Source organism: Lonchura striata, chromosome 2 (assembly GCF_050655825.1).
Source record: "Lonchura striata isolate lonStrDom1 chromosome 2, ASM5065582v1, whole genome shotgun sequence".
NCBI classification, from domain to species: Eukaryota; Metazoa; Chordata; class Aves; order Passeriformes; family Estrildidae; genus Lonchura; species Lonchura striata.
Window position 1 is genome coordinate 13,269,252 of NC_140704.1, and position 251,967 is coordinate 13,521,218.

The 251,967-nt window shown below is 39.3% G+C and overlaps 5 protein-coding genes and 2 long non-coding RNA genes across 18 annotated transcripts; 3 read left to right on the forward strand and 4 right to left on the reverse strand.

Moving 5' to 3' along the window:
* Window positions 1-9,786: 9,786 nt before the first annotated feature.
* Window positions 9,787-25,267, reverse strand: LOC110477295 (uncharacterized). The gene is made up of 5 exons (XM_085574135.1): window positions 25,213-25,267; window positions 20,651-24,700; window positions 16,786-17,070; window positions 16,350-16,399; window positions 9,787-16,029 (listed from the first exon to the last, which is right to left on the reverse strand). Exons 1-2 carry the CDS (start codon window positions 25,265-25,267, stop codon window positions 23,295-23,297), a joined length of 1,461 nt encoding a protein of 486 aa, XP_085430261.1. The 3' UTR covers window positions 9,787-16,029; window positions 16,350-16,399; window positions 16,786-17,070; window positions 20,651-23,294.
* An 8-nt stretch (window positions 25,268-25,275) lies between these two features.
* On the forward strand, window positions 25,276-28,130 carry FZD8 (frizzled class receptor 8). The gene has a single exon (XM_021542910.3). It carries the CDS (start codon window positions 25,479-25,481, stop codon window positions 27,489-27,491), a length of 2,013 nt encoding a protein of 670 aa, XP_021398585.1. The 5' UTR covers window positions 25,276-25,478; the 3' UTR covers window positions 27,492-28,130.
* Window positions 28,131-35,730: 7,600 nt separating this feature from the next.
* Window positions 35,731-57,602, reverse strand: GJD4 (gap junction protein delta 4). Of its 2 annotated transcripts, XR_014950576.1 has the most exons (4): window positions 43,941-44,242; window positions 40,793-40,943; window positions 39,885-40,037; window positions 35,731-38,645 (listed from the first exon to the last, which is right to left on the reverse strand). XR_014950576.1 is itself a non-coding variant. In XM_021542950.2 (2 exons), the coding sequence occupies exons 1-2, from the start codon at window positions 49,836-49,838 to the stop codon at window positions 45,912-45,914; spliced, it is 1,248 nt and encodes a 415-aa protein (XP_021398625.2). In that variant the 5' UTR covers window positions 49,839-57,602; the 3' UTR covers window positions 40,051-45,911. The 2 variants fall into 2 exon arrangements, 1 of the variants encoding a protein (XP_021398625.2); XM_021542950.2 differs by lacking the exons at window positions 35,731-38,645; window positions 39,885-40,037 and adding an exon at window positions 49,775-57,602 and having other exon boundaries at window positions 40,051-47,095.
* Window positions 57,603-64,076: 6,474 nt separating this feature from the next.
* Window positions 64,077-182,728, reverse strand: CCNY (cyclin Y). 3 transcript variants are annotated; one of them, XM_021542913.4, is made up of 10 exons: window positions 182,356-182,728; window positions 110,284-110,358; window positions 104,578-104,612; window positions 94,332-94,432; window positions 91,282-91,317; window positions 87,445-87,502; window positions 87,222-87,341; window positions 76,182-76,348; window positions 72,722-72,884; window positions 64,077-67,066 (listed from the first exon to the last, which is right to left on the reverse strand). In XM_021542913.4, the coding sequence occupies exons 1-10, from the start codon at window positions 182,507-182,509 to the stop codon at window positions 66,950-66,952; spliced, it is 1,026 nt and encodes a 341-aa protein (XP_021398588.1). In that variant the 5' UTR covers window positions 182,510-182,728; the 3' UTR covers window positions 64,077-66,949. The 3 variants fall into 3 exon arrangements, with proteins under 3 accessions (XP_021398588.1, XP_085420050.1, XP_021398589.2); XM_085563924.1 differs by lacking the exon at window positions 182,356-182,728 and adding an exon at window positions 149,717-153,673; XM_021542914.3 differs by lacking the exons at window positions 110,284-110,358; window positions 182,356-182,728 and adding an exon at window positions 105,762-110,277.
* A 323-nt stretch (window positions 182,729-183,051) lies between these two features.
* Window positions 183,052-191,045, forward strand: LOC110477298 (uncharacterized). The gene is made up of 4 exons (XR_004147746.3): window positions 183,052-184,216; window positions 185,075-185,153; window positions 186,518-186,678; window positions 187,322-191,045. It is a non-coding gene; the product is annotated as an uncharacterized LOC110477298 (long non-coding RNA).
* Window positions 191,046-207,068: 16,023 nt separating this feature from the next.
* On the reverse strand, window positions 207,069-241,615 carry CREM (cAMP responsive element modulator). 8 transcript variants are annotated; one of them, XM_021542918.4, is made up of 8 exons: window positions 241,367-241,615; window positions 235,796-235,913; window positions 228,462-228,608; window positions 223,682-223,773; window positions 223,393-223,538; window positions 217,913-218,056; window positions 209,867-210,023; window positions 207,069-207,779 (listed from the first exon to the last, which is right to left on the reverse strand). In XM_021542918.4, the coding sequence occupies exons 2-8, from the start codon at window positions 235,907-235,909 to the stop codon at window positions 207,635-207,637; spliced, it is 945 nt and encodes a 314-aa protein (XP_021398593.1). In that variant the 5' UTR covers window positions 235,910-235,913; window positions 241,367-241,615; the 3' UTR covers window positions 207,069-207,634. The 8 variants fall into 8 exon arrangements, with proteins under 8 accessions (XP_021398593.1, XP_021398592.1, XP_085420081.1 ...); XM_021542917.4 differs by having other exon boundaries at window positions 207,069-208,180; XM_085563955.1 differs by having other exon boundaries at window positions 223,450-223,538; window positions 241,367-241,557.
* A 210-nt stretch (window positions 241,616-241,825) lies between these two features.
* LOC146768118 (uncharacterized) lies at window positions 241,826-248,661 on the forward strand. Of its 2 annotated transcripts, XR_014950611.1 has the most exons (4): window positions 241,826-241,964; window positions 244,702-244,795; window positions 245,450-245,510; window positions 247,743-247,878. It is a non-coding gene; the product is annotated as an uncharacterized LOC146768118 (long non-coding RNA). The 2 variants fall into 2 exon arrangements; XR_014950607.1 differs by lacking the exon at window positions 245,450-245,510 and having other exon boundaries at window positions 247,743-248,661.
* Window positions 248,662-251,967: the final 3,306 nt, after the last annotated feature.

Below are 251,967 nucleotides of genomic sequence, written 5' to 3' on the forward strand. Positions count from 1 at the left end.
TTTTTTCAAATGTAGGAGCCTAGCAAGTTATACACCTATAGCTACAAAGGATCCACTCCTCCTGAAACCAACACTGGTTTATCAAGTTATCCAACAGAAGTAAATACTCAGGTGAAAAACAACTGATCTAACTTAAAATTATAGTACTTGTAGAAGTTTTTTGTTCTTATCCTTTTAATTAAAAACTACATTAACTAAATTACCAAGAAATTTTAAATTCCTTTACATTTGATGAGAAGAGGAAAGTAGTTGTTAGGTACAGGATTTTTTTTAGATCTACATTTTCCTTCAGGTTTTCACATGCTCTTGCATAAACATTTCCTGGCTCAAGATTGTGTTTGCTCACACCAAAGTTCTTCCACAGACGCTTTTACTTCCTGCTGCAAAGAAGGGGGAGGGAAGGCAGTGTGCAGTGCAGCACCATTTATCCTTTTCAGACAAGGCTTGATTTAGAAAAGGACCAGTCACAACTTGCTGGGAACAACAAGCCAGATAAATTATTTTACTGTTTGATTATCCACATCATTCAAAACCTGTGTCAGTGGCAATTGGCTTGCTTCCTGTCATGCTGGGACCTGGGTTGCACAACAAGTTTGTCTCGCAGAGAAATGAGAGGTTTCTGGAATTGAAAGCTCCTGGAACTGTTAGTTTTCAAAAATTTTGTCTTGGACTGAGCACCTTAACTCCTCCCTGTTCTCTAGCACAGCAGCTAAAATGGAGCCATCCTGCTGGAGCCTGTACAGCCAGCAGCTTCCCTAGGGATCCTCCACACCCTTCCCCTCACATTAATGAACAGCCAAGTAACAAAGTAAATAGAAATAAATTAGCAACAAAATTATTCTGATAGATGTCAAGGAAGAAATGCATTCCTAAGAGGAATTTAAACAGGGAAAAAGATATATGAGCTTAGCAGTTCATTGTACGAAGAAAGACTGCTTGTGTAAGATACCACATTAAAAAAAATAAAAGTTCTTATACAAAAATCAAAAGACTTGTTAAAAAAAATAGAAAGTGAGTCTCTCAGGCTTGTACCTCTAATGGAACTGTAAGGAAGGATGAAAAATGTTAGCATTATCTCTAGCTCAGGAAGTCCCAAAGCCATGATTCAGTAGAAGGTAGGAGAGTACACCAAGAAGGGATCATTACATGCTTGACATTTTCTTATGCGCTACCCCAGGCTGCTGTCAGAAACAGGATACCCAGCTAGACAGATGTTTAGTCTGATCCTGCATGACTGTTCCTCCTTTGTGATAGTAAGACATAAATGTGGATAGGAAGAATGTTACGTGCAACTCAGAGATCACATGAAACTTGCATCAACATATGCAAGCACAGCAGCTGACAGTGCAGAGATTCAAACCAAGGCATGTCAGCTCTGGGCAAACTCTGATCACTATGGACTTCCTCCCTGGGAGAAGTTCATACTTTCCAAAATCCTTCTCATAGATTTTAGGATTAATCTAAGGGCACCTTTGGAGACAAACCATTTCCTCTATCCTCCTCTGGTCTTTCAATTACATATTTCATTCTTTAACAAAAAAAAAAAAAAAATTTGATCTCTCTCTGTAAATTAATACCTGGCATCATGCTATTGCCAATATGGACATTTTTGGCATTGCATTCTCTAGATCTTTGCAAGTAAACAAGTCTTCCCAATGCCACCAGTCTTTCTGACATGCAAGTCAAAACTTATTCACAAAGTACAGCGTTCATTATCCTGCCATCAAGAATTTGGGAACTAAAGCAGACATGCAGAGAAATTTTGCAGTATAGTGATAATGTCACAGTGTCAAACATAATTTCTAGGTTGTACATAGATGGTCCAAATCATCACAGTACAAATAGAGCTGGAACAATTCCTAGTCAGGAAGAGTTTTACTTCCTCCTTTACTATAGACTACCGTGAAATAAGGAACAACGCTCACAAGAAATTTTCTTTCCGCGCAGCCATCAGACAGACTACCTGTTCTTGCTTTGGCCATTTTAATTCATGCTCTTTCAGGCAAGTTTGCTAAAGAAACTGTATCTGGAAAATGTCATACAATTGCAGCAAGAAGCTATAGAGCAGCTTATTTGCTGTGACAAATTGCACAGAGCATGCTGCACACCAATACTCCATATTCTCTTCTGGGTCACTGAATTGATTCTGGTTCAAATTCCTGACAAACCATTTCAAACATAAAGACATCCAAGGACTAACACTATTTTACCAGCTCAGTCTATCCTCTATTCTAGGAGCTAGGGTAGCCTGCGAGGATACACAGCATAGATACAAGCCCACTCAGACATTCCTTGGGTGAATATCTAGCTACTATAATGTTATGTAAAAGGGAGCTGCCCCATTTTTCTTGCAGCAGCAGCTGCTGTCACTGCATTTTAGGAGGAGATAAAAGCTGTCCATGGATATGTGTGCTCTGGGAACATTTACCAGATCAGCTCTCCCAGGTAATTTTGATCCCATAACCTCTGCTTCCTGGATCTTAGTCAAGCTGCCAGAGCAGGGCAACAGGCTCTGCCCCAGCAGAGCTGCTTTGGACCTTGGCTGCAACCAGCGTGGCAAGCACCATGGAACAGTAAAGCTGCCCATGGAATTTAGGTGTCACCTGGGCTAGATTGGAGTTGAGGAGGCACTCAGAGACACAGTTTTGGACTTCAATAGCTTACTCTTCCAAATTTCAGCTTAAAAAGGGGTTTCTTCAGTGGTACGTTTCTCTCAGCAGTATCATATGCTCTATAAATTTATTGTTCCGCTGACTCAGCATATTACTTACTGGTTGTGTGCACTATAGCCTGATGCCTAAGATGATTCTTCAGGATAGGTAGATAATATGTGAAATGGCTATAATGGAATGATTTTCACTATGGAGACAATCCCCTCATTTCACTTCAGCCATCTTTTAAAACCAGTATCTCTTTCATAATGGGAAGGTGATTTGGTGAAAGTACCAGCTTAAGCAACAACTTCAACAAGGTCAGACCTGACCTTTAACAAAATACTCATAACAGAACACTTATGAATGAAAACTACTTAACAAAAATACTCATTAACAAAGTTTAAAACAGGTGGGGCAACTGGCCAGAAAGCAATATTATCTCTCTGTTCTGATAAGAGATGAAGAAACATAGACAGGTAGCTTAAATTAGAGAGCAAGATCCATGTGTTTAAATTGTAATAATCAATGTCACCTTGCACCAGAAGAAACAATACACAAGCAGAAGGATTTCTTTAAAGACAATGCCCTTTAATTAATTGGTATACATTTAGTTAACAGCTATAAACTTTTTCTGCTCTGGGACTCTTGCAGACTGCAGACTTGCACAACAAGCCAGGTACACCAAGTAAGATTCACACTAAATTAAGAAAAAGATAAGTTCTCAAAGCAGCAATAGAGTTGTTTAATTTATCTTACCCTATACTGTCGTTCATAGAAACACTAGCTCTTATTACTAAGTAAAATTATATGTGTGTCTATGTAGAGAGAGATACAGAGATGGATATTTTGTTATTACAAAAAGGTTAAAGATTTTCATCAGTCTTTACATATTATAATTTATATCATAATGCCCATTCCAGTAATAATTTATAACATATGGAAGACCACAATTAATCTGCTACCTCTCCAAATTTCAGTTACTTTGGTTTAAGACCCTTCCAGATCAATAGTCCCTCATGACTGAATCTGTGTTTCCCCAGGGAAAACTTTACTGGGGCAGGCAGGGGGGAGGTAACTTCCACTAAACCTGTAGTGCTTACCAGTGATACTGAGCAGCAACATTTTGATGCTGTCTGACTCCAGATGAGAAATCACTTTTGAATTAAATGGGAAAGTAGCATATATATGAGGTATCAGCCAGCTTCTGAGTGCAGAAGTAATATCATTTTCTCATTTTGCAGGATAGGTCTGCCCTGCTTTTTTAAAAGAAGACACTTAAAAAAAGATGACCTTGGAAAGATTTGCTACGTATAGCATACAGAAACTGTTATTCCCAAGACTCCACAGCTCCTAAGTGTTTCAAAAACAAGCACAGAAGAATGAAAAAAACCAGACAGGTGACAATAATGGCATTAGAAAAATACCTTATTCCTCACTCAAGTATTTTACATTCAAGGCACAAGTTACAACTCATAAATTTCATTAAATCTACCTAATTTATACCAGAATCCATTGCCTCTTTGTATTTCAAGGGAATAGAAATACACGAGAGATTGTGGACAAAAGTGATATTTCTTGTAGGAATAAAATCCAAACAGAAAAAGAGAGAGACTTAGGCTTAATCTTCCTTATTATTTGATAAAAAAGCATTTTCTGAGTAAAGGTACAAGTTATTTATGGTTTTGATCACTCCAGTACACTGTTCCATACCTAAGAGTAGAAAATGTTTCAAATATTTAATAAATCAGGGCTAATTATACAGAATAATTGAATCCTTAATATAAAGCCTGAGAGACTTTATTCTTCTAACATTACTTGCTGCTGATGTGAATACCATGAGAAGAGATAAAGCCACAGACCTGTTAATACAAAGAAGACAGTTAAAAATTACTTTCAGTTTTGAGAAAAACACTAGGCTCTGAATATAAGTTAATTATTAAGGCTTGATTCCCTTTTTCCCCAAAAAAAGTTATTTTAATTACTGCTTTTTCATGCCAAGTGTCTGCTTAACTTAAGAGAAGAAATGACTTTTTATTTGAAGCACTGCCTACTAGAAATAAGAGTTACTCAAGGGCAGTGTTTTATTGATAATGCTTTTTTCTTAATAATCATCATATGTCATAACATTTCACAGGATTCATGAGGTTCATATTTTTTCAAAGGCAGAAACAACTGAAAGTTCTGACCTGAAGCTAACAAAAAACCCCAAAGCACTGTCAAAATTTGGAGTTATTTTTGCATTTTAAACCTTAGATATAGCAAAAGTCAGGTCTTTATAAAAGTAGGAGAGGTTATTTGTAACCATAAGAGCCACCATTTTTAAACTGTTATGAGTATTTGCATACATTTACATGCACTGAAAGCACAGCCATTCAGAAGAAACAAGGTTCATTATGAAGACAAACATGCTGAGTATGACTGACTGACAATCTACACAATGGCTGATTTAAACTTTACATTCACCAACCATTTTTCTGACGAGGAGGAGGAACAGCTAAGGATGCCTTACATCTCTTCAGCCGCTTTTTATTTTTGATAAACCCTGGGGCTGCCTCTGTTAAGGTGAGGGAATACACTAAGCCCATTCAGCCTGATGAAAACCTCTGCTATGGTCTCTGACTTCTAGCAGGCAAGCTTAAATGAATCTCTCTCAAGTAGTGGAATAGGTAGGAAAACTGGTTTATCAAAACACATACACAGTTCCCTTAAACAGTTCAACTTTAAGGCATGTCTGCATGCATTCCTACTGCCTGTGACAATAGTAACACTTCCTTTCAGCCTAATAGGTCCTGAGCCCCATCCTTTGTCTGCTGATTAACTGCTCTATTCATTGACCAGACCACTAATTGCATGCTCCTTATAGTTACCCTACATTACTGTAAGAATTAATGAGACACAATTACAGCTCCCAGAAATCTCAGGCCTAGCCAACTGCAAAGCACTCCAACTGAATAAGAACTCCCCAAGAATAAAGAGAAAAATTCAGCCCATTGTTCACAGGAAGCAGAATGTTTTTTGTTAAAAAATTGTATTTATTTGAAGCTGTTTCATAATTAGGCCCTGGAGAAAAAAAAAAAAAGGGAAAAAAAAAAGGAGAGAATAGAGAAAGAACTTGGGAACCAGCATTCACTGAGAAATCACAGTGGATGCAGAGACGAGCACACAGTTCAGATATGAAGAAAAAAAAAACATAAGGAAGGAATGCATAAAAAATTAGTGCTATGAACACTAGAAACATCTATAACCAATCAGCTGTTTCAACAGAGCATGTCCCACTGTATGAGAATTACCACTAATGCAACCTTATATTTGACAGCTTCAGTTTTGAACAATTTAAAATAAGCACATGGAAGCTTCTGCAGTCATGCCTCTACTATGAGACAGAAGAAGAGGAATTTAATTTCCCACTCTCAGAATTTAATATGCATTAGAAGTTGGTGTCATTAGCCATGAAAGTCAAAATGAAGGACAGAAAATGAGTTTTTTGAAAATCACCCATATTGAAAACTGCACTCACATTTAATCTGTGTAATCAACAGCCACAGCTATTCAAAGTCTTAGTGACTACAATCACTACCTATTAGCCTGTAAGTAGTTCAAAAGCTATTATTCTCACTTGAACAATTTTCCAATACACAAGAGACAGCATTAAGTTAATGAAGTTAATATGCAAAGTCAATATTCTTTGTTATGAAGTCATCTTATTCCATTGGTTCCTCTTCAACATATTTCCATCACATAAATTCAATTTAAATTGCATATATAGTTTGACAAAGCCACTGATACTTAAAATAGGGTTTGAAATGCAGCACAATACTTTATAGCCCTCGTAACCATTTTCCAGGGTACAATTTATAGCAGCCACTGAGACCCCAAACTAAGCATGTCAGACTGGCACTGCTACATTCCAGAATCAACATCTTTGGACAGAGACAACATTTTTTGTAGGTCTCTACAGGGATTCTCAATAATTGCACCTAACTGCAGTAATAGTTTAAATTCATGGGAAATGGATGTTCTTCTGATATTATCGCTCACTGATATCACAGCAGAACGCTTTCCTGCATGAAGCAGACAGTTACCACCATGTGGTGCTGAATCCCAAGCAGGAAACAAGGCACAAATATGGATCAGAGACCTTTGTGTTCAGTGTATAATAAGTCCAATACCCCTGTCATAGAACAGCAATCATTAACTCAGGGTTCTTTTGTTAAATGGCCCCTGTGGCTGGACTGGTAACAGCAGGGATCAAATTTGCAATCCTCAAGACTAGATTCATCTGTCAGGGAGACTGCAGGCCTACAGATTCATGCATTTCCAAAGTGAGTCTCTAGGACTTCACACGAAAATACCAATTTCAATTAACCTTGGCTGATTAATCAACCTCAGTGCATGGCCACAGAGCTCACATTTGCAGCTCTAGCTCTGGCAGTGTTATTTGAACTGGGCTTTCCTCATGTCTTGAAAAAACCTTTGAGGAGAAAAGAAACCTTTGTCTCAAATAAAACATCACCTAGCTTGTTCAAGCTGTTCCTGTTTCAAGCCCAAAAATAGAGCAAGTCTGAATTCCTGCAGAGTATGATGTGAAATTATTTCTTCTAGTGCAAATAATGTATTCTGGTATCTGGTCTGGCCTTCATTTCAGATGTTATGAAGTAACTTAACAAATAGAAAATATCCACGCACTGGAGGTTAGCTGCAATTTCTAGTTAGGGTGTCTCTCTCTGTAAAGAAAATTGAGTTCTTCCTGCAACAAACATTACGAGCCCACACTTTTGGGCATCAATTCTAAGGTAGAACTTCTAATTGAAAGATTATTAGAGGCATACAGGAAGGTTTCAAGTCATAACCTGAGCTCACTCAAACCATTTCTACCCTCCTGTTCCACTACCAATTTCTTTAGAGTTACTTGTTGTTTATGGTAGTGCATATAGAACCAGCAAAGGACAATCCTGATCCACCAAGTGTTCCCACATACTATTTCATGCTAGAACTGATTCACCACCCAAGGAAAATTCCACTTTTATACTTCTCATCCTTCAGTTTGCATGTTGCATATCATAAGCTCCACTACTAGGGAGCTTCCTTCCCTCCTTTTCATCCAGCCCTCTTTTTTTCCTGAAAGTAGTTCAGTTAAGCAATGGTTTTGTCTATACTATCTCCTAAGTGTGGCCCCAAGGGTATCCTCAAGGCTAGAGCCAGCAACAGGACAGATGCCAAACATCTAAAAATTCAGGCATTGTCAGGAACTTGCAGCTGTAAGACAAGCCTGTAGGCAGAAGATGAACAGGAGACAGTGACACTACTCTTAGAGTTGCTCTGGAGGTCATTCTTGGGAGCAAGGTAAGCATAAGCTGTGATGTATCACCTCTGTGTGCAGTGATAAACTGGCACATGAGTCCCTACAGGATGAGGCCTACAGCTGATTTACACTAGAAAGGTAAATATAGAAATTACACTAACAAGACTCTTCTTCTCAAGCAACCCACACCTTTCCCTCAAGAGAAGTAAAATGTACAGGTAAAAGAACTCCTTATGCAGCTTCTGCACTGGGGTTTTTGCTGGCATAGCTATATCAGCAAAAAAAATTCATATCCCTCCCTGACAGGCCTCCTTGATAACACTTTCAAGTGCAAACCAGGTGTCAGTATTTCTGTTATGATAGAAAAAGAGTTCTGCACTAGTCATGAGCTGAATATTTGACTTTTCATGACCTGGAAAAGTCCTTGCTTCCAAGGAGGTCAAACCCCATGGTCATGTTTTCCACCAGCATAATCTCTCACGACCATGAGAGATTAATACATATAGAGTAGAAGAAAACATATCAGTAGCCAACCATTTATATTCTGCATTCCTATGTAAAAATTATCTATTTACACTACACTAATGACACAAAAAATCCAGTGAATGGGAAGCACCAATAGCTCTATGTAAAAAAATCGCTGTGACTTTTAGATTTAGTCTAAAAATTGTTTGAAATCTACTAATCTCTGGACATTTCAGTTGGTTATATTTGGCACTCAGAAATATTTGGATAATTCTAAGAAGAGATTCTATAGATTGAATTCCCAGATGCATCCTAGATCATGGAAGAAGCCGACCAAGTACAAACATCTTTTGTAGAAAGTTAACAATCATGGTTTGAAAGCAGCTGGATAACTTTAAAGACAAGACAAATGCCTAAATATACCACATGGCATTAGGCAACAACACCAGAGCTGAAGAGATGATTGGAAGAAGACATGCTACCACAGGCAGTGTTGCAGAGGGTCCCTCAAGGATCACCAGCCTGTTCATAACACAATTTACCATATTATCTCCATCTCCAGTTCAGTTACTCTCTGACCCTGTAAGATTGTTTATGGAATATGTTTAGGCCTTGCACTGATGGAGCAAAAATAGGAACAAAACGCCCTTTGAAAACACCCCTTACTGGGGTGGAATACACAGGCCATGGTCCACCTGGAGTGCTCCTCAGTACAAACTAAGATGTTCTGTGATAAAAGTCAGCATGAATAAAACAAAGTGTTTGTAACTACTTACACATGCAACACTCACAGCCATTGATTAGCCAAACAGCATGAATCCATGAGCCACAAAAACAGTCAATTACAATAATTTCTTTAGTTAATTAATGAATTAATGTTCCTTTATTGACTAGAAAGAAGGAAAATATTTCAGAAACAAAAAGCAACCTTCAATATCTAAGCACTTAAATCCCTACCCAAACTGCATCCTACTTTTAAAACTAAGATAAAGTTTTGCATGGGAGGAAAGTGTTATGCTGATTTATGCCCTGCTTTACTACTGCTGGTTTCAGAAGAGCAAACAGCAGAACAAAGAGTAGTTCCTGTGACAAAATTATTAGACTGGCACAAGGTTCTGCATCCTTTAACTACCTGTGATACACACCCCTACCCTGTCCTTTTTGTCACTCAAATGAAGTAGAATTTGGCTAATATGTAACTTGAATATTGGTCAGTCATACATTGGTAAAAAAGTAGATTGGACAAAATAGTCAAATCCCTGTCAATTTTGAACCCTAATATTCCCTTTATAGCATCTTTACAAGGTGCTCTATAAATACCAGCAGCCACATGGTTCACACATGCCATTGGAAGAGGGAAGCCAGTCACTGGAAATTAAGTGCCTTTATTGTGTACAGAAAGTGTAAAGAGTGGGAAGAGTTGAAGAGGAACAGAGTCCAAAGAAATACAGGATAAGATTAGGAAGAAACATCTCCCAAACCAGAAGCATAATTAAGCATCAAAAACTGCCAATTAACAGTAAACAGCCAATGAGAGAAACGTGTATGGAAGAATGCAGGCATGTGCAGGGAATTAAGAGGTTATATTACAACTAAGTTTATACATGGAGAGGTACAAGGTATTTAGGTTACTGAATCCCATTTAAGAACATAAAGTTCCACTCAGTTCTACAGGAGATCAGGCACCTTCACATCTCTGCCAGTTTGGGTTCAAGGACTGCTCCCACGGGACGTGGGTCCGTGCCTCTCGTGGGTCTGTCTCACTGCAGCAGGCAGCCAGAAGAACATTATGAAGAGATGCACCAGAACAAAACTCTCACTCTACCATAAATACATTTAATGTCCCACATGTAGGATCATTTAATCAGACTCAGTAAAAAGCAGTTGTCTGGGGGAAGGGAAGTTACAGGTAGTTGCTTATTCTGAACTTATGCACAGGTTCAGAAATTTCCTCTGCAAAGCTGCCAGCCCTTCTCCACACAGAGTTAACATGTACCATTTGTGTTACTGTGGAACCTGTAAGCCCAGGCTATGGATCAGTCCTACACAGATGAAAAGAAAAAAAAAAAAGGACATGTTTACACACCTGATGCAAGTCATGCAACCCAAACAGTACCCATAACATAATGTTTAAAAATTTTATTCCATTAAAGTTAATTAATATCATCCATAGTAGAATTATCATAAAAACATTCTTCTATTACATTTCAACAGGTTTAGAAAGGAGAAATATGCACTGAGCCACAAGGAGAAATACAAATTATTACAGTATTACATAAACTCCGCATAGATAGGAGAAACACCTTATTTGAAAGCAGTGGGGTTTTTTACATAGCTAGATAAAATGTATTCCATGAATATTACTTACAAAAACTGAACACATGGGAAGAACTCTAGTAACCAGTCTTGGAGGGCTTTCTGTTACAAACACAAGAATATGTTTGGATAGCATTTATAACACATACTCCCTGGCAACAATTTACCCTTTCCACTCAAAAACCTTGTATAAAGGTACTTCACTGTTACCACACAAAAAAATCAGAATAACTTCAGAGAGAGCAACAAAGGGAATTTGCATCTGACACTAATATCTTCATATGATAAAGTATATTTTAATGAAGATATTGTCAGCAATACATGTGTTTATGCTTCTTTTTTCCCTTCACTCTTGGATTTTATTTCATTTATGTCATGATCTACCTTGCAAGTTTAAAAAATGCATCATTTATTCATGACCTCTACTTTCTTTCAGAACCTCTCAGTTACACAGAAGACCAGGTTAAAGAAAAATCAAGTGGTTTGTCTGATAACAGCTAGTGTCAAAACAAACTGTGTATGCTGAATTTACTTTAGTTGAAGTCATAATGAAAAAAACTCAACCCAAAAACCAGTGCTTGCTTTACCTTTTTCCAGAATAAACCCTCATAATTAAAGTTTCTACTTTTCCAAGTAGCTGACTATGTATTCCTGCACAGCGGGAGGTTTTCTCCACAGACATATTGACTTGGACAATAAACAAAGCAAAAATCCCTGACTGGAATTTACAGCTAAATTTAACCATGCATATTGTTAATAAAATTTGCATATATGTCTTTCAACATTAAGAAAAAATAAAAGTGGAAATTCAATGAATTTGGGCACTGCACTGCTTTGCAAGGAAAAAAAATGAGATTTAATTGTAATTTCCATATTTATTGAGGCTGTAAGAAATCTGTGCAAAAAAATCCTGGCACTGCCTTGATGAGATTTGATAGATGACAGCATATTAATAGTAAAGGAGCTTCTTCTTAGCAAAAATGGCTTAAACTGTACCTGTAAAACACTGATGAAGGGCCACATAATTTTAGAGAATATTTTCAGCATCTCTTATTTCTCTGTCCTTCAACCACAAAACAAGTAAAAGCAGATACCATGTTTTGAAGTAGTATCACCCACTCTTTCCCCTCAGTGTCAACTTTCCCCATGAAACATTAACAGATCAGTCAGCATTGACTTCTTAAAATTAAAGTTGTTAAAGGAAACTTGAACTGATACTTTTTAATTTTTTTGTCACAACACTGCATCACCACTAGCCCTCCAAAGCCATGAACAATCAGCAGCAAACATTCACCTATTTTTAGTTTTTGTGTCTCTTTTCACAGCATCCTGGACATTTGGATGTTTTAAGAATTTAATTTAAAGGAATTAAGGTATCTACTCCCTTTAAAACTAAGTTGCTTTACCTGGATCTGCCTAGCCACGAAAAGGAGACAATGAAATGCAGTTCTGTCAGCATAAAACCTTGTAGATAAGCAAAAAAACTTTCCCACTAAAGAGAGAAGATCATACTCCTTTGAGGTACTTTTCCAGTACAAAAGCTGGATGTATTCCAGGGATTATGCTGTTGGTTGGGTGGTTTGGGTTTGTTTTGTTGGTTTTCTTTTTTTCTTTTTGTACTGAAACAGTGAATTTTTATCAGTAAAGCTCTCATTAAATTATGAAAAAATGTTCACATTACCATAGCATGTACTTTATGGCTTTTAATACTTGCCCATGCTCTGGGCAGGGTTTCAAAGACATCTTTAACCTTCGCTAAAGCCTTCAGAGTTTGGCTACTCCTCAGCTGGAGGAGTGAGGGCAAAAGGGAGGAACTTGGTCATCACTTAAGGCATTACCTACAGTTGACTGTGCAAATAAGCAGCCCAGTCATTCTTTTCTCAGGTTTCAGGTGAAACAACCAACCATTAACACCCCGGTGAGATGCACACATCAGCTCTCACCTCTCAAGCACTTCTAGCCCACACTGCAGGCCTGGGAGGAGATCTCTGAATCCTGCTCCTGAATTTTTCCTTCCATTTTTCAATTATGTTTTTGCTGAATTTTTCCTTCTACAGCTACAACGTTTTTCTTTTGTAACCAGCAAGCTGTGCTGTGAGAGAAGGGCACAAGAAGCACCTCGAGCACTCAGCCTGTGGCTACAAACAGCTTCACATCACCCCAAGGTCTCACTGAGGTTCCAAAAAGGTACGGCACCCTCCAGAGCACCTCTCGGGAGATCCACGTGTTGCAACATCACTTCAGACTTTGCTGCATTCAGATATGGTGGGACAGAGACAGCTGAGAAAGCGCAGGAGTCATTTTATTCTGCAAATGCACAATAAAAACTAGGTGAATAACCTCAGCGACACAGAGGAAGTCTGTGCATTCTGCATTCTGGTCCAATCCTAGGAAACCAAAACACTGCAGGAAGAGATGACTTTCAGTGAGGTTACCCACGAGAAGCTGAGAGCTCACCAGGATGTGTTCATGACATTGAGGTCGGCAGAAGTCAAGGATCACAATTCTCCAAATACAACTTGCTGAGCAGGGACCCAAGGCAGCAGTTAAACATTGCAGAATCAGGCGCTGAGATTAACGAGTTAAAGATTAATTCACTCCCAGACTGTGTGTACATGGTCACCTCATGGGGCCATCACCAGGAAGACAAGAGATCTTCTTAGAAGAACTGGCTCTACCAGAGGCTAATTAACAGGTATGCTGACTGTAAATAAAAGCAGGAGGTGGTAAACAGAAAAGAATAGAAAGTTTGATGGGGCTCCCAACAGATGCTGTATGTCAATAAACGTCAGCTGAAACTTAGATGCTGCTTTTGTGCTCTCTTAAGGAAATCATTATAATCACATTATTCTGTAACACAGCCTAGCCTAATCTCCATGCCTCATACTAGAGAGGATATTTTTGATCAACTAGACATTTGTTAATTACAAAACCAAGCACCTTGAAGATATTTTGCTTTACATACAGAATGAAGCAGCTTATATAAATGTGAAAATTATTACATTCACATTTACTATCCATAAAACTAACAATACCCATAAAGCTAACAACTATTTCTTATATCCCAAACTAAATTAGTGGCTCTTGTAAAAATACTGTTTGCTTCAAAAATGCCAGTTAGATAGCACAAACTTTCTACAAAACAGACAAGAGATTGATATATATACAATTACAATTAGGCTTTTTAAGCACAGGAACACTTTTCAAGTTTATCCCCATAATTTCCTAAATCTGTAGATGTATGCCTTAACATACATTTTGACATTAGATCCTTTATATATATTTTACCACAGCATTTGCCTTCACTATTTCACAAATTTTCTGCCAATAAAGGATTCTCCATAAGAAAAACAGTTTTAATAGTACTGAACACTTAAAAGATGGTGATATTCATTGTCCATTCTCTGCCCCACATCCCCAAAAGTTAACTCCCACTAAAAACCAGATTTTTTGTCTCCTAATCCCCTCTCCCATTTAACCACCTGATTTGACAAACCTTTTCTCAAGAAAACAGACGTTTTAAAGTAACCAGCATCACTGACAGGAGGACAGGCTATTTTGCATGAGAAATTTTACAGGATGTAATCTTCGCTTTTCCTTGAAGTTAAAGTAATTACTACTTAGTACTGAAATGAAAGAAATTTAATAGTGTCAGTCCAATTACTTGTGAACACATGTTTATTTTGCATCCAATTACTCCCCTCAATTCTTCCAGTTTCAAGAGTGGACAGATTTTGCAACTCTACTCACTTCTCAGTTCTTGACATTTTCATAAAAATTCTGATTAAGCCACACAAATTATGGAGAGAAGTTGCACTATTCTGCCATTCTTGACACACTATAGAGACAGGATTACAATATCTTCTTTCACTTCACAGAATTTCTAAATTAATTTTAATAGAATTTACATATTTTTACTGCTTTTTTGGGAAAGCAAGAACATTTTTTCCTACTTTTTCCAACTCATGAATTCTAATGTACTAAAATTTCTTCCTTGTACAATGATTATTTGAAGTAATGCTAATTGACTGTGGAGCCCTATGTTTCAGAAAGTATTTAGATTCCACACATGAGCAGCTGGTACCATATGAGCTCACTCTTATGCTTCAATATTGTGCTTTCCTTTCTCTGTTGTCCTTCCTGCCACACTTTGGGTTGATGAATCTATTTCTCAACAATGCTCAAACTCAACTCTTTCTTTCTTTTAAATGTTGCCTGGCTATTATATTTTCTTGCAAATATTTATTTTAAATAGTTCTAAAATAATAAAAGGGAACTTCTAGTACTAACAATGTATTATAATAAAACCGTGCTGACAGAAATCTGAATAAAAAGTGTCTGCCATGTCAGGAAAAGAAATAAAAGAGACTCCACCTATTTCGGTCAATTTAACACCCAGGTAAATTTAAGCACACAGGACTAAAACTAAATATATATATTTTCAGGAAATCATAAAAATTCTGAAGAGTTTGTTAAAAATATAGGGGAAAAAAACCTGCTAGTTTACTAAGATTATGCTCCTTTACAGATTTGACCATTAATGCCTGTGAAGACTTGAACAGCATAGTGTTATTTAGCAGTCATGAACTAAGTTAAACTACCATGAAAACAAAGTTAAGAATATCTGGAAAGATATTTCTGTAAAGCTGCTACAATACAAAATAAGCCATAAAGAATAAAAATCAACTTTTGCTTAAGAAGCGCCACATGTTGCCAGTTGGTGGTAGCTTCTGGCTACAAACTGCATTCTGACACTGAACAGAAATATAACACTTACAGAACATAACATATACTGAAACTAATGCAGATCCTACTAATAGTTTTCCTTCCTGATTTTTAATATTTGTTTTCTCTTCTTGTGATAATACAATGTCCACTGAATTTTGTAGGAGTCACACTTAACGTTCTACCTACCAGCTTTGGAAGAACACACAAAAAGATTCAGAGACATAGTTGTTGCAAATTTTTACTTCTACAAAAAGCAACAAAGAAGACATGGAAGCTGCAAAACCTACTTAAAAAAATATATCAACAGAGTGCTTGACTCCAGAATCACAGTCTATTCAGACAAAACTCTCTATTCTTTGCTCATATACTTAGTGATTCGCTTGCACTTTTCTCGGTGAAAAAAAATATTAATTTTTGATAAATTTTGCTGAATTCCAGATGGCGAAAGCCTGCACTTACTCATTTGTCAGTGTACTTCTCCTCATCCAAGGATGGCTATGACAATCCAGATCAAAGGTCCATTTAGGTCAGTACTGTGCTTCCAAAAGCAGTCCATAAGTCAGACTGAAGAGAAGAGAGCATGAGCAAAGAAAGCAAATATAGTATTTTCCCAGAATAACTCTCTAGCACTTCAACTATATTCCACTCAAGAATTCCTGAGGTTGATGTGATTTATCTATTTATCTTGCCCAATGGACCTTCTCTTTCACTTATCCAATTATCCCTTAAACTTACATAAATTTTTGTATCCACAATGTGCCAAAGCAAGGCTACCCTGGGCAAAGAACTAGGAACTGCATTGTAGTGATACTGTCTTTTTTCTAAAAAAAAACTTAAAAATCAAGACTGATGTACCCCTTGAAAGAAACAGAGTTTGCACATACCTGAATGAGTTGAGTCCAATGGGAATTAGCATTCTGAACACAGTAAAATGCTGCAATAGCAAGAGATATAACAAGTTTGAATATAGCTTGAAAAGCAGGCAGATGCCATGAGTGAAAAAACAGACACCCTAACAAAAGCAGCCAAAAAACTCCGTAAGCCTCCCTCAGTCCAACAACCAAATTCTGATCCAAGGAGGTTAAATATAGGGCTGCTTGAAATTTTTCCACTGCATCTATTTTTGATGGGAAATGAGGCTTTCAGCTAAACACTTTCTGGTTGGATTGTTTGGGGGTTTTTGGCATGCCTAAATATGTGCTTCTGCAATTATACTTTTCTTACCAAAAACCCAAACTTATCAACAAAAATATTTTGATTGAAAACATAGTATGTTATTAAGAAATGGTAGTGTAGCATTTCATTGTATCTCTAGCTTACCTGCTTTATGTGGCAGATCTCTATCAAGCAGAATCCCCATTTAAATGAGAATTCTGAGGATGGATCACTTTGAGGGATTCCCCACAAACAACACTCCCTTCAAGGAGGAAAGATCATGGCAAAATGTCAAAGGTGGAAGGCAGCCTCAGCCTTGCAGAGCAGGGCCAGCAGGCATCCAGGTTGTGATGACAGAGAAGTACAGTAACATTTTTCAAATCCAGAAGTTTTAGTTTTCAGACAAATTCTTCCAAAGTCTTTGAATTCTGTTAAAGCTTGTTGTGTTTCCTGGGAAATTAAGACAAAAAAAAAAAAAAAAAAAAAAAAAAAAAAAAAAAAAAAACAGAGAAAGCTCTTTATTTTTTTTTTTATCCAAAATTCATGCATGAAATTTCATGGGTCAAGAAAGGTCTTTCTTTCTCATTAACCTGCAGATTCAAGCATATCACCTGGACTCATCCACCCACAAATCAGAAAACAAATTAAACAGCAGTGAAATGTTTCAAGTTTTCCATCACAGTTCTGCTAGCAGAACTGTTCAAAAGCCAAGGAGCCAAACCCAAACAAAAACAGAGTCTAATGGATGTGATAACTTCATGTGACCCCTAACTTATAAAAGACCAGCCAGCCTACCTTACAAAAGCAAAGGGTGAAGATAAGATTCATACAATGGCAACACTTACTAAATAAGAAATCTATAATACAAAAATATGTATAGCAAAATTAGCAAAGTGGCAAGAAAATAAGATACTCCAGTTATTATTCCCTTTCAGGGTTCTCTTTTCAGTAAAGTAAACCAGAAGGAATAAATCCAATAAGACTAATACAATAAAAAGTATCAGCTATCCCAACATGGCTATTATCATCCCTTTTCTTGGAACCCCACAATCCCCTGGAAGAACTGAAAGCTTTTCATCCAAAACCAGGCCAAGACAGAGAAACATTCAACTAATACTACCAGGAAAAATGTTACAAGTAAATTTCTAGTATTTCTCTCCCCTTGTGGCCGTTTTCTGACATACAATTGCATATCCTCACCCCAACTGCAAAATAAATGTATAAAGAAAATAAATAAAAGATAATAAATCAATCAAGATTGCACCTTTTGTAACAATGTTGTGAACCTACAAAAGAACTGCAGAAAATCTCATGCCAGTGGGGTACTTCTTTCTTTCCCCTCACCATACACAGAGAGAGAGGACTATTCCTGCCATCATTATGCCAACTAAGAATTAAGAAAATTCAAAGGAACTGGCAAAGAAATATCTTTATTTTAGAACTCAGTGAGTAAAATGAAAGGAAGGCTATTTTGCTATTACAGTGAAATTCCTTTCAACACCTTGCTTTTCAATCACACCATTCTTTTACTGAAATAAAAATAGAGAAAGGCTTTTAGCAGTTTCTGCTGAGACCAGGCACCTGAGCACTCCCTATGAGCAGTTCCAAACACTGCCTAATGCTGATTCCCTACAAAGTGTCAACATCTTTGACTGTCTAATGTTATAAAGTGAAAAGTACTAAGAGAATTTGTCATTCTCAAGGCAAATTTACTCATCAAAATTAGTACACGCCCAATCTTGCTCTTCTTATTCATATTTGGAATAACCAACCACTGTTGTGCCAGCAAAATTAGTACAGTGAAGAATTAATCAGGGACTAAATGTAGGAATAAAAAAAATGTTCAGCATAAATGAAATACAAAGAATAAATGTTCAAAATCAGTGATGAAAGATACATCTGTTATTTCAATTTTATCTCCTGGACAATATTTTCAGTAAGACTTTTCAGTGTGATTTTATCATTTGATATTTTAAAAATTACTACTGGGCATCCATCAAAAATTGGGATTGGAAACAGTGAAACTGAAAAAATGTCTACTTCAAACATATGCAAAATATTATTCCCTTAACTTACAGTTTCACTGACCTCCAAGGTGCAAAAAGTAGCATCAGAATTGATGACCAGCTTCATATTGTCCAAGGATTTAATGACATGTTTCTCTTCAAATCAGTTATACAAAGTTTTGCTTTCTTATATCTGGGTTTTAGCCCTATCCATGTCTTTCAAATAAAGGGTCATTTCTTCATCAGTTCACTTCCCACTCATAAGCATATTACTTCTTTATTTTCTCATTTAATTTACAGCATGTGAGAGGGTAATGTCTCACATGCTGTAAAGGTAAGCTAATGTCTCCATGGAGCTTATGCAGAAGTTCTTAGCTCAAAGTGGACTACACTGCTTAATTTGTCTCTGCACCAACCTTCTTCCATCAGGCTGGACAAGCTGGCACAGAGCTGCACACAGGCTGGGCTGGATTCCTTCCCAGGTGTCCCACCACAGATGTGGGGCTGTGGCAGCTGAGCCATCCCAACTCTGACTTACCTACGTGAGAGACAACCCAGCACTCCCCACCTCTGCTGTGGCTCTTCCTTTCACCCTGTCAGTACCAACACTCAGAGTTGGTAAGAGTTAAATGTGCTATTCACCCATCTGCTGTCACCCAAACATGAACTAAGTAACAAAGTCAAGGAGGTCAAGTTAAAGTCCACTTAATTCCTCCAAAGCTATGACATCAAAGTTCAGATACCTGCAGGTTATCTGGATTTTCTTAAGGCCAGGTGGGAGCTGGAATTTGGAAGCTGCCCATCCCAGATGGCCACATCCCAGACAGGTAAGGCAGGGGGCAATGCAACAGCAGTGGATATTTACTAGAAGTTTTGCAAGGGTTTATACCCAAATTGTTAAAACTGAGCTCTCCAAAACTAAAGACTGGACCAAATGGACTTCCCAGCCCATGGTGAATCTGCAATTCAAGCAGATATATGATATATTAATTACATTTTGGTGGAGCATAGAGACAGAATCACAAACATGACTGCAGGAGTCACTGGTGTGCCAGAGGCCTGGACATGCTTTCACTTTGACAAGGGAGTGGTGCATGTTTATACTCAGAGTGGTGCATGTTTATGTTCTCATATACACCCCCAGAGACCAGACCTCTCCCTGCCAACCTGAATCCACATAACCTTCCTGAGATGCAGGAGTGCATTTACATACTAATGTTCTGGCAGTAGCCCAAAAGCAAATTCATGGTTACCTGGGTAATCAGAGGAAGACAACACTACTCACTCTGTCCATACATACTTTACATACATTATGGTTAGCAATTCAACTGCATGAAGTTTGTGCTGCTCTCCAAATACAGTGACAATGGATCAACAGACTGTTTAATTCAGTGCAATTTATCTTCACAAGTCACACGTGTGACTTGTGAAGACATTTATCATGTGTGAAACACCACACCATGAGGTATTACAGTCTGTAGCACAGGTAGATTATAAATGCAGCTTGCTAACTACTGGTGGGAAAAGAAAAATATAATATTTTGGCAAAAATCCTCAAGAACACCTATTTTCCTTCACAATCTTTATAATCTGTATTTTCTTGCATTCCTTCCTCCTGTATTGCTTCACTAATGAGATTTGAAGCAATTACACTGAGAGAGCCAATACTTTGCAGCCCAATCACCAACTGCAGTGTGAGAGAACAGGGCTAAAGCCCTTCAATACAAGCTCATCTCATACTCCCCTCATGCTAAACTGCTGTTCCCACTGACTCCTTACACTCATTCTGCAGCTCATACTCCTTCTCTAGTGAAGCCCATGCACTCAAAGCAGCCTCAAGAAATCTAACCATGGTCTGTTCCCATATTCAGCAGAAAATCCTCCAGCCACATTCAGGGCCACAGCTTGCATCTTCACTGTCAGAGCAATACTCAGACCACAGCACTGATCAATCCCTCTGTGATCATCCTTTATGACAAACCAACAGCAGAGTACTCTTCCAGAAGTTTCTCGTCCTCTGTCACCTGCTCACTGCACTCCAGGAGTAGCTATTGCAGCACATTGTATTCAACCTATTTTCTTGTTTCCTGAAGTCTCTCTCGTATCTCACTGAACAACAGTAGCACCAGCATGGTACTGTGCCCATCCCCAAGCAGATCTGACATGCCTGAAAAAAATGAAAGCAGAAAACTGTTCTTGCCTACAAAAGGTTCTCATGAATCATAATAAAGTACACTGACTCAGAAGATGTATGAAGAAGGCCATTTATTTATTTTTGCAAAAGGAAAAATATCAAACTGTAAGACAGAGATGCACTCCGTATTCTCCTATCCCTATTTCTCTTCAGGTTTCACAGCACTGGATTACTGGCCATAATTTGTGGTTTTTGGACTTGCAGAAGTACAAACCAGGCAATTCTTCCCCATACTTAGATGTGCCATCATGTTGCTCAGTTCTGGACCACATTTGGCATGTGAGAGAAAGGGATAGACTGGGGAAAAAAACCAGTCTCCCTTAACTTTAATTGGAACTTTTTAGGGGAAATCTGAATATAGTTAGATGCAACAACTCTACCTCACTGTGTTTAATAAATGGCCTGTAAAAATACTCTTTTTTCCTGCTCCTATTTATCCTGTCCCCAAAAAGTACCAAAGTTTCCAGTTTCATGGTGTTGTTCAATGTATTGTCCATGCAAAATCCCCTATGTCTTGCAGCTAACCATCATTTGCTTAGACAGTCTCTGCACAAAGCTCTGTGGCCTGTGATAGGAAGATCAGTCTAGCCAGCCCTTCTGGGTTTAATCCATGAAATTACTGCCTTCAGTCAAGGCTTCATTCTAACAAGATTATTGGAACAATTTCCATGGACCAAGTTCTTCTTTTCAAACACATTTATAAAAGCACCATTCAGTGACCTATCTAATGCAGACAATGCCACACTAAAATTTACTGGAGAACATTCAGTGGGAATGAAAAAGCAATTTTTTTAAAATCTTATAAACTAAACATCTCTATTTTTATACAAACAAAATGGCATGTTAAATCCAAGACTTCATATGGCATTTTTACTTCCAGGTTAAAAAAAAAAAAAAACAAAAAAAACAAAAAAAGGCAAATTTACTTATTTTGAACTAAAATGCCCTGTAGTTACCATTACCTGGTTTGGTGGGATCCATATAATCCCAAATGCAAAGCCTCAGATGCACAGAAAAATTAGGCTTATGTTAGAGGCGCCATTGCCAAACCTAATTGTTTGACTAAAAGAGGCGTGAGTATCTGTGGCAACAAAGATCTGTAGTGACAAAGACTAGACACAAAGTGACTAGATTTGACAACAAGTCAAAGCTGTAACTTTGTAAAAAGTTATCTGTAAAAATCTTGCCAGCTTTATATTTCTGCAGGATTTGATAACTGGACATCTGTTTTGAAATCCCAGGGGGGACAAAGCACTCTAAATTATTCTGCATTGCTATAGCAAAGTTCAGCTTTTCAGAAAAAGCAGCTGCTGAACTTTCTGGAATAAACACACAAACCATTTTAAAGACTTGACCCTTGATTCCTTCATCACAGGACTTCTAGGGACTTCAGGGAAGTCTCCAAGTATGAGGAACACACAATGGGCTCTGATTCCACAGTGTTGAGCTAACCAGGCTGCTTTTCAGTCACATAAAGCAAAGCAGCCTCCTCACAGCTGTGCTGTTTTATATACCTGAAAGACAATTTTAAAATTGTCATGGTCTTACTAGGGAATTTGGACATGCAGTCATTACTAAATTGCCATAAAGTTCCATATTACCAATTCTGTCATTATTGAACAGCTTCAAGACACACAGTATCTTTGTGCTGCATCTCTTCTTCTCGCTGTAAGAAAACAAGAGCATATGAATGACAGCAAAAATGAAGCCAAATGTACTGTTGAGAAACTTGGTATTCTCTTATTTCTAGGAGAGTTACAGTGTAATTCTAAACTGCAGCATTCAGCATGTCTCCTGAGCTTCCTCGCTGAAATATAGCAATGGAAATTTTACAGCATCTGTGTTGCTTTTGGAAGCCATCACCTCACATCTGCTGTCTCTGTAGTGTAAAGTTTAAGTTCAGCATAAAAAGGTACTTTGTAACAGGCAAGAGGAATTCTGACAGAGTGGTAATTTACAGACTCGCCCGGTTCCCCCGACTAGACTCACTCAATTTTACATTCTGTAGAGATTTTTAAATAAGGTGCGCTTCAAGCAAAAAAAAAAAAAAAAAAAAAAAAAAATCACTTCTTAAAATGGAGCATCGCATCCAGGACTAGAGACTTTTGAAACCTCTATCCGTCACTGAGTCCTGCGCCGGAGGTTTTCTTCACCGGGCATTGTTCAATCTCGCAAGACTTTTCACAACGCTGTTAACTAAATTAGCGCTAAAATAACCACCTGCTACTTCAGGAAAAGTTCCGATTGCGGTCAGACACAGCACCGCGCGTGTAATAGCGGGACCATTCCACAGTCCGAGCACCGGAGGAGCGCGGCCACGGCCGCCGGAGCTTCCCGGTCCCGGGCGACCTGCGCTGGGCGCCGGGGTCGGCAGCGGCGCTCGGTCAATTGCAAATCGCTTGTGATTACACAGCGGGCGCGTTTATCGCCCCATCATCGCCCATTTCCTCCTAACGGGGTAATCCCGCGTTCGCTCACACGGCGACAGCGCCGGCGACAGCAGCCTGTTGGCTCAGCCAACAACCCGGGGATTGTTCCTTGTTTGGCCTCACGCGTTCCATTTCCTCCTCGGGCGCCCCGCACCGCCCCCCGGGGCGGGCTCGCTCCCCCCGGCCCCGCTTCTCCCCGTGTGCCTCCCCGCGAATCACACGATTCCCGCCGCCGGCAGACGGGCCCCGCCGCGCTCCCGCGGTTCCAGTCATTAGTGCCGCAGCGGGAGCGCCGCGCGAGCGCCGGGCGCGGCAATTAACAAACAAACGCCCCGGCCCGGCAGCGCGACAGGCCCCCGGGACAGCCCCCCGGGACGGCCCCGCCGCGCCGCGGCCCGCGCCCGCCGCTCCGCTTAAGGTGGTCTGGCCGCGCCGGAATTCCCGCCCGCCCCCTCCCCGCCGCGGGCGGAGGAAACCGGCGACTCCTCTCGCGGCCGCCCCGCGGTCCCCCGGAGCGGAGGGCGGGGGGGCTCCACAGCGCGGGGCGGCGGGCGCGCAGCCGCCGATGGCTCCTCTGCCGGCCCGGGCGGGACACGCCGCGCCGGGCGCCTGCCGGCGGCTCCTCGGCGAGTCACCGCCGCGGCGCCGGGCTGGCGCGGGCGCTCGGGAGCCAGGACCGGCCTCCGGCGCTGCCCCGGGGCTGTGGGTCAGTGGCCGGCGGCGGTGCGGGCCCACGTCCCACGGGTAGCGTGCGCCCAGCGCCGGCCGCCGAGCTACGGCCGTGTCGCGCCCGGCTAGGAACCGAGTGTCCACCTGCCGGGGCGCGGAGCTGCTCCCCGCCGTCCCACCGGGACCTCCCGCCGCCGGCCGGGGTGCACACGCGGCACCGCCTGAGCACGCCCCGGCCAGCGCCGTGACCCGCGGCTGTCCGCGCCTCGGGGTCCCCGCGTCACCCGTCACCCCCGCGACCCCGACCCCGGGCGGAGCATCCAGCGCTGCGCTTGCACCGCGCGTGGTTCGGTGCTCCGCGCCGGGGCCGGGGCCGCGGGCAGCCGGGGCGGCGGGGCCGGGTGCCGGCTGCGGTGCTGCCGGGACCCCCGGCTTCGCCGCGCTCCCACCCCCGTCACCAACACGTGCAAGGGGATGGGGCAGGGCGCACACCGGCACAGGCGGCGAATCCCGCGGGCAGCAACGGGGTGATAGGAAACCCCTTCCGAGACCGCCCCAAGCGCTGCTTAAACTGCGGCTGCGGTGACTGCGATTTGGCCGGGAGCCCTGGCAAGGGGACAGAGGTCCCCTGCGCAGCCCGGACCGGTGCGTGGCTGCCGCAGCCCGCGCACCGCGGTGCACAGCCGCGCGTCTCGGCAGGGGCCGAACAAACACCGCCACGTCCCCGCAGCCGCTGCGACCCAGCAGCTCCCACCACCGCCACACTCCGGCGCCGGCTCCACCTTAAGGAGCCCCGGGGCCCGCCCCCCGCGTCCCGCCCGAGCGCGGCCGATAGGCGGACGAGGCGGCGGGGCGGGGTCTGGCGGCACTCGCTATAAATATTCATGAGAGCGCGGCGGCCGGAGCGCCGCTGCCGGGGCCGGAGAGCGAGAAGTTGGCGGAGGCGCTGCCGCGCTCGACCCGCGGCTCAGGTGGCGCGATCGCGGCCGGGGCGCCCGGCAGCCGGAGAGGGACCCAGCGCGGGGCGAGACCGGCCGGCTGGCGGTCACCCGCGGAGCCGTGCGCTCGGGCGGGCGGCAGAAGGAGCCGCTCCGGCCTCCCCAGCTCCGGCCCCGCCGCTGCCCGCCCCTCGGGGCGGTGGGAGCCCGGCACCGCCTGGTCCCCGGGACGCCTCAGCCTGCTTCACCGCGCCGCCCGGGGGCTGCCGACGAAACTTCTCTGCCGCCGCCGCCCCGTGCCCGGCCGGCGCTGGAGCAGCGGCGAGAGGAGCTGCGCCTTCCCCTGCGAAACCGACCTCGCGGGGAGCGATGCGACGGCGGCTGAGGGGCCTCCCGTGAGCCGAACCCCATCTCCGAGTGGGGGCTCCCCCTCACCGGGTGCCCGCGGACGACGGAGTCCGGCGGGGGCTGCGAGACCTCTCACCTGCGACCGGCACGGAGGGGGCCGCCCTCCGCCCCCCCGGGGGTAGCCGGGGCGGGGGGGTGCTGTGGCGCCGCGCTCCCCGCGGCTGCTGAGCGGGACGGGAGAGGAGCCGGGGCCGCCGCCCGCGCGCCGCCGAGCATGGAGTGGAGTTACCTGTTGGAAATCACCTCGCTGCTCGCCGCCCTGTCCCTGCTGCAGCGCGCCGGCTGCGCCGCCGCCTCGGCCGCCGCTGCCGCGTCCTCCTCCTCCTCGGCAAAGGAGCTGTCGTGCCAGGAGATCACCGTGCCCCTCTGCAAGGGCATCGGCTACAACTACACCTACATGCCCAACCAGTTCAACCACGACACGCAGGACGAGGCCGGCCTGGAGGTGCACCAGTTCTGGCCGCTGGTGGAGATCCAGTGCTCCAGCGACCTGCGCTTCTTCCTCTGCAGCATGTACACCCCCATCTGCCTGGAGGACTACAAGAAGCCGCTGCCGCCCTGCCGCAGCGTCTGCGAGCGGGCCAAGGCCGGCTGCGCCCCGCTCATGCGCCAGTACGGCTTCGCCTGGCCCGACAGGATGCGCTGCGACCGCCTCCCCGAGCAGGGCAGCCCGGACACGCTCTGTATGGACTACAACCGCACGGACCTCACCACGGCCGCGCCGCCGCCCCCCAAGCCCCCGCTCCGCGGCTCCAAGCCCGGCACCCCCGCCAAGGCGCCCCCCGCCGCCGCCGCCCCGCCGGCCGAGGCTCCGCGCAAGCCGCGGCCGCCGCCGCCCTGCGAACCGGGCTGCCAGTGCCGGGCGCCCATGGTGTCGGTGTCCAGCGAGCGGCACCCGCTCTACAACCGCGTCAAGACGGGGCAGATCGCCAACTGCGCCCTGCCCTGCCACAACCCCTACTTCAGCCCGGACGAGCGCGCCTTCACCGCCTTCTGGATCGGGCTCTGGTCCGTGCTCTGCTTCCTCTCCACCTTCGCCACCGTCTCCACCTTCCTCATCGACATGGAGCGCTTCAAGTATCCCGAGCGCCCCATCATCTTCCTGGCCGCCTGCTACCTCTTCGTGTCCCTGGGCTACCTGGTGCGGCTGGTGGCGGGGCACGAGAAGGTGGCGTGCAGCGGCGGGGCGGGCGCGGGCGGCGCGGGGGCCGGGGCGGCGGGGGCCGGCGGCGGCGCGGCCGCGGGGGCGGCGGCGGCGGGCGGGCGCAGCGCGGCGGGCGGCGCGGCCGAGCTGCAGCCGGAGCTGGCGGTGGCCGAGCACGTGCGGTACGAGAGCACCGGCCCGGCGCTGTGCACCGTGGTCTTCCTGCTCGTCTACTTCTTCGGCATGGCCAGCTCCATCTGGTGGGTCATCCTCTCCCTCACCTGGTTCCTGGCGGCGGGCATGAAGTGGGGCAACGAGGCCATCGCGGGCTACGCGCAGTATTTCCACCTGGCCGCCTGGCTGCTCCCCAGCGTCAAGTCCATCGCTGTGCTGGCGCTCAGTTCTGTGGACGGGGACCCCGTGGCTGGTATCTGCTATGTGGGCAACCAGAGCCTGGAGAACTTGCGGGGCTTTGTGCTGGCACCCCTGCTCATCTACTTGGCCATCGGCTCCATGTTCCTGCTCGCTGGCTTCGTCTCGCTCTTCCGTATCCGCAGCGTCATCAAGCAGCAGGGTGGCCCCACCAAGACCCACAAGCTGGAGAAGCTGATGATACGCCTGGGACTCTTCACCGTGCTCTACACCGTGCCAGCTGCCAGCGTGGTTGCCTGCCTCTTCTACGAGCAGCACAACCGGCCCCGCTGGGAGGCCACGCACAACTGCCCCTGCCTGCGTGACCAGCAGCCTGACCAGGCCCGCCGCCCTGACTATGCCGTCTTCATGCTCAAGTACTTCATGTGCCTGGTGGTGGGCATCACTTCTGGGGTCTGGGTCTGGTCTGGCAAGACCCTGGAGTCCTGGAGGGCCCTCTGCACCCGCTGCTGCTGGGCCAGCAAAGGTGCTGCCGTGGCTGGGAGCACAGGGGCAGGAGCAGGTGGACAGGCAGTAATCACCACGGCAGGAGGACTTGGGGCCGGAGGTGGTGGATCACTCTACAGCGATGTCAGCACTGGCCTGACGTGGAGATCAGGCACTGCCAGCTCTGTCTCCTATCCCAAGCAGATGCCCCTGTCTCAAGTGTGAGGAGGGGGAAAGAGGCCAAAGGTTAGGGATTGAGGGACACTGGCCTGCCTAAAATGCCTCCTCACTGTTTGGTGCCATTAATGAACCCCTAATGGTCCTTATTAGCCACAGCTTGTATAGAACAATGCAGCTGGCAGAGGCCCCAGGCTCCAGCCCCCTCCTCCTTTCCCTCCATTCATATGCAGGGAGCATGTACTTCAAGGAGCCAGCTTATTATTTTGCTGGCAGAGGAGGGTAGAGGCTCACCCGTGTCTTGCAGAGGGCAAGGCACAGCAGCTTCTGAATCACTCTGGACTAACAGCAGCTCTTTACTCATGGGAGGGAGGGTCTTCCTCCCCCCATCCTGAGGTGGGAGTCTGCTGGGGACTGCAGGTTTTTGGGATGTGGATGACCAGGCAAATGCCTTACAATATTGACTGAATCAAAAAATGTCTTAATTATACACCCCAGCTAAATACGGGTTTCCTACATTAAAGGATGTATTTATATAATTATTTGTTACCTTGTACAGATGTGTAAAATATGTATATATCCAAAGCTATACAGTCTGTAAATTTTTTTGTAAAAATTTAGAGGCTACCCCTGTAAGAGCAAATATGAGTATTCTATTTTGTCAATAAAATGACTTTTGATAAATGACTTTTTCAAGCTTTTCCGCTCCTCCTGCCCTGGTTATTCCAGCTGCTGTATCTTTAGGAAGTTCCATAAACTGAACTACATTCATGCTCCAGTCATTACCTGTTAAAGAAGTGAGATATGTAGACAAGAAAACAAGTCATTCAACAAGTTGTTCTGATAAAGTGTTTGCCAAAACTGGGAGGTGCTTTACATTTTACATTTACATATTTGTTACCTTTTTTGAAAGCTGATGGTGTCTTTGAGCCTTTACAAAAGACACTCCCATTAAGTATCCTTTTAAAAGGAGTGTTATTTTAGGAATGTGCACACCTGCCTCTCATATCTGTTGTCTACACTTCTGGAAGCACCTGCCTTTCCTGGGATGCATACTGAAGTGTAAAAGTTTAATGTTTTAAATTCGTAGCTCACGTACTATGGTGGAACAGTGAGTTGAGATTTGTTAGATCAATCTCTTCTTAACAGATTAAACTAACATCTTAACTTTTGTATATCAAATATGGTCCTCTTTCAAGAGAAAAGGTATTGTTCTTCTGTCAGGAGTAAGCTAATTTATTTGAGCAGAAGGCTGTTGAATTAACAGAAGAATGCTTTGGCAATTGTTGAACTTTTTACCTGTCTGCCCAGTGGCTCAGAACATCATTCCTTTAAGAGGAGCTAAATGAATAGGGTTAATCTGTAGGGAACTTGGTTTCTTTTGAGTTTGGGAAAACTTTGATCTTTTCTCTTCACCAAACGTGATGTATAGTCTGAAGTTTCTTTCCCTGCTGCCTGGTTCCTCTTGTTGCAGACCAATTGGCCACCATGGAGCCTTAAAGTTCTTCAATTAAAGGGACATGGGACTTTTTTTTTTTTTTATTTTAAGAGGAAGACTTGTAACAGTTAGTGAACACCAGAGGGAAAAGGGAGAACAGCCTTTTAAACAGCTTTTCCCTGCATTGTTAGCCAGACTGCAGGCAGCAAGGCATGGCTTGGAGCATTATAGAAAAGAGCTATGAATGCCCTACAGGTGGTCTGCTCACATAATCTCCCCAATTTAAAACATTTTCCTTTACAGGACAATTGCATTACAAAACTCCCTTCTCTTTTGGTCGTAATTGAACCAAAGAACAACTACAAGATTTTCTTTAAAACTGAGTGTCCAGAACAAAAATTAAAATCTATTAACTAGCATTCTAATCTGTTTTTTAAATGAGAGCACTCAGAAAACCAGGAGTAAAAACTGCATTAGACATTATTCCAGATATTTTTGCATCTTCTGCTTATATTCTGTCAAATTAGCAATCATTTAAAAGCAATTGGTTAGGTTGTGTGCTAGCAGTGAAAAGATAGCCCCAGGTCCCTTATTAACCTGCCAATCATGATAAGAGATGGGCAGCTACCCTACTAATGACACAGATATCAGTCATGATTTGTGGGAAAAACCTTGTTTCATTGAGCACTGACTTGATTATTGGTGTCCCTTTCAAAAATCTCCTGACTTAATAGATCCCACATCTACAAAGTTGCCAGGAACATGAAAAGGAGTAATTTAAAATGCTCCTAACTCTTTGATGGGAAAAATAATTTTAACTTCTTAAATGCAAAGGAAATTCCACTGGGATTTACACCTGGTACCTATTTATACCCCAACTGACCAGCATCTGAATATTGGCATAGCTGTAAGTTGAAAAGGCCATCCTATTTTTCTATACTGCTGGAAATATTTTTCCACGTTTGTTATTAAATCAGTGTGGTATTTTTCTCAGCTGTCAGGTCTTCCTGATGGGGAAGACTCACACAGTACAATCAGTTCTGCAGATAAAAATCTGAGTTTCTTCCCCTCCACCAGGTTCTAGCAAGGAAGACAGAGGAGAGGTAGTCACAACTCTTTTCTGAGAATTTGTTTAGATATATCTCTTGCTGGTGCAGGTTGCTAGCAATGAGATAAAAGCATGTCTAGTAAAAGAAAGAAGTAGCCCTTTGGCTTAACCTCCTCCAGAATGAGCCTAGAGGTGCTACAGTTGAACTAAAAAAAAGGAGTCTCAGAGCTAGCCAGGTAAACAAGATGCCTGCTTTGGAAGTGACTGAGTAATAATGCAAAGGTTAAACAAATGAAAATGAGGCAAAATTAAAATCACTAGAAACACAAACCTGAGGAAATGGAGATAAAGAAGCTAACTTAGAAGTGCAGACTTTTGTGAATCAGCATAAAATTTGTAGATAGGGAAAAACAATCAGAAACACAAACAGCAAGGCATTTAGGTACATGAAAAATAAAAATTCACACCTACAAAGAACTTCACATTATTAGGATGCTCTTTATCAAACTTTAAGGTTAAATTTGCTATGAAGATCCAAAAAGTATTGGTGAGGTGATAGAAATGACGTTAATTTTCAAGATCTGACGACAAACTGCCTTCTCCATAAATTTGCCAGAGAGCTACTGAACACAGCCCAAGGAGACCCATGGCCCAAGCCCTGGCCTGCAGAGCAGGAGTGCCAGCAGCATCCCTGCTGGCATAGGCTCATCCGTGGGCAGGGGCAGCACCCACACACACTGGCTCCAGAGAGCTAAGGGAAAGTTTTACTGTCACTGTTGTGGCCCACAACACAACTTGTATGGCAGCATTTGGGGGGCTGGATAGAGGCAACTGAGAGCCTCCCACAGAAAGGCCAAACTGCTCTGTTCAGGCAAGTGACAAAATTAGCAGAAAAACATGGTTTGGGATTTTTTTTTTCTTCTCTAATAAACAAGATACCTTTGGAGAGCTCTCTTCTTTTTTTTTTTTTTTTTTTCTCCTTTTTTTTTCTTTTTTTTTTTCCAGGACCTCTCCTTAATTTACATGCTCCTGCTTCAGAAAGGAAATCTTAGAGATCTTTCTTCTCCTGCTGCAAAAACTGAAAAACCCTACAGCCTCCCAGAGAGCTGGCCTAGCTTTTGGTGGGCTTCTTAAAAGGAGGCACAGCAGTGCCGGTGTGCTGCAGAGCCTCAGCAGGGACATGGTACATCCCCTGGACCCTGCTGCTCAGCCCCTGGGAGCTAGCTGGAAGTGTGCTCCAAAGTTTTCCCTGTGCAGCAGAAGTGCCTGAAGCTTTATTAATCAATCATTTGGTTGGGAAGGGGCTTTGAGAAAAGAAGGAATTAGGAAATTCTTGTATATTGTAATAATATAAATGTGACCAGGCTTTCTGGGAAGGCTTAGACTGGCACATAAGGAGTGTTTCTCCTTTCTTACACAACATTTAAAGTGTTGGGGTGCTCAAAACTGTCACAGGAGGGGTAGATAAACTGGAGGCAGGGGTGCCTCTGTGCACACACTACCCACAGTGTTTTCACCCCAGCTTCAGAGCCTGGGCTTTTTCCAGGTTCCCTCTGGAGGACGTATCTCTAGACACCAGAAAGTGGCTTGTAGAAGAAAGCAACAGCAGTTTTTTACAAGAGGAAGCCAGTACTGGGAGATAAGGGAAAATGCCCAAATTTAAAAAGGAATCACTAGCTGAGAAAGAAAGACCTTGGGAGAATCCTAGCTCTATTTTGAAATAAAAAATACAATACAAGACCATTTCTTGATCCCGGTGACAGTGCTCAACACACTTATGTCACAAGCACTGCATGCAGTGCAAAGCCAAACCTAGCCTTCACAGTAAGTTAACCCTCTTAAGCAATAAAAATATAACATTTTACATGGGATAGACAGGACACCTAATGTGAGGGAACAGAGAACTAGTGATAATGTACATTGAAAAATGACAAAAGATGCTCCTGGAGTGAAAACTCACCTTGCTGGAGGAAAGCTCGGTGTGGACCAGTCAAACCAGCTTGTGGGATCACAGCCAGTCTCCAAAGTGCCTGTTACAACCTGCCTGTAGCATGCCCTGCTCCTGCACCCCATTCCAGAGCCACACAGCCTGTGTTTCTCCAGGCACACATTCCACTCCCACACACCATGGTCAACAGGGAAGGCAGTGAAGAGCAATCTCTCTCCATTACCCATCCTGGCCATGTTGCCTCTGTTTTTGTCCTGCATACCAAAACTGGATGGTATGGAAAGAATAGCACATCTCTCCCTAGAGTTAAAGAGGCTGGGCAACAAAAGTCACCCTGAAAACAATAGGGTGAGACTAAGAAGAATAAAGAGAACTGAAAATGTCAGCCCAGAGAAAAGCCATTAAACAAGGCAGGTTCCCAGCATGTGGTCATGATGAGTTCTAGGCAGTCTTAAAGAGAACTCAATTAGAAATCTTCAGACAGCTCTATTTATTTTTTATAACTGCCAATCATTACTGTAATCAAGTATATGAGCTTCACTAGTTCAGCAGAAAAGATCACACATAATAAATGCTATGGTGGCATGGAAATAACTAGTGTCTGGTATTAAAATGTGGAGCAACAATCTGAGGTGACTAAGGATAGTCAAATCAGATCAGAAACTAGTACCTAAGGTCAAATGCTGAACCAAGCTTTTTGAAGGCTGAGATAACACTTCTTCACCCCTACCAGTCTCTTATCTGCGATCTCAAATCACTTTACATCCACTTGTGACTTAATAGTCAAATATCTTCTTGTGAGGCAGACATTGCAGTAATAACTCCCAGGGTAATGAAACCTAAATGCGAGCGTAGGAGAAAAACCTGGATCTCCTGACTCTGCTCTGTGTGCTCAGTACAGCTCCATTCCATGAGCATTTTCTCGCACCTCTGTCCCCGCAGCACGCCCGGAGCCCCCCGCCCCGTGCCCGGCTTGGCCAGGCACGCCCCGAACCTGCCGGGCCATGGATGCCGCGGGGCTGAGCGACTCGGCTTGCACGAGAGTGGAGGAAATTATTTATTCCTCCCATTCCCGACGGCAGGCAGGCAGGGAGAAGCAGGCTTAGAGCACTTCTGGAGCTGCAGCGGGCCGGGGATCCGGCGGGCGGAGCGGCGGGAGCGGGAGCGGGATGCGGGATGCGGGATGCGGGATGCGGGATGCGGGAACGGGATGCGGGAGCGCCCGGCGGCCCCAGCGCCGCCATCCCGCAGTGCCCTCCGCTGGGGAGAGCGGGAATTCCAGCGCAATTCCAGCGGAATTCCCCTTCCAGCTCCTGCTCCGCCGGCTTCCCGCTCTGCCCCTCCGCGGAGCTTCTCCTCTCCGCGGAGATGGCAGCCCCCGCTCCCTGCGCTGACCCTGCTGACACCCGCGGGGCAGGGCTCACCACCGCTGCAACAAGCAGAGCAGAATTTACAACTGAGATGCTCTTTCCTAAAATCCAACTTTCCAAGAAAAGAGAAATCTAGTCAGAGAGATGCGGCCACATTCCTGTGGATGCCTAATATATTATAAAGGAGAAAGCTGGGCTATTTCTCTTGAACGCTATCTGACTTCTTTAAGATGTTGTACTAAAAACTTCTTTAATATGTTGACTTCTTTAATATGTTGCATTAAAAAAGAACTGATGGATGTTCCTATCCCATCACTTTTGCCTTACATGTGACTTGTTAAATACTTTCAGGTATGCTTTAAGTGCATTAGAAGTCCTTACCTCCAAACTTCTGTCATTGATAATTATAAGTGACATTCTTCACAAAGAAGTGTTAGTCTCAAATTATTTTTTTTCTGCTTGAATTTTTTCAAAAAATAAACTTACAATCAGAATGTCCCATTTTCACATCTGAAATTAGAAAGAATAGTTTTCACACTACAAAGAGACTTGATTCAAAATGTGTTTGAGACATGATACCTTCATAATTTCTCAGTGGTTGAAATCTAAATGCTCTCTTTCAATGTAAATCAGAAAATTTAGCCATCTGGCTTAGGAAACAAATTACTGGCTTTGGCTTTCTGACCAGATGTAGGAGGGAACAGAATGAAATCTTTTAGGAAAGGAAGGGGAAATGTTTCCTGTGCAGACCGTGCAGCTTTGGGCACTGTGTGTTCTGTACATCGCTGCCATCCGGAGCTGCAGCCACTCTGCCGGGCTGTCTCTCTCCAAACCTGTGGGGTGGAAAGCACATTTATCATCGTGGGGTTTAAACTGATGTTACTTTTTCGCAAAACTCTATCTATTAGAGGGAAGGAATATTTTGCTATAATAAGTTGTAAAACCTTAGTTTTCCAGGACATAGAGTAGGGCATTAGGAATAGCCAGATCAGGAAACCACGGAGACCCACACGGAGCTTCATTGCTGCCATCCTTGAGCTCATTAGTGTACAAGAATTGTGTGTGTTGTTTTTAGCAGCTAAAGAGTTATTTATGGCTTCTATGTTCTCAAGCCAAAGTGAGTGAGGGGTGCAACCAGGGCAAATGCATCAGAGCAATGCAAATCACTGACAAGGCATCATGAATACAAGCTGAGCAGAATTTAAATACAATCCATGAATGAGAGGAAAGATTTGCATGAGGGAAAGAATCATTAGAATCTGATTTAACAAGCAGTACATAAAATGGGCCTTTGCAGCTTAAAATGAAGCAAAGCACATTCACGTTATACATTCTTAATGAAAAAAAAAAGCAAAATCACAAAAAACCTAATTTATTAGTAGAGCTTGGAATAGAAATGGTTTTCACAGAATACCTTTAGATCCTGATTCAGAAACTTGTGCTTGATTGCTTTCTTGAATAGAAGTGGATCATAAGCATGTAGGGTGGCAATGGCTATTTAAGTGCATGCCAAAGTCCCATTGATTTCAGTGAGATTTTTTTAGATACTTAAAGTAAGCATGTGCATAAATGTTTTCCTGAACAAGAGTGCTTTTTTGAATTAGGGTTTAACCCATGAATTTACACAGTCCATTCAAATATAACTCCTTCTGGGAAAATAGAATAGACAAGAATATTTTTTTAAAATGGTATATTTCTGCTTGTCTTAGAAGAATCTAATGGAAAATTATTCTGGAGAGAATTTTCTGTAAGGTCCAAAACCAACAGTGAACAATTTGTGGAAGCTGAAAGTAAATAATGTGCATACAGCAACTTTTATAGCCTGTCTGTTGGTTTCATCCCAGCTAAATTATGGAAGATTCTGAATATGTTTTGCATAGATAATTTCAGTCTTTTGGAAGGAAAGTGATAAGTTGTTTTACATTAAGTGATATTATATTTGGTCTTTGAGAAAAGTAAGAGTATTGCTTTTTAGAAATACCTGCCATTTTTTTGTTTCCAGACAGTGGCCACTAACATTGGGCAGAAGAGACTTTTTATATAATGTCTCCTAAAATAAAATGTGGCTACCTCTAAATGTCTTGTCTTTTGAAGTAATGGTTGAAGTGGCAGATTCTGATGCAACTGTGTTTTCCTGATACTAAGAGATCATCTGTCTCTGTCAACACTGGACAATCTCTTTATTTCTACAGAAGCATTGCTCCAGCTGTGTATTTACATTTCCTACTATATTCCTCTGGAAACACTTCTTTTATGCACTTCTCTCAAGTCTGTAGCAACAGCACACATGAGAATTCAAAGAGCTCAGTGTATGACCATGTAGCTATATTGACTGTACTTGTGGAAGTCAGACTCTAGTGTCATTTTTTCCTTTTTGCATTTTAGAAGATTTTGGAGTGTTGTGGTGGTGGCTTGCAAGATGTCTTTTCGAAATCTATGAATGCTATGACCAGTGTTATTTTTGTCTTTTGTGCTCTCTTTTTAAATAATTCTACTGTGAAAATGTTTGGCATCATATCCTATTCCATCTCAGCAGCAATACTGTTGTTCCACCTTAGCTTTCTGTGTCTCTTTTGTTGAATAAAAAACAGTATCATGTTTGTTGAAAGGTAACATCCTCTATACTAGTGCTTCTCTAGTTGTTATCACTGCTTAAATATTTCTCAACATTTTCATATGGATTTTTTCCCCTCCTCCCTCCACCCCTCTCCCTCCAAGTGCCATGTTTAGGTGAAGGCTGAGGTTCAGCTCAAGGCTAGGACGTGTAAATAAAGGTAAATATCTCGGTATAGGGGTTTTTTTTAAGGTCAGGGCATTGTATGAGCTCTTATTGAAATCAATGGAGTGTTAGAAATATTGTCAGTAGGTCATGGAAGCAGAATCTGGACTCTAAATTACTTGTGGGCCTCAATTCAGTTGCTCAGACACAGACTCCAGGTGATGCTGGAGATTCCTATCCAGTCTCTATCTGCCTCTCCAAATGACATGGGTCTCCTGTAATTTTCTGTCATGTCTGAAAGACACAGGTGAATATCTCAGTTATCCTCTGGCAGCTCTAATAACATGGGATACTTTTGTGGACAATTTACTGCAGCCCAGATCTGGATTTGACCAGATCTCCTCAAAGAGTAGTGGAACTATTGACATTCACCTCACAGCTATGTGATAAAGCATAGGTGTCTTAACCTTGAGCTGAACCCTCCCAAGAGAGGCTGATGATAATTTCTATCATCTCTGTTGCAAGATTTCAGTATTTTCTTGCTGATGGGTTCTTTAATTGCTGTTTGCTCAAGTTTTACATTATTTGCTGGGCTCTCTCATGTCTTTGTACAAGCTGACGCAATGTATAGTTTTGATTGCTCTGTAGAGAGATTTCTTCTTAGCCACTGCTCTGACCTCTTTGACCCCTTAAAAGCACTCTCCGTACTTTGTCTGCTAAGGATTTGGAAGGGGGAGTGTTATTCTTGACAAGGCCTTTGATTGGTATAATAATAATTTATTCAGTATAATCATAATTTATTGAAAAGGTGTTATTTTAGTATCACCTCTTTTGGTAGTCCCCTCACATGCTTTCTTCTACCTCTTTGTGATGTATTAACTTCTCTATTCTTTAAGTTTTATCTTGCTGTTGTTTCATTTCTTGACAAAATTTTTGAGAGGCTATTTTTTACTTCACTTTTCCTTATTTTTGAAATTTTCTTCATTTATCCAAATTTTAGGACCACTTAAAGTACATAACCACGTATCCTTAAATCATGCAAGTTCCATCAGCTCCTCTAGAGAGCAGCAAATATGTTCAAATAAAATAGTAGCATGATTCAACCTAATGTTTCCTGAAACAAAATCTTTTGTAACTCAGCTTGCTAAATACTGCTAAAGAGCAAAAAACTGTGAGGAGTGAAGGTCTTATACCTGAGCCTGGCATTTTCAGACATTGTCTGAGAACTGTCCTAGCCCTGGTATTTGGTGTGGAAGCCTCCCACCCTCTCCAAAAGCCAGCACCAGCTCACCAATACCTTATGGCAGAGGGGAGAAGGAAGGCAACAGGGGTTCAGCCTGGGCCAGGGACCAGACTTGGATGTGCACCAGATCTGTGGGCTGTAAATCTCCCATCTTTACACAGCATTGGCAGCCAAGAGGAAGCACTCGCTCTCAGAAAAACACCCACAAGTTCTCCATCCTCCTGTCCATCAGTGGGCGTTTGACAGATGGGACTCTGCCTCCTGGTGAGCACTAACTGGGGCTTAAGGGAACTTGGTGCCTGACAGAGCCACAATTGTTTTATCTTTTAGGAAAAATAGCCAAGGTAATGTAAAATCTTCTAGCTACAGACCTCTTCAGACTAATGCCACCAGGAGTTTGGACCTAAATGCTACATAAATCTTCAAGAAAAGAACAAAGGTCCCTCTGTTCTTTGAGACCAATCCAAGCACAACTGGCAGCTGCCTGCCCAGGAGCTCGCACAGCTGGCTCAGTCCTAACAATGCAAACTCATTCTAATGGGGAAATCAATATAACAGAGCTTCCAAAAACATGCTCATATTCCCAGACCTCTCTCTGGTAAGGTTTTCTGCCAGTAAATCTTCTTGGCCTCTATTGACTGTCTAATGCAGCTTTTGCAAAGGTTTTTCTCTCAGTTAAAAGCCTGGTCAATTAAGCCAACCCCAGAGCTGCAAAAGGTCCATGGCTGCAAGCAGAGCAGCTTTTCCTCTGTTTCCTGTGACCTGCATTACATGTCATCACCACAACCACCTGTGCTGGTGGCATTCCCTTCAAATTGCCAGGTACCCAGGTAGAAATGGGAACCACCTTCCCCAGAGTCACCACCTGACCTCTGTTAGACACAAAGAACGCTGGGAGACAATTCTGGACAGACAGAAACTGTCACCAGTGTAAGAGTGACTGCCAAGGCCACGACAAAGCAAGGGAATCTTTTCTGGAAAATGGATTTACCATGAGTTGGCATCTTCCATTGCCTCAAGGATGCTCAGCTTGTCCCAGCATGCTAGCATAACAGGGAGGAGGAGATGGATCCAGTCAGGCAAAGAGGGGGAAAAAGCAAGGAATGTTTTGTATGCAGCTGAAGATGATGCACATCATCTTCACTTACACATTTACCACATTTTCCCCTTTCCTGTGTCACCTTTCATACCAGGATCGTGCCTCTTCAGTAGCTGCATGGACTATTCTGCTGGTGGGCTGGATCAGTCAGATACAGCAATGCAGACAATCTACCAACCAAGTCCCACCTCATTTTTTGGAAACACGCTGCCAAAGATCCTGGAAACTATGGAAGTGGTGCTCCTGGGTGGATGGTGGAGGCTGTACCTTGCTGCTTTTTGAGGTGTGTGCTGGCAGCTGATACTGGACAAACACAGCCTTCTGCACGAGAGCCCACCTGGCAGAGAGAATATAAAGGCACTGGCAAAATGGGAAGTAGCTGGCACTTACCAGCACTTCCTCTTTACAAACTAATTCCTGCAAACACTAACATGGACACTAACATGGAAATTCCAGGGAACACTCCACCAAGAGAGCTCAATGCTCCCTGAGATGGTGGAAGAGCTCTCGTCAGGTGCTGACTGAGGCACCCACACCTGCACGATATGCTTTGTATAGTCCATTTTTGAGGAAGATCCTGATGATTCTCCAGTCCAAATAAATTTATCTGTAGTTAACTTTGCAGCCACAGACTTCTGCTCACAATTGTAATAAACGGTTGCCCTGTCTGGCCTTAGCTTGGCCACAGTTTCCCAACGCAACCCTACAGCATAGGATTAACTACTAAATTCTACTAAATTCTCATCAGCACAAGTCCTCAGAGTTCAAGGTGTTCAGTCTATATTGGCAGGGCCTGCAGGCTGCCTGAGGGATGCAGAGGGCAGCTCTGTAGGGACTGGAGAGACATGAAGGTTGTATTTTGGTGCCCCAGCCTGACTATTCTTATGATGCCTGCACATACTCCAAAATCAGGTCAGAATTTGTGTAGAATTTGTGTGTCAGCAGCAGTGTGAGACTGTATTTCAGCTGTCCAGGCTCTAGTGGGTTGAATCCCAGGTTCTACACAACAAGAACATTATTGGTGGATGCCAATAAGCATGTCAACAGAAATAAGGAACCTAAATGTTTTGTTTAAGCCTTTGCTTTTAATTTGTAGGAAAACTTCTCAGAAGATAAAGCGTGCTGAGCCAAGTTGTTTCTGGAAATGAGCCTTGTAGGAATATTTCAGGAACTTCATGTATAAATAAAGCAACTGTTTGGCTGTTTTATCCAGCCCCTGACTCCTTCCCCCCGCCCTATACTATTTTAAAGATTTTTGCTGAAGTACAGAGGGCTAAGAAAATAGGGAATGTATGACTGTTGTTCAAAGGGGTTGTCAATATTTCTGTGCAAAAGCAATGGAATATATTCCTCAGATATGGGTAATTTTAATAAAATATTCCTATTTATCTGCACATTACAAAGTCTATTGTAAAGTCTGAAAATTAAGATTGATTTGTTCTAGATTGAAGTAGCTCTGTGATTCATGCAACTCCAGCCCATGAGATGGATTGTTACCACATCTGTCTATATTACAAAAATCAAATAAACAAACAAAAAAAATCTATGTTTGGACTATTCCTTAATATCAGGTCACCTTGTGAATTTCAGATGTTGGCAGTCTGTGGGATCAGTTCTGAGTGACTGATGGGAGATCAAAGTGGGGCTGCAATGCAAATCCTGTGCTTTCTCCAGTCATTCCAAGGTTAGGTCCCATCAAGCCATCAAGTTGTGAAAGCCTCTGGTGAACCTGGACAAACAGGCATCTGTCAATGCATCACTATTGGTAAACTGTGCTACAGATATTCATTATTTCTGTTTCACAGAAATGCTTTACAAAGAGGCTTGCTAAAGAAGAAAAAAGCTTGGATTTGTTAGCCAATGCATACAAGTTGTTCATCTGCCTACCTTTGAATAGCTCCACTAGACCTCCAAAGATAGCACAGAGCTTTAAAGTTTGTGCCAGAAAGAAAGAGCTCATTGCACTGTATATTGTCTGTCAGATGCAAGAATCACTCACACTGACTCATAGAGAAATGAGCAGAAGGAGTGGGTGTCTAAGTGGGTGTTTAATTTGTCAGGACAAGTGGGGCTCTGAAAGCATCTTATCCTGGTTTCTCTTAAAAAAAAAATTGCCTATCTTCAGTGCTAGGAAAAGGCCAGGCATCACAGGGGAAAATGCAAAATTTTATTTTGGTAGGTCAAAATCTCCTGTTTATTTCCATTATTGTTATTTCTTTTCTAAAAGTAACACTTTCGGTGCCAGAAAATGCTGTGGTGCCTGAAGTCTCCCTGGCAAAATAGATGCTACTCACATAGGAAAGCCAGGAATGAAGAAAATTATTTCTGATTGCTGAGCCCAAATCCCCCATCGTTCTTGAGAGCACCACATATAAACCTCAGTTTCTAACAGCAAGCTCAAAATGTCCCATCATCCTCACTCAGTAAATTGTTCATCAGTGAAACCTTTTCAAAGCTAATCCAGTACTCAACATAAAGTGTTACCTGCAGACACTGAAGTGGAGACAGCTCTCTGCCTCCTGGCATTCCCACAGCAGTGTGAGCAGCACAGGATTATAAAACTGTTCTCAGGCTTAGCACTGGGTGTGCACTCCCATGAATAAACTGCAGCTGGGGATGGCCTGGGACCTCCTGCCTGCCAAACCAAATGGAAGGAAACAGCAAAGTGGGAGAAATCAGAAGCTGTGAAGCAGATTGTGATTGTAATCTCTCTACATGGCTGCTGGATAATTTTAACACAGAAATGCAGTTGATACATTCTGATCAGATTTCTGCCTTAGTGAACTTATCTTTCAGAACTGGCATTGCTGGGTATCACAGGCCAAGAGCTCAGGCTATGGGTGAGCAGAGACCATCTAATCTGCAGAACATTTTAGCAACTCAATTACAATGTAAGACATTATGCTGTAAAATTACTTAAAATTACTTCTCTGTCAGTGGAGAACATCGGGCTATTAAGAGCAGATCAAAAGACAGAAGTTAAAGAACAGCCTTTTGAACTATTCCACTGGCCTATTTTTTGAGATGTATTTCTTTATTGTCCTAAAATATTACAAAATGTAACAATTTATCTGTTCTCCACTGTAATCATGACATTAGAATAATATCATGCCCAATTAATATGCTCTTTAAGGATTTATTTTAGAAAGCTAATAATTGAAATAATGATGTATCATGTAAGGGCAGATAATAACTTGAAAGAATACATTGAGGAAATCTCTACATTGCTAACTTCAAGTTTAACACTTATTCTAGGCTGAACTGAGATATTCATGGAGAACAACTGCTTCTGACAGGAAATTATACATTCCCTAGACACCTGTCTACAGTGTCCTTCACAAGAGAAAAGAGAGTCACAGCTTTCAGTTATGCTGCTGAGTGTAAATCAAAGTGACCCAACTTAAAAAGTGCAAGAAGAGCATAGTGATTATAACTGACTGAAACTTGGCTTCTAAACTAGTTTGGCTTTTCCTTTGATATTTAAAAACACATTACAAAGCAAAAAAAAAAAAAAAGAAAAAATATTTGCTTAGAGAAAAATTTAAATATATTTTAGTTAGAGGTAACAAAATTGATATTTTTTCCTTTCAATCATGTTCATACTGCAGAAACCTCCAGTGATACTTGATTTTGATGCATAGAAAACATGAAAATTCTGTCTCCAGCAGCCTACTAGATACTTATTTAGCAAGAGAATTGCTATTGAAGTGCAATTGAAGATACTAAGGAAAAAAAAAAATTAAGATATTTTATAGTTTTCCAATAAAAAATTAATGTCTTATGTGAAAACTATTTTATCCTAGATTTTCTGATCAGTTCCAACTCTTATTTCCAGGGAGCTCAATTCTTTCTGTGTAATCTCATGGTCAGCACCACAAGAGGCTAGATGAGAAAAAGAAATATATATCTTCTGTATTGTTCTATAAAGCCACCTCAGGGTGCAAGTGACACCTGCACTTTGAGCACAAGACAAAGCTCCCTGAGGGCAGTTTGAGGAGTGCTTTCAACCCGTCTTTGAAATGCTTTTCTGAAGTATATGGGTTAAGAAATTATTTAAAGACACATCATTAAACATAAGAAGAGCCTTTTGTAACATTTTTCTGAGTATGCAATAATTTCTGGAAGGACTTACAAAACCAATACATGAGTTCAAAAGACTAAATTTTTGTTTTAAAAGCAGAAAGCCTTGCTGCTTCTTTGTATCACTTCTATCAGTCCTTTTCTCACTCTAAGACATCTAGACATGTCTACAGCACCTCCACATTCAGTGATATTGAGCACAAGGGGAAAATACAGCTGATCTTTGTTTTTTTCAAGCAGATCTTTTTTTGCTATTTTGCTATTTTCTTCACAGGGACATCGTCTTTCTTTCAGGATTTTTTATAGAGCAGCACAGAGAAAAGAAAGAGAAAACAATTTCTATTTCTGCTCCTTGTTTTCCCATGTGGAATGTTTTTGGATAATTGTTTGCCTGGGGTGATTGCTTGATTGGATTCTGGTGAGGATTGTTTGAGCCTGATGGCCAATCCAACCCACCTGGGCCTGGACTCTCAACAGAGGGTCATGAGTTGTGAGTTAGATAAGGTAGTTAGAAAAAGTAGGTTTGTAGTTTTAGTATCTCCTTTAAATAGAATATTAATGTATTATAGTATAGTTACAATAAAGAAATCATTCAGCTTTCTGAACTGGAGTCAGACATCATCATTCCTTCCCACCGGGTTCACCTGCGTTTTACAATGCTTCTGCCCACTGTGGATGTCCCTCCCAACCATCACTTTTAATTTCATTGAGCTATGGAAGTTCACAATTGTTCAAACTTCCTTTACATTTCTTCCCTTGCTGACAAATCAGCTGACCCTTGTTGCATCTTTGTAATTAATAAATGTGACTTGGAGAAATAGTAGTAAAAGACTGAGTCATTGCCCTAGGAGCAGGTTGTTGATGCCAGAGGTTTCTAGTCACTCCCCAGGGAAAATTCCATACCAAATTTTTCTCTTTTAATATGCAGTTTTTATAAACATATTAAGTACTCATTACAGACTCTGAATTATGTTTCAATGGACCCAGAAGTCCCAAAATCAGCCAGGTTTGCAGACATGCAGCACAACCCAAAGGCCACAGTCTACAGACAAATGAAGACATACACTAATTTCACTTTCCATTTCAAACACAAAGAGGATCTTTCCAATTTCAAATGAGACTCTTCAGTCATTAAAAATGTCTAACCAGAGAGAAAAAACCCCAAACTGTGTCCAGCCACAATGCATTTATTATTTTTCCTACCCTATTTATATCTCACTCTGTGGGATGTATGCAGTAGACTGAATCCACATTTACTACTTGCATTCCTTCTCACATCTGAGAAGATGCAATGCATCATAAAAGGTTTCATTGTTGCAATGTTTTGTCAGGGCATGTGTAATCAGCACAGACCCCATTAAAGAGGCTTTAGAGGACGAGAAGTTTAAATATTTAATGTTTTTCTGCCTATGATAAGTTTAATAATTAATACTGCTTCTACCCTGCAAATGACAAATCACACAACAAGCACACACAATAAAAGAAACAAACAGAGCTAATGGAGAGGAAAACCTTACTTAGAAAGTAGTAGTTAAAAATGTCTGTAGCCTACCTCAGGATCCCAATGTTCTTTGCTCCTGGCCCCAAGAGCAGTTCTGTCTCCTTGTTAAGCCACCTAATTTTGGGGGAGTGCAGAAGAGAAGAGATAATTGCTAGCCTTTACCTTATACATGTGAGAAATAATGCACAGGTGAGATGAGCCTGTCTTGAAGACTTCTGCACCCATAGGAGAGACAAGGCAGACTGTGAGAGCTGTTGTCCTTTCATGCCCTGCACGTGGGACCCAGCCTTGAGTTATTACTGAAACTTGTTACATGGCAGCCCAAGAGCAAGACTAGACCTGTGCCTGGTCTAAACAGCTACTCCAGCACCAAGCAGGATCTACAAATACCAGAACTTGACACCCTCAGAATAATTTGTTTTATAAGACACTACCACCAGCACATTTCTCTGGGTACATGCTCCTCCACATCCACTCCCACTGATGATCTGCAGGTATGTGCAACCTTCAAACCCCACTGACTTCTAGCTAAAGGAAAATTCATCTCACGCACTGCTGTGCTGTAGTGCTGGACCACGCTTATGCAAATGCAACAGAATTAACACTGAAGGAAAGCACAAAGTGTAACTGTAATAAAATCTTCTGTGATTCACTCAGTTTAGACATGTTTTCAAATTATTAGCATTATAAGTCTGTCAGACAAAGAGGGTGAGCACTTTGATATAGACATTGCCGCTATATCCTTCTTTCAGGTAGAAAGCATTTTCCCTAAACCCAGGTCTGAGATAATCATATTGTGGGAGAAATAGGTATATCTAGAAAGTGACTCATCTTACCTTTAGAGACCCCTAAAACAGGTCAGGTGACTCATTCCCACCTCCTGAAATTGAGAGCCCACTGTGACTGTTTAAGGCTGAGAAGTAACACCCTGTAGATGTGTCAGTGGAGCCAGAGCATGGGCATTGCTGCTCAGTCCCTGTCAAGCTGCTGGAGCACTCCCTGACACCCTTCCAGCTCACACCTCCTTGTTGAGAAGTTCTCAAGCACAGGACCATGGCCAACAGCTAATGTGGATGCAGCCACTGTTTTGGAGGTAATTGTTGTTCATACAATGGGTTGGGTTGGAAGGAACATTAAAGATCATTTAGTTCCACCGCCCCTGCCATAGGCAGAGACACTTTCCATGAAACCAGATTGCTCAAAGCTCCATCCAACCTGACCTTGAACACCTCCAGGGATGGGACATCCAGGACATCCACAGCTTCTCTGGGCAAACTCTTCCAACTGCCTCACCACCAGCAAGCAAAAAAAAATTTCTTTGCATCTAATTTAAACCTTCAGTTTGAATTCCTCCTTGTCCTATCACTACATGCCCTTGTAGAAAGTTGCTCTCTGGCTTTCCTTTAGGCCTGTCTAGGTACTGGAAGGTGTTATAGTTGAATATATCAGGTGTGGTTAGACTGCAGCTGGCATCAGTGTTAGAGAACTGCCCTGCCACTGCTAGCTGGAAGAGGTATTTCCTTCAAGCAATAGGATCCAGGGGTTTTAAAAATTAACACTTTTCCACAAAACAGTGTTTTTATTGTATTCACTGTCTAATCTTCTTCTTGAATATCCTGTCTTAGAGTGAGTTTTGAGAATTTAGTATGAGGAGATAAATCAGGCTTCTGAAAGTAGAAAACATATCTTTGCTAAGCTCAATTTTTTGCAATAAAACTAGGTTAGAGTAAACAAGTGTTCACATATACTCCTGGAAAACCAGGTCAGTCACACCAGCAACAGTCCACAGCCTTTTTAAATCATCTGCATGCAGAAAAACAAAGATGTCACATTTTCTAAAGAACATGTCCCTTAATGTAATACCCTTCAAACTCATATCCAAAGTTTTTGCTTCTTCTCTAATGGAGTAGTGTCTCTGCAGCATAACCACAGCCAAGGGCTTCAGCTCAAACTCCCTGAAGCCTCTTCAGTGATGCAATGATTTGCCCTGTCAAGGTCACAGCGTAGTGTTCACTCTGACTTCTAAACCCATTCGGACTTTTTTGACCTCAGGCAGCTAGTGCTGCTATAATTTGATTGTGCATCAGGGCTTTTTAGCTCAGTTGAAGGGTAGAACCCTAAAAGCTTGCTCTGAACAACAGAGGAAGAAACACCATGGGGAAACTCCACCTGAGGCCTCAAAGCCAGGGCAGTATCTTTAATGAAGTCTTGCTGAAGTCTGGGTCTCACTTGGCTGCAGGGAGTTCCTTGGTGGTCACTGGCACACAGGGACTCTTCAGTGCTCTGTTGTTTAGCAGCAAGGTCTCCTGATACACAGCACTTATTGCTGCTGCTGCTGAGGTTAGTGCTGGCACTTTGCTGAGGGACACCTCCAGGATGAAGAACAGCCTCTTCCTCATCAGGGAGAAGCGAGCAGCAGTCGTCACTGGTCTGACAGCTATTTGCTACTGGGGCATCCCCATTTGGAGGTGGAGAGGAGCCACTGTGCTGGACTGGGGGAAGATCTATCATGCACTCCTTGTCTGTGCAGAGGTTTGCCAGCAGCTTGTTCTTTTGGTTTCTTGCTGTCATTCTCCGGAGAGCACAGACAAGATCAGCAAGGCTGAGTAGAAAGGACAGACTGCTGACCCCCCAGATGAAAATCATCATGATGGATTTCTCAGTGGGCCGGGAGATGTAACAGTCAACAGTGCTTGTGCAAGGTGAGTGGTAGCATGAATAGCGGTCAGGAACAAAAAATCCAAAAAGAAAGTATTGCACAGCTGCAAAGGCAACCTCAAGTAGGGTCCTAATAAAAAGATGAATGGTATATGCCCCTGAAAAATTGAGGACACTTAGGTTGTCTGCACCACAATCTACTCTATTGACAACTGCACTCCTACAGAGCTCCTTCACATCTCTGGGGCTTGATAAACCCTTGTTCCTCTTGCAGCCATGCACCAGACAGTGCATTCTGACAATGTACATAGCTACCTTGTGCAAAACATAAATGCTGAATGCAGCATAGGGCAGCAGGATAGCCACGGTCTGAATGAGCCAGAACCTAAAGTGAGACACGGGAGAGAACAGGTCATAGCAAACGTTGGAGCACCCTGGCTGCAGGGTGTTGCAGACAAAGCGCTCCTGCTCATCTTGGTACAGGGGGTAGCCTGCCAACACCACCACTGCCATTCGCAACAGAATTATTAACATCAGCCAGATCTTCCCTGCAAGAGAAGGAAAGGTAAGAAGAAGTCAGATCCCGAGAAGGAAGGCAGGTCATGCAGTGATGTTCTTTCTATACATGAGGCATTTGAAGAAATAGTTTCCCCTCTTATTAGCTCCTTTTTTATTTCTTTCTTTTGTTTGACTGGGACTGAAAAGCCAGTGAAAACATGTAGCTGACATATTCCATAATCTTCATCTAGACTCAACAATGTAGGAGTTAAATGTACAATAAACCATGCTAACTGAAACCTAATGAAAACACTGATAAAAAGAGATCAAAACTGACTAAACAATCAGTTTCACTCACAGTTTTTCCTTGTTGGGTTCCTTCACCTAAATTTTGTCCTATTTCAATAATACAGTTCTGGTAACACAGTATAAGACTCATCTAGACAGAAAAGATTGCTCCATGACATAGTATTTGTTTTTAGTCTTGGCCATGTAAAGTTTACTTTAGCCAACAAAATCTCTCTGTTGTGTCTAGAATGATATTTACTAGAAAGCTATTAATTAGTTATTATTTTTATTATTAGCAAACTCATGCAAAGTGTTCTACCAACATAGATTTGTGCAAATGTCCACCCCAGACATTTCTGTCTGCTGCTTCTTTGATTGCCCCACCTTGGCCATGATTCCCAACCTTCATTCACCTCAGTGAGCAGCTTCTCTCCATTCAGACCTAAAGTTCCTTTCTATCAAACCACTCTGTGGTTCTATGAAAATCTAAAACCTTTTCCTGGGCAGGATAGGAAGGCCTAAAGATAGACCATTCTGCTGTCAAAAGTTAAAAATGCATTCTGTACAAACACATATTCAACATCTGAAGTTCAGTTTAGCATTTAAATTTCTCATGTTTCCTTTTGAATCCCATCACCAATTCCCTACACAGTTTTGAAAAAGTAATTTAATAATCCCCTACAAGAAAATAGGAAAAAAACTGTGAAAACAAAAAGGGGTGGGGGGGACCAACATTAAAGAATTGTATTATTAATTCTGTTTGAAACTATTGTTAGGACATGAATTGTTAACACAGGCAGAGAAACAGCAAGACTAAGTGACTAAAGAAGTATATTATACAGAATTAATGGCTGACAAATGTACTGAAAAGCTCAAGTCAATAGTGAATGCACATCTCACATGCACACAAGGTTTTGTGTGTAATCTGTGAAATAGCACCAAAACACACTATAAAGGCTTTAAAAAAGCATATCACAAAGCAGTTTTCTATATGCAACTATTTATGGGTGTTGCCTTGGAGAATTTTCTTATGTATTTCCCATAAAGCTATTTCCGAGTAGTTGGGGTGAATTTAAAATAGTCAAATATTTCCACAACATCGTGTGATCCCTATTATTGTACTGAACATCCAGTTCAAACACCCTCTAAAAACCATTTGTGGCCAGTAGACTGATTATGGGCTAAACAGTAAAACTGCACTCTGTAGTGAAAAAATATGAAGAATATCTAAGGCTGATGAGAGATCAGAGAAAGTGCTGCTCCTGGCAAAATAATATATTATCCAACCATAAATAAATTGAGGCTTTTCCATTTTATCTTTAATCACCTGAGTTGTAGTGGTGGTTTTGCTGTGTTTCCAGCTTCCTGTGTTTGCTAGCAGGCTGTACTGTTACTCACTTTTGACAATGGGTCAATAGGAAACACCAGCTCTACAAAATCTGTCATCTTTAGCAAACCATGTTTCATCCTTTGGTAGCATTTTTTCCCTGCGAGGACCTCAAAGTGTTTGAAGCTCATTAGTTAATTAGGCTCAAAATACTACATGCTATCTCACTATCAATTTTTAATTTGAACATGTACGATAGGGAGTACTGCTTAAGCAAAATCAATGACTCCTTAGGAAGTAGTTTAACATGACATACATTTGAGAGATAACCCCTCCATGCATCCCTGTCCCTAAAGACCCAATTTTGATTTAACACACAAGAACAAGCTTTACCAGCAACCCTGCTGGGGCTCAGCTGGATGCTCCCCGCAGTGCACAGCACAAACTACAGCAACTGCTGCAGGCAAAGATTCTTTAAAGGGCCCTTGAAAGTTTTTCTCTGGCTCACACTTTGCTCAAAGTAGCCCATGAAAGAGGAACAGAATCTTATTTAAATAATAGGGGTAAAAAATAAACAGCAAACAGTTAGCTAAGGAAAAGACAATGGCATTTGGTTTGCTTTTTTAAATGCATATGATCCTTATTTGTTTACAAAAAGAAAGAATGAAAAGCAATAATTAACCACAATGGTAGAAACCACAAACTTCTTCCTGTAAAAGAGAGTGTCTTCATCTGTAACTTTTTAAATTTGTCATTAAAGCTATTGCATACATTCTACCTTTCACTTTTTGTGGTGTAAGTTCAGCATTACTTCTGTGTGTTTTTATCATGATCCCTTCTTCCAGCTGACAGGAAGCTCTGTCATCAAGAAGACCCAAATTTGAAAACCTTGCCAGAATATTTTATGCAATGTTTAGGAAAATCAAAAAGAGAGAAGTAATCTGTTTAACAAGAAAATAAATACATCAACCTCTTCTATCAGGTATCAAGAAAACAACTTACTGTACAGATCACAGAACCACAGCCTGAAATTAAGGTTGATTATCAGTAGGGCACTTGGTGGCTTCAGGATATGAAGCAGCAAAAGAAGAGAACTCTTTTAAAAAGTACTTACCTACAATAGTCACATTATAGTTCAGTGTGACTATCAAAAATCCCAGTGAGTCCCAGTGCTCCATGTTTGAGCAGGCTCAAAACACTTCCAGCTCCTGATGTCCTAACAGCTTTGTCATTTCCAAAGAAAATTAGACCTAGACAGGGAACAAAGGGGGTAGAAAAAGGGAAGTAAAAAAGAAGGAATTGCTGAGGGTCAAGGACAGAAATCAGGAACTCAGCCAAAACAATGTGTTGATGAAGGATTATTTTGATGATTTGAATAGGACTGTTAGTTTTGCATGTTGATCTTCTTCAGGCTTTAACACATTGTCTTACAAAAGCTCTAGCTTGTCAGATGCAATTGCTCCTACCTCTGTGTGGATCCTCTTTCCAGGCAACTGCAAGTGGACAAACAACAACAGGAGGGATCTCTACCATTGTAGACTATTCTTACCCTCCCGGGGCATACCAGCCTCCTGGCATTGCTGAGATACTTCAGTGGTGAAAGACAGGGAGAGAGGAAAAAATAGCATAGACCAGGAAATAACAGAGACCTCTCTGTCTCCCCACAAGAATTGCAGATGAATAAGAGAAGGGGATGGAAAAGGATGAACATTCCTGTATTTGAAAGGCAGCTTCAGTTCAGGTCACTGGAAGCTATTCCATTGAAATTTCCCAAAACCACTTGGTTTCTAAATCAAAACCTCCTTGACAGAACACCATGGCCCTGTCAATCACAGCCACACCAAACTCTCCTCTGTGTGCTGAGCCAGCCAGCAGGCTGAGCCTCCCTGCAGGCAAGATGAAAAACAGGAGAAGCTTTAAAAAATAGAAATCCTAAGGGTGGGGCTGGTTTTCAAGATGCCACGAGTCACTCATTTTTAATTTATATCAGTCCTTTTGGCTGAAACTGCTTAGTATTTCACTCAAACTGCTTGGAGATCACTCAAAAGATCTTAAGGGTGATTGCCCATCATTCTCACACCCAGCAGCCCCTCAGCAGTGGTGGAGGGAGCTCCCACTTGCAGCAGAATGCCCGTGGGCTCAGCAAGATGCAACTGCACAGCATGTCCTGGACATCATGCCACTATGCTGTACCTCGAAAAAAAGCAGGGGTGAAAATAAAATTCTCAGCTTTTTGTTTCTTGCCTCACTTTTCACCCAGGTTACCTTGGGGGAAATAACCTACCACCATCTTCCATCCTCTGTTCCACCAGATTTGGGATGTTGCTCTGTATTTTTTAACCTGGCCTGTGGCAAGGACAAACATACTGTGAAAACCTAGTCAGGAAATAATGACAATCCCTACAAAAGCAGCTGAAGAAGGAGTCTGTGTGTGATATAGCAAGGGAGAAAATTGATTTCCTGACATCTGTGGGGTGCCAACAGCCTGGGCACAGGCTGGGCACCGCAGCCCTGCTGCTCTGGGGGAGCAAGGGGAGCTCAGAGGGAGCTGTATGGAGATACTCCATGACCTGGGGGCACTGCAGCTGGGCTGAACTTTATGACTGAGGACATCTTACCTGGGTAAAACTAATAGTTATATAAAGTAAAAGATACCTGCACAAAGACTTTCTCCCCACCTCTCTGCTGACAGGTTTTGCAATGCCTTGGCAGAACACACTGAGCATCCTCTCTGTAGTAAGCACCATCCTAAGGACCCTAAAAGTGGGGTTTGAAAAGATGGCCCTTCAAAACCCTTTGTCTGTTACCTGTGTAAAAAGATTTTAATTGCAGTAGTAAATACAGAAGTGTTGCTGGTTTCAGAATTGAATTATGTAAAATACTTGCCAAACTGCCATTTTTTCTGTTTCCAAGTTTTATTTATGGTTTGTGATGTTGTTTTTAGCTTCATTTACTTACACACACACATTTACTTTTTCTTTTTCAACCAGAGATGTGTGTGTGTGAGAGAAGCAAGGGAAGGAAGGAAAGCTGGAGAAAGTCAATAGAGAAAAGATGCAAACAGCCAAGATATGAATTATGCTGAGGTATGAAGGTATTCCTGGTTAAACACCCTTTGTCAAAAATAAAGTCAGGAATGCCAAGATGGTGGCAGGCTATGAATGCTCAGCAGCTGCATCCACACAATAGGCTATAAATTGTCTGTCAATATTGTTGGTTAAAATATCCTTGCTTGCCATTGCTGTGAGACCTCTACCATTTGTGGAAGAGGGATAACAGTAGGAATTTAAGCCCCCAGATTGTTGCCTGAGAAACTATACCAGGCAACAACATCTGATCCCACAGCATGGATGCACTGAGATGGGATGGCCCATTTTTTTCTAAAAGAAAGCAGGAACTCTCCAGAGTCACAGTGCAGCTTAGCTTAGGTCAGAAAGCTTGAATTACATTTTAGCTTTTTCAGACAACTTTAGCTTTTTTTAATTTTAGCTTTTCTAGACAGCTCATATCTCACTTGAATACAGTGCTTCTCCTTTCTGAGGTGTGTCCTCTTCCCAAGTCTCTGCCATCAGTTCGCCTTGGGCTCCAGTCTGGGGTGGTTGCTGTAAAATGTTTGGTCTTCACAGAACCATAGGCTTTAGTTTCCTCACCCCTTGGCTCAGCACTATTATTTCAGGCCAGGGTCCCCATCTGAAGATTTTTCACATCATGGCTGAAGATATTCACCACAAAACCCCCTCATTTATTATTTATCTTTAGTTGTTCCCTGTATTCCCTGTTGGCCTGTAAGGACTATAAAGAAATAGGGAGACATTACAGACATGGGTGTAGCAGCAGCAGGACCCCAGCTCTGCAGTGCCACCAGTGGGTTTGTGACCATTTCCCACATCAGATGATGGGCACAGCCCCCTCTCCACACACTCCAGCTCTAGAATCTCACAAACAACCCTTCCCAACTTAAAAAGCTGTTAAATGTGTGAACTTGCACTGCCTTCTAGTCAAAAAGTAAGGCAGGTAGAAAAAAAGTGAACATGGCATTGGGTAAATTTAAACTTTGAAACCCAAAGCCACTGGAAAGCTTTCAGAAACAAACAATGAAACATAAGACACAACTTAATCTATTTTAAAATTCACAACTGCTGTCCATATTTATAACCCCTTATCATAGGTCTAGGGCTTGATCCTGCAAAAATCCAAGACATGACTCCATCACTGTGAGAGACCCACTTTAACATTTGGAACTGCTGGAACTGCATCTCACTGCAGTGTGGACCTGTGCCACCTCCCCAGGCTTACACCTGGGTCACTTCACAGGGCAAAGACACTTCAGCCAGTCCTTGGCTCAGAATGACATCCAGAGGTAAGACAGACTTAGTTGGAAGCCACTTCAGGATCAAATCTGTCACCTGAATGACAGATCACAATCTACATCACACAATCAAAAAATCCCCCAGAAAATAAAGGCATCTCTCTGGCGTAGCAAATCCCAAACCCATCTGTCTTACCCAGTCACTTACACTAATGACACCAAAGTGAATTGAGAGTTACTGAGGGAGACTGCACCCTACACTGCACCTGGCAATGAAGGAACATTCTACCAATTTAATTCATGTTAAGGCACAACAGGCCAGCAAAGCAGCTTCCCTAATAGACAAAGGGATCTGGCATTTTACTCCCGGTCCTTTGGCATATCACAATTTAAGAATGAAAAAACACAGATGCATATTTTAAAGCCTAAGTTAAAAATCTACTTAGAATTTTTCTAGTTAGCAAAACTTATCTGTTAGTGATGAATCTTGCAGTAAATTAGCTCTTATGAAGATGATTTTTAATGGTGGAAGGGGGGGAAATCTACTTGGAATGAGCAGTAAACATTAAAAGGCAATTTATCTTGGTGGCCTTATTTTAAAATTTGTGAAATACAGCAGAAGGGGAAGAGAAAGAAACAAGCTAGCCATGAAGGACAATAGCAAATTAGTAGGAAAAGCTGTCCAGAACAAATGCCCTTTTTAAGACATATGTGCTACACACACACACACACGTATGTAAATCCTCACAGCACTCACACAGCCAAGGAGCCAGCAGAGCATGGAAAGCCCTTTGCTTTGTGCTGCAGGCACATGCAGCACTGCACACTTTGCATTCCCTGGGACCTGCCCAGCTGCCACTTGGGTGTTGCTGCTGCTGTTTGAAAGGAGCCTGTGCCCAGAACAGGCAGCAGAGCTACCATGGAGAAGGTAAGGCAATCACAGCTCCAGCTTTTGGGTATAGATCCTACACGCACTGAGGTAGAGGAGCAGTGAAAGTTTTCCATCATGAAATATTCCATGGGGAGCTTAAACAATGTGTTCCTATTCCTCACTGCTCAGCCTCTAACTCATCAGTCTCCAGAAGCAGCAGAGTTCAGTGCAAGGAAAGGAAACTTCCAACAAATGCTCCTTCCTCTTCCCCATCTCTGCCTGCCTTCCATGCCAGGGAGGAGCTGCATGCACACATTTTCCAATGTACATAAATGCCAATGCATGGGTGTCTAAAACAGCCCAGAAGGACACCCAGAACAGTGAAGCTCAGCTCATTTTTTAACTGCTCATATTGATTGGATTCGACCTTGCTGACTTCCAGCAAAAATGGGACCAGCTCTGTCCTCTTGCACGCCTAAGCCTGGTGCCTCAGAGCCTTGGCACGTGTTGTGTTGTCTCACTGCTCCTCTACTAATTTAGTAAACCTAAAAAAAGATTGTGTTCTACTGCATGCTCTTAAGGATTTAGACCATTCTCCCACATTGTCTCAGACAGAGTCCTTTATTCTAAACATCTGAATATTCAGCAGTCGTATTTCTAAAGGGAACCTGCTTTTAAGAGGACAACAATTGGAAAAAGCTGCTCTTCCTCAGACTTTGGTTTAGAAACTTCACAGCTACTCAACCAAGAATTTTGAACACTTCAAGACAGATATGATGAAAATTAAGTAATGGAAAATATATTCTCATTCACGAGCTCAGGGCTAATTTCTGCAAAAGTATTTAATTTACTAAGTAGTAAAAATACAAAATGAGTCCACTGGATTTTCAAAAGCACATTATTAGTACCTGCTTAACTCCCACTGAAACTGGTAGCTACATGAGCACATGACATTATTACTGAAATTTGCTCTGCTGTAACATAAAAAAAAAAAAATCTTGTATTAGAGAGATTCCAGCTCTTTTTAAAATTTTGCACTTAACATTTAACACCAAGTTTTACAGTTACCTTTCTTTACAGTACCAAATAGAGAACTGAAGGTTTGGAATGTTTAAGGAGCCTGTATTTTATGATGAAGCAGGTGATTTCATGTTTTATTAGTGCCCAAAATCTGGCGCTAAGGAGTTCTTCCCTCAAGCAGGTCCACACCTAGCAGGCAAAAAGCATGGTGAGCTGATACCATGGAAATAATTTAAATAAGAAAAAGGTATTAGGTAATTGGAAAAGAGATTTTATTATAAACAGTAGATTGCAAGAAAATCTTTGGGTCACTGTATTTTAAATATAATACTTTGTTTCCAAGTGTGAATATTTCTAGAGCTATGGAGGGTAAATATCCCTGTTTGCAACATGCATAACAAAAGAGGTTACTGTGCTGGTTCTGGATTTCAGTAAATAAATCTGTCATCTTAGATTTAACATACAGGCAGCCAGTGTGGATTTAAAATAAGAGTTCTTTACACCTTCTTGTATTTCGTGGCTGACCATTTTAAGAAACAAACCCTTTACTGTTGTTTCTGAACACTGAATCTGCTTTTTCTTTCACCATGGACAGATGTACTGTAACTACGTGGTCATTAAACCAGGCACAGGGGAAAATGCCAAATGAAAGGAAAAAACTGAAAAAAGAAAAGGGATTTCCCCCCCTCTAATTCACATACAACTGAAACTTCAGGAACCACTGTAGGCAGTCCCAATCATGTATTTCTTCTAACATGAAGAAATGTCATTTTCAAGTCAAATTCATTGCTATGCAGAAGTCAAAAAGTACACTGTGTTAAGTCTCATCTTTGTGTTGAAAATATGGCTTTAAATAAATAAAATCTCTATCCTGTGCGTAATAAAATTCTTATTCAGAAGAGTACTTCTGTCTAAAAAGAATGTGTACATCTATCATATTGCTTCAGAATGAGAAATTTTGATCTTCAGCCATGTTTAATGAACAATGAAGGGAAAAATCTAATACTGCTCATAGTTTCTACTCACAGCTTAATAGACAAAAGAATTATTAGATTTCTTGCATCAATATCAGAATGTACAACTTATGCACATCTGGCCATTTAAAGGACAACACGAAACTGGGTTTTTGCACCTCACCTTTATGAGATGCACATCACCTATGGTTTTATGAGGTTTGTTTTGGCCTTAAACTGTGACCTGCTAATAGTCTATATGTTTAAGTCTAGTGTGGCCTTGTAAAAAGTCATTGAAACAAAATTCAGATAGGTCAACCTCCACAACATTAGGAAAAATTACCCCAAATTTTTATTTCAGGATTTGAATTTGCCCTCAACCCCAAACCTTTGCTTTACAATACCAGGTGCCTACAGTTACCATGGTTTCTGCCTTGTTTTCTTCCAGGAGCTATTTTTAGTAATCATTACTAATGAACTCAACACATACTGGGCAGTACACAAGGAATTCCCTCATTAAGCTGCAATAGTATTTGCATTCTATGTATTCTACCAACCAGGATTTTTTGCTTTAAAGAGAAAAGCACCATAAAATTCAGCTCGATGGCTCAGTCCTTAGTAAAATTAATAGGAGTTCAATACTCTACTGTTATGCATTCCTTTGAAAATGTTTACCACAACATCAAAAGGGTAACAAGGACCCTGAATGATTTATTCCAATATTTTAGAGAGCAAAGGAAAACAGACAGGAATGATCAAGAGTGGATTTCTCCACAGGACCCATCCCCAAGGCAGGCTGGGAACACACAGCACTGCTTCCTACCCTGGAGCAGCTCCCAGTGTTGTGGCAAAGAAATCCCACATGATGGATAAATGCACTGGCAAATACCCTACTGGGGTCAAAGCAGAGAGCAGTAGGATTTTGTTAGGAAGGTAAAACACAGCAGTTGGGAGGTGTCGCAGCATCAGCCACAGCAGAGGTCCCAGTCAGGATGGACGTGATACACAGAGCGTCACCATGGAACTTCAGACTGCATCAACCCATGCACAGCAACGCCTCGCCACAGAGAAGGCTTTGGGTGCCTGCCCACACAGAGTAGCACCTCATCACTTCAGAAAGCTTCAAGCATCCACCCTTCTTGTTCTTTAGCCCAGCCTTTTATCCCCCTCATGTTCCTGCACTGCACCTGTGTGCCCTCTGTTCCCTTTGGTGGTTGCTCAGCACACCTGGGCACTCCCTGGCTCATTGCTGTCACTGCTGCTCACAGCTGTGCCCACTGGGGATGAGGCTTGGCCACAGCCCCGCTCCCAGTCACCACAAACTGTGCACCTGGAGGGAAAAACACCAGTTTAGGTCCTGTGTGTTTTTAAATGGTAGTGTGACAGTCTATTTTCCATGAAGGAGCAGGGATTACTGATTATGCCCTGTTTACTTACCCATCCCTTGCATGGCAATCCAGCCTCTCAGTTTACTGTGCCCAGCACAAACACAGAAGAAACCACCTCCCATTTCTACACTTGCTCGCCTTAAGCTTTTTTTCCAAAGGTGGTTCCCCCTCAGAACTGAGAAATATCTCCAGCCAACCACCTTTGCCTCAGCAAAACTTTTCAGACCACCTGGGCAAAGCGATTTTGTCACTCCAAGATATCAAATAGCTTCCACTGAAAATTCTTTCAGTACCAGTAACAGAAATGAAATTTTATTACTACAGCAAAGCACAAACACAGCACAAAAAGACAAAACAGGGCCATTAGCTCAATCTTTCTGCCTCCTCTGCATTATGACCAATAGTTTTTTTGTAGAATAGTTTTTCAATCTATTCTACAAAATTTCTACCAATTACTGTGTTCCTGACACTGTTAAAATTTGTATTATTTCTTTTAACTGGTGTAGTGGGCTGAGTGCTGGCAAACCCAGGACAACTGGCCACAGATATTTATGGATATATTCCCTTCTGACCTGTATTGTGCCTCCTAACCACTGTTACTATTTCAGTTTCTCTTCCCCCCCCACCCCGCCCCCCCCCCCCCCCTCCACATTTTTTACATTTTGCTGCTTTCTCTTTTGACTGCCTTCCCTTCCTGGGGAACAAAATATTTGGGCCATCCAAAAACTCTTAGGCAACACCTCAAAGAGCAGTTGTTTAAGTACATTAACCCACAAAATTTGCCAATGATGTTTTCATTTCTGGGGAATCAATCCAATAAATCACCAAACAGATTAATGGTATATGATATATCTGCATTCCTGAATAAACTGTATTTTTTTATGTACATGACAATATGTTATGTTATATTTATGTATATATAAGATGATTGACCTTTCCTTCAATGACCACAGTCATCTATATGCAAAAATATAGACTTTAGAAGGTCTTACATCTTTGAAGTTTAGCATGAGTGCTTCAGGACATGCTTAAAATGCATTCCCCCACAGCAATAATGTGGTTTCTCACATAGAAAGAAAGAATCAGAAGGACAAAGTTTTTCACTTTAATGTTACAGCTACTCATGTATGGACTAATTCTCCTGTTAGAGGTTTGTGGCAGATTCCCCCAGACCCCTGTTCCCGATCTGCAAGAATTCCTGTCCCAAGTTGTGATGCTCAGATAGGCAAAAGCAATTTTCAGTTCAAATAATGTGGTCCCCTACCATTCCTTCCTGCCTTCAGCAATTATATGATTCATCCCTCTCAGGTTAAGAGTAACCCACAGTCCCTCAGGTGAGCCCAGTGTTTCAGCTGAGCTCTGCCTCTGCTCTCAGGGCAGCTGCTGTTACACGAGTGTAAACAATTCCATCTCGCCTGGCCACTGATTTAATGCACAGACCTCACTAAATACTGCTGAAGAATGTGCAGATAAACCAACAAAACCAGGTCAGGCTGGAAGGGACCCTGAGCAACCTGGGCTAGTGGAAGGTGTCCCTGCCCATGGCAGGGGCTGGAGTGAGGTGATCTTTGAGGTTCCCTTCTGACCAAACCATTCTGTGGTGGCTACCAATTATCTGTGCAATCGCACACCAAGAGAGGCATTGCTGCTCATGCAAGTATCACATACTGGAGCAGGGAGGAGCCAGCCAGGTGTGTTTAATTCAAAGTGCCAGGAGCTCTGCCAGCAGGCAGATCCCAGAGACCAGCACAGCCTGCAGTGACAGGTAGAGCACAGGAGGAGGCCAGGAAGATGCAGGGATCCATGCAGGGAAAACCAGCTGCAAATCTGTGTTAGGTGAGAGATGCACTGGGGCTGCCCAGTCAGACTGACCCAGTTTCACTTACCTGAGTCCCATCCACATCACTCGATAACACAAGCCAGTGCAGACCCACAGGATTCAATCATTTCCATGCTCCGAGTGGCAGCACAGGCTTGTGGCTGCAAGGATGAGGGTAAGGAACCTGTGGGGTGGGAAGCCTGACTTCCTCACCCTCTTCCTCAGCCTGGTGCTGACTCAGCTCAAAGGCACTTTTCCACTGCCCCAAGAGATCCTCTCCCCCCACCCTCCTGTATCACCCACCATTTTATATTGCATTTCAGCCTGGTTTCCCTGGGAATGCACCTCAGGTCTTAAAGAGTTGATGGGGTTGGAGCTTTCTGTTCAAATCCTGAGAAATTCTGTATTCAGGAGAACACAGGACATTCAGCTACAGATGCTGAAGGTGTTTCTAGGGACACTTACTAGGAAGAAAAGCTGAGGGAGATAGATACTAGAGTCTGCTCTAATATTTTTCTCAAATTGTTAAAAATCAAAGCTACATATTTCTTTTGTTCTCTGCACAAAAAGCTCTGAAGCTTTCGGTTTATACTGAAAGTATTACAAATATGTAAAATTTCTTAAAAATTATGGTTAAAAGTAAAAAGTTAAAAGTTCATTGTTCATGCAACAGGATGAAGCTGACAGGGCAAAAATCAGAAATCTTGTATCACTGGATTTACCTATTCTTAGTAAGTCAGAGATAAAGGCATTCCTTAGCGGGCAAAAAAAGTTCAAATGACATTTTAAATAATTGCTTTTTCTATTAGCAACTGCCATAGAAATTCCTTATCCAATGCAAACAAACCAAAAAGAAATGCTCACGTGCATACACGTACTGAGTAGTCAAGGAAAAGCTCAAATCTGAAATTAAAAAAAAAAATCTGAAATAGAAAAATTAAGATGCTGATTTGCTATATATTTTGGAGAAAGCTTAAAACTGATTGCTTGCCCTGGTTCCTTTTCTAAGAGAAAAATATTTTAGAAAAGATTAAGGGAAAATGTCACAGCTGGGAATCAGATGTCTGAGCACACATTTTCAGCTAACACACGGTTTAGCTATCTGCACACTTTAAGGGGCAGAACAACTTTGTTCTGCCACATGCCAGAAAAACAGACCAAAACAGAACAAAACAGAACAAAAAATGCCTTTCTGATGTACCACAGTGTCAGGCCACCACAGAAAAGCAACAATTTCATAGTCTAGATTTCTCACAGGTCAGAAACACCAACAATTTTCTCACTGAGATTCATGATTAAATGGGGAAGCAGAAGAATCAGGCCAGTCCCTTTGATCACTGACACTCAGTGTCAGGGTGACATGACCACAATTTCTCTAGATGAAGCCAGTACTGTCACTTTATGCTTTGAAGTATTTATTTCTGTTCAGCTGAAGGAATCATTGATCCGAAGCCTTGAATCAGGCAAATCTAGAAGATCACCTTACCTGATAGCATTCAAAATTATCAAGAGACGCCCAACTATTTTCCTAGGTTATGAGAATCATTCCTCTAGTTTCTCAGAGGACAGACTTAGAATAGGCGTCCTATAAAGCACTGGTAGAGAACACATTCAGACTGTGGACTCCTTCCTATGGCAGAGTGTCAGGTGTATACCTGCTGGCAGTAATAAGTTAAATATTTAACGTTACAAATGCTGGTGGTGATGTACATATTTAAACCATTCTTACTTTTGTGCAGAGCAATGATGTAAGCTGGAAGATAATTTTTCATCTCTGTTCAAAACTCTGCTGTGCAAAACTACTGTAACTACAAAGGACTTGGGGTTGGGTTGCTGTTACCAGGGGACAGGGGGTAGGAAGTTGTTCTCTGCAATTCTTCTCACCTTCCCAACCTGTGACTTCAGAAGTGGGACTGACATGCACTGAGAGTTGCCACAAGCAGGAGACTCTCATTACTTAATGCTCATACTGATGAAGCCCCAGAGCAGCATCAGGTTATCATCCCCTGCAGCTTTTGTTCTTAACAGGAACTCTTACTACTTCTTTTATTTTAACTTTTTTTTTTTTTTGTAAAGTCTACCTTCAAGTATTACTGATTATATTCTAATAATTAACAATGTGTACTAAGTTGTTGCCTACATAGGATGACCTTGTACTGGAAGGCCACAAAAGGAAAAGGATGTTATTATAGAAGTAAGGTGACCACCAATACTTTCCAAACATTGAAATCATGTACCAGAATCAAGCTAGGTCTGCCATTCTAATGCTTGATGGTTGAATTATTTGGTGTATGTATTTTACATACTCTTCTGTACCATTTTGCTCAGTACAGCCTGGTCTTCCTCCTCCCCAGATCAATGAAAACACTGCATATCCTGTCTCACTGAATAATCCCTTAAACTCTTTGCCCGAAAGGTTTAACACCATCACACTTCTGAAAGTATCATCAAAGCCTTTTAGTATTGACAGTATAGAAAATACAAATTCATTTCTCCATCTTTATTTTCTGGACTATTAAAATATACACACTGAATTCTGCCTCACAGCCCTTCTAGCACACCAATCCCCACCTTTTTGGCCTCTCCTTTTCCTACAGCAGAATGCTTCACTTGCCTGAAATACATGAAAGAGAAGTATGTGACCACTGGATGATCTGTGTAGTTTAAATATAAGACAGTAAGGGTAACACAGCTGCCAGTTTCCAAGATACTGTTTCCATGGAGAGTAATTTATATTAACATCTAAAGCACAGGGGCATGAAAACCCAGAGCAGTGAAGCAAGGAAACCTACAGCTAAGAGAAGAATCAGTGCTGTGGAATCTCTTACATGAAGGTGATGTCTTACTCTAATGCCTGTTTAGAGAAGCCCTCCTGTCACATGAGTAAGTCTTCATTTGCTTTTTGAGGATTCACTTCACTGCCAGTGCTAGTTTCAGAGATTTTCCAGCTTCAAAGTTTTACTGCAGTAGTTACCACAGTACCCCAGTCTATGTGTCAGAGATACAAGGAAAAAAATGTCTGAAATTAAATCAGGTACATTAAGTAAATGATGTAAGTACATTGGGAAACTGTATTTTATAAAATAAAATTTTTGACATTTTGTTGTTATTTGCTGTTCTCCATCTGTAGGGACCATTGACATCTTGAGCTTTACAAACTTAATAGGGATTCTGGACAACTCATAGGTATACAGCCACATTTCACCATACCAAGAAGCTTGCTTAGCATATCTTCACCAAACAGTATCTCCAGGTGCAACAGCTGAAAGCCTCTGCTGGTAATACCGAAACACATTACACATGGTGTAAAGGGCATGGAACAACAACTGTCTTTTTTCAAACCAAATTGCATCAGGCCAACTATTCTAGAAGGAGCACAAGGAGTACAGTCTATTTGTCCTGCTCTGTCACCTGCCTTTCCTCAATTTGCCATCCTGTTGTTCTTTCTTCAGTGGGAAGAGCCTGGTGATCCAGGCCAGGCAAGAAATAAACTCAAGTGTGGCTTTCTTGGATATAATTACAGAAAAGCTTGATTAGGAAGGCACCTTAAAGATAATGTAGTTCAAATTCTCCTGCCATGAACACTTCCAGGGATGGGGCATCTCCAGCTTGTCCCAGCAACCTGTTCCAGTGCCACAATACCCTCAATGCATTCAGTCCTTTTCAAGCTGTGGTTCTGCAACTCAGCAGTTACTTTTTGTGGATTCTCATAAGATCCAGAAAAGCAGGTTCACACACACTGTGAAACAATCCTTTTCGACATCATAATCTATGTCTGCTATTGCTATTGTTTTCCTTACATAGCAGCTTTTCTTCTAAATCTTGTTTCCCTTTTTAAAGCATTTTCACAGAACAGTGGCTGCTGCACATCTGCCATCATTACCTTAAGTTCATGCAGCTCAGCCTCACCAGTTGTGTGGTTTCCTCAAGATGGAGTTCAGCTGATGAGAAGAAAGACAAAAACAGCAGAAAGACACTTACTGCACTTTGGGTGTAATACATTTCCATGCACATCTAGGTGAACTCACACAGGTATGTTTGTGTTTATAGTTGAGCTGATTTCTCAGAACCCATCTGAGACATTAAGTGGGAACTTCACTGCAGAGTAGGCAAATGTTGCCAACAACTGCCAATTCAAGTAAAAAAAGTTCTCATAACAGAAAAATGTGTTTTACACATGAGGAAAGTACTAAAAGCTAGGCTGAGTGGATTCGACATGAAGACCAAGAAGAAGCAGAGAGCAACATGAGCCTGCAGAGGATGTGCAGCACTTCAGTTAGGAGTTTAAATATATTACTGGGAAACGAAATGCTCATTACCATCTAAGGATGACTGTAAATAATTTGTTGCTTTAGGTGTTAAGATTTTGGTTTTTTTTTTCCCATTCTTTCAGTTCCTCTATCCCCTCCCACATACTGCTATTTTTATACATAGCCAACACTACCATGTCATTCTGTCATCTGCCACCATTACCCTTTTCAGACGGGGTTTTTGTTACTTCTAATCTTTATATTATAGCCAAGATTTCTGGCATTAGGGGAGCTGGAGAGAAAAGTGTTAAAGCACAAAGTCTTAGTTCAGACTCCATAAATGTAAACAGCAATTATGCAATATATGCTAATTAAGAAAAATCCCCAAATCCTTAACAAACCAAAACCACTACCCTGCTATAGGATAAGATTTCGCACATTTTTAGCAATAGAAAACATGCATCATTTGAAGAACTGACTGAATTTGTGAAAAGTAGAAAAAGGTGATTTGACCATTTTGTTTTTGCACATCATCCCATGACACCAGTGCTCCCAGTCCCACATGACAGTGTCTGTCAGAATGATATATGTCACTGACAAACCATAAAATACAAACAGCAAATCAAATATAAAGAGGTCTGCAGGTGGAAAGAGGAATTATGGCAACAACTCTTGGCTGCATACAGCTGAATGACTACAACCTTGTAAGATGCCTTTTTCAAATATTGATCCAATTATCAACATGCAAATGACCAAACAAGTGTCCCACTGGCTCAACATATAAAAATAATTCATTAAGACAATGATACTTGAAGGGACAGGTTTATTGTATCTCCTACACCTTTTCAGTTCTGAGCCGGTGACCAAAGCAATAATGAATACCTTAATCCAGAAAACATTTACAGCAAAACACAATGTCTTTGTGCTGTTAATTAAAATGTTATATGGTTCTCCTCCCTTCTTACATCTCCAGTGATCCTCTAACTTTGCAATGGTATTTTCCATACAGTAGTGCTGAAAAAACTAAACTAAACACAACATAAGCCTAAATAATAATTCATTTTTTATTACCTGATATAGAATACCTTGCAAATAAAAGACACTTTTCAGATTTACTGACAGGTACTGTATTTTTTGGCAACCTTGGAACAAACCAGAAGAAAAAGCAAAGAATTATTCTATAATCATGAGGGAAAGAAACATCCACCTAAATGTAGAGGATTCATATGGTAAAACTAAAGAAAAAATCCACACTTACAGCAGATTTTTTTTTTTTAATTCTTAGTGCAAGAAACATAACCAAGTTAATCACAGAATCAGTACTAATTAAGAATATGGAAAATTCTCCTATACAGAGGTAGAGTCCAGTGGACAAGGCTAAAACGATATTCAATAGTCTAAACAAGACTGAGCCAGGTTTTACGGAATCCACTTTTTAAAGTATCAGACTGTATGTACATACATACAATAAATAGACTATACAATCTTTAAAGTAGTTTAATAAACTTCACAAAAATTATAGTAGATGCATTGATATCTTTACATAATCCAAAGTTCATATCTCTATCACCCAGAAATGGATAAAACCAATATTCCTGATATCAAGTTAAATGGAAAATAGTTTAGCAAAGTGTTGATAAATCAAAATATTTTACATATTTTAAAGCCTAAATTTATGCTTATAAAGGATGAATTTCAAATGCTCTGAAAATGTTCTTTTTGATACTATCTGTAACGAGGTTTCAAATGCTGTAATTTTTATAAACACTTGCCTTACATTCCATGTTCAAGGGAAAAATGGACTTGGTTACTCACAGTTCTGATGCATTGGCACAACAAGAAGTGATGAGAATTAGATTATTTTAATGGCCCAAAGAACATCAGGAGGATTGATGGACAAAGCCTTCATGTCTCAAACTAAACAAATCACCTTGGAAAGCTAAGAGGAAACTGTTTGGTTTCACTGCTTCCATGCCATGGTGCCTCCCCGCCCGGAGGCTCTGGGAGCCAAGTGTGCATCTCTGGGCCCCCAGGGAGCCACAAGCCCATAGGGCTTAACAAAACAAACATGGAATCTTCGTGGGTTACAACAGTAGTGCACAAATCAGGGACATCTGCTGCCATTCCCTTCAGTGATAGCCACAAGGACAGATTTCAGGGAACTGAGAGCTTTCAGCTGTATCTTTCTAAACTGTGCAAAAAAAAAAAAAAACACCAAACCAACAAAAAAAAACCAAAAACAACTGGGGAAAAAAAAATCACCCTGCAGTGTTATGAAGCAAATATGCTTATACTGACAAGTTATTTTGTATAAAAGGTTCTTACAATTGCCAAGGGGGGGAACATCCACAGTAAGAGCGAAATAATAATAGCAACAGAGGAGTTTCATAATCCGAGTTGGAAATTATATTCACAGTTCAGTTACTTTTAATTTTTATAAGCACCTACACTGAAAAACATGAGGGTTTGTATTTTAGCTTCCAAATCAAATCTCCTTGTGACAGATACCTTGTTAAGATTTCCATTCTGCTCTTCTGCAGGCCTTCTCACAGGAACAATTTTTTTTGTTATTTTTTATTTTATATAAACAGACTCACTTTGATTTAAAGTAAACATATAAAAATTGAGAATATTGCTTGCAACAATGGACCTGGAGGTGAAGGAATGAACTTTTCAGGCCATAAAAAAAAAAAAATCTCCTTCAAAATGGATGAATTCTGCTAAACTTCTAATGTTATGAAAATCTGCAAAAAGGATCACAAGATCTGTTGCAAATTTCAGAGATTTGGCCCAAGTCTTATCATCATCATCATCTCAAGACTTTAACAACTGTATCTTTATATTACATAAAAATAAATGATTCCAAGAACTCAGGAAGGCACACACACCCAAGTATACTATAAATAAAACACATAATGAAATTACAAAGATCTTCTGATCCCTGTACACACTTTTGGTTCAGCACTATGGTCAAGTTCTTTCTTTTGAAATACAATAAAAGGCATACAAGAAATGTAACATATGCATAATAATTAATAAGAATAATGATAATAAGACAGGTTACAGAGAAAAGTGCAGTGAAAAAACCCAACGCTATTTATTCAGGGGTTTGTGCTACTGTAAATACAGACTTCGTATTTCCGGCTGTGCAAGGGGAAGAATTTATCCTGGGAAGCAGCAATGAGGAATGCAAAGAAAACAACAACAACAACAAAAGATATTAAGAGAAACCTTTAAGATGGAACTCTCCCAATGTCATTCCTCTAGTGCACAGTCATCTGACTACATGTTTTTTTTTCATGCTGCCATTTCCCTTCATGAGTACAGTATAATAGAAAATGGCAGAGTTCTTAAATATTTTTCTGCCTCTACTTCATTTTTTTTTCTTCTTCCAAGCACCTGATTTGCTGTTTCCTCATAAAAGTGTAAAGCTGTTAGTGGAAGTGAGAAAATAATTGTTGCTGATCTTCTCTCCCAGACACCGATTTCTCCATTTCTCCTTCCGTTAGGTATTTCACTCGTGTGCTACACAATGGGGAGGCACTGTAAAGGCAGCTTGACAGATTTAAAAATAAAAAAATCAAAAGTCTTTTCTTCTTTATCCCCCCGCCCCCAGCCCACTCTGAAAAAAATGGATGGATGAAACAGTACGTCCATAGGAATATTCCAGTCTCCTCTGTTAGGAGATAATTGCAGGGGACCATCTAACCACAGTCAGATTGTCAGCACTGACCGACCGCTTCTTTGCAGCTTTCCTGAAGTCCTTGTATTTATCTTCACACAGGCGAGAAATGGCCTGCAAGAAAAAAGATGAAAACCCTGAGTGGCACTGCCCACAGCTGTCCAGGTAAAGCAAGACTAAATCCAGATTTCTACATACAGGTGAAATTACAAAAGTCATTTAATTAAGCAAAACTCATAAACACATGAAGACATTCTCCTCAAATCCTAGTTTGCATTTCATTTGTCTTGGAAGGAAGGCTTGCATTGCCTCACATGGCAGCAGAAGGACTGAGCATATCCCAAGCCTTTCCTTTGCAGGTGAACCATCACAAACCTCACTGAGGGAGCTGACAATATTTATCCACTTCTACAAGGTAATTGGTGTATCATCCTTCATAGATGAAAAATCGTGGAAAACTTAATAAAACAACTATAGAAACTGTAAGTGTATTTGGAGAATTTAAAGATTGGGTGGCTCCTAAATTTTTTATTTCCTAAAAATCTTGTAGTAATTATATTTTTCTCTGTCAAGAAATGATCTTGCAGAACACACACCATGCTTTGCCTCCTGAGCTGATGTTAACTCACCTTTCAGAAGCAGATGATCATTCTATGTGACCAAGCTATCTTATATACTTCCACAGGGAAATGCAATTCATATTCACAATAATTAAATTCATGTTATAAATATATAGTAATTTTTAAACCTTTTGAAGAGAGAGACAAACATTATTCAAGTCTCAATTCCTTTTATGCTATAATGGAGTTAATGTTTGATGTTTCTTCTACTGATTTTAGCCAAGTTTAAAAATAGTATTTATTATGGACCTCACATGCATGAATTTACTGTTCCCTAAAATAGCCTATTAGAGTTCATATGGCTGGGACAGGCTGTGGTTGGCATCAGCAGAGATGTTAACTCTGGCAATCAAACTGCAGAGCTGCAGAGAAAGCTCACTGCAAGGAGTACTCAAGGTCAAATTCAAAAATACAACAAACTAAAGCAGCATTTTTTATTTACTCAGGAACACTTTCAAGTTGTACCTTAAGATGTTTAATAAAGAGTACTGTACAAACAAACGCAGTAGAAGTGTTTGATTATAACACAAGGCATTACAAATAATTAAACATCCTGACTCCATGGTTCATCATTTCCTCTCTTGATCTTTACCTCTATAGCACAGCAAACTGTAGCAGTGAAGAGTCCTTTGATTTGAATAGTCCTGCAAAAACCAGGGCCAGATATGGCAGAAGCACACAACTCATACATCTGAGTTCACCTAAAGCTCTGGTCAAGCCAGCCACAAAACATCATTAAATTAGAAAACAAAACAAAACTAAGCAAAACAAATTCAAGCCCCAGAACAACATAAAACCTACCACCACCAAGTGAACAGTTGCTACTTTTTAGTTGAAAACTGCAAGTATTCATATTGTTTCTTAGACCATAACTTCATGCACTTAAAACCCCTTAATAAAATCTTATTTAATTTAACCAGGAACTTGATGGACTAAGAGTTTCCGCAATTCAATCAGATTTAAAATTCAATAGGTTAAAAATGTTTATCTATGAAATAATGTGCCATGGCATGACGAAGGGGTGTACTTAGGTGGAGCTCAACTTCTTTCAGCTGCCAAATCAGACTGTTACCTTAGGCATCCAACAGTCAGAGAAGGTAATCACTTCAAAATTGCCTGTGTGACACAGGAAAATTTCTGTTCTGGCACTTGGTCAGACAAAATGAAATGCTGCTTGGAAGTGGCACCTAATATTTGGCATCTCTAGGCTATGCTGATGAATCATATGGATAAGAAACACACTGCCATTTAAAGCAGCTCTGTATCTAAAGATGCCTCTTCATCTGCAAGTAAGTTAGAAAATCAACATTTGGAGCATACTTGGTAAGGTAGTCAACTTTAGTATAACATGTGGAGAAACAAGAAAAGCAGAAAATTGTAAATATTTACTACTGTCCTTCAGTTAAAATGAATCAAAATAGTTATAATCACCTTTCTATCATCTGACAATTCTATTAGAAAAAGAAAAAGAAACCAATTTTTGACAGTTGCAAGGGAACATTTCTCATGTCAATCAAAACATTTCTAAAAACCAGCAACACTAATCTATCATGTGAAATTTTGTTGGACTTAGCTGTAATGAATGTATACATACACATATATATTCTTCCATTATACCCATGCATACAAAACCAGTCAGTTCCTCTGCTGAGTTGTATGACTCTTGTAGAGATTCCATCATTGGAAGAGGGGACAAGTAAGGAGAAAGAAGGCTGGAGAATGGCAGTAGTAGTAGTAACAGTAGAAGTAGCAGTACAAATTTTGGCTGTGTGCATGTTTGTGAAGGGCAGGAAAGCAGCAGAGCTGGTTATGGGCTCACAATCAGGAATGCACAAAGGCACTGTGAGTGCTGCACACCCTCCAAAAACTGACAAACCAGAGAAAACTGAGCAGGGACAAACAGCGGGTAGTTGTCCTTAATTGATAAAGCATGAGAAAAGCACAACTGGTTAGTCCTAAGACCCAAAAAGGTGAGTTTTGCTCTGTTTTGCTCTTCCTTTTCTTGCAGGCTTGGAGGGTTCTGAACATACAAACACACAGAACTGCAATCAAGTCACTGTGATACTGGAAAGCTGAAGAGATATAAAGACACTTCTCTGCTTGTAACTTACATATTTTGCCCCTGGTTTTGTCTGTTTGAACCATGGGACTGTATCTCTTTAGGGTCAGGAAAACAGCACATATTTCAAAGGGTTTGAACTATGTGCTCAAGTACCATCCTAACAATGAAGATCTCAGACAACATCAGTTAAACTGGGAGTGCACTAATGAGTGCTCTCAGAAAATCTAACCTTGAAACAAGCACAGTGCTTAGATCACAGCAGCAATAGGACAGACACGTTTTGTCTACTTAACCCAAAGAGCAGAATCTGACTTTTATCTAGCTCAGTACATGGGAGAAAAAACAGGTGCACGAGTAGGAAATTGTGAAATAGTGGATTCAGGCTGGACACCCAACAACCTTCTTGGCAGGGAAAATTCTCCCATATTAGAAAACAGGTCGGGGGAAAGCAAAGGAAGCCTTGACACTTGACATAATTAAAAGAAAGAACAAAACACACTATAACATATGCTGTCTGGTACAAACAGCATTGCCAGGTGGACACAGTGGATGATCTAATGAAAGTTTATTTGCCATTTTTAACCTGCCTGATTCCATAGAACAGGAGAAAAAAAACAAGAGGGTTCATAAAAATGGTTTCTGGCTACTAGGTGGACTGGTATAACAAATCCAGGACACTTCAATCCACAGATAATTAAAAGGTAAAAAAAAAATTCATTTTATTTTGTCATTTAAAAGACAAAGCTGCTTTTTAAGTGTCAATTCTGAGAACATTAAATAAGAGAAAACATCCACTGCAGATGCTTCAGAAAGTGATGTAATTTCTAACAAGTACTGCAATCTCTCGTAACACCTCTAAGCTGATGGATCTTGTCCAGCATTTCCCTGTGGTGAGGTACATTTCTTACTAGCCTTGTCCTTTTAGGTCTTTTTAGGATGTTTTTTCATCATCATGGGTATGTCAACTTCATGATGTTTGCAGAAATCACCGTGCAGATTCTGCCATGTCAGATCTAATACTTCTGCTTTAAACATAAAAAAATAGATTTAAAATTCAAAAATAGCTAAAATATCTTACAATATAGCTATTTCTCTATGCAACACCTTTCGTGATCTCAAATGCCCTAAGTTGCTTTAATCTTGGCACTGAGCAAGGTCTTTTTAGTTTATCACACAAGGCAAATCCTTCCACTGCATGAATACATTTGCTGTGAGGCTCGTGTCTTTCATCACAGACTGCAGCTTTTCTCTCAGTATCAAAAATATCACAGCCTGTGCGGTACTACATCTACTCCACTTGACAATCCAGGCAACTGTTTTAAAACAGAACTCTGGTCTGAACAGCACACGAGAGACTACAGAAGTGCTGCAAATGCATTTTGATGACTCTTGGCAAGCTAAATGCTTAACTGTGTTCAGGGAACTGGGCTATAAATTATGCTGTCAAGTAGTTTCAAGGGCACACTAATGACAACAACGTACTGCCAGGGAACAAGGCAGTTCCCTTCCTTCTGGCCACAGAATATAGAGGCACGGAGGTGGCAGACCAAGCTGGTTCACAGCAGATACTCCTCCTCTACCCTGAAGACATCCCCTGGCTAGCAGGGTTATTTACAGCCAACTTCTGCTGGCATGCCCAATGGGGAAATGTTTAATAATACAGATTCATTGAAAAAAAAAATCCATTAGTTCTTTTTAAATATGCCCTTTCTTTAAGCTAGTACAGAAGAATAAACACTATTCTCTGGCTATTCGCAGTCATTTCCCATTTTTCTTTTCTTCTAAGGTTTTAGGAGCTATCATTGTTACATTCATTTGTAACCTGCTGTTATACATTGTCTGTGACATAGATGGACAGTTTTAAGAAACTGTGGGCTAAATCAAAAAGTAATTCCCTTAATTTTGATATATGTAATAGCACTTACAATCAAGACTCCCATAACTCAGTAAAACACCTCTTTTCAAGTAAGATTACAATCCAAATGAATTTTTATTTTAATATTCTCTTTAATAGAAAGAAAATCTGATGCAAATTTAGATCACACTCCATACATTCTTATGTATTCCATGACATTCTTATTGGAGCTACCTGTGCAATTTAGAAAGAATATTTAGAAAGAATGGGAAATAAATCTTAAGTGAATTTTTCTTTGATTCTTTCTCCACCACTTTTAGCTCCCATTAGAGTCACAAACAAGTCAATTAACCTTCCCACGCACCATTCCCCCCACAAAACTGTGTATAGAACTGCCTGCCTGTTCTACAGGAGCACTAGGAATTTCAGAACATGCAAAGCTCAGTCTAACCCACAGGCAAACACCCTCCAGTGTAAAGATGTTATGTAATTAAAGAAGTGTACTCTTAAAAGCAGCCAGTATCTAATGAAAATTTTCAAAATTAGTAACAAAATGCATACCCAGTGCAATAATGCCCATATTTGAAAAACATATCCAAAAAATTAGGAAAAATATGTTGCAGTGTTGCAAAGGACCCATAATTAGCTGATAATTTCACAGTGGCCAGCATTTCACAGGTCCAGACCATCCATTCCTTCTGGAATATGGTATATCCACATTTCATAAGCATTCATGACTTATTCACTGAAGGTGTGTGCTCATTTCCCTTCTCCCTTTACTAAGGAAAACACCATGGGAGATAACAAACTTGGATCCACATGAAACTGAGCACTTGCAGAAGAAGAACGTGGAATGGTTATTTTCAGTAACATTTGTTAATATTCTGTCATTTAAGGTGGATAATCAGTTTTAAGAATCCAAATGAATGAACAACACTAGACTGTGAACACAATCATTATAAAACTTGTGGGTACTTTCACAAGGCCAATATAGACAACTGCAACTGAAATGAAATGGAAAGCAAGGTAAGGTATGAAGCAAACTGGGTCAAAAAGCTGTCCCCCCAGCCATGAATACTCAAAGCATAAACAAAACCATTATGAAAATCAAGTTCATGATATTCTAATATCTCATGGGAATATCTGGGAAGAGATAGGTGAAGGCACAAACAGCATAGAAATTCCTAATCCCTCTATACATTTAACATTGAGCAATCTAAAAATAATCTTACCTCAAGTTTATATGCCCTGTCCCTGCTGAGGGGCTCCAAGGGAAAACTCAGGTTATTCGCTTCTGCCAGGGAACGCAAATCAAAATAATACTTGGCATAAACACTGGAGGGAACATTGATATTGAACTGTAACAGCTCAAGAAACTGGCGTTCCAGCTCATTCCTGTGGAAAGGAGATAAACATGGAAACATATTTCAGACTGTGCATTCTGAATGTAATTTTACTTTAAATTGCAAATGGTATAAACCAAGTTCATTTTTTATTCTTGCCATATGCAATTATCCCAGCCTAAGGTTTGACCTTCTCTACCAAGTTCTATTGGTGTACTCACACCAATGAGGAATATGAGAGATGCTGCACCTTGCAGCTGCTACTGCAATGCCAATCAAATCCAGATACAAGTTTTGCTAGAGAAAGGGCACCTTCATCAGCTTAGCTAACACAATTCTGGAAAGAAAATCTAGCAGGGAAAAAAAATTCTCGTAGTTTCTGCTTTACCTCCACTAGGTGGGTCTGCACACACAGCTATGCTACAGCAACACACACACCCCTGCCCTAATTTGTCAGGCTCCGCTCATAAACGCTGCAAATTAACACATAAATTACTGAAGAACATATTTGCTCCCTGCAGCTCTTCATAATCAATTGTTTAGAATTAGTCATAGGAAACCTGAGTTTTTCATCATACTCTCTTTATGAACAGAATAAAGCAATTTTTGCCTTAAAGGTGCAACCAAAATTCACAGTGGTGCTCACATGTTTTCCAGCATCTAAATAAAACATGTTTGCCAAAATACCTGACAGGAACACAGCTTCTATATGAGCTCCCACCATGTAAAACTTTGGTATACAAGTACATTATTACCTACACCAATACATTAAAAAGTACATTGAGAATTAAGCCAACAAACAAAATTAAGGACTGAAAATTTTCATAAATTGTTCAGAAATCCTACTTAACACTTATGCAGGAACATTTGATACATTCAAAACAGCACTTTCAAAATATGAAAAATAAAAAAATAAGTGGGTGGTGGAAGTTACCATGTTTGCTGAAAAGCCCAGAGACTGCACTGCTGTGCTACCAGTGGGCATTGGCTGATGATTATATTGTCTTTAAGTTACATTTTTACTGCCATGCAAATGTGCAAGGAATATGAAATGAAAGTTGCATAGGTAGCAGTAGATGAGGAAGGATCTGAAGATAAAAAGTACTGGTACAGTAGTTTTTTAGCACTGAATTATTTTCTCCTTCTCACTCTTTACCCTTATGTAATTCTTACATCACAAGCATTGTCCTTCCTTATCCTCACTCTCTGTGCCAAAATTCTATGTTTATATAATGATAAATGCTAATTAATACTAAAAGACTAACTAAAAGCTGGATATTGAGTCTTTGGCTTAAATTCACACTGTTGAAGATTCCAGTTTAAAAATCCAAGTAAAAAAATGTCTATAAATAGAAACAATATATTATCTTTACATGCCAAGATTGTACATTCTGCAAGCTAAGCCTAAAGTTCTATGTTAATTGATAATATAAAGCCTATTTTACCGGCAGAAGATATTGGCTGTACCCTATTTGAAGAGCACCCTCAAAAATCTCAAATACACAGCCTCAGTTTCTTATTATCCCCTACCTACAAGATCTCAAAGTTGGATCAATAGATTAGCTACAGGTCAGAAAGGACAAAAACATACACATATTTCTTACTGAACTTATGTAATTTAACTAACCACATACCCTTCTTACCCCATACATCTCCCTCAGACTGCTTTAGCATGTGCTTTCCTGGGCCACTCCTCAGAAATTCAGTGTAATGCCACATACCTGACTGCAGAAATTCAATGTAGTGCCACATGCCTGACTGCAGATACCAACTGCACTTCAGTACTCCCAAGTTCTCCACTCACTTTTAGGCACAGTTCACTGCACTGATGCTGACTTATAAAACCCTGAAAGGTTTGCTTGATGCTTTGCAAGATACACTTATGCTGAATGATTCACACAAATTGAAGATTTTGACTTAGATCTTCTGTCTTACTAATACAATGAAAGGCCCTGTCTTGCTTAGAGCCAGACATTTAAAAATCATCATACTGTACTGTCCCAGATAACTAAAATATAAGAAAGAAAAAAAAAATCCACCACATTTCAGATAGAAGGGAAACAAAATTTGGAAAACCTAACAGCAGGAATATAAGCACCAGAATCTTTGCTGAGGGATTCGCACAGAGCCCTAAACACAAAACCCATGAACTACATCACCAAGTACATATAGAGAGCTCAGGTTCCCCAGAGGCTTCTGGGTTTCCAGTTTGTGAGAATCCTAAAATTTTTTAAGGAAAGGCTAAGATACTAAAAATTCTTGAGGACAAGGACTCATCATAGTTTGGGAATGTGCAGTGCAGGAAAGGGCTGATGTGAGCACAGGTCTGCCATGTGAGTGTTGGTGTTATATAGCTCAAGTGCATCTTCTAACAGTAGTACCATCACATATGTTTGTCAGAAACAATAATCTCTTTTTCTGTTTCTTTTCACACTGCCTTCAAGAAAAGCCCTGAGAATTATCAATTTCAAACCTCACATTTATAACCATTCCTGTTTAATACTGTCATATGGCACAGTCTAACCTGTGACTGTGCTTCAAGTTGTTCAGCACTTCAGCTCAGGTCCCAGCTTCAGGAACACTTTAAAAGCACCCAGATTTGCCTTGGAGGAGAAGTGAATGGAGGGAGACCCCTACTGCTACTGAATACTCAAAAGTAGGAGAAAAGGATCAAGAGAAAAAGTAACTTTGCAAAATCACTTAGATTCCACTCAGTCAGTTAAGGAACCATTAGCAAATTATTCTGCATGGAATAATATTACACACAGAAATGTAAAGGGCCTGATTTTGGTTCTTGTTCATCTTATCTCCCTCTTTTATTTTAAAAACCTCATTCTGTCTGCATTTTTAACATCTTGAAAACTAATACAGGATACTGGGGGAGGGGGGAAAAAGTCAAAACCCAAAAGCATCAATTTTAAATAATGGCAAGAAATAACTGGGTGTTCATCTAAAGGTCATTAAGATAACTTCCTTTCCTGCCTTACATGTCTATTTATGTCTATATGGAGAATGAGCATGACAGTAAATGATGCTGAAGTGAATACATGCACGGTCACTGGATATGGGGAATTTCATCAAAGCATACATTTAAATATTTTGTAGATCTGTTTTCATTATTGTGCATGAATATCCAGTGGTAAAATACAACTTCAACCAGAAAACAAAAATAATTAATGTCTTCTGTGTAAGCAGCTGTCAAGCCAACCTCATGCCATCTATCAGCATTCACCATGGTTAGAAAAAACACAAATATACAAACTTCATACAATTGATGAAAGAGCTTCCCATCACCCTCACAGACACAGATCTTGGCATTCATTGACAAAGATAAACAAACTTCACTCACATGTCTTCGACTGTGATATCCTTCAGGATCTGGCAGTAGTCCACGTTCCACACTGCCTGGTCGTCCCAAACTTTAGATGCCAGTAGAATTGCCCCCAGTACTATTCGCTTCCAGTTTGCTGGACAAATATCTATCTCTGCATAAGTTAAGAGTCTTTCAAGATATACCTGTGGAAACACATCAAAATCAAGTCTTGATCTATTTTGCTACTAAGTAGAAATGAAAAAGAGAACTATTCCCATTCCAGCAATTCTAAAACAGTAGGCTGTTAAAAATGCTTTCAAGATTATTTTATTATAAAAGTTGTAGTTTTACATACATGGCATGCTAATGCAAGGCTCAAAACTGGGTGTGACAAAACCACTTTAGTTGGCCTTTCAAGAAGTCAGACACCAGACTCCTAAATAAACCATTTCTTCTTCAGCTGATTTCCCCCTGCCTGTCATCCTAAAGCTGAAGAAAACCTTAATGTTATGTTATAATACTGTAAAACAAAATATCACTAATTGTTAAAAGATTTATTTTCCTTCTTAAGGAAGTCAAACTATTATTTAAGAACAAAATTCTAAATTATGTGCCAAGCCCATTAGTGAAGACGGAAGTTTGACTTTTTATTTAGCAGATCATTCTGAAAGTATTTTGATATATAAAATCTGTTATGGTGAGACTGCAGGAACATGAAGTTCAGTAAGAACGTGGCACATGGATCTCCCTGATGTATGCACTATCTGGGGGTTCTGTGCAAAACACTGTATTTTGCTTTCCAAACAGCCTGTGTAAACAAGCTCCTTACACTCTACATCGTACAAGGCAATTTGTCAACTTTGCAAGCAAAACTGCTCCTCAAATAATGAAAATACAGCATTCCCTGGAGTCATCCCTGGGAAGCAGAAAACTTCTTTACAGCAATACACTAACGCTGGGAGCTTCATAAGCAGAGAGCATATGGAAGCTGTAACATTACACCACTCAAATTAGCAGATGAACTTAGCTTGCTTCACATCAATACAGAATTTGACTCTCTACTGTTAATGCAAACCTTTTAAATCTCAACTTTTCACATTCAGTTTTAGGAGATATATAGTGAATACTCCACATTTATAGTAGATAGCTAGCTAGCCAGCTAGCTAGCTAGATAGATAGATAGAAGCATACAAAAATCACAAAATATATATTTTCTAATGTACAGCTCTAGCTTAGAAAGAGAGAAAAGCAACACAGCTAAGTAAGGATTTTGTGGGGGCTGCAATTCAAAGGCACTTAGAGAAGAAAATGTAAACAGTTAAGAATTATATTGCAAGGAAAGACATAGAATCATAGAATAGTTTGGCTTGGAAGAATCTTTAAAAGCCATCTAGCTTCAACCCTCCTGTCATGGGCAGGAACATCTTGCCCTAGATAGGTTTCTCAGAGTCCCATCAAGCCTGGCCTTCCAGTGATGGGGCATCTCCTTCTCTGGGCAACCTGTTCCAGAGTCTCACCACCTTCACAGTAAAAAATTTCTTCCTAACATGTTGGGTTAGATTAACCTCTTCCAGGTTAAAGCCATTTGTAGCCCTTGTTCTATCACTAGAAAACCTCATAAAATGTTCCTCTCCGGCTTTCCTGTAAGCCTTCTTCAAGTATTGGAAGGCTGCTGCAAGGCATCCCCAAGCCTTCTGTTCTTCAGGCTGAACAGCCCCAGCTCTCTCAGCCTGTCATGGGAGAGGTGCTCCAGCCCTCTGGTCAGCTTCATCACCCTCCTCTGGACTTGCTGCAGCTGATCCATGCCCTTCTAATGTCAGAGACCCCAAAGCTGGATGCAGCACTCAGGTGAACAGAGCAGAGGACAGACTCCCTCCACCTGCTGCCCACAGTGCTTTGGATGCTGCCCAGGACACGTTTGGCTTTCTGGGCTGCGAGAGCACACTGCCAGGCCACGTGAAGCTCCTCCCCAGCCTTCTTGGCAGGGCTGCTCTCAAGCTATCCTCTGTTTAGCCATCCTGCATTTTGTCCTTGGGATTGCCCTGACCCACATGCAGGACCTTTCAGCTGGCCTTGCTGAACTTTGTGAGTATTGCACAGGCCAGTCTCTCGAGCCTGTCAAGGTCCATCTGCACAGCAGATCAAATTACACCTCAGTAAAAAGGCAGCATAAACTTGCCACTATTTTTCCACCAGCACATACTTGAGAAATCCAAATTAAAAATTAAATAGGAGTTTGATGAGACACTATTCCTACACCTACTTCATTACCATATTGATGCATCTGCCAATAGCATGTTGAGGGTTGTGAAAAATCACTCTTGCTTCCCTGGTGAGAACTTGGGCTTGACTCCAGATACACTGTTTGCTGGAACGAGACTCTTTATCATACTTCAGTAAAACTGAGGATCACAATCAAGTCTCCATTAGAAAGGCACTTAGTGTAGCTTTCAACTCCTTTCTTGAACATGCCTTAAATAAGCATTTATTTTGTTCATTTGCTGTGGTCTCCTTTACCCAGTCTTGGGTTTTAATTATATTCAAGTAAGAGAAGAGAGAAAAAGGCCAAGACTATTTGCAGCAAACACTTGCTAAATTTAATAAGGTCCTCAGTCAGTGTGAGAATTCACTGTAATCTAGAATTTGTGACATCGTCAGTGTACCTTTGGGAGACATTAGTGTAGGTCTTCAACTTTCAATCAAGTTCACCCAGCAACACACAGTCTTTCTTCTAGCTCTCTCTGTGTCTCTCTCCTACAGGGAACCCACTGACTGCAGATCAGGAAATTCAGGCTGGTACACACTTGAGCTCTTGCCCTGCTGTTGTGGAGCAACCTCATAGCAGCAGCACACACAGAGCCGAGAGAGCTCTCTCCAATGTAAATGTGCCCAAAGTTCATTATTTCTGATAAATGGAGCTGGTTCCATTTCAGAGCATTTCCATATAGAATGCCCTAGCGGGACACAGTTCCAGCCCACAATGTCCCATGATGGGATATCAGAGTAGGACAGGTAGAGTCTGCCATGCACTCACTACTGCAGGGGTGCTTCTGGCTGCTGCTGAGATGTGCTGAATCAGGAGAGACTTTTGGAGAGCAGCCAGGTGGCTCTCAGCCTGTTTGAAGAGGAGGGCTGGTGGGGTGGTTAATCACTACGCTACTGATCCCAAACAAACTCACTGCGGGTGGGAGAACACCACCTGCTTCTGCTGGCAAAAGCCAGTGAGGCTTCCCACACACAGGGAGGCATGCTCCACCTCATTTAAAAAAAAATCACTGAAAATGTTGGCCCTGTAATGGTAAACGTGAGATATGGAAATATCATTTGAATGCAATTATGACTAAACATTAAACAGTGTCTTAAACACAAGGGTCATTTTCTTAAATACGGGTTTTGTATCAAACAGGGATTTTGAGTATACTATATGGTTCGATGTATTTTTCTCTTGTAATGAATTTCACTGGCCTAGTTTTCAAAAGCAAAACACTTGCTACATCTTCATTAGAACTAGCTGCTATGAAGTAATATAATAAAGCTGAATTTTAAAAGGTCACAATAGAAAAGAATATTACAATTTCCACCTCAGAATGCTGGAATAAATTGGCTTATATGGCAAAAGACAAAAAATGCAGAAGAAACAATGTGGAAAATGTTTCTTTCCTTTTTTTTTAAACATAAGTCTAAGAAGTATCTGTCTTTTTGATTATTTTGACAGGTGTTCCTTTATGGAACTAGAACTAAAGGGCTTTTAGAGTCTAGAGGTTAAAATATTATTTACCTCCACCAGCTTTTAACAGCTGTATCCATGCTCAAGAATGGAACCAAAGATTAAAACAAATTGAAGCTGTTGCACCATTGTTACTTTTTCCCAATCTGCTTCATCCTTTGCCATGCCTGAAAGTAAGCTTTTGAGGCAGAACTTTTCAGTACTTCTCTATTAAACATTCAAAAGCTGAATTCTCAGAAGACTCAGATTTAATTTGCTTTAACAACTTTTTCTGCTCAAGCACTTTCATAGCATCCAAGAGCCATCTTCATCACATTTATCATTGCTCACTTAGCTCTGACTGTATGTATAGATATTTTTTATAGGATGATAACAAGACTACTTATACAGATTAAAGTTACTGATGTGACATGAGCAAAAACTTTCAGTGGTTTCAGTCAAACAACACACACTTCTGAATTCTTTCCAGCTTGCAAAGAACAAATCCAACTCAGTGTTAGTAACAACACTACAGTATTCAAAACTCATTTGCACCATAATTCAAATCCTAGCTGAAATGAAAATACAATTTTGATTGGGAAAATACCAATGGCCATTGCTTTGTCCATATATTTTTATTTACAGACTCAATACCTCAGAGTATGGTACCTCCATTATTAGGCTACAATCTGCATTTGGGAATGAATCACGTGATTTCACATGACTGTCAGTCTAACAAGCTTGGATGGACAACATCTGCACCTCATTGGAGGCTTGTAATAACTAAGCACACTGCACAGAGTTAAGATTTCAAAGGAGCAATATTGCATTCTTATTTTCCATCTCTTCCCACAGACTAACACCCAGCTTTCACAATGACTGACCTTTATACTTGTATCAGCAAATTATTACTTAATCATAAGTGAAACCCATTTGGTGATTTTCCTCTGTTAAAAATTCATTTATCTGAATGAAAGACTTTATTTATACCAATTAAATAAAATTACCACTCCATGTGTATAGATAATCCCAAATTGGCTGGAAGTTCAATGAACTCTGGAGAGGTTCATTAGCTTAGATGCAGCACCACAGGAATGTAGTTAAATGGCTTCCAAAGCCATTTCAGGTCCAGCAGAAACACAGAACTGATTTGTTTCAGCACATATCTTCAGCTCTTAAATCTGCCAGACCTGAAACAACTCCATGCTGACCTAGTTTGGATGCCTCTGATCTTCACTCCCAGGACCTGGACTTGCAGTGGCATGCTAAATAGCATTAGGCCATCCATTATAACTACTAATCCTGGGGGGCTTTTTTTATCCAAACACAGAATTGTAACATGGCACAAACTATCAGGATCATCAACAGCATCCAAGGCCCGGCAGTGCTGCTCCAGCAGAGCCACTGCTGGGCTTGAACTAATCCCCAGGGTGGTTATTTGCAGGTGGGTGAATCCATCCTGCTCTTCCCAAGTGCTTAATAGGAACTATCCACAGTATCCTGTGTTGTCCCAGTTATCTAAGATGTCAGGCTCCCCATGATCCTGGAGAGCAGAGTGTTGGTTACACAACATCCCAATCAACAGAACATAAATCATTTGAAGAAACTGAAAACTAAAGATAGCACTGAAGAGTTCATTTTTAATTAGTGTGAAACAGCATCTCATGTTTCCCATCTCAGAGATAATATAGCAGACTTTGGACATTATATAATACATTCAAGTAGAATGAAAAGTTAAAATACTGGAGAAGATTTCTTTCCCTTTTTTCCCCTCCTCAGGAAGATAGATACCAAACAAGAAAGTGTCAAATAATTTCATTTCAGCATTTTACAATCACAAAAAAACACTAATATTTTTTAAAAATCTGTGGGGTTCTTGTAGAAGCTTTGCTTCTTTTTGTAACTTCATATTGAAGCTGTTCAACATTAACTTCCAATACTCCACTGATACTTCTTATTGCATTAAAGCTGCAGTCTGAACACTAAAAATACAGTAGTTCTTTTTTTAGGCTTCCCTAAAGCAATGGAGAAGGTTTTCTGTGGAGGTTATGAACTTTTCATCTTCAGAGAAACTCAGAACTCAGCTAGTCAGGCTGTGATCAGCCTGGCTGTGCTTTGAGAAAAGGCCAAACTAGACATGACCCCTAGAAGTCCCTTCCAACCAAAATTATTATGCAATTATATTTGTATGCAGTACTAGAATTTCCTCTGGTGCCACAGTAAGACGTCAGGAATTGTGTGTTGCCCCCAAGGAAGCTGACTGGGAGTCTTGGCACACTCAAGCCATGGGCAATCACTGTCATTGACATGACTAGAATAATTCTGAATTTTGAGGCAGTAGCAAAAGCAAGACATTATCTTCTCCCATGTGTTTTTTATCTGGCCTTATGTCAAATTCTATCTCTATTTTACCAATAAAACTCTAGTGGCTTACATTATTTCTCACTTGATTTACATTGACAGAAAGGAGACAATGGCTTTGCTATTTTAATTACTATAACTGAGAATCGACAAATTAACCTTTATTTTCAAACACCTCATTCCCTCCCTCATCAGGTAACCCACACTGTAAGTTACAGGGTAACTAACAGAGGCATTTCCATCCCAACATATTATGGAGAAATACAGAGTCATCTCTCTCTAATGAGAAAACTTCAGTGTGTCACAATGCCTTGAAACTGAAATGATATCTTTATGGAAAAGATTATAATTGGTAGTGGGTTTCACACAGCCAAATCATGGCTCTAATCCAATCACTAAACTACCATATGCTCTGTTCTAAGCTATCAGCCAGTTCCCTACCACGACTCTCCAGAAATAACCATGGTTTGCAATTGCCCAGCTGGGCATTTAAAATATTCCACAAAGTTTTGGTGCCACCCATTTGGTGGAAAAGGACGTTGTATCATTGTGGTCCTTGCAAATTCATCCCATTTTTTCTGAGACCAAATGGTGAAAAGAAGTAAAAAAATGGTGAAAAGCAGTCACAGAACTATAAAAAAAGGTGAACAACTGCAAAGTACCATTACAGATACTTACAGAAAGCACAAATGGTACTGAGAGAAAAGTCATCCATCTCCAGGTTTGCCCCTTAAATTACTCTTTCAAGACAAATACCTATAATCCATGTCAAATGCACTCCAACTGCTAGGCAACATTGACTTTCCAGTCTACAACTGGGACCAGCATTCATTTTTTGCCCACACAGAAGCCCAAGAGGCATCAGCAGATTCACACTCTTGGAATGTCCTCTTCCCTTGCGATTTAAAAAGAATTGCCCCCCAGTGCCCACCTCAATTGTTCTGTTTTCATGAAGTGCATACCCCAGCAATTCTAAGGCAAGAACTAAGTAGATGTGTAAGTATCGTGTTGTAAATTGGACCTCAGTCAAAAGATAAGGATAGCCCTAAAACCAGGGGCCAGAATATCCTTATCCCACCAGTATCCAGAGCACAGGCTCCTCCTGGCCTCCTCCAGCCTGCACCCTGAGCCATGTCCAGCTGCCAAGGAGCTCAGGATCAACAGCACAGGTCAAGGGACCTTCTCTCTGCACCTTGGAGACCTTCTTCTCATGTGGCCAAGTGCTGGGCTTTGGCACCTCCCAGGAATGCTTGAAGACCACACAAAGGTGGACACCAAGACCAGCGGATACAGACAACTCTCCTCACAGTCACACCAGGCAACAAGCACTGCTATGGATAGCACTCCAAGGTCTTCAGGGAAACCTGCAGCTTCCATCAGCTGCATAAAGGTTGGAGGTTACACTGGGCCAGCAGAAAAGGACCTCTGCAGATCAATTGTCTCTATGGACTCTGGACGCCCTTTTGTGTTTTCCTTTCCTTTTAAACAAGCATCAGATTTTTTATACATCAACTGAAATATACTTTTTAAATAAAGCGTTTTAGCAGCATTCAAAAGTAAAAACATCCTAGTGAAGGGAAACCAATAATAAAAAAATTTCACCATTCCTCCAAATACACAGAAAACAAAAAATTCCCTGGAAATACAATAATTTTCACAATACAGCTCAGCAGTATTCTCTCTTTACTTAAGTGCTGAAAATGTGACCAAATAATACAGTAAGAACTCAGGAACATCTGTCTGGATTAATTAAATTGCTGTTTTTCATAAGGAAAATTTATTCTTACATACTTCAAATTTCAAATTTGCTAATATCAAACCCCCTCAGTCACAATATGAACTCTTTAAGGTATTCCAAAAGCATGCTCCTCTGAACTCCTCAGAATAATTCTGCTTGTGTACTGTAGGTATTTATATATCACTGTATCTGATCTGTCTACAGCATGCAGACCCAGCACACTCGCAAATGCAAAATGAAACCACTACGGACACAGAAGTATATTAAAAGAGCCTTAAATTTGGCCTATTTGCAAAAAACTCAGAAAGTCGTGCCAAGGCAAAGAAGAAAACCTGGACCATTCTGCTCTTCAGATCTAGATCATAGGATTGTTTTCACAGAACAAAAGAACAAAGCATAAATATTTAATTCTCCTGACATGCAAACACTGTATTGTTTTCCTGTTCATATGGGTAACACTCCTGTTCACATTTTTATTTGCCATCCAATTAGTAGATTAACACAAGTACAACCTTCCACCTCTGCACTGAGGGAGATACTAAAGAGGAGACAGGCATTTCTCAGTTTTAGCAAAGGTGGGAATACTCTGGGGCAAGAGACTTTTTTCAATAAGTCAGGTCACAGAATACAGTTATGCTGATCACTGGGGTTAGAACCACTACTCTCAAGCTTTAAATTAGCAAAACAATTCTTAAAACTAATTTTATTCTTATGGTATTATTTTATAAATAAATAATGTGAATTAGTATTTAATTGTTTCAACCTGAGGTTTTAATTTTCTACCTATCAGTATGGGAAATCTCTTGGCAGCTCTGGAGGCTATGTGAAAATTAAATTTTTAGTTTAATTATAAATCAGTTTTGCTGTAATAGTGGAGGCTTTAATTGAAATGTTTTAATTAAGTGCTTGAAGCCACACAATGCCAGCTTTTTGCTGCAGAATAGCTTATCTCAGAGTCTGGAGTTTCACATTTACTCAGCTCCTGCACAGAACACAGACTGCTGTAGAGCTGATTGTTACTGCTGCTTTTACCTGGTTAATGCATGTACCAACACAAACAGTGGGTGCATTCAACCATGCACATCAGACCATGTTAATAATGTGGACAGTAAAAAATGGTACTTAGAACTGTTTAAAAATAATTAGAGTGAGTGAAAAAAAGATAAAACTGTAGCATCTTGCTGAATATGTCCCTGATCCCCACACTTCTTGCCTTCTGGCAGCCCTCCCAGGAGGAACAAGTGGCAGACAGGGCTATCAGATTGCTCTCTGACGGACAGCCAGACTATGGCAAAACACAAGCTCCAGCAGGGAATGCTGATCTCTCCTTCTCCAGACAGGACATCAAAACTGAAAGCACTTGCAAGGTTCATAAACATCAGTATCAACATTATTAAGATTTCAGGAGTATAAGAAGGGGGAAAGGGTCACTTTATTTTTCACAGATTAGTTTCCACACATGAGCATTTAAAAAACAACATAGTCTGTGTCTGGGGCCCCTCCTGATGACACAGATGAATAAAGAAATGGGTTTTAGAAGTACAGAGGAAACTGAGAACAGCAGCAGCAGAATTTCACACTTGTAGAACACTATGTACAAACTCTGAGGTTTCTGGAAAGGGAGGTCAGGCAGGTGCTATTATCCTGACAACACAGGCAAGAATAGCAGAATGGTAAACACTGATCACCTGCACCAAATCTATCCATAAATATCTGCATGGCTGCTCTGAGAACTAGGCTATAATACATTTTCCTGTTACCATTATACTGGGTTAAGAAAAAAACCCACCTAAGTTTTCAAGCACTAACAACTATGGAGACTGCTTCTGCAATATAATAAATTAACTAAAAACATTTATACTTCAAAAGATTTATTTGCAAGGGAACTACATAAGAACCAGAAGAGGCAAGGAAGTAGTTATATAAGACTTGTGGGAAAGAACTTCCCATGCATTGCAGTAACAGAAAGGTAGTGCTATTAAAAAAAAGGAAAAGAAAATCCCCTTGTCTTTCTACTAAACAGTGCCCTCACTGATTAAATAACTTAGACTGAATAGCAGATAAATACAAGGTATTTGACAGTGGGTTAATTATATTACAGAAGAACATACTGATTCACACAACATATCTTGTTTCCAGCAGAAAACACTTATGAATAAAAGGAAGAAGGACAAGCACTTAGTGCAATTATATAAAAGAGACAGGCAAAATGTCATTTCAGAAAACAAATACTGGCTGTCCAGCAACAGGTAGAGAAAAACTACAAAATGGAAGGGTGGAACAATGGAGGGTGTTTCTTGCCCATTTCTCTCATATTCTTGTTCTTTACTGGCTAGTACAACTCATTCTGACTGCCTGAAGGAGAAAAGCCTGCCAACTAATCTTAGAAGCCAAGTGAAATAGATTAACAGAGGAAATGAGTAGGCCTGGGCTTCAAAATTCACCTTCTCCAATTTCCCCTTCTTCCATCTAAAATGTGTAACTAAGCTGTCATGAAACCACATGTTGTAGTGGTAAAAAACCATTTTGTTATTTTAAAATCTCTGAGTGAAGAACATGGCCAAAACTGTGACTGAAAGCTGAAGCGACTTGTCAGAATTGGCAGGATATAAATTTCAAGAAAATTAAGAAATTCCCAGCTGGTAGAGATCACTTTAGCTCTTTTAATCCACATTGCTATGCTGATCCACACCAGCTGAAAATTTGAACCTTCTTTTGTGTTGTGCTATTTTTAAGCAGCTAAACTTCAAACTTGAGTACAATTGTTCAATCCTATGACAAGTATAGTGGAAGTAGAAGAGAGCCAACATGTTCCAGTCACTCACTGAATCCTTCATGTGCCAGTCAGTTCTTATTAGTGCTATCAAATCACCTACAGCTGTTCCCAAGTCTCCCCTGGGAGCTACAGTGAGACAAAGCAAACCCCCCGAAAGCTGAAGCCTTTCTGCTTTTAACATTCCCTCATGTTCAGACCACCTATGCCACCTACATTCAATGTGAGTCACCTTGGTGGCCTGTGACACTCTCACTCTGAAGGGCAGGACCCCAGGTTTAGTGTCACATGTTACCCAATCTCTTCTTCCTCTTACTCTACCCATGAAACAGAGATGCCATGAAGTATGGCATCTCTTCCCATTAAGAAATTTCCTCTGTCTCCATAGTGAGAAAAAATTCCCTGGCAGCACCTAGATCTATTAAATCATACAAACACAACTTTCTGAGAACAAAACTGGGTCTGTCAGAGGGCTGATGTCATCCTTCAGACACTCACCAGGGTGACAATGGCACATTCAGCAGTCAGTTGAGCAGCACTGAACAGCGTCCGGACAAAGCGGTAAATCTGTTTCTGCTCCGGGTCATGTTTGTCATAGTCTGGTGGCACTTCGGATTTCTAAGGAAGAAATACTTCCAAATAGGTGACTGAAACAAAACGAAGCAGACAGAAAAAAAAAAGACAGTTCATGTGAAAGGGAAGGAGAGGCAGATGAACTTACCGAAAGGGGATGAAGGTTTTCATCAAAAATATCTAAGAGCATTCTTCCGTCTGTGTCCCTAAAAGTATTAAAACCAAAGTACTGTCATTATCTGAACACAACAGCACACAACCCTCACAGACACAAGTTCAAACTCCAACACTCCCCATGCAGTGGGGTGCTTAGAACCACTGATGAAATGGGTTTTTCAAATAGAGGTTGGACTTTCTCTGCCATTAGGCCCTCGTGTAACATGAAATTCACATTACAAAACATGCTAAAACACTCAGCCTTCTGTGGCCAAGATACAAAACTGTTGTGCTCTTTACTGTGAGGCTTAAGAAGTACTACTACAAACTTGATAAATTCAGCACAGCTTACTCTCCTTTTCTCCTTTTTTTAACTTACTCATGTCCACCCCTGAAATCTCTCATCTTATTATTGCCTCTCCCTCCTTTATTACCAGCATTGTAAACATTTACTAATATGCAATGCTATTTTTACAGTAATCTTTTACTTAATACATACAAATTTTTAATTTATCTGAAAAACCCTATTATGCTAATGAATTCTGAAAGCCAAAAGAAGCACATACAAACAAAAATTCAGACAAAATAATACTCCTATTCATTGGTTTTATTAGATGTTTCTCTGAAATTCCTGTAGCTCAGTATCAGCCTGCATGTTGATGCAACTTCACAAGCCTAACATCCAGGATGCAATATAAGATTTTTGCTCTATGTAACTTTGGCAAGGACACTAACAAATACAAAACCAAGAACTGTACCAGAACGGGCACTTTCTGGACAGATGCATCAATGTGATTTCCTTATTACAGTTCTATCTTTATTTTTAGCATCCCTGGTACTCTGATCATACAGTTAATAAACAAACCACTGAATATATTTTCTATCTTTACATAGCAGCACATGTCTCTCAGAGCATGCAAACCGCAAGTTTTACAGTGGACTCATGTCTGCAAAATACATTTATTAACTCAACATCTGAAAGTGCCTTTTTTTCTACTAAAATTGAGGCTAACACTGGAGAGAAACACATTTTTAATATAAAAAAGAGCGCCTAAATTAAAATAAACAACCAACAAAACAAACAAACTAAAAATAAATAAAACCAAAATCTGGACTGGGGTGACTGTAGTAATTACCAGAAAATTCCTATCAGCAAGGATTCTAGGCCAGACTCTTTTAACACTACCCAAAAACCCAGTATTTTAATGCAGAAGTTGTCTCCTTGAAATGACTGGTGTGCTACAGTAAACTATGGCACTTCACAATGCAAATGATTTCCTATTTTATTTCTTCAGGTTGTAGCTGCTGCATGCTATGAAGTCATACCTGACTGCCCTCAAAAATGTATTTAAAAAAAACTTTAGAGGTTTTTGTCTTCATTGCAACTCATTGTACTCTTTCAAAAATGGATAATCTAATGATTACCCAAACATTCTTTATGATTAGTATGCTGGGGTTTATTTTATTTCTTTAGCAGATTCACCAAAGCTTATGCATTCCTTCAAAAACAAGATGGGTGCAGTTTTTTTTCACTTGTTGAGTAGCTAAGACAACAAAACATGAAGAAAACCGATCAGTATAACCATGATAGGAGACACTGGGAAAGGGAGGAATGATAATTAGAATGTTAGAATCAAATGATGTGTGAGAAACATGTGAAGAAATATACTTCATGCATTAGATTGGTGAGGGTTGGAAATATTAGGAAGTAATTTTGGTTTAAATCTCCTATGCAGGAGAACAGGAACAACTAAATACTGTCTAAAATGAATTATTCTCTGGAAAAGTAGATGTTTGACTCATTGTTTGTCAAAATGAACCTTGAGTCAAAGAGTCACAGTGGCTTCACACTCCCCATCCCCCATAATGAACCAAAATCTCCCACATATGTCAACAACTTCCTTTTCTCCTATAATAGCAGGAAACAGAACATATGTTTTGCTCTTGCTGTTTCAGCAGCAAGCACAACTGAGTGCTGTTATCACATTGTCCCTCCATTCCCAAATCAGAGAGAACCCAAGACCCAGCAGTTGTTTCACACCCCTCATTTCAGAGTTTCTGACACATGTGAGCCTGGCTCCAGCATCACTGCTGGGACTGTCTGTCCCAAGTGCAGGCACAGCACTTCCCCACCCCAGGGCACATTCCAAGGAAAGCAGCAGCAAGCAGTTTCCTGAATCAATCACCTCTCCATCCCAAAAGTGAAAGGACAGATAGCAACCCAGAAAAAACCATTTTTCCCAACAAAGTAACAGTCAGAATACATTTGTTTTCAAGATGCTGACACAGTACTCTTCATGTCGTAAAGGTCTGGTCTCTGTGTCTACCAGTTGTAGGTCAAATTTGCATCAGGCTCTGCAAGCCCACAAACGGGCATAATTTACTGCAGACAGGGATTAGTTCCCTGGCAATCAGCATAGATGCACATTGTGGCTCTGGATCCTTCCTGCTCACTAGCAAACTCTTATACCGAGTCTTCTCACCCTTTGTACTCTCTAATGTGCCCGATTCTCTCAAGCCTTTTACTCAGCTGCCATGGTACTTAGCAGAGCACTTAATTATTTATTTCCAAAAAACGTTGGAGTCTGATTATCTTTGAGATCTTATTTAGTCAAGCATAGCATAAACTGACTAACTAACCAAACTAATCCAGGGGCCATGGAAAAAGCGGGGGAAAGCAACCACAGATGGATGAACAAGTAATCCAAGCGTGACTACTCATGCCTTATTTCCTGGTAAATGAGATTAAAAGTTTGAGAGATTTCACTCCAACTTTTTGCTTTATATATTGCCATGTTTCAGTCCAAGACCCACTAATGTCTTAGACAATCTTCTAAGAGCTTTCAGCAGGAATCAAGCCCTAAGCCTTTCTGCTCTTGTGCATGTTTAAAGGATTCTCTTGAGATGTCAGCCTTGTTTCAAGAAGGGTGATGGGTTCCAGTGACCTGAACCATGGTCCTGAATGACGAACCAGCTGAACTTTAAACTCATGAGTAATTCCTTTTGTTCTAGCTGGACTTCTTAAAGTCCAAAAGAAAAAACGTCTAAGTGGCTTGATAAATCAAGATCTAAGCCAAGTTTTTTGAAAAGGCCAATTGAAAAACCATGGACACAGAAGTCACTTCAATTATTTATACGACATTTCCTTAGAAATGTCAGGAAATATTATTTTAGGATACCATGACATATCACGAGGACAGGGAATTTAAGATACAAAAGCACAATTCAACATGAAGAAAACTCATATATGTGCCAAGTTACTTTTTAGAGAACCTTTTTTCTATTCAATTTCAATCAACTTGACTGAGCAGAGATCTAAAATACACTATACCAGGAGAGATAAGCCAGGACCTGCTCTGTTTCTGAGCATCTTGAATTACATCTGTTCACAATGCCACTCTTACTGTATAATTCATGGGTTTTATTTCAAAATCCTAACTGATTACTGATATACACAGTTAACTTTACAAAGGTGCAGCTAAAAATATACAACTGAAAGATACTATTCAGCTTTTTCTACATGTAAGTGCAACATACGCAACAATGCAGAGGTGCCCAATGCATATAAAACCAAACACTGAATCATCAGAGCTTTTCAATGTTGAGCTTTACTTCCATTTCTTATGGTACTTAATCCTCCAATTTTAATATTTCAATGTAAAATAATACATATAGAAAATGTGTGTGTTTCTTATTGCTAGCCTGTAAGTTAAGAAAACTACTATCCAAAAACATTTTGAAATAAATTACGCATGGATTTCTAGGGTCTGAGCAGTTCGCTTGTTGAAATAAAAAATATTTTCAGTACAAGATTCCACTATTCACATACCTGTTTTTGATGTGGTAATATATTGCAAGAGCTACACTGTAAAGAAAAATACAGAGTTAATATCTCAGGACTGCCATATTAATATTTTATGTCATATTGCATGCAAATTTAAAATTTAGCACAAAACATGACAAACAGTATATGGTCAACAGCCTATTTTCTTTTGTTCGCTCTTAGATATCAGGAAAACTGCTACAAACAGACAATTTTATAGTATTTGTTTTGTACACTCCAACTGCATGCTTTTTACTAGTAATTATTTTACTTCATATTATCATCATATTCATATTATCTTCATATTTCATGTATCAAGTTGCACATACTTTCCATTTAATGCCCTACTCCACTAAACCCAATGATTAAACCCTTACTGACTTCCAAGGCTGAAGACAAAGCATCACAGGCATTGGACACTGTTTTTAGTTTTGCTGCCAGGTTAACACAAAATGTTTTAATCACCATTGGCTTATGATTGTATATTTAAATCCATTGCTTGTGTCTGTCTTCTATAGCTGCTCAACCCAGCAGACTCCAATACCACACTCCTACAGTTTTATGGCATCAAGTTACTTATTTTAACTCAGGAAAGACGACTCCCTGAATAACTTACTGCATTATGCATTTCCCCTACTCTCAACCACACACTAAAGCAACCCTGTGAATATTCTGCACACAGACAAAAAGTGTCCTTGTATTCACAGAAAGTTAAGATTTTGATTACATACACAACTAACTCATCTCATTCCCATTTGAGATGGAACAAAATTAAAGCATGGATTCTTACAATTATCCTACAGTTTCCAACTCCCAGCTCATGCTTTGCTCACAATACATTTTTATTGAAGAATGAAGCCAAGCCAGCACTCTCCCTACTTATTACAGCAGCATAAAACCAAGCTAAGCTAAAGGGGAAAGAGGATGGAGGAGGGAATTCACTGATTCTCCTTGCAGACAGTTTGTTTCATCAGTGATTCACTGTAAGATGCTTATGTCTTATACTAATGCAAAATTTCCCAGTGTTCCCTGAAAGACCTTTTAAGAGTTTTTACATGAAAATGAGATACTGCATGTTAGGAAATTAATATGTTTGAATAAAACTCTAACAGAATTTAAAATTATTTCAGGCTTGATTTGTTGTTGTTGTTTTTTTTTTTTTTGTTTTGTTTTTAACAGTCATACAGTAAAAAATGTCTTTCTTGGCTAAAAGTAAATATTTTTACTAAATTTTTGTGATTTACCTATCTATTATTATTCTGTGTATTAGAAGTTCTTAGATCATACATGCTTTTAAAATTTGGGGATTTTTTACAGACACATATTTAAGGAATCAAAAAAGACCACAGTTGTTACTGAACACAAGAAAAACACATATTTATGAATTAATTTGATTTGACAGAAAGATATTCACAAAATAAATTAATCCTAAAATTTGATATTAAATTATGCCCCTCGGAACACACTTGCAGCTCCAGTTCACTTAATGAAAGCAGATGCAAGAACCTATGTGCACAACTCTGCTTGGTGCCCATATGGTTGCCTTTGTAACAAAATGCCAAATTAAGTTTAGAAAATATTTACTATTTAGAAATCTGCATCAGAATCTGAAAGTCTCTCAGGGCTGTAATATAGTACCTCATCCAAGTTTCATTCTACTTTTCATACACTGGTTCAGCTGGCACTAAGAGTGCAGAAATTACGATTACGAAGCTTTCCATCACCCTATCCCAGCCACCCCGACTGCTGCAGATGCTGCAGTGGACACAGTAATATTTTAAACACACCAGTGCACAACATGACCTAGAAGAGATAAATGAGCTGAGCAAGATGCCTCCCTCTTAGATTTACCTATGTGCAATAGTTATTTTCCTGCAGAGACTGCAAGGTGTGGGGAAAAAAAACTGAAGCTGTACTACAAAAGCAATAATCCTACCGTGTCCTCACCCTTCAACCTGTTAAATGTGCAGCCAGATAGAAGATGCAGAAACTTTGTGTTCCAGAGTTCAGTTTCTCACCCTCTGTAGTTCCTTTTCAAGCTCTCTGAGCCCATGCAGCTTCCAACCCTTCCCATGCTGGCAGCCTGGCCTCTGTCCTGCATGACCCCTGCCCATCCCAGCACTGGCTCTTGCATCTCTTCTGCTCCCCACACCTCTGCCCATGCACCTGAGTCTCTCCCAAAACACACCACACCACCCTCTTCCCCACCACCAGCTCATCCCTCTGTGTCCTAAAAATGCTTCTTTGCTGCTGCACTCAAGCCCATCTCTTCTCCCACGAGCCATGGCAGTTCTAATGCAAAAACAGACCCAAAATCCACCCAAAAGGCTGCACTTACTCTGCATACAAAGGATTTTAGAGCAGAAGAGCATGAGATTCAAGGAGGAAAAAAGCTAAAACACCTCAGAAATGCAAAACCTTTTTCAAGTGTTAATCAGAACTATTTTTAAGTTACTAGTGACAGAAACCTGAAGAAGAGCAAGACTGTATTCCAGGCAGAAAGAGCTGACAAGGAATCAGGCATCAGTTTAACTATAAAACTGTTCTCCTCTCCCACCTTTTTCCTTTAACAGAAAAATTAAGGACTGTCTTAGTGACCACCATAACAAACTCCTTTGGATGTGGTAGTCTAAATAGATTTGTCTCTCACGTAAACACCTCTGCAGCAGAGATACTGTCTTAGTAAATTTTTGAATTTGCATACACCAAGGTAACCAACCTACAGACAACTCAAGGGAGGCTATCAGCAACCATTAATAAAGAACACAAAATGCCTGAGCATTTGGTCTCTATTTTCCCCTTATACTGTACAAAACGTAAAGAACAATGCATATATAAATTTCATTTCTCTCTAAATGTAAAAAGGCACCACTGAAACTTAAAATGCTCATCTAAGACATCACTCAGTAAGTCTGGAACATGACCAATTAAGTACATTTATTACTTCAAAAACTAAAACTTTTGAAGTTTGCTTAGTAATGGTTCAGAAATACGTATACATAAATACATACATAAAATACAAGTGCTAGCAAAAATAAATAAATTGTAATACCCACCATTTAATGGTATACTTGAGGTTTGGTTGACTGACCGTGCTGTCATCCAGGAAAATAGTGGAGCAGGAACTGTACTTCCTTCTCAACTGCCCAGGAGGATGCTATGAAAAACATGCAAAAGAACAATGGCAATTATGTAATAGCAAAGCATTTTTTTGAGGAAATGTAAGAATTTAAAAAAGACAAATTTCTGTCTGTCACAATGATGCACACAGTAATGTGATTATATTTGGAAGCAGTTCAGAAAGTTCAGAAATAATTAACAGTGCAAAAATCACAAAAATTCCTGCCTGAGACTTGGTAATGCATTCAAGTCCCAAATCCCCTGTGTCCCTCCTTCCCCAAAACCAGGCAGAAATATTTCTGCAGGCTTACTCAAATACATACATACACTTGGAAAGCAAATATGAACAAGACCTATATCTCTCTCCTCATTCCAACAGAGTAAATGGAAGAATGAAAAAGAAATTGTGTTAGCAATGAAGACCAGTTTAACAACAGATATAAAACCATGCTTGCAGAAAATAAAATATTTAAATCCCTCAAAAAAAGCTCCTAACAGAATGAAGGGAAAGATGTCTTTACAGTAGAACTACAAAATTAATAAGGAGAATTCATAAAAATAATTCATAATATCACATTGTTATCAAAAAGGAAGAAAACTGATCAAAGAACAGAAGAAAAGAGTATAAGCAAAATTTTAAAAATCATATCTAAAAAGAAAAGGTTTTCAATATATTTCAATCTTTTTTGTGCACTACCATAGAAAAACACTGGAAAATTCAGCCAAAAATTGGTATTTGAGAACTCTGTTTCTAAACATTTTTTTGCTGAGAGAGCTTCTCCATCAGCTGTTTAGAGCAGCCAACACTCCACCAGGCTAAAGAGAACAGTTTCAATTACACCAGCTAATAGCTCTCACAGTCCCTAATCCTCTTTGATTCTATCTTTGCATATTCCATTTACACTAGCAAATAACTTGACCAAGAACCTCTGTCAGGAAAGTGAAGATCAGTCAAATTACACATTTAACTCTCAACAGAATAGGTTTAAAATTCAGCTGGCGTACCAACATGGAAATTTTAATTCATCTTACAATTAATGTAGTTTCCAGCATTTCAGTGGAGGGACCAATGCCAATACCATCAGCAGAATTCAGAGGTATTTACCAGCCGAGAGCAACTGAGTATCCAGGATACAGTCCTGTGACTGCTACCTCAGTACATCTTCCCCTGCCCACTTTCCAAAACAGATATTATTACAAGTGCCAGCATCCATCAGCTCACCAATGCTCCACTTTCCATAGGCAGCTGACTTCTTAGCAGTATTCACTACACAGACAGACTCCTGGTAAAACCTACACACATCTAAGTCGTATTTCTGAATTTCGCAGCTATGAGTGAAAAACCACAGTCTCCTGTTAATTGAAAAAAAACCCAACATTTTCTGAAGCTGCCACAATTGTAGAAACATTATTTGAAAGCTGACAATCCATCTACTTTCCAAGCTATTGTATGTTAGGCAAGAAAGAGAAAAAACTATAGAGGTACTGTGAATATTAATGCCATAAAATTTATTAACTAGTATTGCTGCACACAGAAAGAATCACTAGGGGACTGGTGATTCAAAGCCCTTATTCTACCACAGTTTTGTTTAAATATCTGCATTAGTCTGTTGAGTACCTTCCACAGGCATGATAAAGGCAAAGTATCTTAAAAACAACAAAAATGATACTCTAGTGGCTGGGGGGAAAAAGGGAGATGTACACACATCTCAGCATTGTTATTAAAAAAAAACAACACATGGAAAGTTTTCTTTCTGTATAATAAGTGTCAACATGCTTTAAAGGTTTAGAAAAAATGTAAGACAAATATACAGGATTTATTCAAGGGAAGCACAACTAAGAAACAGAAAATGACTCTGTAGCAACACCACTATCAGATTTAAATTTTCCTATGTAAACAGCACTCTAACATTTGACACATGTCAATAATTAGAGCAACACACCTTATTTCTGAAACTACCACATCACAGAACTCTTTTTGGTTTTCAGCCCACATCACACTTTGTTAGGCTTGGAACTTTTCACACCTCAGGAAAATACATGGTGTCTCATGCCTCACTGTTCACAACAACTTGGCAAGAAGAAGCACCTCTCCTAGTCAGAAGAATGGTGCCAAGTACAAAGCTAGACCCTTGGGTAAATATACACACACCTGTGCCATGTGAATAACTGACCTGCCAGGAGATCAACATCCCCAGCTTCTACTCTGATGTCCAACTGCAGCCATATGATGCAGCAGGTAACAGATTTTCTGTCTCTTCCAATTGCTGGAAAACACCCTCAGTTTCATATTTTATCTCGACTAAGCTGGGAGACATCTGTGCCACAGTTCAGTCAAATAGACTTTTCTGAGCCTACATAAAATGTTGCACAGGAACCTTCTCCATCCTTGCAAAGGACAAAAGAGGCTACTGAGCATCAGCTCAGTATTCAGCACTGTCCTACAGATAAACTCCCTTCTGTGTCCATTTCAATGGGATAGGTCCAGGACCAAAATTGTACAGGAGCTTAACACCTTTGTATTTCAAATCCATCAGAGCTGATCACAAAAATGCTCCCATTGAGATAAGTCAAAGAAGCTCTAATTAAGGGAAAAAAACCCCAAAAAAACCAAAAACCAAAAAAAACCCCCGAAAACCCCCCAAAAAACCCAAAAGAGCTGAGAATTACTAGCTTTTGGAGAAATTAGTCAAATTATCTAATGAGATCCCACCATAAAGCTAGCACAGGAAAAGGACAGACTGGCACACCTCCTTTTGTAAATCTTCATATGCAAAAATTAGCATAGGACACATGTGAAGCCTTGACTACCTCTGCTATTACAAATATTTACTAATTCAAAGCACCTCACTGATACAAAGTGGGATTCACTTGACGTGTTTTTTCAATAGCTGCAGTACTATCTCTGTAGCCAAGAGATTCTGTAGATATCATGCCTCTCAACTTCAGCAAAACTTCCAACTTCATCTCACATAAAACTCCCAAAGGGCAAACTAAGGAAAACATGGCAGGTAAAAACTACTTGGAAAATTATATTCTGGTCAGCCAGGGATCACTTTCAAACTGGAAGCTTGAAGGGACATTCCATAGAGGCCCAGTCAACTCCACATACAATACTGACCAGCAACTTTGATCACAGTATCAAAGTATTTTTTATTGTATTTGCAGCTGAGATTAATTTGCAGAGGACATTTTTCTTTAAAAAATGCAATAAATCATTAGAATTTATAGAGCTACCAGGGTAGAGCACTCATCCACTCTGCTCCACTGGAATTTTATGTCCAGTTTTGGACACTGTATTTCAAGAAAGATTGAATTTATTGTACATGAAAGTGTGAGAAAAGGTGATGGCAAAAACACCTAAGCCACTAACTTTTTCTAATAGTAAGGATAGCTTAAATTACTTGAGCAGTAATAGAATCTCATCACTGAAAGTTGTAAGGAAGAGATAAAACAAACAGGCCAGGAATGGCTTAGATGCAAGCTTCTCCTTCTGGACAAGAAACCAGACTGAACAAGCTTTTTAGATGAATCCTAGACCAATCTTCTATCATTTGGTGGAGAGGATTTGTAGCTCTTTACTCCAGAAGCAGTTGCTATTTTTGTCATTTGAAACAAAGACATCCACTAAGAAATGCTGACATTATAGTTCAACAATTAATACAAAATAGATGTTTTGTGGAATTTCTTTCTTAACAGGAAAAGATGCAGAACAGAAAACTCTGCTTTATAACTTGCTACATTTTTGAATGTGTTACAGAAAAAGCCCTAAGAGATCAAGGTCCAGTTTCCAATAATGCAGGTGTTCCTAGCTCTTGAGACTAGCAGTTTTTTCCCCTTGCACAGCAAGTACTAAGCAAATATCACTGCTTTATTTTCTTCCAGCTTCATCCTAACACTTTCCAATTTTCCAAATCCTGTGTGTTTTAAGATGTTTGAACTACAGGTTTTTACTTGAAGGTTATATAAAAACATTTTATCAGAATTCTAATAGCTTGGTTTGCCATCAAAATCATACAAACACTACTGAATTGCTTCTAGGTACCTGCTTTGAAAGGGATCATAATGAATTCCTAACTTTTTCACAATGAGTCTGTACAAAAGAGTTAATTTCTCTCAGGAAGCATCACTTAGAAATTAAATCTAAATTTATGGGGAAAGAAGAATTGTTACCATTTCTTTTGCTAAAGTAGGCACTTCAGAGGGGTTTTGTGTAGAAACACCTAATGGATGGTGCACATTACCCAAAACCCACACTCAGAATTGACCAGAAGGGCCTCTTCAGCAGGGTTCATTTGTTTGGGCACAACACTCCCCTAATGAAGCTATACAGCTTTTGTACCAGCTCTGGCTCTCAGCCAGTCAACTTCCAGTTTGGCAAAGCAGCTTCAGCCTTTTCCAGTGTTCTTTTGCACTTGTCCATCAAAAGATAATTTGGAGCTTCTCTACTAAATAATGATAGTAGTTTCTCTACTCCCTGCGAACCAGGTGTAAGTTAGTGCATGATTTTAAAAGGTCCTATTAAATAATATTTTCCCCCATGGAAAAACTGAGGCTTGTTTGCACCCGTCTGTGCAGACATGCCCATTAGCTTCCAGGCAGTAGATGCTGGCCAAGATGCTAAAGGGCAAAACTGGCACACAAAAGTGCACATGAAGCCAAATTACAACAGTGAGCAAAAATACCAGGACTGCTTCTGAATTGGAAAAGGGAGGTTCCTATCTTGAGGATCTTCTGTTGCTTCAGGATATGACTTCGTTTTGACAATATTTTTCACAGAAGAAACATGATTTTACAGGTCAACAAAGTGCTTCCCAAATCAACCAAGCCATGCAACACAATTCTCTGCATGGCTCTGCGAAGTTCGGCACTTATTTTCATCTTGCATAATGCCAATACAGCAAAATTGTCTACCTTTGGTGTAGATATATTCACCAGAACAAAAGTAATAGGAAACTGCACCAGTATGTTCATCTTCCTCTGCCAAAAACTACAATTAAAAAAAAAAAAATCTAGTCCAACTACTCTTCAGTAATACCCCTTGTTCCTCATGATTCAACTTTGTCCTCAGCTGACGTTTCACCAATTTTTGATGAAGTCCAAATCTAGCCTAGCTTACACTAAATCTGTACTTGAAAGTTTTTGGCTCTCAAAGCTCATCTTTACTCATGTCAACTAGAGAAATTATGTCAGCAAACCACTGAGCTCCTGAGGGGCTCAGCAACCACCAGTAAACACCTCTGCAGCACATGCAGGCACTATTTAACCACTGATAAAGCACCCTGCTTTACAAACGTGAAAGATTAAATATTTCTTTGACTGTTAAAATCAGCTCAAGGGCTTATATTTACAAAGCGTGTAATTGCTACTGTTGTGCAATTCCACCAGAGGGACTTTATTACATTCCCTGCAAAGCAAGTATTACATAGCCCCTTGTAAAAAAACTGTCCTGCATGTTCTCATTCTAACTCAAAAGTTAAGCTTGTTTCTCCCCATAAAAAAGTTTATCACTTCATATAACCTAGTGCCTTGAGGCTGACAGGAGAGGTAAAATTCTTAACCCTAGAAGATAGGAAAGGAAGCTAAATAAAAGACTTTAGAAAAACACATTTCAAACAGTAAGTTTAGGTAAGGCATTAAAGAAAACATGTTAATTTTAACTTACTAGATGCCTGGAAAGAATCTTAAGCTGCATCTATTAGGAATGGCATCAGTGTAAGGAATCTGCTAAATGGACCAGGTGACCTATAAAAGCCCCCTCTAGACCTGCTTTTCTGTGATTGTGCAATGGAGAGGAGCAAAGGCCACATTAAGCAATCTCCAGGAAAACTTCAAGAGCACCTGAGAAGCCTCTAAGCTATCTTTCAGTTTATCTTGCTTTTCTCTTCAAGTAAGGAATGACAATTAAAATATCTTAAGGAATTTGGACAGCAATTATAAGCCTTTCCAATAGCCAGCCTCAGGTAGTCTACTTGAAACCATTTCATGTTTTATGTTGTGCTTTGCTTTCACAGATTAAACTACTTTTCTGACCATGCTCCCATTTCAGCATGTATCTTATTTACTCATTAATCACTAGTTGAAAGTGTTTGATTATCAGTCACATGTCCAGTAGGTTTACAACATGGAAGCAGAACAACCTCTTTTTATTCAATCTGACAAGAAGATTTGGGAGCTACATAGGAGTAAGTGCCATACATAATTCCAAGCATGCAAAAAGGCTCATTGAAATTGTTCTTGCCTCACCACGTCCAGCAGAAGACCCAACTGTTCTCTGCAAGTCCCCAGTACTGCATCTGGGGAGAAGCTTCCCCTGATGTGAATCACCAAGGGGTCATTTACAAAGACCAGGGTTTTGACATGAGTGTCGCACAGTAACTTTTCCCATGGATGAAGAAAAAAATTCTGGTCTATACACAGATGTTAACTTTTCTACTTGGAAGGATAAAAACAGTATTAGTTTGCTGGAATTTGAACATCTAGTTGCCAGGTAGCATACAGTAGAAGCCAGTAGACAGTCCAGATCCCTAAAAAAGACAATGATGAAAGGATGCTGTTGCTACAAGGCTGGCAAAGAGTCTCCAGAATAAAAAAAAAAAACATGCAGAAGTGAGACATTACTTCCTTTTATTTTCTTTCCCTTTTCCTACCCTTTATCTTACTTCAGAAATACAGAGATATATTGAAAAAATCCCTTATTTTTAAGGAGTATTACTGCTCATAAACATATATTCATTTTAAGATTGTATCTTCTCTGCCTAGAAGAGAAGTAATTACTTGGGCTAACAGAGCATTTTCTCCTTGTCTGAAAGGGAAAATTTCTGGAAAAACCTGAAAGAGAAAACAACCTTTTTTCTCCCCTCCCCCTGCTCCTTTACTTTACAAAAAAACACAGTAAAAAGGACTACCCACTGCAACCATAATAAAAGATTCACTCTTTTTCCACCACCTCCTCTAAAAACACAAAACGTGTCTGTCTTCCTGTTTGCTTTCCTTGTACAGGCAGAGACACTGATGCAATCTCTCTTCTCTGAGAAAGGAAACGCCCCAATCTCAGTCTGCATCTTTATCCCTCTCAGCAGCTTGACTAAGCAGATTAAAAGACATGTGCACACCAAGGCAGCATAAAAATCCCCATAAAATAACAAAAAACAGTGACTGCCAGTGCAATGGGAAAGAGAAGCAGAGTCTGCTCCAACTGCTTAGGAATTAAAACAGGCTGGAAGAAAGCAAAGTACAGCAAGGTGGCTCAGGTACATTGGAGGTAGGGAACTTCCAGCATCATTCCCAACCCGTCATGTGTCTCCTTGGGTTCTGTGGGAAGACTGAGAGATGGCAGTTCCTCCATAGCACTCTGTCACTCCCTCCTTTCATTCTTTCTCCACCCCAAAAAAAGAACAGCTGCTGGCTTCTTCCATCACACCTACTGACAAGGTGAATCTGAAACATGGCAACTGTCAGCTCTTGACAAAGTGTAACAAATCAAATCAGGAACCCACCATTTGTGTTTGGGGATAACAGGAAACTATTCAGCCAAATAAAATATCTTACAAACAAAAGCAAGCAAGCAAGAAAAAGAACAGTGGTGTGATCATGCTAAGAAAGTGCATTTTTAAATGAGGAAGAGTCAATACTAATTTTTTTCATAAGTAACTGCATTTGTATAAATTACTACTCTCATCTGTTACCACACAGAATTTGGCAAGCAGGTAAATAAAACAGCCCAACTTTTCTTGATACTTCTCTTTCTAACCAGCCCCCCATATCACTTGGGAGAAATTCAATTTTGCCTGCAAAATAACCAGTTATGCAGATAAAAATAATTGGTTGCTCATCTTGGTTATTTATCACAAAAGGAGAATAAGCATGAAAAACAACTACAAAAAAAAAAAAAAACCACAAAAGAAAAAAGTGCTGCATTATGGCAAGGAGTTCTTTTAAAAAAAGGCAAAATAATAACACTACGAATTTATGCTCTCTGGAATGTTTCCTTCAGAGAAGATGTGGGGACCCAGCACTTCACATCAACAGGGAAACAGATGAGTAGCAATAGCTCCTGTTAGGACACACTGAGAAACAGTGGAAAAGAACTGATCTATCAATAGGGTATATCATAAACCATTGTACCATGTAAATAAAACCCATTATTTGTCACATACAACTGTTAAATCTAATTGCTTCCATTTCCTCCAGCAAGGTGGTCTAGATAAACCATAATGGTTCCCTGCAGTCTGAAAATCAAAACACAGTTTCCAGTTACAAGTCACAGCTACTCCTACAAAAATGATCACCCAGTCTGTACACCAGGTTTAGCACACTGAAGATTTAGGAGGTGCTGAATGAATACTTACAGATATGCTGAAGGAACAACTTAAAATATTACAGGATGTGCTTGAAAATACAGTTTACCTATGAGTATTGCCTAAAAAGCTTAACTGACCTGTAAAGACATAGACACGGTAAGAACTTCACCCTCATAAAGGTTATTTTTAGCTTTGTAATTCAGAAGTACTTTATAAGTACAAAGACTTAAGTAGCAGTAAACCACTGAGGGATGTTTACACTACTGCAACCTCAGCCAATATTTTGAATGCTACTTCGGGGGGGGGGAAACAGAACAAATTAAGAAGATGTACAGCACTTAGCACATCAACTGCATATGCTGCTACACTGAGCTCCCAACAACACAGCTCCTCAGTGATAGGATCACCCTTCCCTTTTCTGCAATATGTCCAGCCTAAAACCACTTTATACCAGAGTCTGCAATAGGATGCTTCCAGCAGCATCTGTAATAGTCATCTTTGTTAAGCTGCTGCAGGAATTAGAACTCACAACACAATTTTTACATATGAAATGGTTGGTGCTAAGTACACATTATTAAGTTTACAGGAACCCAGTACACTGGCTTTCCACGTCATTTTATAACAAGACAACGGCTCTGCAAACTACCCTCACATGCACTATAAACAATGGGAATGTTTTATAGGGGAATAGAAGATGAGGACCAAGAAGATCTGCTAACCTAGTGAGGGCAACTTTAAGGGTTCTGTAAGCCTCACAGAATTCTGAGAAGCCATGACTTCTCAGAATCTTAACTCTTAGGAAACTGAAAAATCTCAACTTGCTTTGAAAGCCATACAGTAGCTTTAGAAATACTCAACACCAACCAGTTCTATCAGCAAATGAAGCAGTCCTGCCCTCCCACCCCACACAGCAGTTCATTCCTGCCCTTGTGGCTCCATCCCTTTCTGCAGGTGTGAGACCTGGTGTGAATCACAATTAGGAGCTCCACTTTAGCATTCAGCTGAATCCACCTGCATTTGTGCCCCAATCCAGTTTATCTGGAGCTAGACAACTCAGCACAAAGAGATGAAGTGGGTATAAACCACATCTGTTTGTTTCAGCAGCTGTAGTGCCATAAAAATGAAAGTACAGCTTGTATTTCCAAATAGAGAAAAACCTGAGAGCCTCTCCCCATTCACCTTAAAGGCAAATAGCATTTGGTAGACAATTAGTTCTTTCCCTTCTCAATTTTACCTAGCTATGACTCCAATGTTTCAGCACAAGGCTTCACATACTTGGAATCACACTGGTTCCAGGTGCTTCAGCAGTACAAACAATGTTAACTGAGGTGAAGAACCTGGTCCTCTATACAAAGCAGGCTACAGGGTATTTGCTCTCAGCTTCACTGAGAATTTGACTCAAACAGATGAGAACTGAATTGAAAAATGCCCAGGGTGCATGAGCATATCAAACCCCCATCTTCATACTCAGCATGTAGCACGTGTCAATTCACATTTACCTTGCATCAACACACTTCAGAACAACTGTGTAAATACCCAATGCTGTAGTTCCCTGCCAATGCAAACTTGCATAGAAATTTAATCTAAAGTTTCAAGAGTTTCTGTAGTAATTTTAAAAAATCATACCAATGTGTGCAGCTCTTTTTCCCAGATACCAGTTACCTACATACACTGGTTGTGAGCATAATACTGTCTTCAAACCAACAGCTTTGTTCCACTAACTCAATAGCCAAGGCTTATTCTTCAGGATCCTGACGCAGAGCAACATGTGAAGCATCAGCACCCTCTCAGCAATGTGGAAATCACATGTGATAACTCTCATTTACTGTATAATATAGACAACAAGGAGAAAGCTGCATAGCGAGGCATTTTCACTTACGTGGTTTATATAGAGACTCTTGCGTTTTTCTCTCACTGCAAAAACACAAAATATGATAGAAATATTACATGACTATTTTTCCCGATTAAGCTTCTTATACACCATTTATAATAAAAAGAACAGGAGACTATCTATGTGCAACATTATAATTGCTTTTGCACTAACCAAGTATATAAATATAGCAAACACAGAAGAAACACATATCTGTATGCATAAAGGCATTTATGCTCACTAGTGTGGTGATGGGTTAAAATTCTCATCCATTTGGATACTTGACCAGGCACTGGTCCACATAGGCAAGCTAATATGCAGTAAGCTGCAGTTCAAGGTAGCAGTGGCTTGGCCATTCTCCCCCAGCTCTCTGTGTGGGTACCCCTGAGCCACCAGTGCCTTCATCCAAGGTACCTTGCTGCAAAGTGGCCTACGCTACTTTGCAGGTATGAAAGCACCTCATCAGCTACACCATGGAGTTAGCAAATTCTCATCATAGCTTACTGTGCACTAACTCCCACAGAGAAGCCTTGAAACCGTATGGATTACACCACTGCCTTCTATAGTGATCAGGCACAAGCCTGAAACTATTACTCATGTTGGATGTAACAATGAAAATTTATTCCCTTGGTGAGTATGAACCAGTCACCACAAGCAATTGTTGCAAGTCAAAGCCACAATTAGCCAAAACAGTCAAAAAATAAATAGCAACAAAAAGGGAGTTAGATGTATAAAATCTTAATTGTCAGGCAAATGTTTAATACAGCTGATTATATATACTGTATTTCATTTTTTAAAGCACTTCCCCAATTAACTCACCCCATAGAGAACCTGTGGAGCTCTGTTCCAGTGAAAACACAGCATTTAGGATACAACTCTGGAGGCAACTACCACATAAATCAAACTGCAGGATTAAAATAATAATGGTTTCATGCTGTAGGTGATTAAATGCACTTTAGTGCATCATGATTTGAAAGCTATGCAAACCAAAACACTTAGCAAAGTAAGAGTATTCACAATGGTGGGATAGCCTGTCCATTCCCTGTTGGATGAGAAGCCATTATCTGTGATTTATAATAAGCAAGCAATCTCACATAAACAAGGCTGTATGTGTGAATAGTGTGAAATTATTGTGTTTAATGCAGACATAAAATGAAAATAAAAAATAAGAAAAAACTTTGAAAAATCCTTACATAATTTTCCTCCCAGGGAGCAGAAAGGAGAATCACACATGACAGATGTTAGCCATGTCACTTAGAATACGCTCAGATCCACAATTACGGACATTGTATAAGAAACAGAATTAAACAGGAACAGCAGGAAAATTCTGATGATCTAGTAAATTGTTAAACTGCTTGAAATCCTGCTAACACTGCACTACACTTAAGTTCCACACCCTGCATTTATCACCAGCAAAATACATAAGGCACCTACAGGGGAACAACAGAATGATGGTGGACACTTCTAAGAGCAGCTGAAGTATTTGTTTAGTACCACATATTGAAATGTACAGGCAGCAAACAATTCTGATAAACTGTGTGCCAACCTACTATAGTGCTTAATTAAAAGTTAACACCTATTAACTGTGAAATTTTGAACATAGTTAAGTATTTAACAGTTTTAATCACAAACAATTATACCACATTCAAAGTTCTTCAAATCCTACAAAGACAGCTGGCACACAGACTTCAAATTCCATTTTAATGATCTTCATTTGCCTTAATTTTTTTCTTCTGTATTTGTATCCCTTATTCAATTCCCTATGAAGGTACAATCCCCTACTATCCAAAGGAAGAATGTCACTCACAGCTCAATCCCATTTGCTATTTCCAGTCTCCAGAAGAACATGTTAACATATATATATGCACCCTTCCCTTTTGTGCCTGCTGAAGCACTTCTTGTGCACATTTTTCCAAGCACCATGCTGACCTCCTTTCCCTATCTCCCCATATAACAAAAATTCAGTTAGCCTGGCCTCTCAGGTGAGTCATTGCAGGAAGTGAGATGCTTCTTTCTGTGCTTCTGGCTCACTCTGCCACAGCTCTCCCCAGAACACATGCCAGTGGGGAGTCAGGCAGAGCAGAAACCCATTCTGCCACAACCATTCTCTTTTGTAATCACAATCCCCATTTTAAACAAGGAGAAGCCAGTTATTGCACAAGGCAAAATGACTGTAAAGAGGCATTCCATCACTTGCCTTCAGTCAGTTTAAAAATGCTTTGCTGCTCACACAACTCAGTATGGTCTTCAGCAGGCCAGACCATCATGTTAGAATTAACCAGTGCTTTGCAGCATAAACTCCTAACTGCAACTCCAGGATTTTGGGTTTCAGGTATGGGGTTTTGATGATGTGAAGCCAAACAGATTTGGAGTCAGTTTAAACAATTAAACTTCTACTTTTTTTTTAAACTATATAAAACTTCAAAGTTGTAATGGAACTCTTCAAGTGGAGTCTGAGATGCTGCCAAATTGTCTCAGTTTTCCTCATTCTACAGCTGATGACCTATTCCTATTGCTGAAGAAACTTTCAACTGTTATTGCTGAGCTTTCACAATAGGAGGAAAATATCCTGAAACTAAAAGGGAGTGAGGAAATACACACAGAGGTATCTGTGTGTAAATACATGTATGTATGCATTTTTCATTGTGCTGTAATAAAAACTTTTGCTGTATCATTTCTATAGACTTCTTTTAATAATATCAGGATCTCAAGCAAAGTTCTTGAGGATGATAACTATAAGAACATCTTGCATTTTGGATGTTGGAATTACCAACCATTGTTGATAACTCATCTATTTTTGTTTTAATTGAAAAGACTAGCTAACATTAAAGAATAAAAGCAGCTTACTCCACTTCTATCTGCCTATATAAATACAATTTGAAAATCTTTTTTGTTTGAAGCCCACTGATACTGCAAAATTTAGCCAGTACATTGAATGTGTAAAGCTCGATTTAAGTTAGGAGAGGAGCACAGCTGGAATCCACTGACACAAAACACCATTGCCAGCACCTTGGAGGAGCAAACATTGCCTTCTTGTTACCATGAAGAAAAGGCAGTTCCACTGTTGAAATGCTGTTTGGAAACCCTGGGTTAATCACACCCACACACTAAATAGTGCATGGGTTTCCAGACACCCACAGCTCACTGGCCAAGCTCAGCAAATTAGGGAGAACTTGCATAAAGCACTCACAAAAGTTAAAAACATAACAGGCAATATTCTGTACCAGCTCCCCAAATCAGAAGAATTCCACACATATGATTCAGTACCTTGAAAATTCCCAAAAGAGATGGAAACATTTAGAAAAGCTAGGAAACAAATTAATATTTATTGTGACTTCAACTTTTCTACGGATTCATTGAATGCTCAAGTAATTAAGGGTTCATTCAGACTACTGACTAAGAAGAGCAGGACAATTTATATGCTTAGCATGGCATCCAGGCTTCACAGAACAAAGACAATTAGACACCACATAATAAACCAAGATGCCACATCCTGCCTTATTTTATTTGTTGCTCTTTGCTCACGTGTTGATCACAAGCAGGTCAAGCACAGCTCCTATGCCAGGAGAACGCTATAAGCAGTGAGGCTCAAAGAGCACAGGGCAAACTACTAGAAAGCCAAACATGGAACTGTCTGAATGTAACATTGCCAAATCACTCTAGCACCTGGTGATGGACTTGGCCATTTCCCACTGTAAAACCATGAGACATATGCTCACAGCCAGAGACAGATCCTGGATGAAACCTTGAGTCTTGATGCCACTTGACTCTCTGTATATTGTATAATGTGTATTTTAAACACCCACAAGTCTTATCTATAGAAATATTTTCACTCACAGTCAACAGGAAGGTTTACCAGCCCAGTATTATTCAAGTAATTGAGCAGTTATTTGCCCAAGTTAGGTGCTTTCAACACAGCTAGCTCAGCTCTCCTCTTCTACATCATCTGAAGAAGTCTTGGGGGTCCCCTAGATTCCACAGCAACCTGCCAGATCACACACAGCCCCACATGCCCTGAAAAATCCCTCTATATTCCTCTTAACAAGAACTTTATTACATTTTAGTTAGGCAACATGCTTGAACAGTGTGGTAACTCCTACAGCTCCAGCTCACTTGGTCCAACAAAGTACAGCCTAGCAAAATGCTTAGTGCTAGGAGCTGACCCACCAGAACATGATGGTTCTTGGCAACACACCAGAAGATAAAAGTTTGCAGAATCCTTTTATTTTTATACAAACAAAATAGCCTTTGTATTTTTTTCAATGCATCAAGGACAGCTGAACAGATCTTACACTCCCATTGATAACATTTCTATAACATTTCACTAAATTAATTGTTCTTACTCAAAAATATGTTCTTCATGTTATTTAAACTAGAATAAAGCTTCATAGACCAACTCTAGCACGTTGGTAGATAAATACTTTTATTAAATGCTTAAAATTAACTCCATATTGCAATAAACTAATTGCTTTTATTACAACTAAGAATAATCATCCACTCTGGCCAAAATTTTAGTTGTTGAACTTGGGTCTATTCTGTCCTTTCTTTCAACAAGCTGTAACAAGAAACAAGTAGCATCCATTTGGGATTAGACAGTTTCAAAACACAGCAAATTCACTATAAAACAGACATCAATCCTCATAATACAACAATGGAAATACTACCATATTCATTTGCCAGACTACCAAACCAGATTAGTATGGTAAATGGCATCCAAACCCAAATAATCAGGTATTGAAAGCAGGGCTGAATTCAGAAGGACAATCTCAAGGTCAAAGGAGGTACTCACATAATCAACTCTTCAACTGGGGTCTAAATGTATATCCCTCTTTGTTCTAGTCATGCTCAAAAATTAGCAAAAAATATATAGTAAGTGAAAACTACATTATTTTTCAAGTGATGTGTTTGACACTGCAATTTACTATGTAAATCAAAAGCAGCATTTATAGGCAGCAGAAAAGAGGACAAAGAATTCATGCTGAACAGTCAAAATTAAAATGCAGGAACTGCTTTGAAAGTCCTGCTAGAAAATAATGTGTTTTGTATCCATTATTCATTTATTTCTAAACCAGCATATCATACATGTCCAATAGGGAACAAATGAGCCACAGTAAATGGCTTCTATTCTACTAACTCTATCAGGAGGCTTGTTAAACAAATGTTAATTTTAGAGATCATTTTGTCTAGGTATAAAAAAAAAAACAACAAAAACAACTAAACTCCAGACAAACATGATTATATAAAATCCATAACAAGAGGAGAAGAAGACAGAATATTGAATATTTGGGTAGGATGGGAGTTACTTTGTTAAGAAAATCTAGTACTGAACTCATTTACAGTATCATCTATATCAGAGAAACCCTGGAATGTCTTTCAGCTAATATAAACTGACATTTTCTAAAAAAAAAAAATACTTTCTACACATTTTTCAAAAGCCTAATGTTAACAGTTAAAAAAATATTAAGAAACAGTTACACAAAAAAATTTGGATTTAGAGAAAATATTTTTTTAAATATAATTATATTAAGCTTCATCCATATTGGTACTACTGGTCTGACAAGACAATTAGCTAAAGGTGTGACTACGTAAAACTCTAACATGATGCCTCTAAATGCCTGTTTCTGGGGGAGAGGGGGCCATTACACATTAAAGGACTATCACATGATTATAACAAAGGGTTTAGAGATAACTACTGTAATAAATTCAGTAACCTACCATCTGTTTGTGATTTACTGAGAAATATCGTACTGGCCCGTGGATGATCTGATGGGTTGAATTCCATGTTCAAATCTGGAAAGAAAGAACAGCACAAAAACCATTTATGATTATTCAATGGCAGACACAGATTTTCTCATTCTTTTTAGTAACACCAAGTTTACATACTTAAGCAGCTATTGTAAAACAGAATCCATCTTGAGGCCCATTTTTTTATCCTTCTTTGCACAAGTGGTTCTTTTTGGCATACAAATAATTTGCATCAACACAACCTTGTGATTAGAGTTCAGTTCTAAGAGCTGCTTTTGGATTAAAACAGATAAAGCAGCTTGAGGAGCTGGTACACAAGAAGTCAGGAATTTCCCACTAACCATCCCTCTCTTCCCACATGCCCCAAAGCCACAGCTTGGCACAGGAACACAGCTTGTTATATGTAATAATTGAAGAATTGAGCATTACAAACAAATGCACAAATCTCTACATATAGACAGGTTTCCAAGATTAGACATGATTATAAAAAAAGTAGTTATTGCAACTGAATGTTAACAAGTAAAATCTAGGCCAGAGTGTTTTGTGTGGTCAAGATTAGAAAAACATGGCACATCCACATATTAACACTCCCTTTGCTGCAATAACTTTAAAACAAACAAACAAACAAACAACCAAAAAAAAAAAAACACACCAAAATTCCACAACTACAAATAAGAACCCAAAAAACCCCAACCAGTCCTAAAAGATACTCATCAGTTGCAAATTCAAATATATCATACATTATACAAACTCCTATGAATGATCTTTCTTATCAATGTTAAAATCCATTGATTTGGTTTGTTCCCAAATTCCACTCTATTACCAATTTGCTAAAGCTTACAGGCCTGTATCCACTGGAAAACATGCTCCTAAAATAGTACATAATTTTTTAGCATTCCCTTGCTTCCCAGTGTGGCTTTCTCAACCTTGGCTCTCTTACATCCTCTCTATCTCCAAATGCACATTCTCTTGCATTTTAAGCAGGCATTTATGTCAGACTACCTAGGAGCACTGATATTCTTCCGTGATTATCTCAGCATTTCTACAATTCTCTCATTTCCCTTTCATATCCTTATGAAAGCTCAGTAAAACTGGAAATTAAGCCCCAGGTCTTAGGAAAACAAAGTCATGTTGCCCCAGGGTCAAGTTCTTCTGTCTACAGCTTTCCCTGTAGCTTTTCCTTTCCCTGCTCTCCTTGCCCTTTTATTTAATAATTTACTAGGTCTTCCACTTCTCTGCATTTTTCTCCTCACCACATACATTTTTACAAATGTACCGTCTATTTGTATTTTTCCATTTTATGCTCTCTTGGTTTCCTTTTCACCTCCCTGCATTCTGTAGCCCGAGATGAGCAGCCTGAGATGCAGCTGGAAACCTGGGCACAATTTCTGCAAGAAAACTTGATCTTCTTCCTACAAGGAAGAACTGAGAAATGCAACTTCTCAGTTGCACATAGTCTTCTTATTACTATTATCATTATCATCAATGCCACAAAGGAAAGAGAATCTAGGGATTTCAAGGGAAAGCTATTTTGATTGTCCCAGAAATCACAGACAACTTTGGAGAAGATACTAAGAATGTCATCTTATGTTAGGACTTCTGACTTCAAGGGACTAAGAACTAGAATCTTTCCATGTTACTCTATGCATCTTATTTAGACATATAGAAGAAAAAACAATCACCCATTCACACAGACAATGCTGTATAGACTATTTTCCATTTCAGGATGGTTTTTCTGTTAAGCTGAATTCAAGATGTTTTTCCTTATATGAAGGGTAATCAGCACTCAAAAATGCAAAATATATTATCTTTTATCAACCTCTTCATCTTTGATCAGCACAATAAATCAGAAGAAAAAAAAAAGCCTTTTTTTTTTTAACACTACAGATGTTGTTTTCTGCAACCATTTCAAAGAACAGAAGTGCAAATTCAGTCAATAAAATAGGATCAGGAACACAAAACTGAATGCAGCTTGCAAAACACAGAAAAGCAGAAAAGCACTTCTTTCGTTCAAGCCTGGAAAATTATCTCCTTGAGCAAAAATAACAACCTGATCCAGGCTCACAGTTTGCTTGCAGGGCTGAAAAGAAAGAAAAAGCAATTGCCATATCTTACAGTCAAGTCGCATCTCCCAAAGATGCCTGTGCTACAAGGTGCTATTTTGCAGAAGCAGTAAACCAACAGAGGAGTTAAAAGTCTGCCTGAAAAGAGCATGAACGACCAAATAGCACTGTGTCTCAGAAAACTGTTATTCTTCTGGCAGGAGCTGAAAGAAGGCCAGCAAAACCCCATCTCAGCAGCTGCAGAGTACAGTCCAGGGATTTTTAATTATCTTGGCAGAGCCAATGGTCCACAGCCAGGGAGCAACTGTGGCTCCTTCCCACCACTGAGCCCTACAGAGCAGCACACATCCTCCTCTCTCCACATCCCTTCTCTCACATCCTCCCCAGCAACAGCAAGAACCAAACACATCCATCTGTCCTCCTCAAACTGCCTGCACAAAACTCTGAGGAGGAGAACATGGGCTGGGCAAAGGCAAAGCTTCTTTTACCCAGCACAGCGTGGCCAGAAGGGAAAGGATGCTGCTGAGAGGGGTTGGCTCCCCACACCCCTCTGATGAACAGCACAGGTCTGGCAGGCAGAAGCAAGCACTGTTTGGTGTGCATCTGCAATGGGCCTCTCCCAGCTCCTCCAGGGAAAAGGGTTAGGCAAATCCAAGCATCCCACTTGTGGCACCACATCACTCCAGACCACCACTGCTGGCACACTGGAGTATTAGAATGGATGAGTCACAACATGTAAGATTTCACTCTCTGGTGGTTCTTAGATGTCTTAATTAATTGTACAACTCTAAAACAAACGTCTTTTTGAATATGACAACAAATCCTGACAGATTTGTCACTACAAAACACATTACAGCAGAAAAATCAAATGATACACAAATACCTAAAGCTAGTAACTCATCACCAAAGGGCATTATCCATAAAAAAGTTAACTCCATCCTAAAGAAAATAGGGTATTCATACTGCTTTTGTGTTATAACTAGTGCTTTCAGTTATTTACTAATTCTTTCTTTAGTTATTTAGCTATTACTAGTTCTTTAGTATTTGAAAAGTACCATGAAGACCAGCCATAATAGGAAAGGTTTACCCATTTTGTTTTGAAACAAAGATAAGAAGAAATTTAAACTCACACAAGCAATAGCCTATCATTTAAGAGAGAGGAAAAGGAGAGACAGAATTTTAAGTCTCAAAACCTGTACAAAAATGCTCTTCCTTACTAACAGTCTGCTCTGCAACTCATCATAGCCTTCAAATGAAGGAATAACAGTGGGTACTTCTTCCAACAGTTATCCAGCACTTCAAAATAGAAAATCCATGGTCTTGTAGATAGTCCAAGTCTTTCACTGTAGCTTTCTTTTCTGTTAAACAGAATTGGAATGTTTTTCTATATATTTTCCAAGTTGTTCTGGGTTTTTTTTTTTTTGTTACTAAAGGACTGTTAAATTATGCAAAATATAACCCACATCCTGTAAACACCTCAACAGTCTGGTACTCCATGAAAGTTTCAGGGCTTTTGTCTTCTAAAGATTAAGAACCAAAGGTTTGTGTCTTTAAATACATGTTCAAAGGCACATATCTATATCTATAGATTGATTGATAGTTGCATATTTAAATGAAACCTAATTTTTGGTTAGCCAAGGCAAAGTCAGACTCATGCACACTTCAAATAAGAGATTGGATGTCTAATAGAATTCACACAATTTTGGAGGATTTGGACAAAAACAGTTACAAATGCAGGTAAATATACTTAATATACTCTTATTGCTTAGCAGCAGCCATATTAGTAGTTTTTAAAATGGCCATTTTGATTCATCACATCAAAATAAATTCATTCTGAGAAAAAAGAGTAGATTGTGCATATAACTTAATTTGGTACATAACTGTGCTGAAGTTAAAGACAACCACCAGAAGACCCCCAACAAGATTCACCCTGTACACTATAAGAAACTTAATTCCTAAAGCTACAGCAGCCACATTCAAATATGCCAATAAAAAGAAGAGAAGTGTAAAACAGTTTGGCTTCAGACTTGGGCTAAAGCCCAGGCAAGATTTTAGATCTCAAAACAAGATCTTAAAAAGCATTACTGAGATAAAAAAAAAAAACTGAACACAGCCTCAGTTTGCACTTTTTAAAGGGCAAAGAGTAAGAATAAAATTTAGATGAGGGCAGAGGTGAGCTACAAGAGTGACAGACTGCTGAAAATGCCTTCAATTGAGAGTCTTGATACCGTAGCTGAAGAAAAAGGAAAACTATGAGATGTCTGCTTTTCACATACAACTTGATAGCTACTGAAAGCTCTCTCCAACCTAGCACACAATATAACAAAAACAGTGGAATATGAAAGCAGAAAGAAAAATCTTAATTATGACCTTGGATGATAAAAGGAGGACAATTAGGTAGTGAAGCTCCACACCCAAGGAACATGCACTAAATTTATCTTGATGCTTTCCTTTTTGAGAAGTTTGCCTCAGCCAAACATCTTTGGGCTTTAGTCCAGCATGAGTATTTGGGCTCAATTTAAGAATAACTTATGCAAGTTACTTGTTTATGATTCATATGCAGGTCAGATCAGATGATCCCTTAGGCCTCAAGCCTAAGGTCTATAAAATCTTCAGAAATAGCAATACTTAAATTATTAAGCACAGAAGCTCAGCAAATCCCAGTGGCACATCTGTAAACTTTCTAAACCTGCACAAAGCTCTGCTGCAATTCTTCAGAAAGAGGTACATTTTCAAACTTGTGGTTAGACTATAATATGCAAGATAAAAACAGTAAAGGATGACACTAAATCATTTGTGGCAAAACTAACAAAAAACCCAACTGCTTGTTCAACTCATGAGTGTTATTGTGATAGGAGAGGGCATGACAAGAGAATTAAGGATGGGTGCTGTAGCAACTAACTTCTGAGCAATACGCATCAAAGCTTCTGCGTGATACAAACAGGAAAAACCAACACAGTCACTGCCTTTCTAACAGTGCACGTGGGCTGCAGCACAGGGAGCAGCTCCGAAAATGTGTTTATTCTGTTAGAAAAATAAGATGTTATTTCCTTCCTTTTGAACAATGAAAGTCAGGTAAGTTTGCACCACCAAAGCTCTGATGCTGATTTGATAACGGAATAAAGCCTAAGCTGAGTAAACCACTGGTTTTAGTCTTACTCAATACGGAAATAAGCTCGTGAAATTCTCTCCTTCCTTCCCTTTGCCCCTGCAACCAGAGGCTAGCACAGCCACCATTACCATTTAGGAAAGAGACAGTGCTCCATATTCATGACTTATTATATGCCTTATTTTTTTTAATTATTTAAAGGGACTTGAAGCAAAACAGACCTGTCCAGGACATGCTGCAGAGGAAGTTGAGCTGACCAGGCGCTACACAAATTACTTTACCTCTTTGCAATCTTTCCTCCACCCACAGCCTGACACTACAGTAACTGCCTGCGGTGGGTGGAAAACAACAAAAACACCACAAAGGTTCTTATTGAGTAATTACAAGAATGCAAGCCATGAGTAATATCTAAGCCCTACACTCTTCCAGGAAGGAAATGTGTCAGAACAGAAGAGAAACAATCACCACAGGAGAAAGGGAAAGGGAAGCACAAGTGACCTGAGCTAAGGGGACATGGAGATGTCAAAGGCAGAGCTCTCCATGTGCCCTGAGGTGGGTGGGAACCAGCATGGCCTCGACTCCCCAGCCCATGCCCCACCTCTGCACCAGCAGCACCTCAGAAGTAATTTGTCCAGCTGGCACAAAGAGTGAGGTTGGTGCTCCTGCTCTCACTATTCCAGCCCACAGGAATGAGCTGATGCCATCTGTGGGAAGAGAAACAGAAACGCTATTCTCCAGGCACAGACAGGGAGATAAGCTTCCCCAACACTGAACCTCGAAAAAAATGCTGAAATAAATTCCAAAAGTCTCATTACACCTTATGCCTTTCTGCTACTTTCTTACTCTGGTGGGCTGCTCTCCTGTATTAATAGCAATTAGCCATGAGTACAATAATGAAAATACTCCCTTAAACATTATTATGTTGCTAGCATTCCCTGAGGAGATGGTAAGCATTAAAAGGACACCTCAGCTAAGAGAATCTCCCTCATCTGTCTCTAGTCAAATGAAGCTAAAAACAAAGACTAAAATAGAACAGAGAGCAAAGAAACAAGATTGAAAAAGGCTATCTCTCACCATTATTATCCATATCCTTAGATGTTATTTTAAAGCACCATAATTTATGCAAAAGAGGTATGATACAACTTGACATTTGGAAAGCCCTATGACTAAATCTAGCAGTAAAGCTCCCATTTGAGATTTCTGTACATCAATGTCGCCAAAATGTGGGATGCACCAAACACTGGGACTAAAATAATTCACTGGGATAAATAAATAAAGCACTGGGGTTCTTTCTGTTCAGAGGTTTTCAAAACTTTCAAGCTAAAGCAAGACTGAATTGTATAGGCTGATTTCACTGGCTGGTAATAGTTACTGCATCTGCTTTTACACTAAAACTTCCAAGACGTGAGATCCCTTAGTAGAAGTTTCAGCTCGTGTCACTCAAGCACCACACAAGCACAGCATACAGATTCAGCAGTATCAGACCACAAGATCCAGCAGTAATTTCTGCAATACTTCAAGCCTAATCTGAGTAGCAACTAACCTACCACAAACAAAAATGCCTCTCAGCTGCATGCAGTATTCTTGCAAAAACTAATGTTTGTGATCATGTTCCAGTACATTTTAACACGGATTATTAGAAGAAAAGAAAGTTGGAAATTGGAAGGCTTTCAAGAGCCACTTAGCTGGAAGGGTAAACTCCTTCAGGTTTGGCTAGGTTGCTGGAAAAACTTGGATGTGATCTCTGCTACCCTGGAGCTATGGTATTCTCTGCCTACCATTCCAAGCAGACACCGGGCACGACATTTCTCAGCAAGTTCCAATTACATGGTGACTCTGTTCCAGGCTCTGCTCTGATCTCAGTTTTCGAGGGAGGCAGAGAGAGTTCATCAATAAAAGAAACCCTCTGTGGCAAATAATGCTCATTTCTGTACAGTTTTGCCTGACCAGTCAGCCAAGTGACAGCCCAGAGAAGTTCTTATGGGCACAGCTATATTTATTTTCTCTTCTAGAAGCAAATCACAGATATAACTTTCCACATGGTGAAATACAAGGTTTGTATCCAGGATTTTTTGGTTTTTATTACTTATCAGGATTTGCTTTCCCTTGCAGTTTCTCCCAAATAACTAGATACATTTCAAGAGAAAATTAAATTATTTGATATTATGTGATACGTAAGTCTTTTGTTTAATGTCTCCTTACATTTAGAACATGAAAGATAGTAATTAATAAATTTTTTCCCTCTCAAGCCCATTTTATGTAAGTTTTTCAGACATTCCAGTACTTCACTTAAGTTTTTGCTTTAACTGAACTTAGTTACTGCTTGAAGTAACCAAGATTAATTTAAAAAGTTTTATTAATATGTAAGACAAAAGAAGACAAGGAAAAAAAAAAAAAGAATGCAAACACTTCTCCATTCCCTTCCCCACAGGAAAATAGAAAGGAAAAGACTATTTCTCCCTATCACACGCAGAATTCAGTATGGACTGATGAGAGCAACAATTCTTTGTTATTATTAAATCAGGAGCATTCCATGTATTTAAATACAACTATCCACTTTAAAAAATGCCTAACACAACACATAAGACTGTACATGTATTTCCATCATACTCAAATACTGTTCAAATACTGGCTTTTGAGTACAACATAGAATCACTGAATCATAGAATTACTTAGATTGGAAAAGACTTTTAGAATTATCAACCCAGCACTGCCAAGTCCACCACTTGGATGGTCCAGCCATGTCCCTAAGTGCCACAACCACAGTCTTGAAAAAGCCTGCAGGGACTGAATTGTCACTGACAGGCTACACAGTTCAATGAATCCTACAAGGACAGTGCTTCAAATACAGCTGCATAACCTTCAGGCAACCTAAGCTCCATAGCAAACACCCAAGAGAATAAAAACACTTCTTGAATGTTAATGTCTTAAGATGGAGACATTAAATATTACTTCTTCTAGAAGTTAAAATCATAGAGAAAATCTAAGTAAAAAGTATTCTGAGATTAATACTAATGTGAACACTAAGAATATTTGAACACAACACTGGCAGAATATATGCTCCTGCTTTGTAGAATTTCTAAGTATGCTTTTAAAGTTCAATTTTTTAAGTCTTTCAGCCTGTATTAATGCCCTAGCAGTAAATTTGGTCAAGATGAATTCAGACTGGGTAACTCTAGAAATTAATATGAAAAGGCAAAAGAGAAATTTAAGTGCGCTACTCAGTCCTTTTTTTCTTCTTATTGTACCAAGGAAGAACTGATAGTCAAAGCAGACTTGCTTTAAAAACACTGAAATTTATTCAGTTATTTTAAAGAGTAAGCTATATGAATAATGGAATGCAAATATTTAAGCAGCCGTACAAAATCAAGGACTGAAAGGGGAAAAGAAATGTTCAAAATTTTCAAGTTTTTCCTTTTGCATTGCTCCAAGCATTTGGAACATGTTTCAAGGTGTGCACACAGCAGAAATTGAATACCAGTGAGGGTCATTTCCTTCTAGGACCTACACATGAAGGTAACTGAGGACATAATGCAGGCTGGAGTCGGGCTAACACGTTGACCCTTTTCTTCAAGTCTATAGCTCAAAGGAGCTGTGACTTCCCAGGGAGGGTATGCATGTCCCAGTCCTGACAGTGTTGAAGGCCAGGCCAGATAAGGACTTGAGCAAACTGCTCTAGTGGAAGGTGTCCCTGCCCATGCCAGGGGATTGGTTCTGGATGATCTTTAGGGTCCCTTCCAACTCTCAACATTCTGTAATTCTACAATGATTCCACCACTTCCCTGGGCAGCCTGTGCCAACGGCTGACAACCCTCTCAGTAAAAAATTCCTTCCTACTACCCAATCTAAACTCCCCACAATGTAACTTGAGGCCATTTCTTCTTGCGCTATCGCTGACTGCATGGGAGGAGAGGCCAATTCCCACCTGGCTACAACCTCCTTTCAGGCAGCTGTAAAGAGCAGTAAGGATCTTCCCCTGAGCCTCCTTTCCCCCAGGACAAACATCTCCAGCTCCCTCAGCCCCTCTCCCCTAACACTTGTATTCTACTCCTTTCAGAAGCTTCACTGTCCTTTGGACACACTCCAGCACCTCAGTGTAATGAAGTGTTATTCATTTTACATTATCCTAAAACATCTGAAGTGTAAGAGAAATAAAATGCAATAATGGAATGTTGAACAATGTCTAGTCTAAAAGCCACCTCTTTAGATCAAAATATACTGACATACAAAAATATCACTTTCCCTTCACTTATCTGACTGAAAATCTAAGGCCAGCAAAGTGAAACAACTTCTCAAATATGGCATCTTTAAGATTTTCAGCTTCCTGTTAAAATAATGTCACCTGTAAGAATGGTGACAAGCACAGGTGGGAGCATGTCTGCCTTCCTTCCTGACAGCAGGCCCAAGGCATGCTACAGGATAAAGGACACTGATAACCCTTTAACTGAAAAGTTTCCTCACAGAAAGTCTCTCACCAGTCTTGTAAAAAGAATTTATACATATACATTTTTTTTTTCTTTAAAAAAGAGTTCAACAGAACCTAGTCCAACAATCACAACTGGGCCCAGAAGTTGTTCACATGCAGGATATGCAGGGATATCAAGCAGACATGCTGGAATACACACAAACTGACTCCAGAGCTAAGGAAAAACATTCTCTACAGGTTTTCACGGACAAAACTTCACTTTGAAACACCGTTTTCATTACACTGAGATTGTCCAACGTGGCTTTTGGAATGAAAAGTTTACACTGGGACAGCAAGTGGCATCCTGTGAGTCCATCACACACAGGAGCTCCCACTGCTTTTGACTCCTTGGCACTGAGCACAGAGCAGTTTCAGCCCAGCAGATACGGGTGGCCTGAGCCAGAGCCAGCAGGTGCAGCAGCCTCCGTCACAGGTCTCAGAACTGCAAACAGCCACCTGCCTCAGTTCCTCTGGGTGAACACACGGTCATGGACACACAGCTGAAGCCAAGCAAAACTGCTCTGAACACTTCTCACCAAAAGGCAAGAAATGTGTGTGGCATTTCAGTTCTGACACAAACACAGGGTAAGGCTTGCTCGCATTTTTTCAGAAGCATGGTCCACTCTAAATATCACAAGTAATACAGGCAAGAACACTTCCACAAAACCTTTTCCCCCCCCAATACTCATATATTATATAGTTGCCTTCAAGTAATGTAGGCTGGGGAGAGAAACACCAGTGCCCATTTTAACAGCATCTTGCTTTGCACTCCTGGGCTTTGCTGTACATCGCCCATTGCTGCTCACTTTCTCACTGATACCTTTTCATTTTGTTACTAGACCACACTTGTGGGCACTTGAGAACACAGTACTCAAGTTCCCACTTCTACCTTCTCTCTTACTAACCTTCCTTCTAGCACACAGAGCCAGCTAGAGTACACTGGATATGATCCTATCACTGTGCCCACCTCCAGGAATACAGGCGGGTGTCTCACCACTCCAAGTGCATTTCCACATGAAGCAGCAGAATGTCACCACCTGAACAGCACCATCAACTGTTTCCAGAAGGATTTATCAACACCTTAACTATTGCCACTCGTGCCTCACTTAGGCACACACAGCAACAAAAGGAACTAAGCCACTGTCCTGTTAACCCCAAATTGAAATTTATGCATTTCTCTAATGTCCCTGTTACACTGAGCACTATAAATGTTTTCTCCCTAACACACTTTTACTTAACTTATATACCAATTTAATTTTTTTTCTTCCCCTATTAGGTTCAAAGGCAGACAGAAAGGAACATAAAGCATTGTGAAAGACTTAAAAAAAAATAATAATTTTAAAAATACCAAGTTATTTTTCTTCACATAAATGTATCATTAAAAATTACATAATTCTTCAGTTATCATTCATTATGATACCTACTTTACTTGACAAATGTAAAATCTTTTGAACGCAGTATCATTACAGACCTAAGCAAATTACACCAGCTGATGCCATACCAAATTATTTCAGTTATTTCAAACAGTATTATCATGCTCCCCCACCAAGAGACATCCAGCCATCCATGCCCCAAGAGAGGCTGGCTGTGAACCCAGCTGCTCTTGCCATAGATTTAACCTAGAGGTTAGCAGGTGGTAGGGGATTTTTGTCACTGAGCCAAACACACAATACCAGTCAGCGGAAGTGCTGGGTTAACCTACAGCAAAGTGAAACAATTTTACTTGAAGACACAGATCAATAAAAAATTAGCAGCATAATCATCATCATTTCACAGCTGACATTATGAGTCTAAATCTTAGATTGAAGCATTACCTGCAGCTTTGCACCACGGTGCATGCATTTCACCTTGCCTCAAAAGACAGATATTATTTCCACACAAATCAGTAAGAAAATGCATGACTTTAAAGATTCATTATATTCTGCAAACCAGAGCACAGGAGCCTGAGCTGCAGCTCAACTCTACATCTGGAAAAAAGCATCTTTTGATACCGATTGAAGCTCCGAGGAGCTCTCACACCAGCCCAGCAGGGTAGGACAAGTTTATCCTTCCTCATTCCCTTACAGAAATTATTTTTAAAAGTGCCAGTGAAAATAGCAAATATCTTTCCAGGCTCTCTTCTCTTCTTCTGCTTCCCTACTGAGCTGTGTGACCCAAAGTTAAAGCAAGTAGGTAATCTGTGAAATACAAAGAGAAAAATCTCGACCCTGGTTTCTCAGGAAATTTAGTGCATTATACAACACTTGCAAAGGTACATTTCTGACTTAAAGGACAGCAGCTGCTTTTTTAATATGCAAAAATAAAACTTGTAATCTTTTCTGAGGAGGACTCCAGGATATTTGGCAAACTACAATAACAGGCTTTCAATTTTTTCCCCTGCAGATTTGTATTCACATGGCAACCAAATCACCAAGCTACCAAGATACAGTGTCAAAATCACACATACAAATTACCACTTAAAACTGAAAGTCAACTGGTATTACAAACCTCTCTTATCAGTGAATCTCTTAATCCAATAAACATACAATTAAAGCCCATGTGCATGTGTATGTACAGCTGTTGTGCTGCCCCTTGCCCAGAAGGCTCAGTCCCATTGAACATTCATTGAATGTTATGAATTGTCACTATAGGAGCTACCATTTCCATTGAGATAAAAAGCAGTATATTGACATTTTGTTATTTGTTGCAAATTTACAGCAATCTCAAACATTGCCATGTATCTTCATCATTTAACATATTAATCTGAATAGCTCTAAACAACCACAGAAAACTCTTAAATTTACTTTTAAGTCAAAACCCTACAGAAATGTTCTGTCATTATCCCAAACATGAAATTACTTCCAAGATTACACTGGCTCAATGCCCAGGACTAGTAACACACAGTCACAGTGCAGCAACTAGTTTCAGATTCAGTATCTTGCAGCTCTCCAGCTCTTGATAAAAGTAATTTCCTATTTGTCTGGTTTTTTTTCCTAGTCAGGTGCCATCACATGTAGAACAAGTCTTGAGGCTGACCTGATCAAGTAATGCAGCCATTCTAAATCCAGGTAGATAAAACCTTACAGATCAAACCCAGAACAGGGATACCTGTGCTACTGGTAAAATGGAGGAGAGGCACTGTGAAACGCAAATCCAAGGAAAAGTCACAGAGCAAGGTTAAATTATGTGCAGCATGGGCAAAAAAATTTGAAGGGGTACTGCTACCTCCATTACAGATGAAGAGCTGAGGTAAAGAAGTCAATGTTCCATTAAAATCCCAGTGCCATTCTGCACTTAGCCCATAGCTCTGTAGATCAGACTCCAAGCATCAGTTGAGGCAGCCAGAAATAGAGCACATACTTAGGGCATCACAGGACTATCTAGTCCAAACTTTATAGTTACTTTTCAGGTGTTTAACTCAGAGCTAGTCATCCAGTTGTCTCTCAATAAACAAAGTATGCACTTCTTAAAGTGCATTTGTTTAGCAGCTATTTCACAAAATCCTAGAACAAATGGTTGGGATATAACAGACACAACATACTCTGGACATACTGACCCTTATCCACTGCTATACATGGAACCAGTGGTGACAAATTCAGTCTAAACCACAATGCAGTCAGCTAAGGTTGACACAAATTACTCTTCACTTGGTTATAAACCAAGAGATTTCTGATTTGACTGTACCACCCAGGACAGGCTGCTGACTGTTCACTATGTTTTATCAATGAAGCTGGACTCTTTGTCCTCACACCCACTCTTTCTTGATGCCCTCCATATACAATCTTTATTTCACCAACAAATCACACTGGATTCCTACAGACGAGCTCTCCTTCACTGCACTGACTGATGCATTACTTGGACCAGTCCATTCTCAGTACAGCATAAGGCAAGACAGGAATCCTGTTGAAAAACAGCATATGGGCATATAAGAAATCTGGGAAAGACAGAATAATTTTATTTGATTCTGTCTAATCTTGAAAGTTCCAGAATCAGTTTCTCTTCATTAATATTTTAAGCCTTTTCTCAAAACCATGAGTATACATTAGGTTGGTTGAACACCTGGATCCTTTTTTCAGAAAAATCTCTTGCCCCCAGAAGCCTTCTAGATTCAGGAGAGGACCTACTAAAATGTCAAGTAATATCAAACAGTTTGGTCTCTGTTCTTCCTCGGGCACAGAGATGGACATAGTCAGACCTCCCTTATCTTTCTGATACATTTATTGACAAACATAGCAGGAAATTAATTTTAAAAATATATAAAATAATGCACTACACTAACCCAGTCATGCTTCTAACTGTTCACATTGACACTATGTGTTGCTTACTTATTAAGCAGTATTTTATTTCCAGATTATGGGAACTGTTTCAGGTACCAAGGCTACTGGAAAGATGCATCCAAATGTCAGGCCATATGTAATGTAACATTTTTGAACAAACACTTCCTATTATTGCCTGCCAGTGAAATGCTAATTTAATTCACCAAGTTCAATTCTTCTGAGCCTTTTTGTTTGCCTTAAATAGCTCCATGTGTTCAAATATTCATTGCCAAATTCAGACCTGTGCTCAACCTACTAGACACACCAAAAGCAGCATCAGTGAATTGCTACCACAGAACAGCTAAAACCACCACATGTGAGCCTAGAACACTGCTCTAAGAGTTGCTATGAGACAAGAGAATCAGAAAGACAATGTATTAAATCAGAATTTTAAAATTCTGATTTAATAAAAGAGAATGCCTAATGCAGCATGCTGATCAAACTGATTTCATCAAGTCTCCTTCAAGACAGTCTACTGAGGGAATCTACTGACAGAAGAATAACCACATCATTAGTGACTTGTACAACTGTCAGGAATGCATCTAGCCACACTACAGATTAAATGTTTAAGCAACTGCTAAGCAGACGTGAAATTTCTCCAATTCAAAGGTCTATGTCTAATCTGCCAGTAAGAAAATTAAATACAGTGAGCCATTTTACTCAGGACAGTAGTTCCTCATGTCAATTATTATCAGAGGGTTTTTCATTAAAATGTGTCAGTTCACATCACAGGACAGGTTTTACCGGCATGTGTTGTATGTACAGAAGCAGGTACCAAATCCTGACTACCCTTTAAAAGTGAAAAAAAATCTATTTCATATATTCAGGAGTCACCTGAAAAATTAACATGTGATATTTACCTGGAAGTCCTACTCTTCTGAAGAACCTATTTTTAACAATGATGTCCTGATACTGAAAGTATCCAGATACAGAGTGGGAAAACTGAGCAGGCTTTTGCAATGGAAAGTTACATCTCAGATTTTCTTAAGCCCTGTCCTTATCAGCGTAAAAAACATTTGCATAAGGGACATCTGGCAGATGTACAGAATCACAGAACCAATTAGTTTGGAAAATATCTCTGAGGTCATCAAATCCAACCTATGACCAAACACCACCATGTCTAGACCATGGCACTGAGTGCCATGTCCAGTCTTTCCTTGAATACTCTGCCAATTCCCTGGGCAGTCCATTACAATGTCTAATCATCCTTTCTGAAAAAAAATTCCTTCTAATGTCCAACCTAAACCTCCTCTGGTGCAGCTTAAGACTAACAAAAGGCATTAACAAGGCCACTTCCTTCTAAAACTAAGCAAACACTGAGTGCTCAGAAAGGCCAGGCACAAACTGCAAAAACTATGGGAAAGGAAGCACAGGATGAAATGGTCACTTTTCAACAATTGTTCTCTGTCATTTTTCAATACATTCAAAACCATGAAATGAGTTTAATATGATGGCAGAGTCTGCAGATGACAGGACATAACATCACAAATGGCATCAACTGTCAAAAATGTCTTAGCTACTAGGTGACAAAATGGAAATGGAGATAAATGCAAAAATTGGGGCAGATAGGAAAAAACATTCAAAATTCCTCCTCAATATTATGACCTTTGAATATTCCTTCTCAGGAATACATTGTAGGAATTGGGAAATAATGCAATCAGGTATGGGCATATTCAAATCAAACAAAAGGAGGAGGCTCCTCAGCAACATTAATGTTGTGTAACAACTTTCCACACATCACTGAAGTTCTTACTGTACCAATGGTTCAAAAGGCATTAAAGAGGTTCCTAGAAGACAAATTCACTAATATTTGGAAAGTGCATAGTAACACCTCAGGGAATTCCCCGGATGGAGTCTTAGGGCAAATATTGTTATGTTCCTGTTTTATTATTCTGCAACTGGCTCCAGAGGAGACAGGTGAGAAGGCCAGGCAGAACTTCAGGCACCAGTCACATGAAAATCCTGGTACACTGCAGTCTGATAAACCAGTAAAATAAACATCTTAAATCAAATAGGTCTTTTATTGTTGAGAGCTACCAAAACATCTGAATTACCTAAACCCAAAGCTGGGAATTCACTAGGCAAGCATGCACTTTTTAAGCAAGAAGCAAAGCTGTCACTGCCTTGCAGTTTAACATTAACTAACTTGTCTCCACTGAATCAGACTGCTTGTCCAGCCAGCATCAGATTTATGGGAGCATATGGACTTCCACCCTCAGAAAGCACCTTTGTGCTCTTCATCCTCAGAAGCATTTGTCCTTCTGGTAGTTCTGGAAAGCATCAGGAAAGGGAAGTACTGCATGGCTTGTACATCAGCTGCAGGAATCAAAACAGTAGTCAGAAGTGAAACAAGTCCAAAACAATGTTCAGTAAGGGCTCAATTATTGATCTGCTACAGGCCATGTTACTGCCCCAGTTACCTCTGAGGTCAGTGCAGTGCCTTGCTGCAGTTTTTCTGCTTGGAACAATGCTCATTTCTCACTAAATACATGTTCATCCACTGCAAGGTGCCTAAGGATCTGGACAAGCCCAAGAGGAATTCATCATGAACCTTCTTTTTCCTACTGGTATAGATCTACCCTGAAGCCACATATTACACATTTGTAAAACAATGACTAGATTTCTTAAGTTCTGCAGAAAAAAATTACTTTTGGGTAGAGAAAGGAAGGGAGGCTTTAGGTTTTGTGTTTTTAGTATTTTGAGTTGATTTCTTTTTTCTTCTTGAAAATTGATTAAATGCAGAGCATTTGTAGGCCCTTCCAACCTATGAAAGAAACACAAGATTTCAGTTTCCATCCAAGTTATTATCATGTGAAAGTCTACCCAGCAATGAGCAGAGCAGGTGCCAAATCACAAGCTAACTCAAGTTAATATCTAAAAGCTTTTGCCAAACACTTTACTGATATTTATTACATGTTATTCAATGTACAGCTTATAATGCATCTATACAACAAAGTGAAATTTCAGCAAAGCTTTGGCTGTACGGAGTGACTGGATCCTGACTTCACCAGGTACCTGACACACCTAAAGAAAAGCACTGCTCAGTGAGACACAGATAAATTTTTAACACTTCAGTAAATGCAGATCAAAACTGCTGTTTTTTAAACATCCCAAGACCCTGGTGAAATAAATAATTTTTGTCGAAGCTAGTTCATGTTTCAAACACAAGTTCATGTTTCTAAAAATTAAATACAGAAAAATGTTCAATGTAAGGTTTGCATTCTGACACACACTTTTTTAAAAGAATTTCCCATACTTTGTAAATCATGATCATTGCCGGCTAGAGAGGCAAATTAGAAATGGAACATAACAAAACAAATAAAAAAAAAATCCTCAAACCATGATGTTTAAATGTTCCCTCACTGCCTTACAGTGCTGTATTATGATTTGAATTACACAAGTGGGATCTGAGAACTTACAGAAGAAAACTCTCTTGTCTAGAAGGCAACAGAGATGTCTTTCTATGCCTGCCCCTCATTCACATCTGAGTTGTGAAGAAAAATGGCTTGACTGACCAGCTTTACCTACTGCCTGTGACCAGTCTGGATCCAATCTGTACTTCATCCTTGCCATCCCCTCAAACAATTCCCTGCTACTTCTGCTGTGATAATGCTGCAAAATTTGACACCTCACAGCCTCCTTATACAAAATGAGAATTTCAATTTGCTGTTTCTACTTTGTCCTAGCAACATGAAAACACACACACACACACACAATTTGATTATATAATCTCCAGATACGTGGGAGGGATTTGGAGGCTTGCCTGAAAACCTGCCACTTCTTATGCTTTCAAAAGCTCGACAGCATGTTTCTCCAAAGTACACAACCATGTAGGTGAAATCACAATTGATTTTTTTCACTCTATATAATCAAAAAAGCTACCAAGACACCAAAAGCCCAAAGGCAAGAGGGTAAAAAAAAAAAAAAAAAAAAAAAAGAGCTTGGTCCTGCCATAAATAAGAATAAAAAAAGTTAATGGATTTACACTAATTTACACTATCCAATAACTTCAGTGGTTTTAGTCCAAATACCAGGAAGTCAGCCACTGTAAAATACAGTCACCAGAATTGACATTGACGTCACTGTTGCTGGCAGCTTTTTCTAAAATCTGTGGACCAGCTGAACCTTAGGCCTTTTCCAATAAGCATTCAGGCATGTACCACACCAGCAGTCCCAGTGACAGAAGTGTTAGACAGGTCTTCTGCTCCCTTTATCCATCACTCTTTTCATGTGCCCTGCTCTTCAGGCAAATGGCAATTTTTCAGTTGTCAATAAAGTCAGTCTGTTTTCATTGATAAGCTAAGATTTTGAAAAATACCACAGCAAAAGTTATAACATTCACTTTTGCAGTCTAAAGAAAAGTTCCAATTATTCTGTTTGAAGACTCATAGAACTGAAGAAAAGCATAGAAAAGAGACAAGGTTCAACTCAACATATTTTTACAGCACAAGCACTAGCAAGCTGGATCCAGCTGAAATCTGTCAGCTTTTGAAAAATCATTAGCATCATATTTGTTTTCTCTTTCTCAGGCTTTAAAACTTGATGCTGTCTCCAATCTGTAGGACTTCAAAAGCAGAAAGCTATTTGTCCTCATATGATTGTATCTGCATACTGAAAAACACTTCATGAACTATTTCATTTTGACCTTTTTTTACCTTACATTTCTTTAAGATATGCAAATGAAACTTCCACAACTGGTCACCAATTTGCTCCCATATAAATATGTTGAAAATAGCTGATATTTCTGCAATCTTTTTGAGATCTTAGTCAATTTTCACCAACAATAACAAGAGATGCCACAAGTTATTCTGATCAACTGAATATGATAACGTATTCTGGAAGTTCACAGTACTTCAGTTCTTCAAAATACCAGGATGACTGAAGAGCCAGGAGGAATTTTTGAGACATCCATCTCAAAAGTCTGCCACGTGCCGCTGCTTTAGGCACACGCACCATGTTCCAGGCCCACAGCCAATATTTCCAGTATTTCCAGTACTCTTTTCTTCAGCACAGCAACAGGAAGGTTGACACTGCAGTTGAGGCAAAGGCTGGGAGTCCTGAGATTCAGGGCAAGCATTCAACTCTGTCCTGGATTCACTGCTGACACTTTCAAGCCTTTCAGAAGAACAGCTGTTTCTTGCTCTAAGAATGCCATTTAGCTTCTCAAGGTTCATGCAGCAGTCAGCAAGGGACTGTCTGCACTAAAGCAACACCAGGTAATTTCAAATCAATAGCCATGTGCAATGATTCAGAGGAAGAGCTTACACAGAGTTTATGACAATTTTCAGATTTTCAGAAGTTGATACTAAACTGCCATATCCTGGCATGCTCTGGTCTAGCCTTTCTAGAGCAAACCCATCAGTATGTCTGCACCCATCAAACTAAGAGGACTGACTAAAACATGCAAACTTGAACCAAATATTTGAAGAACTAATGAGAATGGTTGAAAATCTTTTCTTAGCTGAGAAAACGAGTCGGGGACTGGATGGTATCAAATGAGCCAAGAAGACAGAACCAGTACAGGCAGGCTGTGGCCAAGTTGGAAATGGGGAAGGGAAGAATATCAGTACACTTACAGAAGAATTGTGCATCTTCCTCCTGAGGCAAAGCAGAGTTCCAGAAGTGGAAACAGACCAGAGGGTAGAGACTTTTGCCTAATCTGTGCGTAATTTATACTAGTAACTAAAAAGCAATTAAGTCTTAAAATAGCTCAAAAGTTTAGGGTGACACATAACACACTCCTATACATGCATGGGGTGTCTCATAAAATCTATATGGATGGAGATCTGGGAAACTGTTGTATTTAGGTTCCAATTATACTGGTAGGTAGCACAGATCTGAGAGCTGAAGGCAGTTGGGGTGTTACCCTGTCTGTTTTGTGACCGGGTAAGAACAGGTCTAAAACCAGGAAATCTTTCAGATGTGCCAAGAAAGAAACAATACAAATGCTTCCTGAGATACAGAAAGCATAGCAGAGGTCCCAGCACTGCTGCAATCCTGAGACTGGGGAGTGTTCAAGTCAATTAGTGTAAGTTCCACCAATCTGACCAGTCAGATCAACTCTGGAAAAGACAGCACACTGCATATCAAAATTCCTGCATTTCTGCCATTGGGTGAATCCATCATTCCTAAGTAAGTTTCCACTTACTGACACTGCAAAAAGCAAGCAAAGAGCTAGTCTTGAGCTTTAGGACACTATACAGGCAATCTATGTTGGCCTACTCCTTTTTTTTTAAACCTGAAAACAGCAGAAAATTATTATGTATTTCCCAGAAAATTTGATAGGATTGCACCTTTTTCTTCTGGTAAGCCATAAGCTTGTTTTCTCACTTTTTGTTCCAAGTTGGTCACATTGGTGTCAGAAGAATTATATTTTTACAGAGGGTATCCTTTTCAAAACACAGCTTTGTTCACCTCTGACCCCAAGATGACTGAAATAAAGAGAAGTTGGTCTCCAAATAGCTGTAAAAAATTTCTGTTTAAATGCTTTTTCCATGAGAATTTTTTTCATATTATTTTTAACTGTCATAAGAAAAATCTTTCTCTCTGCCCTCTCTCCCACTTCTCATCACTAGAAAAAATTCATAGCCATTCTGTAATGAATTAGTACAGCTGCAACTGTCATAAAGTAACACACATACAATCAAGTGGAAAAATTGTTCCCTTCAATCCTCCACTGAAACAAATATGCAATAAAAAAAATAAAATTACTAGAACAGAAGCTTTCAAAATATGTTTATTTGCCTCCCTTTCTTTTACCAACATATTTTTTTCCTTATTGGATTTCTCAAAGAAAAAAAAAAATTAACAGCACCAAGAGCATTTTTAAAGCCACCTTCATATTGCCTGAGATGAAAAGAAGCACATGAATGCAAAGTTTTGCCAGCTATGTATAACCTCTGCATTATCACAGATTTTCACCATTTACAGGCAGACGGTTGATTCAGTGCTAATTTTCCTTATGGCATATGCTTTTCTGTTGAACCAAACTCTCAACAGAAGTTTTTAAAACTTACAAATTAACACATGAGCAAATGCACTGCAGAGCCCATAAGGCAGTTCGTACTGACAATTTATGTATATGACATTTCACAGCAATCCAGGCTGCCCTAGTCTCTAGTGTACTCACAGAATCTAACCCCTGTTTCTCATTGGCTCACTTAAATTCTAACTTTCTCATTTCCACATTGGCAACTCCCAAGCTTCATTTATCTTCTGTTCATAAAGGGAAGAGTAGTAAAGGCCTAAGAAACAACAGACCAGTGCAAAGAGCATAGAATTTCACCATGGTCAGTTATCTCAAGCCTTTGTTATTTGTACACAGATGAAGATTCATACAGTTTGATGAAACTTAAATTAAAAGAGGAATCTATTGTACCATTAGTATTTGACTTCTACTCAGACCTAAAGCAGAGGTTGAAGAAATGTCTTGCTATGGAATACCTTCCTTCTAGTTCACTCCAATATCTCCTGCAAATATTTACATTCTCAACACTACAGATGCAGCCTGGTGTCTACCCAGCTGTTATCTTCCATCTGAAGGTCTGCTCTGTTCTCTTGAGGAGAGTATTAGTCTCTTAATTGAGACATTTGATAATACACATTATTTTGGAAACTAAAAATATTATTACACTGTTGGAAAAATTTACTCTTCTGCTCTCAGAAGCATAGAATTGAACTTTGCAACATGGTTTGGATGAATTGCCCTTCAAACTGGATTTCATTACTTCCTTGGTCTTCAGTAAACCAAACAAAAAATTAAAAGATAATTATCTTACCTAGGTCATCAAAAGTAACCCCTTCTACAACAGATATGACAGCTTCCCCACCTCCAAGTATAACTAAGTCTGTCTAATTACTAGTAGGTGATGATCATCTATCACTTATTTGACTGCTCCCCCCCCTCTTATGCATGTCCCATTCCCTCTAAGCATATGCTCTAGTACATCCTTTCACAACAATTTCCAACACTGCCAGACTTCCAATGTTCTTCTGATCACATCTTACTGGTTATAAAATGTTCGGATAATGTCTCTCTAAATAGTCTCCAGACCACAGTAGGCTACAAAACCTTAGCCAGAAATTACCACTCTCTGAAAAGGGGAATATGTGCACTTCAAAAGGCCCCAGGCCTCAACTTCAGGCATCAATGTACAGAGTAAAACCTTGAGAAAAATAAAACAGTTACCAAGCTGGTATAAAACACATTTTCAGGATGGCCAGAGGGTACCACACAACAATAGATGACTGTATTTGGAACAAGTACAGTGCACTTTACACTAACAGCTACATCCCAGCAAATAGAGCCTGACACACACCACATTTAAAGTGAGCTGTGTTAGCACAGTTTCAAGTGCATACTTTTATCAAGTACAACTATCATTACTGACACCTTTGAAAGGCAGCACAAAATGCCACTAGAAGCTACCCTTGTTATGTATCACACAGCTTATAATTTTGAAGCAGTGTGCATATTGTTAGTGGTGACATATATTTGGGGACCTTCATCATCATGTAAATAAAAAAGGTATCATTAAGCATCTTCTAACAGAAATATAAAGATTGACCTGTATACAGTTTAATCTTTAATTGAATACCATTGCTTATCTAACCCATAGATCTTTCTTCTCTGGATAATAAAAAACATTCCTATATAGAACAGATTCAGCCTATTCCTACTACTGCTGCTGGAATGGACAGCTTGCTGCCAAACTGCTCCAAAATCAAGTTTCTACTAATAGTTGAAAATATAAAGTACGGCCTTCCATTTAGGATCATATTTCTTGTACTGCACCTTTGAATTTATCATATATTACAGCTGGTACTATACAGTTAAATTCTCTGTTATGCATCAAATTAATGGATGGATGGTCTACCATCATCCTGCCATACTACAACACTGGCTGGAGAAGAGCTGTTGGTTTTAAGCTACAACGACCAATGGCATGAATTACTATGTCAGCAGACTGGCAAACAGATATAATTTGAAACCACAAAAATATATAATGCTTATTTCACAAGCAAATTTATGCTTATTATTTCAAATGGAGATATCACCAACCATTAGTGAAAGTGAGTATGAATCTCACACTCTCTCCATTTCCAGCTTTGATACCTTGATCTGTTTTCATTTTTTCCCTTGCCAAAATGTTTTAGATACTTTAGGTGTTTGTGAAAGATGTCCCTTTTTTTTTTTTAATGGGATTGTCCTTGGACCTCGGAGTTAATTCAGGAAGACTTTTAATTAAAAACAACATAGCCCTCCTGTAGGTATTCTCTTTTTCATCTTGCTTGAATTTCCACAAGTCTAGCTTTCCCCAAAGACAGCTCAAGCGGAAAATTATGACAGATACCTGCAATGTACAGAAACAGCAGGAAAAACAAAATCAACAGGGAGCAGAGACTAACAGAAGCATCTGAAGGAAATGGGAAAAAGGAGGTAGAATTTTGAGGTAGCTCAGCAACTGGGGTAGTCAGCCACTCAGGAAAGGAGTAAACTTGAAAGTTCATAATCATTCCCCTCTCATCCTTCTTTATCTTTTTCCTTGATCTTTTTTTATATGACATGGTGATACATACCTATTACAGAGCTGATTTGACCTAACTATTTTTAATGTCAAAAAAACAAAGTGTTGAAGATGCTAATAAATGAAATATTACGAAAGTAAGAGGAAAAAATACTAAAAATTAACACTCTGATGGACATTGCACAAAAAACCTGCAATATGATTTCACTTTCTTAAAGCAGTTGTTTGTTTTTAAGGAAAAGAGAGAACAAAAAACTCTTGGCCATTAGGAAAAAAAATTTACACTATTTAAGTATTTTATCACTCACTCATTCTACATTTACACAGATTTGGTTGATTAGCTGGAAAATCAAAAGCCTAAAAGAACATCAGGGGAAACAGTTACAAAACAGATTTCAGAAAAAATAACAAATCAAGCATTCAAAAATATGCAGGGTCTTATTTACCACAATCATCCCTTCTGGAGCTTGAAGGTGTATAAATAGAAACCTTGCACCAAGAGGTTTATTATATTTCATCAGGAAGCCTGACACTTTAGACAATGAAGGACTTCACATGAACATATTCTTCATGAATAATTAATAAACAGTCAGCTGGTTTGGCTCCTTTAAAAACATCTTGGTTCTTTTGTTTCTTTTAGCTGCTACCTTCCTACTTTCAACTGTAAGGCAGACAGCAACACTTCTTCCTTCCTGCCAAACCAGGAAAATACTTCTTAAATACACAGGCTGAAACAACTTTCTAGATAGCAGAGAGATACAGAACACAGTTATTGTCTCCATAATTTTGAACTCCATAAGAAACACAAAAGTTTAACAGCTTGACTTAAGACTATTTTGAATAAAACTCACAATTTTTAACCTTTTTTGTTTTCCTAAATTCCTAAAATTCCTATTAGGGCAATGTAAATTCAGAATCATTATAATACCTTGAGACGCTTAGCATGAAGCAGGGCAAACAATGTTTTTGTATTCCATAGTAAAACAAATAAATACTACTGTTAGAGCACACCAGACTCAAACCATCAGCATTTCTCCCAAATTACACCTGTTTTATTTTATATTATACTTGCAAAAGAAAATAAAGTTCTGTTCTAAAAGAAGAGATACAGTTGGTAGGTCAAAGGAAATGATTCCATTTTTTCCTACACTTTCATAGAGAGAACCTGTATCCTTTTTGCCTTTAGAAGCAGAAATATCTACAGTATTATCTGAGAGTTCTGCAGATATATTTTATGTTCTTTGTAAGTATATGAAACCAATTTCAATTTCTCTTGTTAAAAAAAGAACCAAAAAAGCAAGCTTGTCTGTCATTTTATACAGCCCATGAGGGTCATTTTACAATCACATTTAATATTTGCTTCTGTAACAAAATTTCTAACACCATTTATCCTCCTAATGTATGACATAGTCACTACATGGACATGTTTTCTACTAAATTAAATGAATGCAGTACACAACTCAGGCAGATAAAATACCTTGAACACTAGTAACATTTAGGTTAGTAATGTTATGCTGGAAATGCCAACACCTCAGTACAGGACATTAATCCAGGAGAGCACTTCCCCTGACTTGTCAGATATTCTACCACAGAGTCCATTTAGTTATTTCTGCTCTGAGCTCCAAAGTACCAAGTGGACACTGCAAAAGAGAAGTTCCCAAGCTGGCAGAATGATGATATGAAGTACAGCAAATTATGCTCACAAATGTGGCAATCAGAGTGTCAGTGATACACTACTGAAGACACAAGACAACCCCAAGAATCAAACTGTGTCTGAGAACGCTGTCCAAACACTTCTTGAACTCTGGCTGGCTCAGTGCAGTGATCGCTTCCCTGGGGAGCCTGTTCTAGCCCAACCACCCTCTTCGAAAGGGTGAAGAACCTCTTCCTAATAACAGTCTTCAACCTTCCCTGACACAGCTGCGTGCCATTCCTTCAGGTCCTGTCACTGGTCACCAGAGAGATCCACATGAACGACCTCTTTGAGGCTGTCCTCGTGTGGCTTTTCTGTGCTTGCATGTCAGAACACACGGCACAACAGCCTCCACTCTCTGAAAGTAGCCAAGAAAACCTAATGTCATTAGAAATAATTTGCATGTGAAAATACAATTTTCATGCACTTTACACTCAAAGGTGTTAAAGTGCACATTAAAGAATCACAGAATCAAACAGGCTGGGATAGGATGCTGAGACCAAGTCCAAACTTTGCCTGAACACCACTGTATCACCCAGACAGTATTACTGAGTGCCACATCCAGTCTTTCCCTAAACACCTCCATGGACATTGACCCCACCATCTCTCCAGACAGTCCATCTAATCACCCCTCCTGCAAATAAGTTCCTCCTAATTTCCAACCTAAACCTGCCCCAGTGCAGCGGGAGTTATAGAGAGTGATAAGCTCATCCATGAGCCTTCTCTTCTCTAGGATAAACACTCCCAGCTCCCTCAGCTGCTTCTCATCACTTATTCTCTAGAGCCTTCACCAGCTCTGTCACCTTTCCCTGGACTTGCTCCAGTATGTCAATGTTCTTCCTGAACTGAGGGGCCCAGAACTGGACAGAGGACTCAGAGTGTACCCAGTTTCTATTATTCTGAAATAACCTGAATCATTACCCTAATTATTCCCAACAATATCCTGAGATATCCTGCTATCTCCTATTTATCAGAATAAGCAAACTGTCATCACTTGTTCAAGGTACCATTCCACAACTGAAATAAATACACAAGGTAGTATCAATGTATGAGTATTTCATTGTACTGAATTATGAAAAAAAAATTGTATTTGGCAAGACTAATAGTCTTCAGCACTCTCAGCTGATAAGCTTGTATTTCCAATATGCAAATTTTGCCCTGTTACTTACAACTTTGGAAAAAGTGACCAGAAACCTTTCAGCATAGTCCCAAGACTTTGGGAAGTTCAGCCAAAGTAGTTTGGTCTGTGTGCAGGCTTTGTCAGGCTTCCTTCATTTTGACAGCCTTTATTTTCCCCAGGTGCACACTTCCCCTTCCCCTGTGGTTACAGAGGCAGCTGTAGGAACAAACCTGCAGCACCAAATGAAGAAAGCAGCTAGTGGAAGGATCTCTTCCTCCCATCACAGAAAACAAGGTGTGCAGTGGACTGTGTAAAGAGAAACCAGTCTCTAAAGATGACAGAAAAAAGGCTCCTCTGCCTCCAGACAGAGCTTGTCTGCTGCCAGGCAAACCCCAAACTTTACAGAGGCAATCTACAGCTGCAAGTTTCTCATGTGCTGCATGCCTGGACTTGGCAACGTTAGATTAATGGTTGGACTCAATGATCTTAGAGGTCTAGTGCAACCTAAAGGATTCCTAAATTTCATTAGGAAGGATTAAAAGTATTCCAACTCTTCCTAAGTAGCAACTCTCAACCAACAACAGCAGCATTGCTAAGAGCATGAACTGCAACATAATGCACAGAACCTGTAAACTGAGTTCCTGGGCACTTGGAAACAAGACTAAATTAGCAGGCCTTTCAAAATTATTCTGTGTATCAGCTCTCCATCTGCAGTATAAGGATAAATCTGATAAAACTCCTGGAAGACAAGTAAAAATACTTGTGTCCACAAGCACTACTGTGTAACTTACCTTGGAACAAGTAAGATTTGATTAGTAGGAGACCTGGGTCTGTGACAAACAAATGAGAAAGATGCTGAAAACAGTCCATTAGGTGACCAATGCTACTGAATAAGGCAAGAAAGTGTCCACTTCCCTTCTGTGCATAACAAGAGGGGAATAACAATATGAAGTAATTTTGAAAGGCAATTTTAACTCTTGATAATTCCTATTTTTCAAGTGTTCAATTATTGGCTCTTAGTATTTTTTGAATGCATTATTTATAATGCAATTCATAGAGGATTCCCACTACCTATCATCTACAAAACATGTTCAAGAAATGTTATATTGAACTTCCTTTACAGAAAAAATGTAAAGGAACAGGAACTGTGCTTCACAGCTGACCACTATATAATTTTAAAACCAGGTTCTTCTCTTTTGGTTTTCCAGTTTAGCAAGCTTCTTCTGCTAAAGTAGTCATCTGAAATTAAAGACTCTTAGCCAAAAATGAAAATAAACAAACAAACAAACAAATCTCCACTGCACTATGGGAAAAAATGAAGCAAGTATTATTAACAAATAAAATAACTTTTTAAATAACTACTCTGAATTTGAAATTCTTCATTACAATTGCAACCCTGCAAGAACTTTTAAAATTTCATTTCTTTCTAGATTATCTATTCATTGCTTCCAGAAGGCAAGAATTAATAAATATATATTTTTACTGTCAGAGGCAGTAAGATGTTCAAGAGAATGAGTGGTTCCTGCTTTACAATTCAAGTGTAGAACACATCACAGCAAAAGTTACTCAGTTGTCAGCTTCCCAAAAATAAAATAAATGACACAGTCCTTTATAATAGTTGCAAATTGTTTGTAAATGGGAAGACATACTATGTTAGTACATAACTACACAGACGCTTATTCTGAATAAATACTACTTAAGTCTTAGCATCAACTGAGATAGGGAAATGTTTGAGCAGTGTCATTTGGTCTGCACAAAGAACAAAACATATGATGCTGCCAGAACAGTTTTTTATGCTGTCTCTTCAAATTCATTAATGTGTGCTCTCTTACACCGTGGTGTGTTTACCAAGTAAATAAAGCAGCTTAGCTATTAGTCTCGTTAATCTCCAGTTCTTCATTAAATAGCAATCAGCACTCATTTCCCTGTGAGGTTTTTTCCACTTAAAACCATGCTTACCCACATAGAAAAGAGAGAAGAAAAAACAGGAAAATTGGAACAACAAATGAAGGTAATATTCAGGGCATAAAAATAACCACTCAAATAATCTGTCTCTGACACAGTATTTCATTAGTACTTATTCCACTAAGTGCTACATTTCACACAAACAGCCCTTGAAGAAAAAAAATTTTCAATTGTTTGTTAACTAGCAGGTATTTCATAGAAGATATGGGATAAAAAGTCTAATTATATGGATATCTAAGCATTTGTACAAGGACTGTTGCTCAAACAACAACTATCTTTATCCATCTTGGCAACAGAATAGGTACGTACACAAAGTAGCTCTGGATTTGGGCAAATCAAACAGGGAGAGGTATGAACTATCTGTAGACTGTTTTCATCATTACTATTATTATTGTTATGCATTATTGTTATTGTTGTTGTTATTATTATCATTCTAAAATTGGCTTCCAATGAGACACTTTCATCAAAACTCAGTGAAACTCAGGTCACTTGGCAAAGTATTTCTTAGCACACAGAACACACTACCTTACCCAAAGCCCAAGAAGTCTACCAAAAAAATGAAATAATGATTACAGGGTATTTATATATGCAACAATTTGCCTATGCATTTGACTGAATCAAAACAGTTGTCATGTATTAAAAAAAAAAGAAAACTAAAGGGGGGAAAAAGAAGAGGAAAAAGGGAAAAAACTAAAACAAAAAACAAATAACAAAAAAAGGAAGATATAGGATGCTGTTGCTAAAAAATTAAGTAGGAAAGTACTGAGAATCTTACTACCTAGGTTAGGAAATTTCAGCTCTCTCTTTTATAAAGTGACACCTACAGAAGTGCCACATTTGCTCATTTCTGTTGTTCGCAAACAGGGCTCACAGACAATAGATGATGTCAGCGTTTTGGCTTGTAGATAAATATCCAAGCAGAACACTATTTTTAGCTAACTTCCTAAGGAAATCAGGCATATCTAACTGTGCCAGCACTCGGCCCTCTGCCCTGAAAATTTCTGAGCAGAAAACCTACTTTGACAAATTTTGTAAAAGGCTCAGTACCCTCAAAGGAACAACCTGCCTGGATACTTTGGGAAAGCTGACAGGCTGGTGCAGGGAAGGTAGTGTAGCAAAGACCTTGTTAAAAGGAAGGAGGTAGGGATGGTTCATCCCAAGAACAGAGATAGCACTTGTCCATTCAAAGACAGGAAAATGGGGGGAAGTGGGGCAGAGCAGCACAGCATACAAGTTACAAGCAACTATTAAGAAAAAAATAAATTTAACAGAGAAACTTCATGGGACTTGCTGCTCATGAAACACTACATATATCTGCATATAGCATACTATGCTCTGTCTTGGCAGGAAGATTAGCTCAATTGTTTAATGGGACTTATCTATATCTGATTAAAATGATCCTAAGTGCTCCCCACAATCTTTAAAATATGTCCCCTGGCACTAATAATTTTACGATGAAAGCTAAATTATGTTCCGATCAAATTAGAAAAATAGAGGTAAATTGCATTAGGCTATTTATACAAATGTTCCTTCTGAACAGCAATTACATGGTTATTCTCATATCCTGTAGGAACAAGGACATAAAGGTGATCTGTGTTTAACAAAATCTCCAGATGCAATGAGAAGCAAAGATATTGGAGATCTTAACTAATGGCATCAGGTTTTCCTCTGTGTCAGTGCCCTGTTACAAAACATAAATTACTTTTGTATCACCAACCAGGACATCACACCACACCATGTCCATTAACCTGTTCTTGGTGCTATGAGTTCGGTAAGTGAATTTTCCTACACTTTTCAGATGCTCTTTTTCAAAAGCAACTGTAATGCCACAGTAACATACAGCATTATCTATTTGTACATCTCTTTCTCTGATCCTAGGTTTTCCACTCCATGGCCCCAGAGTTCAATTATTTCCTCCTGAAGTTTTTCAAAGTTATATAATTTATCTTCTCCCTCTTTTGGATTTATTTCTCTTGCCCCAGGGCTTTGGTTTTTATGTTTACTACATTTTCTTTTCCCTTCCTTAGCAGAAGAGAAATGAAGACAACTTTACTTCTCTCTACTCCCCTGACATCAACACTGAGCACTCAGCTATTTCTTCACTAAGTTCATCTACCTCCTACATTTTCTTTATCCACTTCCATCCATTCAGAAACACATGCAGCACCAAAGAAAGTCAAAGCAGCTGTACCAGTGGCTGCCCACTCTGTAGCAGCTGAGCTTCCTGGATCTCCAGTATCAAATTCAGAGTCTGAAATAAATTAGCAGAGGATATCATGAGTTACTGAAAAACAGGAGCATTTGGAACTTTGGAGAGACACACACGCTGCAGCTGGGACAAGGGAAGCATTATCAATTTTCTCACATAGAAAGGACACACTATGCTTATGTTTTCAATACAAGAAATTCAGTTGCTAAAAGAGAAAACTGCTATGTAGGGTAAGTGTGCTGTAGAATAAAGCAGCTTAAAGGAGGGATATGGCCTAGGATTCAAGGGGTTTGCATGAGAACAGTAAGAACTGACATGAGACCAAAGAACAGACTAATATTAAATTGCATTTAAATATTACTAATTCCCCCCCCACCCCCCCAAAAAAAACCAAAATAATTTTGCTAGGCTCACAGTCAACCTGTCTTACTAAATAAAGCTTAAATTACGGGCTAGTAACCTCAGGCTCCCACCACAGTTGACAGAGATTAATTTATTGCCTATGTGCTATTCTGGGAATATTTCAACATGGAATAGGGAAATCGACTCAATTTAGAGAAGAATTACCTCAAAAAAAACCAAATCAACACAAAAAAACATTAATAGCAGGAATTAAACCACTACATTATTTTGGTGCATCCATAGAACAAACAACAGAAAGATGGTGAATAAATTTGCAAAAGCACATTGAAAACTGTGATAGCGTGTAGCTGTGCCCTGGGTTTGCCTTAATTGAATTTTAGGTGAGAATAGTTCCAGCTACAGGCTGGAAATGGGATCTGCTCTCCAACCTGTCTAAGCATACTGCTCTCTCTCACACATGGTCTGCAGCTTCTCTGATCTGCCCATGCTCACTACATTCCAAATGGCTGAATTCCTCCTGGACAGCTGGCAGCACCTTCATTTTTCTTCCCAGCAGATCTGACTGATCTTTGCCTCCTCCATCTCTGATTTCTCTAACAAGCTCTCTGACTTCCCACACTGCCTGCACTCTTACCATGGATACCTGGCAAGCTAGAACATACCCACCAAACGTGTGCATCTCCTTCACATGTTCTGCACAGCACCTCAAACAGAAGCACATGTAAAAAAGAGACAGAAGGGTATTTCATTAGGATGGCATACTGCATATCTGATTTAACACTGCATCTGTTATGCATATATTCTTTATATAATTCATATATCTCACACAACTGGAGATAGGCATCAAAATTACTATAAACTGATTATACAAATTTTATTATCTGTCTCCTGTCTTGGCAAGCACTTCACACAGATGGTTTAGGAAACACTTCAGGTGCTTGTCCTGTCACTATATATCTGAGCCTAAGGATGGTAGCTGCTATATACCATCAGATACACTCCCACTTACACCAAGACTTTGATCTTGGAGACACTAGCACTAAAAATTTCAGAGGAAGCTGAAAAAAAGCATACAAAAGAGAGAAGAAATAAATAAAAGACTAGGCCAATGTAGGTTCTCACCTCTACAGGCATCACTTAAACATTATGGCAAAAAGCAAAACACTAGATCATATTCCTGACAAAAATTCTGTCCATTTTCAACTGACTGCAACTTGATCACTTATCAGTACTACCCTTTCCCTCCGACAATTTTCTTAGCACTAAGTTGAAGCAATAGTATTTCCCAGCATCCTATATTCAAGGAATGTGTGTAAATATCAGGCTAAATTAAGGGTGTTTACACACCACTGAATGAGCAGAACTAAATGGTTTTTTGAGTGATAGGCAGTTTTTCAGAATACCTATCAACATTTCTAAGGCATTTATCACTGTGGGATGTTCTGACAAAAAAGCTTCATTCTATTTAAACCCCCAAAGACTTCCCTTTTCAGTGCTGGAACAAACTGAACAGAAGGTGGAAAAAAATAAATTGCCACATAAATGTAGGCATAGAAAATTCTTTCAGGTCCCACATTATGTTACTGATGTCTTCTTTGCTCTGGGCACAAATGACTGGTACAAACAAGACAGAATCACATGCATACAGCCTGTGAGTTCATATGGGGCACATTCAAAAGGCATGTACTCAACAACTAATTGCTTTGGGAAAGAAAACAGTACAGAGGTTTACACCTACAAGAGTTCTTAAACTAATTGTAGGGCAAGCAACACTTGGCCCTGATTTACAACAGGCCTAGGTTTATTACAAAGCTCCAGAAAGTGTCTCCTGTTCTGTACCAGGGAACACACACAGAATGAAAACTCAAGCTTGGGCAGGATATTTCAGGCCAAAATCTTTAATCAGAAGAACAAATTAAGAAACTCAAGTGTTGAGGATAAGCCTTTTGCTATCACTTCTGCATACTACACATGTATTATCTAGGCTTTACATGAAGGATTAAGCATCATATGTGCCACCTATGAACTTGCAACCACTCTGTAATGTGTTTGCTAGTGGGAAAAAAAAACCTAAGTATTAACATGAGCTTATTAAACATCACTTTAAAGACAAGAGAACCTCAAGCACCTCAGTGATGTTTAAAGCTCTACTGTGGACTGACCCTACTGTCCCCGAGGAAATAACTACTACAATACAGAACTACGTAGTTCGAGTTCTATTTTCTCTTTAAGAAAATAAATTTTTTTACACTGACACTCCTCCAAATTACTAAAATGGGTCACAATACCTTTATCAGAAAAGGTACATATCTTCATAAGGCAATATTCATTATTAAATCAGTAGTTAAGTTTTTAAGAGATGTATGTAGAAGCTACAGAATTATTTGTTACTTATAAAAACAGCAAAGGTTCTGCAGAATGAAACAGCTGCTCACTACAATAAAGGGAGGTGAGAAGGACTCTGAATAAGATAGATGTGTATTTAAAAAATAATGCTGTGGATTATTGAGGCCCTTGTGCAACCTCAGCATGGTAAATGAATTCAGGACTTAGGATCTCTGCAAGGACATTTTCCACAATTTATTTTAAGCAGACAGTAATGAATTTTTATGTCAATGCAATATAATAAGAGCTTTCTTACAATGTTTAACACTGTATTAAAAGAGGTATGCTTGAGATCTGCAAAAGGAATTACTGTTCTACACCATTTTTAGTCTGACTCAAGTTGCTGATCACAGAAGAGTTTCGCATTATGGAGGGTAGATAAAGGCATAAAAGCTGAAGATTTACCTGTCATTCATTTCAGAATAAGATGTTTAAAAGATATACTTACAAGCACATAAATGTTATCAGCATTATTGCACTAAATAGGGCAGAACTTCTGTTACAAGGAAAACAAACTAAACACCAAAAAATCCAGCCTTTACAGATCTTCTTCTAAAACAAAACTTTTTTTTTCTTTTTTGTCTTCCCCAGTTATGAGGGAAATAAAGACTTTTATGGGTTTTATTCCCATTCAATCCCAAATTATAAACTATGTAGCAGCTGGTCAGCAGCCCCGATGCAACTAAAGCATCCACAGCAGCAGGACTACTTCTATGTTATGCCATATATACTGCAAAAAAGGCTGTTTATTCAGCCAGTGGGTTAAAATGAAGCAGCACACGGAATTTCAAGAGTAAAGTGTCCCTATGGAAAAAAATCACCAATTGAAAATCTCCTAGTGGCTTCTCTGTTACCAGTTTACTGACAGAGGTGGCAAGTGAGAGACAGTGCTGTCCCACAGGTATTCTCCCTACACAGAGAAGCAGAATCCACTGTGGGTCAGTGGGAAAAATGCAGAGCAAACCCGAAATTACCCTGAGGCTGTGATGAAGAGCTGACAGTTCCAGAATCCCTCTGCTGGGTTTTTTTTGTTAGAGGTATATTTATGCAGTTTATAACATTATTCCAGAAGCCTAAGATCAGCCATACTCTACATTTTTCCTCCTGGGCTGCAAAAGGCTGTGTCAGAAGTCATGCCTGCTTATTTAGGGGTTTTATATAACTGCCCTCGACAGGCACATGAACAGTGTGTCAGGACACATGGTGCATTCCCAAACCAGCCTTCACCACTTGACCTCACCTGGACAGCAGCACTGGTAGAAAACTGAAAAAAGAAAACACCAGTTGGAAACCTCAGACCCAAATGACCCACAGCAGTTCAAGGCACATTAAACCTGGACCAAGTTTATCTATAACACTTATTGCTCAAGAAATTAGGAAAACTGGAAATGTCACGGTGTAACAGCTTGTTGGCAAACAAATTAAATGCATTAACAGATAATCATAAGGAAAAAGAAAATGTCCCTGTCCTTCTCCTCACGCTTAAAAATGTGTTTTGAACTGTTCCCTTCAAGAGCACCAGGACACCCTTCCATGAGACACTCTTAGTCTCTGCTTCTGGAGGGAGTCACAATCCAGCAAAAAAGACTTCGGGAAATGTCAGATTTAATTTTCACTTAAACAGAGGGCAGTACACATGCAGACTTGGCCTGCAGTAAATACTCCCTACAGCAGTGAGAGGAAGCTTAGCAGAAGAGTGAAGGCACACAGGTAACTCAGACACAGCTCTGCCACCCCGCCGTGGGGGCTGGTGCTGGTGGTAGTGATGGGCACCACAACCAACTATGGGCAACTACAGGACAACACCCCAGGGCTGAGCAGTGAAATCAAATCAGGCATTTCACAGAATCACAGCATGGTTAGGGTCAGAACATGCCTGTTTAGCATGGTCTATAAACCAGAAGGTGGCACCCCTACAAACACAGCCCACACACAAATCAAGGAGAGTGGTAAGGGCTCTCCATCACCCCACACACTGCAGATGGGCAAGCAGGAGTGCCTATCCACAGCTGGGGAATTTGCACAAAAAAGAAATGAAAGGGGAAAAAAGCAAGGAAAACCTTCCACAGGGCAGATGAAGGTCATAATATGAGAGGAAATGCTAGATAAAGGCTGCCATGTACCTTAAGAAAATGAAAATACAGCACTGTAAGCCACTATCACTACTGCAATAAGCTTGGTTATTGTTGTAGTTTGCCTTGAACAGCAGCCAATGACATTTTAATAAATTGACCAAATGTTGTGCAAAGGATTTCCACCTGACATAGAATAATACTTTGTAGCATCAAATATATTTTGCAGTAATTTCAATGCAACCTTTTACCTTTCCGAACAGCAATTCAACATGCTAAGATTAAAGAATGTTACCTCTCTGCTGGGGGGGGGGCAGAATATTTTAGTGACAGCTGTGTCCCATAAACTGAGCTAAAAACTTCATCTTACAAAACACTTCAAGAAGACAGTTAAAATAAACATGGAAAAACAGAAGCCTTGAAAGTAGGCATTTTGCAGACCACATTTTGAAAAAAAAAAAAAAGTTTCTATTAATACCTTGTTTGAACTGTTCTGACTTAATTCTTTCCATCATCTGTTACTACTTTGCACGTCACCAATCTTTAATCTTTAGTTTTCCTTACAAAAGCCAGGCTGCCTGCTCTCGGGGTTGACCAAGTAGCGAAATGCATGGACAGAGGATAAATTTACTGTTTCAGAGAGCTATCTTTAGAGACTCAAGCTTTCAGCATACTGAAGTTCAGCCAAGTCATTTCTGAAGCATTTTTAAAAAATCATTTCTATTGCCTCATTGAACAAAAGAAAACAGCTTGGTTTTTTCTCTTTTAATCTACTCCTTTAACTTTGTCCTAATACAAAGCTTCACTTAGAAATGGCTAATTTGCCAGTCTGTGGAGATGAACTATTGAACCACAAAACATCATCTCCTAGAAGGGAAGAACCAATGTTACTCTAAATGCATACTCTGTATTACTTTGTATACTGGCTGCTTAAAACAGACCAAGACAACAAAATTAACCACTATGTGAAACCTTGGAAAAACATCCCTGATGAGCTAAGAGTGCCTCTAAAGTCGAGTGAAAACAAATTTAATTAGCTCAGTTGTTTCATGATGCCCACAAGAACTTTGAAAATTTTTCAGATGAAAATGGAATATACTTATACAGAAATTAGATACTAAATTTAAAAGACAGGAAGGAAATGTTTCATACCAGATACAAAAAAGTAGATGACAAATTCTGAATACCTAAATCAACCCAGCCTGTCCCTCCTCAGTACTTCAGAAGGATGCCGTGACATTAATGAGATCTATACTGACCAAAGAAAAGGCAAAAATCAAATCAAGATCTCAGGTGCATGTTCCATGGACTTCATACATCAGACAAACTCAAAGCAGTAGCCCTTGTTTAAATAAGGCAGGATAAGGAAAAATATCTATTATCCCCACTAGCAATCCCTCTTGTTCTAATTGCATCATTTTCCTGTCTAGGAACAGAAACATTTATTTTTAAAAATATTGAATATATTTTAATATTTTTAATATATCCCACCTTAAGAACCACTAACCTCTATATGTCTCTGCCACCTGACAAGAATCATGCCCATTCCATAGGACACCACACTTGGCATAAACAGATCTTTGTCACAAATATATACGTAAGGTAATTTTACATATATGTCACATATATATAAAGTAATTTTTCTCTAGCTAAAAGATTCAGAATAAGAAGCATCCTTGAATATACATATAAGACAGAAAAAATACACAATGTTTGTTGGACACATTTTTGAAGTAAAATATTGAGCCTTGCATAACAGAAATTATAACAAAAGTGAATAACACTAAAACATAAAATGTTTCTCATTTTATTCAAGCAGAATTACTGCCAAAAGCAAGACATCAAATAAATCCATCCAAAGAAACCTGGTGATTTTTACAAATAACCTTCACACAATAATCAAGGCTCCCTTCTCAAAAAAATAAATGTAGATGAAAACATCTGGGGCTATTGGTAGGAGAGATCATTTTCCAGCTAAAATGCAGGTACATTACCAAAACAAAGGAGTGAACGGTACCAAGGGAAATCTAAAGAAAATCAGAGAAAGGCATCACAAAAAAATTTGTTGAGAAGCACGATGTAAGAGACTTTAAACCTTTAATTACTAAAACCTGAAAAAGGAAAGACATTAAAAGCTGCTTCAAGATACACCAATTTAATCAGGAGAGGACAGAAACTATTTTCCATTACCATTCTAATAGTGGAAAAATGCCCAAGGGAATCAAACCCAGAATGCAGAGGAAAGCAAATGTTTTCAAAGTGTTTGTGGCAATAAGCTGCAGAGAGCCAACAACCACACTGTTCTCTGCAGCCACCTCTGCTGAGCCCTCCCCTCCAGAGAGCAGGGAGCAGCCATGGAGAAATAGAGAATGGGAGATAAAAAGAACTGCCCAGACATACAGATAAAAGGAAAAAGTAGTCAGGAAAACAAAATAAAGAATGGGATATGGACACCATGTGAAGCTGCTGGGAGGTGTCTGCACAGATGGGCAATTGGAGCCTGATGTTCCAGAGGCTTTTTGCTGCCCTGAAGGAGCACTTCCATCTGTGGTCTTCTGCTGTTAGAAATGACCACGAATACACCCAAAGACTTCAAAACAATGATGGCAAAAACACTGTGGGGGTGGTTTAGTTGGTCTGGGGCTTGTTTATTTGTTTAAAAATTTTCAAATAACCGGCCACAATAAGGACCTTGAGTGCTTTTTGCTCATTGCAGCAGCACGGTCACTTACCAGACTGTACAGCCTCTCCCTGAAGGTGAGTGCCTCCTGCAGCAGAGCCCAAACACGGCTCCTCTGGGAGGACAACTCCCCAGGAACACTTCTGCAAGAAACCCATGCTGAACACAAATACAGGTACCATCTCTAGCACCTCAAAGTCATAGCCCCAAGGCAAAGCTACCCAATTCTATCAACACCACTTAATTAATTTTTCAAGATGATATGGGGGAAAATAACAAACCAAAGGCAAAACAGATTAGCAAGTTTTTGCCACAGACATGAGGAGCAGCTATAAAAAAGGCACTGTTTTGCACACAGCCTTTTAAAAGTATTTATAGGAAACAATTGCTAGAAATGCACAACAGGCACACCTCTATCCAGGAAGGAGCTGGAAACTATAAAAAAACCAAAACTCCACACCCAAAACCCCAAAGTGCATTACTGGAGACTGAACAGCACTCCTCACTGGTGCCACGGCAGATGCAGAAGGCAGCTTGGCTCTGGCACACCCCTGCACACAGGCTCACAGGGACACAGGACACATTTGTGCCACTCACTTCTTCGCCATTAACAAGAAGAGCTTATTTTGAAAACCAAATGACAGAAGTAAAGATTTGAGAAGCCTGTTGAGTCCTCACACTTTGTTCGTTTCCTATGCATTTTATACAATATAAATACTTTTGTTAAAGGACAGAAAACAACAATTCACAGGATAACTTACACAAGTTCAGTAAGTTCAGGACCCCCTCAGGTCCACTTTTGGTAGTAATCTCTTGGTGTCAGTGCACTGACACTACCCAGACAACACTACACCCTAATTACTACTAATGCACAAAAGCCAATGGGACTATCTACCTATTTATAAAATATTTATTTATAGATGTCAGGAAAAAACACATTTATTTTTGGGAAAGCAGTACTTTGTGAGGTGATTTAGTCAGAGAAAACTAAACTAAACATAAAATTAGAACATAGCTAGATATAAACGAACAGCTTTGAATTTAACTGTCCAAAAATATGAGAAAAAAAATGAGGATCATTGATTGTTTCCACTGTAATTTATTATTTCCAAATATTACGAAGTTAATATCATTATCTTGCTATTAAGTCCATTTTCTTTAGAGTATTAGATTCCATACCCAAATATGGTATATATTTTTAATCCTCCAATTCTTGTTCTTTCTTTAAAATAATAATAAGTACCTGATGAGAAGAGTGAGTTCAAGTAAGCCTCAGGATGCACAGGCAGCCCATTATACAGTCTGTTTCACCCAGCATTAAACTCATTTTTGAACACAGAGGAGGAAAGGAGAATTAGTTACCTAAATAACTCTTCTGGAAGGGGAAAATAATTGGATTGCAAAACACAGAGTTAAGGTTTGTCTTACACAAACAAATATAATGTCTATATACTTACCTGCACTTCATGCTGAAGTACAGGAAGCCACAAAGTATCATTAAAGATATTTGTATATTCAAAGAAGAATGCTGAATGTTTTGAAGACTCCTCCTGGTCTACAAGATGGGATGCTGGCACACTGGTTGCCTTTGTTGACTTTTCTTCACAATCCAGCATTTTTTTTAAAAAAATCTTACTTAGACTGAAGACTTACTGAAGATTTTGTGTAACTCAGCTAAAATAGATATATCTCCACATCAGGAGTACTTCCATGACTCGATATATTTGGAGGCCTAATATAAATACAATGGCAATATTCACAGACTGAAACTTTGTCAGCAAACATCAAGGTCCAACACAAAGCTGCAGGTCTTCCACAGAGCAGGCAGGGCAAATAGTTTCTTGAGACATAAGATACAAAAGACGACACATTCATGGTGTGTACACCAGAAACTCAAACAGCTCATGCCTGAAGATGCAGGAAACATGAAGCTTCCTGGGGAAGTAAGTACAGATTTTAGTCCCAGGGCTAAAAAATAGCAATGAGCAAGTACTACATGTTTACTTGGTCTCACTTTGTAGTGGAGAAGCTCAATTCATTAATTTCAAAATCAATCTTTCATCTAGACATGCTTCTGCATTAAATCTAGGTCTAAGATGGTGACCAATTAAGACTATAATGTAATGTGTTACTAGATATAATTTTGTTACTAGACATAAAAGGAAGCATAGATTTAGCACTGGGGTAAATATTCCAGTCATGCAAGCATAGAAGCCCATAGTACATCCACTCAAATCTTTAAACTGCTTTGTTATGTCATGGTGTTTGTGCCATGGCTAGTGCTTTTCATCTGGGAAAAGGCTTGTGGTAACTGGCAGTAACTGAGGTGAAGACATCCCTACTGACATAATGTGTAATTCCACAACCATTTCAATCATGAAACTGCATTACAGAAATGGATAAATTACAATACTACAAGCAGGTGTGACAGTAGGAGAGGAACTGTAGGAAATATCTTCCCCATACAAGAAAGAGTGCATCTAATAGCTTATTGGATTTATTTTCTGCAAGTTTAATTATGTCAGAAAGTATTTTACAGTGCAAGTATTCCTACCAAATAAACTGTATAAGCTAAATTAAAAAGTTACACTTACTGAGAAAGTTAATTATTCAACAAGAGTTGGAGTGGCAGATTTACCAACCTTGCAAAGAAAAAATATCTTATATACCTACACTGCTATATATTTTACACACAAAAAAAATCCGATAACAAAAAAATCAAGGATACAGTAAGTGCACTTCTGAGGACACTGCTTTGATGTGCATCTGTGTTATGGAAGCAAAGGATTCATCCCTGAACAAAAATAAATGATCCTAAATGTCACCCCAGTACAAATCACACAGACAGCAGCCCATAATGTCCCACTCCCAATCACCTTGTCAGCATTTCACTGCACCAGTCAGTCTAAAAGCAAAAAATACAATTAGTGTGGTGTCTTCTCAGACTTTGAAATCACATCTCACAGTCCTTCCAGTACAATTAAGAGCATACAAAGATGCAGCAATTTGCTGGAGTCCATTTTCTCCTACACTTTATGCAAAAAAAATCTTGAAGGCAACTCCTAACACTATTTAAATTAGAGAAGATGTATGTAGAGAAAAAGCAGGAGAAAGCATGTCAGGAGGGAATCTTTAAAGAAACATAATACTGGTTATGCTTCAAAATTACAACAAGCTCCCAAGGAAAAAGGAGCATGCCACTGCCTGAGAGATTTAAAAACCTGAACTGGAGAAGTTTGGAAAGAAAAACCCTACACCAAAACACCCTTTATTAGCAGTTATTGTCAAAACACCAGTAATTAGGCTGTATATCATATAATCCAAAAACATGCAAAGTAGAAAATTAGCAGGTAATATTTTCTGCAGATGTCATTCTGATCTCTCATCATTTTAAACTTCAGCCCTTAGAGACTGTCAACCATTCCTTATGTCAAAAGCTCCCCATATAAACCATCACACTTTTTAAGGAAAAAAAAAAAAAAAAAATTTCAGTCTCAGACCCTGAATTTTTATGAAAATAAATCCACTGTTGATAAGGGAGGAGAAAGAAAAATAAAAAAGGGGAAAAAACCCCAGAAATCAACTATTGCTTAGTCAGATTAAGAGTCCTGCTTCCAACAACAAAGCTGAGAAGGAAAGCTAGTTTGAATTCCTGCAGTGAATCCCGTTAAAGCTAAAACTCGAAGTCCATACATTCTAAAGAAGATAAAGGTCCAGGCTTTCCTTAGCCAGCTATTAATGTGAGCAAGCTTCTGAAGTGAGAGGTTATGCAACCATTAAAATAAAACAGTCAGGACCTCCCAGCAAGACCTAAGCAGTGCCATATGGTAAGTAACAGAGGACTTTTTTTGCATTATTACTTCCAAGAACACTTAGAAGCATTTGTTCAGATCTTAATGGAATTTATGATAGCTTTTGTCCTCCTAGGGCTTATTTTTATCTATCAGAAAGGCAACTGCTGAGAGAACATTATGTACTAGAGTCTTAATATTTTCAGAAGAGGAAACAAGCATTTTTCAAAATTTAAGTACTTCCTTAGTCTCAGGCATGCTGTCAACAAAGTAGGACAGAAATTTGCTGTGCTAGAGAAGTAGCAGTCCTCGCTCTTCTCACCTGCAATGCAACAGCAGTGACACTAAGAAATCACAAGCAAGAATCCCAATTCAGGTGACATTTGCAAGGCAAGCAAGAGAAGCCACAATTACCAACCACCATTTGCAGTTAATGTACATCTTAAAAACATCAACATCACAGGCCCAAATTAGCATCATATTAAATAGATCACAGAATCACATAATAGTAAAGTATAATTTCTTTCTATACCATGATCATCCAAAATCAATACACAACCAAGGAAGACATTTAAAAAATATCAAAATTAAACAGAAAAATAAAAGCATGTTCAGAATACAGAAGCTTGCTTCAAATTTTAAGAAAAACATAGCTTTTTTAAAATTCTTTTCTAAAAAAACAATATAGCTGATACAGCAGATTCAACTTGCATACTGCATTGATCTACAGCTTAGCCCTATAAAAAACTGTATTTGCAGAAAACATAGCTGGGACAGACGTCACAGATGTTTTCCTCCTACACCTCAGTCACTTTATTAAAATGAAACCTTAGTGCAAAATTCAAGCCTAGTGTAATAAGCATAGCTAATTTTTTCTTTTAAGAAAACTAATTAATCCCAAAGGTCTATCAAGGCATAGTAGAAGCTTGCACAGGGTTACGAAAAGCAAGAAGCTTTGAGCCTGCCTATGTTGCATACTCTTCATATACCAAAGTCCATTAGGAAGAAAAAATGGAATGAAAGCCTAACAAGGAAAAAACCTCTCACTCAAGAAAATAGAAGTTACATTAACACTGCAAGTATTTTATAACTGTTCCTTTTTAAAAAAGCCATGTAATCTTAATATGGCTGCATTTAATTGTACAATAATTCCCACCTGATCAGTAAAGCAGATAAAAATATAACCTCCCTCCAAATTAAGGCAGAAACACCATTAAAATACCAAACTTCCCTGCAGGGCAATTTGCCAGAAAACAGATCCAAGGGTCTGCATTTCCTCCTAGCTGTGCGGATGCCCGAGCGCAGAGGGAGCGCCGCTGCCCGCGAGTCCCCTGCGGGACGGTGGCACTGGCAGCACCCCCGGGCACCTGCACACCCCAGTGCTGCTGGAAGGGGAGACCAGGACACAGCGTGGCTGGCTGCAGGCCCTGGAGGGGTGGAACTGGCCTGGCTTGTCTTTGGCAGCTCGCCCTGCCAAGTCATCTGAAATGTTGGCGTTTATGGCATGAAGGGAGCTGACGGCTCCCCGAGGGGCAGAGGCACAACTCCTCCCTTCCCCCTGCGCCCCAGGCAGGGCCCTGTGCTGAGGGCTCAGCAGGTGTGCAGTGCCTTCCACGACCTGGCACCTCCTGGGTGCCCACCCATGACCAGGCATCTCCTGGGTGCCCACCCATGACCAGGCATCTCCTCGGTGCCCGCCCATGACCAGGCATCTCCTCAGTGCCCACCCACGATCTGGCACCTCCTGGGTGCCCGCCCATGACCTGGCACCTCCTGGGTGCCAACCCATGACCAGGCATCTCCTGGGTGCCTGCCCATCACCTGGCATCTCCTGGGTGCCTGCCCATCACCTGGCATCTCCTGGGTGCCCGCCCATCACCTGGCACCTCCTGGGACACAAGAGCTCTGCCCATGGCAAAGAGGAGCCCAAAGCGCAGTGCCAGCCCTCCCAGGAGCCATGCCCACAGACTGCTCCCTCCAGCTGCCTGCTCACATCTGTGCCACATACACAACCTCTACAACCCCTCCAAACCCATTCACAAGCCACTTTCTAGGAAATTGTCTTCAGCTCCATTTATTTTACAAACTGGAAAATAAGGGAGTGGTTTCTTGGTGTCACAGTTCTCACAGGTTCTGCTGGTTTGTGGCACACCTGGCACATGTAATGCACCAACACCATGGGCAGGTTGTCATGAGCTATAGTACAGACAAGCCCTACTATGGCTAAATTATGCCCCAGAAGCTGTATGATGGAAAACTTCCCATCTATTATCCTCAGAGCAGTAACAAACAGGACAGAAAAAGAGCAGAACACAGCCAGATCCTCTGGAAAAGTGGGGAAAAACAGTGGTTGAATAAAAGGGCTAGATGGAGAAGACTACTGATTTGGTTTCAAATTTATCATTGATTATTTAGTGGAATAAAAGACTATAAATAAAAATATAATTTACCACTCTGGCAATCATTAAGTTTATCAGTCAGAGGAGTATGTGAGAAAGGTCAGAGCCCAAAAACCACTAAAAGTAGTATTTTGATGAGCATTAAATTCTTAAGAAAAAAAATTTAGATTAAAATTGCACAGATACATTACTACATAGTAGATGCAATAGAATATATTATTAAAGCCATAATAAAATCTAATAGTTGGAAGCAGTGATAAATACATTTAGATAAAACTTACATTTACCTGCTAGGATCATTAATCTTCAACATTTTATTTATTGTGATGATTCTTCCAAGTGTTTGTATGGCTGGGTTTTGGTAGCAGGAGTGGCTACAGTGGTGGAGTCTGTGAGAAGCTGCTGAAGCCTCCTCCATATCCAATAGAGCAAACCCCAGTGGGCTCCAACATGGATGTGCTGCTGGACAAGGCCACAGGGCTGCAGAGATCCACCTGCAGCCCACAGAGGAGACCCATGCCAGTGCAGGTGGATGCTTGAGAGGAGGCTCCTGGAGGGACCTGCAGAACCATGGAGAGCACAGCCCACACTGGAGCAGATTTCCTGGTGGGACTTGTGACCCCCACGGGGGACCCATGCTGGAGCAGCCTGTCCTTGAAGGACCATACCCAGTGGAAGAGTGACCCAGTGTGTGGAGAAGTGCTGCCCATGGACTCACGCTGGAAAAGTTCATGGAGAACTGTCTCCTCTGGCAGGAAGGCCAGGCTGGAGCAGGGGAAGGGCTCCTCTCCCTGAGAGCCTGAGAAACGTGTGATGAACTGACCATAGCCCCCATTCCCATGTCCCTGAGCCACCCGCAGAGACAGTAGAGCTGGGAAGGAGAGAGGGGAGGGGAGGGGGAAAGGTGTTCTTGAGGTCTGTACTTCTCATTGTCCTGCTATGATTTTGTTAATAGTAAATTCAATTAATATTTCTAGTTCCAGCCTGTTTTGCCCATGATGGTGGTGAGTGAGCTCTCTGTCCTTATCTCAACCAATGAACACTTTGTTGTATTTTCTCTCCCCAGTCCAGCTGCAGAGGAAAGTGACAGAGAGACTTTGGTGGGTGTCTGGCATCCAGCCAGGGTCAACTCACTACAGTCTTCAAGTTGAAGTAAACACTTTCATCAGTTTAAGTTGTCTATAAGAACAAAAAAAGAGAGAGAATACATGCTTGGATTTGCCCATTTGCCCAGTATGGAAATAAATAATTTTATCTGAGCAATATAAAATTCTCAGGACTGACGTGAACAGTTTTTCCACAAAATCATTCTCCACCCAAGAGTGTGAATTTAGAAGTACTTTCCTGTATTATAATTGTAACTGCAGATTATAGAAGTGTACCTGGGGACAACATAGATTTTTTTGACCACTAAACTGATGGGGAGACTTCCTACAGTTTCAAAACATTGGAACCTGCCACACAGCATGGGATGCCTGAAGGAAAAGTGCCTCAAAATACTTGAACCATTTGCATAGCATCAGTGATTTACTGATCCACCTCCATGTGAGACCCCTGGATGACTAAGCAGGGATGGCTTCAAAATTTCAGAAATACAACAGCAAGACAGGAATGAGACATTTTTAGTTTTCTTCTTCATTTGCCACTGACCTATTTCACTGTGCCACATGAGTTCAAAATCTTATTTCTTAAGGCAGAAATTTAGAAACTAACTTTTAAAATTCAAGTAATGGATATAAACAATCCTTTATATTGTAAATTCAAATTGATATTTTATTTCATTTGAAGAAATGAGACACATGCCTCACTGTCAATACAGGTGCACAGCCACTGACATCCATGACACAAGTAACGGCCTATTTAACCATCCAATATTTATCTGAAAACTTTTGCAAACATATTAGTAGCATGGTTCTGTTTCAGTTAAAGGCCAAAAGAGTAAGCATGGGTGGTAAATTCTTCTTGGTAAAATTTTTTTCTTCTTGGTAAATGAATGTCAATCTAATCTCCATTGAACATAACACTCCTTAAGAGCCCTTGCCTGCTCAGACTTGTACAAATACCAAATAAATAAGCCATATAGGCTCAAAAAATCTTACATCTGAATTTAAAATAATGGAAAAAAATTTAAGTATGAACAAAGTCATGGCAAACAAATAAAATTGCAATGGAATTACCTTTAGCTAGAATATAATGAAACAACAGAGCAGCTGCAGGAATGCTCAATTTAGCTATCCCTTCAGTGTAACAACTCACCCTTTCTGACAGTATTAAGAGAAACAAGACACTGAATATTGACACTGAGGATAAAAACACCTTTCATTAACCTAGTCCACAACTGCACCATATTTATCGATGTTCTATGAATCAAGGCACTATACAAATTCAGGCTATCACAACAGAACACTTTATGAATATTTTCTAAGCCTGTTTTTATTTCAAAGTCTTTCTGTGGTGCCATCTTCCTCTATCCCAAGTCCTAAAAACATTAGGTTCAGAATAATATGTACAGAACAGACTAGACTGCAGAAGTTGTAGGGGAAAAAAACATTCTCTAACAGTAACAAAACTGGCAGTATACTTTAACTTTTCCTTTGCACATTTTCCAAACTGCAAACTCCCAGACTAACAAATCCCTTAAGATCTGAGCTCTACATCTTTGTGGGGGGGGAGGAATTATACAACAGCTTTTAATAAAAATTAAAAATGTAAGCTAATTAAGAGGTAAGTTATTTTTAAAAGTTTCCAAAACATTTTTTTTTATATTTCTAGAGGCAAGGAGAAAGGAAAGCTGGAGAACTGCAGACAGCATTTTGATTTCTTACACACTACCATGCACATTAGCAATAGTAAGGCACGAGGCTAGCACACTGCAGCTACTTACCCAAACCAAATCTCTCCTGCTGTTCTAACAGACAGATTTCTGAATGTACCAAAAATATTCTGAAGCCAACACTTAAAATAAACATTCACCACAAGCAAAAGGAATTGCTATATTGATGTGGCTCCTTTCATCCTGCTTTGAAACCATGCTGAGATCCAACGATAACAAGAAACAGAGAGGGCAGAGTTTGTCACTGCTCTCTGCTGCAATTTTCACATCTGTTTCACAGCTCTTGGAAAACCCATTTCCATTAATCTGTGAGAAAGGACAGGAGATAAAATTCCCAGGCTGCAGAGGGCATTAGGAGACTTTCCTAGCTGACTGTACACTAAGAAAGAACTGTAACAGCCAAATTACGTTACTGTGAATAGACGGAAGATGCTGTAATTCCATTCCTCCTTTTGTCTTAATGGAGTTATTTACGTTGCAATCTTGAGGGCAGACCTCTTACCAAAGACGTTGCCAGCCACCTGCCTGACACACAAAAAGAGCAGACTAAGAACGGAAGGTGACATCCTGGTCCTGTTCAGCGAATCTGGTCTGTGCTTCCCTGACTTAGCCTGCAAATTATCCATTTTTAACAGTTTACACATATTGCTTCTGCTGCACACTAAGATTTAAGCAAATTCTACCAAACACCCCAAAGATTAGTTATCAAATCTAGGTAAAGTAGGGGAAATGACTAAAAGCCTCATCACAAAGAGTTTTAAATTGCTTAAAAGCTTACCTTTTGTCGTATTTATGCCTTTTAAAAATAACAACAAAAATGTGCTTGCCATTCAATATTATTAAAATATAAACATTACAAGTTGTTTCAAAGTTGAACACTTCCCTAAGATTAGTATCCTAAATCAAAGAGGGATAGAATACTGGTCATATACAATTTTCACAAAAATTATACACACTCAGCACACACATTAAGAATTGGGCTCCTTTAATTTAAGCTATTAATTTCAAGCACCTGGCCACGAAGCATGAAACCCTGTTTTTATTAAGAAATACCCAACTGGCTTCCCTCATACACAAGCAAAAGAAATACTAAAAGCAAATACAGGATCTGACAAGAACAGAAGTTACAGTTAAGAAGAAATTAAACCAGGAGGAAGAGATGGAAAACTGTTGGAAAAACTAAATCAAACCATTCATCATATATATGTAACATGTTTTCTACACTCTTGTATGATACAAACACTTTGTACTTCCCATATTTGCCACAGAGCAATAAAAAGAAAGATGTCACTAAGAAGCATCCACCTCCCTGATGTAACCTTGAATTACTAACCCCAAATACTAAGTTTACCAAAGTAAATGTTAGAAAAGTAGTACCTTCAAGCTTCAAGAACATTTTGTGATATTAAAGTATGTTAGTACTCAGTTTGCAACCCTAAATACAGAAATACAGTCATTTGAAAAATTATTGGAACTAGCTCTTCTGAATTAACCAAATAATCAAAAAACACAATGTTATTGAGTCATATGGTGCGAGCTGTATGGGTTGAAAGATATTTGGGAGTTTCAAGTCCAAAGTAAAATGCACATGGTCTCAGTGCAAGTCAAAAGCCCAAGTCCACATGTGACCAAAACTCATTTAATCTGGACCAGGTGACTTCCCTGTAGGACATATGAGAAGAAACTGTGTTTCTCTCAACATTGGCAGCAGGAAAATCAAGGCATTGGCAACTTCACAGCCCAGTTAAAAGCTGGAGAAGTCTCCATTTGTGCTAGTTTAAGGAACAGAGAACAACCAACCCACTGCCTGCACAATGTTCGTGATGTAACATCATAATTAACACCATTTCAGTTAAACTGCATATGGGAAAGCAGCAGGAATTAAGAGTAAATACCAAAACTCCTGTCAAATGGAAAATTATTTTCAACCAGCTATGAAAACTTGTCATTATCTCTGTGACTATTTACTGGGTTGTTACTCCCTCTTAGCAGTCCTTCATTCCATCTCAGACAGATAATAAACAACAAGACTCCAAATTTGTTCCATTTTCCCACTCCAGATGGGGCAGGCGACATTGATGTTTGCATGGATTTATTTTTACTTTTCAGACAGGATTTAAACACAACCCTACAAAATATTTCCCATTTGAGGGGAACGGGAAAGGTTATGGGGAATCACACCCTTCTTAATTTGCAATCTCCTTTTTACACAGTAAAATCCTCATTTCCATAAGTATGAAGGAAACCAAGATAAATAGTTCTGTTTACCACACACTTTGTGGTTTAACCACAAAAAATAAAATGTAGTTGGCTCATGGGAGAATGTCTGCATGCAGTGGAGCCACGCTTGAACCAAAACTATACCTAAGACCGGTTCAGCAATGACCAAGAAGAAACAGAAGTCTCTGCTTAATGTATTAGACAGTACATTCAGCATTCTACTTCTGATCTTGTCTGACAAAGGTTTCCACCAGTTGGCATCCACTGAAATATGTACGTATGTTGCATTATGTTATATACGGCCCTTGAGCTACAGGCATACCTCATTGCTTATCAGTAAAATACACCCTTAGAGTTGATGTAAGGTTAAGTCCTTCACTTCCACTTTCTAGTACAAATGTATGTCTCCTTTGTTTTCAACTTAACAATACTAGAAAATGGTAAATCTTTGTTCATTCATTTCTATTCCTGTTTTGTCAAGTCACCCTGGCAAAGAAGGAAAAAGTTCTTGATCCACCATCAACAGCGAGTTCAACCAGACAACTTAATGATAAGAGATAAAAAATGCAAGCAATATTGTATTTTTGTCTTTTTCCTCTAACATCACACTACTGCTGAAATTGTATACAGAAAACAGAGGAGAGAACAAACTCAAAAAAACTTGCAATGAAAAGATAGCCAGAGCCAAATCAATAACTGGTTGATTTCCCCAAAAGAAAAACAAACTTCTACAGATGGAAGAGCAAACACTGGGAAGGGTGACCATTTGCAGGCAAAAATGGTCAGACATCTAAACAAATCTGCTGAAGCAAGGGAGCTCTCCAAACACTCCTTCAGTAAATATCTTCTCTCTTACAAGACACTTTCCCCTATGAACACTCAATTAATTGACAACCTTCCATATGTCTGTAACATGCCACTGGCCACCCATATATCCTTATGATGTTACCAAATGTTAGCCCATAATAGAAGCCTACAAGGCTTGCATCAGCAGTGAGCACATCCCTAATGAAAAGGAGAAGAATATTGGCTTGCTCAGGCCATGGGTCCACATTGGATCAGCCAGGCACAGACATGAAGGTTTTCTTTCCCATCACAAAGTGCTCAGCCATGGCACTTTGTGATGGGAAGCATGACCAGCAAGTACTGTCCCTTTAGCACTGAAATAAATAATATTAATTACAAACCTTGATAGCAAAAATGAAGCTAAAAAGCACTAAACTTGAAAGAGGAGCTATTTGAAGACAGGGAGAGAAGGAGGAAGCCTATTCAAAGCCACCTGGTAAAATGCTAAACTAATTTACACAAAGATAGGCATTTCTGCAAAGAGAAAGTTAAAATTATTCTTCCCCAGTCATAAAAACACATAGAAAACATAAATTCAACAAAAAGTATGAATTTGGATCCAGCAAATTGCTCATTCGTAGAAATTACAATAACCGTGTCAAATTAAAAAAAAAATAAGCTATGCAGAATCCTCCACCAGATGACTCTTGAAGTCCAATTACAGAGCACTCCTGTTTTTAGAAGACAGAATGGGGGAAAAAGACTTTATTATTATTATTATTATTAATACTTAATATGTCAGCCCTCTCAGCATGTGACATACTGTAATATATCAATGGTCAATCAAACCATTAAAAAGTTTATTGATGTTGAAACTGAAACACTAATGGGGATCTGTTCCTGAAATATCTCAGAACTAAGCAAGTATGTATGAAACAAGCTAACCCTACAAATTAGATTGGAAATTACAGGAACCACAAACTCAGCTGGATGCTTATGTTTAACAATGTTGTTCTGGGTAAAAAAATTGCAGGTGTTATATAGCTTTGGAAAAGGCCTCTGAAAATATTTCTAACACATGGAAGACAAAAATATATGAAAAAATGCAAACCAAATCTCCTCTTTAGGAAAGGCATATGCTGCTGCTAATTCAGGGGGCCAGGTACTATTAAGGTTTTGGAATCCTTTAGTTTTCACGACTCCCACAACAGGAAAAAAAACAAAAAACACAAACAAAAAAGGTTTAAGAGACTCAAACCCAATATAATGTTTTAAGTGTTTAATACATTGTTTATTATATCTGCTGCATATTTAATGGTTAATATCTACTTTTGCCTCTAGACAGGACAGTGCAATTCCTTGCTATCTCAAAGCTGTATGTCTGTTCAAACAATTTATTCACCCTCTGGCTGTCCAGACTGTTCTTATACAAAATTAAATACAGCCTCTATAAAATACAGCCTCTAGTAGTTATCAATTCACCTTTCTGAAGAGGTTAGGATTTGTTCTTGCTTTACAGGAACTTGAGAACCTACACAATTCTCTTATGATAAAGACTCAGACATGGGAAGCCCTACAGTAGGATCTTCATAGTAGCTCCATTTCAAACTCATTCCCAGCTGATACCCAGAGGGAAGAAGCAATAACTTAATTCATAGTGGTAAAACCCAGCCTAATTGCCCTTCTCCTGCACCAGTGACACAGCGACTTCACAGACAAAACATAAAGGAGCTTTCAACTGCAAAGTAAGGAAAGACTATCGAATTTCTCTCTTAAAGCATGCCAGAATCCCTATGTAATTAGGCCAAGATCTCAAAGCCAGCCCTGATAATTAATATTTCTAGGGACCAAAAGACCCTTAAATTAAATTTCCAAGAAGCAGGACTAACACAGAGGATGCAAATTTTCTGCATTTCTACTTTGAGGTAGGGAATTCTTCATGGAGAAGCAGATTTCAAGCTCACTGTCTCTGGAAACAAATATACAAGCATAAACAAATATACAAGCATTCCCCAATATAAAATCAAAGCACGCTGTACATTTTATGTCCCACAGTACCACTGCTTGATAAACAGCACAGTCATTTCCCAATTTGCCAAATGTTAAAAAATTTGAAGTCTTTCTCACATTTCTGAAGGCTGGTATTCACATGGCAGCTTGGCACCAACTGCACAAGAAATGTTTTAATATTATAGTTCTGTATTGGTTACCTGTTGGTTAACTGTTTCCTAGAAATAAACCAACTGACACAGTCTTTTGGGAATGCAAACAAAATATGATCATACCAGAAATTTTGCCTACTATAGGCACATTATGGCAGACAGAGATAAAACCCATGGGGCTCCAGCCTGCCACAGCCCCAGATGATATCAGTGTTCAACTTCAGAGCACACATGAGTGGCTTTGAAAGGAGACACTGTGATCTGAGCTGGCAGATTAGAAAGGAAAATTCAAGCCCTTAAAAGGGATTGTATGGTTGAGATAAATGAGCACAGGTGTCACAGGTTTAGCTGGAATTAGCATTAGAATTTGGGACTTTCGAGAATTTAGAATGTTTAAAATCTGTAAATAAATTAATCCAGTGAAGGAAAAAAAATCTGTAAAAAAATAACTTAATTACTTGGCAGTTATGTTTCTCCACTGAAGAAGCAAAGATTAGAACGAGACAGAACACACACAGACACTCCCTTCCAAGGGATCCATGTGCCCACAGGGACCAGGGTTAACCCTGAAGCTCTCAGCATACTGCAATTCTGTTCTGACTTCAGTTTAGCTAGAAAAGGAACAACCTCTGCATTACAGCATCCAGCAACAGGCTAAAGCAACCTTAAAAAAAGAAGCTCCACTTCTTTGTGATAAAAAAGCAGTTTCCAGCAATTTTGTTAATCAATACAAAACTAATATTTTAAACATTTAAATGCTAAGGCATACAGATGTAATTTGGTGGTCCCCTAGAAATAACATATCTCAAATTTCCTGGGGAAAAAAAGCCATTCAATCATAAGCTTGAAGCCTACTGAATCATCTGCTTTCTTCAAAGGGGACAAGAAAATAACCCAGACAAATCTTTCACACACTTAAATGGTGTAACAGGTTTTAAAGATTAGTTTCCTGTATCTTGATTTCAGAGTGTTGTCCCAGCAAGCTACTTAAACAGAATAATAAGCAAAGCAGATCCTCTCTGACTTTTGTACACAATCCAGACTGTCCTTGTTCTTGCACTCCTTCCAGGGAGATTTTGGGAATATAATTAAATTATTTATAGAAGTTTTAGTTTCAGATAACTAATCACATCACCATTCTTTACCATCATTTATGGTAAAGAAAACCAGCAGATGCATAATTTGCGTGATTAGGCATCAATTCCTAAATCAAATAAAATATCTATTTCTTAGTTTGGATCAGTTTAAGAAACATTAAACATTAATTAAACATTAGTGGTCTCACTTCCTAGTACATTTACATTTCAAGGTGATGTATCTATTTTCTAAATATTCATCCATGTGAACTTCCTATATCAACAATTTAATAAGCAATGGTTAATACAGAAACAGAGAGGGAGGGACAGAGACATTGTATCTGCTTAGAATCCCTACAACCCTATTTTTGGCCTCTTGCTGTATTTACATGTATCCTTTAGTTCTCAACATCCCACAGTGTATAAATGACCAAAACACCCAAACCATTCTCCATTATTTTAAGAATATACACATATCTACACATGCAGGAATATGTAGGGATTGTCATTGCTACTAGAAGGATTATGTAATTTTTTAAAAAAGGTAAGAATGAGCACAGCATCATGTAGTGAAATTATGCAAAAGAGCATTTTTCTCACAACAATAGAGAAAAGACAAACTAAAAATACATAATCAAGAGGACTATAAAGGATCACTTGACATGGAAAACACTGGAAGTAAATTAATAGGATTTCAATTGCAACAAGAAGCTTCTGAAAATATATTAATTTCAAAACCAGACTATTTTAACAGAATATTAACCAGAATATTCAGAACAAGGTAGAAATAAGAACAGTCATCCAGAAAGCTGACAATTCTTTAGTAGTCTATAAGGCTTTCTACACAGCAGTCAGAATGAGGTAAGGCAGTCCAGCTGAAATAGAAAACAAGCAGTGTTCATGAGTAACAGAACTTTTTATTTTAAGCATGAAAATCTATGATGATACATGAATAATATTTCAAGGGCAATACAATTAAAACTGGAATTACATACTAATAATCAAAGAGATAATGTAATCTCATCAAAATGACAGAAGAGCAGCCTCACAGAGAAGCTAGCTTTGTTAGCAGATACAGCTGAAAGGATCAACACAAACCAGAATTAACAATATTAACACCTGTTTGCAATTAAATTCTTTAACTAGAGCAACATTCTTCCCCTCCCTAATGACAAAGTTAAAATAGAAAAAAGAACTGAAAGTCTTGAACAAAGCAAAGACTTTAATTTTGTTAAATCTAAAAGCTTTCTGCTGCCTTTCCATCTGCCTCATTGGAATTTCAATGCCCATCACTGAACAATTTCTAGTTAAAGAAACAATAATAGGACTACTGCCAATAGTGGACTCTGACTGCTCATCCATCAATAAAATATAGCCACTTCCAGGCAGAAACTCAACATGTGCTGCTGTACCTTGTCCCCAACACAGCTGTCACTGCTGCACACATCTAATGAAAGCAAGATAGAGAACGCACCCCAGAGAACAGCCCTGGGCAGGGACACGGCTAAAATGCCCATTTTCCATATAATACCCCATCTCACACTGTACACCTGCACTGGAGGTACTGATCAGTGGGTTCTCTCTCATCTTTAGATACAAGAAAGGGCAAAAAGCCAAACAGTTGGTTATTAATCTTTAAAAACACACTTAGGAAACAAACACAAGTGAGCATCTGAGACATCAGTGAAGTCACAGGCAGTGACTACAGATAACAGCAAGCAATAACAGAGAGCTCACAGAATAATACCACCTTCTGTCTATTTACTTTTATACCCAGACTTTTCAGGCACCAGACAATAAAGAGACTTTCTTGTAATTTCAGTAATGCCTGGAAACAGCTTTTAAATGGTGACAGAACAGATTAAAAATGGGCAAGATGTCAAACCTCAGAAAATGAACTGGGTATGGGGCAGTTTGAAAATACTGATATCTACATTTTACAAGTTTTATCTGATGGGTTCCTCATTAGGTTTCAAATCAAGATATGCAAACAGACATGTACAAAATTTAAATCTTTTCTATTTAACTGAACCAAAATTGCCAAGGTAAAAGTATTTTCATATTCAGTGTTCTGGATAGGCTTTAGATAAAATCCATAAAAATTAAGGTGCAGAATGTCACCTGTTGACTATCACAAAGTGTATATTATGAACATTAATCTTCTGTGAAATACAATCTTTCAGCTTTTCCTATTCATTGAAAATGAAGGGGAACTGAAACAGTAACACCACAAATGCATGAGCACTTGACTGTGGTTTCAAATTGCAATATTGCTTCCTCCTTGAATATCTGTCTTGTGAAAAAGTGCAGTATGGAATTCAGGGGCGGGGGAGGGGAGGGGGAGGGATAGATTTTTTTTTCCTCTTAATCTATTGTTTAAGGTATCATCAGACTTGATATACGCAACTCAGTGGGTAGTCCTCAACTTTAGTTTACTTACCTTTCAAGTATGTAATTCCTTCAATTAATAAAGACCCCTATTTAACCAAGTGCAGTATATTCCGGAAGAAAATGCTTCCTTTTATCCAGTAGCAATGTATTTCCCAACATAAATCCAGTTTTCTTTTCAGTGTGTGCTAACATTGCTCCCCAATACACAGAGCAGCAAAAATCTGTTAACAGAAGTTTCATGTTTCCAGTTTCTTTTCCCCTTCACACACTGCTTAGGCAAGGAAAATCCAGACAGTGAAGCACCAGCTGATGACTCCACTGCATTCCTACCACAGTGTAATTATAGGACATGCAATACTCAAATCATTCCCAGCATTCTATGCAAAAAAGTTGAGACCTAAAGAAAACATAAGTCTGCATACAGCTCCTTCAGAAATCAGGAGGCCAAGGATAAAATACACTAATTACTGAGTTTTAGAAAGCCTATCCTAGTTCCATAGCTGACTGAGAAATATGCCCCCTTGCTCCTCCCGTTAACTCCAAATCAAACATTGGCCCTTCTGGCCATGCAACTGTGCAGCACAAGCATTAAAATCATATTTCACACTGAAAATTCAACTTAATTTGAACGTCCTTAGAAAGCATATTGTTTTTTAAAGTATAAAAGTAAGTAAACAAAAAATAATTAGTATGTTTTAACATTCTAGTCAACTCTGAAAACTTGTCACTGTGTGTTCATAGACCATCAATGTAGCCTAGGTCTTACAAAATTAAAGTGTCAAATACATAAGGATATCTGCTGCTCACACACCAGCACAGTTCTGTAGGACTCCAGCACATGCCCTTCTGCCTGGGAAATACAGGCACTCCAAAATAATCCCATAGACAAACTTACTTTCCTGTACCAGAAGCAATCCAAATCTAATACACAGGTTCATAAACGAGAAACTAATTTTTTTAAGGCTAGTACTATTTTCCCTTTGAAAAAAAAAGTCACATCTAAAGACAGTTGTAATTCTTGCCTCTGCCTTAAATGTTTACAGGTATTCTCCAGTTCTGTAAAGCTCTTCTAATACAACACAGTGCAGACATGCTGCACTTCCTCTGAGCAGCTGCTGCTGTCAGAGACATTGTCTTGGCCAACTGGGATTTCTCAAATTCTCTGCTGTATGTGAATACAACACTTGAAAGACAAGTACGTAAGGCACTTTTTGGAAGAAAATAAAATTTAATGAAGGCTTATTCTACATTTGTTTTTTAATTTAATCGAGTAATCAATAAGTTTGGCTTTCTAAAAGTCAGTCTCATTTAGTGAGTATCTTAGCATAATATACACATAGCAAATACTCATCAGTAAATGACAGAGGCATGTATGGACCCCTAGTCTGAAGACAGGGAGGGAGAGAGGAGACCAGTTGGTCAGCTACCTGTTAATACCCTTTCACTGAGAAAATATTTGAGATAGTAAAAAATCTGTCCTTTGCTAAAACCCAGGTGGTTGAAAAGGTAGAAAGGATTTTTTCCACAGCTCAAGCTTGTAGCTATTATCAAAACAGCTGTAAATTAAACTCCAAGCAGAGATGAACTGAACTTCACTCTAAAAGAAAAGAGCAAGACAAATGTATAATTTAATGCCAACTTAGTCTTCAAAGGAAGACCAAAGTTGCTGATCTTGTCTTGGCTACATCCCAGCCAAGTGAGCCCACCACGTGCTGTTCACCTTGCAGGTCCCATAAGGCGCCTCTCAGTGTGTGTCCTTCACATCCTGACAGTCAGCACAGAAGAAGGAATATTCAGCCAGGACTGGTGAGAATGAAGAACTCCTATATGAGCCAGGAACTAAGGACCAAACCCCAAAAGGATTCCTTGGTTCTGACTGCAAACAAGAAGGTCATTTTTCATCTTTTTCCCCCTCCTTTTTCTTTTTTTTTTTTTTTTTTTTTTTTTGAGAACAAACAATAGAACTCAAGAAGATCTATTGAACAGTGTACAGAGACATAAAGGAATTAGCAAATTAAGTCTGGCTGTTATCAGCTCTATTTGATTTACACATTCCTGCCAGGAATCTATCTCCCTAGAGTTTCTACATTCACACAGAACCCTGAATTTTCTTTAACAAAATGTTTTAGTTATGAGGGGTTTTATATAAATGCACATAAATATATGCATACATACGTACATGTACACAAAAAAAAACCCAAAACAAAACCAAACCCCAAATAGCACCACAACTAAAACAAAATCTATTCCAAATCTTACTTTATTTTTTTACTTTATTTTCAAGGAAGCAATTTTATTACAACAACTAGATTAACTTTTTCTTTGGTCTAAACTGGCAGCAAATCTCTCAATTTCTCTTCTTCCAGGCCTCTGAAAAATTCCACACCTTGCAGGAATTGCCAAACCTCAGCTCTAACTCCAAGAGCTGCCTTGAGACATCACCTTGGAAAATAAAGAGAAAAATTTTCCTAAATGTGGTTCTACTAAATTCCCTGAGAAGAGTATTGGAAGAAGCAAATTAGGAATGCTGCAACTTCTACTACAGTCTACAGTTCTAGGGAATATAGCAATTATTTCCCCACCCACTGTAAGTCTTCTTGCATGTTTTAAGGGCTTTACATTCTCTCACAAATATTACTTGTTGACATGGAGATTTCTTTGCTTGAAAGATGCCAAATGATATTTTTAATTTTAGCTTGCAGCATCAAGATATTGTCTTTAAAAATATTTAATATCAGGGAAATAAAATAATTTCCATTAAAGGGAAGAGGACACATATTAACTTAAAAATAAATTCTGTTATTATACTAATAAGCACAAGCATAAACATATAAACTGTTGTTTATCACAACAACAACCTTCATTTGCAAGTAATTTCTGATTCTCCATTGTTTACTAGGTCAATGTAACACCATGGAGATGACAATGATCCCTTTTAATCAAAGGAATGAAGCTAATGGAAATAATTAATGCTAACTACCAATATACTAACTATTTATTTAAAACACAAAGGCATGTATTTGGACATAGCTGCTATATATTACCAAGGAAACTCTTTTTCCTTCCATCCATTTTAAATTCCATTAAACTCATCCCAAATTTAGTTATGGCACCAAAAAATTCTATCATGACTGAGTCCTGGATAAGCTTGCTGAAGAAAGCTTACTTGTGGCAGAACAATAAACCCTGCCAAAAAGGGATAAACAGAAGGCAAAAAAAAAAGGATTCAAGAAAAAAATTTAGAGCATGAAAAAAGACCACCAGACACAAAAAGCAAGACAGACAAGTAATGCCACTTAGCAGTGGCATAAAACTGGTTTTTTAAAACAAGACTTGTGTATCTCTCTAAGCAATAAGTAAATATTGTCAAAGCTTACTTGAAAGATGCCACAGAGATTTTTTCAGAGATCAATCATGTTGCTGGGTAAAATTAACATTTTCCAGGTTACAATTACCAACTCTCTAGAAAACATCAATAATAAAGTTTAATCCGTGCATACTTGCATGCAATATGCATATTATTTTCTATCAGATACAAAGAAAAAGAGAACTGCAGCAAGCAATAAGAAGCTAATAGGACTATTTAGAAATCAGATGTTATATCCTCTTTCAACGACTGCCTTGCTGAATACTAAGAGTCTTGCAAGAGCAAGTTCCATGTTCTGAATTACTTCAACAAGACTTATTCTCACATGGGCCTGGGTTAGAAAATTTACCATAGGAATTAACTCTTTGATAACAACAAGCTTAGATGCTTTGGTATCATTGCAAATGTGTTTTACAGCCAGCAATGCACTTGAGTATACAGTTTACATGCACTGCTGAACTGAAGCTTCACACTTAATTATATACTACTGCACCCCTGCCAAAGCATTTTCATAGTGAATTATCCCACCCCCCATTTGATAGTTACCCGTAACAGCTTATTTCTGGTATATCTGCATCAAAGCTATTTTACCTCAATGAAAACCAGGATTAAAACCTCCCTGTTTCTGAAGCAGTGACTCTTGAAGGGGGAAGAACGTGCTCTGACTCCATGTTGCAGAAGGCTGAACAAATAGCTTTTATTAAGCTAAATTATATTACATTAATACTATACTATACTAGAACTATATCGTACTAGAAAGGTGCTAAAGAAAAACCCATGACTGTCTCCAGACAGTCATGACACAGCTTTGACCCAACTGGCCAATCAATCCAAACAACCATCACCAGTGTCCAATTAACAAATCACTCTTCAGTAAACAATCTCCATAACACATTCCACATGTGCCAAACAACAGGCACAGTGAATAGAGATAAGAATTGTTTTCTTCTTTCTCTGACCTTTCTCACTGCATCTCACAACTTCCCAGGAAAAATCCTGGGAGAAAGAATCATGTCTCTCTCTGCTAAGAGAATGTGAATACCACACCCTGTAAGAACTGAAAATGGCTCAAGCAAGTCAGCACATTCTCATGAATTCTATTTGCAGTAAAATATAATTTTTATTGCATAAATAAGACAAATTATATAGCTAAAGCCACATTTGACAGTGTCCTGACCTAGCAAGACATTCCCCCCAGCTTTGATTAGCACAGCATCACCAGTGTGAAGGTGGAGATGATGGCATGGCCAGCAAGGGGAGCAGAGCAAGCACTCATGACCATCTCAGCAGCCTTCTGCAAAACACTTTTGAGAAGTAGCCAACAGGGATAGAGAGCTCTTCTGACCTACAAACAAAAACCTTTAGATGGCCAAGAGCCCAGACTAACAAAACCAAGAGAAGGAAGAGTACCAGACATGGTTACAGCACTACCTGGCAGGACAGGACTGGGCTGGACTCCAGGAACCCAGTGACAGCACAACTGCCCTTCCTGCCCTGGCAGCCCCTCAGGGTGCCACCTGGTCTGCCAGGTAACCCTGGCTACAAGAGGACAGCCACCAATCCCACTGGGCAATGCTGAGCTCGAGCACATTCCCACTCCTTCAATGGAAAGAAAACCTTTTCAGAAAAAGACCCGGTCTCACAATTAGGACACACCAAATCAGTCAGATTTAGGTCCCCTAATAGAAACCAAGAAGGTTCTACATTTGCATGAGGAAAGAAATGCAAAAACACATGGTTAGAGAAGATTTACATACAGCTGGACACATTGAATAATGGGCAGAGTATCAATTACAAAGATGGTAATTACCAGGGAATTTCTTCCATGAAATGCAGATCTTAAGACTCCTACCGACTAACTCTCTTTTATTCAAAAGAAAGCAGTATATATGCATTCCACACTCTTTAAAAAGAAAAAACCTACACAGCTTCACAGCCTGTTTTAAGAATTACAACTCATGCACCATGGTTTATTTGTTATCCCAAACTGTAATTCAGGACAAACATTCATCATAAAACACACATCTCCAAAAGATATTAAGAAAATTATAGAGATTAAAATGCACTTGGAAGTCCAAAGACAAAATACAGAAACACAGAAATCTTACCAATTTGTGGATAACCATCACACAGATCCAAGAGAACTATTTGCTTCTTTGTAAAACGTAGGAGAGGGAGGAAAGTAGGAATGTGAAACAAATGTTGAAGTGAAAACATAACATAAGATAATAAAGGGCATTGAATTCAGTGTTGACAGCTATGATGTCACCCTGGAACTTCACTGACCCTGCTCTACAACAAACTGAAATTGTTGTGCACTTCTCATCACTCAAAAAGAACAGCAAAACAGAAGGGGTCAAGTAAGAGGAGATGAGACCAGGGCCAGGATGTCTGTGGGGTGTGGGTAGAAGAAGGTTGGGCTGAGCACAGGCAGGAGGCAAGTAAGGCAGATTATGGCAGAATGGCACAAAACAAAGGGGAAGGGGGGAAAGGAGATAAAAATCAGACAGCCTTTGTAAAGCAACAAGGATGGAGGAATCATCAAAAATCATTGGAAGAATGACCAACATGGAATATATTTATCTTTCAGCTCAAAGCTGCTTTTACCATTGTACTAGCAACACACCAAAAACCAATTAACTTCTAACTTTAAAAATACTATATTCCAAGAGGTTTGTTAAACATAAGACCTTAAGAACAAAGTTTCCATTCAAGACCACACACACACAAAAATAAAATAACTGGGGGCAGAATCTGCTACCTAACTACAGCCTGCTCTTCTACCAAAGCTCAGAGTTTCCTGAAGCTCACAGATATCCCAAGGACAAATGGCACACTGGGCTTGCATCAGGTACCCAGCAGCAGAGCTGACCTCGGCTGCCGGGGCAGGAGGACACGGGGACACTGGGACAGGAGGACATGGGGACACTGGGACAGGAGGACACGGGGACACAGGGGGCCATGGCCAGGCCATGCTGCACAAACCCTTCCTTGGTGCAGGGATGCCAGCACCTTCTCTGGCAGCTGCCACAGTGCCAGCACCATTCCTCACTTGAGTAACCACCCTGTACAGTCAGTAGGAGCACACTTGCTTTTTCCCTACATTTACAAATATATTGGTACATCCATGGGAGCCCATTTTGAGATAATCAGCACAAAATCAGAGACAAAAGAACTACGGAAGTGCTTCCTTAAGTTCTCTTCTCCTTTTCTACCACAATCATACATACATAATTTCACTGCTGTTGAACTGCAAATTTATATTCAAAAATTAAAACATGCAGTAAGGAGAAAAAAAAGCAACCAAAAAAAAAAAAAAAAAAAAAAAAAAGCCACAATCAAATATGTGAAAATATGAGAGCAGTTATACAATATATGTTCAGGTTCTCGTGTAGTAATATAAAACCTCATCGTTTGGATTGCATGCACTGTGGCTCAAATACTTGTTGCAAAAATAATTCTTTACCATAATATTTTTAAAGAAAAGTGATTTAATGTTGAGAGCTTACTTTTCACAAAACATTAATTTCCAGTCCAGTTTAACTTGGCACTGTCCCTTTCATTTATATATCCATTTTTGCCCAGGGGAAACTAGTTCCTAGATTTATAATTTGCATCACTGCTTATATATGGAATTTTAAAATTTTTTTTTGTTTCCTTTAGCTTTCAAAGACCGCACTGGTTTCTTTTTCTCCATGAAACAAACAGTTAAATATCTCCTGCCTATTATTCTTTTTATCACAGACTTGATCTCTAAGACCATCTCAGTTATAGGAATCCTTCCTGTCCCTAATCCCATGAAAAAGTACAGAGAATCCTCCATACAATTCCAATTTCTATGTCTCACACAGAGGGAGTAACTGCATATTGTGAATGCAGCATTCTAGACGCTTACCCCAAGTGAATTATCCTAGAAGAAAGGAGGACATTTAGCTACACGAAGTGTGATTTGAAAGCTTAAAACACAATTGCATTTCCAAACTCTTCACACACTTTCAACCTCCACTGACTGACTGAATAAATGCATGTGGATTTCTGCCAGCCAGGAATAGTCACAACAGCCAGCTCCAAGGAGGTGCCACTGAGAGCTGTGCATTCACAGGGAGCATCAGGTGGGACTGACACACAGCTCAGAGCACAGGCACATGCAAAAGATCTTGCTGTTCACTTTTGTAACTGGATTTTACCTTGATGTTTATTTTACTATCTGAACTTTGAAATTTTCTGCACATGATTTTAACAAGAAATATAATACTAACCAGAAAAAAAGCTCATGTGTCTTATTTTCAGAATCCCTTTTCAGGAACTGATTACTCCAAAAGCAAATAAATCAATCATTGCTTACTGTTTAAAAATTGAAACCCTAGGATTTCAAACCACATATATGAACAACTGTGTCAAGTGGTTAATTACAATCCTTATTACAAATGTGATAGTGAATAAGGCAGAGAATTTCACATTAAAGATCATCCTCAACAGATTTTACTGAGTTTGGAGATTGACCAGATTTAAGATTCTGCATATAGCAGCAGCTGAAACTTTGCCAGCAACTAGAAATAAAATTCTTTCTAATAAAATCTGAAACCGTTTTTTCCCTAATTACATACAAAGCAGAATAATGCTACGAATTGTTAGGCAAAATATTCTGCCACTGGACTTATTATTGTGAACTTTAACTCTGTTGATTTCAGTTCTATATTTCATAAACTTAATTAACAAAAACAAAATGAGTGTTTCAAAGTTCTCCAAAATAAAGAGAAAACAAAAACAAGAATAAAAAGGGATTTTAAAGATCCCAATTCCTAATAGCTGTGGTTCTACCTCCCAAACACATGGGAAACTGCAGTTCTATAATAAGCAAACTAACCATCTGGAAATCAAAATTTCTTTTAGGATTATCTGTATGTTCTCAATTATAACTTCTTCTTTTTTCCAACCTGCATTTCACACTGGTTATGCTAACAGCATTCTTTGAAGAGGAGGAAGTGGGGGGAGACCCACACCAAATTAGTAGACTACAGTTTACTGAATGAAAACTGCATATATAACACAGAGACAACTTTTTTCAAGCTAGAAAAACAGATTAGATCTAAAACACGTAATATGAGCCTAGGAATGAAGAGATCTAATTAATTTAAAATGTTGAAAGACCTTCTTCAAGGTCTTTAGATCCCTTGCATTACTTTACAGCACAACACAGCTCACCAAGTACTTCAGAGATGTAATGACTGCTTTTAAAGCTCACTGACCACAGCCTGAAAATCTCTTTTAGTCAAAGCAAGGAAGCATGGTCTGCTGTGTTCAGGATCAGCTACAATTCCCAAACTTTGGATCTTCTAATCTAATGCATTGTCCTCCCTGGAAGGCCAGGAAGGAGGATAAAGAAATCACCATATACTTAGCTTTAAAATGGAACTATTGATAAACAGCACAAAAGCATAACTACTGCCAGTCATTCCACATACACAGCCTCATCTACTGACAATTCCTAAATTACCCTCTCCATAGAGAGCTTTCCATAGGTGAAAAAGTGTAGGATAGCAATGTAAAATATCTTTGCTGACCAAGCACTGTTTTTTTCCCATGCAGTACTACTTTAAATATCTGAAATCAATGTATTTTTAATATGAACAAAGATGGTAATAAGTATCTTTTTCAGTTGGAAGTGTCCCTTAAGATGTCATAAAATAAATAACAACATGGCAACAAAAAGGTACCACTTCCCAGGGTAGGGATAAAATGTAGAACAGAAATAATTTTAATAATGCCAGTAATTCTAAATTCTGGATTCAATCCTGAATCAAGAAAAGAACCCCTGTACCATAAGTCTCACATCTTCATTTAGTAACACTACACTTTTATCACATCACTTTGTGTAGCCTGACTTTACAAAGCCCTGCAGTATTCTGTATCTTCTGTAAGTTTTGTCTCCTTACAATCCAACTTTCAGATGAAGGAACAATTCATCAATTCCCACTCTTAATGAAATACCAACACAGCAAAGAAAACAATCTTTTAAAATTTCAACACATTCTCATATTGGTTTCAATATTGTTGAAAGTAAATACTTTCACTTCCCATCTGATATCTTCTGGATCTCAGCCACAGCTAAGAATCATTATGGAGACAATAAAAGATAAGCAACCCAAAAGTCTGAGATACAACTTTTTTAACTAAGGCTGGGTGGAGTTTTATTTTAAAGAAAATTAGGAGTCAGTAGTTGAAGGCTGACTTTTATTATTGCAGAGAGAAGAATATTAGAGAGCAGATTCTCCCTCTAAGAATCGCAGAAAAAAAGAGCACGGGAAATGTTACACAAGGTGGATGAAAATTTGTATTTAATCTTGGGATTAGCTCTATTCCATAACCATGTCTGAGCATTCAACTACTGCAGTTTTCTGCAACATTTTCATACCAACAAAAACAGTAATAAAGTGCCACTCACAGCACCAAAAACCTTGATTTTATTGATACATTTTGTTCAAACCACCATAAGCTATAGGAGGAAGACACAGTTTTGCAGTGCAAACTGCACCTATTGATGGCACACCAGAGGTATTTCAGCAACATGGTTACAGCATTACCCTGACTTAAAATAAAGTATTCATTTCAAGAAATAAAGGGAGAAGTAAAAAAATAAGAATTGGACCTCAATGATCCTTGTGGGTCCCTTCCAGCTCACAGTGTTCTATGATTCTAACACCAGTTCATGGAAAATGTGAATCTTGATGATTTGAGAATCTTGTCTTCACTGAATGATCTAAAAAATCCTTTCCAATTTGCAGGCCCAAAATGTTATAAGCATGATGAGAAAGGAAACAAATTAAAACAAAAGCAGGGGAAAACCAGGATTTTGTGCAATTTCTCCAACCAGTTTTAATTAGTAATTTTCCATTATTGCCAACCACAACTCTTTAGCCAGCTTCTATACTAGTTAAGGATTAGAAGCAGGAGCTTTAGCCTGAAGACCAAATTCTTTCTCAACCCAGTTCAGGCTACTGAGCACCCCAAATTTAAAACCAGTCCTCCCAGAAGCAGCACAAGGGTTGGTGATGCTCCTACTGGGGCTTACAAAATCAGCAACAAAAACTAGTTTCAGCTGAGCTCAGTAAAACCATCTCTGAACATCAGTCAATTTTGCAAAAGGTTTCAGCTAAGGAAATTAACATCCCAACAGTCCATTTCAGTAATTCTGGAATATTTACTTTTAAAGTTGGTTTGTAAGGAGATAAAACTCCTTACAAACTGCTCGTTCTTCTTAGAGAAGATACAGGAAATAGTAACTACTCCAGTGAAGGCACCACCTATGCACACTGCTTGGAATAGGCCATCTAGTCCATCCACAGTCCTAGATTTAAAAGATTTATTAATGCTTACTAGCTCTTCACATATATTTCAGAGAGGTATGGCACATATATTAAATATTCTGCAGGATGAAGTGAAAAAGATCAATCCATATGACAGAATGCACATAGAAAATTAATAAATTTTAGAAGTTCTATTTATCCAAGTCCAAAGAATGGTAAAGAAGCAAAAGTAATGTTGACTCATTTCTACATGGAAAGCTCAGAGAAAGGCTATATATATGTTTTCAGTTTGCAAAGTGTATTTCATATTCTTGCAAAGATGGAAGGAAGCAAGGAAGATATCTAGATTATGTGTGACGTGCAGCTGGTTGGCAGGACAAGGACAAGGACAGCCATCAGGTAGTGCTAGACATTGCTCACTTATTCCCCTTCCAGCCTCAGGATATGAGAGCAGCTAGAAAAAGGCATTCATGACGTCAGTAAGTTGCTGTATGGTGTCCCACCAGGACTGGTTTTTGTATCATCTGACCTGAGTAAGGCCTGCAGATACAGTAAACATACCCTGGAAGTCTGAAAAACCTTCAGTAAGCACATAAAGTTAGGTAAACTAGCTATGACCACAAAGTGAAGAGGTTTTACATACATTATTCTTATTATAAAACCCAAGGGTAAAAAAATAAAAATTAAAAAATATCCAAAACAACTCAAAATACAGTAGTCCTTCCATTTTCCAAGACCTACAATTTTAAGTTTTGTCCTTCTGTTTCAAGTACCAATTTACCCACCCAAGACTGTGTAACTCACTTCCAAAAAAAATATTAATCAGATGGCAGTGCACTAATAAAATTTCTCAGAGGTAAATTCAGGTATGATAAGTCTTAGTATGTGGACCTCTGAAAGGTTCTGCAGCTAAATATGAAAATACTGACTTCATACAGGGTATAAATTTATTGGTTTAATGTGAACAATGTAAAAATGAGGTTTTAGGAAGGCTCTGTATGACACAATGGTGTCTCTTAGGAGAAACAGGACACAGAATAACCAGATGAGGCTGATAACAGAAGAAAAAAGAAAGCTGTGCAGGAGGCATCATTAGCAAGGTGCAATACAGGCCTAGGTTCACCAATGTAGGCCACAGCAGGCTGCATCTTTAATTTTTTGATGCATCAGAATACAGGGGTATCTTGATATACAACCTCTGACAAATGCTTAGGTAGATAAGGGCAAATACCTAAACAGTAGTACTGAAAACACATGGATCACCTCTGTGCTGGAGTTCTGCTAAAGGAACAATAATGTTTTTTGAAAGAGAATTATCTGTAAACCAAATAGACTTTGTTTTTAAAGAAGGGCTATCCTTTTACAAGCTGTGTTTTAGCATGAATGTCTGTGTGCAGCACACTAGATGTTTAATTTGGTTCTGAAATGCTTATGTCTTGACTTTTGTGAAGTAGGTCAGTTCCTTCACAATGTGCAACCCATCATGCCCTAGCTCTTGAAAACACCAGTGTTCCCTTTCAGCAAAATTCCATTAGGCATATGGGGCAGACATTTTAAAACTTCCTTGTATTTTGCTAAAATCTTGTAATTCTTATAAAACCCAGCAGACAAGAAATACACAAATAGTAACTAATCCCATGTCAGAGACTCTCTTATGCCAGTTCCAAGAAGCTGCAGGAAAAAAAATACATACATGAACAAATAAATGGCTTTTTTTAAAAGCAGTCAATTCTTAGGAGTCTGTGCATTATGCAGAAAAAAAAATTAACATGATTGAGCCATCATGGAAAGGGCTGAAAAGGTTTATCAGTGATGCACAGTTGCACAGGACATTATCTGAGCTAGCAATGCATGACCTAGTAACATTAGCAGAAGTTTACAGAGAAGGGAAAAAAATAAATCTGATTTTTGTGGGGTGAAGGGAAAAAATGGGGAGAAGATGAACATTAAGAAGCATCTTTTCTTAGCCTAGGAATTCTCCATCTAGTCTCTGTTCCAAGAACAGCCTTTCAGCCAGTTTCATTGTATGGTATCAGCTTTGCTTCACACCATCATATTTGTGGTAAGACGTTTCCTTTCACCCCCCTCACTACAGCTGCATGCTTGAAAAGCTGACTGTAGAAATCATGCTTCAAACAGAGGAATCACACCTGATGCTGCCTTTTCCCAAGTTAAACCACCACTGGCTCTGATCGTGCCTTGCTGATGTGAAGAGCCAGGGGAGTCTGTCTGTGGCAGCGCAGCCAGCGAGGACGTACACGATCCATACACCAAGGTGCTTACACAGCTTGCACGGGCAAAAGTTTGCATCCAAAGAGATACAGAATCTGGCACATGAAGGTCTTGACCATTTTTTACTTATGGCTGCCATTAAATACTGTAAAAGAGGTCTTGGTGGCAAACAGATGTAGGAATCTACAAGTTTTGAATCCACCGCCACAATTTTTTTAAAAGTAAAGTTCTAAAAATGAAGCACTGAAAAATGTGGAAGCTCACCCTAAGCAATAAATCATCAAAAACATAAGGTAACCTGAGGTGTGTTACAATTACTTTCTTGCTCTTCCTCAAAAGAGAAAAACATTAAAAATCTGTTACGTGTTCTTCCTTATCATGGGCCTGTAGAAACTAACACTAAAATAAACAAAAAAGCATTCAGAAACAAACAAAAACAAAGCATTCTGGTGAGTGCACAATATTCAGGGAGGCAATTTTGCATGCATGGATTTTTGTAGAAGTTCACCACCTTCTTAGAAATTTGAGGGGAAGAAAAAAGAGGAAGAGAGGTAAATTCAACTTTACGATTCTCCAGCATAAGTATCTTGGTAAATTCCTCTTCATCAAAACTCTTTCAAAACTTCCCTTCTCTTTCAGATACCAATTTATAAACAGTTGTAAAATATTACAGAAATTGAGAGTTTTCTGGCAAAGTACCAGTGATGTAGAGGTATTTTGTTATAAAACCAATTCCCACTGGAAAATAATTTCTCCACCTATTCTTTGAAAAACTACTAGTGGATTGGGTATGGAACTTGAATTATAGAATTCAAAAGCATGATTTTGAAGGCAAATTTTATAAGTATTTCCTTATGAAGTACGTAAGACAAGCAGATGTAAAACAGTTCGACTAGTACTAAAATTTCCAGTTAAATTATTCTTGAAGATTTGACATTCCTCCCTGGTTTTTTTCTCCTTCTCATACTGCCAGAAACAGGGCCTGGAACAGTGAAAACCACACATCTCTTGAAAGCTTAAAATAGCCTACAGCTGATTTAAAGGTTCTAAAAGTTCTTGATTTATTCAAGTACCTTTACCCACTTCAAAAAACAAAATGCTTCCTGAATTTCCATTAATATGAGCATGAAAACAACTGCCCCACAAAACACAGTAACTAAGCCACCACATTACATGATTTTTACAGTTCCTAAAAGTACCAGTGACAAAGTAAATGCTTGTTAGAGACATGAATTTGCACTTTGAGATCTGTCACTGACACACATACCCAAGCAGGATGGAAGGGCTCTCACTTGAAGAACAGTGAGAAATAAATTTGAAGTGTCAAAAAAGTTTCCTTTCAGTGCATTAGACTTTGTCATCATTTATTTAATTTAAAAAGGCACATTTGGCAACACTACTGATTTGAGAAACCTTATGACTCGCAGGAACACTAAGGAATAAACATCCAGCATGCTGTCTTCACAACACAGATAACCAGACTATTGTTCTTTCATTCTAAAAGGGCAAAAACATCATCAGGGCTCTTTACTGTGAAGGGTTTTTCCCACCCCAGTGACACATCCATAAACGTCTGTATGCCATACAACTTCAAATAATCCAACAACAAAAACATAATAGCTAGTCTAATACAAAATAAAATTTCAGAAACAAAGAATCACCCTGTTACATTTAATACTCAGTCATCATCTTTAACCAAGAGACCATCAATAAGCGTGACTCCAGGGTAACAGACCTGCAACAAAGCACGCTTCAAAAAGTTGTTTTGTCCCAGACTGTCCAGTTGTTTTGAATGTACAGACATCTATTACCCATCAGTCTCCCCAGTGAAAACTTACTTCTCAGTCTCTAGCCATAAAAGGGGCCAAGAGCAGAGTAAAGCATCAGAAGGAAACCCATAACTGTTCATTCACAAATTTGAAGACAGCTTGCCCATTTGAAACTGTGGCATTACACTGGCAATGGCCTCGGATGAAAACCAACAAAACGTTAAAATAAACAATGCATGAGGTGTTTTCTATGTTCTAACAACAGGTTTCAACTCTACACTTGACACATGCCACAGTATAAAGAAGTAGAGAGAGAGAGAACACACATGTACCTTGACGCAATAAAAGAAACAACCAACCAAAAAATATCTGGGGTTTTTTTTGCAAATAACACTAAGATGCAGAAACTTATCTGCATTGCATGCATATTTTAACAAGTACTCATGCATTTACTATTTCCATCAAAGCCTTTCTTCCCATCCATTAAAAAAAAAAAGCACACTGAGAACAAGGCACAAAACCCGCATATCTCTAACCAAAAACTTTACTGCATCCTGTGTTGTTATAGATGGAGAAATCCGTACCATCAGAGAGAGCTGCGTCCTGCTACACTGTACACCACTGACTGCTGGAAGAATTAATCATTCACACATCAACAATTGGTTCTTTCATATCCCTGGCTTTCTCAGATCAGACCATTATGTATTTTTTTCTACCTACTGATCCTGTTACACTCCATTTTTCAGCTGCATGTAGCAAAGACATCTGAAAAACATTCCTATTTCTAGAATGTACATCACTGAAAGAAACCAGTGAGGATACCTATATGCTTCCATGGGATTCACAACTTTGCCAGTGTCAAGAAGTGACTGAACACTGAATTCTGCACTAATACCACAATGTAATAAGCTATGAAAAAATGTAGAAGGCAAACCGAAGGGCACCAAAGTCCTACTTTCTGGCTTTCTACCAAAAGCAGTTCATGTGAACAAACCCATGAGATAGCTGACCTTTTAGCAAGTAAAGTTTTAGGACTAAATACTTCAGCTAATCAAAAACTAAATTACATGTATACATTAACTCAGTCCACATCTTTAAAATAAAGCTGTATTCTGCTTTATTTTAAAGCAGCCGAATAGCACCACATTCAGTCACGACTAAACCAACAGGAACACGGCTTTTTTAATATCTCTGCAGAGAAAGAGAGAGCGAGGCAGTATTCATGATGAGCACTGCGTCTCACCATGACAGTAAGGGAAGAAAAAGTCACTGCAAGAGAAGGTTGTCATGGGAAACATTTCTCCCACTTTCATGGCCGGCAGGGTTTGTCCTTTAAACGCTCACCCCTGCAGAGGCCTGGCAGGTGACATCCCGGCAGGTGACGTGAGCCCGGCACAGCCCTGCCGGGGGCGAGGGACGCTCCCCTGGGCCACAGCCAGCGCCGGCTGTCCGAGCCCGCCCGTAATGTCACCTCACGGTACTCTGAAGGGCGAAGGGGCTCGGCAGCGCAGCCCCGGGCTGCAGAACTGCACTCCGCCAGAGGATGCGGCGCGGTGCGAGGATGCTCCCGGCCCCCGCTCGAAGGGTCCCGCACAGCTCTCCCCGGGCACACGGGCGGCTCTGGAGGCGGAATGTCCCGCGGCATCCCCTGCGCCCCGCGGGAGCGGTGCCCCGCGCAGAGCGCGGCGGCCGGACGGACACGGCGCCGGGGCGGGGGGGCGGAGGGGAAGGGAAGGGCTGCGGGGCTGCCCGCCCGCGCTCACCGTCGATGTTCTCCCGGTCGCTGATGTGCTGCAGGTTGCAGCCCGTGTCCTCCCGGCTCAGCTCGGCCTCGGGGCGGTAGGACTCCAGCCGGGAGTGGGCATTCCGGCGCAGCTTGGGGCTGGAGGAGACGCAGCAGGACGTGGTGTTCCCCATCTTCTCTGCCCGGCCCCGGCCCGGCCCGGCTCGGGAGGCGGCGAGGGGCGGCCGGTCAGCGGGGGTGGCGGGAAGCCATGGGCGGCAGCGGCGACGAGAGGGAGCGGCGGCGGGGGAGGAGGCGGCGGCTGCGGCGCCCTGCGGCTGCACTCGCCGGCCGTTCCCCCCGGCGGCTCATCCGCGGAGGCGGCCCCGCAGCGCGGCCCGCCGGCGTGGGCTGCGGCAGCTAAGCCGCCCTCCTCCGCGGGCGGGCAGCGCGGGGCCCGCCGGGGCACAGCCCCATCCTCCCCCGCCCCCGCGCAGCCGCCGGGCCCGCTCCGCGCACGCACCCACGCGGCAGCGGCGCAGCCTCCGCGGCAGCGACACCGCAGCGGCAGCGGCAGCGGCAGCCGCCCCGGGCGGCCCCCGCCAACCGGTTCCGGTTCAGGCGGGCGGTGACGCCTCCCGCCGGGCGGGCGGCGGAGCGGCGGCGGAGCCCGGCTCGGCCGAGGGGCCCCCGGCCGTCCGCAGCCGAGCGTGCCGGCGCCGGGCGCTCCCCTGCCCCGGGGCCCGGCCGGGCCGAGGCCGCACCGCTGGCCCGGGGGCTCCTCGGTGGTTCCCCGACCGCGCCCGGACCCCGCGGGCCGCCCGGGTCTAGGCCGGAGCCCGAGGCTGGCCGGGGACCCGCGTCCAACCGGGGACAGGCACTGGTGTCCCAGAGATTTGCAGGCACTGCACGGATTCTTTGAGAACTTGTTAAACTCTCCTGTGGACCGACCGTTCCAAAGATAGCAGGCACAGGGAAATGGGAGGGTGTTAAGTGCCCCTTTGTAACACCTCCGCCTTAGGGCTTTCCAAAAATCCACTTTTGCCCTATTCAAAGTAATGTTAAAGATGGGGATAGTGCATGGCTCTCGTTAGTCTTTCTTTGTTTTTTTGTTTTTTTTTTTTTTTTTTTCCTTTAAATCTTTGTAATTAAGCAAGTCTCTTGACTGTTAGATGTCTGAGTCATGGTGTCATGGTAGTTGAATGGGTACACTGATAATTTGACAAGAGAAAAGGACTTTTCTGTGTTTATAAAAGATGCTTTGACTTACAGCCCTGTGTCCAGGGAGCCATTACTTAATCTATCAGGCATCTCATGATATCTGATGTTTTCACAAGATCTGATCAAGTCAGATGACTACATGAAAGATTTGTAAGTTTTTATCCTACTTTTTTTCAGATCACACATTGCAAAGGAAATAAGATTTTTTATTTTCAACTGCCTTTTGAATGTTTATTGATGGAAATGTACTCTAGTAGGATACAAAGAATCAAGAAGAAAGAAAAAGAAGGTGAAGTTTTTACAAAATCAAACTGGTTTGGGGATATCTTCTGTAACTAGTTTTGTGACACTCCCCTCCCCAAATATGTATGGGCAGTAGATTTGGAGTTACATTGTCCCTTGGTGTTTGAGTAACTCACAAATTAAGGCTAGGTTTAGCATCTTTATTTTTTATTAGTGTATTCAGTAGTTTGCATCCAGATAAAAGGAAAATCTTTGCTTAGCTCTAGTTTAGAAATGCTGTCTCGGAGGATGTCATGCTAACTAGTGCCTTCCACCAGTGCCTTCCACCACCATGTCATCACTTGCTGAGGGCACCTCAGCCCCTCCACTGGAGCTCACCTGCTTTCCAGCTGAGCCTGAGCTGCTCAGACCAGGCCTGACCTTCGCCTGGCAGCAGGGTATGTTAAATCTCAAATGGGCATAAGCAACAATCAGAAAATCTCAACACCATTTTTAAAGAGTCAAATCACCTCAGTATATATACAACAGAACAGTAAGATGTTACTGAAATGCCTGGCTTACCACATCTTACAAGAGGACCTCAAGCTAGTGAGATCTCTGTGGAAGATTTATCTGGCCTGCCCTGTTAAATTCCACCTTCCTGTTGGAGTCAGGGACACATTTGTGCTCATTTGTGGCCTTTTCAACTCCATGTGTCACAACTTCATGTGTCACTACTCCTAGGGCACCAGTGCCATTGTCTTTTGGGTACTTTTTGGGTAATGCTAACTGTTGTCTTGCAGTATCAATCCCACTACATTTTTTCATAAACATTTCATACTCCTAATTATTTAGAAACTTGTTACAATTGTAAATCTAGTGTAGCAAAATCTTAGACAAAACTTGCAGTTTATACTTACTCCAAAATTTTCATAAGCTTTGAAAAAAAACAGACCACATAAAGATGGAGATCGGTTCATTACAAAGTTTGCTTCTCTAGATTTGTAAGTAGAGCTTAAAAAGACGTTTTCTTTGTTAGAAAGGATTGATTTAAACTTTGTGTTTTATTTAAAACTAGACATTGTAACTGCTTTAATGTATTTAAAATTTGTGATCATTGGCTGTGACCACATAATCACTAGATTTAATCACTAGCTGTGACTGTGATCACTAGGTAGATGCTCTTTAAGGTCCCTTCCAGCCCAAACCACTCTATATTCTATCCATAATTCTATTATTCTTGATAGCTACCTATTTTCTTACTTGCAGCCTTTCATTCTAAATTTTTACCTTTATTCCTCCTCTTTTCACTCTAGGAGCTTGCTGAAGTACATTATAATGACAAAGGTGCCACAATACATATTTCAAATCAAAGAAAAGGGATGCTGCTCTAAGGTAATGGTATCCTGCTGGTATGTAAGAGCTGAGAACAGGTGAAATATATACCATGAAAACATATTTGAGGTTTGATTATGATTATTTTATTTCAGCTATCTGAAGTGCATGATGCAAATGTAAATGCATTATCTGATAAATATTCATACAGTAAAGCAGGTGCAGCTCACTTTATCTTACTAACATGCTTAGAAATCAATGTATGTCCTTCTTTTATTAGAGATTATTCTGTTCTTGAGATTTATGGTTTATGCATTTTAATGGGTTTGCCTTCTGGAGGAACTGCATCAGCTGAGGAACACTGTAAAGCTCCCTAAACTAAGGCCAAGGCTTTCACAATTGGTCAGTGCTGACATACCTTTGTTTAAAAGGTGCCTATTCCTGCACAAAAAATATTTTAAATCTGTAGCATCTCCACTGTACAGAAGATACTCCACTATAGAAAAGACAATGGATTTTAATAGGCTAAAATTAATTATGTGACCCATTAAATTTTGTGATTTAAATCTTCCTGGAACATTGTCAAAAAATGTGTTTCAAACCAGCAGATATTGGTCAGTATTTTGCTTATATAAGCTTTTTATCTATTTTGAGCAGATAAAAATTATAAGTATTATTTAATCCAAAATTATTTCCTGCTGGCAAACCAAATATTTGTGAAGCACAGGTTAAAAAAACAAACAAAAAAAACCCCACAAACCCAAAACCTTAAGATAGATGAGTGGTGATAACCAGATCTTTTGGTTCTGCTCATCTTTCAAATACAGCCTGAGAAATTCCTGTCACACAATACCTTCCCCACACTGCCATCTGATGTTTAGTTGGAGTTGTACTCACAGTTTGCGTGTACAGCCACTCTAAAATGCCATAGTTTCAGTTTTCTCACAAAGCTAATAATTGTCTGGAATATATGCAAAAGCTTAAAATTAACATTCCCATGTACAAAGTGTTCAGCCTGGTCAACTCAATCATACCCTAGACTTTGTTGATTGTAATAGCTAAATTTTTTTTATGATAGTAATAAATTCCAAATCAGTTAAAACCAGTCATGAATACACCTGAGGAATGTTATTGTCCCTCTGACAATTCTTATTGTTAATATTTGCATTTATTGTTATAAGCCTGAATTCAGTAATATTAGCAGACTTCCTTCCTGAAGGCAAGTTCAGAATGCATCACACTTGATTCTGACCCAGGCTTTATGGCCTCTTACAGTGCTGCTCCTCAAGGGAATGCGTTCATGTATCATGTCTTAAATTCCCTCCCACAAGTATTTGCATAGACTACTCCTATGGCAGATTTCTCCTTTGCTGAAAGTGTTGCTTCTGCCAGGGTTAAGACAGTATTCTCTTTCTTGGAGGTAGAAATCCAGTGCCTGCCAGAAGACATCCTTTCAGCCCTGACACAAGTTATCTGTCAGCCCCAAGTGCTGAGCTGTCGACAGAGAGAGGTGGAGGTTTCTGTGCACGGCAGATAGCTGCAGCTACTGTTCACAGGGAAGACACCCAGACCTATCAAGGACTATGTAAGAGATGAGATCTGGTTTAAAAATACACAAATGGTATCAGTGGAGTTATTCCTCTGGTGAATAGCACATTTGTTTCTCAGGAATCAAGTGCCTTACTGGAATCAGTGAGAAATGGGGAAAGAGTAAATAAAGATTTCTTTTGAAGATCAAGACAGAAATTTGGGCTATTTGATTAATGTATTCAACTTTAGTGCATGAATTGGGATATTAGTCTCATGCTAGCCCATGAAGAAATACTACTCTAGGCAACAATGCAAAGCCCTAAGTCACACTCCTACTCTGAAGCGTGTGGCAACCAGGGGACTCTGCCTATTGCCACTTACTGTACAGGAGGAAACAGTTGCTTCAAGAAGGAAGGTGATACACCAGAGAGCAAGGGTTGGAGTACTTCCCAAAACATACATGGGCCAGATAAGTGCATATTATCTTATATTACAATCTTTTTATTAGTGCCATGTTTCTCAGCTTGAAATCACTGCAGAAAGAGGCAGTTTCCCCACAAGTAGGGGAAGAGTTCATTGTTTTAGGGGAAACACTTGAAGAACAACTGTGCTAGAATATTTTTACCTATATATATATAATATATATACACACATATATATATATGTAACTGTTGTTTTTGTTTTTATTATTCCTTTAGGCATTGAATGAGATAAGATCTGCACTCAGAAGCAGCCAGAAACCCATGCATTACACTTATGGGGGAAGATCACCCACACTGCACGGACCTGCAGTGAGCTTTGGGAGGGAAGAGGCAGTTCAGCAGAGTGTACCATGGATGCCCTTGCATTGTGGAGGAAGGCACAGGCAATTTGATTTAACCAGCTGGGTGGAATTTGATTTGATTAGCTTTGGCACAGTTTCACATACTCTCAATTCATCAGTGAATGGAGTAACTATATTGGAAAGCTACTGGGGAAAAACAACATTGCCCCTGATGCTACTGTCACAGGCAGATAGAGCACAATCCCATACAGACTCACTCTGTGTTTTCCTCTCTTCATTGTCTCCCTAGTTAGTTTTTTTGTGCCAGTGTGTGTCTTCCTGTATCAGGATTGGCTGCCTTTTCTTGGTCTGAGATCTTGGCATGTAAAGAGCAGTAATTACTCCATGATTCGACTATGAGCAAGGGTGGAGTGCCCCCTCTTGAACAATAAAACCCCTTGTAGAGAAAAGCCTAACTAAACAAAACAAAATGTGTAAAACCAGGCAGTGCTGCCACAAAGCACTTTGCTAGCTAGTCTATATGGATTATGAATAAGAGCCAACTGTGTTTTAATCTGCCCTGCCTGTGAAAGATCCCATTCTATGAAGGTGTATGTGTTATCCTCTTCTTACTTCATACAAGTCTAGGCAAATACAACTTCTTTAGTTTCACTGTAGCTGTGCCTAATTTCCACCAAGAATGACAACTGAACCAGGCCCAGCAATTTGGGACAGTATGTACATACAAAGCCATCTTCTCTCAAATTCATCTTGAGAAAATAACATCCCCTACTTTTGCCCACTATCAATACCTCATTATTTTGATTATCAGTTGTGGCAGCTCACAGTTGAAAACATTTTTGTGTAGTATGAGCTTACAAGTCTTGTAATATGAGCTAATAAAGGGTAATATGCAAGTAATTGAAATCTTTCAAAACATGGCTCACCAGAAGATCACGTGACTATCATGTGTCAGGCTGAGCTCTCTGTATGAAGAATAATATGAGGGAGTTTTATTGCTTTATCTTGCAGCTCCCCAGAAGACCATATTTTTAAAGTAGAATAAAAAAAGTGTTTTGTTTGAAGGATAAATCTGAAGAAAAGTTATAGACTTCAGAGACAGGGAGTCAAGCTAAATATGGTGAGCTATACAGATGAATCTCAATAATTATTCCTGTGAAATACGTTCTCAAGCTAAGTTCCCCTAAGTATTCCCCTAAGTCTTAAGTGAAAACAGACTTTCCTCAGTTAATTTTCAAATCAAGAGGTGAAATTAAAAACTAAGAAAATGTAAAAAAAAAAAAAGTATGAAAATTAAATTGAAGCATCCAAGTTTTCAATAGAGAACTGTCCACTTTGATTTTTAGCAGGGTACTACAATTATGAATACCTGTATGAACTCAGTTGGAACTGTAGAGAGGCCAAGAACCCCCATGTATATGTCTGGAAAATACAGAAAATGGAAATATGGATTTTAAAGGTAAAGAACCAAAAATGAATGTACTTAACAAATTAGCAACAGATATGTGATTTTGAGTGTGTACTTCTTACAGATTTTGTTCCACTTCCTCAGGTCCTATGTGGCAGGACATTTTCTTTTGAAGAACAATGCAAGATGAAAACAGGCCTTTAATCACATGAAACTCATGGGTTTTGGTTATCACATTTTAAACTATAAAATGAGAGACAGGACTAATGACTGTTTTATTTTTGAGAATAACCACCCAGAGATTTGCTCACAGTTAAGGAACCCAAATTCATTTTTCTGCTCCATTGCAGACTGTGCAAGACTTTTGAAAACCACTTAACCCCCTTATCTCATATTCCTTTCAGTGAATGGGAATCATAGAATTCAGTATATGAAAGGGGGTTTTAAGACTAAAATCTTTAAAACAGCAAGTTGTTCATGTGTTACAGGAAAGGGGACCGAGTAAATAAAATAGAGATTACTCTGTAATCACAGATGTGCTGTCCTCCCCCCATGGTACTTTTGACATCCACACTAACATTGCAGGATGCAGGCAGTGCCTAGACTGTCTTTAAATTATTAAATTATTGTCTGTTGTAATACATTTTTCCACTTATGTAGCTTATTAATTTTGCTGTCACCCTCACTCAACAAGCAGATACATCTGCTGATAGAAGAAATGCCAACATGAGGATAGCAAGTTCATAGGTTAAAAGAAGTCTTTCCTCTATAAATAGAGTTGGTATAAATCACAAGAGTCTGCAAAATGGGACTGGGAAAATTAGCTGCTGACCTAAAAACATTTCCTGTTGGCTGTCTGGGAATCCATTTCACACAGTTAAAAGTGACAAGAATTAAAGCAGCTAAAGAAGTAGGACTTTATGGTGAAATAAAGAATAAAGTGTCCTGGCAAACATGAAAATAAAACAAAGTGCAACTAATAAAAATACAACTATACTATTGTGCAAATTTTCTAAATAATCAAAAGGCAAAATGAGCCATACTTTTTAAACTCTTAATGAGGGAATAATTATTACATGTTTCCAGTGTCCTGCAGCCCTTGTGGCAGCTCTGGAATTTCAGGAGCTGACCAGCCAGCAGCCCCATGACCTGTAGTTGCATCTGGCAATGTGTGGTTAAACAGGGAACTCAGCACAGCCATTTCTGTAAGAAACTGCTGACTAATATTGGGAAGAATCTAGTCAATTTGAATTATACTTCAAATTAAAGAGAATATATTTAATTAAGATATTTTTATCTCAAGTAAGGAACTAGTTTGCTGGTTTTCATTCAAAGTTAATGCTACCCTTCAGTGCTGGAACTCTTCAGCTAGCACTTCACCCAAGTGACCTCTGCTGTCACTCAAAAAATGCCCATTAGGGACTGCTTCAGGAAATAAAATGAGTGCATTAAAACAGTGCACTGCATCACCAGGCTTATTGCAGCATATTTCTGTTGTGCTCATGCATGTCACACTTCTGTAACGCCGATTAATTCAGTGATTAGTGTCTCTTTACTTTAAAGCTACTTAACTAGAAATGATTTAGAGACACCAGATTTTTACATTCCAGGAACTTTGAACTGTCACATAATTTGACAATTAAGGTCTAAAGAATACATAAAAGGATGTAACAAGCATATAACAAGATATGACTATAAATTGTAGCCCTCTAGATAAGCTTAGCACCAAACAGAAAAGAAAGATCTCCTCAAATTCATTTTGAAAACCAGAAAAATATATTGTGTAACACAGGACAGAATAGCTGTCTAAAAGCATATGCCCATTTTATTCAAATTTTGTAGTAAAACTCCTAAAATTGCAGCACGACCTTTCCAATAAGTAACAAAAACACATCAAAAAATACTTATTTGTTTCTGTAATCTCTCATTTGAAATAATTTCTAATACTGGGTGAGTTACATTAATTATTTGGTACTATAATACAAAGAAAACTGTGGTACTATATTACAAAGAAAACTTCCTTATTTGGAGTGCTTAGGCAATTCAGGTCAGATATTTGCAGCTGCCTCTTAAAGACCAGTGAAATGCAATCTTTGGACTCATGTATTCAAGCTTACAAAGTCTCTAACATCAACCTTAATTGTCTTTGTCCAAATTAAAGCTGCCAAATATACATCTCACTGTTTAATATTGTGGATTATCCATAAGCATAATACAGTATTTTGTCTGAGCCTGTTAATTGGTTTCATAATTTTCCCAGTCATTCAGACTGAGTTATCTTAAGGATTCACAGCTGGTATGGGATTGCCTACATAGCTAAAATATGTGTCTTGGTAATGGTTAATACTTCTAATCACATATGTGTTGGCAAAGTTTTTAGGTTCAGGATAAATCATGCTGCTGGCCACAATTTAGCAAACAAAAGGAGAAAAAAAATATACATTATGTAATGCAAAATAAATTTTCTATCATTCACCTAAAGCATTAGGGACCCTCTGAACTAGATCTATATTCTTAATCATGCACAATCCCATTCATAAGAGTTTTAAGAAGTGCCAAAAATAAAACAAAAAACCTAAATCAGCTATGCAGAACAAAACTTCCCAGAACAACCACTGGGAGAAGCAGAAATACAACCACTAAGTTAACTGTTTCACTGCAAGTGCTCACTCTCGAAAATATCCTGCTTTTAGATGTACTTAAGGTACAATTTTGCAGGTGCCATCAAAGCAGTAAATGTGTCAGGGGCTGCTGCAGAATAGAGCACCACTAAAAACTGCATAGTTTTTAGTCTGTCCCAAGGAGAGTCAAATCACTCTGGCCCAATGACTGAAACACTTGAACAAATACACAAGGATCATTTCAGAAGGGATTCTCACCACTCTGAGGTTTGGAGGTAAAGGCCTCCTTTCCAGTGAAAGTAAACAAGATCAAACAGTCCAATTTTCACTTGCACCACTGAAAATCTCAGTTTACCACAGATGCATCCAATATACAGAACTGCTTCCAGATCCTACGAATGGTACACTAAGTATTTCAAAATGGTCAACACTGAAAGACAAAAAACTGTCCCCCTTTCCTTTCCATGGGATCAGAGGAAGGAAAATCCTTATCTGCAATTCCTTGTCTATGCACATGAGTTGGGAGCTTTTGCTGCCCCTGATGATAGTTTCCCAATTTTGATATTCATCCCCTCAAAACCACAAGATATATTGACACTCATTCTGAATTATGTGTTCACTGTGATAAAACCAGCTGTCCTGATCTCCCACATGCAGGATCATGTCTGCTCCCCCCTGTCCACATTATTATTTGTATGGCCATAGAGGAAGCTCAATCAGCCTGTTCTGCTTGAAGTTAATCAGGCAAAGTTTTCAGCTGCTCTCTAACCCAGCTTACCATGTAATTGTACTAACATTATTACTGGCTCAGGAGAAGCAGTGGAAATGCGTGACTGGGGAAAGATAGGACTGTTTTTCTGGGTCACGGGCTCACTCAAGGGGCTTAAGTGACTGAGACAGCAGCCTAAATTTGGGAATCATCTCTGAGAGCAAATGTATTCTCATGAATCCTCCCTATCACTACTCCTATACTGCCAGTTGCTTTTGCAGGACATTTCAATGTTTTTTCTAAGATGCTGAAATAAAAGCAGGGGAGGATTTTTAATCATGTGAATTTGACTAGTGCCAGACAACTGTAGCTTCAGCAGTTTATCTGAAATCTTCTACTGTACTGTTCTCTTTGTTTTGGTTATATCATTTGCTTCTACTTCAAGAACCTAGAACATCAGACAGCATGGCTGAGCACAGACCAAGAACCAGAAATATGTAATACAAATACTAAAACCAGCACTGGGTTTTTATTTATCTGTTACATTTACCTATCATGCTGGAAATAATAATTTTTTATTACCTCATTCCACAAGCACAGTTGCTGGATCTCTGCTGATGCAATACATGAAATATATTTTTAAGAAACAGATGCAAAGTTTTCTGCTGTGCCAAAGGAAAATTAGAATTGTAATGTTCTGTCAAAGGAAGAGTTATATATTCTTTGACAAAATAACAATTTTCATGGAAATGAGAGGCTATATAGCCAAGTGAAACCTAATCTCTTTTCATGCTGCTACTCAAAAAGAAAATATTAACAGCTATTGCACAATCATGCACCCACTCCAATTAACTACTAGTTAGACATGTGAAAAGTGCAAGTTACCTGATTCTACTTCCAAAGTTGTGATGTCATGCTAATCTTGACTTCTAGCAATCTACTTGAACATAAGAGGAGCTAATAGAGAAGATTGAAAAGGATTTTATTTGGCTGTTACCTTCACAAAATCAACAAAAGTGTGTTACATCAGGATATAACAAATTATAATAAATTTGAGGTGATTTACCCTTTGAGGAAGGGCCTACAAATGCAAGGTTCTCTCAGTGCTTCCTAACACCTTTGAGATTATAGAGCATTATTTGTATGTGAAGCACTGGCATGAGAGTCCTGGAAAACTAATTTTTACACATTTGGAGAACAAGCATAACCTGGAAGAATTAGGTCTTGGCTTCCTTGCAGCTGTCTCAAAGTTTACTGAATTCTATCTGAAATAAAAGAAAAAATATTCCTTCATTTCTTGAAGTCTAGGTTAAGAATAGGCAGTTTTAGTTCTGAGCATTTTTGAGATAAAGGTACTTGTGTATTGTTCCACATATCTCATTAATACTTTAATTTACAGAAATACTTCTTATACCTTTTACTGTACACATCTGGGACTTCAGCTGGAAATGTTTTTATAGGCAGAGGCCAAAGTTTTTCAGATTGTGTCCATGATTTCCAGATCCAGATATGTTCCTATTGGACTAATGTATTGCCCATGTCATATGGCTTCCATCTCTATGTACATTGATTTTTCACATTTCATGGAAAGTTTACAGCATTTACATTCGCCACGTATACCAAGTATTCTTGCTTTTTCTTGCCCCTGAAGTCTGGGAAATCCTGCTTTCTTTTCTCTGTCAAGAAATTCCAGGGACACTTTTCATTTTAAAAGGAGGGACAGAGGCCCTTTTTAGTACCTTTATTTTATGCATTTGAGCATCGCTTTTATCTTTGAAGCTTCTCTCACCCACAATACATACAGTGATGAGTAGTGGCTGTCTTGGTTGTGGTATCCCGTATACTCAAGAAAAAAATTGTCCATTTGCAAGTGTGATTTTGGAATGTCTATAAATGTAACTTAATAGAGAAACAATTCCTACCTCCACTGTCAAGCTTCTGCTGCAGAACTTGGAATCTGTATAAGGCACAGGATTGCAAACAGCCCTGGGACATAGATCCTGAATCAAGCATATCCCAGTTCTTTCCCATATGCATGGGAGTCCACCACTTCCAGTCTTCATCCTGTTTTTAGGGGAGCTCTCTGGGGAATACACATTTAAAGTGAACTTTGCCTCATTTTGCCTCATACTTAGCTTAGAGTTCTGTCATGGTTTAAACCCAATCCACAGCTCAGCTCCATGCATCCTCACTTTCCTCATGTTGGGATACAGGACAAACTGAAAGAGTAAAAGTGAAAAAACCTCATGGGTTGAGATAAATACAGTTTAACAGGTATAGCCATAGCTGTGCATGCAAACAAAGCAGACAAGGAATTCATTCATCACTTCCCATGGGGAGGCAGCTTTTCAGCCATCCCCAGGACAGCAGGGCTCCATCACACTTGAAGGTGACTTGGAAAGACAAACACCATTGCTCTGAACATCCACCCCTCCCTTCTTCCCCCAGCTTTATATGCAGAGAATGGCACCCTGTGGAGTCATGGTATCAGCACATGCATACACCTTCAGTCAGCTGGATTACCTTCTTGTGTCACCCCAGCTTCCTCACAACCAGCAGAAAAGGCTTCAATGCTGTATCAGCACTGCTCAGCAATAGCTGAAACATCTCTGCATTATCAGCACAAGTCTGAGGCACAGCCACATACCAGTTACTGTGAAGAAAATTAACTCTACCCCAGCCAAAACCAGCACAAAGACAAAGAAAGCAAGATTAAGTCATTCCTACAAAGTAAAAATGCATTTTTTTGAAATAACAAATAGAATGCAAACCCTCAGACCCCAGTGGTACAAGACCTTATCTGACCGTAGAACAAGTGGATTAAAACACTAAGCCTGAATAAACACAAAACCCAGTTCTTTAATGAGGCTTTAAACAGAAATGTTGCACAACTGGAATTCCACTTTTTCAGATTGTATCGCTACACAAGATCTGGAACCAATGCTGTTTTCAGCTCAAATATCTGCACAATAAAGCTGTGCTATCTTCACTAACCACCCAACTCAGCAGAGCTCCAATGTGATTTACAGAATTTCCTTTGCAAGACTATCATCCCCAAGCATTGGCTAGGAAGCTTAGGCAACAGACTAAAGTATGAGGATTTTACCACTGGTATAGTATTTAGATCTTATTTCTTATCCTTATTGGCTATAGTAGAAATAGGAATTAGGTTATAGGTTCAAAGATTTGAGATTCTGAAGTCACAGAAGTAAACATCTCAGTGAGAGATGCATTATGCCATTAATTAAGCATTATTAAACACACATTTACTCTAAGCTCTAAGCATTTTATGTATGTTGCACAGAGAAATGCACATGAGATATTCTGTTCTGCTCATTCTCTTATTTTGAAATGCATTTGAATTACTTAGTCCTGTTCCTTCATCACATATCCATGGAGAGTATAGGAATTATTATATAGGAGCAGGCACTCTAACCACCTTCTCTTCTTGCGTTATGGGCATCATGGATATAAGTTATATGGTATTTGTGGTACCAGAACAGCTTCCAACAAAAGGGTACCCTGCTCATTTTGTACTTCACAGAACTCATTTAATGAAAAGCCACAAACAGATGGCATTTTCATCAGACCCACTGGTCTTTTCAGATCAGAAAAGACCAGTGGAATATATCCAGATCAGAAGAGAGCAGTGGAACAGAAGAGAACAGGGAACTTTAATGTTGTTCTAATCCTTCTGGGATTTCACACTCCTGGGCTGTCAAGAAAGAAGCCTTCACTGATGTTTTATATTGGATTTGAGTTTAGGGAGCTTTTTTTTACTATAAGAAAAGAGATAAAACATTATTCCACTGCAGACCAAGTATTTTTAGCCAGCCATAGCAGGAGGTAAGTGCCTTCACCACTAATCAATTTCCTTTATATAATAAAGGGAAAAACACTGCTAAATAAAGTATTGAGGTACTGATGGGTTGCCACAAGAGACTAACTCAGTACCTGTGTTCAATTTTCTGAGAAAGGAATATACACTTCCATCTCTTTTTTGGCAAATAAGTATCTCAGTTTTGCAACTCTTTATTTTGCAACACTGTTATTTTCACTATTGATCTGAGTATCCTGAAGTCTATAGTTACTGCACGTATGTGTTGGAACCCTATTATGTATGCAATTTAACTATATGGACCCAAAACCCCACACATTTTTAGGGATAACTATTTTAACAATCCTATTTCAACAAGCTGATCTGGTGAATTAAAATTAAAAACCTTTGCTATCCTACCTCCTAATGCACATCAATTTACATAAAGAGTATGGTGAGGTGCACAGAAACTGCAAGAGCTTAAGGCAACCACTGATTTCCAGATGGGATTGAATAGGTCAGGTGCAGAGAACTGGAGAAGCAAGATCCACAACAGCTCTATAAATCAGGATTTTTTGTGAGATACTGGTAAGACTGAAAGCATAAATACAGGACAAAAAAATAGGTTTCTGTCTGCACAGAGAACTAATCAGATGTCCTAAAGCTGTCAGCCAGTACCAGTGGCACATGGTACTGCAAATTAAGACAAAAATATCTTCAAACATTTTCAGATATGCACTGATTATTAATTTATGTTGTTCATCTGAATAACATAACTTTTGAAGTTGACATTGGGAACCCACAGAAACTAAATAACTATCTAGGTTAGACTAGAAATTTGGGTCAGGGAACTTTATTGCAATATACAATTTGTACAGTGTTCGAATTTAAACCTCCCTAACAAAGAAAAAACAAATCTTGTCAAGAATTTCGGGTTTTTATTCTGAGACTGTTTCACAGGTAAGAGTGAATTCTCATTTATATAACAATGCTGAAAATTAACTATTGACAAAAATCCAACAAATTTTAACAAAATAGCTTCAAAACACTTTATAATATGCTTCTGCGATTGTGTATTTTCAATTCCAAATGAATAGCTGACTCATTCCCAAGAGTTGCAGAGGCACACATTAGCTTAAGCCCTTCTTGTATTCTTATGAAATTGTTCAGCTCTGTAAATATCCACTAAATATTTCTACAATACATTCAAAAGGTTAGGAACTACTCAGAATTTTTTTTATTTCATGTTAAATAAGTTAAAATATACTAGCTTATAAGGAATAGTAAAGAGAAACAAAATAATCCTTATCTAGTATTTAATGGTCATGGTTATCTCTGTACTTCAAGCTTAATTATATTCAAATTCACCAAAATAGAAATATTAATAAGAACAGGATATTTTGCTAAGCATACTGCAATGAGGCCAAATTTTGCCAAAGTTAAGGTTTTGCTGTTTAAAATGGGATGTGAATGAACTTGGATATATCTGTCTTAAGAGCTCCAGACATGGCTACACTTTTGCTCCCGCTAACAGCTGCAATTTTTACAGTGCTCACAGAACTGTTCCTTACAGTCAACTTAACCTGAATGCCTAATACAACCTGATACCATTAGGGTTTCCAGTTAGCTTCAAAGTTGCAAAACCTACTTCATACTGTCAGATCAAGCTTAACATATGAAACCTATTGCTACCCTTTAAAATGATAATATTAATGATAATAATGATTATCCATGCCTGGGATGTTCATGGCACATTTTCTATGGCACAGAATCAGGATCACTGTCCCAGTTGTGTAGGACGTATCAAATTCCTCCTCAGCCAAAGAGCATTCAATCTCACTTCTCCTGGGACGTCTTCAGGTACCAATCATGCTGGTCTGGATGTGCTGTCTGTACACCAGTATTCTGATAATACCATCTCCCCTTCCTTACCACAGTTGTTTCTCTGAGGACTTTTTCTTATCTGTCTTGGGAAGGATCAGGAATTTTTAACATTGGGGTTGGGTGTATCTTGCTTAACTGCAATCAAAAAACCCAGCCCTCTGTTCGTAACTGCCCTCTGAACTGTTTGTTTAGTGGAAGGAAAGGAACTTCAGCAAGAGCAAATAACTCCATCCTCAGAGTTATGGACTGCATTATGGAAACACTGCCTGCCCTCGCACTGAAATACAGAACTAGTCTACAGAGAAATACCTAGAGTTTAGATTATCATTGTTAGGTAACATGAGTATCACTTCAAGCAATTAAGAGTTAACTTATCTAGGAATCAGGAGAAAGGAGATGAACTTCCTATACTTACTCCTATGAACTTCTCTCTTTAACATAAGTAGTCATGTATTGTGTAGAGAACTTGTACACACTGAGAGATCAAATTACCAGATTTGGGACCAGATATCTGAAGTTTAGACCTCCAACAATTTACTGGACCATTTAATATCTGGTCCTTAAGATATGGCTATTTCTCACAGCAGGCTCACAAATGCCACTGCAGTTCTCCTGGGTACAATCAATGTGGGATACTCTTTAAGGTTTTCACCCTTTAGTGCTTCTGCAGTGATGAGGCACAAGTAAATCTGCAGGCCAAGTTCTGGCTGTGCACCAGCTCTGCTCTTCAGGCAGGTCTGCTTCTATCCTCACTGGACATACTCAGCTTCATGAACATTGAAGCAGAACCAGCTGTAGCACTCCAGACTCATTTTGTACCACTGCTACTAAGTACTGAGCTAAGACAGTAGGCACAACTAATTTTTCCAGCCCCTTTGTTGCAGTATATTCCTTAATTTTCCTCAGTTATCAACTGACTTAGGGTTTCCTTTTGGTAGCTTATATGCTACGAAGTCTAGCTATGCTTTCAGCTACACTTATTGACTGACCTGATCAAACAAAACCTGCTCATCTGGCCTAAATGTCATACCTGATGACGTATCAGCTACATTCCCTGTAACTGATATTTTTGAGTATTTTTCATCATACTTTACATTGCTAATGATTCAAAGTAGATGAATTCATTAGAAATACATTTTTAACCACATTTAAAATGTATTTAGCCACTATCTTTATGATTCTGTTCATCTGACAGACTTATTTCCTTATCATGTATTTTAAAACAAAGCTACTGACCTGACACCATTTTTCTACATTATTGCAAAGTTAATGTTGTATTTTATTAGGATGATTTTATATCAGGAATTCCATTTAGTGTGTTTCATTTTGCTGGGCATCTGTTCAAGATCCCAGATAACTAATCTCTAAGCAGTGACCTACATACTTAACCATTGTCCCGTTCATAAGTGATACTAATGACTCATATTTTCTGTTTGATCTATACATAATTTCTCTCATGCAATTGCATAAATCTTTGTATCTAAGTAATTTTAGCTATAAAGATTTTTCCAAGAGTAATTCAGACAGACAAGACTACCCCATATCCTAACCAAAATTTAAGTTTATGTGGACACTGTTAGTCATGCTTTCTTCTATCCTAAATATTGTCGTTCTGCAGTGCATAATGAAGCCATGAAAGCACTAGGTTTATTTACTTACAATTTCAGTGGAGGCAGGCATCAGAATCATATTTTTTACATAATCTGCTGTAAACTGATTCTTTCAGATTCTTTAGACTGGGTGGACAGTTATATTTTGTATTTTCAAAACCTTTGCAGGGGGCAGAAGAGTATGTGAGGAAATGCTTTGGCCAGATTTAAAGTTTTTTATGAAACTTCAGAGTAGAGCTTAGATAATTTTATTATGGGAATGCCCTCTTCTTGCTTGAAGTAAGTTTTTCCTTCCTTCTAGTTTGAGCATATGTCTTTATTTTTCCTTGGTACACTTGAAAAAGCTCTTGGACATTTCTATAGCTGTTCCCTTAGTGTGAAGTGTGCATTAAAAAGTTGCCTTGCCATAGGTGGAAGCTGAGCATCTTGTTAGAGGAAAAAATCAAACTTGAACTTTGTTACCCAGAGGCAGCTAGGCTCTGCTAGAAGAGTCATCACTCTGAGAAAAAACCTTTGAAATACAAACTAAAAGGAGCCAAAAAAAAAGTGATACTTCCAGAAACGCTAATAACTTGAACAAATTATCTTATATGTAGTTTTGGGCAAATAAGCAGTAGAAAGCAGAGGTTCTGTTGCCAGTCATTTACAAAGGAGATTTGGTAGAAATATATCTCTAGAGGTGACTCTTGACCTGAGGCCTGCTGCTGTGCATATCTGCACGAGTGCATATTTGCTGCTGTGCATATTTGCACAAGTTGTTTCTGTTCTCTGCTCATACCTTTCCAAGCTGCACAATGAGACCTCTGGTGTTCGTAAAAGTATGCAGCTGGGTTATGGGAGCAAATCCATTTCTGATCCTTAGGGAGCTAATGGCAAAGTGGGAGACCAAACAGAAGGATTTCCAGGGCTAAAATACTGGCTAAAGAAATGTAAAATTTATTTCTTTCATTCTTGAAAGTGGGGTGGTGTGAGGGTGTGTATAAAGTGGAAACAGAAGGACTTTGTGAAACCAACTGATCAACTCAAACAACATGAGCTAATATTAGATGTTGTTTGAGTATAATGTTTGTCACCCCAGGAATGCTCTAGTTTGGAGAAGAGATACCAGATCTAACACTGGCCAAAACAGCTACACTGAAAACAGGTGGGACAGCAAATCAGTTTTATAAGCTTTGCAGTCATACACTACAGTGAAAGTGGATACTGACCCTCTTCAGACTGTCTCTGTTGAAACACAAACTTAACTGTTACCAAGTTAATATTATGGACTGGGGAAAAAATTGCATTGCATTTGTAACTAGTTTAATTGTCAAATTATAAATATTTAATTTAATCTCTTAATAACAACAGTTCTAAAAACACATATATTTTCATTTTTTATAGAATAGACCTATAAACTTACCATATGCAAATGCATTTCTTGTTCTAGATCTTGACATCACATCTCATGTATTTGGCTAATTCTCTTGAAAGAGTCAAAAAAATTCTGTTTAGGTGCTCAGTTCACCTACTTCACAGGTGCTGTGGAAAAACACATGTGTGAACTGTCCACATGGTCACTTGCAGATGTGTCTGTGGGGGACAGAATGCTATATAGTCATGCCTGTAATGCAGAACTGTGCAATTTATTAGAAAAGTAGAATCTATCTATCCTGAAGAATAATTTTCTTCATGACTTTGTCTTTACCTTTTCCTGTGTTCTACATACGCCCTTTTTACTTCTTCCTTCCATTTCTAGAATGTTATTTCCATATGCCAGGATTAAAGCTGCATTATTTCATTTTCCCTTTACATCGTTATATTTCGAAAGATACTTAGGTTTTTTATTGTATTTAATTTCTGTGATCTAGAACTACTAATGACTGTGTCTCAAAAGCAGTATTTGCAATAGCATTTAGATAAATCCTATTATTATGAATCAAAATTAAGTAATTCCCATTTTGTCCTTCATTAAATGGGACTATTGATCAGAAAGACTATAAAGTGAAAAACTGTCAATATAATTTTTTTTCCTCTTGAAAGGCTATCAAATTTTACATCACTTATTTACATATACATGTTAACACAGAAACAGCAGGAAAAATGAGTTTCTGTCCTCAACAGCCAGAGAACACCCCACCCCCCAAATCTCCCCCATAGGATACAAGAAATTCCCCACTTTTGGAACATCCTTTTGCTGCTTTGTCAGTTTGAAAATAAAGTCCAGACATTTATACTCCACAAGGTGTCACTCTAAAACAGCCGAAAAAAAATCGTGTCTTTTTTGCTTTGAACTTTACCCAGAAGGTCAGAAATCACCAGCATTTCAAATTTAAGACTGAATTATCAGATTTTACTCAGTGCTACTACAACGTAACACTACAGGCAGTGGTTATTTTTTCTTGCAAATAGTGTACTTCAAAATCAATCTATTTGTAACATATTTGCCTAGCTGCAGCGTGGGTAAAATTAAAAAAAAAAAAAATAAAAGAGTGCCAGTAACTGTTTCAATTTGGGGGAGCATCCAGCAAGTATTTTATCAGGATACATTGCATTCTCCTTTATTAAACAACCACTGGCTCATTGAGGACACAGAGAACAATGTCAGACCCAATAATTTAGGTCTGCAAGGTATTCAAGCTTTTTAATAAAATACATTTTGTCTATAAACAAATTGTCCTTTTAAACAAATATAGTATAATCTACAGACATTCAAATATCCTCCAAAAAACACAAACAGTTGTCAGCAACAAAACTTTACTTTCTATAGTTCACGGGCAATCAGTGAATTAATTCTCTGGAAGCTAATAGGAGAGAATTCCCAGAAAGTTTTCTTGAATCTAAAAAATCTTACATTCCAACTTCTCCTGTAGTAAGTCCATGCCTTCACTGCTAACTCCCTATTTTCATGAACTTTTGAGAGATTTTTAACACATCTATGAACTTTAATTGCTGTTGACCACCAGGTTCAAAACATACTAGAAGAAATATGATACTAACATGAGCAACTGTCATTTCACAGGAAACAGTATTTCAGGAAAATGAAAATCATCAATGAAAAAGAACAAAGAATGTATGGAACAGGTCTGACAGTATGAGGGAGAGAGCTGTAGGTAAAAATTTACACAAGATACAACAAAAGAAAGTGGAACTGATTTTGAAATGTTAACACTTTACATCTTGTGCTCAATACTGCAGAACTCTGATCCCTATATAAACCAACTGGGCTTTTGCACAAAAAATACAGACGTTTAAAAATAAACAGTACCACATCCAAACTTACCATAGCTGCTTGTGTTATACTCTGTAACACCAATGTTTTCAAACACTCTGTTCAATCCATCCTAACTTTTCCTGGTTTTATGTGGCTGTTGAAATTTTAGGACCATTTCCAATAGACACACTTCAGAAAAGGTAATTAGATCAAGCTTCAAATGAGAGAAAAAGAACAACGTCTGCTTTGAAGATCTCAACAGATTTGGGCCGCTCACATCTCATGAAAGCTGCAGCCCCAGGCCCATGTCTGGATTTCTGAAGTAACTGACAACTTCACTGGTAAAAATGCAGAGGTGTCAAGGATTTCAGTATTTTTTTGTTTGTATGCCAACTGACAAACTTCAGAAAGCTTTTAGTTCACATAACCAGGATCCAGGAGAATCTAGATTTTCAGAATCAACTTCATCAAGCAAAACACCTCAGTATGCATTAAACTTAAAAATGTGTTTACAGTTCTCTCACTTCTGTAAGAATTAATGGAAGCTAGAAATGTGATAAGTACTTTGCTTAGGGGGAGAAAAAGCCTTAACAGAATTATTTTAGAAAAAACACCCCCATTGGTCCAGACTGAGCTTGTTAAACAACTCTGCAGCAACTTTTACCTGGTGTGAGTACAACCACATTGGGAAGGGGTGGAGGGGAGAATCATGAAAGTGAGGATATCAAGAGCCTCATTCAAGGTTGTTTGGAAATCGTATTTTTGAAGCCACAAAACAAAAACAATGTCTTGGCTAGATAACGAGATTTCTCAATCATGACATTTTTATAGCCCTAATTCCATTCATGAGATGTATTAATCACACCTGATTTCACTGACAAAGGCTATTAAAAGAGAGGAAAAAGCTCAGCAGTTACCATAACAAAGACACTTCCTTCACTGTTTTTTCCATTCAAGTCACACAGAATACAAAATGAAGTTTTTTTTCCTCAGTCTACATGCAGCTCTCTCTCAGACTTTGTGCATATACAAAGCTTTTGCTTCATACTGTATTAGAGCAAGTCTGCTGCAAGAAGGAAGTTCTAACTCAGAATTTAAAAAAACCCAGAAACCTGAGAAAGTAGACTAAAAATTCATTAGACAGAGAAGAATAATTTGATTTTTGCTACCCGCCATTTCCAGTTGGCATGACAGACTACCAAATTGCTCTAGAATTTACCTAAATTATTTCCCTCAGTTATTAAATCAAGCAAATACTAGAACACTTTTGCTGGAATAATGAGATCACTGTTATTCTCATTCACAAGGGTCTCATAGTGCCTGAAAAAAAAAATCTCAAAAAAGACTAGACCCTCTCCCCACATGACAGTATTTTCTACAGAAAGGCTGACAAGCAAAAGGCAGTTACTTCTGTCAGCTGCTTAACAGCACAGCACTCAATACAGTCTTGCCTTGTACACACCCACACACTAAATACTATGGGGATGAAACAGGAAAAAACTGTGGGCAAAATGAGTCAATCCAAACTAGAAGCTGAGCAGACCCCTTCGTTTTCTTTGAAGTGATATTTAATTCAGAAAACAATCACACTGAATTTAGCTGTTACACCGATGTCTGCAGAGTACCAGTACAGATCAGCAATTACGTGTGACAAGAACAGAAGGAAAACCAAGCAGGAGACAACTTGCACTCCTCAGGCCTGTGTAAGTGCAGTCAAAAACAAACAAACAAAAAAAATCTGCAATTATTCTTGCAAAGCGCAAAATCTGTGGGAATAACAATCAAAAAGTCCTTCCAAAGAAGCCAAATCCACACCTACTCTTACAATATACTTATTTTAATCCCTTTCTTCACTGGCCAAAACAGCTGAGGCTGTTTTAGAGAGTCAAGAGAGATCTGTCTGGATAGCCTATAGACTTCGCACGTCTGCTTAAAGAGGGAAACAGCTATGACTCAAAGCTGACTATTACATTCCTCATCACCCACAAGTCTAGGAAGCTGAAGATATTTTCCAAGAGACTATTTTACCTGAGCTACATGAAAATCTATTTTGAAAAAAAAAAAAATTAAAATCCATGCAGGCCTGTGTACACACTTTCCCTCCAAGGCCAATCCTCTAGCTGTCTATCTTAAATAAACTTGCAGTTGTGTGGCTTCAGCAATAAAAGAGTTTCATACAATAGAAATGCAATTTTCTAACAGGAAGGACAAAACCACAATTTTTTTGGCCTTTTTTCTTGATAATGAGAAAACAAAACTCTTGGCTCTGCCAAATCAAAGCTTGGGCAGCGCTCAAATTCTCTTATAATAAACCAACTCAGATTCACTTGGGTGTTTCTATACAAAGAATACTATTGTATTGAAAAGCCCTTTTTCCTGCACCACATCCATCAGTGCTACAGTGTGTGCCTGCTGCCCCGAAGGCTGAGTCCATCCTGGGCTGCATCCACAGCAGGGTGGGCAGCAGGTCAGGGAGAGGATTCTGCCCCTTTACTCTGCTCTGGCAGAGACCCCCTGCAGTGCTGCATCCAGCTCTGGGGGCCTCAGCACAGGAAAGCCATGGACCTGTTAGAGCAGGTTTGGTGGAGTACCACAAACATAATCACAGGGTAGGAGCACCTCTCCAATGAGAACTGCCTGAAATGGCTGGGCTATTTCATCCTGGAGAAAAGAAAGTTCCAGGGAGACCTCACTGAGTCTTTCAGTACTTACAGGAAAGGAGGAGATAATTTTTTACACAGGTAGAAAATGACAGGACAAGGGACAATTGTTATAAAGAGGAGATGCACATTAGATATTAGGAATTAATTCTTTACTATGAAATTAGCACTCAACAAGTGTCTCAGTGAAGATGTGGTTGCCCCATCTCTGGAAGCATTCAAGGCCAGGTTGGATGGAGCTCTAAGCAACATGATTTACTAGTGAGTGGCATCCCTGCCTATGGCATGGAGGTTTGGAATCAGATGTTCTCAAAGGTCCCTTCCAACCCAAACCATTGTATGATTCTACTAGTAAAGAAATAAATAAAAACTACACAGAAGTGGAATAGACAAGGATTCCTCCCATCAAATTTCTAACTGTAATTAGTACCAGACACTATTGTGAAGATAAAGGGGATTTTTTACTGGAGATGTATCTACCACACACACACACAAGTTTCTCTCTATTTAAGTTTCCAAATCCCTTGTGAGTCAGAAGCAATGCCTACCCATAACAGAAAACAGACTTTAGTGACAGAGCCATAACAAATAACTTACTTGTTGCACTACAGAGGCTGCAACATGGATCTGCAGATTGCATTCATCCTGTCCAACCTGAACAGAACCTTTGACTTCTGCTGACCTTAGCATTTCAGATGTATTTTCACAGTGAAGAAGGTATTTCAAAGTTTACTTTTTTTGTTCCAAACCTGCATCAGAGCCTTAGAGGCCAGAGGTATCTTCTTACCTCCTTCAATCAACTGATGTGGCTGCAGGAAGTGAGAGAGAATACCTCTTCTTACAAATGGTGTCACTTAGGTACTTAGTGGGATTTTCAAAGTATTCAAGAAAATGATCCTGTGTATTTCAAGAAATTTAGGGAAGAAAAAAAAAAACATATACATAAACCAACCCATCCCAACAGGGTCAGAGTGAAGAGGGTTAAATGCAAATTGAGTTTAAATTAAATTAGGAAGTCTCAATAACTTCAGTAGGATTCCATCCCTCCTCCCCCTTCCACACACTCACACACACACACCCTCAGTAAAGCCAGTTAAGTAGGATACAGGCCTTTCTTCCTACCACATCAGTAAAGCCATTAGTTCCAGCAAAGCTCCCAAATACTCTGCTCATAAACTGTACTGGCCAAACAATTAGATCATTCCTGAATTTAAAAAGTACCCAGAAGCAACTTTGCATATACACTAGTTTTTTCAAAGCACAATGGAAAGTTGGAACATACTGCATTTATGAGAGCTGTAACGTGGTTTAAACATGGGTTTATGTTAAAACTCTTCAGATCCCATCTATAGGCTATTCCAGAATTCAGTGAATGAGCCAATAGTCACTTATTGAAAAGCTTCCTTCTTTAGGACACCTTGACCACCACTCAATAGTTTGCTGAAATTGTGAAAAGAATTGAATCAATCTTCACTACAGGCAATTATCTACAGGTGTACAGGATCTAGAATGTGAAGTATTCAGGATGAACATTTAAATTTTGATATACAGACCTCCAGCAAATCAAATATTCTGCAGATTACAGAAAATTTAAGTAAATAGCAGCCATATAACAGAGAGCTTCTTACAGGTATTTACAACATATTTAGCATCATGTCATGAGCTTAGGTGTGCTTTTTTCCCTTTGTCTTCTTTCAGATACTCATGGATTTTAAAGCATCTCAACCAGGTTTTTAAAGGAAATCAGACACTACACAGGTTAAACAACATGTTTCTATTAAAAACTATCTTTAACCATGGCACTCAGTGACAGCAATACAATACTTTTTTCCACAAAGCAACTAATATAAAAATATGCCATAAATTCATCTGTAGGCTAGTATGCTAGTACTTACATATAATCATAACATTCTTTTATAAACTCTTTCCTGAGATACCTTGGGTTGGTTGATTTTCTTGTATTACTGGATGCATTATCTTTATGATTCATCTAAAACAATTGCAAAATATTTTGAATGTGCAGGATACTCAGTAACATGTAAAAAGTAGTATGTAAATATATGGCAAAGAAACAGCTCATAGAAATTATGCACTTTTTTACTTCTTTATATTTTTTAAAATTTGGCTCCTTGGGAGACAGAAGGATGGTGCATGAAAAACCTGAAATTAGAGCTATGAATTGACAAAAAGCAGGAAAGCATTCAGGAATGTTAGGAGTTGGAATATATTATAAATGACACAAAGATGCCATAAGTTATGTTGGCTATGTATTGTCTTACAAAGCAACTGGACATATCTTAGTTCACAGTATAATAAATATATTTACTAATCTGTTTTGGAAGAGCAAATGTCTTTTAGGGTTTCAAGCTCCTGTATAAGTTTCTTGTTCTGAACTTCTAGCACTGCAACACGACTCTCCAGACATTTTATGTATTCTTTCTTCCGACGTCGACATTCTTTAGCAGCTTCCCTGCAAAAAGCAGAAGTAAAAAGTGCAAACAAAAAAGCCATTTGCATGCCATTAGAAAGCTCAGCAGAGTATGGAGACTATGACAGAATTCCAAATTTTGGAATATCTCCCAAATCAGTCTGAAAACACTAAGCAAAACTGGGTTCCACAAGGGCCTCAAGTGTCTCTTTCTCAAGTTCATATGGCAATCTGTAGAATTGCTTCCTCTCATGCCTTGATTAAAGTTCATAATAAAGGAGGTCCAAATGAAAGACAGTTATTCTGCTTTATGACAATAAAGATCTTTGAGGGCCTTGAGTTCCTCAATGAGAGTCTTGTTTTGGTTTTCAAGCACAGCCACACGATTTTCAAGACATTTGACATATTCTTTCTTCTTTCTGCGACATTCTCTGGCAGCTTCCCTGGAACCAATACAAGGCAAATGACTACAGGAACAGCCACAATATGGCAAAGACTGGATAAATGCAATTACCTGCAATCCCTGTGGTTCCACACAGTAACAACAACCACCACCAACAACTGCTGGATTGCACAAACAGAACATTGGATAACAGCCCAAAGCAGTAACATAGTTAAAATATAATCCAAAACATCTAGAACCTGAAATGCATCCAGCACCACCAAATACAAACCTATACACAGAAGAATTGAGAAAGACAGGGAGTAAATGATGATGTATTGATTTGAATTGTACTAAACATTAGGATGGAAAGCAACATTTCTTCTTCCAGTCATGTTCTACTTTGTGTGTTTATCGGGAGCATTGTCTTCTGCCATCAAAATCTTAAAACCAAACCCAGAGAATATACTTTCGGAAAAACACAAACATAACACTACTCTGTTCAGATAAAAACTAGATGCCAAGCCTACATGAAGATAAAAACTTACAGCATGTTGTAACAATGTACAGTACAATTTAAGTCCAAACAAATACAATTTATTATCATTTCAGAACTGGCTGCCTGAGCACATTTCAGCCACATGAGTCTGTGGTTTTTGTTACTGGTAAATGACAGCCTGAAGCCATTTCTGTAGTTCTGCTCAAAAGTCTCCAATATTTGAGCTAAATGTTTTGGCTAATGTGTTCAGAAGCATGTGACTAAACAAGTATTCAATTCCAGAAGAAGTATTAAAAATACTGGGAGTTCTCCTTTACCACCTTGGAACATTATAAACTATCAAATAGTGAGAGGCTAAAATTCCAGCAAATTATGAGCTATAGCATAGGCACTAGTTTTAAAACTGAAGAGTGACGAAACAAAAAGGAGGCACAACAATGCAGCGATCCTCGTAAGTAATTTAAAATAAAGGACAGGCATGAGAGCAAAGCAATACCATTAATTCAATTATAAGACAAGTGGCTAAGCAGTGTATTAGAGATCTGCAGAGCAGACTATTTCTATTAATCTGCCAGTGACAGAAGTGGCTATACATTTTAAAAAGACAGACTCCCCTAGGAACAGTAAGAAGAATGCACAGAGAAAGACTGACATTTACAACATTCAGTCAAGTCAATGACAACTAATTAAAAAATATACATCAACTTCACACAATATGCCTCACAAAATGACAGGGAGACTGCAAAGTATCTCATCCAAGCAGCCAAGTATTTAGCAAAGTCTATAATTATCATTCCATCTTTGAATAAGTCCTCTTCACAGCATCATTAATGGACAGCTGCTAATGAGATCCTCAGCTGTTTTCCTAACAAATTCTTTGCTGTGATGCTTTGAAAAGAAAAAGGTCCTCTTGGTCATTTTACTGTCAGTAGTGGGAGAGGACAGGAAGTAAAATTAAACAAAAATTGTAACTCTGGATTATCACAAAAATTATCTGATATTGATTTCTGAATCACCTAATATTTTCAAACTAAAAATCCATGGCTGTAAGGTCAACTCTAATCTTCTGGATTTAACAACCAATACTCTATGCTAGAAGGGCATGGGATGACTGACAAAGAATTTCCTGCCTTCCTTTCATCAATTACATGCAGTGTTCATGACCTTAAGAAAAAAACCTTGTTATAATGTTTGTGGGGGAGGGAGAGTGGTTTCCAACACCGACTATGAATTCTTATATAGTCTTACCTATTTTTCAAAAGTCTCAGCTCTCTCTTGCGTGTTGCCTCTTCTGCCATTTGCTGAGGGCTGTGCAAAGTCCCTGGTGAGGCTGCCATAACCACTCCCTGAGGTAAGGTAGTGGTGGGAGTTCGAATCTGGTAAGCTGGCATGTCTCCAGTGGCAGCTGTACAAAAAAAACATATTTTAAAATGTATGGCAAAAAAAGAGATATATCTGAAAATAACAGATTTCTGACAATGATTTATCCAGGATCCCAGTTACATAAAAAATTTCACAGGTCTGTAATAACACAACTATATTTTTTATCTTAATAGCATTTATTTCCACTCTGAACTATCTGAATTGCTCTAGCATGTGGGCCCACTAGCCAGACAGACTGAAAGCTTCCACATGTCTCTTTTCAGACAACATGGGGAAAGCAGTTTGAGAAACAGTTCAAGCAGTGACACTTCCTGATTGCACAATCCCACAAAAAGAGGGTCCTGCTGTTGCAGCCACTGAAGCTTATTGCTACCCTGTTCTCCCTGTCAGGAATCAATTTGCTTCAGAAGACAACTTTCTCCTCTCCTTCCTTGAGATAGCAACAGTACCAGCTTTACAACCTCTCCTCCTCTTAAAACAGCAGTTTGGCAACCTTGGATAATGAGCGAGAGCTGCTGTTGCTACAATGAAAAGGAACAGACAAGTGCTCAGGATGTACAGGCATTTATTCCCTGGGCAAGGCAGACACACATGGGATGCTGCAGCATTAGCAAGCAACAGGAGGCAGTGGTGGTTGCACAGGAAGGAGTGTAGCTGCACAGTAAATCAGAGGGCAAAAGTTCAGATTCAGCTCCTGAGTTTAGCATTTCTGTGCTCTCCCCAAGCCAAATGCTGATCTGATGTGACTTGAAACCAACACCTTTCCTACAGTCTCACGTCATTTCTTTGTTTCAGATGTACTTGTCCCTATATGATGTACCGCAACTTAAAAACACTGGGGAAGTCCTAAGTACTTGTGTCTTGTCTGACATAAAATAAAACCAAACAAAAAATTCATACCTCTTTACATTCCAAGCAAGTATTTCCCTATTTATTTCCACAAATATTTTAAATTATGATAGAAAAAACTTTTGTCATTAAAATTTTTTAATGACAAAAATTTTGTCATTAAAGCAACTGCATATAGCTGATGCTTCATAGGCTATTATTACACTTAGCTTATACTTCAATTTTTTTAAGCATTATTCAAATAATGGAAAAACATATCTCACAGTTTAACCCCAGCCTGAAATAAGCACCACACAGTCACTTGTTCACTCTACCCACACAGCTCCCCAGCTGGATGAAGTAGAGAAAATTCACAGGTTGAGATGGGAAGAGTTTGATGGAAATAAAATAAAACGTAATGAAAAGGAAAATAAAAGGATAAATAAATCCAAGGAAAATTAATAATGCCAATTAAATGCAATTGTTTACCATTCACCAACTGATGCCCAGCTTGTTACTGAGCAGCAGGCCCCAGGCCAGCTTTCCCTACAGTTTATATACTGAACATGATGCCTTATGGTATGGAATACCCCTTCTGGCTATCTGGGGTCAGCTGCTCTGGCTGTGATCCCTCAAAGCTTTGAGTGCACTCCCAGCCTACTCACTGGAAGAGCATGAGAAGCTGGAAAGTCCTTGACTTACTGCAACTACTGCTGGGCAACAACCAAACCATGAGTGAGCTATCAACATCTCTCTCATCCTAAAACCAAAAAACAACACTGTACCAGATAATAGGAAGAAAATTAACTCTATCCCAGCTGACAGTAGGATAACTTGGAGAAATAAAAGGTAGACAAAAACATCTTGGGGAGGCTGACAGATTGGGCAGTTAAGAAATAACAATAAACTACAGGGGGGGAAAAAACTTAATAAAAAATATACTGTTATTACATTAATGCAAGTGTTTCACCAATTCAAAACAAAAAAAAAACAGAATCAAGTTGTGTTTAGACTACAACTCCACAGCCATGTCCTGAAATCATTATCAGCTTAAACCCCATGCACCTCCCCCCACTTCTCAGTCCTGTGGGTAAAAGTGTTTGTGGAATTACAAGATGAACTGGACCAGTGAACTGACCTGGATAATCCCCGGGGATGTGGGAGGCAGGGAGGGAGAAATCAGCCCAGAACAGCCCTGTGAGCAATGACAGGCAGCTGCCTGAACACAGGGCTTGGTCATCTTGTACATCTACAGGAGAACTGCTTAACCCTTTAAGTCCTCCACATTTCCCAGTCACATCAATGGAGTGATACCTCAGCTCACTAACTATAAAAATAGATTTTTAGCAACTCTTCAGGCTCACCTTTATGCTGGCCACATAACATATCTTGTAGACTCTGTGGTAAGAACTACCTTTTTCTATTTCATCACTAGGTATTCAAGTGATGTTATCTTAATTTCCCTCAGCTACAATGAATTAGAAATCCAAGAAAACTGTTTTATAGATGAAGTAATGGGGGAAAGCTCTCAGCCTGGCAAGACCATCTCAGCCTGGCAAGACTAACTACTTTGTTGTCTGTGTCTGACTTATGCTCAGATGGCAGCAAACAGGACTCACTGCAGCTTTTGTGCAAAGGACTCATTGTGATCATGTACCTCCAGCAAGACTTAACAAAAGCAAGTCCCTATCTCAGCTGGGATCAGCAAACACCAGTGGTAAGTATTCTAGTCTGAGCAGGTCCCAGTAGTGGCAGTCTCTGCCTGACTGTTGTCTCACTTATAAATCTGCCAGCACAGGAAGACAGATAAATAACTATTCTGGTGGTACCAACCTTGCCAATCTAGATACCACTGTTTAGAAACAAGAAAAAAGCATAGCACAGCATTGACAAAGTATCTTTTAGCAGTGCAATAATATATGTTTTATGATATATCATTGCAAAAAATATTTTGAAGACTGAAAAATGTTTTGTATATTAGCTCAAGAAAATGTAATGTAACTGACTTCCCCAGAAAAAGACCTTTGGAAAGATGAAATGGGCTCTAAACACAGTGGGATAAACTTAATTGTTTTTGAAGTTATTTTAAGCCTAGTTATGTTTCTATATCACAGTGAAGCATACCTTCCATTTCAACGTCTGAGACAAATGTCACACACACTTCATCCAGACTGCCAAACTTCTGTGGTTGTTCCTAATGACACTTCACAAAGATTTAATGCCATTCCTAAGGTACCAGAAGTAGAACTGAGAGTGCTAACAAAGCAACAAACCTTGAGTTGGTGCTTTTCCCTATCGCATTGCCCCAGGTAATTTTTTTTTTCTTTTTACTCCTTAAAATGCAAGGGAGTAAAAAGGCACTGAAAACATGAAGTTTAGACTTATAAAAAGAAAATAAAAAAAGGCAAAAGACAGCTAGTGAAAAAAAACCCCAAACATGCATTTAAAAAAACCAAAAAATTAAAAAGGCAACCGCCTCTTGGAAAAAGTAACTTGCTGAACACTAGAGAGCATCCCTGCACTCTTAGTTCTTTCAGTGACTATCCAGGAGAAAATATGCCTGATGTATTTGGATGCCTATTCTCCCCCTCTGTGAGTCATAATGGTGGGACTTGATTATCAAGGGGTTTTTAACTTCACCACTGAACAGGCTACACAAGGCATGAATCATTATCCCTTTGAGCATTAAAAACATCGACTCGGAGAAGATATTTATCTTTGGATTAATGAAACAACGTGCGCCAGCACTGAGCAGCAGCACGTAGGAGCCGGCAGGGAAGTAGTTAAAGTTACCGAGCCGCCGCAGGCAATTGACGAGGCAGAAAGGAACTGACTAAATCGCAGCATGACTTGGAGCTGACGTCAATGTGTATCTTGTTTGGAGTTTAACTTTTCCAGTTCCCTACTGCAACACGATTCCAGGAAATCTAATGACGTCAGCCTTTTGAACTCAATTAGCTGAGGAACAGACCATTTTAGCAGTGGAGGAGAAAACAAGCAGGCTTTACAATACTTCAATTATTGCCCTCAAATTTGTTTCCATTCAGTGTTTTTTTTAATACTGGAAGCATAGGATTGATTTACACTGCCGAAAAAATCTCTATAAAGCTATGTTGAAGCCCATGGCTATCAAATTTGTAGCGTCTATTGCTCAATAAAAAAGGCAGTTGTCATTTTTACAAAACAAAAAGCAATTATAAATACAGCAACATATATGACTATCACCACGATAAAGAAAAATGCAAAAGTAGAGCAGTGGATTGTTTTCAGCAAAATCCTGCATCAAATAATAAAGAACAGTTACTGAATCAATCTGTGCAAGAACTGATGCACTAACAGTGATTTTTAGTTTTTCCTCCCCAAACAAAACTGTTAAAATTGCCCTGGAATCCTACACTAAGTAGACAGAATTAGAAGCTATTTGTATGACTTTAGAGAGATGAAAGAATTACAGCAACAGGTTCAAAAGAAAATGTCACAAATATTAACTAAACAATGCACAGACATACAAAAATACCATGTCAAAGGCTAACAAAATTTTTACCTGTTTCATCTCCTGTAACAGCCATGATCAACTTCTGCACACACAATTCTGCTGCTCCTCTACCAGAGCTCAGCATGAACTGTTCCAAACTACCAAGCATGTGCAGGATTACAAGCAAGAGCACTGACATCACAATGACCTCACTTGCTTACTGCTGTCATTAACATGCTCCATCACTGGAACAGCTCACTGAAACTGCAGCCCAAAAAATTCCTTTTCCAGTAAACCTGTTTTTTTTCCTCTTCCACATTGCTATAATCTTAGCTTTGTTCTTTTTTCCTGAATTATTCATAAAGCTACAGAAAGCACTCACCACAAAGCAGGCTGTTAAGAAAGACTTGAAAATTCACAGCACTGACTGACAGAAATTAAAACACGGTTCTAGCATTCATTAATGAATCCAAATGAGAAAGTCATGATTTGATAGAAAATAAGGAAACTTAAAACAGACATGCAGTTGTTTTCATTGGAACAGTTCCACTAAAAGGCAGAGAACTCTGTTGGACAGACATGCAAGACAGGAAAGCTTAATAAGCTGTAACAAATAGGTAAATGAAAGGCTAGAGCTCCTCGCTTTGCAGGAAAACCCACAACCCACTCATTTAATTTCAGTTAAAAGCTTCAGAAATTATTAAGGAACACTCCAACGAAGTAAGTCAACCTAAAGCCAGTGGTTTCAGATGCTGTAACAAGCTCAACAGTAACTCTGGGTAAGGGCTACCTCTTCCCCCTTCTCTCCTTTTTCAAAATATGTCCAAGAGATCTGGCTGACTCTGTTTTAAAATATAAATTACAAAAACAACAACTCAGTTCTAAGAGAGTTATTCCTTATTTACATCAATGCAAATAAAATCAGTTTCAGAACAAGAGTCCAAGCACTGGTTTGTATGTAGGGCACAGCAAACTTCTAAGGTCTTTGTACTAAACAAATTCAGACTGGTAATTTATCAGCTGTGAAACTGTGCTGGATGGCAGCAGTGGAAGCATCAATGTTTGCATTGATGTTCTGTGTTTTACATCCTGTGTTCACAGAAGTATTCGCTAAACCTGTAAATTACAGGATCACTTCAGGATGATATGTACAGAAGATCAGAACTAAAGCACAAGAAATTCAAGCCACAGATTTCAAATATCATTAACAATATAATGAAAACACACATAGATCCCAACAGAATGATTTTTATATAACTTTTCTACACTCATTTTCACAGTCAAAACACTTCCTTCTTCAGCCAGCAAAAAAAATCCTTAACCTTTAATATATTAAGAAACTGCTCAGACACTAGAACTGCCTCTTCTTTTGCCTACAAATGTAAACTTGTAGCAAATACAATGTCACTCAATTGGATCAATATATTTGGCACTTTTATCCTAGTATTTTTCCACACCACAGGTTATCAGAAAATATCAAACATAGGGTTTCTGTGATCTTATCCATTATTACATAAGATTCATTAACAAATACTTTAGAAAAAATATCAATACATATGCTATATCTTAAAGATTCTGAAACAGATCTTTTCTGTTTCCAGGTATTTGTTATACTCTTTTCTTCTTCTATGATAAAAAAATTATATGTTGCCTATCCAAAATTATTATAAAAATACATATTTAAGTGGTAAGATTACTAAGCAGAATATTTTTTTATTATCATCTATGCTATCACAATATTAGGTGAACAATTAGGTGAACAAAGTGTACAAAAATGACAAATGTTCATAAACTGTATTCCAACAGACTTTCCAGCACAGGCAAGATGACCCATAATAAGGACATTTCAGCCATGTATATTCAACTTACTCCATTGTCTCACTCCATTGTGATTAACTCAGGTTTGCTGCCTACATACAATTGTATTACTATAAACATCTTCAAGTGCTTTCACACTATTTTTATACATCTCTTTTTTTACTATAGATGTTTTGTTTTTTCTGAAGATTTTCTAATATCAATACCATGTAGAATAAGTTGAAGCCTTTTATCTTCTTGTCATCTCCAAGTTAATGCTCATTTACTGTTTGCTTTGTACTTTTCCCTGTATGTTATGTCACATTTTTCTTCTATGTTAACATCTATGAGGCTCACTAAAGCACTGGACTTTGGAAATAGAGAATTCCAGGAAACAAACTTCTCTGATCATGGACAGAGAGCAAATCAACTTAGTTAAAAAGTATCCAAATGCTTCCAGAAACATAATGTAGAAGGTATTCAGTTACTGTCTCTGAATCCATTTTGAAAGTTTCCATCACAGGCAAAACACTTAATGGACAATTCCATCTTGCACAGCCCATTGCTGAGACTGAGTAGCCCTGTCAGAGAACAGAGCTGTAATGGAGAGCCTGTAAAGGAAAATCAGCCAAATGGAATTCCCAAGGACTGAAATGCTGCCAAATAAAATCCTCAAATGCTGTGCTTCTTCACAGACTTGGGAAGTCTTAGGAAGCAGCTAAGGAGTTATTCTTTCTGCCTCTGACACCAAAGCTCTGAAGAATCAAAGCAGTACCCATAAAATGCTAATTATTGTACCTGGAGAGATGGAGGCGGCCTCTGATTTAAGGGATGTGTAAGGCACGCACATAGAAAATATATGAGACTCATATTCAGAAAAACATGCAGTACTAGGGTGGGAAATTGGTTTGGGGGACAGCCAAACTTGGGTCTTAAGGCTTTGTTAAGAATATATTAATAATAACATTTAGGGAAGTTCTAACAATACTCTCTGAACATAAAAACATTTGGCGAAGTTGTTTTCATCTTATAGTCTTAAAGCGCTTGAAATGCTTCTGTAAAGTCTTGGGACAACAACGTATTTCAGCATTTATTTGATGACCCTCATCCACTCCATGAATACATATCTAAATCCTTCCAAGCTCTTCTCATGGCTTATTTCACATAGCTGTTTTGGCTTAAGAAAATTTTTAGAAAATTTGTTAAATAAAAAGATTTTTAAAAAATTCTGTATATCCTCCATAGCTATTAATTTAGTGTCTCCACAAAGAAATCTATCTCCCATTTTTAAAGGTTTTCATCACATCATGTGTGAACTTTATAAGACCTACAAAGTGTTCCTCTGTGAGAAAACTAGCTTCAGTAAAGGATCTGCTCTCCTGTAACTGCAAGAGCCATAAGTTAAAAGGAAATTCTGCCCAAAAAAACATATCCCAAAATCTTCAGAATTTGTGTTTTATTAACATTAACTGCTGAAAAAAACAAATTTGTTTCATATATTTAATAATCTGCACCTTCAGCATCTCACTTCAATCTGTAAGAATACCTTTATTCCAATTAAACATGTCTCAAAATTTGGACAAGACAATCCAAAGCAGAAAGTGATGTTATACAGCTATTTCATTCTTTTTAACCAAATGTAGTAGCTGCCCTACTAAGCAGAGAACCTGAATCCCTTCCTAAGACTCCTTTATCTTGCTGTATTTTAATAATAATAAATAGTGCAATAATGTCAACACAAAATACGAAACCTTTTAAGAAAATGTGTATAATATGAAAAAATGAAAATGGAGTAGACTATTAAAATATACCTTGAACAACAACTTGGCTTCCAGGAACAAAAAACTGTTGCGTGCCATCAGATGACTGTGCTGCATATTGCACAATGGTAGCGCCTGGCTGAGGAGCTCCTGAATTTGTCACGGTCTGAATTGTACCACCTTGAGATATGGTAACTAAACAGAAAAAAAAAAAAAAAGCTAAGCAATAGAAAGACATAACACATGCTAAAAAACATGAAATAAACATTGTTTTATAGGACTCCTGGTCCTCTCCTTGCTCAAGGATCAATTGTATGATAAAACTTAGGTAATATTAATACAGATTTCCACAAATATAAAGCCTGTTGTGTAGTATATGCAGTGTTCAACACATTTTATCTCTATGTTTTCAGAAACATTAACTCTACAAAAATAGTTCAAATACTAGGGGAAAACATAGTAGCTCCTAGCCATATAAAAGTGATGGATCTGTTCAAGCAAGTCCACGTGTGTCTCATGCTGGAAACTCGGAGCTGGATGCAGCACTCCAGGTGGGGTCTTACCAAGGTGGAGGGGCAAAATTGCATCCCTCAAGATGCTGCTCACACTGCTTTGGATGCAGCCTAAGATCTGGCTGGCTTTCCAGGCTGCAAGCTCATAGTCAGTATTTCAGCCACCAGCACAACCAGGTCCTCTCAATCCACTCAATGCCCAGCCTATATCCACATTTAGGATTGCCACAACCCATACACAGGACACTGTGTATTGACAATTGGCATTGGCCTTATCATTAAGTTTGCATGTGTCCACCTCTCTACTTTGTGACAGTCCCTTTGGATGGGATCTCTTCTCTCTATCGAGCTTTGAGTATCAACTTTGAGTATCATTAGCCTGGTGTCACCTGCAAACTTTCTGAAGGTGCATTCAACCCCACCTTCCACATCTCCAAGCAAAGATCCTAAATAATACTGGTCCCAAACCAGATCTCTGAAGGACACCACTCATCATTGGCCTCCACCTGAACATCAAGCTATTGACTGGACCTCTTTGAGCCAATTCCTGATCTACCAAGTGATTCACCAGCCAAACCCACATCTCCTATGTTAATTAAAACAATCTGAAACTTTTACCTGAGAATCCAATGCCCAAGGAGCAAAAAAATCCTTTCTCCCCCAAAAGATATTTAAACTATGAACATTGTATTTAAAGTGATCTGTTATAAAAGTCAGACATAAAAAAAAGATTCAGAGCTTGCCAGCTCCTCTGAGTTCATTGTCAGATTACAGTACTTGATGCCATTCTTGAAGGTTCAGCTCTGCTTATCTCAGTACAGGATTTGTTAGATACCTATGTGAATTTTAGAGATTGCTGATTTCAAATGTTCTGTTTTGGCAACAGCAGGTTATCTCAAAAGCTCAACCTCAGATCTAAACATTGGAAAGAGACTGAGATTGCCAAATCCCAACACTTGAATTAGCTTCTTTTGGGGTAAACATGGAATTCCTCTCCTGATGAATTAAGTTCAGAGCCTTATCTGCAATACTGAAACAGGGTTCAGCATGGACCTCCAGTCCTGCCCTTGGAATGAGGAGTATGTAACATAGGAATTAGTTGAGTGCTGCACACAGGCTCTGTAAGGCTTTGAGGAGAAGGGGAAGAGTTGTGGCAAGGTGCAGAGTGCAGGATGTTTCAGTCTGGCCTCCAAAGCTGAAAGTGCCCCATTTTAGGGCAGGACAAAAGAGAGAGAAGCAAGAAAAGTAAAGCATTGTATCCTCTACTCTTCACAAAGTCCAGGACAAGAGCAACAAGATTTGTCAACTCTACCTCTCAGACAAGTTATAAAGAGCTAAATTCTCCCTCTCAGAGTTAGCACCAGGTACATCTACACCATCATAGAACCATACCACATAAACCCCAGTCAGTTTGGCTTCCTAAGCAGTAAAACATCAGCACAGATTGATACAAAAATTTTGGCTCCACTGTGAACCTGGGTAAACAATTATGTCACAGCTGTCTGGTAATTATTCCTTCAGATCCCAATCCAGTACTTTATAAACAAAAGCGAATTAACTCCAGTAACTGCCTCCCTTACAGGACTGATTCCTGCCATATTTCCAGAACAACACACTGCTCATCCTCCCATTCACTGTCCTGATCTCAACCACTGCACACACCTTATTGTGCTGGAGCTCTACTGAAAACTGAGCCTTTTATAATGAGTACAGGACTTTCCTGGACAGTCCCTGTAGCTGAATGTCATGCAGGTGGATAGATGCAACCACCATCTTCTCTTCCAACTACGAGTGAGGACAGTAGCAATACCTCTCTCTGAGTATGATCATCAGTTCTAATCCAGGAAAAAAACAAGATCTTTTTCTCTTCCAAAACTGAAAATGAAACTAAAGTTAGTCTTTCCCAAAAGGTTTCTTAATTCTCCAATTGCTAAAAGTCTATTCTAAGACAGCAAGTAACCCAAACAGATAGCAAAAGAGCTAATAATTTTCATTCCCCCTGCATTTTTTCATGCAGATCATGATATGCACAAGGAGGCAGGGAGATGGGGAGACTGGTTCACACACTCCAACTGAACAAACAACTCTTACACATTAGACTACTACCACAAGTGAGGAAGCATTTTTTTTCAGTATTAAATAACCAACATGACAGAACTGTAGCCAATAGAGTAGGTGTGTAGTCAGATAAGAATACAAGGCTCCTACACAAGACAGCACCTGGCAGTAAGATCACACATATGTTGACGGAGGTAGCTGGCAAAGACATTTTATTGGGTCATGCCAGCCTGTCTGCTTCCATAAGCCAAAGCCAAGAAGCTCCAAGGAAAAGGGTACTGGGAAACCATGGCAACATACCATTTTGCCTGGTGAAAAGTAAGTAAAGAGCCATCAATGCTGCTAATAGACAAAAATACATTTTCCAGAAAAATTCACTTATCAAGTTCTTCCAAAAAGAGTCATGCCAGACATTGAGACATAAACACACAGTCAAAGTGACCTTTTCAGTGAAATTGTCCTTCCTTTGCAGGAATAGAGAGAATAGTAGAGAAAAAAAGGAACCAGTAAACATAATAACATAACACCTCTTTTAAACCAGGGCACAGTTCAGATGGCCACAGTGACACCACAATGCCAGTTCTTCATTGCCACAGACACTGCACAAGCTTAATGCATAAACTACTGAATGCCTGCAGGAGAACATGTGCAGCCCATGCTGGCCAGGGAGAGAGGAGTCCTCAGGCACAGAAACGACAGGCAGAAGCACAGGGTTATAAACAGGAGGCATAAAGATGAAGGAGGTACATGGAGTGATCTGCATCATATCCAGTCTAAAATCAACACTGGATTTGCTACATTCCCACCCAGTGTTCCTGGTTTTAGCTAACAGCAGCTCCTGAGGATTACAGGCAACCAACAGGATAGCTCAAAAATGCTTCAAATCTGTGCTTCATGAATGTAAAGACTAGGGGTCAACAGTTAAGCTCTCTTCAGTAAGTTCCAAATTAAGACCCCCATTATTACAAGGAAATGACCATCCTTGCTACCCCCAGGCCTAATTAAAATATACAGACTTTGCTGAGGCAAAAAATATTTTAACTTACAAAAGTGAACTTTAAAAAAAAAAACAAATTGATGAACTAATCAATTCAGCAAGAAAGACTATTTCGAAAAAGAAAAAGCTCTCAAAACTCTCTTGATTTTTTGAGTCAAAACCAAGAGAGTCCATGAAGGCTGACATTGCATTTTGAAGCAATGCCACATTATAATGAGAACCTTAATTATACAGTACATGTTTTATGCTACAACTGTAACTTACTCAAAGAAAAAGCAGCAAAGAACAGAAATCTCCCATGCTTGGCTTATAGCCAAGTTTAAATTAAAACACATTAGATTTAATTAAAGTTTTGTGGATTCTGTTCTCACATCGTCAGTGATGCTTTCTGTTGCTTAATTTTCAGAAGTAGATGTCTGATTGAACAAGGAACCAAAACCTTTGAATTCTGATATTCACTTAAACATTTCCCTATCACTATTGTTTATAGGTGTGTTCAAATGAAAATATATTCCCCTAAGAATCACCTCCTGCAAGACATTGTGGTCAAAGCACAGCTTTGGCTTCCCAGACGAAGCCATAATTAAAGCTAAGCTCTAAAATGTCTTAGAAATCCTATAGGTTTACAGGCTCACACAGACATCATAACACTTTTTTTTAAGCCTTGAAATGGCAAATTTATAAATTCTTAATTAAACCTAAGCAAAATCAAAAATACAATTCAAAAATTGAATAAAAATATTTAATTTTTCTTAGAATACAAGAATACATTAATACATGCCAGATTCTCTACTGAATATTTGTAATTTAGGATGATTATATTCTTTTCCACAGAAAAGAACATTTCAGATGCTGGACATCATACAGCAAACATTTATTTATTTATGTCTAGAGCTTACAGAATGGGTATGAAAAGCAGCCTAGGGGCACAAGCAAAAATACTTTCTATGCTGAAAGGATAGATAGTACAGGCAAATTCTTCTCACCATTAATAATTAGTTTAGTTACATAAATTAAAAATAAGGGAAGAATTCTAAGGGTGAGCAGAACACAAGTAGAGCCATTCTATCCTCTTTTATATGCCAGTGCAGTGTTTTAATATACTTCCTCTGTTTTCTCATTTCAGGAAAAAGTCTCCACAACATTTCTTATGCAATCTTCCTGTCATTATATCAAAGGAAAAACACCTGCACTTTAGTGTGTCTACTTATGAAAAGAGATGAAAAACCCCTACAAACTGTAGGAGTGAAGCTTTATAAAATACATAATTTTAAAGAGTTGTTATTACAAAGTTATCCAAACTGATAACTGATTATCTGATTATGTCCAAAGAAGTCACAAAGTGCAAGTTATGCAACACTTCTATAAATGCCAGAATAAAAATATCCAAAAGCAAGCCTATAGAACAGAACTGTGGATGTAACTTTTAATTTGCATTTGGATGATGTATAAAATGTTGGAAACCATGATTTAGGTTAATTCTGTGGTGAAAGTGTAAATACTTAAAAGCTGATGACAAAAGCACATAGTTCTTTTAAAAAAGAAAATTTGAACTTAACAAGTAATTTCATACTCCAAACTTACATTTAAAAAACTCTACTTGCCATTTCATATAATGAATAGCACTAATACATAGCAAATCAAAAGAATTTGAAACTGCAATGATTTGTATCATTAAACATTCACATAAAAGTGTCAACATTTTTCATTTCAGCTGAGCCTTACCCCATATTTTAATGCATAGAAGCTCTAGAACAACCAAATCTAGCAGCCAACAAATACTACAAGACTAAAAGTCTATAAATCCCCACGTTAGAAAAAAATTAATAACAATTACTTAGAAATACCGAATCTCTTATTCTTCTTCATCAAAATCAAACATCCTTATTGCATTATGCAACTCCTGGAAACAAAGCTTTGCTATACATGTTCTGCATCAACACATAGTACATTTGCAAACATACGGTATTGCCCTGTGTTAGTATGATACAGGCTGGTTGGCATGGCCATTGCAGAAATACCAGAAGGCGTTCCTTCATCTTCTGACTTCTCCTCTTCTTCAATCTTCGCTACTGCAGGTGCATCTGATGAGAGTTCATTCAAAATTTTTCTAAAAAAAGAATGTAAGTAATTTTATGTACTTGAAGATCCATACCCATAAGAAAATCAAAGAACTGACTTTTATCAGACAGTTTTGCTGTAACAAATAAGCTGCCTTTAAAAATCAGCAAAACCAAAATTAAAAGTCCTTACCGGTATGAAGGCCTTCTTGAAAGTATTTCCCTACGTTTTTGAGAATCAATTATCACTTCTGATGGTGCAGCTTCATCTGCAATCGATGCTACCTGTAATAGCAAAGTTCCTGAAATTCATAACTTCATTAAAAAAACAGCAGCAGAGTAAATTTTTTTAAAGAATTCCTTCCATGTTTACCTATGGGAAGTTTGTTGACTTATCACTAATCATACTATTTTAGACTACTTTTTCCAATGCAAATCACAAATTCTGAAGTTACCCAGACATAGCCACTCAGATAACATCTTCCATTTGAAAAAGGAAAAAGTCAATATAATCCAGGTTACTTTTTTATGAATGACACTTAGAAAAAATATTGGAAACAGATTTCTTTAAATATAAAAATATTACACAATTTAATTAGCTCTTAAAGTGAGGTCAAATATCTAAAATACAGAATACTGCACTAATGTGCTTTAAACAATAGTATACAAATAAAAGCTTCCTCATACCACACCAAAGCTATTTTAAAAATAACTTTATTTAAATATATACATTTATTAGATTTACTAACACATTCATAAATACAAAGGCATTGCTTAGCAATGTTGTACAAGTTTTGGAAGTGCCTGAGAAATCTACAGTATCTAATTTTCTCAGACCTTTAGTATTTTCATACATTCTTAAAATTACTCCAGACAACATTAAGGCCTAGGGCTCAATCACACTTTTGACCAGCACCTATCTTACTATACAGAACTGAAAATCATTATTGAATGAGGAAAAGGCTTTATTTTCTTGGATTCTTTTAACTACTGCTGTGCTGAGATTTCCAAATGAAATAGTATGAAAATCTTTTCCCATGAAGCCAGACCAGACTGTAGTTTCAGATTAAGCAGTTCGTTAAACTAACAGTGAAGATTAACATCTGTGAAAACGTGATGTAAGAGACTAGAAGACTTTAAGGGTTTGAACCAGCTGCAGTGGAAGCTCAGGGAATACAAGGAAGAGCTCTGGAATGAATGCATCTGCCAGTCCTCAGTGCTTGGTACTAGAAACAAAACCTGCCTGACCTCAATAGAAAAAGACTGTCTGGAAGGTTCTGGAAATGTATAGGTCTGGGTCACCTCAACTCAAACCTGTATAGGTTATAGGTCTGGGTCACCTCAAGAACTCCACCTTGAAGAACTGCAGATTGTTGCAGAACAAAATTATCTCTTCATTTGTTAATTTTATTACAGTACACTTCTGTGTAAAAATATTTAATGTAGCCTCAGTTGACTGGGTAATATGCAACAAACATCATTAGAACTCTACATCTGCCACCTAGGTGGTGAGAATTACTTCTGCATGTGTACAGGTGTATAACTCCAAACCAGATATCAAAGCTGACTGCAGAGACACAGGTACTTCAAGAAATTTGCATTCCTCCTTTTGCAGGAGAGACCAATGCTGAGCAGCAGAGAGAGATGCTGAAAGACATTTCCCTCCCAATATACCTGCAGCCAGCCCCTCATGGATTCACCTTCAAGCCTCTGGCATAATCCTTCAAAAGTAAGATACCATTGCACAGCCAAGAAAGAGCCTGGGCACTGTAACTCAAAACAGAATTTTCATTCTGCTGGGGCCTGGGTGTTAAATAATCTATTTGTCCCAGGACAAACAGCTCAAAACCAAGGCTTTAATTGTCAAGTTGTCACGTTACTCTAACAGCTACCAATAGACCCACTAGTTTGTGAAGATGGTTGAAGAAGTTGGGAACAGTCATACTTTAGGAAGTAGGTAAGGAAATTACAAGATGATTTAAGCATTTTAATGTGTGTATTTGTTTTGTACAGCATGGTTTTTGGTAGCAGAGGGCCTGCAAAGGTGGCTTCTGTGAGAAGCTGCTAGAAGCTTCGATGATGTCCAGTAGAGCCAATTCCCGATGGCTCTGCAGATGGATATACCACTGGCAAGTCCGAACCAATTAGAGATGATGGCAACACCTCTGTGTTAACATATTTAGGAAGAAATCAAAACATAGGTTGGGAGCACAGTTTCAATTCCAGTCAGAAAAGAAGAGGTGAGAACATGTGAGGGAAACAACATGGAGACACCAAGGTCAGTGGAGGAGAAGGTGCTCTAGACGCTGGAGCCAAGATTCCTCTGCAGGCCGTGGTGAGACCACAGTGAAGCAGCTGTGCCCTTGCAGCCCATGGGGATCCACAGGAGTGCAGAATTCCCCCACAGCCTGTGGGGGAGGTGCCCATGCCAGAGCAGGTGGATGCCTGGAGGAGGCTGTGGTCCAGCAGGAAGCCCATGGAGAGACAGGTCTTGCTCCGGAGTTGGACTGGCCTGTCCTTGGAGGACTGCACCCCGTGGAAGAGCAACCCATACCACAGCAGTTTTGGGAGCATGGTTTGCCTGTGGAAGGGACTCACATTGCAGCAGTTTTGGGAGGACTGATGCTCAAGAGATTGGAGCCATGCTGGAGAAGTTAATGGAGAACTGTCTCCTGTGGGAGGGATCCCACAGTCTCACTGGGGAACAACTTCTCTCCCTGTGCAGCAGAGGAAAACCTTGGGTGACAAACTGACCAAAATGCCCACACTGTCTCCCTGCACTGTCAGTGGGAAGGAGGGAGGGGCTGGAGGAAAAAAGGTGTCCTCATGGGCTTATTTTACTTCTCATTATCCTGCTCTGATTTTGTTAGTTATAAATTCACTTTGTATCTTTAAGTTAAGCCTGTTTTGCTGTTGGAATGTTTTCTCCTGGTCCTTATGTCAATTCATGAAACCCTTTGTAAATTCTCTCCTCCGCCCAGCTGTAGCAGGAGAGGGTGAGTGAATAACTTCCATGAGGGCCTGGAATTTGGCCAATGTCAAACCACCACAATGTGGAAGAGGACATTTTCTACAAGAAATTTCAAAAGTTTTAATTTTCATCATGACAAAGAGAGAAATGAACACTTCAGATCACTCTAAGGGCAAACAACCATGTCCATAACGTTAACAAACAAACCACAAACCATTGTAATTTTTTCCTGGACATCGTTCAGATTTCAACTTTACTTATTTCAGCTTCATCTGCATTTGAACAAATTTAACTTCAAACTCATGTTGTTTCCAAGACCTGATACACTACAGGGGGGAGCAAGCAATAAGTCAAATAATAAATTAAATCTTCCTACAAATAAAACAACATTTAACAAAACAATAAGGAATGCTATAAACACATTTTTTCATCTAAGAAACAACACCATTATGAGAAAAACTTCTGAACACTTTCCAGTTGAAAATGGCAGATGTTTGAGGGAGAGGTCATGCAAACTTCAACACCAATCTTCAGCATACTTCTTTATTTCTTTTTTAAACTGATATAATTTCCAAAGTTCCCCACTGTCTGGCAGAAACAAGGTAGCAAGTTAAAGCCAAATGATCTGGGGGAAATGCCAGGTGACAGGACAGTGTACTGAAAAGGATCACAGAAGGGCTGAACATCCTCTGTAATGGATTCTTCTACAGCATCTTCAAGCTCTTTATTACCCAGATGAAACCAAAGCCTGAACTAACTAGTCAGTATTAACTGGGACAAAACTTTCCTGTTTCTACTCCTTTGAGAAAGGTTGGACAGCCAGAGTTCACTCAATACAACAAATAATCGACTTCCACTCCCCTAAGATGACACAGAAGCAGCTGGCAAGAGATTCCTGAGAAATTTCTTCTTCTGAGCTTTGAAAAAAGTCCTCTATCTTTTCATCTACACTGACTAAAGGAACAGAAACTGCGAATTACTAATGTGCTTATTGAATAAAGGTTATTCAGGAAAATTACAGTTGGAAATAATTCCAATGAAAAAAAGTATTTGAATACTCTGTTCTGACTTCAAGTTCGATCAAGTATTGGTACCTACTGCACCTCTTTCCATAGTGATCTAGGATTTCAAAACCTTGAGGTCCCAGCACCTACACCTACTGCTCAACAATAAAATATTCATTATCTGATCACGATTTTATTATTTTTCTCAAATATAAATCCTACTTATATATGTCTTTTTGTTTATTATACTGGAAAGTTACTAAGAAGCCTCTAACATTAAAGATGGCTTCTCAAGATCGATAACACATCGTTTTTCCTTAATGTATTGCAATGACCACAGGTAAAACCCTTCCCTCCTAAACGGGAGAGGTGTATTACCTCTTTTACAAGAAATATCAATTATATCTGCAAAAAGCAATTCAGCCGGTATTTCCCAAACACATTTTCAAAAACTAGAGCAGAGGCCTTCCTAGCTACAAAAAAAAAAAAACAATGGGAGGCCAGTAAATTTTCAAAACACTGCAAATTCATTCTCTCTTGCCTTTACTACTTTTTAAAAACTTTGAAAAGTCTTACATGTTTTGCACCAACCTCTGTTTCCTAGTTCCAGCAACTTTAAACACACGAACATTTGCCACATATATGTGTGTTTCGAGGCTGCTTGTATTTTTGGTATCCACATCCACAAAAGGCAATACAAGATGATTAAAAACTGCAGGATACACTGAAGTAAGGCCATGGTTATAACACAAATTTGCTATTGCATAAGTTCAGACACAAGTTCTCAGACAATTTCTTATAAGATAAACAGGAAGCATTAAGGAATTGCTACACAATGCTGCTGGTTGGATGTTTGCCACCTTTCCCCCTGCTGTTTCCTGTGCCATCTGAGTAAATCTTGCAGCACTGGCTGGGATGAAGTAAAACTGAAGATGAGTTGGGAAAAGAGTTATGAGGTACCAAATATTAATGAAAATGTAACAATAAAAAAAGCTAACCTGAACAGCTTGCATGTGTGGTGACTGAATGACTGAGGGCTGTGTAGCTTGAATGACACCCTGGACATGAACAGTTTGACCAGAAGGCAACTGCACTAGAGTTACAGCTGGAGATCCTCTTCCAGCACTGGAAGCAGCTACAGAAACCTGCAAAAATTACAATCATCATGTGTAAGTAAGACGGCTTAAGATTTCACCAAATGCTTTTAGAAGTGATAGCTAAAACAGACTGATTTTGTTGCCACATCTAAAATAGCTTAGATGTAGATAATTATCACATACACAAAATTAAATTATTTTACTAGTAAAACTACCAAAGGCATGTACTTTTCCAAATAGTCTGGAAAGCTTAAAACTGTACCCTAACAAACTTTTAGTTTGGTTATTTGCCCTCCTTATTTGGTTTGTTGCTCTCCAGAGGCTTTGTACTTTCTTTTCAATCAAAAAAAACTCCAACCCTCAGCCATCACGTTGCCAGCATGAAAGTTAGGAAGAACCTCCAGAAATGCAACAGAACCCATGTGGAGTGGAATGTCACTGCAATATAAAGGGCAGAATTTTCTTAGGAAGAAAAAAAAAATTAGAACTGCTTTAGTTTTCCTTTGCTTATTAGGTAAGAAGTTATGCTTTTTGGATGGATGTCTCAAGAGACATGAGAATTCTTCAGATAGTGAAAAACTTCCCTGTTAAATAAAGCCATACAAGGATTTGTAAACTGATTTAGTTTAACGGACTCCTGTTTTATATATATATAATTTTATATACCCAGAAAAGGAGAGTTGGAGCGCATCAGTGCTTTGAACAACAACAAAAACAAAGAACATCTGAATCTTCTCTAAGTCTAGTACAGCCCTACAACAGCTTTCCCCAGACTGTGACTCTCAGCCCTCAGTGCTGAGGACAAATGGGTTGAGAAACAGCTTAACATCTATGGGCTAAGAAATAGTTCAATATTTCTGCTGCTACTGTTAAATCTATGAACAGGAACAAGCAGTGATGCAAAGGCAAAACACTATGACTGACCTCAACTTGTGTGATGAAACATCTCTAAACTTGGAAAATGAAGACAATGACAAACATAAACCATATCATAAAAAGAAATGCTGTGTTTTTCAATTAAACTGCACTGAAAAGTTATTTCTATATTCTGCACATTCAACAATAAAAGCAGACTCAAATATAAAATTCTGTTAGTATTCCCTTCCTTTGTTCACAGCTCCAAAAGTATCTAGTATGAGCAGTAAACATAAAATGAGAGTAAGAAGAAAAACATAAAGAATGCTGAGTATTAAAAAAAAAAACAGTTGAAGAAACTTTTGTAATTTTTATATATTTACACTAAGGTTTTTTTTAAACCAAATATAAAAGCAGTTTTCATTCCTGATCCGTAAGATATTGCTGGTCTAGGAAATAATCCCCTTCTTGGAGGAAGTGAAAAATTTTAACTACTATTAAGTTGCACTGCAATCAAAAAGTCCTAATGTTGGTTAAAATTACCTTGAAGAAACAATGTTTCTAGGAAACAAAGACAGGATCTTGTCAACATTCCCTATGCAATTGTTCAGTGTTGAAGGAAACTGAACCACTTTTCAGAAAACAGAACAATTGAGGGCATTTTTAACCCTGAAAATGAGTTCCTCAAACCATTCCTTAAATGGCATTAAATAGTAACAGGGAAATAGGACATAGAAACCTTCTTCCCAACCTATTCAACAAATATTAATATTATGAGAAATTTATCAGAAATAGATATTTGAGATTAAGCTCCAGAAAGTCTCAAACATCTGAAGAGTATGATCTATTTTTGTGGCAAAGCTTACATGCTAAACCCAAGCTTCAAGCAGGGATCATAGAGCAGTCTAAATGTTTACAAAGCATGCTAACTTTTCAAAACATTATAAAGGCAATTCCACCAGACCTTTCCATTTACTGCTCTCTTTGTGAGAATTGCAATTTGATACAATACTCAGTGGGTCAGAAAGAACTTTCTGAGTACAACAGCCATAAATCAGTAAAAGGTGAACAGTTTAAAATTTCTTTTTGGTACACAATGGGTCTGTCATAATCAGGAAATAATCCAGTACTTGAGATTAAGAAACTACATTCATTTTAAAGCTCCTTATTCAGTATAACCCCACAGGGAAAAAAAAACCCAAAAAAGAAAACTTCATTCAGCTAATACTCTTTTGTACTAAAGTTTAAAGGCGAAATGGTTTTGTTCCCATTAATTTAGATAAGAGATTAAATGAAGAGGTTTAAGTGCTAAGGAGGAGACAGTAGTATTATAAAATTTTCAATGTTCATATTCTGCATCGCATTTATAGATATTGGAAATTATTATTTTGATAATAATAAATCTGAAATTTTGATAATGATAAATCTGAATTTTGATTGAGATTTTTCTTAACAGTTTTCAAGCTGAATATTCATGTGTCAACTGAAATACCAGAACATTTTCATGCTATCATGTGTAAATCCTGACTGAAACAAACTTGGCAAAGAAATTTATTTTTGACATCAGTGATGAGCAATGCTACCTTTAACATCATTACTTCAAGGACTGTCTGGCACAGAAGCTGAAAACAATCCACAGAAGGAAGTCAGGAATACAGAGGCTGAGGGGAGGCTTAGCACACTCTACGGGTTCTATGCTCCTAGGCACACAACAGTTACAACCAATAGCTTCAATAAATATCAACCATGCAACCCATAATAGCATGGTCCCATTATTTCAGGTATTCTTCTACATGAGGAGATAAAAGTAGTCAGCAAGAATGACCAGGTACCACCTTCCCACTGAGGCACACACTCTTGCAGAGAAAGAGGCTGCCCATCATTTATGTAACTTCAAGATACGTGGTCCATCTGTACAGTTATCCTGGATATCCTGTGAATGTCAGATATCCCTTCCCTGCCAAGTACTAGAGAGACTACCTTCACAGTCAACCCCTCATGCCTTCAACATTGCCAAATGAAGAATGCAGGACACAGGCCCAACTGATTTCTGCCCCTGCTGCAGACTCTAAATACTACAAGGAACTCTAGAAGTAAAGTGAAAAGCAATTCTGGAAAAGTCAAGGCAAATCCACACTGGATTCACCTAATAAAGGATCAAAGGACCTGCCACACTTGGGCACTGAGTAGCCTCTATGAGGAAAAGCTGGAGACAGATGTTTTGATCAATATCAAAGACACTGCCAAAACAGCAGTACCTACCTTTAAGGAAAATAAGGTTAGGCTGACTCCAGACATTTGATGCCACCATACGCTTCAAGGAAGCACAAAATAGTGACACAGCTGGACACTTAAAATCCTCGAACACCAACTTTGCTAAATTGCCAGCATTTGCATGTGGCAGGCTGATTTTAGAGCCTTACTTAAAACAGCCTATCAAACTCCCATAAGTCTCAATCTCTAGAGAGCAACATTTAACACTGATGTCAAGAGCCCACAAGGACAACACCCCAAATTACTGAACTTGAATGGTCCCAGCTTGCAATAGCTATGCACTCCAGGCTCTGAAAATCTCACTGAAAATCTCCCTATGCTCTGTGACAGCAGTTCTCACATTGTAAATCCTGACATAGGTCTATTCAAGGCCAGCAGCAAGAGGTCAACAGACGGTATCTCAGACAAGGTCAGCAGACAGCCCTAACGATAGACAACATGACAACATTAACAAAAAGTGAATCAAAGAGGAGCCCATCAAGATGCAGATTGAAGAAAAAAGAAAAGACAACTAAAAGTGTTTTTATCAAATCTGAGAAGGGATAAAGCACATTGATCTTGCATTGTTACAGTTACATTCAGTGTATCTGAGCACAGAGCAGCAACACAGAATGCAGCATGGCTTCTAGAAAACCTGCAAAAGGAACATCTAATTTCTCTTTGAATACAATTGCAGATTTAAGTCTTCGGAGACGTAAGTTTGACTATCATCAACACTATCAAAATATTCCAATACAAGTTAACGTCTTCGTTAAGTACAGCTCTATATGTAGGAACAAATGATCTGTGCAATTGAGACAACTCATGGAGCTCATCTCAAAACTGGTTAAGAAATTTTCCATCTCACACCTCTGCTCTTCCCTCAAAGGCATCAAGCTTTTGTACAGGTGTTCAGCACATTTTCAACAGCTTCTAAAGACAGCCACAAATGATTTTACTTTCTTACCTATTTATTCTGGTAGCTGGATCACAACAATATTACCATGTCAATTAATCAACTGGCTAACAGCGACAGATGCAAGAAATGCAACTATAAACTGATTCTATAGTAGGACATTTTACTTAAAAAATAAGCATTTAATGGACAAAAAGTGCATCTCATCTTCACTAGTTTCAAACTTACTCATTTTTGCTTTAGTAGAACAAGTAATTTTACTTTCAGCAGCAAAAAAAAATGCAGGAGAATACAGCAATATCTATGACCCAAACTAAGAAAAAAATGCAAACGCTATTTTTTCCTCTACAAATAATGTATAATACATCCTTCTTAGCATTGGAGGTCATCCCATCACACCATAGTCTCCAGCCCACACGTTCTTAATGTCTCCTCTCTCTCCCAGTAGGGGATACATTAAAAATGCTTCAGCACAAAACAATCTCTGCTCTCTAAAGATTATCATCTTATGAAGTACCTGGTCCAGCCTTTTAAAACTAAATGGCAGGTATTTCTTTAAAAAGCCTACAGAGGAGGGGAAAATAAGTCAGCTACCCCCCAGGAAGAAGAAAAAAGTGCCCATCTCCTGTGTAGTATCTCTCAGCATTTTGCTAGTCAGTCCCTGGCCAAAGTCATAATTCAATTAAATATCAAGCACATTAAAAACCATTACATTCTATCTGGACATTAAAACTCCACATGTTTACTGGAAGGGCAGTCACCTGCTGGTACAGATGGCCAGGGAGGCTCTAGAGACTCCATCCTTGGGGATATTTACATTCCAGGCAGAGAGACTTCTGGCTGACACTGCTTGCACAGGCAGGTCAGACTAGATAATCTTAAAAAGTTCCTCCCAAGCTTGATGCTTCTACAATTCATTCTTTGATAATGCACAGAAAACCACAAATTAAAACACAGTGTATCAAAACGTTTTACTTCTGACTGACCAAAGCCAAGGCTGAACAAATATTTTGCTAAAAAAAAAACCACAAATAAAGCTGCCATCTCCCCACTCCCTTGGATATACTTGAAAAGGAGCTCTCAGTTTCAGTGATCAGGCATTTTTGCTCTCAGTAAGAATCAAGTCATTCTTTTCTACTATTTCTGCATATTTGCAACAGAAATAGTAAGAGGGATGACTGGAAGCTAACATAAGATGTTTCAGTCAGTTATAGTGGTTGTCTTCTCTTGTGCACTCCTCAACAGGCCAAAGAGGGAGATGGGATCTGCGCTCCTATGTTACAGTCAAAATACACAGGCACAGCCATGAAATCCTCAGAAACACACAAATTTCCCATCTGGACCACCACAAAATCAGTCAGATGTCTCCTAGAGGGCCTCCAGCGGGCTTTAACTCCTCAACACCCAGGCCCAACTCTCCATGACAAAGCGCCTCACCTTCCAAGCCAGCCAGGCAGGAACACAGGCTAAGAAAATCCTACTCATCGTAAGCCACAGGAGCGTCTCAAAAGGCCTGTCAGCAGTAAGTGCTCTGTCTGGCAGTTCCACCCAGCAAGTGCTGTGGCAGAGCAGCCTGAAGGCACTGCGGGCATATGAGGGCTGCAGGGCTGGGAGCCAGCGGCCGAGGCCATGGGCACAGGCCCGGAGCGCTGCGCCGCGTGCCCGGGAGGGGACGGCAGCTCCTGCGCCAAGCAGCGGGACAGGACGGCTCCAGGACGGCTCCAGGACGCCTCCAGGACGCCTCCAGGACGCCTCTCTGAGCCATCCAGACACAAACAGGGACTCCACTACTCCACTCCAGGCTGTAACACAGCCTTCAAACTGAGCTACACCTCTTGGTTCAGTGTTAATTGAAGGAGAGTCATCAATACTTCAGAGTTACTCATTTTAACTGGAAGGCGTGAGGCCCATACCCTGTACAGCTGAACCTTCACACACAGAATTCAAGTGTTAAATGCAGACAAACATAGAAAGTGTTATACATTGCACAATATAGGAGTGCAAAAACTCTCCTACAGCATTAGTGACACCTTTGTCCCTGGATCAACTCTAAAAAACCCAAGTGACAGAATTCACAGATGTCTCCTGCAGAGGCTATTGCACAAGCCAATAGATTTTACACATCATTCATCATATGAAAATTTGAACAGAACCACTAAAGAAGAAATGAGGGGATGACACCAACAGAGCAAACCAAATAAATTCCTTAAAGAAAAAAAAACAAACAATATTCCCAATGCTGCATGCATCAAAACCAACAAAAAAAGGTTGATAAATATTTTGTGGTCTACTTTTTGTCTGAAGATCTGACAAAAGAGCAGCTGTCTTCAGTTTTAAAAATGTATCTATAATGTAAATCAAGTATCTAACATAAATATGTGGCATCAAGTCTTAACAAGTAACTTCAAACTTACAATGATGAAAAAAGTCTGTAAGACATTTTTGAAAATCAGTTATTTTATTTAAAAAAGGGCTTTTGAAAATCCTTTTAAGTGGTCCATACACTTTTCTGAAGCTATAAATCTTAGTACTGTCAGGAACACTATTTCTCTCAAGTGCTGACTATTACAATACATATTTTTAATGCTTGAGAATTGTTACTACATAATCTTTTATCCATTAACTACCAAACAATAATCCAGGTAGAGCAACTATAGAAAACATGTAAAGTATGCTTTTAGAAGTCCAGACACTCTCATTGGATACACAGGAATGAAACAAAACAAGGACACATTAAAAGAGTAACTGCAACTAGATGAAATACATTCTGTACAAAAACTGGAACTAGGAAGAGAACTACAGATATTTTTATTCATGTTTTCATTTTTGTTATAGAACACATCTTCTAGATACACAAATGAAGTTTAGTCTTGTGTGAATGAAGTTTGATCTTGTAGCCACCTCAATTCTTAAAGACTGTAGCTCATCTTTTAAAAATCACCTTGTGGAAGTAAAATGAAAAAACTCGTTTGTTTACTGACCACTCTTGTCTGAAAGGGCTCCTAAAAATGTTACCTTTCAACAGACCTGATGTCATATTAGTCCTTTGTTAACTACTGAAGGCATACTTTCCGGTAAATCTTTGCTTTATTTTTCCTATTTAATATCAAGATAAAACATGAGAATACCACAAAGATTTATAGTTTAAAAATCATAGCAGTTCTGAATATCACTTCATTGATTCTTCTCATCTTTCCACATTTCAACTTACCTCAGATCCTGAGGAAATCTGATTCTGGCCTGGCTGATTCTGAAGGGGACCAGCACGTCTCTCTGTCAGAGAATCCGCTGCACTGTCATCCTGTTCAACCATTTCCATGGTCATCAGTCTAAAAGCAAGTACATACACATTTAAATAACTCAGTACAGGGAGGTATATCAGGCAGCTAGGGAGAGTAACTCCAAACTATTTTATATTTAATGCAGACAGAAAATAAATATGTATCTGTCAAAACGAAGTCTTTTCTTCATTCCTCTGTACTAAAATATATCCAGGAGCTCTCAAACAAGTATTTTGGAAAGCTGTAGGGAGAGGCAGCTCTGGAGATGGTTCTCAGGGGAGGGACAAGCAGAGTGCCAGGGTCCCATGCAGTGCTGCCCACAGAAGGTCCCTTCAGCCTCATGGGCTGCTACAGCCCTCTTACACTTCCAAGATGCCTACTCCCTGTTGTCATCTACACTTGAATTGTCTGTAAACTACTCATGGCTCAAGAGCCACAACAATTCTTCTCACTTTACAGGTTTAAAGTAGGATAGATTGCATTGAAAACTAAGAACTTGCTGATCCTCAATGTAAACTAAGAGTTTAAACTTCATAGCAAGAACTTCCAAATTTGCTACATATCTGCTATATAAAAATGCAATTACCTGACAGTTCCTTTTCGATATTTCTTGGCACACTTAGTCATAACGGAAGGTGTGAGATTTAAAACAAGAGCTTGGATCTCTTCGGCTCCCTTTCTCTCCTACCAAACCCTGCACTGAAGGTGCAACATTGAACAGGTGATGTCAAACATTGCCATGGCAACAGGTCAGTTTACAAACAGAGCAGAGACAGGATAGGGTCAGGCAGAGGCAGGCAGGATGCCCTGCAGGCACGCTCCCACCTACACCCTACTTACACAACCAATCGACAGCCTCAAAAGGGAGACATGATATTAGTTGTGAGATTTAACAGGCAGCAAATCTCAGTTCCCCAGGTTCAGGTTCTGCAACTAGGGGATGACAAGCCTGAGGTCAAAGTTCAATAATTTCAGCTGGCTGATAATTACTTTGGTTTCTTCTCAGGACTTGCACTGAGAGATGCAAGAGGCAGGCAGGCACTGCTGCCCACCTCACTCTGAGGGCTCTGGAATTTAGTGCCTGTTATAAGTTAACTACATTAAAGAAATTAAATGTAACCAAACTCCTTTTGTGGCACTATTTTACAGAACATTCCACAATCTTTGAAGAGAACACTTTTTATTACTTTTTTAGAAATCAAATTTGTGCCCAAAATAAAGGCATGAAAATATGAAAACATACCCAGTAAAATGATGCAAAGAAGCATATTTGTAGCTCATATGCCTCAAATGGTACTCTACTGACCAGACTTAACAGTACTATAGCTATTAGTAACAAAGCTGCAAAACAATTCACCATTTTATGGGTTAACGTGAGTATTTCTGCTCAGAGAAGTTACATACCCTATGCCAGTATCAATTCAGATTAGAATTATATGGAGCTATTTTACACCTAAAATCTTTCTACATTTTCTCTTGCAAGTTGCCACTAATTACCTTTTTGTTTAGATACAATCTAATGAAATGTCTACTGAAATTCACCAAAGTCTAACAGCTCTGAGGAAAATGTTTTTACCAAGCTTTTCACCAAGCTTTTAATCATAATTTTCTATAAGATATTACCTAATAAAACTATGCTGGTTTTATATATGTGCAATATAATAACAATAATAAAGTAGGGAAAAAAAGTCTCAAATATGAAAGGTCCATGGGGTTCTAGTAAGAATACGCTTCAGAACAGCTCACACACCAAGAATAAATAATGCCTATGTACCGGCAACATATTCACTGTAATCTCTTCCTAAAGATGGGAATATAGCCAGAATTAATTCACTTTATGAAGGCCCTGAACTATTTTTTGTATCCAGAGCCATCTGTCACAGAAAACAGAAAAAAAAACCAAAAAAAAAAAAAAAAAAAACCAAAACAAAAAATCCACCCAAAACCAAATAAGAACAAAAAAACAAGTACTTTTATTCCCACTGAATGCATTTCATAGAATTTTTACCCTGAAAGTGATATTTTTCATCTTGGAAAAAATTTAGTTCCTGATTTTTAGCTTAATTTCTCACTGATTACAGAACAGTATAAAAATGTATCTATTTCTACTACTTTATCAGGATTTTTCTCCCCGAGACTTTTCATCTGCAGTGCTGCATTAACTAAGTTAGCAAAAAGCTACAAAAACAACATCAGTGCAGCAGAAAATCTAAGAAAGTTATTCCTCGTACTTTGGGGAATGCAGTACAGAGAAAGGGGTATTTTTTTATTATTTATCTTTAATTAGAAAAACAACAGCAAGAACTGTACATGTCAGTGGAGTGAAAAACATAATTAAGATTTTTGATATACACGGAAAACTCCAGAATTTATATAGATTTTCCATCTATAATTGTGTATATTCTGACTCCTAATACAAATGATTGCTTAATTGAGAACTTTAGCAGGGTGGAGTAAAGTCTGAAAATGTGACTGCCATAAAAATGCAATCACTACTGTGAAACATAGCAAAATACTTTTCTTTTTGACAACCTCTGTGACCAAACAGAGACTTGACTTGAAACAACATCCAAATATAAAGATCCAATCACAGCCTTAAAATAAAAACAAAAAAAAAAAAAACAAAACAAAATAAAAAAAAAAGTATATGAGTAATTCTAAAAGATACATGAGCTATCTTGGCATAAAACTTCAGTGAGAATGATGATTTAAGACAAACTAGCACATTAGTGTCACAATTCAGACATGATACAAGACAGGAATCTTTGACAGACACAGCCATGGGATCGCTGGCCTGGCAGGAGCTGGTCAGCTGCAGTCATTTGAGCCCACAGGGTCAGTGGTGGCACAGTCACACTCAGCTGTGCAGTTTATATGGGCTTGTACACAGCTTAAGACCAAGCCAAGGAACTCCTGCATTTCAGATGAGCTTGTCATTGTCTTCAGAGATAACCTGAACTGTACAGGGTTTTTATTTCCTGTACTATGTATCATGTCAACATGAATACATCAAACTTTTTAATATATACACAGAAAAAATACCGAGCAATACTATAATTATGCTGTTTCTAAAATGTCAGTAACACAGACTGTGGCATGAAACTGTTACTAATCCAATTCAGAAAACAGTTTCCACACATACCACATTCAATCAGTCTTCATTGTAAGCAGATATTAACACATTCATTGCTATTAAGTTTCCAAGAAAGAAAAACCAAATTTTCCGCAAAGCCTCTAAAATCCTTTATAGAAGTCTATCAGTAGCAGTACACATCACACTTAAAAGTTGACATAACCTTCCTTCTATTTTTAAAGGAAAACTAAGCAAATAGTTCAAAGTAAGTGGTCTTGGGTCCTGTTTAACATTATAATGTTTTTCTTCATTGTATGACTAATTATATACAAGTTTTAGTCTTATACTCATTATTAATACATCTTTTTCTTACATTTTCAATCTTAGTTACTTACAAAGACTGAACAATAATTTAAAATACTAGTCTAGATTTTTAAATTAATAAATAGGTTATACCTCTGCACACACATAAAAAGGGGGAAAAAATGGTTTTCCATAATGAAGCAAAGATCTTTGCTTCTTCCTACAACATTGCAAAGAGATCTTCAGGATCTGGCAGGAGGTTTAACTGTTACCAAACCAGCAACATTTCAATATACCTAAGCACATCTTTACTGTAGTCACTGAGACTAATGGACAGCAGGGCAGTGATCAGTAGCAGATAAACACTGATTAAGATGATGCATACAGTACACATCAAAAGCTTATTCAACTGCGAGATGAACCACCCCTGACAGGAGAAATCTGACAGATGGAATCAGCTACAGGAATACAGAAAATTTTTCCTAGAAAATTTTGAGCAATTTACAGTAAAGGTGTGAATTCTTTGTATTTTTGCCCATAGGTAAGATATGTAGGATAATATCCCTAGCAAGCTATGTTCTTTTGCAATAAAGAGCACAAGAAATCCTTTCACTCCTCCCTGTACTGCTGTTTGTTTTACATCACTGCATATCAACATAATATTTAAGGTCTATTGGTGAAATTATACTGCAAAAGCACATTGCTACAGTATTTTGCATAACTGGAAGTGTGTGACTGTCTGAATAAATACCCACAGACATTTTTACAAACAACTTTTTTATTTCAATCATCCTTTATACATCAGGGACTGTTTACATTTACAAATGTGGTTTGATACATAGGAAATCAATCGTAAGGAGCTAAAAAAATATGTTTCAGCCCTTGCTCCAAATCTCTTTGAAGGCCTTTATTCACAGGGGAGTTACTAGAAATCAAGAATACGAATGTACAAACACCTGTTTTGCATTTATTGCTGACCCCACAGTTAGTATGGAAACTCTCAGAATACACTGGTTTCAGAATAGCACTGTGTTTTCTATCAACTCTGTAATAACAGTTTTACCATGCTGGTAGCATGAAGAACACCAGCTGATAAGGTGATCACAGAATTCAGTCAAGTAAAATGTGCAGCAGCACCACAGTGCACTGTCTGCAAACTGCTGGGTCTGAAAGTTTTCAGTATCAACAGAAGCTTCATCACTAAGGTTCTTGTGTCTCCTACAGTCTTATTTCCCTATTTTCTTCCCCAAAAATCTTAAAACCCCAACATTACTCTGAGCACAGGCAATGCTACTCGGCCACTCGGCGCCTGCCGCCTCAACCACGCTGCCAATGCAGCGCAGAGCCGGCTGCGAGCGGACACGCGGCCCCTTCAGAGGGGCCCAGCCGGGGTAAGCCAGAGCATCCGTCGAGCAAGCATCAGTCCCTGGAACCACGTAAGAGCGGCTGCACTCAGCACCAAAAATGATGCTGTCACAGCAGTGGGGGATGCAGATAAAAGCTTCAAGCAAGACTTCGAACTCACGAAGCCCACTGTGATCCCTCCCCACTTGTTCTGACCCAGCTCCGAACGCTCTACGGGCAAGGCGATAACTGCGAGTAACGGACTAAGGCACAAAAGCCACCGGGCACCGCCGCTGCCCTCGGCCGGGGCAGCCCCGCGCAGACCCCAGGACGGGCCGGTCGGGGCGCTCTGCCCGCCGCGGGCAGGCGCTGACCCCGCTCCGAGCCGCAACGCCGGGCGAGCCGAGCCGGCGTCCCGAGCAAGCTCTGGAGCCAGCGCCTGCCGGAGCCCGGCGAGCGCCGCGGCTGCCGGGCGGTACCGGAGCCGGCGCTCCGCGCAGCCGCCCCGGGGCAGCCCCACAGCGCCGTGCGGGCTCTGCGCCGCCGTCCCTGAGCGCAGCGCGCCCCCGGCTGCCGGCGGGGACGCGCCCCCGCCGCCTCCCGCGCGCTCCCGCGGCGGGGCTGCGCCAAGCGCGGCACAGCGCCCCCCGCCTGCCCGTCCCGTCCCGTCCCGTCCCGTCCCTGCCCGCCGCGCCGCCCGCTGCCCTCCGCGCTGCCCCGCTCCCGGCCCGCAGGGGGTCGGGCTGCGCGCACACGTGTCCCCGCCCCCTCCCGCACTCACCCGCCGCCCTGTACGTGCTGCCCCCGTCACAGGGGGTGGGGGGGATCGGGCCGGGCGGAGCCGCACGTCGGCCTCACGTCAGCGCTGATGCAGCCGCGCCGCCGCGGGGGCGCCGAGGAAATGGCGTCTGCGGGGCCTCCCAGCGCCAGCGGCCACGGCGGGAGGCGGAGCCGCGCGCGGGCGGGCGGCGGTGCCGGGCGGCCGCGGGGCGCAACGGCCGCGGCGCTGACCAACCGCCGCCGCGGGGCCCCGCCGGCGCCGCCCATTGGCCGGGGCGGGCCGCGGTGCGGGCGGGGCGGCCCCGCGCCGCCGGGGGCGGGGGAGCCGGTAACAGCCGCGGCGGCCGCGGGCCCGCCGGCTCCCCGCGCCGCGCTCCGGGCGTGCGATAGCGGGGCGGTGCCCGCTGCTCCCCGCGCCGGCCGGGCCCGCCGATAAGGGCGGTTGGCTGGGCTCCATCGCAGGGTCCAGCCCCGGCCGTCCCCGCGCTGGCCTAGGGAGGGGAGGAGGCACAACCCCCGGTTGTTCCCTGGGCGGTGCCGGAGCCCTGACGGACACGGAAACCTGCCCAGAGGCCGCCCCGCCGAGATGCTCCCCGCAGGTTGTTTTGTAATTAGTAAAAGCACGGTCCTTACATCAGTCATTCATAGTATGACATAGTTCTTTTACATTTATTTGGCTAAGTAAATCAGAAGTTGCCAAGAGGCAACAAGCGGGAGCGACGTGCGTGTTTCCCCGCTCGCTGCCGCGGGATTACGCCCAAATACCCTGAGTCATGCTGGGTTTGTGCTGAAGGTGTGAGCACGTCCTTTGCCGGAAGCGCAGGGCCCGTCGGCTCAGGGCTAATAATGTTCAAATGCAATAAATGCGTAAGCCATAAACTTTGTTACTATGGGTGATTGAACATCGCATGTTTATTGCTGATCAGTATTTTACAAAGTAGTGTTACAAGGGATTATACTGCAATTAATTTTAAATTGCACACATCACTGCACATATATTCTGAAGTTATGTAATGCATTTACCTATTTTTATGGTTTAGGTTATTTTTTTTTTTACTGTAGGAATATACTCAGTGTGCTAAATAAACATGAAAAACCTAAGTTAATTTCACATAACTCATGATTAAAGAATTGGAGGATGTGTGTGTCAGGATTGGTGATAGGTCCATGCAGGTCAAACACTCAGTCTTATTCATGGCACGGAGAGAACCTGCGTATTGATTTCCTGTGTTTTTAAAAAAACCAAATAATTCTTATCTCTGACTTCGTAAGAGATGACTCATACTTATTTGCAAAGGTCTTACCTTTAAGCATTTAGTTCTTTAATTTCCTTCACAGGAGTTAACACAGCTATCAAAATCACAATCTAGTGGAAAAAATACAGAATCTTCAATCACCACTATTGCTTGTACAAGTTTTCAGTTTTTATCCTACATTTCCTTTGTTGAAATATTGAACACCCCCTTCCTGTTTTGAATTCTGTTTCCCTCCCTTGTTTTTTGTATAGATGTTATGTGTCTGTTCTGGGTTTTTAAATAGGAGTTTCTCTTCCCGTAATTCTGCTTTAAGATCTAATCCATTACGTACACTATTGTTATGCTCATTCATTAAAATATATGTTTTCTCTTGTCAATTAATAATATTTGTTAGAATAGCAAGATAATCAAATGAACAGACAAGTGTTAAACTACTGAGAATTACTCTGCTGAAACCTTTGGAAGAAATTCCAGTTTTGCCTTGTGTATTCAAAAAGCCAAAAATGGCTCTTATGATATTAGAAGCAAATATTTTTGAAGGTAGAAGTCTTAAGACAAACAGGAAGAAATTTCAAATGAAGTGTTAAATAATGGAAACCACTGGAGTGAGTTACCTGTAAACAAAATGAGAATTTCCATGAACTCTTAGGGCCTGGATTTGGACAAGCAGTTATTTTTTATTAGTTTTCAAGTAAGCCATAAACACTTTGAAATGTTTAACTAAGAATTTATTACTATTTATACCACTTCTCTCGTAATTAAGTGTGTCAGAGGCATAAGTGAACTGCCAGAGGGCCTTAGACCTTGGTGATACAAGGATGACTAACCAGATTTGGCTCTTGATGCAGCTCGCCGAAGTTGTCAGGCTGGAAGAGGAAGAGAATGAAAAGGGACTTGTGTTCCTACCACAGCAGGGCTGGGGTACCATGTTTGTTACCTGAGGCCAGACCCACCTGTGCCACGAAAGTGCTCACTTCTACTAAAACCAGTTCTCTTTAAATTGGGATCAGTGCCTGATGTGAACCCTTTTAATTTCAAGTGCTGAGACCAAAAGCAATCCATTAGAAGGCCAAACAAGTCAGGATTTGTTGTGATTTTCGTCATTTATGTAAGAACATAAACTTGAAATCCAGGCTCTTTGCTGCTGTCAGAATGACCACCTGAATAATCTTTTCTCTCTATCTCGAAATGTCCATTGCTTTTTTTAATTTTTTTTAAAACTTCAGTGGGCAGAGCCATTAAGTTTCTTTCAACCTGGAACAATTCTTAAGTCTGATCCCCACTGCACCATCACACAGAGAGAAGTACTACCCTAACCAGGGAGGGTTATAGATGAACAGGAAGTTGTAGCAACTTCTTTTGGAACCAAAAAGAAACATGGTGCTCTTTGCAGAGAACATATATATTTCACCAATGCACATTACATCAGTAGGAGTGCTATCTCTGTAATTTTCAGACAGCTGATTCTACATATGAATCTCACAGTTACCTTTTAAATAGATTTTTTAAGGGGATTGAAAGAATTTTGTGCATTTCAGCTCTAATCTTATGAAATGCCTATTTAGTTTGTTAAAAAGTTCATGGATTGTCTTGGCATAAACAACTACAGCAAAATGGATATGCTACCTAGCTTAGTTGTCAATTTCTCTTTAATTAGAATCCAGACATCTGAAGATAATAGAGGTAAAACTGACAGAAAAAATAGACTGGTATCCTATTTGAAATAATACTGATACTTACTGATGAATAATTTCACCACAAGTCTCCTCATGGACCACTCCAATTTCAGCTGATCGTTGAATAACCCTACCTCTACTCTTTCATTGCCTGCAAGGAAATAGAGGGACAAGTGCAGAACTTGCAGAGTGGTCACAGGAAAGTGCAGTAAACACATAGACACTGTTTTCACAATTTATTTTGTGAATGTGATGAAAGTCAGAAGTAGACAATACCTGCATGCTGCAACAGAATTCTGATCAGTCTGAAAGAGAACAGATCTGGCAAGAAGTACATTTTAATGAGTATAAAATACAAGACTAATAATTTATTCTACCTATTCTTTTCTCTTCTAAACTCCTAGCAATGCAAGAAAAATATGGACTTCCATTAGGTAACAAATAGGAACAGAAATGGCACACCCTTACAAAGGCAAACATTGAACAATATTGTAAAAGGTAAAAGGTTTGTAAGTATTTTTTTGAATGTATATAGTTTTTTTTTTTTAATTACACATCTGTAGAATTATAAGTATTTTGTAATGCCTCCTTTCCTAAACTGTCAAGTTGGAAATAAAACTGAGTAGTACGTGTAGTACAAGAGCAAATTGATGATCCTTTTATTGTTATTATTTGCTACTGCCATCACTGGAACCTCTGAAAATCAATACCGCCTAAATTAGTGCTGTGCTAAGGCACTGCCTTGACTTTTGTGGGTTGCATAAGCCAGAAGCACAGGAAGGAATAGCCTTGAGGAGTCCTAGGTCTGGCTTAGTGAGAAGCCTGGCCTAACAGCTGTGAGGCTTTGCAGTACCTCAGCTAGATCTAGTTTGCCTTATGTCATGTAAACACTAGGCTTTCTTTATTTGGAAGGGTTGGACATTATTATTGGTGAAGGGGATATCAAATAGTATTCCAGGTCCATTTTTTAAATTATTGTTACTTTGATTTTCTTGGGTTTGTAATGATTTAATTTTGGATAATAAGTTGCAGTAATGTGATAATATTTTACACTCCAAAAATGAAATACAACATTTTAACCATTTTAACATGGTTTGTTTGTGTTTGTTTTGTTTGGTTGGTTTTTTTTGGTTTTTTTTTTTACTTTTTTAGGATTTGTAATATGAAACTTATAAATACAGAACAGGTTTCCCAAGTCATATACTACTGTCTGGTATGTCCTGCAGTTTGAAAGGAGGTGCTTATTGATGCATTAAAACTTAGCAAAGCAAATCAGAGTACACTAGCAGCTAAACTGCGATCACTTCATTAATCACTGCTTGAACAACAACACAAATGGCTAAAAAGATTTGTGAATGTGTACTTAGATACCTGGTATGGTGTTTGTAAGTCATGAGGAGAACTGACAGGATTCAGACTGTTTCCTAATCTACCAGTCCTAGGTCAGGTCCCCCCACATGCTAGAGCCAGAACAAACAAAACAAGGGAGAAACTTATCGTTTGGCAAATAACTTGACATTGTATAAATTGCTACATATTCATTTGTTGCATATTCATTTCATGAGAGAAATCATTATAATGGGAAAATAATATTCTTACTAGGGAACAATGTAAAGTATCTGAAATATTTAAAGGATTGACTGGTGACTTCAAGATATATGCATAATGATATTTTTGTTGCAGCAGAAAAAAATAATGCTAACTTAGATCTACTACATGAAAATTTTGTTTCCTGTGCTGAACAATAAATTTTACTTATATAACACCTTCCTCATAACATGTATGTAACAAGTACTTCACAGTATTCATAACCATTTACAATTTATTGTCCTTTGTAGAAATCTTTGAACATTTCAGGTGAAAAGTACCAGATTTGTATAACGCACTATTTTGTATTTATAGCATGAATATTAAATTTCCCAATAACTGTTTGAGTTGTATTTAAAATTTAAATACATAAAACTTTACTGTTAAAAGTTTTGTGAATAGGCTGTGTTAAAAAAAGCACACAAAGAAGAGTTTGTTGTTGAATGTGAGTACACTGTGCCACAGGAATATGGATATCCCAAACAGTTGACATACACTTGTGCCTTGAAAAAGATGTACCCTGTAAGGCAGAGTAAGCCAGTGCAGGAATGTGGCCAACACTAATAGGACATTGAGGAACTACCTCACACAAATGTGAGTGACATCAAACATTCAGATTATGCAGTAAAAGGCAAACATATACAAAGGGTTCATATTTATTCAAAATATTAAGTGAAAAAATATATATTAAAAAATAATTTTAATTTGGTTAACACAATGGCTGTAGACTAGATTTTCTAGCAACTGTAGGTTGTTTTTGATGGGGGAGCAGGTTGTTTTGTTGGTGGTAAATGGTTGTAAATGACAGTGAAGAGCAAGAATGCAGAATATAAAATGAAAAGCAAAAGCTGCTGAATAAATGGAGCAACATAAAGGTGTCTGGGAGCTATAAAAGGAAGGAAGAGGTACAAGTGAAAAATAACTAAATGGAAGAGTATAACAGAAGATTGTCAGGCTATTTGGAATGTATTTATATGAGAGAATTTCTGTATTTCTTTCATGTCAAGAATTGCTAGTTCTTAATCTACCAGTGATACAGATAAATGCCTAAAGAACATATTGCTCTGAAAAGGATATATCTTTCATCAAATGCTAGCTCAACTAATTTATTTCTTTGATGATGGTATTTTGCCAGCTGGCTAAGTTATGAGCTGTTTTTTGTCATTCTATTTGTCTAGTACTTTTGCACCTTACAGGAGGTTTCCATCTCCATTAAGTATGAAATAAGCATTTTACTGGATCATTTGAGAGACATATATATCCTTTTATAAAATAATTTCTCAAGAAAACCCAAGGAAATTGAATGATGCCTAGTTTAATTTGCAAAATGACATGTTAGAAATGGACACTAGACATGTCCCATTTATCATATTTTAGAAGAGACAGATACTATTTGCTCTTTTTCCCTTGTCTTTTGGGTTGTTTTTTTTTTTTTCCTGGAAACCACAGCTCTGCAAATTCAGCTTTGTCTCAACATTAGGTTATGTTGCCTAAGAGTCTTCACTAGGGGTTCTAAAGTCACCAAGTTCAGGTGTTTTTCTTCCATCTGTGTGTATATTTACATGTACTGTACACATAGATGCCATAGAGCTGTATGCTACCATTTTTAGTATAGTGGTAGAACCACTCAAGATTTACATTACTATTTTCTCCAAAACATTGTGCCTAGCAAACAAAAAGCAGCAGCTGCCTTCCTCTCACAGTATCTGTTCATAAAATCATAGGATTATAAAATCATAGGATTATAGGAGGTTGGAAAAGATCATGGAGTCCAACCTGTGGCTGAAAACCACCTTACCTTGTCAAATAAACCACAGCGCTAAATGCCACATCCAGTTGTTTATTGAACGTCTTCCAGGATGGTGACTGCATCTCCTCCCTGGGCAGCCCATTCCAATGGTTGACAACCTTTGAGTGAAGAGATTGTTCCAACCTGAACATCTCAGCTTGAGGCCTCTTCCTTTCATCCTGTCTGGTTGCCTGGGAGAAGAGGTTGACCCCCACCTGGCTACAATTCCTTTCAAGGAGTTTTAGAGAGAAATAAGGTCTCCTCTGAGACTCCTCAAGGCTAAACACCCCAGCTGCCCCAGCTGCATTCTCATATGACTTATTTTCTATACACGTCACCAGCTTCATTCCCCTTCTCCAGACATGCTCCAGCACCTCAATGTCTTTCTTGAAGTGGCAGGCGTAGAACTGGACACAGGACTGGAGGTACTGAGCAATGTCTTTTCACTGTGTTGCTGCATATCCATGAAAGGATTATTTCACTATGATTTTTAAAAATGATTGTACAGCAGTGCACATCTATGTACACATCTAAGTACACATGATCTATGGGCCTTTTATTAAAAGGCACTGCTAAAAGGGACCTGAACCACTTTCTGAAGATAATTGCATAATTTCTGGATCAAAAGGGGAGACATTTAGAATATTGTTTAGTTCATTGCTGGTACTATAAACAAATACATTCCTGGCTCATGACCTGGTATACGTAACAGAACTTCCTTGGTGTGGGTCTCAGATTCAGTCAAAGAAAGAAACTGAGAGTTTCTAGCCAGGCAAAAAGCCTGGGAAAGAGCTGGGAAATAATGTAAATAATTCTTTATCTCTCTTGTTTTTCACATTGTTTATAGTTAAGTTCTATCACTGTGTGTCAAACACTCTGCACCAATGCTTTGGGTTGTTTTCACTTCAGAACCAATGGATTTGGTCCTTGTGGAGCTCTGTATAAAAGAGCTGTGTATTTTGAATAAATCAGAGTTTTAGTATTACAGCCTTCTGAGTCAGTCTCCTCATTCCCGTCCTGCCTCGACAGCGACACCTTGGAACTGCAGCTTCCCTTCCCCTGTGTGCAGCATCCTCTCATGGCTCCCTCTCTCATTTCCACCAGCAGGAGCAAGTGATGATATTTGAACAGTTCCATGTGCTCAGCTGTGGCACCACACTTCCCTAACCCGTACTAGTTTTGGGATTTTATGTATACAAGCTAAAGCATGAAAACTACAAACTAGCTTATTTACTAGAGTAAATTTCAGGGGTAGTTTCATATTCAAATTAAACCTGAAAGCAAAATCCCAGTAATTAACACAAACCCACCCATATGGTGTCTCAGCCAGGACTCCTTCATTTTTAACAATTCAGAAAATAAAGCTAGAGAACCTAATAGCTTCTTTAGAAGCTTTTTGCATTCTTTTCTCAAATGCTTAGATAAGCAATATGATAAATAGGAACACTGAAACCTCTTTCATGCCAGGTTGCTTGTTTGTTGGTAAATTGTTATATCTGGTTCACTCAGCACATAGCAAGTACTGAGCCGTTGGCATCTGATGCACTTACTGAACGGAAAGGATTTACAACCTTGTAACTGAACACAAAAGCTCCAGAATGTTTTACTCTTTTGATACCTCATAGCTGTTTAATATCTCAAAATTCCTTTAAATAAAATCATTTAGGCTCAGTAACTGCATCATAGAGTCTTGGCAGCTCATTGATCTCTAAATACAAGTTCTAAATACACGATTTTGCTTGTCAATAATGTTGCAGAATATTTTTTAGAAATTTTTGGGGGAAAAAAAGTAAAGAATAACTAGATTTGCTCAGACAGATAACTTCTTAACTACAATGACATGAAAATAAATTGGTGCCCCTTTTTAATAATAGATAGGAAAAAAAATTACATTTGCAAATTTTTTTCCAAGCAGTCCTGGGGAAGGATAGAATAAATCTGGGAGTTGAACTAAACACTTGATGGCTAACTAATAAATGTTGTTTGAGAGAGTTCAACTTTTGCTACATTTCCTATTTCATGGACAAAAGGGGTGGGTTTTGTTGGTTTTGTAGGTTGTGCAAGCTGAAACTCCTGAACTGCTACTTTTTAATCTATTCAGTACTGACATCTTGTGGCCAGGAGTGCAGTGAGCATCTGCTTCTTAATGAAAATTAAAGGGATTAAAGCAGATTAAATAACCACACATTTTAAATTCTTCATAAACCTAAAAAAAAATTACAAAAATAATACTTAATTGCTTAATACTTAAATACTGCATATTTTTATAATCACAAAGGATTTGTTCAGTTTATACATATATTTTGCACATTACCATATGAAAGACAAATACCCACAATAAAAGTCTAGATTAAAATATCTACAATGAAATAAAGGTCCATTCTTACTTTAATTTATTTTGCTTTCAGAAGCAAAATATTATTTTAAAAAATTTGTATTATTATCTGCATCAATAATGCAGACTAACTCATCCAGTAAATTGAATATAACATGAATAAAACATAATTAATCCAGTCAATATTCTCATTTTCTACATGAAAAAGGCTAATGAATATGTTACTCTAAAAATAGGATTTTAAATCAAAGACAAGAAGAGCAGATAGTATAATGGAAGACATTTGCAGATGAGAGGGTGGTGGTGGGGAATGTGGATACTCAGTATCAGTTCCGACTGCATTCTAAACCAGCTTTTACATGAAGCATTAGGTGATATAGTGGCACATTTAATACAGTGTTTGCATCACCTCGGGGCTGTGGGATTCCTAGTTCTGTACCAGAATAATAGTGTTAGATGTAGCATCAACATAAACAAAATAGACAGCTCCTTCCAAAATAATTAATTACATAAGGGTAAAGAAAACAAGTTAATGTAAATAGAAAAACCGAAGTATCAGATAAGAGAAAACTGTATGTAAACAATGGGGGAACTTAGGAAATACTCCAGTACTGGTTAGGACAGTGAGCAGATTGGGTAGCAGATGTAATCAAAGAAACATAAATTTGCGTATGTGGTGGCAAAGTTTTAAGGTGGTATGTACATGTAGTAGAAAATAACCTGTGTCGCTCACTACTGTAATCAACAATCTATAAAGAACCAGCACGAATTTACTGGGAAGAAATTGACTTCTCCATAGGACTATCCTGCAAAAACTCCCAGAATTTCCATCTGTTCCCCATCTGTGTCTTCTCTATCTACAACTGCTGAAAGACAACACTAAGCCTTAGTCAAACAGGATTTAAAGGTCTGCACATCTGCTGTCATCAAGAAATGCATCAAGACATGACTGAGGTAGATGAGGACACCATTAATGGGTCATGCTTTGCCAAATGGCAACTTTCATTGCTGGCTGTTTTGGGCACATCTGCACAGCAGGTTAATTCAGATGATCTGGGCTTTAGCAGGTAGGAACTCACTGATTCATAAATCACATATCCACTCACATAAAGCATTGGTGTATACACACAAGTTTTAGTCTTGCTCTTGGCAGATACATTACATCTGCATAAGAACGTTTGTTCTTTTGAAGTGTAGGCAGCACTGTGGGAGTGGCAAGATGAGTTTGGTAGCACACAGAGAGTAATGCTCTCTGCTTGCTCATCTCAGACTCCTGCAATGCCCCATTCTGTGAAACACCTGGTCTGTGTTTTCACGTGGTGATTCTCTGGACACCATTGACAAAGAAACTTGATGAAAAGGATATCTAGATTTTAAAATTTTGTGACTTAAGTAGGAATTATTTCCTAAATATATTTAAATCCAAGAACAATTTTTAAATATCTTACATAAAAGCAGTAATGTTCATGTTCTTCCTCTGAATTGTGACTCCCTAATTGTGCTTCCTCAACTGCAGCCTTGTAGAACAGTGTGCAGAATAGTTGAGGATTTGGTACCTAATTAAAGTCTGTGCTTACTGTGAATGTTCATAATTTCAGAAAATTGCTACGTGATTCTTCCATGCTGAACAACCCAAATTATTAGTTTTGAAAATACCTCATTTCCTGTATCTGTTTCCAGTTTATAACTGTTAACTCAGGACTAAACTTCCTCATATAACAGAAATTTAGAAAATATGTACTGTGTAATGTTTGGGCAGCGTATAGATAAGGATGTTTTTCATTAACAGCAGTCTAACTTGTGATAAGTGATCTTGTACAATTAATACATTCACACAGCATGATTAAACAGGATAATTAAATTGTGCCAGCATATATTTGAACTTCTAAGCTCACAAACTTGTGGCTAAGACTACTAAAATGTGAAAATATTAGAAAATGAGAAAGTGCCCCAGATACA

Excerpts from the sequence above, each read along its gene's own strand:
- LOC110477295 (XM_085574135.1), bottom strand. The coding sequence starts at position 25,267 with ATGGGGTTCGGCTCACGGGAGGCCCCTCAGCCGCCGTCGCATCGCTCC. Across the intron at positions 24,701-25,212 it reads GTCGCATCGCTCCCCGCGAG|GTGGAGCCGGCGCCGGAGTG; the intron begins GTCGGTTTCGCA and ends GGGCTCCTTAAG.
- FZD8 (XM_021542910.3), top strand. The coding sequence starts at position 25,479 with ATGGAGTGGAGTTACCTGTTGGAAATCACCTCGCTGCTCGCCGCCCTG.
- GJD4 (XM_021542950.2), bottom strand. The coding sequence starts at position 49,838 with ATGGAGCACTGGGACTCACTGGGATTTTTGATAGTCACACTGAACTAT. Across the intron at positions 47,096-49,774 it reads CTATAATGTGACTATTGTAG|GGAAGATCTGGCTGATGTTA; the intron begins GTAAGTACTTTT and ends CTTCTCTTGCAG.
- CCNY (XM_021542913.4), bottom strand. The coding sequence starts at position 182,509 with ATGGGGAACACCACGTCCTGCTGCGTCTCCTCCAGCCCCAAGCTGCGC. Across the intron at positions 94,433-104,577 it reads AGAGTCTCTATATAAACCAC|CATCCTCCTGGGCAGTTGAG; the intron begins GTAAGTGAAAAT and ends TGTTTTTCATAG. Across the intron at positions 72,885-76,181 it reads GATATCACAGTCGAAGACAT|GAATGAGCTGGAACGCCAGT; the intron begins GTGAGTGAAGTT and ends TCCTTTCCACAG.
- CREM (XM_021542918.4), bottom strand. The coding sequence starts at position 235,909 with ATGACCATGGAAATGGTTGAACAGGATGACAGTGCAGCGGATTCTCTG. Across the intron at positions 228,609-235,795 it reads AGATTTCCTCAGGATCTGAG|GTTTCTGTAGCTGCTTCCAG; the intron begins GTAAGTTGAAAT and ends TAATTTTTGCAG. Across the intron at positions 210,024-217,912 it reads AAGCCAAGTTGTTGTTCAAG|CTGCCACTGGAGACATGCCA; the intron begins GTATATTTTAAT and ends TTTTTTGTACAG.